The 288,358-nt window shown below is 43.9% G+C and overlaps 6 protein-coding genes across 14 annotated transcripts in view; 5 read left to right on the plus strand and 1 right to left on the minus strand.

Annotated features, from left to right (window-relative positions):
* The window catches only part of tmem26a (transmembrane protein 26a), a 4,960-nt gene extending 1,540 nt beyond the window's left edge, over positions 1–3,420 (plus strand). Inside the window, exons 4-6 of the mRNA XM_046357832.1 lie at positions 727–935; positions 1,346–1,425; positions 2,529–3,420. Coding sequence (XP_046213788.1) covers positions 727–935; positions 1,346–1,425; positions 2,529–2,908 — 669 coding nt within the window. The 3' untranslated portion in view covers positions 2,909–3,420. The remainder of the gene's footprint in view (positions 1–726; positions 936–1,345; positions 1,426–2,528) is intronic.
* A 4,483-nt stretch (positions 3,421–7,903) lies between these two features.
* On the minus strand, positions 7,904–13,765 carry LOC124041195 (cyclin-dependent kinase 1). Of its 2 annotated transcripts, none has more exons than XM_046358469.1 (8): positions 13,590–13,765; positions 13,046–13,088; positions 12,674–12,830; positions 10,735–10,858; positions 10,033–10,203; positions 8,865–9,028; positions 8,493–8,634; positions 7,904–8,260 (listed from the first exon to the last, which is right to left on the minus strand). In XM_046358469.1, exons 2-8 carry the CDS (start codon positions 13,080–13,082, stop codon positions 8,147–8,149), a joined length of 909 nt encoding a protein of 302 aa, XP_046214425.1. In that variant the 5' UTR covers positions 13,083–13,088; positions 13,590–13,765; the 3' UTR covers positions 7,904–8,146. The 2 variants fall into 2 exon arrangements, with proteins under 2 accessions (XP_046214425.1, XP_046214426.1); XM_046358470.1 differs by having other exon boundaries at positions 13,578–13,758.
* A 93,125-nt stretch (positions 13,766–106,890) lies between these two features.
* On the plus strand, positions 106,891–228,769 carry LOC124041196 (ankyrin-3-like). 6 transcript variants are annotated; one of them, XM_046358471.1, is made up of 48 exons: positions 106,891–107,282; positions 159,326–159,427; positions 160,102–160,200; positions 160,900–160,998; positions 163,498–163,596; positions 165,253–165,438; positions 165,988–166,011; positions 167,804–167,902; positions 168,535–168,633; positions 169,248–169,346; positions 169,579–169,776; positions 172,465–172,563; positions 172,774–172,872; positions 173,165–173,263; positions 173,389–173,586; positions 175,616–175,714; positions 176,752–176,850; positions 181,376–181,573; positions 182,847–182,945; positions 183,727–183,825; positions 184,126–184,224; positions 184,554–184,649; positions 185,779–185,851; positions 186,080–186,136; positions 191,305–191,428; positions 197,108–197,210; positions 198,844–198,950; positions 199,735–199,767; positions 200,740–200,964; positions 201,088–201,242; positions 201,386–201,597; positions 202,035–202,242; positions 202,428–202,524; positions 203,219–203,447; positions 203,565–203,690; positions 204,116–204,238; positions 204,746–204,775; positions 205,839–205,920; positions 214,855–214,929; positions 216,383–216,514; positions 218,325–218,468; positions 222,498–222,588; positions 222,854–223,040; positions 223,358–223,435; positions 223,945–224,028; positions 224,210–224,332; positions 225,314–225,384; positions 226,823–228,769. In XM_046358471.1, the coding sequence occupies exons 1-47, from the start codon at positions 107,163–107,165 to the stop codon at positions 225,362–225,364; spliced, it is 5,457 nt and encodes a 1,818-aa protein (XP_046214427.1). In that variant the 5' UTR covers positions 106,891–107,162; the 3' UTR covers positions 225,365–225,384; positions 226,823–228,769. The 6 variants fall into 6 exon arrangements, with proteins under 6 accessions (XP_046214427.1, XP_046214431.1, XP_046214429.1 ...); XM_046358472.1 differs by lacking the exon at positions 199,735–199,767 and having other exon boundaries at positions 106,899–107,282; XM_046358473.1 differs by lacking the exons at positions 199,735–199,767; positions 204,746–204,775 and having other exon boundaries at positions 106,893–107,282.
* Positions 228,770–233,937: 5,168 nt separating this feature from the next.
* Positions 233,938–256,138, plus strand: LOC124041197 (coiled-coil domain-containing protein 6-like). The gene is made up of 9 exons (XM_046358477.1): positions 233,938–234,277; positions 235,337–235,486; positions 236,867–236,995; positions 239,448–239,551; positions 239,760–239,920; positions 241,656–241,812; positions 242,045–242,145; positions 244,734–244,855; positions 255,188–256,138. The coding sequence occupies exons 1-9, from the start codon at positions 234,023–234,025 to the stop codon at positions 255,374–255,376; spliced, it is 1,368 nt and encodes a 455-aa protein (XP_046214433.1). The 5' UTR covers positions 233,938–234,022; the 3' UTR covers positions 255,377–256,138.
* A 12,637-nt stretch (positions 256,139–268,775) lies between these two features.
* LOC124041198 (monocarboxylate transporter 9-like) lies at positions 268,776–279,197 on the plus strand. 3 transcript variants are annotated; one of them, XM_046358480.1, is made up of 7 exons: positions 268,776–269,134; positions 271,267–271,312; positions 271,492–271,716; positions 273,688–273,831; positions 276,181–276,276; positions 276,674–277,537; positions 277,825–279,197. In XM_046358480.1, exons 2-7 carry the CDS (start codon positions 271,267–271,269, stop codon positions 278,007–278,009), a joined length of 1,560 nt encoding a protein of 519 aa, XP_046214436.1. In that variant the 5' UTR covers positions 268,776–269,134; the 3' UTR covers positions 278,010–279,197. The 3 variants fall into 3 exon arrangements, with proteins under 3 accessions (XP_046214436.1, XP_046214437.1, XP_046214435.1); XM_046358481.1 differs by lacking the exon at positions 271,267–271,312 and having other exon boundaries at positions 268,777–269,134; XM_046358479.1 differs by lacking the exon at positions 268,776–269,134 and having other exon boundaries at positions 270,790–271,312.
* Positions 279,198–281,744: 2,547 nt separating this feature from the next.
* Positions 281,745–288,358, plus strand: part of LOC124041199 (protein FAM13A-like) — a 125,005-nt gene continuing 118,391 nt past the window's right edge. The window contains exons 1-4 of the mRNA XM_046358482.1: positions 281,745–281,979; positions 283,813–283,996; positions 284,217–284,423; positions 285,710–285,890. Of these exons, the coding sequence (XP_046214438.1) occupies positions 281,950–281,979; positions 283,813–283,996; positions 284,217–284,423; positions 285,710–285,890 (602 nt within the window). The 5' untranslated portion in view covers positions 281,745–281,949. The remainder of the gene's footprint in view (positions 281,980–283,812; positions 283,997–284,216; positions 284,424–285,709; positions 285,891–288,358) is intronic.

Genomic DNA, 288,358 nt, shown 5'->3' on the forward strand with positions numbered 1-288,358 from the left:
ATATATGTTGACTTGTTGGAAAGGTGGCATCCTGTGACGGTGCCACTTTGAAAGTCACAGACCTCTTCAGTAAGGCCATTCTACTGCCAATGTTTGTCTATGGAGATCGCATGGCTGTGTGCTTGATTTTATACACCTGTCAGCAACGGGTGTGGCTGAAATAGCCAAATCCACTAATTTGAATGGGTGTCCATATACTCTTGTATATATATATATATATATATATATATATATATATATATCAGTGTATATTCTGACCATTCACTCAATATTTCATCATAGCATGAATCAAGTGACCAGAGTCTTATGATGTTGACTGTATAATGGAAAGCCCCGTGTTTGTCATGATTTCTAACCAAATGTTTTTTGCCATTGTGCGTACCCAGAAATGCTTGTCTAGTGCAAATGTTTCCTTGCAATTAGGGCCAGGACCCTTGACCTTATTCGAGAAATAAACATGCAAATATTCAGAAGACAAGTCCTTATGAAATCTATTCAGAAGGCCTTTCTGCACAGATGTATTTGGGAATACACGGTCAACGAGGGTGACATCTAAGTATACTTTTCGTTATCAACATATAAGGTTATTTCTATGGCAGTGACATGGCTCTTAGCGGGTAATTAGCGGACTCTTCTTCCCTTCATATCCTGAGGCTTTCCAAAAGTACATTTTCTAGTGCTTATTATCTGTGGTTTGAACCTCTATTCCTTCTATTGACATTCAAGGGTCTTGACCAACTCTTGTCCACGGTTTGTCCCAACGACTGGATCCTGGCCCTCCATCAGGTCCTTCTAATCCTACTCATCATTGGGAAGTGGCTCCTCCCACTGGGGGGCGGGGTCACACGGGAGGAGCTCTCCCAGCTTCTGCTCATCTTCGTTGGCACAGCAGCTGACATCTTGGAGTTCACCAGTGAAACACTGTCTGATGTCAAGTAGGTGTCCAACCTTTCGATTGACTTTACTGACTGAGGCTAAAAGCTTGTCAGAGTATTTAAGAGCCTTTAGCAGATCCCAGTGTTCGCACATTAATCTGGCGACCTAACTGCCTTTAGTGGTGTGTTGAGTTTTAGACTTTTGTATCACAAGGAACAACAATACTGCAGTGCTACTTAAATATTTACTAGTTACACACTTACTAAGTTACTACTAAGTGCACATGCAACGTTTTACTTACTAGCTACTAAATTGTAGCAGTAATGTAACAACCAGCGGTGGAATTCTCTCAAAATCACTCCGAGAATTCATCAATGTAAAATCCTAGAATTTACCTAAAAAACTAAAACCGTTAACAACAGTGGACATGCATTGACTTGTTGAGCTGTATGTTCCGTATTCCTCCCAGGGAAAATAGCCCTCAGCTGGTGTACATCATCTTGGCGGTGTGGACCTGGAGCATGTTACAGTTCCCTCTCCATCTGGCCGGTGGGTCTCTACATTTCATAATAGTATTAATATCAGCAGTGAACTTAACTATCCTTGACTTTTGGCCAACAGACACAGGCTATCGGGATCTGTCTGAATGTTGAGGCTCGTATTCTTTAGGGTGAATTACAGATTTGATGTATTTTATATGCTGATGCCAAGACTTTCATGGTGGGTTTGAGGGTTCATTTTGAGTGGTACAGCCATATCATAGACAACATTGTGGATGTCACATCTTTGAAGGCAAACCTTTCCTTCTCTGTTGTAGACATAGACCTGCAGAGAGCCTCCCCCCATGGCCCCACCAGCTTTCTCAAGTTATCTGTTTGTAGGATGACTGTGGCCAGAAAATACTCTTGTCAGTGGAATATTGATAATGTTTTAGGTAAACTCAATATGGGATCTGTTTAGACTTTGGCTAAACATTTGAAAGGAGGCAAACTAGCTCTATCGTGGCCATGTTGCTACATAAACAGTTGAGCAGATTTGTTTGCTATCACCATTTTTACTTCCTACACAAACTGCAATGATCTCACCATTGGTTAAAGCAAACTTTATTTAGTACAGTCGGAAACTCAGTTTTATCATCAGTATGGCTAAAATTGGAAAATGCAGCAACACATATGGACTCTTATATTGCGTACCGTACAGTGATTTGATCTGTCAGCTTTATAAACAGATTAAGGCTCACTTCTTCTTCGGTTCTTCATTGCTTGGCGGATGGATTAGGCTATTGACAGGCAAACTGCCAATAACCCTGACCTCCTGAAATCCATTATAGCCATGTGGCGAAACAATTCAGGGTTGAGGATCATAAAGAGTTCATTGCAGCCTCCCTTGTTCTCAGACCACACCTTATCTACTGAATTATTCACAACCTGAAATGATTTACTAGAAGCGGATATGTAACCATCCACTCAACACATATAATATTAAGAGGATGCACTTAGAATATGCAATTCTATATATCTACAATTAGCCTGTTGAAGACCTCAATGGAAAATACTTCAGGCCTTCAGCCCTAGTTTACAACAATATGTGAAAATAGTTTTTGAAACTCAACTCGTGTGTGTGTGTGTGTGTGTGCGTGTGTGTGTCCTTAGTGGTGAACTCAAAGCCAGAAAGTGAGGGTGAAGGCCAAGGCGATTCCCTCCTGACCAAGCACAGCACAGACATATGGAGCATCATTGAGAGCCTATTCATCCAGGATGGCCCTTTCCTTGTGGTCCGGCTCACCGTCATGACCTACTTTGATGTCTTTCACCAGATGTTGGTGTTCTTTACCATTAAAAACTTCCTGGTGGTCATCCTGAACTTCTACCGGCTGGCCGTCATATGCCAGAACTACAGACCTGTAGTCAGGTCCAGAAGCAGCAGTAACATCCCTGATTGTAGTAGGGTAGAGGTGGAGGGGAGGTTGGAGAGAGACAAGGTTCCTGCCTCTGCTTTGGAGGAAGTTAATACAGAAAGTACCATTACGTAGTGCACTGTTTATAGTTCAAAATTGGACAGGATTTGTGAGTTCAAAAGCTGGAATTAATTATCTGACTTGACATTTCCATGCGTAAAGAGAAGGAGAAACAGAAACCGTTTAAAAGTCACAAGCATATATTCAATTTCAGCTCAGCTGATTTTCTACAGTATTTTAACTTTTTTTGTAATGTTTTTACCCCTTTGACAAAAATGACATGGCTTAGAAGTTTACCCCCAAAGGTATGTGAAATAGAAGAAAAAAAATGTTAGCAAACAAAGAGTATGACTGAAAAGGTAGGCAGCCAAATGTAACTGTCCACAGCTGACAAAATCTACCCGATTTTGTTTTCCAATGGGTTGCTTTTGACGATGGGAAAAGGTGTGATTATGCAGTGGATTCGGAACGTATTCAGACCCCTTCCCTTTTTCTACATTTTGTTACGTTACAGACTTATTCTAAAATTGATTAAATAAAATGTTCCTCATCAATCTACAAACAAAACCCTATAAGGACAAAGTGAAAACAGGTTTTTGGGAAATACCTTATTGACATAAGTATTCAGACCCTTTGCTATGAGACTTGAAATTGAGCTCAGGTGCCTCCTGTTTCCATTGATCATCCTTGAGATGTTTCTACAACATGATTGGAGTCCACCTGTGGTAAATTCAATTGATTGGTCATGATTTGGAAAGGCACACACCTGTCTATATAAGGTCCCACAGTAGACAGTTAATGTCAGAGAAAAAACCAAGCCATGAGGTCAAAGGAATTGTCCATAGAGCTCAGAGACAGGGTTGTGTCAAGGCACAGAACTGGGGAAGGGTACCAAAATATTTCTGCAGCATTGAAGGTAACCAAGGCACAATAGCCTTCATCATTCTTAAATGGAAGAAGTTTGGAACCACCAAGACTGAGCAATCGGGAGGGAGGTGAACAAGAACCCGATGGTCACTCTGACAGTGCTCCAGAGTTCCTCTGTGGAGATGGGAGAACCTTCCAGAAGGACAACCATCTATGCAGCACTCCCCCAATCAAGCCTTTATGGTAGAGTGGCCAGACGGAAGCTACTCCTCAGTAAAAGGGACATGATAGCCGCTTTGAGTTTGCCAAAAGGAACCTAAAGGACTCTCAGACCATGAGAAACAAGATTCTCTGGTCTGATGAAACCATGCCAAGCGTCACGTCTGAAGTAAACCTGGCACCATCCCTACAGTGAAGCATGGTGGTGGCTGCATCATGCTGTGGGGATGTTTTTCAGCGTCAGGAACTGGGAGACGAGTCCGGATCGAGGGAAAGACGAACAAACAAAGTACAGAGAGATCCTTGATGAAAACCTGGTCCAGAGTGCTCAGAACCTCAGTCTGGGGTGAAGGTTCGCCTTCCAACAGGACAACAACACTAATCACACAACCAAGACAACACAGGAGTGGCTTCGGGACAAGTCTCAATGTCCTTGAGTGGCCAAGCCAGAGCCGGACATGATCCCAATCGAATATCTCTAGAGAAACCTGAAAATAGCTGTGCAGCGACACTCCTGGTCCAACCTGACAGAGCTTGAGAGGATCTGCTGAGAATGGGAGAAACTCCACAGCTGTGCCAAGCTTGTAGCGTCATACCCAAAGAAGACTTTAATTGCTGCCAAAGGTGCTTCAACAAAGTACTGAGTAAAGGGTCTGAATACTTATGTAAATGTGATATTTCAGTTTTTTATTTTTAATACATTGGCAAAAAATGCTAAAAACATGTTTTTCTTTGTCATTATGGGATATTGTGTGTAGATTGATGAGGGGGGAAAAAAACAATTTAATCCATTTTAGAATAAGGCTCTAACAACAAAATTTGGAAAAAGTCAAGGGGTCTGAATCTTTTCCGAATGCGCTGTATGCTACTGTACTGTAATACGCCTGGCTGAATTGAGCTTAGAATTTCATAGGGGTGAAATGGCAGGCAGTTTCATTTGTATTTTCTTCGTTTAAATGTATTCATATTCTTTATTTCCATGCAGGTAGATTGTTTTTTGTATTTTACGTTATTTCAATCATTGAATAAAATGTATTCAGTGTTTTTATTCAGTGAACATATTTTAGACTTGACCATTTGTACTATCTGGGTAGTCAACATACAGCAGATTTGGGAAGTCTTTATTGTTTGCATTCATTTTTAACAAAAGCTGCAAATCATTCCAAAGTCAAGACCTTATCAATTAAGCCTCATTGTTGCGCATTGTTTCTGGGTGCTTGTAAGTGTCTGTCCCTATTCATCGCCTAAGAGCCTGTACGTTATTTATGATGAGGGATACCTGGAGAATGTCGGACCTCTCTGAAATAATAATGTATGGGCTAATAATTCAAACACAAACTGGACAGCAAAATGCATGCCTACTGTTTACCCTCAACCCTAGGACAGACCAGAGCATTAGATATGCAGTTTCAGAACTGTTTTTGTTTTTAAGCATTACATCGCAAAGTAACCAGAAGGTTGTGGAGCTGGGACACCAGGTGGGTGCAATTCATTATCAGGTAGAACAGAAACTCTATGAGGGCTGGAGCCTGCTGGTTAAGAGTTGAATACACATGGCCTATAGCATCGGGCACACATTGAGATATAATAAGCAACTTTGAGCAATATGACATTTAATTGATTACAAATTACATGACCCTCCCCCTCTCACTCCCTAAATGGGGTCACAGCCTGGGTTATCTTTACATCACAGAATGACTGTACTCTCTCTCTCTCTATGGTGTCCTCAGTGAGAACATTGCAGTCAAACTAGGGGCTCTATTCAATGCATATCACGGAAGTTCAGCGTTACAGCGTGATTGAAATTTAAAGGCAATGTTCTCGGCAAAGGCTTTATTTGTCAGCTCAATTGGAAATGATCTTAAAATATATATCGAGCAATATGTAAAGCTTCTGGGTCTGAAGTCCAGATACTGTATGATAAATGTCACATTGTAGATATCGCTTCACATTACATTCATGTTAACGGCTCTCGTCAGAATGTAGGTCAATGTATAAATGGCATTTTATTCTGGGTGAGGATGATTTATGAAAAACAAACTGAATATATTCAATAGAAATACATTATTCTATCCCTCATACAGCAGCCTTTTGTTTTTAAATTGAAAGCCTGCTGTTATTTTCAACACTTGCCATTTATAAACAATGAGTGACAGGCCAAGAATACAAAAGACCAAGCATCTAGAATGCCACATAACAAATCAGTATTCATGTGAATTCACTTCACTCCCACTCAACTGTGCTTTGTTGGAAGTGCCTGCAGTTTAGCCCAATGCATGAAGGAAACGAAGAAAATACCTCTTCCTGCACAACAGTGATCAATTAGGCACAAGAAGGGGAGCGTTCCAGATAAATAAATTCTGAGGAAAATCAGAGATTATTTTATAAAATTCCTACACTTCTCCAGGCATTGTCCGATAACCTGCCCAGTCATGCACAAAATGTGTATCTGGAAGACAGACTATTTCATGTATCCTGATATCTGAATGACACTAGCATCACTTAACTAAATATGGTAGGATACAATGAGCTGGTCCACTTTAGAACATTGCTTAACCCAGTGCAGTCAACATTCTGTATCATATTGTACAACAGCTGATAAAACACTGTAAAAATGTGATCTGTGTTATTTTTCATGGATGGCGTTTTGGCTTGCCAGGTGACATCACCAGGTGGTATAAGTTAATAGGCCAATAACTACAGTTCCAAACCGCTCTGCCAATAGAACAATTTCACGGCCATGTCATGAAAAGTTGCACCAGAAAGGGGTTTACATTGAAGTGAATAGAGAATCCTCCAACCTCAAATGCAGCTGGTGTAAATTAACACTTAATTCGATGGTTATGGTCAACATCGCAGATGTCATCAGAGGATTGATTACCTCGCAAGTTAGCAAGCCAGCGAGGCAAGAAATCACTAACAGAGGTAGATAAACCCAGAAAAATATACTTGAACATACTGTAGCTATATAGTCATCACTCACTTAAGTTTGTCAAGGTCCCGCAATCAGCATTCACTATCCTGCTAGTTTAGTGAGAATATGTGTGCTTGTAAACAATATTGCTATAACAGCTGGTTCTCAGGTTACATATGCCTCCTCCACTCGGAATATTGATTCACACTGTGGTTAATGCACCGCTTTGGTGCCCTTCCCCCTGAGAAATATCACATTTTTATAAACAATTACAGAAAAAAACTATTAGAGTAAGGCACTTGTCATCCAGAAACTATTTGATATTGAGAACTGCTACAATGGGAATTTAATGTCATTAAAATCAAATGTGGTCATTTCCTAGTCGCCAACACATCCTTTTAACATAGGGGAACCTCCCCGTCCCGCTAGGGAAGACATCCACAACTGACCACCTTATTTACATTTGAGTCCTGCAGCAGATGCTCGCATACAGAGGGATTCATAGTAGCAATTGGGGTTAAGTGCATTGCTTAAGGGCACAGACAGATTTTTCACCAAGTCAGCTCATGGTATCGAACCAACGACCTTTGGGTCACTGGCCCAACACTCTTAACCGCTAAGCTATATGCCACCTCAATGGAGGACCATGTATGACATCAAGTAAAACCAGGCAGAATGAACACAGACTTAATTCCAGTTTGGGAATATATGCAACTGTCAAGAAAAGCATTACACAACTTTAAAACAAATGCAGTATAGATTGGCCAACTAAAACTCACTCTAAAAAGGAATCTAACAGAGTTTCCTTCTACCAGCCAGACAAAATACTGTGTTGGAGGAACGGGTTAGTTTTTAAAATCCCAGTATAATACATTTTCTTACTCCAGCTCTTAAAACAAATGGTTTGGTACTGGTTTTAAACAAGTCTAGAGGAAGAATTATGTTAAAACCTGATATGGTATGCCTGGCAAAGAAAATACACTTGAAAGCATCAAACAACGCAGGAATCCTGCAACAGTAACACAGTTATTATTCCCCAATAAAAAAATTACAAACACACAACTTAAAAGTAACGGATCTAGAAAAGTGCACTTTATTGAAAAAAATACTTTTGAATGTAACCTTTAGTACGTGTCACTTTAGATCCAAACCGGTTTAGTTTTTTTAAACGCTATTTACAGAATAATGATTAATATTACCGGTAGATAGAAAAAGGACAAACAAAGAAAAAACAAACATACAAAAAAAAGACGATCAATATGCTTCCATAATTGTACTATTTTTCAGGTCCTTTAAGTCAAGCTGTGTGGCGTTTACATCTTGACCGTGCTGGCAGGTAGAGTGGTTTTGTCCAGGTCGTCAAAGTATGGATGGCTCATTGCCTGTCTGGCAGAGATCCTCTTGGGTGGGTCATAGATTAGTGTTTTCTTTGAGGAAAAAAAAAAAAAGTCACTTCATAACCTTCTACAGAAGGTGGTCATATGTATATGTATCCTAAAGGCTACTGCTGGGCTGACGGAACAATAAGTCACTTCAATATCACCAATGCTATCCCAAAAAAAACACAACCAGCCGCTTGAAAAAGACATGTGAGCACAGGGCTTCTACAGCAACAATGTTTCAATCTAAATAAAATCAAGGAGAATGGTGAAATCTTACAGCGAGCAGATCAATGCCTTTCTTGTCCAGGTTCTTCACCATGGAAGACAGGTTCCCAGACTTCCACTTGGGGAACGTGTTCTTGTAGTCAGGCAGAGACTCAACCTCTGGCCAGATGTCATTGTTGGGAGTACCAAGGGTCCTGAAACAGGAGGAGACAACGATGCTTGATAAATACTTCACCCAAGCCAATGTGGTATGTCCATCATGGAGCAATTGTCTGTTGACTGTCAATAATTTGGGATGGCTCGTTGCTCACAACAGATCAAGCAAATGTCCTAATCTAGCATCAAACATTGATTAACCAACCTAGATGTTGCTACTAGTAGGATTGGGTATATTACAGATGTGTATACTCTTATGCAAATAGACCTGAATATCCTGAAAAGCTGGTCTATCTCTGAGTCTCCGTGGAAAAGTGGTTTCTTTGTAGCCAACTCTGCAAAGATGGTCCCGATACTCCAGACATCCACAGGGGTGGAGTACCGTGGGGCCCCCAGCAGCACCTCAGGAGCCCTGTACCACAGTGTCACAACCTGGACACAAAGACACAGTTAATGACCTTATTAACGTGTGCATACACACCCCTTATGATAGCATTGTAAAGTTAAGCTATCTGCTAATTAGAGACGTGCAGCTGGCGGACAAGTCATTCTTTTTGAACAACTTTTTAATGACTCGAGACTCCAAATTAATTTTTCAGAGTAACTTGTTCGTTTCAGTTTTTTCGTTGGACCCGCTGGATACAATGAATTCTACAACAGGGTTAATATGCGCTCCTCCGCCTCAGTGGCTCAGGAGACATTGCTCCGACCAGCAAATGTCCATCATGCGCGTTAGGGAAATTAGATCATGATACAGGCAGCATAGAGGAGAAAAACATGTTTAGAACTGATAACTTATAGCATGGTGCAAGAATGTATGATATTAATTGATTATTGAATTTTAACTCGATGGACACAGCTTTGTAGAACCAAAATTCACAGCCTGCCTTTGCGCAACACTCAGTTAAAATCTATAATAATCTGATTGCGGACACAACTAGACCTCATTTAAAAAAGGTATCAGTAAACAATATGGTTTGTATGCCTAGCAATCACAAATGTACATTGTCTGAAGCAAAGATATACAAGTCTGTCACAAATGACAGGTCCAATAACAAGCCACCTATGGTGAACGAGAGGCTTGTAGAATCATGATTCTATCTAGTTTTTTTGTTCATCCTTTGCCAGTGGGGGCTTCTGCATGCTCTGGGTATTACTAAATCAAAATTGTATTTATTTAACTGACTTGCCTACTTAGAGGTTAACAAATTCTTATTTACAATGACTGCCTACCCCGGCCAACACTGGGCCAATTGTGCACTGCCCTATGGGACTCCCAATCATGGCCGGATGTGATACAGCCCAGATGAATGAAATGAGTCGAAAGATCTGTTATTTTGACAGAACGAGTTGAAAAGAGTCAGTAAAAATAGCCCAACTTCCCATCACTACTGCAATTGCTCTTTGGTAATGAACTACGTGGTGTTCTGGCTTACCTCATGGGTATATACCCGGACTGGCACCCCGAAAGCCCTGGCCAACCCAAAGTCTGCCAGCTTGATCACTCCCTTGTTGTCAATCAGCAGGTTCTGAGGTTTCAGGTCTCTGTGGAGGACCCTTCTACAGTGGCAGAACAGGATGCCTTCCAAGATCTGGTACAGATAGCTCTGGATGGATGGGAGATTGCAATAGAGGGTTAAAATGAACCTACGAGCGAGAAAACAATTTGTTTAGTCTGACAACTTGGACTAAAACACTAAGTTGGTATACTGTAAAACTTTCAAAGAATAGCCTGGGCATTTATTTGCTTCAATCACTGAGCACAACCGGTACCCATTTCAACAGTAGCGTGCAGTCTGGCTGAAAGCCCAATTTGTCAAGCCTGTACTAAAAGCAAAGTTGGAGGCCCTACGGTCACTTAGTGTTGTTCCATCTCCTTCGCCTTCACCCTGATAATTTTGTGAGAATATCAGAACTGTGTCCATGGTAACCTCGTAAACAATTCATTTTGACTCTGTTTATTTGCCGAATGTGTGCAGATACCCAGCTATTAAAAGGGTCAGGTGGCTATTTGAGACTTTGCGTTTAATTGAAGTTTCACAGTACTCAGTAGTATCAAGAGCAGATAGTGAAAAAAAAAATACATCAAAACAGGGTTGTGTGCCTCATGACTGTCATGCCCTCAGTGGGGCCCATACCTTCACAAGCATGGGGTCCATGTACTGGCCCGAGGGGATAGAGTCTAGGTATTTCTTCAGGTCCATGGACAGGAACTCAAAGATGAGGTACAGCCTGGACTCCTGCATCAGCACATCTAGAAGCCTGTTTGGAAACAAAACACATGGGAAACAAACAGGCTATTTATTTACAGTTGAAGTCAGAAGTCTACATACACTTAGGTTGGAGTCAATAAAACTTGTTTTTCAACCACTCCACAAATTTCTTATTAACAAACTATAGTTTTGGCAGGTCGGTTAGGACATCTACTTTGTGCACGACACAAGTAATTTTCCCAACAATTGTTTACACAGATTATTTCACTGTATCACAATTCCAGTGGGTCAGAAGTTAACTTACACTAAAAGTTGACCGACGTTAAACAGCTTGTAAAATTCCAGAAAATTATGTCATGGCTTTAGATGCTTCTGATAGGCTAATTGACATCATTTGAGTCAATTGGAGGTGTACCTGTGGATGCATTTCAATTCCTACCTTCAAGCACGCTTGGCTTGACATCATGGGAAACTCAAAAGAAATCAGCCAAGACCCCAGAAAAACAATTTTAGACCTCCACAAGTCTGGTTCATCCTTGAGAAATTACCAAATGCCTTAAGGTACCACGTTCATCTGTACAAACAATAGTACACACGTATAAACACCATGGGACCACACAGCCATCATACCGCTCAGGATGGAGACACGTCGCCTGGAGATGAAGTACTTTTGTGCGAAATGTGCAAATCAATCCCAGAACAGCAAAGGACCTTGTGAAGATGCTGGAGGAAACGGGTACAAAAGAACCTATATCCACAGTAAAACGAGTCCTTATCGACATAACCTAAGGCCCCTTAGAAAGGAAGAAGCCACTGCTCCAAAACCGCCATAAAAAAAGAGACTGCGGTTTGCAAGTGCACACGGGGACAAAAATCTTACTTTTTGGGGTAATATTCTCTGGTCTGATGAAACAAAAATAGAACTGTTTGGTCATAATGACCAGCGTTATGTTTAGAGGAAAAAGGGGAAGCTTGCAAGCTGAAGAACACCACCCCAACCGTGAAGTACGGGGGTCGCAGCATCTTGTTGTTGGGGTGCTTTGCTGCAGGAGGGACTGGCGCACTTCACAAAATAGATGGCGACATGAGGAAGGAAAGGTATGTGGATATATTGAAGCTACATCTCTAGACAGGAAGTTAAAGCTTGGTCGCAAATGGGTCTTCCAAAGGGTCAATGACCCCAAGCATACTTCCAAAGTTGTGGCAAAGTTGCATAAGAACAACAAAGTCAAGGTATTGGAGTGGCCATCACAAAGCCCTGACCTCAATCCCATAGAAAATGTGTGGGCAGAACTGAAAAAACATGTGTGAGCAAGGAGGCCTACAAACATGACTCAGTTACACCAGCTCTGGCAAGAGAAATGGGCCAAAATACACCAAACTTATTGTGGGACACTTGTGGAAGGCTAACCTAAACATTTGACCCAAGTTAAACAATTTAAAGGTAATGCTACCAAATACTAATTGAGTGTATGTAAACTTCTGACCCACTGGGAATGTGATGAAATAAATAAAGTTGAAATAAATCTATATTATTCTGACATTTCACATTCTTAAAATAAAGTGGTGATCTTACCTGAACTAAGACAGGGGATTTTTACTAGGATTAAATGTCAGGAATTGTGAAAAACAGTTTAAATATATTTGGCTAAGGTGTATGTTAACTTCTGACTTCAAACTGTATGTATACACTAGACAGATAAATATGATCTGACAAATACTAGACTTGATCTGGCCTTTTTTGGCATAACGATGTCTAAGTTTTGAACTGATAAGACAAACCACATGTTTACTTCTCTTGCTGCCTGGCTACTGTAAACACTTTTAATAAGAACCCCACAGACACAAACAGACTGTTACATACTGTACAACATTAGGGTGCGCTAGCTCTTTGAGAAGAGAGATCTCTCTAACAGCAGTGCTTGGCACTCCCTCCTCCTCACTCTCCAGACGGATCTTCTTCATTGCCACCACCTGGCCTGTCGTCTTGTGTCTGCCTTTATACACAACCCCATAGGTACCTGGAAATCACAGGCACAACTCATTCTTTACTATGGTGTGTAGCTAGTAATTGACGTGATGAACAAGGTATAGTGAATAGGTTGTCATAACTAAAAGGAAGACAATCAAATGACATACACACAAGTCTTGCTAGAGTTGACTCCGAATGGAGTTTTGGGGAAAACAAACGAAAGCTTCTTTTTTTTTAAACGAACCAAAGTTATAAATAACTTACCCTCTCCGATTTTCTCTATTTTCACGTAATCGTCCATTGTTCCCTGAAAAAAAAACAGGCTAGGTTTGCTACAAAACAATTATGCCATTTCAAATGAACGACAAGTCAAAAATAGCAAACTGTGTTTGTTTTTGTTAACACGTTTCATAGCTAACGTTAGTGCTATAACTGCCCATCTGAAAAGTGATAGGAAATTAATCAATACATTCAGCGAATGTAAAAAAAAAACAGATCTAGCTAACGCGTTAGCTGGCTAATTTAACTAACGTTACCGTAGCTAGCTAGACAACTGAACTAGATAGACATTTCATTAACTAGAATCATTATTCGATAGCAAAAACTAAACAGTAAAACCATGCATTACTTTGTGACGTGACACCTTTAGTAATAATTTTAAATATCCTTGATTTTACATGCTGTGCAAATGTTTCCAATGCAGGCGAGTTAACTAGCTAAATTGTAAATGCCATGATGACAACTGCTACAATACAATCGACCAAACAAACCTTGTAGCTAAAAATGTGACACATACATATATAGCTACCTTCCAATATCGTTGTGTAACTTGACTGTAGCTAAGTTAACTTAACTAGCTGGGTGGAAAATGAGTGTGGCTCTCTTGCAGTCAGCTACGTTTACAGTACTGAGTGGGTGCATTCTTTTCGAATTGGCCGCGGCGCTTCAGGCTTTCAAAACCAAGCAATCACGTCGCTCGCTGTCTTTCAAAAGCACCAATCGGGAGGAGTCCAGCTCGAAGCGGGATTTTATGGTTTTAAAGCGCGGTGGTGTCGGGAAATGTTTATGGATGAATAAATCATTAGGATTTGTTTTAGGGGAATGTACCTTCATTTGCCTGATTATTGAAAGAACTTGTTAGCAAAACAGTTTTCACTCAAAAGCATTTTGTCAGACATTTAAAAAATAAAAATTCCACATTGGTTCAACTTAAAATCGTTTGAAATGTAGATTGGTTACCAGTATATTCATTAATTGTTTAAAAATATATATAATAATCAACCCTGGTCAAAGTAAAATCAAATATTTGTTATAAATAACCTCACTATTCTATTAGTGGTAATAGGCTACAACAGCGTTTCCCAAACTCGGTCATTCCACATAATATTTTCAGTAGAGGACATGTTGGTTCACTGGTCACATGTATTTAGAGCACACAGATGACCCGGAAGTAGGCACACTAGGGATGCACAGGTATGGAGAGCACAGAAATCATTGTATGCTCTGGGATGCTTTTATGGAATTTTTACTATGTTACTATGTTTATATCTTTGCTGCTAATAAATGGACAAAAGACCCAACCAAACAGCTACTTGCATTTATGAACATTTGCAGATTGAAATTCCGTGCTAGAGTGGCTATAGGAGCTTTTGACTAGGTAGCCACTGCAATACCAATTAAATTCCCCCTGAGCTCTTTTGGGTTGACCCTTTTTAGACTATGCACCCTTTTCAAGTAGTCAAACCTGTGGGTCAAACACCAGGGCCATGTCCTAACTTGTCAAAAATGCCTGGCTTCAGGAAGTTTAACAATCAACAAATGGAGAGAGAAAAATGTGACCTGAGTTTCCCCCCCATATTTTGAATAATTATTCATCTCTTACAATGACACAAAATGTGAACAATTACATGAAAATAACACTCCATCTGCAAATAAATTTTGTTATGCATTTTAGAACGAAGGAAAACATCTTAGAGTTAATTACAAAAGAAGATGAATAAAGGAGTTCAACAGAGCATAAATTATTGTTGCTTTTGGGGTTACATTAATTATGCATAGTGAAGTGCTTTCTAATAACTCATTATGCAAAATGCTCAAGGATAAAACATTAGCTAATGATTAAAACACTCCACACTCAGCCATATGAATAATGGAGATTAATCTTCTGGCTGGGAGCATAGTTAGGAAAGTTCACAGTGGAACGCAAATGATTGTCACTGGTTACCACAGCCACAAAGTCATAAACCCCACCATATTGTATTTGTAGAATTGAAATCAAATCCGTTTTTGTTGCCTAACCCTAACCATAAATGAAGACCAAAAAGTACATGTTTGTTTTCAGGAATTTGAACGATTTAGCCAATTTCGACTATGACTGTGCTATCTAGTGGAAACAAACATCACATCTGTGTACTCATCAATTGTTCAATTGTTCCAGTGACTTTCAAAGTATAAACAACAAGATGGAAATTCAATCAGCAGCATTAGTAGGGTAGTGATCAATTACTTCCAATTATCTGCTTGTTTCTTTGTGTAATATGCAGTATTCCTAAGCATTGATATAGGTTTCAATGTGTCATGTTTCAGTGGGGATATGTCATATTTCTCACATTCGATGATAATTATCTTATAGGAGGGAAGGTCCAAGTATAGCTTATAGGCTAGTGGCCAATCCTCAAAAAGCACAACCATGTTTTTCCATATCTCGAAGGTCTCCCATATATGAAATGGATGTTTGTATAACAATATTTTACTTCAAAAGTGGTTCAATTAATAGATATTTTTGGCACACTCCATTAACTCAAAACGTGCACAATGATGACTGGCTGGAAGGGGGTGGGCAACATAAGCTCATGTAACACAATATTGTAACCTCTGATATTGCTCAAATGTAGAATACAAGTAGTCAGTTGTCTGCCCTACATACACATACAAACATTAGGATATCTTAATGCACCTTGGAAATGTAGACCTGTAAAAACATAGATACAATAGTTAGAAATACCAACTATGAATATTTATGATGAATGTAAGCTTCACTTTTTGGTAGCTGTTCAATAGACAACTTTCCAAGTCAAATTTGTCCTCAATAAGTGCTGTATGGTCCTGCTTGACAAAAATGCATACATTTATTCAACTAGTGTACCCAAAGACAGAATAACACAATCAAAATGAACAATTGCTACTTATATGCAGGCTAAGGTGTTTGAGTGCAATCATGTTGGCCATATTGGATTCAGGATCAAATTGATTAACACCAACAGTCTTTAACCTCCATCAAATGTTATTATGGCAGCCATATTTGATTTTGGACAACATATTAGATTTGAGGCAAAATATGAAGAGATTTTATGATTGCCCCTTTGCCTTTATTGCAAGACTAGGGGCTAAAGATATAAAATCCTTCAAAGAACCATGGACCCCAAAACATTTAATTTCGATGTCTGAGCGATCCGTGTACCGTTCATTCAATCAATATCCCAACTTAAACAATGAAGACAGATAATCATTTTGACTGCATTAATACATTTTTCTAATGTCATCCACAATATTTAATTAATGAACAGAGATGTATGGGCGTTGAGAGGAAGGGCTGCAACAGGATACGTGTGCTAGTGGTTTTCAAAGTAAAAGCTGTGTAACTATCTGACTATACCTGACCATTACTCCAGCTAGTTAGCTTTCGCCGAGTTAGTTATTCCCACTGGGAATGTATAGTTATAATAAGAGCCACTAACAAGTGGGAGGAGGTCAGCTTATAGGGAGGAGGTCTAGGTCCAAAAGTTCTAGGTCCAAACAATGTCTACCCTCGAGCCATAAGACTCCTGAATAACTAATAAAGGGCTAGCCAGACACCTCTTTTACACTGCTGCTGCTCTGTTTATTATCTATGCATGGTCACTTTAACTTTACATACATGTACATATTGCACACATGACTGTAAGTCGCTTTGGATAAAAGCGTCTGCTAAATGGCATATATTATTATTATATTACCTTGACTAATTACCTCGACTAACCGGTGCCCCCACACATTAACTCTGTACCGGTAAACCCTGTATATAGCCTCACTATTGTTATTTTACTGCTGCTGTTGAATTATTTGTTGCTTTTATTTTCTAGTTTTTACTTACAGTTGAAGTCGGAAGTTTACATACACCTTAGCCAAATACATGTAAACTCAGTTTTTCACAATTCCTGACAGTTAATCTTAGTAAAAATTCCCCGTGTTAGGTCAGTTTGGATCACCACTTTATTTTAAGAATGTGAAATGTCAGAAAAGTAATAGAGAGAATGATTTATTTCAGCTTTTATTTCTTTCATCACATTCCCAGTGGGTCAGAAGTTTACATACACTCAATTAGTATTTGGTAGCATTGCCTTTAAATTGTTTAACTTGGGTCAAACATTTTGGGTAGCCTTCAACAAGCTTCCCACAATTAGTTGGGTGAATTTTGGCCCATCCCTCCTGACAGAGATGGTGTAACTCAGTCAGGTTTGTAGGCCTCCTTGCCCACACACATTTTTTTCAGTTCTGCCCACAGGATTGAGGTCAGGGCTTTGTGATGGCCACTCCAATACCTTGACTTTGTTGTCCTTAAGCCATTTTGCCACAACTTTGGAAGTATGCTTGGGGTCATTGTCCATTTGGAAGGCCCATTTGCAACGAAGCTTTAACTTCCTGACTGATGTCTTGAGATGTTGCTTCAATATATCCACATACTTTTCCTTCCTCATGATGCCATCTATTTTGTGAAGTGCACCAGTCCCTCCTGCAGCAAAGCACCCCCACAACATGATGCTGCCACCCCCGTGCTTCACGGTTGGGATGGTGTTCTTTGGCTTGCAAGCCTCCCCCCTTTTTCCTCCAAACATAACGCTGGTCATTATGGCCAAACAGTTCTATTTTTTGTTTCATCAGACCAGAGGACATTTCTCCAAAAAGTTGTGTCTTGTGGTTAGAAAGTCTCCAAAACTACGATCAGACGCCACCAACATAACCACAAGTTATTTGGGAGAGTTGCCATAAAAAAGCCTTTGATTTTATCAAACAACAAACTCAAGCGCCTACAGTTTGCCAAAAGCTACTGGAACTTTCAATGGGACGGGGTTCTATGGTCAGATGAGACCAAAATAGAGCTTTTTAGAAACAAACACTAGAGGTGGGTTCGGCATAGACAGAAAGATAGCCATGCAGAAAAGTACCTCATCCCCACTGTGAAGTATGGTAGTGGATCTTTGATGTTGTGGGGCTGTTTTTCTTCCAAAGCCCCTAGACAACTTGTTAGGATACATGGTATCATGGACACCATCAAGTACTATCAGATATTAAAACAAAACCCGTGGTTGGATCTTCCAGAAGGACAATGATCCAAAGCACACCTCAAAATCAACACAAAAATGTTTTCACAGAATCAAGGTTTTGCCATGGCCATCCCAGTCCCCTGACCTAAACCCCATAGAAAACCTGTGGGATGAGCTGAAGAGGAGAGTCCACAAACATGGACCTTGGAATCTTTAGGATCTGGAGAGATCCCTTGCCGTGTGTTCTCCAACCTCATTACGCATTATAGGAGAATACTCAGAGTTGTTATCTTGGAAAAGGGAGCACAAAGTACTGAACATATGAATTAATTTTTCTTTTTTTTTCAACTTTAAAGGTTTGATTTTTGTATATATTTTGAATGAAAGACCAAGAGGATAAACAAGAAAGAAAACATTTTCACAGCCGTTTTGCTCATATTTACCAAGGGTGCCAATATTAGTAGAGGGCACTGTAGACAGGTGTGTGCCTTTCCAAATCATGTCCAATCAATTGAATTTACCACAGGTGGACTCCAATCAAGCTGTAGAAACATCTCAAGGATGAAAGATGGAAACAGGATGCAACTGAGCTCAATTTCACGTCTCATAGCTATGGGTCTGAATACTTATGTAAAAATGTATAAAAACCTGTTTTTGCTTTGTCATTATGAGGTATTGTGTGTAGATTGATGAGGATTTAATTTGATTTGTAACATAACAAAATGTGGAAAAAGTCAAGCGGTCTGAATACTTTCCGAATGCACTGTACATACCCTCTAACAGAGAACATCAGAAAACACACAGAAATAAAGCTTGTTATATTGTCTGTGCAGACTTTAAGCTTTTCTATGTGGAAATTATGAATGTGTGTGTGTCTGTATGTCGTCCATGTCTATGGATGTTACCTGTAGGAGGTAGTCTACCTGCTGCAGCAGCTCCATGTCTATGGATGTTACCTGTAGGAAGTGGTCTACCTGCTGCAGAAGCTCCATGTCTATGGATATTACCTGTAGGAAGTGGTCTACCTGCTGCAGCAGCTCCATGTCTATGGATGTTACCTGTAGGAGGTGGTCTACCTGCTGCAGCAGCTCCATGTTTATGGATGTTACCTGTAGGAGGTGGTCTACCTGCTGCAGCAGCTCCATGTCTATGGATGTTACCTGTAGGATGTGGTCTACCTGCTGCAGAAGCTCCATGTCTATGGATGTTATCCTGTAGGAGGTGGTCTGCTGCAGCAGCTCCATGCTGGATGTTACCTGTAGCAGCTTGTCTATGGATGTTACTGTAGGATGTGGTCTGTAGGAGTCTATGTGGTCCATGTCTATGGATGTTACCTGCTGTGGTCTAGCAGCTCCATGTCTATGGATGTTATCTGTAGGAGGTAGTCTACCTGCTGCAGCAGCTCCATGTCTATGGATGTTACCTGTAGGAGGTGGTCTACCTGCTGCAGCAGCTCCATGTCTATGGATGTTACCTGTAGGAGGTGGTCTACCTGCTGCAGCAGCTCCATGTCTATGGATGTTACCTGTAGGAGGTGGTCTACCTGCTGCAGCAGCTCCATGTCTATGGATGTTACCTGTAGGAGGTGGTCTACCTGCTGCAGCAGCTCCATGTCTATGGATGTTACCTGTAGGAGGTAGTCTACCTGCTGCAGCAGCTCCATGTCTATGGATGTTACCTGTAGGAGGAGGTCTACCTGCTGCAGCAGCTCCATGTCTATGGATGTTACCTTTAGGAGGTGGTCTACCTGCTGCAGCAGCTCCATGTCTATGGATGTTACCTTTAGGAAGTGGTCTACCTGCTGCAGCAGCTCCATGTCTATGGATGTTACCTTTAGGAAGTGGTCTACCTGCTGCAGCAGCTCCATGTCTATGGATGTTACCTGTAGGAAGTGGTCTACCTGCTGCAGCAGCTCCATGTCTATGGATGTTACCTGTAGGAGGTGGTCTCTCCGCTGCAGCAGCTCCATGTCTATGGATATTACCTGTAGGAAGTGGATATTACCCGTAGGAAGGAGTCTACCTGCTGCAGCAGCTCCATGTCTATAGATGTTCTTCTCTACTGAACATAAGCAGGTTGTAAAGGACTGTAATTCTGCATCCAGCGTCTCTATGGAGGATGAAGATTATACACACACAGAGTCAAATGCAAAGCCAATTTAGTTAATTGCACATTACACACTGTCCCTGTCTAGAAAACAGAGGGAAAGATGTCATTATACTCTAGTATACACAGAGCCATACCATGCAAGGCAGGGAAGGGCAGCAGTGTTGTGCCAGCCTATATGTCACTGAGTGCCAACACTGCCAGCTTCAATCTCACCCAGTGGTGCAGGTGTAGTGGTGGCCATACGCAGGCATGCGCAGTATGTCCACCTACAGTAATTCTCTACAGATATACTCACCAATACTAACTAATTGCCATTGAGAATAATTGAATGATTGGATGATTGAACATCCATGTCATGTTTGTCATTTATTATCATGTCTTGTCCCTGTGCTCCCCATTCTATTCGTTTCCCTCTGCTGGTCTTATTAGGTTCTTTCCCTCTTTCTATCCCTCTCTCTCCCCCTCCCTCTCTCACTCTCTCGCTCTCTCTTCTCTCTATCGTTCCGTTCCTGCTCCCAGCTGTTCCTATTCCCCTAATCATCATTTAGTCTTCCCACACCTGTTCCCGATCCTTTCCCCTGATTAGAGTCCCTATTTCTTCCTTTGTGTTCCGTTCCTGTCCTGTCGGTTCCTTGTTTAGAATTCACCGTGCTGTGATTGTGTATCGCCCTGTCCTGTCGTGTTTTTGCCTTCATCAGATGCTGCGTGTGAGCAGGTGTCTCTGTCAGCTACGGCCTGCGCCTACCCGAAGCGACCTGCAGTCTGTGGCCGCTTCTCCTGTTATTCCCCTCTACAGACTAGAGGATTTCTGTTATTCCCTGTTTGGACATTTCCTGTTAAGGATTCAGGATTTGTCGTTTTCTGTTTGGACTTGAATAAACTCTGTTTCTGTTAAGTCGCTTTTGGGTCCTCTTTCACCTGCATGACAGAAGGAACCGACCAAGGAATGGACCCAGCGACTTCAGACGCTCGTTACACTGCCGTCGAGATCCAAGGAGCCATGCTCGGCAGACACGAGCAGGAATTGTCTGCTGCTCGCCATGCCGTGGAGAACCTGGCCGCTCAGGTTTCCGACCTCTCTGGACAGTTCCAGAGTCTACGTCTCGTGCCACCTGTTACTTCCTGGCCTGCCGAGCCTCCAGAACCTAGGGTTAATAACCCACCTTGCTACTCCGGGCAGCCCACTGAGTGCCGCTCCTTTCTCACGCAGTGTGAGATTGTGTTCTCTCTCCAACCCAACACATACTCTAGAGAGAGAGCTCGGGTTGCTTACGTCATTTCACTCCTTACTGGCCGGGCTCGAGAATGGGGCACAGCTATCTGGGAGGCAAGGGCTGATTGCTCTAACAAGTACCAGAACTTTAAAGAGGAGATGATTCGGGTTTTTGACCGTTCAGTTTTTGGTGGGGAGGCTTCTAGGGCCCTGGCTTCCTTATGCCAAGGTGAACGGTCCATAACGGATTATTCTATTGAGTTTCGCACTCTTGCTGCCTCTAGTGAGTGGAACGAGCCGGCGCTGCTCGCTCGTTTTCTGGAGGGACTCCACGCAGTGGTTAAGGATGAGATTCTCTCCCGGGAGGTTCCTTCAGATGTGGACTCTTTGATTGCTCTCGCCATCCGCATAGAACGACGGGTAGATCTTCGTCACCGGGCTCGTGGAAGAGAGCTCGCATCAACGGTGTTTCCCTGCTCCGCATCGCAACCATCTCCCTCCTCTGGCTTTGAGACTGAGCCCATGCAGCTGGGAGGGATTCGCATCTCGACTAAGGAGAGGGTACGGAGGATCACCAACCGCCTGTGCCTCTATTGCGGAGTTGCTGGACATTTTGTTAATTCATGTCCAGTAAAAGCCAGAGCTCATCTGTAAGCGGAGGGCTACAGGTGAGCGCAACTACTCAAGTCTCTCCATCAAAATCCTGTACTACTTTGTCGGTCCATCTACGCTGGACCGGTTCGGGTGCTACATGTAGTGCCTTGATAGACTCTGGGGCTGAGGGTTGTTTCATGGACGAAGCATGGGTTCGGAAACATGACATTCCTTTCAGAGAGTTAGAGAAGCCTACGCCCATGTTCGCCTTAGATGGTAGTCATCTTCCCAGTATCAGATTTGAGACACTACCTTTAACCCTCACAGTATCTGGTAACCACAGTGAGACTATTTCTTTTTTGATTTTCCGTTCACCGTTTACACCTGTTGTTTTGGGTCATCCCTGGCTAGTATGTCATAATCCTTCTATTAATTGGTCTAGTAATTCTATCCTATCCTGGAACGTTTCTTGTCATGTGAAGTGTTTAATGTCTGCCATCCCTCCCGTTTCTTCTGTCCCTACTTCTCAGGAGGAACCTGGCGATTTGACAGGAGTGCCGGAGGAATATCATGATCTGCGCACGGTCTTCAGTCGGTCCCGAGCCAACTCCCTTCCTCCTCACCGGTCGTATGATTGTAGTATTGATCTCCTTCCGGGGACCACTCCTCCTCGAGGTAGACTATACTCTCTGTCGGCTCCCGAACGTAAGGCTCTCGAGGATTATTTGTCTGTGTCTCTTGACGCCGGTACCATAGTGCCTTCTTCCTCTCCGGCCGGGGCGGGGTTCTTTTTGTTAAGAAGAAGGACGGTACTCTGCGCCCCTGCGTGGATTATCGAGGGCTGAATGACATAACGGTTAAGAATCGTTATCCGCTTCCCCTTATGTCATCAGCCTTCGAGATTCTGCAGGGAGCCAGGTGCTTTACTAAGTTGGACCTTCGTAACGCTTACCATCTCGTGCGCATCAGAGAGGGGGACGAGTGGAAAACGGCGTTTAACACTCCGTTAGGGCATTTTGAGTACCGGGTTCTGCCGTTCGGTCTCGCCAATGCGCCAGCTGTTTTTCAGGCATTAGTTAATGATGTTCTGAGAGACATGCTGAACATCTTTGTTTTTGTCTATCTTGACGATATCCTGATTTTTTCTCCGTCACTCGAGATTCATGTTCAGCACGTTCGACGTGTTCTACAGCGCCTTTAGAGAATTGTCTCTACGTAAAGGCTGAGAAGTGCTCTTTTCATGTCTCCTCCGTTACTTTTCTCGGTTCCGTTATTTCCGCTGAAGGCATTCAGATGGATTCCGCTAAGGTCCAAGCTGTCAGTGATTGGCCCGTTCCAAGGTCACGTGTCGAGTTGCAGCGCTTTTAGGTTTCGCTAATTTCTATCGGCGTTTCATTCGTAATTTCGGTCAAGTTGCTGCCCCTCTCACAGCTCTTACTTCTGTCAAGACGTGTTTTAAGTGGTCCGGTTCCGCCCAGGGAGCTTTTGATCTTCTAAAAAACGTTTTACGTCCGCTCCTATCCTCGTTACTCCTGACGTCACTAGACAATTCATTGTCGAGGTTGACGCTTCAGAGGTAGGCGTGGGAGCCATTCTATCCCAGCGCTTCCAGTCTGACGATAAGGTTCATTCTTGCGCTTATTTTTCTCATCGCCTGTCGCCATCTGAGCGCAACTATGATGTGGGTAACCGTGAACTGCTCGCCATCCGCTTAGCCCTAGGCGAATGGCGACAGTGGTTGGAGGGGGCGACCGTTCCTTTGTCGTTTGGACAGACCATAAGAACCTTGAGTACATCCGTTCTGCCAAACGACTTAATGCCCGTCAAGCTCGTTGGGCGTTGTTTTTCGCTCGTTTCGAGTTTGTGATTTCTTACTGTCCGGGTAGCAAGAACACCAAGCCTGATGCCTTATCCCGTCTGTTTAGTTCTTCTGTGGCTTCTACTGATCCCGAGGGGATTCTTCCTTATGGGCGTGTTGTCGGGTTAACAGTCTGGGGAATTGAAAGACAGGTTAAGCAAGCACTCACGCACACTGCGTCGCCGCGCGCTTGTCCTAGTAACCTCCTTTTCGTTCCTGTTTCCACTCGTCTGGCTGTTCTTCAGTGGGCTCACTCTGCCAAGTTAGCTGGTCATCCCGGTGTTCGAGGCACTCTTGCGTCTATTCGCCAGCGCTTTTGGTGGCCGACTCAGGAGCGTGACACGCGCCGTTTCGTGGCTGCTTGTTCGGACTGCGCGCAGACTAAGTCGGGTAACTCTCCTCCTGCCGGTCGTCTCAGACCGCTCCCCATTCCTTCTCGACCATGGTCTCACATCGCCTTAGACTTCATTACCGGTCTGCCTTTGTCTGCGGGGAAGACTGTGATTCTTACGGTTGTCGATAGGTTCTCTAAGGCGGCACATTTCATTCCCCTCGCTAAACTTCCTTCCGCTAAGGAGACGGCACAAATCATTATTGAGAATGTATTCAGAATTCATGGCCTCCCGTTAGACGCCGTTTCAGACAGAGGCCCGCAATTCACGTCACAGTTTTGGAGGGAGTTCTGTCGTTTGATTGGTGCGTCCGTCAGTCTCTCTTCCGGGTTTCATCCCCAGTCTAACGGTCAAGCAGAGAGGGCCAATCAGACGATTGGTCGCATACTACGCAGCCTTTCTTTCAGAAACCCTGCGTCTTGGGCAGAACAGCTCCCCTGGGCTGAATACGCTCACAATTCGCTTCCTTCGTCTGCTACCGGGTTATCTCCGTTTCAGAGTAGTCTGGGTTACCAGCCTCCTCTGTTCTCATCCCAGCTTGCCGAGTCCAGCGTTCCCTCCGCTCAAGCGTTTGTCCAACGTTGTGAGCGCACCTGGAGGAGGGTGAGGTCTGCACTTTGCCGTTACAGGGCACAGACGGTGAGAGCCGCCAATAAACGCAGGATTAAGAGTCCAAGGTATTGTTGCGGCCAGAGAGTGTGGCTTTCCACTCGCAACCTTCCTCTTACGACAGCTTCTCGTAAGTTGACTCCGCGGTTCATTGGTCCGTTCCGTGTCTCCCAGGTCGTCAATCCTGTCGCTGTGCGACTGCTTCTTCCGCGACATCTTCGTCGCGTCCATCCTGTCTTCCATGTCTCCTGTGTTAAGCCCTTTCTTCGCACCCCCGTTCGTCTTCCCTCCCCCTCCCGTCCTTGTCGAGAGCGCACCTATTTACAAGGTACATAAGATCATGGACATGCGTTCTCGGGGACGGGGTCACCAATACTTAGTGGATTGGGAGGGTTACGGTCCTGAGGAGAGGAGTTGGGTTCCGTCTCGGGACGTGCTGGACCGTTCACTCATCGATGATTTCCTCCGTTGCCGCCAGGATTCCTCCTCGAGTGCGCCAGGAGGCGCTCGGTGAGTGGGGGGTACTGTCATGTTTGTCATTTATTATCATGTCTTGTCCCTGTGCTCCCCATTCTATTCGTTTCCCTCTGCTGGTCTTATTAGGTTCTTTCCCTCTTTCTATCCCTCTCTCTCCCCCTCCCTCTCTCACTCTCTCGCTCTCTCTTCTCTCTATCGTTCCGTTCCTGCTCCCAGCTGTTCCTATTCCCCTAATCATCATTTAGTCTTCCCACACCTGTTCCCGATCCTTTCCCTGATTAGAGTCCCTATTTCTTCCTTTGTGTTCCGTTCCTGTCCTGTCGGTTCCTTGTTTAGAATTCACCGTGCTGTGATTGTGTATCGCCCTGTCCTGTCGTGTTTTTGCCTTCATCAGATGCTGCGTGTGAGCAGGTGTCTCTGTCAGCTACGGCCTGCGCCTACCCGAAGCGACCTGCAGTCTGTGGCCGCTTCTCCTGTTATTCCCCTCTACAGACTAGAGGATTTCTGTTATTCCCTGTTTGGACATTTCCTGTTAAGGATTCAGGATTTGTCGTTTTCTGTTTGGACTTGAATAAACTCTGTTTCTGTTAAGTCGCTTTTGGGTCCTCTTTCACCTGCATGACAATCCATCTTAATTCCTTTAATCTCTGCCATTATTAGGTGGGGGGAAGGTCCAGCTATAGCTAGCTACCGACACCATAAAGACAATTGCTGATAATGAATTAGTTCTTACCTGGTGGCAGAGAGATGGTTATGGTCAAAACTTGGTACAGTATGTCAAGCCGTGTTAGCTGGGGCTGGATAGGCTTGAATGATCCTTGGACAGTGTATATATATATATATATATATATATATATATATATATATGTACACACACGCACACTCACACACACACAGTTACACACAGTTACACATTTTTCCTAAATGCTTTAAGATATCATAATGTTGTTTATTTCTGTTTGTAGGGCAGTCACCTGACTACTTGTTTTCCAATCAGTACAGCTTTCTAACACATGGTGTCACCATTGTACCATCAGGAGTTTTGTGACATGTCTGATGTATCATGCTCGATTGGCTATCACTCAGCCATAGCTGATATTACTGTCCTTTTAAGGAGATTATAAATTGGGTGGTTCAATCCCTGAATGCTGATTGGCTGACAGCCATGGTATATCAGACTGTATATCACGGGTATGACAAAAAAATGTATTTTTACTGCTATAATTGCATTGGGAACCAGTTTATAATAGCAATAAGGCACCTCGGGGGTTTGTGGTGTGTAGCCAATATACACAAATATAAGAACAGCCCTTAGCTGTGGTATATTAGCCATATACCACACCTCCTCGTGCCTTATTGCTTAAATATAGCATGTCATTTGTGCCCACACCTTTAATTAAAATGTTTTTTTTAACAGTCTATTCAGTTTTATAATAGCCTAGCAGACAATTTGTTTTGTAGGCGTACATATTGTCATGGGAGAGGGAGGAACCTCAACACAAATCCCAAGGTAAACTGAATATTCTCTACTGTCCTATTATTGTCCTATTAAAAACAACAACCCAACCCTTTACAAGACCTTCATGTGTTATTTCTACCCTCCTGACAGGTCAATTCACTGTTTGATGGAGCCCTGCTGGACAAGCCTGCTAGAGAGAGATAGAGTTTGTTTACCTAATATCCTATTCAGAGAGTGTGCTGTACCTCTCCATCCTGACAGAGTGGATAGCCTTTGGTTAAAGCACAGCTAGAGAGCAAGCATAACATTATGCTGCAGCTAAAGGTTGAGCTGTCAGGAGATCAGATCATTAATGAAGACACAATGGGCTTTGTGTACACAGACAGAACAAAAAAACGCCACATTTCCTACCAAATGTTACTTTTTTCTTGTTAATATTCTATGGTAATGAAAGACGCATGAGAAATTGAACGATCAGGAACCAAATGTTGTCAGGAAGACTGCATCCATGTTACATTTCATAGACATTTCACAGACAGGTGAAAATAAAAACACAGGAGTGTAAAAAACCGCCCCTCGACTGAAACTATGTGAACTCCTCATCTATTGAATCTCACAGACTGGGACCATGTCATTCCCGCCTCGGTGGAGCTATGTGCTTTTCCTGTTGAGGCAGTAAATCTCACAGACAGCAACAAGTGAAAAGAAAACATGATTATTTGGTCTGTGTTTTGATCTGCTATTTCACACATTGACCTCTCCACTGGTCCTCTTGTACTGTTCAGCCTCTTACAGCCTGTGGTGTTTGTCCTAGGCCTCTTTCCCTGGAAGACACTTAGTAGTCTCCTCTTGAGCTGTCTGAGGGCCGCGTCAGAGTGTTCTTGCAATGTTGTGTATTGTTTTTGTTTTCTATTTACAGTGTGAGTAGGTTTTTCCACTGTGTTTCCAGATACTAATAGCATATTCATATGGAAAGACCTTAACAGATAACCCTTTCAACTGTTAAAGGGATGAACCTCTGCTAATATCTTCATGATCAAAAATGTATTAAAACAACATGTAACTTAATTTGAAACTCAAATAAAAAATAAATAAATTCAGCAACAGTCCTGCGCTACATCATTGAAGGGTGAATAACTGCATGTTCAGTTACTCTCTGTTTTATGGCATAGATTTTCAAGACCATGTTCAAGATTAAAATGGAAAATGTATTACTGCCAAGTGAGAGCCCATTAGTTATATTGAAATGGTACAGTCTTGGTAAAAGGTGACTAGTCAGAGCAATTAAGTCAACAAAACTCCTTTTTGATACTGTGGCAAAGCTAACTAAAAAGCAGCATTCCCCAAGAGAGGATGACTTGCACTTTAGCAGTGATAAATTCATGAACTTCTTTGAGGAAAAGATTATGATTATTAGAAAGCAAATTACGGACTCCTCTTTAAACCTGCGTATTCCTCCAAACCTCAGTTGTCCTGAGTCTGCACAACTCTGCCAGGACCTAGGATCAAGAGAGACGCTCAAGTGTTTTAGTACTATATCTCTTGACACAATGATGAAAATAATCATGGCCTCTAAACCTTCAAGCTGTATACTGGACCCTATTCCAACTAAACTACTGAAAGAGCTGCTTCCTGTGCTTGGCCCTCCTATGTTGAACATAATAAACGGCTCTCTATCCACTGGATGTGTACCAAACTCACTAAAAGTGGCAGTAATAAAGCCTCTCTTGAAAAAGCCAAACCTTGACCCAGAAAATATAAAAAACTATCGGCCTATATCGAATCTTCCATTCCTCTCAAAGATTTTAGAGAAGGCTGTTGCGCAGCAACTCACTGCCTTCCTGAAGACAAACAATGTATACGAAATGCTTCAGTCTGGTTTTAGACCCCATCATAGCACTGAGACGGCACTTGTGAAGGTGGTAAATGACATTTTGATGGCATCGGACCGAGGCTCTGCATCTGTCCTCGTGCTCCTAGACCTTAGTGCTGCTTTTGATACCATCGATCACCACATTCTTTTGGAGAGATTGGAAACCCAAATTGGTCTACACGGACATGTTCTGGCCTGGTTTAGGTCTTATCTGTCGGAAAGATATCAGTTTGTCTCTGTGAATGGTTTGTCCTCTGACAAATCAACTGTACATTTCGGTGTTCCTCAAGGTTCTGTTTTAGGACCACTATTGTTTTCACTATATATTTTACCTCTTGGGGATGTTATTCGAAAACATAATGTAAACTTTCACTGCTATGCGGATGACACACAGCTGTACATTTCAATGAAACATGGTGAAGCACCAAAATTGCCCTCGCTAGAAGCATGTGTTTCAGACATAAGGAAGTGGATGGCTGCAAACTTTCTACTATTAAACTCGGACAAAACAGAGATGCTTGTTCTAGGTCCCAAGAAACAAAGAGATCTTCTGTTGAATCTGACAATTAATCTTAATGGTTGTACAGTCGTCTCAAATAAAACTGTGAAGGACCTCGGCGTTACTCTGGACCCTGATCTCTCTTTTGAAGAACATATCAAGACCATTTCGAGGACAGCTTTTTCCATCTACGTAACATTGCAAAAATCAGAAACTTTCTGTCCAAAAATGATGCAGAAAAATTAATCCATGCTTTTGTCACTTCTAGGTTAGACTACTGCAATGCTCTATTTTCCGGCTACCCGGATAAAGCACTAAATAAACTTCAGTTAGTGCTAAATACGGCTGCTAGAATCCTGACTAGAACCAAAAAATTTGATCATATTACTCCAGTGCTAGCCTCTCTACACTGGCTTCCTGTCAAAGCAAGGGCTGATTTCAAGGTTTTACTGCTAACCTACAAAGCATTACATGGGCTTGCTCCTACCTACCTCTCTGATTTGGTCCTGCCGTACATACCTATACGTACGCTACGGTCACAAGACGCAGGCCTCCTAATTGTCCCTAGAATTTCTAAGCAAACAGCTGGAGGCAGGGCTTTCTCCTATAGAGCTCCATTTTTATGGAACGGTCTGCCTACCCATGTCAGAGACGCAAACTCGGTCTCAACCTTTAAGTCTTTACTGAAGACTCATCTCTTCAGTGGGTCATATGATTGAGTGTAGTCTGGCCCAGGAGTGGGAAGGTGAACGGAAAGGCTCTGGAGCAACGAACCGCCCTTGCTGTCTCTGCCTGGCCGGTTCCCCGTTTTCCACTGGGATTCTCTGCCTCTAACCCTGTTACGGGGGCTGAGTCACTGGCTTGCTGGGGCTCTCTCGTGCCGTCCCTGGGGGGATGCGTCACCTGGGTGGGTTGATTCACTGTTGTGGTCGGCCTGTCTGGGTTCCCCCCACCCCTTGGGTTGTACCGTGTCGGAGATCTTTGTGGGCTATACTCGGCCTTGTCTCAGGATGGTAAGTTGGTGGTTGAAGATTTCCCTCTAGTGGTGTGGGGGCTGTGCTTTGGCAAAGTGGGTGGGGTTATATCCTTCCTGTTTGGCCCTGTCCGGGGTGTCCTCGGATGGGGCCACAGTGTCTCCTGACCCCTCCTGTCTCAGCCTCCAGTATTTATGCTGCAGTAGTTTATGTGTCGGGGGCTAGGGTCAGTTTGTTTATCTGGAGTACTTCTCCTGTCCTATTCGGTGTCCTGTGTAAATCTAAGTGTGCGTTCTCTAATTCTCTCCTTCTCTCTTTCTTTCTCTCTCTCGGAGGACCTGAGCCCTAGAACCATGCCCCAGGACTACCTGACATGATGACTCCTTGCTGTCCCCAGTCCACCTGGCCATGCTGCTGCTCCAGTTTCAACTGGCCTGGGCCCTAGGACCATGTCCCAGGACTACCTGACATGAGGACTCCTTGCTGTCCCCAGTCCACCTGGCCATGCTCCTGCTCCAGTTTCAACTGTTCTGCCTTACTATTATTCAACCATGCTGGTCATTTATGAACATTTGAACATCTTGGCCACGTTCTGTTATAATCTCCACCTGGCACAGCCAGAAGAGGACTGGCCACCCCACATATGCTCTCTCTAATTCTCTCTTTCTTTCTCTCTCTCGGAGGACCTGAGCCCTAGGACCGTGCCCCAGGACTACCTGACATGATGGCTCCTTGCTGTCCCCAGTCCATCTGACTGTGCTGCTGCTCCAGTTTCAACTGTTCTGCCTTATTATTATTTGACCATGCTGGTCATTTATGAACATTTGAACATCTTGGTCATGTTCTGTTATAATCTCTACCCGGCACAGCCAGAAGAGGACTGGCCACCCCACATAGCCCGGTTCCTCTCTAGGTTTCTTCCTAGGTTTTGGCCTTTCTAGGGAGTTTTTCCTAGCCACCGTGCTTTTACACCTGCATTGTTTGCTGTTTGGGGTTTTAGGCTGGGTTTCTGTACAGCACTTTGAGATATCAGCTGATGTACGAAGGGCTATATAAATAAATTTGATTTGATTTGATTTGAAAACAATTTTCCCTCGCTGAAGCTAGATGGAGACATTGAGTCGAGTTGGCGTTGTTGTTAAAGTAAGCTGGGCTCCCGAGTGGCGCAGCGGTCGAAGGTACAGCATCTCAGTGCAAAAGGTGTCACTATAGTACCTGGTTCGAAAACAGGCTGTATCACATCCGGCTGTAATTTGGAGTCCCATAGGGCAGTGAAAATTGGCCCAGTGTCATCGGGGATTGGTCGGAGTAGGCCGTCATTGTAAATAAGAATTTGTTCTTAGCTGACCTGCCTAGTTAAATAAAGGTGAAATCAATAAAAAGGTACCACACCCACTCAGTCACTACACTTAAGCAAAAAGGCACAAGGGGGTGTGGTATATGGCCAATATACCACAGCTATGGGCTGTACTTATACAAGACGCAACACAGAGTTCCTGGATACAGCCCTTAGCCGTGGTATATTGGCCATATACCACAAACCCCAGAGGTGCCTTATTGCCATTATAAACTGGTTACCAACGTAATTAGAGCAGTAACAAGAAATGTTTTGTCATACACGTGGTCTGCGGTCTGATATACCACGTCTGTCAGCCAATCAGCATTCAGGGCGCGAACCACCCAGTTTATAATAATGTATAAACCCTTACGTTATACTAGGGAAAATGTGTTTGTATAGCTAGGGCTGACAGTGAGACTTGTGAAGAGCAAAATCAACAACCTCTGCATAAAAAAACAACTGCTTTGTAAGAAGGTGTTAAGTTAACCATTGTTATGTAAATCTGAAAAGTACCAGTAGCCTGGCTTTGGCCCCAAGTGAGAGCAAGTCCACTGGTGCCAGCCCACGTAGATGTAAAACACTGGGGTCAATCATGTATGGAAATGCACCTCTGTAGTGTGGCACCAGACACTTGCTCCACAGTGACTGTAGAATAGATCAGAGGAGACTTAAGCATTCTAGCACCTCCTCAGATCTCTTCTTCTACCTGTGGAAGGGAAATGGCACTTGGAGTTTGTTTTATTTTATTTGTTCAATGATTCTGGACTGAAAAGATGATAATGCTGTCCAAATTGAAGATAATGCACAAAAATAACCATTTGTACTGTACCTGCAATGTGGTGGTGTAGAATGTTGTAACCTTATGCTTTGCTTGTAACCTTATGTTATGTAACTTTCATTCTTAACTCATTACTTAGCTAATCAGTCACCTTTAAATGCAGGTGTTTTTGTGCTACTGCGAGTTTATGCCGTACACTTCAAATTACTCAAGAAGACAACTTCATCCCAGCTTTACTGACAATGAACTCAGCCAAGCACTACGAGCTTTAATGACTGTTAAATTGAACAGGCTTAACTAAGGCTGATAATATCTCTTTGTTTAAATGTGCCTCTTCTGTATTCTGTTTAATAAGAAGCTATGGTTAAAAAGCCTTAAATACAGTCATGCTCATTATGAGTTCTCTTTAAATGGAATGTCTGGTTGATATGAAACTAAAAACGCAAGTCATTGCAGGTACTCTAAGTAACCAATGGAAGGAGCTTTTTTAGAGGGTGGGTAAGTATTTTGGCATGGAGGTACAGTATGTGCCTGTATAGAACAACAGTTGGGAGCTTTTTGAAGTGGTGGATTGGTGTAAGGGTTATTGCAAAGACCATTGTGGATTTTTAAGCCTGATCGGCAGCTTTATGCGTGTGAGATATTGTTGTGATTGTAAACATGTCTAGGCCACTCTGTGTTGATATACACTGAGTGTACAAAATATTAGGAACATGTCATGCTGGTGATAGAGGACCCAAAAGCGACTTAACAGAAACAGAGTTTATTCAAGTCCAAACAGGGAATAACAGAAATCCTCTAGTCTGTAGAGGGGAATAACAAGAGAAGCGGCCACAGACTGCAGGTCGCTTCGGGTAGGCGCAGGCCGTAGTTGACAGAGACACCTGCTCACACGCAGCATCTGATGAAGGCAAAAAAACACGACAGGACAGGGCGAAACACAATCACAGCACGGTGAATACTAAACAAGGAACCGACGGGACAGGAACGGAACACAAAGGAATAAATAGGGACTCTAATCAGGGGAAAGGATCGGGAACAGGTGTGGGAAGACTAAATGATGATTAGGGGAATAGGAACAGCTGGGAGCAGGAACGGAACGATAGAGAGAAGAGAGAGCGAGAGAGTGAGAGGGGGAGGGGGAGAGAGAGGGATAGAAAGAGGGAAAGAACCCAATAAGACCAGCAGAGGGAAACGAACAGAATGGGGAGCACAGGGACAAGACATGATAATAAATGACAAACATGACAGAACACCTGCTCTTTCCATGACATAGACTGAACAGGTGAATCAAATCAAATCAAATCAAAATCAAATTTATTTATATAGCCCTTCGTACATCAGCTGATATCTCAAAGTGCTGTACAGAAACCCAGCCTAAAACCCCAAACAGCAAACAATGCAGGTGTAAAAGCACGGTGGCTAGGAAAAACTCCCTAGAAAGGAATCCAGGTGAACGCTATAATGCCTTATTGATGTAAGGATCCGACCCTTTTTTAAGATTTTCACCTAAAATGACATAACCAAATCTAACTGCCTATAGCTCAGGACCTGAAGCAAGGATATGCATAATCTTGATACAATTTGAAAGGAAACACTTTGACGTTTGTGGAAATGTTACAATGTTGGAGAATATAACACATTAGATCTGGTAAAAGATAATACAATGAAAAAAATGTGTTTTTCTGTATTTGTTTTTATACCCTCATCTTTAAAGGCCATAATGTATTATGCCAGCCCAGGCACCTGTTTAGATAAAGTCCACTAGAAGGCAGCAGTGTATGTGCAAAGTTTTAGACTGATCCAATGAACCATTGCATTTATTTTCAAAATGTTATATTAAGTTTATTGATACATTTTCAAGTTCTTTCAAGTAACTGTGCACTCTCCTCAAACAATAGCATGGTATTCTTACACTGTAATAGCTTCTGTAAATTGGACAGTGCAGTTAGATTAACACAAATTTAAGCGTTCTGCCAATATCAGATATATGTCTATGTCCTGGGAAATGTTCTTGTTGCTTACATCATCATGCTAATCACATTAGCCTACGTTAGCTCAACCGTCCCGCGGGGGACCCACCGATCCTGTAGAGGTTTTAAATCCACTCCAATCAGTGTAGATGAAGGGGAGGAGACAGGTTAAAGAAGGATTTTAAAGCCTTGAGTGTCATGTTTTGTCTTATATTGTCTTGTCATTTTGCTTTTCCTTCTGTTCGTTTTCCCCCTGCTGGTCTTTTTAGGTTCGTTCCCCTTTTTTCTCTCTCCCTTCCTCTCTCTCTTCTCTCTATCGTTCCGTTCCTGCTCCCAGCTGTTCCTATTCCCCTAATCAATCATTTAGTCTTCCCACACCTGTTCCCTATCTTTTCCCCTGATTAGAGTCCCTATTTCTCCCCTTGTTTTCCGTTTCTGCCCTGTCGGATCCTTGTATATTGTTCACCGTGCTGTGTCTTTGTATCACCCTGTCGTGTCGTGTTTCCCTCAGATGCTGCGTGGTGAGCAGGTGTCTGAGTCTGCTACGGTCAAGTGCCTTCCCGAGGCAACCTGCAGTTTATTATTGAGTCTCCAGTCAGTTCTCGTGATTACGAGTGAAATTGTTTTTATGCTTTATTTACCGCTCCGATTTGTCTAGGAGTATTGCTATTTCCTTAAACTGGATTAAAGACTCTGTTTTCGCCAAGTCGCTTTTGGGTCCTCATTCACCTGCATAACAGAAGGATCCGACCATAGAATGGACCCAGCGACTACAGACGCTCGTAACACTGCCGTCGAGATCCAAGGAGCCATGCTCGGCAGACACGAGCAGGAATTGTCTGCTGCTCGTCATGCCATGGAGAACCTGGCCGCTCAGGTTTCCGATCTCTCTGGACAGTTCCAGAGTCTTCGTCTCGTGCCACCTGTTACTTCCTGGTCTGCCGAGCCTCCGGAACCTAGGGTTAATAACCCACCTTGCTACTCCGGGCAGCCCAAGGAGTGCCGCTCCTTTCTCACCCAGTGTGATATTGTGTTCTCTCTCCAACCCAACACATACTCTAGAGAGAGAGCTCGGGTTGCTTACGTCATTTCACTCCTTACTGGCCGGGCTCGAGAGTGGGGCACAGCTATCTGGGAGGCAAGGGCTGATTGTTCAAACAATTACCAGAACTTTAAAGAGGAGATGATTCGGGTTTTTGACCGTTCAGTTTTTGGTAGGGAGGCTTCTAGGGCCCTGGCTTCCCTATGCCAAGGTGATCGATCCATAACGGATTACTCTATAGAGTTTCGCACTCTTGCTGCCTCTAGTGACTGGAACGAGCCGGCGCTGCTCGCTCGTTTTCTGGAGGGACTCCACGCAGTGGTCAAAGATGAGATTCTCTCCCGGGAGGTTCCTTCCAGTGTGGACTCTTTGATTGCTCTCGCCATCCGCATAGAACGACGGGTAGATCTTCGTCACCAAGCTCGTGGAAGAGAGCTCGCGTCAACGGTGTTTCCCTGCTCCGCATCGCAACCATCTCCCTCCTCTGGCTCAGAGACTGAGCCCATGCAGCTGGGAGGTATTCGCATCTCGACTAAGGAGAGGGAACGGAGGATCACCAACCGCCTGTGCCTCTATTGCGGATTTGATGGACATTTTGTCAATTCATGTCCAGTAAAAGCCAGAGCTCATCAGTAAGCGGAGGGCTACTGGTGAGCGCTACTACTCAGGTCTCTCCATCTAGATCCTGTACTACTATGTCGGTCCATCTACGCTGGACCGGTTCGGGTGCTACATGCAGTGCCTTGATAGACTCTGGGGCTGAGGGTTGTTTCATGGACGAAGCATGGGCTCGGAAACATGACATTCCTTTCAGACAGTTAGACAAGCCTACGCCCATGTTCGCCTTAGATGGTAGTCATCTTCCCAGTATCAGATTTGAGACACTACCTTTAACCCTCACAGTATCTGGTAACCACAGTGAGACTATTTCTTTTTTGATTTTTCGTTCACCTTTTACACCTGTTGTTTTGGGTCATCCCTGGCTAGTATGTCATAATCCTTCTATTAATTGGTCTAGTAATTCTATCCTATCCTGGAACGTTTCTTGTCATGTGAAGTGTTTAATGTCTGCCATCCCTCCCATTTCTTCTGTCCCCACTTCTCAGGAGGAACCTGGCGATTTGACAGGAGTGCCGGAGGAATATCATGATCTGCGCACGGTCTTCAGTCGGTCCCGAGCCAACTCCCTTCCTCCTCACCGGTCGTATGATTGTAGTATTGATCTCCTTCCGGGGACCACTCCTCCTCGGGGTAGACTATACTCTCTGTCGGCTCCCGAACGTAAGGCTCTCGAGGATTATTTGTCTGTGTCTCTTGACGCCGGTACCATAGTGCCTTCTTCCTCTCCGGCCGGGGCGGGGTTTTTTTTTGTTAAGAAAAAGGACGGTACTCTGCGCCCCTGCGTGGATTATCGAGGGCTGAATGACATAACGGTTAAGAATCGTTATCCGCTTCCCCTTATGTCATCAGCCTTCGAGATTCTGCAGGGAGCCAGGTGCTTTACTAAGTTGGACCTTCGTAACGCTTACCATCTCGTGCGCATCAGAGAGGGGGACGAGTGGAAAACGGCGTTTAACACTCCGTTAGGGCATTTTGAGTACCGGGTTCTGCCGTTTGGTCTCGCCAATGCGCCAGCTGTTTTTCAGGCATTAGTTAATGATGTTCTGAGAGACATGCTGAACATCTTTGTTTTTGTCTACCTTGACGATATCCTGATTTTTTCACCGTCACTCGAGATTCATGTTCAGCACGTTCGACGTGTTCTCCAGCGCCTTTTAGAGAATTGTCTCTACGTGAAGGCTGAGAAGTGCTCTTTTCATGTCTCCTCCGTTACTTTTCTCGGTTCCGTTATTTCCGCTGAAGGCATTCAGATGGATTCCGCTAAGGCCCAAGCTGTCAGTGAGTGGCCCGTTCCAAGGTCACGTGTCGAGTTGCAGCGCTTTCTAGGTTTCGCTAATTTCTATCGGCGTTTCATTCGTAATTTCGGTCAAGTTGCTGCCCCTCTCACAGCTCTTACTTCTGTCAAGACGTGTTTTAAGTGGTCCGGTTCCGCCCAGGGAGCTTTTGATCTTCTAAAAGAACGTTTTACGTCCGCTCCTATCCTCGTTACTCCTGACGTCACTAGACAATTCACTGTCGAGGTTGACGCTTCAGAGGTAGGCGTAGGAGCCATTCTATCCCAGCGCTTCCAGTCTGACGATAAGGTTCATCCTTGCGCTTATTTTTCTCATCGCCTGTCGCCATCTGAACGCAACTATGATGTGGGTAACCGCGAACTGCTCGCCATCCGCTTAGCCCTAGGCGAATGGCGACAGTGGTTGGAGGGGGCGACCGTTCCTTTTGTCGTTTGGACAGACCATAAGAACCTTGAGTACATCCGTTCTGCCAAACGACTTAATGCTCGTCAAGCTCGTTGGGCGTTATTTTTCGCTCGTTTCGAGTTTGTGATTTCTTACCGTCCGGGTAGCAAGAACACCAAGCCTGATGCCTTATCCCGTCTTTTTAGTTCTTCTGTGGCTTCTACTGATCCCGAGGGGATTCTTCCTTATGGGCGTGTTGTCGGGTTGACAGTCTGGGGAATTGAAAGACAGGTTAAGCAAGCACTCACGCACACTGCATCGCCGCGCGCTTGTCCTAGTAACCTTCTTTTCGTTCCTGTTTCCACTCGTCTGGCTGTTCTTCAGTGGGCTCACTCTGCCAAGTTAGCTGGTCATCCCGGTGTTCGAGGCACTCTTGCTTCTATTCGCCAGCGCTTTTGGTGGCCGACTCAGGAGCGTGACACGCGCCGTTTCGTGGCTGCTTGTTCGGACTGCGCGCAGACTAAGTCAGGTAACTCTCCTCCTGCCGGTCGTCTCAGACCGCTCCCCATTCCTTCTCGACCATGGTCTCACATCGCCCTAGACTTCATTACCGGTCTGCCTTTGTCTGCGGGGAAGACTGTGATTCTTACGGTTGTCGATAGGTTCTCTAAGGCGGCACATTTCATTCCTCTCGCTAAACTTCCTTCCGCTAAGGAGACGGCACAAATCATCATCGAGAATGTGTTCAGAATTCATGGCCTCCCGTTAGACGCCGTTTCAGACAGAGGTCCGCAATTCACGTCACAGTTTTGGAGGGAGTTCTGTCGTTTGATTGGTGCGTCCGTCAGTCTCTCTTCCGGGTTTCATCCCCAGTCTAACGGTCAAGCAGAGAGGGCCAATCAGACGATTGGTCGCATACTACGCAGCCTTTCTTTCAGAAACCCTGCGTCTTGGGCAGAACAGCTCCCCTGGGCAGAATACGCTCACAACTCGCTTCCTTCGTCTGCTACCGGGTTATCTCCGTTTCAGAGTAGTCTGGGTTACCAGCCTCCTCTGTTCTCATCCCAGCTTGCCGAGTCCAGCGTTCCCTCCGCTCAAGCGTTTGTCCAACGTTGTGAGCGCACCTGGAGGAGGGTGAGGTCTGCACTTTGCCGTTACAGGGCACATACTGTGAGAGCCGCCAATAAACGTAGGATTAAGAGTCCAAGGTATTGTTGCGGCCAGAGAGTGTGGCTTTCCACTCGCAACCTTCCTCTTACGACAGCTTCTCGTAAGTTGACTCCGTGGTTCATTGGTCCGTTCCGTGTCTCCCAGGTCGTCAATCCTGTCGCTGTGCGACTGCTTCTTCCGCGACATCTTCGTCGCGTCCATCCTGTCTTCCATGTCTCCTGTGTCAAGCCCTTTCTTCGCACTCCCGTTCGTCTTCCCTCCCCCCCTCCCGTCCTTGTCGAGAGCGCACCTATTTACAAGGTACGTAGGATCATGGACATGCGTTCTCGGGGACGGGGTCACCAATACTTAGTGGATTGGGAGGGTTACGGTCCTGAGGAGAGGAGTTGGGTTCCGTCTCGGGACGTGCTGGACCGTTCACTGATTGATGATTTCCTCCGTTGCCGCCAGGATTCCTCCTCGAGTGCGCCAGGAGGCGCTCGGTGAGTGGGGGGGTACTGTCATGTTTTGTCTTATATTGTCTTGTCATTTTGCTTTTCCTTCTGTTCGTTTTCCCCCTGCTGGTCTTTTTAGGTTCGTTCCCCTTTTTTCTCTCTCCCTTCCTCTCTCTCTTCTCTCTATCGTTCCGTTCCTGCTCCCAGCTGTTCCTATTCCCCTAATCAATCATTTAGTCTTCCCACACCTGTTCCCTATCTTTTCCCATGATTAGAGTCCCTATTTCTCCCCTTGTTTTCCGTTTCTGCCCTGTCGGATCCTTGTATATTGTTCACCGTGCTGTGTCTTTGTATCGCCCTGTCGTGTCGTGTTTCCCTCAGATGCTGCGTGGTGAGCAGGTGTCTGAGTCTGCTACGGTCAAGTGCCTTCCCGAGGCAACCTGCAGTTTATTATCGAGTCTCCAGTCAGTTCTCGTGATTACGAGTGAAATTGTTTTTATGCTTTATTTACCGCTCCGATTTGTCTAGGAGTATTGCTATTTCCTTAAACTGGATTAAAGACTCTGTTTTCGCCAAGTCGCTTTTGGGTCCTCATTCACCTGCATAACATTGAGACAATTGAGGCATGGATTGTGTATGTGTGCCATTCCGAGGCTGAATTGCAATGCTGCTGGGTTTTTCACCCTCAACAGTTTCCCCGTGTGTATCAAGAATGGTCCACCACCCAAAGGACATCCAGCCAACTTGACACAATTGTGGGAAGCATTTGAGTCAACATAGGCCAATATCCCTATGGAACACATTCAACACCTTGTGGAGTCCATGCCCAGACGAATTTAGGCTGTTTTGAGAGCAAACGTTGGTGCAACACAATATTAGGGCAGTGTTCTTAATGTTTTGTATACTTACTGTATGTTATAGGGGTTTCTCCTTACCTGCATGAAGAGTGTACTGCATACAGTAGGACAGCCTTGAAGCAGCTCTTCAATCAGATGGGCTCTTTCTTCCAGGCCCACTGTCTGTAGCTCTATTAACCAAGACCTATCATGATACATTGTGTCTGGTGGACAACCAAGGCTGTGTGATTATGTGCCTGTATTGTTATTGTAAATGATTTTACATGATTATAAACGTCACTTCTAAGCATTCAAGGGTATATTTGGATTCACTTTTAGTTAAACACCCAGTCATGTTTCTAATTTCCTCACAAAACATGTGACAATGGTAAAATGTTTGAGTAAATATTCTCAATTCCTGTGTTTCAGAAAGCCAGAGGCCAGATGGCATGCACCAGTATTCCCGAGTCGTTTTAGTTGCCATGGAGAGTGCATGCCTTTGAAATGGTTAACCGTTACCATGGGGACTCCCTATCACAATATACCTCAAGCAATGTTTTTTTTTTTTCATTTGAATTTTTATGCCTCTCTTGTTGCTCATGACTCAGGGGACAGTCATTTGAGATCAAATGGGGAAAAAACTCTGTAGGCTTCCCTGACACTGATTTCACTATTCACTCAACGCAATGACACATTCTAATTTCCATGATACGTTTAGGAAAGCTGATGAACAGTTATTCAGAACAATCTGCCTCATGCTTATTAATGAGTAGTTTGCCGGGGGCTGCCAGAAAGCTATAAACACCCACTAATATCCAAGATAATGATTTCATTTAGCTTGTTGTTCCATCCAACAATACTCGTCTGTACATCTCTTTCATATTCCCAGGTTACTGTGTGTGTGTGTGTGTGTGTGTGTGTGTGTGTGTGTGTGTGTGTGTGTGTGTGTGTGTGTGTGTGTGTGTGTGTGTGTGTGTGTGTGTGTGTGTGTGTGTGTGTGTGTGTGTGTGTGTGTGTGTGTGTGTGTGTGCGTGTGTGCGTGCGCGCGTGTGTGCGTGCGTGCGTGCGTGCGTGCGTGCGTGCGTGCGTGCGTGCGTGTGTGTGTGTGTGTGTGTGTGTGTGTGTGTGTGTGTGTGTGCAGCTGTGGTTGTGTAGGTGTCATAATGGAATATGCTGCTCTTCAAACAGAAGGCAAGGAAAAAAAAGTGATGTTTTCTCCAGTCATTTCAAAAGGACTGCACTGATAATGTGGTAGAGCAATTCCCTTCAGATCTGGGGCTTGACATTTACTATGGTCTGCTAGCTTCTATAGTATGTCTGGGTTAGAATGAAGTTTCTGTTAAACCTAGCATGAATAATTAATACTGTACAATCTATTTCTTATTTTGAAGACAACATTGATCTTTAGATAGACCTACATGGTTTATCGCAGCTCTTTGAAGGACCTGACCAGTTAATCCTTCCTTATTTTCCTGACATCTCTCCCCAGTCCTCTGTTCCAACCTGTTACGGCCTAATTAAACAAGCCCGAGTCCCCAGAGGCCTTGTCAAACCTAGCACTTATATGTGCCTCCAATCAACAACACTGACAGGAGAGAGATACGGATCTGGGATTCACCTTCTTCAGGGTTTCATTGTAGACCATCCTACAAGTGTTCTTCTTCCTGAAGTTTGCATGTTTTACGTTGTGCTGCATTCCTGGCCTGGTTCTTTTTTTAGAAATGGCCATGAATAGAGTAAGTGAACCATGAAAAGCCATTTCTGTTGACAGGAATGAACATGGCCCTGTATGCCCTTCTCCAATATAATTCCCCTACTTAAACAAGCTCTTACACACAATGGAATGTCCTCATGCCTTCTGACCTATTTGAAAGGGTGACTTCCTGTGTAATAGTATACAAGCGTGGTATGGCAGGCATGCATGTTGAGTGTGCTAGTAGATGTATTTCTATATATGTGTATGTATATGATTGGCTGAAAGGGAGTGTACAGTTTCCTTCCTAGGACTCCTCTTTAATGTGAAGGTGCTAAGCTGACGAGGTGTGGCTTTCCTCTCTCTACAGTGAAGTTGATAGCATCTTCTACCTGCCACGCGGCCATTACATCCTCACTGACCACTCTAAACACTTTCCAACATTGACTTGACTGTGGAATTGTCCAGCTGGTAGACATTTATCACACAGCTTATAGCTGAGTCCCACTGACTTTCTGCCGTGTTGACATGGCAAACCACAGGACTTTTCCTTGACTCAACAACTGGGGTCAGCCCATTATCAGAACCCTAGTCTCTGCCTCTCTGACCATTGCTAAATCATGACCCCCCCTTTCTCATTAGCGTTAGCTGTGCTTCTCCTCTGTGGCTGAAGTTCTATTCCGGTCAGCCGTAGTGGACAACACTAGCTCAGCAGTACTGCAGCTTAGATTGGGGGAAATGGTCAGGCGCCAATATTGTTTATGGTTTTAAATGGAAGGTCTCGCTGCTTATGATTCCCTTGAGTAAGGTGCTTTACCTGGAATGGCGTCAGTGGATGGATATATCCAGAAATAGAAAGAACAAGGGTGTACAATTCAAACCATGTAAGTGGCTTTGGGTAAAGGCAAGAGGGAGCACAAGGGAGAGATATAGAGGGACTGAGTTAGTGAGAGATATAAAGGGACTGAGTTAGTGAGAGATATAAAGGGACTGAGTTAGTGAGAGATATAAAGGGACTGAGTTAGTGAGAGATATAGAGGGACTGAGTTAGTGGGAGATAAGAGACTGAGTAGGTGAGAGATATAAAGGGACTGAGTTAATGAGAGATATAGAGGGACTGAGTTAGTGAGAGATATAGAGGAACTGAGTTAGTGAGAGATATAGAGGGACTGAGTTAGTGAGAGATAAGAGACTGAGTAGGTGAGAGATATAGAGGGACTGAGTTAGTGAGAGATATAAAGGGACTGAGTTAGTGACGGATATAGAGGGACTGAGTTAGTGAGAGATAAGAGACTGAGTAGGTGAGAGATATAAAGAGACTGAGTTAGTGAGAGATATAAAGGGACTGAGTTAATGAGAGATATAGAGGGACTGAGTTAGTGAGAGATATAGAGGAACTGAGTTAGTGAGAGATATAGAGGGACTCAGTTAGTGAGAGATAAGAGACTGAGTAGGTGAGAGATATAGAGGGACTGAGTTAGTGAGAGATATAGAGGGACTGAGTTAGTGAGAGATATAGTGGGACTGAGTTAGTGAGAGATATAGTGGGACTGAGTTAGTGAGAGATATAGTGGGACTGAGTTAGTGAGAGATATAGTGGGACTGAGTTAGTGAGAGATATAGTGGGACTGAGTTAGTGAGCCTGGGTGAGGAAAGTCAATAAGATACTGCTTCCGTAATAGAGCGGAGATGAGACTGGGCAAATTGTTAATTTCTCTTAGCCCCAATAAACTATACAACCAATACACAACCAACTATAAAAGAAGAATCCTATTTCTGCCAGAAATAATCTGCTGTCTAATAATGTGACTACTGAATAATTTGGGCAGTGACCACAATACACACTCTTTCATGTTATGGAAACCAACATTACAATGTCCAGAGGCTCTATCTTCCTCTGTCTGGGCTGTATGACCCATTATTTCCCATGAAGCCCCTCTTCCCAGATTCTGTGTGCTCATTCACAGCGCTCTAGAACCCAGCCGGCCCTCTGGATGCCCGTCTCCATGGAGACAGGGGTAGGAAGGAGAGTGATGATGTCGTGTATAACAGCACAGCAGCCTGCCTGGGTCTGAATTAACTGTGTTGTGTGATTGCTTCGCTTCTCGCTCAAAGAGGGCCGGATAATTGGCCCATGGTTGTCTAGCACCATATGTAAGCTACTTCAATCCAAAGACAATTGTTTAACTTGTGAATGCTTGAAATTGAAAACGGAATCATTTTGATAAGCACTTCACAATTTCTGTCATTGCAGACATGACTGGTGACCCCAGGCATGAAGTAGCACTCATTTTGAAAGAATTCTGTATTCTGAGATCTCAATGCACCAAACAAAACACGATTGATCAACTGTGTCTTGACAGACCTACCGTGAAGAAGAGCTGTCAACACAACAACACACGCAGTATTCATTTCAGTACCAGCTCTCCCACTGTCATATTAGACAGTGATGACACAGATACAGGCAAAGATGTGGTTTAGACACGGTGCACCAGTAAGTACCAGAATACAAAGCCCAGCCATTATGTGGGATGATGATGCTCTTCTGTCTTCATTCCTATAATATATTGTGGCCATCAAACGCAGTGCAGAGGAGTCTGAGTCACATAAATAACGACCTGAAATTTTTGTCATTGATGACCTACCCTCGACCCAGACAACCAAACTGAGGCACAGGATACCATGGCGACAGTGGCTCTGTACATAGAGAGAGGTGATAATAGAGATTAGAGAGGTGGGGTGAAAGGGGGGAGAGAGGGGGGTTACTGGCAGGAGTGGACTGGGACCAGGAATCGTCCCTGGCATTTCTAACACACCGTTCCATTTTTTCCTCCAAGGCACCCAACCTCGACGAGTAATTTCCTCAAGGCCCCCATTATTAGCCAGATAATGATAATTTTGCACAAAAAAAATCTAAACAAGTTAGACAGACCCCCTGGGCAGAAAATGGACCAGCCCACCAGTCCGCCACTGGTTACAGGGAATTGGTTAGTCACACTGTCAGAGGTGTTTCTCAAAGGACTGAAGAGTGTTGGGGGGTATAGCTGTGAAAACGTCCACTGATCAGAAATGAGCCAGTCAAATGTCTGAGTTACAGCAATGACAGACTTATGGTTACAGCAACACTATTGAATGTAGCGTCTTCTGTACCATTTGGCTCATTGTCAAAAGATTTGTATTAGAGTCCCATGATATAATGCATTTCATTATCATTTAAGACCAGCCAAACCAGAGCTGGTCAGTCAGGGCAACAGCTGCGGTTAAGTTCTTGCTGGTTTGTGGTGGATCATTTTTGTAGCGTTCCGATGCTGTTGAAGAGATGAAACCTGGAATGATGTGTTGTGATTGCTGTGGTTTTGTCTTAGTCACTCTCATTACTGGACTGTATTCTGTCTGTTTGACCACAACTTATTTATGAATACCACTGTCCTCACCATCCTCCGCTTCCCCTCATCTCTCCTCCATCTTACTAAAACAGTTGACAGACATTAATGTTCCATTTTAGAAGGTAAATGTAATGTTGTCAGTTTTCCAAATAAAGTTATGTAAAAATGTAATAGCACATAATGGGTTGTATGGCATGCTGAGTCAGAGTGAGACGTTATCTTTTGTTTCCCAATATAGCATGCCAGGAGGAGTGGCCTAACATTGCCTGATATTTCATGCAATGAGACGAGTAGGCGCTAGGCAACAATAAAATATCCAATAAATACATAACGCCTTGGTTATTATTGGACACACCAAATTGTTTTGACCAATGGTTTATTGGTTTAAGCATTAAAAAGCCCTAACATGAGTGGCTGGTATCCAACAGACATCAACAATAAAGCACTGTAGCTCATTAGCCCATTTTGTAATTATTATTTTATTTTGGGGTGGTAATGAATTATCACAGCAGATTCTCACTGTTTTACAAGTTTACATGAGGAAACTGGTGGTGACTCACACTTCCATTAGATCGTGAAGCAGATATTTTGGCTCAAAAGGCTTAGTGTGCTGTTACCTTTCTCTCTCAACAGAGCTCAGGGCCAAAAATAAAATAATGCTAAGCCATTTGTCTGTCTGTCTTGATTATGATCCCTCATTTGGGTTGATAGAATGTGTTGTCTGTTTGTGTTGCTGACTTGCTTGTTTAGAACTGTGAGGCGAGGGTGGGGTTGCCAGGAGTTAAGGTTGTATGTGCTGAGTGATGGCAGTTGCATTACAGCTATTATTGTCTTCCAGAGCTTCATAAAGAAACACATTAACATTACCCGGGAATGAAAAACTAAAAACCAAGAGAAAAGCTTCACTGATCTCATGAGCTACTGCATCTAGTGCTTAAAAACAACACAAACATATCTGCACTTCAACTGCATGCCGTTGCATTCGTCAGTTTCGCAAGGCCACCTGCACGGTCCGAGAAAATGTCCTTTGCCAAATGTTTTTCTTTATTAGTATTTTTGGAAACCAGTTAATAACCTCCTGCAATTCTACACATTTTGCCATGGGGCAGAGAGAAAAAGTAGCAGTTTTCTTGAATTTCAAATGATCCAGGTTCAATCGCATTGAAGTACTACATTTTGAGATAAGAAATGACAGTGTTTTTTATTACTATTATAAGCATGACTTTAAACGCATTTTTACTATTACAGGCATTGCTTTATATGCAATCTTTAGTCTGAATATTGATTTATTGACCCCATGGGGAATTAAATGTGTTTTAACCCATTTATGTTGCATAATAAACAGTAGTATGTTATTAACAATTCAATCATATTTTTCACCAAAGTAAATATTTAACAAAGGAAATACCTCGGGGGTGCTCCCACCCCTGATCCTCGGGGCCCTGCGCCTTGCGGGTGTGTGTGGTACACCAGTGACGGTATCAACTGTTTGCTCCTGTTTTCCTGTGGAGGTAGTGTTTATGAATGGCTAGAAAGTTTGCCGTCTAGCCCAATCAATACATTGAGAACTAGGAAATATATCTCAGCGTTATCTAGCCCAGTGGTTCCCAACCAGGTCTACTTGGACCCCTGGGAGTACTTGGCCTAAAATGCACACGAGGGGGTTAGTGGTGGTCAGTGCCGTTTAATATGAGGGAGGACAATTTATTTTTCATGAGCTTGGCCTTATTTTTTTTCTATTACAGCAGATTGGATGACTCTCATTCATATTCCATTCACCCAGTTCAATGTAACAGTGATTTAGGCTGCTACATGATCCTCAAATTTTCCCTATACCAATCATGAGGTTGCTACAACCTAGCCTATGAATGAATGTTTACAACGTAGGTGCACACAGGTCGAGAGACAAATTTAAGTTGACAGACAGTGACATTCAATACATCCTTGCACACTCTTGCCTGCATCTAGCTGATATAGAGTGTAATAATTAGTTCAACAGTTGCAAACAAGAGTTTCAATTGGACATATTCAGTTATGTTTATCCCCATTTTGTTCCGTTTGCTTCCGTTTAAGAAACATTTTTCAACAGGAAATAAATGTATTTGTTCAAAACTGTTCAACTATTGCCTTTCTCTCTTTTTGAGTCAACTGCTCACCACATTTTATACACTGCAGTGCTAGCTAGCTGTAGTGTATGCTTTCAGTGCTATGTTAATTATCTGATTCTTTGACAACATGTCAGTTCATGCTGCAAGAGATCTGATAGACTGGAGGACGTCCTCCGGAAGATGTCATAATTACTGTGTACGTCTATGGAAGGGGGTGAGAACCATGAGCCTCCGAGGTTTTGTATTGAAGTCAATGTACCCAGAGGAGGACGGAAGCTAGCTGTTCTCCAACTACACCATGGTGCTACCTTACAGAGTGCTGTTGAGGCTTCTGAAGACCCTCTTTGCAAAATAGTGTGTTTTAATCAGTTATTTGGTGACATGATTATATTTAGTATAGTTTTACCTAAAAAGGACAACTTTTTAAATGTTTTACAATTTATATTATGAAATTGACTGAGCTGGGTGGTCCTCCCCTTCCTCTGAGGGGGTAATTCAGGGGTACTACTGGCAGAACAAATTCATTTGGTGGTACAGTAACCGAAACGTTTGGGAACCCACTGGTCTGGCCCAATCAATACTTCCAGAACTAGGAAATATGTCTCTGCGTCGTCAAGCTATACTCAATAGTTACTCAATACTTTCAGAACAGCAGGAAACCTCCTCACCCTAACAGTGTTCCGTATTTTTTCAATTCTCAGACAGTAGGTAGTTGGATTTATCATCAATTTTCACCTTTTTGGCATCCCAATGATTTGCATCTGGAACATGACTTCCTGTTTCTCAGCTGTCAAGGGATACTCAAAATAATAGTTTTTCTACTACAGCTGGAGTTGTTCATATGCCAATATCCAGGAAAGTACCTTTTTGGTTACTATTTCCCTTTGTTTATGGAACTTCAGTACACATTCCCCAGGCCTGTCTAATCCCCTCACCTGCTGCCATTTTGGAAGGCAGTGAGGCAGACAGTTCTATGCTGTTCCTCTTGGCACCTCTGACACTGGGAGACTGTAGAGTACAGTCAGTGTGATGCTGGACATTGCTGAGTCAGCTGAGTGCGCGGTTTTCCTGGTCCCAGATCTGTTTGGATGATTTAGGCATAGAGATCCTATTGAAGTGTTCTAATTCCCAATTCTATTGATTCAGCCAACTCCTATGATCATTGTCATTGTCACATCCTGATCTGTTTCACCTGTCTTTGTGATTGTCTCCACCCTCTCTAGGTGTTGCCCATCTTCCCCATTATCCCCTGTGTATTTATACCTGTGTTCTCTGTTGGTTTGTTGTAAGTTCGTCTTGTTTGTCAAGTCAACCAGCATTTTTGTGTTTCAGCTCCTGCTTTTCCCAGTCAAGCTTTTTCTCGCCCTCCTGGTTTTGACCCTTGCCTGCCCCTGACCCTGAGCCTGCCTGCCGACCTGTACCTTTGCCCTTCCTCTGGATTATTGACCTCTGCCTACCCTGAGCCTGCCTTCTGTCCGGTACTGCTGTCCCTACTCTGGTTTAATGACCCCTTCCTGCCTTGACCTGTCTATTTCCTGCCCCTGTTGGATTATTAAACCACTGTTAATTCGACATTGTCTGCATCTGGGACTTACCTTCATACCTGATAGTACGAACTGTCCATGACTGACCCAGCAGACCCAGGCAAGCTGCGCAGCGCCATCTCCTCCATTGGTAGGTACAAGGAATTGCTTCAATGTTTTATGGAGGGGGGGGGGATTTTCGAACTTCATCCCTCCTCCTTCTCTTGGGATCGCTCCAAGATAACCTACCTCATCACGCTGATGTCTGGGAGGGCTCTCACCTGGGCTACCACTCTATGGGAACAACAGCTGGCCATGTGCGTGAGTCTGGAGGGGTTCATAGGAGTGGTGAGGAAGGTTTTTGATGCCCCGTTCTCTGGGAGAGAAGCCGCCCGGAAGCTAATCCGGCTCTGTGTGTGCTAAGACGCCTGCAATGTGGCCGAATATGCAGTGGATTTCCGCATGTTGGCAGTGGAGAGTGAGTGGAACCTGGAAGCACTGTTCGACATGTTCCTGTACAGCGTCTCGGAGGAGGTTAAGGATGAGTTTGATGCACGAGAGTTACTCACGGATCTTGACTCCCTCATCGCTTTGACGATCTGCATTGATGGGCGATTGCGGGCAAGGCGGGTGGAGAGAAAATTTGATTTCGCTCGCACGTCCAGGGATTTCACCTTTCCTCTGAGTCATCCCAGAAGTCCCTGACAGTCCCATTGCCGAGAGCAGGTTGAGTTGAGTCACCCATAACACCACTCCCATCAACTTACATGTGTTACGGAATAACCACTGCCTGTCCTTCACCATCCCTGGTCCCATATATGTCTGGATTTCATCACAGGTCTCCCCCCGTCGGAGGGCAACACTGCCATCCTGACTGTGGTCGACCAGTTTTCCAAAGCCGCCCACTTCGTTCCTCTTCCCAAACTACCCTCGGCCAAGGAGACGGCCCAGGAGCAGCAAGTCTTCCGGACTCAAGGTGGACATGGTCTACGACCGGCATCCGCAGTTTTCGTTCTGGAAGGCGTTCTGCACGCTCATTAGGTCATCTGCCAGCCTGTCCTCTGGATTACAACCCCAGTCCAACGGCCAGTTGGAGCGAGCCAACCAGCACTTAGAGATGACGCTTCCCTGCCTAGTCTCCGCCAAACCTACCACCTGGAGTCAGCAACTGGTATGGGTTGAGTACGCTCACAGCACCCTTCCTTGCTCTGCCATGGGTCACTTGCCCTTCAAGTGTTCCTTGGGATATCAGCTTCCACTCTTCCCGAGCAAGAGGAGGAAGTCGGCAATCACTCTGCGCAGATATTCATCCGCCACTGTCGCCATACCTGGAAGAGAGAACGGGCCTCTCTGTTGAAGACCACTTCCAGGTATAGGCGACAAGCGGATCGCCACTGAACCCCTGCTCCACGCTATCAGCTCGAGCAGAGGGTGTGACTCTCCACCTGGGATCTGCCTCTCCAGGTGGAGTCCCGTAAACTTTCCCTCCTTTTCATCGGCCCTTTCCCCATCTCTAGAGTCATTAGCCCCACTGCTGTTTATCTTTTGTTACCCCGTACCCTCCGTATTCACCCTACTTTCCATGGGTCTAGAATTCTAGGGGTGGCAGGCAGCCTAGTGGTTAGAGCGTTGGGCTAGTAACCGAAAGGTTGCAAGATTGAATCTTCGAGCTGACTAGGTAAAAATCTGTCATTCTGCCCCTGAACAAGGTACTTAACCCACTGTTCCTAGGCTGTCATTGAAAATAAGAATGTAAAATGAGAAGTCATTTTGAAGGCTGCTCAGGAAAGCAGTCTTTCTGCATGCTGAACATAATAATGCATGACTGTCCTATGGGGAAATACAAGAAAATCAATGGTACCTTTTTCATGTTTGCTTGTTGTATTAATTTACACACTGCAGCCAGAACCTTTTTGATTCATACAGAGTGACGAACCAAAGTCCAGTTTTTAGAACAATAGTCGGAACAATGACATACAACAACAGATCAACTTGTCGAGAAATATGTTTTATGGGCTCATATTTACTGGCTTTCACGTTGGGATGAATTTCATGAGCAGTTTATATGATCTTATCACTGACTATAAATGTTACTGAACAGGTTCTTAACCACCAGGAATTGTGTGGAGGATTTTGCAGAGATCTGAAGCTCAGGGGAAGCTCAGGGGAAGCTCAGTATGGCGAGAACTGGAGATATTTGTACTTTGACCATTGTGTGTATGCATGTGTTTATGTATGTGTTGATCTGCATGCATTTGCGTGATTTTCTCAATTATGTAAGCTACTGTATGATGATGCGTTTTGACCCTTGTCAGTCTTCTGTGCCGTGCAGGCTTGGAGGGAACTTGAAACACAACAGTACTTGGTGAAGCCTCCTTTGTGCCGATGCCAAAAGCATAGTCGTGGGTTACCATATTGTTCATCAACCAGTCTTGAGCAAATGCATTCTGACTTATTAGAACATCTAAGGTGGCTGCAGGTTTCCTCCTCTCCTCTCTAACTATTATGTAGCTCATCATGTATCATTAATGAGTGCGTACATAAGTCATCCAGTATCGTTGAGAGCTGAGCTAATGGTCCTCAGTGTGCTCCTCTAACAGTCTGTAACTGTACCTTTTTATCAGCAGGGAAACACTTGTCAAGGAGTGACTTCCTTAGTGGGGAAAGTAGGTCTGAGTTTAACCTGCCTTGTGTTTAACGCTCAGTGAACTGACAGAGGCAAATGAACTCCTCGGCTGTAAAGAGCGCTAGCAGCTACAGTAATAGAGCTGTGTGAAGGGAGTGGGAGAGAGGTAGGCTATACCTCTCTGGAGGAGCTGAAGAGCTGTGAAGGTGCGGAGGTGATGGAGTATGTGGGGGGTATACCTGTCCTAATATTGTTAGACTATATCTGGAAGCCTTTCTGTCCCTGCTAGCTCTGCAGCTGAACCGTTTCCAGGGTTTCCAAGGGAAGTGCCATCAGATTTGACTTGAACTGCCATTTTCTTGGTCAAAGCCCTTTTCCCTGATTTCATTCACATTTACGTCGCTTAGTTTTTAACACCTCACTAAAGAAACACAAGGTCTTAGATCAATGTGTGCACCATGTCAAATCTTAAAGACATGCCATCTAATCAATACAATAAGTACCGTACAGATATAGGATCTTAATTTGATCACCCTTTTGCAGGAGAACTTTCCTGAAAGGCAGGACATTTTAAACCTGTAGTGTATTTGAGGTTTAAAAAGGCTTATATAGTTAATAATTTCCACTTTGAAATTTCAGTCTTGATTTCCCCTTATGAAAACTGTGTCCACCACTACAAAAATGTCCATTATTATAATCCACATAATAATTCACATTTCCTGTTCCACCTGGATTATTTTCCTGCTGTAGGAGACTTGTTCAAATTAAGATCCTAGATCTCTATGTACTGCCAAGAAGTCATTCATTTAAGTAAAAGGACACGATGTCTCTGCCAAACAGCAGATAAAAGAGTTAACTAATTAGTGCCAATGAAGTGCCACCTTGGCCAATATTTGAGGTTCTCAGTACAGCTTTATGGGTATTTTAAAAAGGGAGATATTTAATCAATTTGCTTACGAAGCCATAATAAACAAGATGCAGTGGTTGCAATTGCCTTTAGAGAGCCTTCTGCTTTTCTATGTTGACACAGAAAAATTATAGTAGCTGAACAAAATTAATCAAAAGAATTTTCAGATTAATATGGATTTCAGATAAGTGCAATTTAAGTGGATGTTAAACAAGCCATCTAAATATGAGATCGTTTTGTTGTTGATTGTGCACTGACATCCTCATTGGCTTCAGGTTAGGTGAGCTGATTCATTTGAGTTTCATTGGGAGAATACAGTTAATCTTGTGTGATGATTGATTTGTAGGGAGAGCTTTGATTGTACTGAGCCCCTCCAGTCAGTGTTGACTTCAGGCGGTGAAATCCCCTAGTGGGATGTCTGCACCAATCTGCCTGAGTATCCATGGATCGATCTCTGGGCTTCGTTCTAAGCATGACGGATGGGAGAGGAGACTTCCTTGGAGTGGTATGGCTAAGTTTAATGATAACACCGCACGCTCACAGCTTATGGGATACCTGCATTCAACCGAAATGTGTCCACATTTAACCCATTCCACATTTAACCTTTGGTTACTGGTCCAACACTCGGACCACTAGGCTACGATCATATGGAAGCACTGTTCGATTGGAGTACCTCTATGTCTCTATCAGACCTACAGTATATGAGTGTTGTGTTTTGGTGCGTGGGAAAGACTGTATATTCTGTATAGGGGTAAAGAAAAGGATGAAAAACTACAATGGCCTCCCGACAGGCTAAGACATGTAGTGAGGATGTTTTGTTTGTGTGATGGCACACTGTGACCAGTAGAGGGCAGACAGGAGAGTCAGCATAGAAGGGAGAGCACTCCCATCCACAACCAGAATTAAAGAGCAGCAGTACCATGTGACTGAATATATATAATAAATGATCATGACTACTGTAATCAATTACACATGTATTTAAACATTACGCAACATTTTAACATGATGATCCCCTTTCATTTGTGCCACATCATACAATACACATGTAATGACCTCTAAATCATATACTGGTCGGTCAACTTAAAAATGAATATTTCCATATAGATAATGTACCATGTAGTTTTGATAATCTCCTTCCTTTTGAGCAGAGAGGAGTCAGTCTATATTGGAGGGAGTCGTTTAGAGACGGCCTACTCAGTCTGTATGTAGATTAGTCTCCCTGTCTGTCTCTGTATTCCTTTCCAGCCTGCCACGTTATCTGAGGGTGCTACGCTGATTCCGCAACGCCAAGCTCTCACAGGATTACTGCTGTGGGGAAAAATCACCCTTTTGAAATGGAAATGAACATCAAAAACATAAAACCACGTAAAATCATGGGATGCGTATATGTGAGTGCCTGCAGGGAAACTGCCAGATGTATAGTTAACATGCATCTTCTGCCAGTAAAATACCATTTGCTTTAAGAACTGGATGTTACTCAATAAGAGCAATTACTGGCCTTACGGCAAAATCAATAACCCCTAGTCCGTCTCCCTTGGCATGGACTCAGTAAGAGAGGCCACGCCCTTTGACATTAAAACAGTGACAGAGGTAAGAATATCGTCCAAAACACGGTGTAACCCAACCCCTTTTCCTAATTCTGTCTGTCTCCCTTTCCACCTGAGCTCAGGTCAGCCACAATCTGGATGTAGCTGCCTCTGTGGGTAGAGGAGCAAGGTGGAGAGAGAGATGCTAGTGGTTGTGGCATTATGTCTGGTGTTGTTGTTGAGGGATGGCAGCTCAGTGTTGGCACACTCCCTCTGCTGGTGTAGTGTTTGTGATTAGGGGAGCATGGCTGGTGGCCGACGGTGGAGACTGTAGTAGTCACAACCCAGAATAATGAACCTGCTGTTTACTGCCCACTGAAGGAGAACAATCACAACAAACCTATCTCTCTTGCTATCTCTCTCTCTCTCTCCTTTTCTCTCTCACTCTGTCACTTTCACTCTCCTCTGAGCCTGTGTATTTTTCTCCCTTCCTTTTCTCTCATCACACTCTTTATTTCTCTGTTACCTGGGACTTTGTTTTCTCCTTTCTCTCCGTTTCTCCTGTCTTATTAGATGTCTAACTGCTCAAATATGGCCTTCTTGAGGTTAAGAGGGTGCGGCCCCTCTTTCTTTCTCTTTCACTCTCTCTCTCTCTGTCTCTCCCTCTCTCTCAAGATGTTTTGTTATATGAACATTGCCTCCTGTTGTGGTCTGAGAGAGGGTGGGCTGTCTCTCTCTCCAGTGCTCTCCTCAGTAAGCTGATCCTGCTGGCACAGGGTGTGGGGAGACTTCCTTTTCTGGAAGGACCTGATGCGTCATGTTAATGATCCGCTTCTCACTCCTCTCTCCCCAGCCTGCCAAAGGAGCAGGGTTCTCATTTGATATCGCAGCCCCGTCTGGGAACAACTTAAGCAGCCTCTTACCGCTCAGGAAGCACTCAACGCTGGAGTCAACCGTCCACTGATCATTTGGCTCTCTGTGTTCTCTGTCTAGCTTTGTTTAGTTCTCTCTCTCTCTCTCTCTCTCTCTCTCTCTCTCTCTCTCTCTCTCTCTCTCTCTCTCTCTCTCTCTCTCTCTCTCTCTCTCTCTCTCTCTCTCTCTCACTGTTCTCTCTGTAACTGTGTGGATCACGCCCCCACTTCTCTCTCTCTTGCGTGAGCTCTCTGTCTCTCACTAACTCCCTCACTCCCTCACCCATCTCCCTCTCTCTCTCTCTCTCTCCCTCTCTCTCTCTCCTTTCTCTCTCTCACTCTCCCTCACCCTCCATCAGTTTCTCCATCAGCTTCAGTCAGACTAGAAGGGAGTTGGAGGCTACTGGGTCTACTGTCAGATGGGCAGCACTAGATCCAACAACCCACAGGATTATTTACCTTTAAAGGAATATACTCTTTTCCTTGATTCTACCTCTTGCCTTTCTGTCTTCCTTCATCAACATCCACATCCTACTCTTACTATTTTTCCTCCCCCTCGTCCTCCTCCTGCCTTTCTTTCTCCTGCTTCCACACCCTGCCTCTGAGTGTGTTGGAGAGAGGCACCGTTCGCGCGGCAAAGCGGTTCGAGTGGACCTCAGTGTGAGTGTGAGTGTGTGAGTGTATGTGTGTGTGTGAGCCTCCCAATCCACTCTCTCTCGCTCAGTGGAACAGCCCTTTTTAAATGGACTTTTATATTGGTTTGAGACTTTATCACCACTGAAAGCAACACCACTGCCAAAGCACTACTGTACATGTTGGAATAAAAACAGATCAGAAAATCTTCAGTCCCAAGATGAGTGAGGAAGCTAAAGATAAAACCACTGGCAAACCAGCGCATCGTAAGAAGAAAGGCAAAAAGGTATTTAAAGGAACCAGCTTTTGGCTGTCTTTGTAAAAGCTGTGAAATGTGTTTGTATGCAGTGGTTGGTTTACACAAATGACTCCTGCTAGTTGTTTGTCTGGGATTTTAGAGTAAGTTTAAAGAGATCAAAGTGGTATGTTTCATAAAAAAACAAGCCTCAAGTAGGATGGTGTGTGTGTCTTCACGCGTGCTCCTGCACGTTAACTTTGGTTAGACATTTGGAGAATGGAAAAATACTTTTGTTTGTTTCTTGTTTCTTCAATGCAGAGATCATAAAATGTTAAGTATTCAACAACAGAACATATTGTACAAAGCAGTTCTGCATATAATTGTTTGTGTGTGTGTGTGTGTGTGTTTGTTGTAGTGTGTATTTGACTCACCAGGAATGCAAAGCCATCATGAAAGGTCTGACTCACAAATCACTCATTGTGACCACTGGTTGCTCTGGTATTTCCAGTGCACCTGATGATCTAAAGCAGCCTCATTATTACCTAAGCAGCCACTGTAAGGATGAAGGGGTAGGGACAGCCTCAGGGTTTGGGTGGAGGGAAGAATCCGTCGTTGTTTCTCTTCAACGTCGTCAATGTGAGTCCACTGCTGTACTTCTGACACTGTCCTTCTGTCCCCAGAGGCCGTGATCAAGCCTTTGGATTAAAGGTGTTCTTAGGCACAGCACAGTGTTTCTGTCATGAAAGACAATATGTTTTTGCGAGTGTGTGTGTATGTGTGTTTGTTTGTAAGCAGTACTAAGTGCTGTTGTGCTGTGCTGTGCTTCTGGGGCTCTGTTGTTTTGTCAATGGGGTAAGGAATAGGATGCAGCAGGTTCCACTGATCCCTACAGGGCAGGACAGAGACAGAGATCCCTACAGGGCAGGACAGAGAGGAGGCCTTGGCCCGGGGCCGGAGGCAGGGGACTGGAGACCAGGATAGGGGAAAGGCTAGAGGATTAGGGAAGCTTTGAGGGTATGGCTTTGAACAGGGGACCGGGCAGGGTTATCAGGTTGGGATAATTGTTTTGGTATGAATCTTTTGGCAGGGCCATGGCTGATACTGGGATGAAGTAAGTTCCTTTGTTGCCCCCCAATATCCCTTAGTTTGTGATGTGAGAACTGATATCACTCTGCTTTGGTTTAATCATACATCAAATTGTTGTTTTTGTCCCCAAAATTCATGCCGCCACATGGGAACAAAATTTGGCTGGCATTCTTCTTGCCCCCTCTAGGATGCGCATATCAATTGCACACACACACACACACACACACACACACACACACACACACACACACACACACACACACACACACACACACACACACACACACACACACACACACACACACACACACACACACACACACACACACACACACACACACACACACACACACACACACACACACACACACACACACAGAAATCAATCAATGGCCACAGCTCAAAGGGTTTCTAAAGCACAGAAAGTGAAAGAGCTGGTTACACAACTGAATCACAGGAAAACTCTAACCTCTCCCTTTTGAATTTCATAAATGTACCACAAAACTTTCAACCAAAAGAACAGATGGCTTGTCTGCCTAAATTCCTCTGGCCAGGTATTTGATTTGTTTCATATAAGCAGTGATGTAATGTGTAGTAATCATCACAGGAAATACTGCCCTCACTGTCACGCCTTGGTCATAGTATTTTGTGTTTTAGTTAATTATTTGTTCAGACCAGGGTGTGACATGGGTTTATTTTGTTGTGTTTCGTATTGGGGTTTTGTAGGCATTGGGATTGCGGCTGAGTAGGGATGTAGCATAGGTTTGGCTGCCTGAGGCGGTTCTCAATCAGAGTCAGGTGATTCTTGTTGTCTCTGATTGGGAACCATATTTAGGTAGCCTGGGTTTCACTGTGTATTTCGCTATTCGTCATTACAGAATCACCCACCACACACGGACCGAGCGGCGTGGTAACAGGCAGCGACAGCAGGAGCAGCGAAAGGAGGATGAATTATTCGGAGAATGGACATGGGAAGACGTGTTGGATGGCAAAGGTTGTTACACTTGGGAGGAGATACTGGCCGGAAGAGATCGCCTCCCATGGGAACAGGTGGAGGCACTAAGGAGAGCAGAGGCAGCCGGAGATAGGAGCCGATGATACGAGGGAACACGGTTGGCAAGGAAGCCCGGAAAGCAGCCCCAAAAATGTATTGGGGGGGGGGGGGGGCTCAGGGGGCTTACAGGGAGTATGGCTATGCCAGGTAGGAGACCTGCGCAAACTCCCTGTGCATACCGGGGGGCTAGAGAGACCGGGCAGGCACCGTGTTATGCTATGGAGCGCACGGTGTTTCCAGTGCGGGTGCATAGCCCGGTGCGGTTCAGACCAGCTCTTCGTATTGGCCGGGCTAGAGTGGGCATCGTGCTCAAGAGCTCCAGTGAGCCTGCACGGACCGGTCTATCCAGGGCCACCTCCACACACCAGTCCTCCGGTAGCAGCTCCCCACACCAGGCTTCCTGGGCGTGTCCTCGATCCAGTACCACCAGTTCCAGCACCACGCACCAGGCCTTCAGTGTGTCCCGCCTGTTCAGCGCAGCCAGCGTTTTCCTCCTCTCCTGCGCTGTCGGAGTCTCCCGCCTGTTCAGCGCTTCCAGAGCCTTCCTCCTCTACAGCGCTGCCGGAGCCTCCTGCCTGTTCGGAACAGCCTGAGCTGCCAGCCTGCATGGAGCAGCCTGAGCTGTCAGTCTGCATGGAGCAGCCAGAGCTGCCAGACTGCATGGAGCAGCCTGAGCTGTCAGTCTGCATGGAGCAGCCAGAGATGCCAGTCTGCATGGAGCAGCCAGAGCTGCCAATCTGCATGGAGCAGCCAGAGCTGCCAGTCTACATGGAGCAGCCAGAGCTGTCAGTCTGCACAAAGCTGCCAGTCTGCATGGAGCAGCCAGAGCTGTCACTCTGCATGAAGCAGCCTGAGCTGTCAATCTGCATGGAGCAGCCAGAGCTGCCAGTCTACATGGAGCAGCCAGGGCTGTCAGTCTGCACAAAGCTGCCAGTCTGCATGGAGCAGCCAGAGCGGTCAGTCTTCATGAAGCAGCCTGAGCTGTCAATCTGCATGGAGCAGCCAGAGCTGCCAATCTGCATGGAGCAGCCAGAGCAGCTAGATCCGCCAGTCAGCCATGATCTTCCAGATCTGCCAGTCAACCAGATGCTTCCAGATCTGCCAGTCAACCAGACTCTTCCAGATCTGCCAGTCAACCAGACTCTTCCAGATCCGCCAGCCAGCCAGGATCTGCCGGAGCCAACTACCTGCCTGAGCTTCATCTCAGTACTGGGCTTCCTCTCAGTACTGGGCTTCCTCTCAGTACTGGGTTTCCCCTCAGTACTGGGCTTCCCCTCAGTTCCGGGCTTCCCCTCAGTCCCGGGCTTCCCCTCAGTCCCGGGCTGCCCCTCAGTCCCGAGCTGCCTCTCAGTCCCGAGCTGCCCCTCAGTCCTGGGCTTCCCCTCAGTCCCGAGCTTCCCCTCAGTCCCGAGCTTCCCCTCAGTTCCGGGCTTCCCCTCAGTCCCGAGCTGCCCCTCAGTCCCGAGCTGCCCCTCAGTCCCGAGCTGCCCCTCAGTCCTGGGCTTCCCCTCAGTCCCGAGCTTCCCCTCAGTCCCGAGCTTCCCCTCAGCTCAGAGCTGCCTCAGTCCCGAGCTGCCCCTCAGTCCCGAGCTGCCCCTCATTCCCGAGCTGCCCCTCAGTCCCAAGCTGCCCCTCAGTCCAGTGGGGTTCTGGGTGAGGACTATTAGGCCATGGTCGGCGGCGAGGGTAGATTATCCCAGGACGCGAAGGGGAGGAACTATGACATTAATGGAGTGGGGTCCACGTCCCGAGCCGGAGCCGCCACCATGGACAGACGCCCACCCGGACCCTCCCTATGGTTTTGAGGTGCGTCTGGGAGTCCGCACCTAAGGGGGGGGGGGGGGTTCTGTCACGCCTTGGTCATAGTATTTTGTGTTTTAGTTAATTATTTGTTCAGGCCAGGGTGTGACATGGGTTTATTTTGTTGTGTTTCGTATTGGGGTTTTGTAGGCGTTGGGATTGCGGCTGAGTAGGGGTGTAGCATAGGTTTGGCTGCCTGAGGCGGTTCTCAATCAGAGTCAGGTGATTCTCGTTGTCTCTGATTAGGAACCATATTTAGGTAGCCGGGGTTTCACTGTGTATTTCGTGGGTGATTGTTCCTGTCTCTGTGTAGTTGTTCACCAGACAGGCTGTATTAGGTTTTCACGTTCCGTTTGTTGTTTTGTTTATTTATAAGTTATTTCATGTATCGCGATCATTCATTAAAGAACATGAGTAACCACCATGCTGCATTTTGGTCCAACTCTCCTTCAACAGATGAACGCCGTTACACTCACAGGAAAAACACATGATTTAGTTCCGTTTTTATTGTTATTGTTTAGTTTCTTATCCTCTTATGTTTGTTGTGTACTAAATATACAAAAACTATGAAAATAAAAACTTTCATGAGTTTTTTTTCCTGTGAAGCATATTGCGTTGCATTCCATGTCTGAAATGTGCTGTATAAATAAAGCTTGATTTGATTTTATCACATGAAAACATGTGTTTTTGGAACACTCCACATGTGAAATTCATGTGGTTTTGGAACACACCACATGTGAAATTCATTAGGTTTTTCTGTAAGTGTGGTGTTCTATGGCAAGGAAATCCCTTTACCTCTTGCCAACTATGCATGTCAGTCGTGCTTTGGAGACACGAGCACCTCCCTTATAGCTAGGTTGGCGTCTCTATTCAGCTACTGCATTCCACTCCTTGCCACTCTTGTCATTTGCCAAAGAGACTGAGATTGCCGAAAGGTCAGCCTCTTTGGCAAATGAAAGGAGTGGCAAGGAATGGAATGTTAGCTAAAACTGTTACCCAGACTCAGTGGCCACCAGTCATTCAGGGCAGGTGAGGCAGAGCCCCACATATTTTGAGCCCCACAATAAATACTTTTAAAATATAGTTTTTGGTCTTGCCTGTTTTGCATGTTATTTTGGCATTAATACGTGTCACATATCAGTTTGCAAACAATGTAAAAAAATATATATATAATTGAGTTAATAAAGCCGCATACAAACATGGTCTCTTTTTTTTTAACAAGGCAGCTCCAAAATGCAGGTGTTTCAGCCTAGCTCAGTGCTTTCTGTGGTGGTGGGCCACCCAGCAGAAAATACGGAGCATTGCACTGCGTTTGGCTCAGTGTTCTGTCACTCATGGGGACACTACATCACCACCAAGTCTAAGGGTAGAGCTCGAAAATTCTAGTCCCTTGGGTGCTGCCATAGAGTTACATTAGAAATGCCCATCCAAGAAGGCTCAAGATCATTGTCCACAGATAAAATGACGTCAAATCATGTTATGTACAGTAGCTTTGATTGGACTGATCATGTCAACATCATACTTCCTAAATCTTAGCTAGCAGTCATCATCATGAATCAAGTCGACAATCTACTGGCAAATCATTTTTAATCCTTTTCATATAAAGATAAATAATGAAGAGAAATTATAGATAAAACGTATCGGTGCTCATTGGCCATTGGACATATACATTACACAACAAGTTGGAAATCGCAAAATCAACTATGAGTGGTTTGGAAGGAATCAGTGACCGTGGCTAACTGCAAGCATTGTAAAGCAATCACTAGCCTGCTATTCAGTGGAGTGGCTGTTTGGTCTCAAATCTTGGATTAAGGGGATCTTTTCCAAGTTTAAAATGATAAGCATTCAACATTAGCCATGCTGTCAAAACAACTGTTAACTCAGAACTGCGAAAACTTGACAACTGGGAGACGGGAATAAACGAGCTCCGACTGGGAAAATACATTTTGTACGGTTATCCAACTCAGAATTGTAAATCCGGCCTCTTTCTGGAGCTACGACCTGAAGATCAATGACATCATCATGATTAAACCTTGTTTTTTTTCCAAGTTCCCAGTTGTTTTGAAAGCACCATAAATCCTGAGAATGCCCGACTTTGATTACAAAATTTGCACACGAAGGACTGCCATGCCACCTTCCTGTTCAAGTGAGCACAGCACAACAGGGTGAGTACAAAAATGTATTGTATGCTGTTGCATAAATAATGAAATATGCCAAGGAGATACGTATATGGTAGATAAGAAAATAATAAAAAGTGCTTGTTGTGTAGTAAGATGTTAGTTGCCCATGTGCCTCACCCTAATAATTTACCCCTATTAATTTTGCCTACTGTTCTGACTTGGTGGTGCACATGTAGCCTATAACCTGTTTTAGAGAAATGGAATCATTGATTATTGTTAAAGCTTTCATTGTCTGCTTATATGCCCCCTTTATTTATCCTATGGTTCTGATTTGGTGTACAGGGTAGAGCACTGTAAGAACGGCCCATGTTCTGAATTCTGTCGCTGTACATTTTAAAAGTGTAATATTGACTGTGTCTGTCCTAGCTCGCTCATTAATGTCTTAATCGAAATTACGGATGGCCTCTTATCTGCTTGTCATCCCCTTATGTCATAGTTTGTACATCTCAATTGTCATTAGAAGCCACATTTGTTTAAGCAAGTCAGCCATATCAGCTATGTTTTTTAAAAGGCAGTAAATTAGGCTGAATGAACAGACAAGGCTTCGCTGATAGCCAACTGTAGAAGCGGTAAGATGTTGGGACTGCTGTTGGGACAGCTTTATGTAGGCCGTTTGTGGACACTGTTTGTTACTGTTAAAGTGCAATTCATGTATTTTTTGTGTTGTGTAGTGGCTTTGCTGGCATGCAGCCCACTTTTCTTTTTTGCCCCACCATGATATAACATGCTAAAATCGCCACTGCCCAGACTACCTCTGTCATGCAGGTGAAAGAGGACCCAAAAGCGACTTGGCGAAAACAGAGTCTTTAATCCAGTAAAGTAAATACAAACAAAAAACACAACTTTCACTCGAAATGACGAGGACAAACTGGAGACTCGATCTTGAACAGCAGGTGAACAGCAGGTTGCCTCGGGAAGGCACTTGAACCAGACAGACTCAGACACCTGCTCACCACGCAGCATCTGAGGAAAACACGACACGACAGGGCGATACACAAACACAGCACGGTGAATTCTAGACAAGGAACCGACAGGACAGGAACGGAACACAAAGGAAGAAATAGGGACTCTAATCAGGGGAAAGGATCGGGAACAGGTGTGGGAAGACTAAATGATTGATTAGGGGAATAGGAACAGCTGGGAGCAGGAACGGAACGATAGAGAGAAGAGAGAGCGAGAGAGTGAGAGAGGGAGGGGGAGAGAGGGGATAGAAAGAGGGAAAGAACCTAATAAGACCAGCAGAGGGAAACGAATAGAATGGGAAGCACAGGGACAAGACAAGATAATAAATGACAAAACATGACAGTACCCCCCACTCACCGAGCGCCTCCTGGCGCACTCGAGGAGGAATCCTGGCGGCAACGGAGGAAATCATCAATGAGTGAACGGTCCAGCACGTCCCGAGACGGAACCCAACTCCTCTCCTCAGGACCGTAACCCTCCCAATCCACTAAGTATTGGTGACCCCGTCCCCGAGAACGCATGTCCATGATCTTATGTACCTTGTAAATAGGTGCGCTCTCGACAAGGACGGGAGGGGGAGGGAAGACGAACGGGGGTGCGAAGAAAGGGCTTGACACAGGAGACATGGAAGACAGGATGGACGCGACGAAGATGTCGCGGAAGAAGCAGTCGCACAGCGACAGGATTGACGACCTGGGAGACACGGAACGGACCAATGAACCGCGGAGTCAACTTACGAGAAGCTGTCGTAAGAGGAAGGTTGCGAGTGGAAAGCCACACTCTCTGGCCGCAACAATACCTTGGACTCTTAATCCTGCGTTTATTGGCGGCTCTCACAGTCTGTGCCCTGTAACGGCAAAGTGCAGACCTCACCCTCCTCCAGGTGCGCTCACAACGTTGGACAAACGCTTGAGCGGAGGGAACGCTGGACTCGGCAAGCTGGGATGAGAACAGAGGAGGCTGGTAACCCAGACTACTCTGAAACGGAGATAACCCGGTAGCAGACGAAGGAAGCGAATTGTGAGCGTATTCTGCCCAGGGGAGCTGTTCTGCCCAAGACGCAGGGTTTCTGAAAGAAAGGCTGCGTAGTATGCGACCAATCGTCTGATTGGCCCTCTCTGCTTGACCGTTAGACTGGGGATGAAACCCGGAAGAGAGACTGACGGACGCACCAATCAAACGACAGAACTCCCTCCAAAACTGTGACGTGAATTGCGGGCCTCTGTCTGAAACGGCGTCTAACGGGAGGCCATGAATTCTGAATACATTCTCGATAATGATTTGTGCCGTCTCCTTAGCGGAAGGAAGTTTAGCGAGGGGAATGAAATGTGCCGCCTTAGAGAACCTATCGACAACCGTAAGAATCACAGTCTTCCCCGCAGACAAAGGCAGACCGGTAATGAAGTCTAGGGCGATGTGAGACCATGGTCGAGAAGGAATGGGGAGCGGTCTGAGACGACCGGCAGGAGGAGAGTTACCCGACTTAGTCTGCGCGCAGTCCGAACAAGCAGCCACGAAACGGCGCGTGTCACGCTCCTGAGTCGGCCACCAAAAGCGCTGGCGAATAGACGCAAGAGTGCCTCGAACACCGGGATGACCAGCTAACTTGGCAGAGTGAGCCCACTGAAGAACAGCCAGACGAGTGGAAACAGGAACGAAAAGGAGGTTACTAGGACAAGCGCGCGGCGACGCAGTGTGCGTGAGTGCTTGCTTAACCTGTCTTTCAATTCCCCAGACTGTTAACCCGACAACACGCCCATAAGGAAGGATCCCCTCGGGATCAGTAGAAGCCACAGAAGAACTAAACAGACGGGATAAGGCATCAGGCTTGGTGTTCTTGCTACCCGGACGGTAAGAAATCACAAACTCGAAACGAGCGAAAAACAACGCCCAACGAGCTTGACGGGCATTAAGTCGTTTGGCAGAACGGATGTACTCAAGGTTCTTATGGTCTGTCCAAACGACAAAAGGAACGGTCGCCCCCTCCAACCACTGTCGCCATTCGCCTAGGGCTAAGCGGATGGCGAGCAGTTCACGGTTACCCACATCATAGTTGCGCTCAGATGGCGACAGGCGATGAGAAAAATAAGCGCAAGGATGAACCTTATCGTCAGACTGGAAGCGCTGGGATAGAATGGCTCCCACGCCTACCTCTGAAGCGTCAACCTCGACAATGAATTGTCTAGTGACGTCAGGAGTAACGAGGATAGGAGCGGACGTAAAACGTTCTTTTAGAAGATCAAAAGCTCCCTGGGCGGAACCGGACCACTTAAAACACGTCTTGACAGAAGTAAGAGCTGTGAGAGGGGCAGCAACTTGACCGAAATTACGAATGAAACGCCGATAGAAATTAGCGAAACCTAAAAAGCGCTGCAACTCGACACGTGACCTTGGAACGGGCCAATCACTGACAGCTTGGACCTTAGCGGAATCCATCTGAATGCCTTCAGCGGAAATAACGGAACCGAGAAAAGTAACGGAGGAGACATGAAAAGAGCACTTCTCAGACTTTACGTAGAGACAATTCTCTAAAAGGCGCTGTAGAACACGTCGAACGTGCTGAACATGAATCTCGAGTGACGGAGAAAAAATCAGGATATCGTCAAGATAGACAAAAACAAAGATGTTCAGCATGTCTCTCAGAACATCATTAACTAATGCCTGAAAAACAGCTGGCGCATTGGCGAGACCAAACGGCAGAACCCGGTACTCAAAATGCCCTAACGGAGTGTTAAACGCCGTTTTCCACTCGTCCCCCTCTCTGATGCGCACGAGATGGTAAGCGTTACGAAGGTCCAACTTAGTAAAGCACCTGGCTCCCTGCAGAATCTCGAAGGCTGATGACATAAGGGGAAGCGGATAACGATTCTTAACCGTTATGTCATTCAGCCCTCGATAATCCACGCAGGGGCGCAGAGTACCGTCCTTCTTCTTAACAAAAAGAACCCCGCCCCGGCCGGAGAGGAAGAAGGCACTATGGTACCGGCGTCAAGAGACACAGACAAATAATCCTCGAGAGCCTTACGTTCGGGAGCCGACAGAGAGTATAGTCTACCCCGAGGGGGAGTGGTCCCCGGAAGGAGATCAATACTACAATCATACGACCGGTGAGGAGGAAGGGAGTTGGCTCGGGACCGACTGAAGACCGTGCGCAGATCATGATATTCCTCCGGCACTCCTGTCAAATCGCCAGGTTCCTCCTGAGAAGTAGGGACAGAAGAAACGGGAGGGATGGCAGACATTAAACACTTCACATGACAAGAAACGTTCCAGGATAGGATAGAATTACTAGACCAATTAATAGAAGGATTATGACATACTAGCCAGGGATGACCCAAAACAACAGGTGTAAACGGTGAACGAAAAATCAAAAAAGAAATAGTCTCACTGTGGTTACCAGATACTGTGAGGGTTAAAGGTAGTGTCTCAAATCTGATACTGGGAAGATGACTACCATCTAAGGCGAACATGGGCGTAGGCTTCTCTAACTCTCTGAAAGGAATGTCATGTTTCCGAACCCATGCTTCGTCCATGAAACAACCCTCAGCCCCAGAGTCTATCAAGGCACTACATGTAGCACCCGAACCGGTCCAGCGTAGATGGACCGACAAAGTAGTACAGGATTTTGATGGAGAGACTTGAGTAGTTGCGCTCACCTGTAGCCCTCCGCTTACAGATGAGCTCTGGCTTTTACTGGACATGAATTAACAAAATGTCCAGCAACTCCGCAATAGAGGCACAGGCGGTTGGTGATCCTCCGTTCCCTCTCCTTAGTCGAGATGTGAATCCCTCCCAGCTGCATGGGCTCAGACTCTGAGCCAGAGGAGGGAGATGGTTGCGATGCGGAGCAGGAAACACCGTTGATGCGAGCTCTCTTCCACGAGCCCGGTGACGAAGATCTACCCGTCGTTCTATGCGGATGGCGAGAGCAATCAAAGAGTCCACATCTGAAGGAACCTCCCGGGAGAGAATCTCATCCTTAACCACTGCGTGGAGTCCCTCCAGAAAACGAGCGAGCAGCGCCGGCTCGTTCCACTCACTAGAGGCAGCAAGAGTGCGAAACTCAATAGAATAATCCGTTATGGACCGTTCACCTTGGCATAAGGAAGCCAGGGCCCTAGAAGACTCCCTACCAAAAACTGAACGGTCAAAAACCCGAATCATCTCCTCTTTAAAGTTCTGGAACTTGTTAGAGCAATCAGCCCTTGCCTCCCAGATAGCTGTGCCCCATTCTCGAGCCCGGCCAGTAAGGAGTGAAATGACGTAAGCAACCCGAGCTCTCTCTCTAGAGTATGTGTTGGGTTGGAGAGAGAACACAATCTCACACTGCGTGAGAAAGGAGCGGCACTCAGTGGGCTGCCCGGAGTAGCAAGGTGGGTTATTAACCCTAGGTTCTGGAGGCTCGGCAGGCCAGGAAGTAACAGGTGGCACGAGACGTAGACTCTGGAACTGTCCAGAGAGGTCGGAAACCTGAGCGGCCAGGTTCTCCACGGCATGGCGAGCAGCAGACAATTCCTGCTCGTGTCTGCCGAGCATGGCTCCTTGGATCTCGACGGCAGTGTAACGAGCGTCTGAAGTCGCTGGGTCCATTCCTTGGTCGGTTCCTTCTGTCATGCAGGTGAAAGAGGACCCAAAAGCGACTTGGCGAAAACAGAGTCTTTAATCCAGTAAAGTAAATACAAACAAAAAACACAACTTTCACTCGAAATGACGAGGACAAACTGGAGACTCGATCTTGAACAGCAGGTGAACAGCAGGTTGCCTCGGGAAGGCACTTGAACCAGACAGACTCAGACACCTGCTCACCACGCAGCATCTGAGGAAAACACGACACGACAGGGCGATACACAAACACAGCACGGTGAATTCTAGACAAGGAACCGACAGGACAGGAACGGAACACAAAGGAAGAAATAGGGACTCTAATCAGGGGAAAGGATCGGGAACAGGTGTGGGAAGACTAAATGATTGATTAGGGGAATAGGAACAGCTGGGAGCAGGAACGGAACGATAGAGAGAAGAGAGAGCGAGAGAGTGAGAGAGGGAGGGGGAGAGAGAGGGATAGAAAGAGGGAAAGAACCTAATAAGACCAGCAGAGGGAAACGAATAGAATGGGAAGCACAGGGACAAGACAAGATAATAAATGACAAAACATGACAACCTCCCCTACTGCATCTAACCAGACCCGTCACTCCAAATCAGTGGAGGCTGCTGAGGGGGAGGATGGCTCATAATAATGGCTGAAACAGAAGAAATGGAATGGCATCATGGAAATTGTATGTTTGATGTATTTGATACCATTTTACTCATTCCGCTCTAGCCATTAGCACAAGCCCATCCTCCCCAATTAACGTCCCACCAACCCCCCTGTGCTCCCAATGTATTCTATGGTACAAGCAAACATCCAGTAGAGCATTGATAACATCAGGACCTAAATCTAGAACATTGTCAACATTAGTCACCTCACACCTCAGGATCCACAAATAGGCTCTACCATTGGGAGGATAATCAGTACAACTCCTGGTGAATGATCTCTGATGAGGGCATGATACTGAGAATACCTTCTCTACCATATGCATACAAATGTATTCCTGTGATGGAATGTTAAAGTGTGTGTGAGCAGCAGATAAGCATGCCAGATGTGTTAATGATTGTAGCCATGGCAACTACTGTTCAGAGAGTGATGGATATAGAGGGCGAGAGTGAGTAGAGGGAGAGTGAGCAGAGGGGGCCGGTGTTCTAGTCAACCCTGTAGCGATCAGGCCAAATATATATTTCATGAGACTCCTGATGGGAAATATTCAAGGATGCAATCAAGTACAGTATATTTTAAACGAAGGCTGCTGACTTTGACGATTATGGAAATGTTATAAATCAAACTGAAATGTAATTTGTGTCTGTGTTTATGTGCAGCTTCAGATCCCAATGCCTGTCATTCAAATGCAAATGATGTAGGATCCTGGAGAGAACTTCAGAATACAGTAAAATAATGTGATTGATAAATTAAGTTAACTAATATGATACTCCTCCCTTCTTCAGCATCTAGTTAGCATTTATTCAAAGTATATGCAATGTATTTCTTCATGTAAATATACTGTACATAGGTGAAGAATGTACATACAGCTGTGGGTTTGCTCCAGACACACACAGCTCCTATCATTGGAGGACAGTGGGGATATCCTGGCCTGTCACCTCACATTGCAAGAGGGGACAGCAGGTAATCTGTCTGTCTCCGTTGTCATGGCAATGACCCAACTCTGTGATGCTAAACTTCTGCAACTCAGTACTAGAAAGGTGTTCCTAATGCTTGGTATACTCAGTGTATAATAATAATATAATAATAATATAATAATAATATATGCCATTTAGCAGATGCTTTTATCCAAAGCGATTAACAATCATGCTGTATGGTTGGTTATTGTCTGACTTTGACAAAGGCAGTGACACTTGGAAATATGTTTATCTATGTGAGACAAAATTATGTGATTTTGTGAGGTCAAATGTGAGGCATTGGTTTATTTAGGAAGGACAAATATGATGTAGGGGACTGGAATTACTCTGTAGAGTTTTGCCATTTCTTTCTTCCATCTTTTGTTTTAAATGATGGCCAAATGCCTTGCTCTGTGGCAACGGGACTGATAGTGCAGTTCTCTGGTATTTGTCTTAGTGAAATAACTCTGACAGTGACTAAGAGCCCTGTGTTTAGAAGATTGGTGATATAATCCCATATCAGAGCATTGTCGATAACAACACAGTCTTTCTGAAAGTGCTGACAGAATTCTCCCATGCAATACGTTGAAGTACCAGTCTGTGTTTTTTCTTCTAGATTAAGTTAATGGACCTGGCACAGAGTGTATCCTTAAGCAGAATAGGTTTACGCTTTAGATTAGAAAGTATATCAAGAGGAGCAGGATGTGTGTGAATATGTGTGTGTGTGTAAGAGAGAGACAGAGAGAAAGACAAGAAGAGAGAGTAGCCCAGACCAATGAGAATAGAAGAAACAAAGTGAGGGTGTGTGTGTGTGTGTGCGCACTGTGACATGCTGATGTATCAAATTAATATTTGGGGATTTTTTTAAATGTGTAATGTTAGTAATGTTGTGGGAAAACATTGTTGGTGTGTGTGAGAGATTTTCCTTTTCCTTCTCCTACGTCACCCCTCCACCTCACATTTTTGAAGATCATGGGTGTGGCATGATAATCATACACCACCGTCCTTAAACGTGTGCATGCAGACACACACACACGCATCTTCTTCTGGGATCTTCCTTGTGCTCCTCCAGGCAGATGGGCCCCAGCACAGCTGCATGCCCTGGGGAGAGGGCAGAGGGATCAACCTGTCAGCCAGTCAGGAGAAAATCAGACACAAATGAACTGTATCCGTCTCCCACAGCGAGAGAATGAGAAGGAAGGCAGAGCATGGAGAGAGACAGAGATAGACAGACATAATGCACATTACATGGAGAGAGGGTGAGAGAGAGAGAGAGAGAGAGAGAGAGAGAGAGAGAGAAAGAGAGAGAAAGAGAGGAGGACAGCAAGATCATACGAGAGAGTGAAATAGAGTGAGAGAAAGAGAGCATAGAGAGAGAGAGCGAGAGAGAGAGAGAGAGAGAGAGAGAGAGAGAGAGAGAGAGAGAGAGAGAGAGAGAGAGAGAGAGTATTTATACAGCAGCAAACTGGCACTAAATCATCGTCACGGTGTGTGGGTCTGTTGCCATGGTTGTGGAAGCGTTTCTCTGAAGCGAGGTAGGGGGAGTTAAATAAATCAACATTAGCCTGACCCCCACCCAATGGCATTAGTGCTATTTTCCACTGGTGATGTAAACCAATTCTAGAGCAGCAGGATAGCTCTTTCCTTCTCCTGCACCCCAGGCCTTTAGGGCAGGAAGTGAGCATGAGGCGCTGTCGCTGGTAGCTCTAGAAACCAAACTCCTGGACCAGAAATATGATTATTGTCACACACAAACATACACATATGCACAGAGACACATATCAGACACTCTTAGAAAAAAGGGTTGCAAAAGGGTTCTTTGGATGTCCCCATATGAGAACACTTTTTGATTCCATGTAGAACCTTTTTTGGTTCCAGGTATAACTCTTTTGGGTTCCATCTAGAACCCTCTGTGGAAAGGGTTCTACATGTAACCCAAAAGAGTTCTACCTGGAACCAAAAAGGGTTATTCACAGGGTTATCCTATGGGGACTTTTTTTGGTTCTAGATGGCACCTTTTTTTCTAAGAGTGTAGGTATCCAAGCACATACAATATCAGATGTAATGAACCAGGAATTTCAGGAACAGGTGTCTTCCACCCACAACAGTCCACCTTTTTAACCTGGTCTCTGTTCTCTTCTCCATCAGTGTAGAAAAATTCTGAGAAAATGTCACCCTTTTGTGAGTTTCATGGTCAGCACCTGAGAGAGTGAGTGTACCAGCTTGTACTCAGCTCAATAGAAACCAGTGTCTTTCTGTTTCTCTCTTTGTGCATGGTCACAAATTAATGCTGAGTCAAGGTATCCCCTGAAATGTTGCTGAATGCTTTCCAAATCCGAGTGCCACAAGGCAACTGAAAGGCCCACATTTCAACCTGTTCTGGCTCAGGCTTTGATGTTTTTGAGCCTATTCCAGAAAGCTCTTTACAGATGTAGGATCTTAATTTTAACCAGTTTGCTACAGCAGGAAAATAATCCTACAGCAACAGGAAATAGGAACTATTGTGTGGATAATAATGAACAGATATTTTTGTAGGGGTTGATACATTTTTTTGTAAGGGATAATCGAGTGTGAAATTACAAACTTCAGAAGCCTTTAAAACCCTCAAACCAGGAAAGTTTTCCTGCAACAGGGTGATCAAATTAAGATCCTATATCTGTATGTGGTCCTTTGGCAGTGTTGCTGAACCTCTGGCATTGCCTCCGTAAGATCATTCTACAAAAATGTCTTCATGTTCAATGTCTTGCTTCTTGCTCACTCCGCCTGCCACCTCATCGACTCCAAAGAACTGTCAGTCCTGGTCTGAGTCACCAGGACGCAAAAACCCTTTTATCATGTCATGTTTGTCATTTATTGTCATGTCTTGTCCCTGTGCTCCCCATGCTATTCGTTTCCCTCTGCTGGTCTTGTTTGGTTCTTTCCCTCCTATCCCTCTCTCTCCCCTCCCTCTCTCACTCTCTCGCTCTCTCTTCTCTCTGTCGTTCCGTTCCTGCTCCCAGCTGTTCCTATTCCCCTAATCATCATTTAGTCTTCCCACACCTGTTCCCGATCCTTTCCCCTGATTAGAGTCCCTATTTATTCCTTTGTGATCCGTTCCTGTGCCGTCGGTTCCTTGTATTGTATTCACCATGCTGTGATTGCGTTTCGCCCTGTCCTGTCGTGTTTTTGCCGTGATTGTGTATCACCCTGTCCTGTCGTGTTTTGTGCCTTCTTCAGACGCTGCGTGTGAGCAGGTGTCTCAGTCGACTACGGCCTGCGCCTACCCGGCGACCTGCAGTCTGTGGCCGCTTCTCCAGTTGTTTTCCCCTCTACAATTCTAGAGGATTTCAGTTATTCCGTTTTGAACATTAATAAACTCTGTTTCTGTTAAGTCGCGTTTGGGTCCTCTTTCACCCGCATGACAGAAGGAACCGACCAAGGAATGGACCCAGCGACTTCAGACGCTCGTTACACTGCCGTCGAGATCCAAGGAGCCATGCTCGGCAGACACGAGCAGGAATTGTCCGCTGCTCGCCATGCCGTGGAGAACCTGGCCGCTCAGGTTTCCGACCTCTCTGGACAGTTCCAGAGTCTACGTCTCGTGCCACCTGTTACTTCCTGGCCTGCCGAGCCTCCAGAACCTAGGGTTAATAACCCACCTTGCTACTCCGGGCAGCCCACTGAGTGCCGCTCCTTTCTCACGCAGTGTGAGATTGTGTTCTCTCTCAACCCAACACATACTCTAGAGAGAGAGCTCGGGTTGCTTACGTCATTTCACTCCTTACTGGCCGGGCTCGAGAATGGGGCACAGCTATCTGGGAGGCAAGGGCTGATTGCTCTATCAAATTCCAGAACTTTAAAGAGGAGATGATTCGGGTTTTTGACCGTTCAGTTTTTGGTGGGGAGGCTTCTAGGGCCCTGGCTTCCTTATGCCAAGGTGAACGGTCCATAACGGATTATTCCATTGAGTTTCGCACTCTTGCTGCCTCTAGTGAGTGGAACGAGCCGGCGCTGCTCGCTCGTTTTCTGGAGGGACTCCACGCAGTGGTTAAGGATGAGATTCTCTCCCGGGAGGTTCCTTCAGATGTGGACTCTTTGATTGCTCTCGCCATCCGCATAGAACGACGGGTAGATCTTCGTCACCGGGCTCGTGGAAGAGAGCTCGCATCAACGGTGTTTCCCTGCTCCGCATCGCAACCATCTCCCTCCTCTGGCTTTGAGACTGAGCCCATGCAGCTGGGAGGGATTCGCATCTCGAATAAGGAGAGGGAACGGAGGATCACCAACCGCCTGTGCCTCTATTGCGGAGTTGCTGGACATTTTGTTAATTCATGTCCAGTAAGAGGCCAGAGCCCATCAGTAAGCGGAGGGCTACTGGTGAGCGCTACTACTCAGTCCTCTTCATCTAGATCTTGTACTACTATGTCGGTCCATCTACGCTGGACCGGTTCGGGTGCTACATGCAGTGCCTTGATTGACTCTGGGGCTGAAGGTTGTTTCATGGACGAAGCATGGGTTCGGAAACATAACATTCCTTTCAGACCGTTAGACAAGCCTACGCCCATGTTTGCCTTAGATGGTAGTCATCTTCCCAGTATCAAATTTGAGACACTACCTTTAACTCTCACAGTATCTGGTAACCACAGTGAGACTATTTCTTTTTTGATTTTCCGTTCACCGTTTACACCTGTTGTTTTGGGTCATCCCTGGCTAGTATGTCATAATCCTTCTATTAATTGGTCTAGTAATTCTATCCTATCCTGGAACGTTTCTTGTCATGTGAAGTGTTTAATGTCTGCCATCCCTCCCGTTTCTTCTCTCCCTACTTCTCAGGAGGAACCTGGCGATTTGACAGGAGTGCCGGAGGAATATCATGATCTGCGCACGGTCTTCAGTCGGTCCCGAGCCAACTCCCTTCCTCCTCACCGGTCGTATGATTGTAGTATTGATCTCCTTCCAGGGACCACGCCTCCTCGAGGTAGACTATACTCTCTGTCGGCTCCCGAACGTAAGGCTCTCGAGGATTATTTGTCTGTGTCTCTTGACGCCGGTACCATAGTGCCTTCTTCTTCTCCGGCCGGGGCGGGGTTCTTTTTGTTAAGAAGAAGGACGGTACTCTGCGCCCCTGCGTGGATTATCGAGGGCTGAATGACATAACGGTTAAGAATCGTTATCCGCTTCCCCTTATGTCATCAGCCTTCGAGATTCTGCAGGGAGCCAGGTGCTTTACTAAGTTGGACCTTCGTAACGCTTACCATCTCGTGCGCATCAGAGAGGGGGACGAGTGGAAAACGGCGTTTAACACTCCGTTAGGGCATTTTGAGTACCGGGTTCTGCCGTTCGGTCTCGCCAATGCGCCAGCTGTTTTTCAGGCATTAGTTAATGATGTTCTGAGAGACATGCTGAACATTTTTGTTTTTGTCTATCTTGACGATATCCTGATTTTTTCTCCGTCACTCGAGATTCATGTTCAGCACGTTCGACGTGTTCTACAGCGCCTTTTAGAGAATTGTCTCTACGTAAAGGCTGAGAAGTGCTCTTTTCATGTCTCCTCCGTTACCTTTCTCGGTTCCGTTATTTCCGCTGAAGGCATTCAGATGGATTCCGCTAAGGTCCAAGCTGTCAGTGATTGGCCCGTTCCAAGGTCACGTGTCGAGTTGCAGCGCTTTTTAGGTTTCGCTAATTTCTATCGGCGTTTCATTCGTAATTTCGGTCAAGTTGCTGCCCCTCTCACAGCTCTTACTTCTGTCAAGACGTGTTTTAAGTGGTCCGGTTCCGCCCAGGGAGCTTTTGATCTTCTAAAAGAACGTTTTACGTCCGCTCCTATCCTCGTTACTCCTGACGTCACTAGACAATTTATTGTCGAGGTTGACGCTTCAGAGGTAGGCGTGGGAGCCATTCTATCCCAGCGCTTCCAGTCTGACGATAAGGTTCATCCTTGCGCTTATTTTTCTCATCGCCTGTCGCCATCTGAGCGCAACTATGATGTGGGTAACCGTGAACTGCTCGCCATCCGCTTAGCCCTAGGCGAATGGCGACAGTGGTTGGAGGGGGCGACCGTTCCTTTTGTCGTTTGGACAGACCATAAGAACCTTGAGTACATCCGTTCTGCCAAACGACTTAATGCCCGTCAAGCTCGTTGGGCGTTGTTTTTCGCTCGTTTCGAGTTTGTGATTTCTTACCGTCCGGGTAGCAAGAACACCAAGCCTGATGCCTTATCCCGTCTGTTTAGTTCTTCTGTGGCTTCTACTGATCTCGAGGGGATTCTTCCTTATGGGCGTGTTGTCGGGTTGACAGTCTGGGGAATTGAAAGACAGGTTAAGCAAGCACTCACGCACACTGCGTCGCCGCGCGCTTGTCCTAGTAACCTCCTTTTCGTTCCTGTTTCCACTCGTCTGGCTGTTCTTCAGTGGGCTCACTCTGCCAAGTTAGCTGGTCATCCCGGTGTTCGAGGCACTCTTGCGTCTATTCGCCAGCGCTTTTGGTGGCCGACTCAGGAGCGTGACACGCGCCGTTTCGTGGCTGCGTGTTCAGACTGCGCGCAGAAGAAGTCTGGTAATTTTTTTCTGCTTCTGCTCCTGGTCTTGCTGGGTCTCAGTCTGTTCCCTGCCATCGCATCTCTCCTGTTCTTGTCCCTGCCCTTGCTGTGTCTCAGTCTGTCCCTAGTTCTCATTTTTTTTTTAGAGTAGTACCCTAGTTTCCCTTTTTATCGTTTTTCGTTACGGTCCTGAGGAGAGGAGTTGGGTTCTTTCTCGGGACGTGCTGGACCGTTTGATCTATGATTTCCTCCGTTGCTGCCAGTGTTCCTCCTCGAGAGCGCCAGGAGGCGCTCGGTGAGTGGGGGGGTACTGTCATGTTTGTCATTTATTGTCATGTCTTGTCCCTGTGCTCCCCATGCTATTCGTTTCCCTCTGCTGGTCTTGTTTGGTTCTTTCCCTCCTATCCCTCTCTCTCCCCCTCCCTCTCTCACTCTCTCGCTCTCTCTTCTCTCTGTCGTTCCGTTCCTGCTCCCAGCTGTTCCTATTCCCCTAATCATCATTTAGTCTTCCCACACCTGTTCCCGATCCTTTCCCCTGATTAGAGTCCCTATTTATTCCTTTGTGATCCGTTCCTGTGCCGTCGGTTCCTTGTATTGTATTCACCATGCTGTGATTGCGTTTCGCCCTGTCCTGTCGTGTTTTTTGCCGTGATTGTGTATCACCCTGTCCTGTCGTGTTTTGTGCCTTCTTCAGACGCTGCGTGTGAGCAGGTGTCTCAGTCGACTACGGCCTGCGCCTACCCGAAGCGACCTGCAGTCTGTGGCCGCTTCTCCAGTTGTTTTCCCCTCTACAATTCTAGAGGATTTCAGTTATTCCGTTTTGAACATTAATAAACTCTGTTTCTGTTAAGTCGCGTTTGGGTCCTCTTTCACCCGCATGACATATCAAGTCTGAGATCTTCTTTAAGCTCTCCTGAGTGTCACCATGGCAACTGTAAAAGCTATTGAAAAGAATATACTGAGCTCTACCAAAAGTCATTTATTAAACGCTGTACATTGACAGTGAATAATTTCAGCTTCAGTATAATTTAGCAGGGAGCAATGTATGTCATGATATTAGTCAACCTATGCTTATTTTTTTTAAATAATTGCTTCCAACACTCTATGCCCCCCTCCTTTGGGGAAGAGCACATTTGGTTAATACAGGAGTAATATAGGAATGTAGCTATAATCTCGCAACTCTTCCCTGGGGGGAAGCTCTTTGCCGACTAGGCCAAGGCAGACAGGTCCCTTCGCTCCGTCCTCAGGTTGAAGGATGGCTGTAATCCCGGTGGATCCCCAACCCACTCCAGAACATCACGTCACGTCTCTGCTTGGAGCCACAGCGTTTTTCCCAGGCTCTCTGGTGTCGGCGTAGGAACCCGATAGGCTGCTCCTGAGACAGGAGGCTGGGGGTGGAGAATGTGGTCTGGAAGAGCATTTAAATGTCCCAGCGCTCCCGAGGGACGTAGATCTGGGGGTGACAGCGATGTAACATGACCCCACAGGGAATAACATCACCTGGGACAGCCAGCTCCCACACAGTGAGGGAGAGAGATATGGTGCAGGACGGAAAGTAGGGACAGAAAGAGAGAGAGACATGCATACAGACAGAGAGAGAGTGAGAGAGAGCGAGGGGGGGATAGGGAGAGAGAGAGAACATCTTAAGCAGAGAGGGATGTCAGCATATAGAGAGAAAGGAAGCCGTGAGAGAATGTGAGTTCAGAAGTTGAATTGGAAAGGGGAAAGATAGTGAGAGGTCGGTACTCACACCTAAAAAAAAACTCCTCAGTCATGCGATTCAAATTCCCATTGGATTTTATACAGAGCAATGCCATGACCAGCTAATGACACAGTAATGTCACAATATTCATAGTGTTATTATTGCAGACTGGCAGTAGTGATGCTGTTATGATATTTTTAGCTCTCTGAAAACTGAGTAGAACAGGAGAGGAGGTGCCCCTTGTCATAATTTATGGTGTAGTCTAAGTGATCGTTTTGAAGAGCCACACTGAGCCTTCACTGATTCAGCTACTTTACCCAACACTGTGTTTGGCCTAGGTTCACAGACACACACACTCACTCATGCATTACAATTATCTTCACCTCACTATTCATAATATAATGTGTGTGTGTGTGTGTGTGTGTGTGTGTGTGTGTGTGTGTGTGTGTGTGTGTGTGTGTGTGTGTGTGTGTGTGTGTGTGTGTGTGTGTGTGTGTGTGTGTGTGTGTGTGTGTGTGTGTGTGTGTGTGTGTGTGTGTGTGTGTGTGTGTGTGTGTGTGTGTGTGTGTGTGTGTGTGTGTGTGTGTGTGTGTGTGTGTGTGTGTGTCTGTGTGTCTGTGTGTCTGTGTCTTTAATATTCTTTAAAAGGAAATGGATATTCGATTGGCAGATCCAAAAGTTCACTTACATAGCTAATAGAGGAATGAGAAAAAGGATGAGAGAGAAAGTGAGTTCTCTGGTAAGCAGAGATGGTGGAGAAATGAAATGAGAAATCAGAGTGATAGGTTCAGGCTTAGGGTGAACACAGTGAGCTACATCCACTCTATGCTGACATGCTTTTAGCATATAGATGTGATTCATCAGATTTGCCTTTGAGCCTGGGATAGTCCATTCCCCTACCATAGGCTTTAATGAGGAACCCAGAGACGGTTTGTTCTGTTCTGTCATTACTTCCCTCTTTTCTCAGCAACAAATTTGAGATTGTATTGCTTCTGTAAGAGTGCTTTGAAAAAAACGTACCATTACAAATCTGTTTTTAACAATAGAAACATGCAATACTGAACTAAAGGCTCAATCACAGAATAGATCACTGAGTACTTCTCCTTCAGTTTATTTTATAAGCCTGTTTTGTGTGACATAGCAGCCTTTTTAAAGAGGAGTAGTCGAGGTTGGAAGGGGGTAGTCTCAGTCAGAGGGGGTGTGAAATTACTGCAGGGATAGAAGGCTGGCCAGGGAGGGCCTTGGGGGGTTTGTAGAGGGCTAGTTTGATAGTTAGTTGTTGTTGTCAGTGACACATTTATGGAGCCTGTGGTCAATAGGAGTGTGGAGTGTAACAACCTCCCACCAAGACTGTGTGAGACTGTTGACGAGATACCCCAGAAAGCAAATCAACAGTGGGTGTAAATGTATGTGTGTGTGCTTGCATGTGGTGTGCCGCAAGCATGTGTACATGCATGAGTGTTGTAGGCATGTGTTTGTTTGCTTTGAGGACTGTGAGGAGTGTGAGGACTGTGAGGATTGTGAAAACTGTGAGGAATGTGAGGAGTGTGAGGAGTGTGAGGACTGTGAGGAGTGTGAGGACTGTGAGGAGTGTGAGGGTGTGTGCTTCTCTATTTATATGTGTGTGTGTGTGTCAGAGAGACAGGCATCAAAAGCAAGAGGCCCCTTTTCTAGGTACAAAGAGCACACCATAGATCTATCCTACTTAACAAATATGGATGCATGTTGCATGTTGGCGTCTTCTGTCAGTGTTCACTACGTCTGTGATCTTACAGACTCATAGATACAGTTTCATCTCTGGGTGGAGAGGCCCCCCATTACCCTACATATAGAACAGGCCAGGGTGCCGGCAGGAAGGCATTAGCCCGGCCAATCCCTCAGCCAGACACTAATTGAAGACAGAGAGTCAAGCTGAAGCCAGAGCAACCAGAGCAGCCATCGTAGCCATCGTAGCTTGTTGCACCAAATGTCCTGAGTTGTGAATTCTCTCTGACACTTAAAGGGATACTTTGGGATTTTGGCAATGAGGCCCTTCATCTTCTTCCCCAGAGTCAGATTAAGTGATTTATACAATTTTTTGTCTGTGGGTCCAGTATGAAGTAAGTTGCTAACTATTGCTAGCACAATTTCAAACTAGCGTTAAAGTAATGAGTGGAAGTCTATGGGTATCTGTAGCACAATGATTGGAGCTCTATGGGTATCTGTAGCACAATGACTGGAGGTCTATGGGTATCTGCTAGCACGGTTGCAGATACCCATAGACTTTCACTCATTGCGCTAATGCTAGTTTGCAATTGTGCTAGCACTAGTTAGCAACTTCCTTCAAACTGCATGCAGAGACAAAACATCTGACTCTGGATAAGTAGATAAAGGGTCTCATTGACAAAATCCTGAAGTATCCCTTTAATGATATGTGATTAATGCGAGCGGAGAGAACAGGGAGGGAGGGTTGGAGGAAACATCAGAGGGGTCTGAAGATGATATAATGGAGGCCGGGAGGGTAGAGTGGATGGGTGAGAACTGGTGGGGGAGGGAGGCTCTTATCCATTTGTGTCATGAATAAATCTCAGCAGATAGGAGCAGCAGCAAAGCTCAGTTTGGAAGAGAATGGTGGCCTTTTCCCCCTCAGGATACTGAACACTTCTTAGACCGGCAAGGTCAGCTCTGGATGTCATCTCTTATTGAGATTGGGATTTGGGTAGGATAAACTGATCCTGGATCTGCATTAGACAGGTGACCTTTCCCTTAAGGCAGAGGCTATCCCTTTCCGCAGGCAGGCCAAAGGGAGATCCTGGTGGTGCCCATCTATGAACCTGGTAGAGCTCCAGAAGCGCTCCAGATCTGATGGGTGGCTCTCCAGACTCTGGGCAAAGGCGGTTGGTCCATGGGGACAACAAAAAAAGTGAGAGGTGTCAGTGTGGCTGAGTAACAAGTGTAAAAACCTGAGTGGGAACATAGGGAGAGGTCTTTGCATTTAGAAGACCTTCTTGTCCAGTGTGATTTACAAAAATAAGTGCATTCAGGGAGGAGACAACCACAACACATAGCTTAATAATCACCCTCTTCAATATAACACAGAGGAAACACAATGGAAATCTCTGATCTCTGGAATTACCACATCGAAAAGGTGTTACATAAAGCTGTGTGGGAAGATGTGATCAACTCTGAAAGTCAGAGTCCACATGATGAAATACAGTCAGCTAGGAGTACTGCTGTGGAGGCTATGTATCTGCTGGGATTTGACTCTGGGTGTGTGTGTGTGTCTTTGTGTGTGCACGTGCAATTACAAAATATAGTTGGATCTCTCCCTCTAGATTCTCCAGACACGAACACTTTACTAGTGGAATTCTACACACTTCCTAGACCGGCAAAGTCAGCACAGCCCAAGATCACTGTCCGGAGGCTGAAACCCCAACAGTGCACAATACAGCCACGACTGTGAGAACCATCCCACACACACACACACACACACACACACACACACACACACACACACACACACACACACACACACACACACACACACACACACACACACACACACACACACACACACACACACACACACACACACACACACACACACACACACACACACACACACACACACACACACACACACACACACACACACACACACACACACACTCTCTCTCTCTTTCTCTATTACACTACAACCAAGCTTATATTATACCTATTCTATTGAGTCAAGTACTGTATATCTAGACATGTGCAAATAAATCATGTAAAGGAATAATATGGCAGAGAAACCTCTATGTGATATGTTTTGGATATCTTGGTTTAAGAAAATCATTGCAATAATGGGTGGTTTTGTAATCCAAGCCACAGCTGCGATTAGCTGAAAACCACATTGCTATTGATGGGGCTTCGTCCTGTGAATTGGTAATGTAATGAGATGGTACTGATACTGAGACAGCCAGAGAGGAAATTGAGTTAGCATGAATTCTGCTCACTTTAAAATCAGTTTTAAGTTGGGTTTATGCAAAGAACCTAGGCAGATATCATCAGATCTTCAGACAAGGAAATGTGTCCTTTTAGTGGGTGCTTTGTAAAAATGTCTGTCTATTCCATAATGCTATCTGAACTCTTCCATCATCCTCTCAGCCTGTTTGGGAGGGGATATACTCTGGTCTTTCCAGGGATAAAGGAGGAGAGTGGATCCAGCTTCTATAGTGGGGATTTACCTTATTATTCTGCCTATAATGCCAGCTAATTAGAGCTGTCGAACTGCTGATCATTTGAATTAAGGAACACTGTCTGAAGAGCCGAACAAATGTCAGATTTTCTATAGAGAGATGGTTAGGTCCCAGTTGAGTGTGCTGCTGAGTATCAGGAGATCACGCAAACACTGTTTCACTGTGGATAAAGGCAACCCCAGAATGAGCCTGACAGAACATGTTATGTGATAGAATTAGATTTCTCCAAACAAATTCTTAGAGTTGACTCTTTCAAAGGAAGAAAAAGAGACATGGAAAACAGCTGACGCCTTACGAATATTGTCAAATCTTATCTTAAAACCCTTCTCACCACTTATCTTTGGCCTTTCACTGAATACAGTAAAAACAATAATCTAAACATATACCCTCATTCACTGTGTGGTGAAATAAGGGGCAGTTTGCTCCACATCTTATATATAGACCATGTCATAGAAATACAGTATAATTGATTTATTTATATGGACCATGTATCTCTCTGCTCTGAGTAGTGCACTAATGAACCAGCATAGTGTTATGAGTCAGGGTCATGGTAGTTGTAGTGTAAGGAATGAAGCTGGATTAGAAGCAAACACTTCATCTATCACCCATCCGAGTGCCTCTGCCCTACTCACATTGACAGATGAAAGAGAGGTGGAACATTCAGCGGTTCTCACATGGGTTCTCACTCTCCCTCATCTTCATCCCTCCCGCTGTCTCTCTTGCTCCCTGCATATGTTTCTCTATGGTCCTTTCTCCCTCTATCACTCCATACGTCTCTTGCTTTGTTTACCTTTCTGCTCTATCTGTCAATCTCTTACTTACTGATGACTGGGTGACAGACAAGTGAAGTCAGAAGGCAGGATACTCCAGCCACCCTAGTCATCCAGCCACCCTAGTCATAGACTGTTCTCTCTGCTACCGCACGGCAAGCGGTACTGGAGTGCCAAGTTTAGGTCCAAAAGGCTTCTAAACAGCTTCTACCCCCAAGGCGTAAGACTGCTGAACAGCTAATCAAATGGCTACCCAGACTTTTTTTTACGCTGCTGCTACTCGCTGTTTATTATCTAGGCATTGTAACTTACCATTACCAATATGTGTTGACATGTACATATTACCTCAATTACATCGACTAACCTGTACCCCCTGTACCCCTGACTCGGTACTGGTACCTCCTGTACATAGTCTCATTATTGTTATTTTATTGTTGATCTTTTATTTATTTTACTTTAGTTTATTTACTGAATATTTTTCTTAACTCTTATTTTTCTTAAAAACTGCACAGTTGGTTAAGGGCTTGTAAGTAAGCATTTCACTGTAAAGTTTACACCTATTGTACTTGGCGCATGTGACAAATAAAATGACATTTTATTTAATTTGAGGCGGGTAGAGATTCTACACACAGTCCTCCCTCTTTGTACACATGTACAGCACACACTGGCACACGTCTGTACATCAAAGCCTTCATTATCCTCTGCCTGCCAACAAGTAGGATCAGTGGCCTAGAGAGTGAGAGAGACAGAGAGAGCAAGAGAGAGAGACAGAGAGAGAGAGAGAGTGAGAGAGACAGAGAGAGCAAGAGAGAGAGAGAGAGAGAGAGAGAGAGAGAGAGAGAGAGAGAGAGAGAGAGAGAGAGAGAGAGAGAGAGAGAGAGAGAGAGAGAGAGAGAGAGAGAGAGAGAGAGAGAGAGAGAGAGAGAGAGAGAGAGAGAGAGAGAGAGAGAGAGAGAGAGAGAGAGAGAGAGAGAGAGAGAGAGAGAGCAAGAGAGAGAGAGAGAGAGAGCAAGAGAGAGAGAGAGAGAGAGAGAGAGAGAGAGAGAGAGAGAGAGAGAGAGAGAGAGAGAGAGAGAGAGAGAGCAAGAGAGAGAGAGAGAGAGAGAGAGAGAGAGAGAGAGAGAGAGAGAGAGAGAGAGAGAGAGAAAGAAGGTACCCCCCTGAGTGTGTTGATAGCTTTCATAAAGCCTGAGCGGAAGCAATGAACACTTGCTGTTATGTCCGACTCTACATCTATTTCCTCTCCTGGAGACGCGCCACTGAACCCTGCATCTGGAGCATTTCCTGGAAATCTGCTTTAACAAGCTCCCAAGAGTGTGTGAAAGTATGATTGTGTATTTACAAATGTGTGTGCCTGTTTATGTGAGTGTGTATGTGCTGAGAGGGTACACACTGTGTGTGTTAAATGAGCCCTTAATTAAAATGAAGTGAATAGCTTGAGGAGTGATTTGGGTCAGACAGAGAATGGGCTCTCCTGCTGTTGACGAGGGAAGTTTCTCTCTATGACCCAGATAATGATAGTTCAGCTCAAAGCACCAATCAATGTGGGAGTGTCTCATTGCAATGGCATAACCCCATTAACAGCCTGTTTGAGTTGGATAAGTCATCTCTGAACCAACCAACCTCCCCAAATGGCACCTTCTTAATTTCTAACTGAAAGCACACGTCAACTATAACTATACGCATCAGTCTCAACTCTGGAGCAGACAAAAATACCTTAACATAATGTTGAATGTTAATAAGCAACAATGCTCTTTATTTAATCTCTGTGTAGACCGACAAGACAGTCATGGCAGAGAAACACAGGCAAATAATCCTTTATCATGCCAGCCAGTGTGTCTCTCTGACTGTGTCTCAGTACAGATGAATCCATTTAATCTTCTAACAGAACTCAAAAGCTGGAAATCTCAGACATGAGTGTAGTTCCAATATCAATGTCTGTCGCTGAAAAATGCCAAACACACTGGAAAAGTCCGTTTGTCTTTAAGACTAAGAATAAGAACAGACTCTTTAAAACAAATCTGTAATCACAGGAGATTAAAATGACTGGCAGCCGGGCAGATGCATTTCAGATGTTTTTAAATCTGGTAGGTTTAGCTAAGAATGTGTGCCAAATATGTGTGAATGTGTTTTTGTAGCTCAGTAGCCTGCCATTGAGGTAGTCTACTCTTCTGTCTTCTATTTGCGGCTCTGTGCCTGCGCGCCCCTGTCAGTTGCCTAGGAGACCGCGCCAGGCGCGCTGACCCCTCCAGACCAAAGCAAGCGCACGCAGAACGTCGGTGTAAGCTACAGGTAGCCTAACCTCAATTTGACATGAATTCACAGAGCGACACACGGCGCATGGATTCAAACTGTTTGACTATTTCTCAACATCTCCTTTTAGTAGATAAACAGGTGGGTCAACTGATTTGTTTATATTAATTCATGTATATGATCCCCCTACTGCCCATTGCTTCATTCATCTGACCCACTGTTGTCTCTTGGGTTGCATCCTTTCAGGGTGAAGCTCATTAGTTGATCTCCTAACTAGATTATCTGAGCCGTTGGGTGATTAACTCACTGTAACCCTTATGTCACTTGTTGCTAAAGTGTGCCGAACAGCCTGCTCTTTCCATAATGCCATAGTTGTGTAGGCCGTCCAGGTTAGGCTATTGTTCTGTTTGTAGCCTTGTAGGTCTAACAAACGTTGGTGTTGCTGTTCTGTTCTGATATGTCTGATACTGTTGTAGGGGATGTTAGATTATTGTCTTATCTTTTCAGATTCTATTCCCGAACAGAAATTCTCCCTTTCTGTTGTTAGTTTATCTATAGGCCATACTCAACGGTAGAAGAGCCAATGAGATTCCTCTGTGGATCTGTGTTTGAATGCTCAACTTTGACCTCTCAGCTTTTCATTTCCCCTCTGGCTGAGTAGCAATGACAGTATGGGGTCAGTGGAGAAGGTGAAGATACAGCCAGGGTGGCTGCGGTTATGGGGATTTAGAGTGATATACGCATCGGTGCTCAAATGTTATCTCAGCGTTGAGGTGGAGATGATGACAGCTTTCATGTGGGGGTGGGAGAATGAAGGGGGGGGGGGTCTTATCCCCCACTCCCACAAGGACTCCACTGGAGTGACATTTGAAATTTCCATTTATGTGTGACTGAAGTAGCAGCATTTGAAAGGAGTACGAGAGGGGGGATGGAGTGAGGAAAGGGAGGGGATGAGGAAGGGTGTTGCTTATGAGGTTCTCCCTGGATCTCATCTCAGCGCTATAAGGCTTGTAGGGAACATTGATAAGTGCCTGCATCTTCTCTCTCTCTGGGATATTATGTTTCAGAGATGGAGAAGATGATTGCATCTCATTGATGTATGACTTGGTTTAATGTTGTTGCTGTGAAATCCCAGCTAGCACATTTGGATCCTTGGTAGTTGTGGGAACATATGTTTTTCATTTCCCATTCAGGTAGTGACACTATAAGTTTCCTGACCGGTAATAGAATGTTCTCTGAATGTTACTAAAGTTCTTGGTACAATTTGAGAACATTACTTGAAATAGAACCATGAGGTAACCTGTAGGAAACATTATGCTGAAGTACTGAAATTTCCAAATGAAGAACCTTGTTTCTTAACGTTGAACTATTTGAACTATTTGAGAACATTCCCAATGTCAAACCAGTTGGAGAACGTTCCTAGAACATTACCGTAATTGAAATGAAATGTAACGGTGTTTTGAACTTTTAGGAAACGTTCTTTTTAAGTAATGAAATCACGAAAATTATAATATTTTGCTAAGTTCCTTAAATGTGCTGAGAATTTTCCAAAGTCAAGCAACTATCCAGGGCTGAGTTTCCCAAAAGCATCGTAGCACTAAGATCATCTTAATTCCATTTAAACTAAATGGACTGGACGAAAGATGATCTTAGCGCTACGATGCTTTTGGGTAAACCAGCCCTATTCCATTCCCAGAAAGTTGTATGCAAAATAACAAACCGTTATGTGCTAGCTGGGATGCATCGATCACACATTTTTGATCGACTGATGTTTACTTTAGGTCCGTTTTCAGATCCACGTAATGTGAAAACTAAAGTAGAATTGACAGCAATGTGTTTATTGTAGACCTCAGAGAAGAGGCTATGCTGATTTGCAGTCATTTCTGATGATCTCATGTCTGGCACTCCTCACTGTGTTTTTCTCGATTAAGGAAGTTGTCTGTGTGAAGGTCCATAATTAGTTACCAAAGTGCATGCTGGGAGTTTATCCAATCAGCAGACTCCCTGATTAGGAGTCTTGTTTATCAGTTTTCAATCATCAAGGAACAGGATAGTCAGGTAACAATTGCTGTTACAATTCGTACCACGGTAATTCTAAGCATAGCTGTCCGTGCTGATTGATGCATGATTACTGTACTTGTATCCACAAGTGCATCGCCCTGTATTTCATCAGAATAGACCTCTATGTTGATGCAAGGTCTTGAGGCGAAAAGAAGCCCTGCCTGTTCGATCAGAGGCAGAAAGGCAGTGAAGATTTTAACGCACACACACCGTTGCATGACTTTGCGATACAGCCGGATTAACTTCTCAAAATTGAATTTACATGATTAACTGTTCCAATTTATGATATTCTCATTTGTCGTCTATATGAATTATATGGGCAGGAAGAGGCATAATGGATCAGCTACAGTTGCATCAATTCAGTTTGTGTGGATTACAGCTGCAACTGGCATTAAGTGCATTTTCCCTTCATCTGAGTAGTGTTGATTGACTGACACACACACACACTCTGATGTTTGTGTGTGTTATAAATATGGCCCTCATCCATGGCTCAGCTCTGCCTCCATGTAGGGCTGTGTAGGACAGGGGCTAGAGTTCATGCGAGGCGTGTCAAGTCCTTGAGTCTGGAGGAGAGGGCACGACATTTATGCCGTCTCTCCTCTTATCTCCGTCTTAGTGTGAATATGAGAAAGAGGGAGTGTGTTAGAATGTTTATCACATAGGGTATGCATAACCTTACCCTTCTTAAACATTGGGCTTGATTGTAGTGTGATATGGCAACAAATGCATTTTTTTCAAAGAACCTGTTACAATATTGGAATGCATTTTTGTATGCGATATCATTCATTGGACCCTGTAACCTTATCCCTGTCAACGTAAGAGCTAACGTAGTAGTGGAAAAACTACAGCCAGCCTTGGATGCCCAATGTGTCCTTCTTGCCAATCAGTGAAAACTAAACCTGCATGCCATAGGCTGTCCTATGTGAACAGAAACTAGAGTACCGACATCTTATGAAGCCTTGGAAGACTTGACATGGCGCTAGTTGGGTTGAAGGTTGCAGGAGTTACTGCCTGGCTGTATTTTAGATTAGTTTGAGTGGTGTCTACCTGCATGTCATCTGCCAAAGACTAACACACAGAGTGATGACTCAATTAAGATCCTTGTTCTCCTACTGCAAATTTGGGGCCAAAGTGAAATCTTTAGGTACTCCCAACTTCTGCTTTCAACTCTTAGTCCAATAACATCACCCCACCCAACACATCCTTAATGGGAGCAGAGCCTTCCTTTATGGAGAGGAGTAAATGTGTGTGTGTGTGTGTGTGGTTCAGGAGTTCTCTGTGTCCCTACAGTGCTGCCCAGCTGTTTGCTGATACACTAATAAGGGACAGGACGGGAGTGGTACTTTAGAGGGGAGGGAGTGCGAGAGGCTCCCCAAGCTCTCAGGACTTGGCACCCCTCTGTGAGCCCATCGTGATGGGAAACTCGACACTCAGGATATTCCACTGGCCACTGGCTTAAGCACGCTTATAAGAGTAATAGGTTTGGTAAGGGTACGCCCGCACTTACACATACGCTCTGACATTTTCACAACCGCACACTCTCACAAACTAGCCTGTCTGCAATCATGCACAAGCACCTGCATAAACATGAGCACATGCTTACACGTACATTTGTCAAATAAGCGTAGGTGCTTACAATTTGAAACACATTCAGACACACACACCATTCTGATCTCGTGACCACACCGTACAAATGAAGTGTCCCATCCACAAGCAAGATGATTGGCACAGAGAAAGCATTACACCAGCAGCAAAAGACATATGGCATTGCAACCCAGTGATGGGCATATGGCGCTGGTGGCTTTTGCTACACACAGTATGCAGGGAGGAAGGTTCTTGTGTTTGATGAGCATCCAAAACCCAGAACAGCGTGGCTAAAATCGACACAGTTTTACAGTATGTCACGTAGCAACCAACGATAGTTATCAATTCAAAATGAATGCATTTGCACAGCATACATCCTCCCCTTTGCAATAAACTGTGCCCTACAGCTTGACTGTGTCCAAAGGCTTGTTTGAGCAACGGTATTCTACTGTATAAATTGATTGTCTGAAATGTTTTTGCTATACTCAAAATAAATATTTTCCAGAAGGTTATTTGCGTAACAAATGTCTTGTTGATTGTTGAGGAACACTAGCTGTATTTCTACATCCACTGGATGGATAGACTGGACTACGGTCAGTTTTAAGATGGATTCCACACAGTGGAGCGGAGGCGGTAATGGATAGATAGACTGGACTACGGTCAGTTTTAATATGGATTCCACACAGTGGAGCGGAGGCGGTAATGGATAGATAGACTGGACTACGGTCAGTTTTTATATGGATTCCACACAGTGGAGCGGAGGCGGTAATGGATAGATAGACTGGACTACGGTCAGTTTTAATATGGATTCCACACAGTGGAGCGGAGGCGGTAATGGATAGATAGACTGGACTACGGTCAGTTTTAATATGGATTCCACACAGTGGAGCGGAGGCGGTAATGGATAGATAGACTGGACTACGGTCAGTTTTAATATGGATTCCACACAGTGGAGCGGAGGCGGTAATGGATAGATAGACTGGACTACGGTCAGTTTTAATATGGATTCCACACAGTGGAGCGGAGGCGGTAATGGCCAATTCGGGCTTGGATTGTCATGGCAACCATTGTTTGCCTGCTGCTTCTTTGTGAGTAGGTTCCGGAGTATCCTGGTGACAGTGTCTGGTCCCTACAGTGACTCTGGGGTTTTGTGACAGTTTGTTTGGTGACTCTCGTCATAGAGACAAGTCACCATGGAGACATGCTCTCCGTGAGGTTCCTGAGTGCAGAAGTGAACAGCGCTCCGCTGGGGTGTTGGTCATCTGTCGTGAGTGGCTGGAGTGGCGGGGGTTGTGACCCACCTCTCTACTGTACTCCACTCTAACCACTATACCCTTCAACCTCCCCATCGCACCCCTCACACCCCAGTGGCCATTTGGTCCATATTTAGCTTGCCTCTGCTCTCTCCTCTCTCGCTCTCTCTTCCTCCATCTCTCGCTCTCTCTATGAAAAAACATTGAGCTCCTTGTCTCACAGCTTTTGTCCTTTTGTGGTTCCGACTCTAGTCGAAAAGCAATCAGACAATCTACTTTATAATCGTCATTAGGACATGACTACTGGAAATGACTTGGGTTTTAATGCACTCTGATGGTTTCTCATCTGAATCATCTCATCCTGGTCTGAGAGCCCGGACAGTAGGCTATGATTTAATTGGACCCAACACATTACATCTGTGCCATATGGAAATAAAAGTTGTGTAGATGACTTGCGGTTGACTACCACTTTCTCTCAGCCTATTTGATGTTGTCTCATGTTTTATGCATTCAGGTGGTGACAGATTATAGCCGGATTACTTTATAATGATCCAAGGTATTGAACCTCTGTTTCACTGCAGTAGGAATCGTTAAATAAACCCGTGTTTGAATTGGAATTCGACCGTGAAATTGTTTATTCTTTTGCCATTTTCATGTGAAACAGACACAATTACCTACCATGCACAGCTAGCAGCAATGGATGTGTCATGTATATGGGCCAGAAATGAGCTTTTTGAAGAAACGCTTAATGGAGGAACAATTCCATGTTTTGTTATTCATTGACTATCCCTTGGGATCCTATAGCATCGTACAGACGCCTGGCTGCGCTAGGGGGGAAACATCTACAAACGGGAAAGGTCTTTCACCAAACCCATTAGACAGTATGACCCACCATCCACTGTCAAAAGACAAACTGTGCTGCTTCAGTTGCTCTTCTCTTCCTATTGACTCATTCCACCCACAGGAGTAGGATGTGGATAGTAACAGAAATCATTCACAGCTAGGCTATGACTTATTCCCCCCATCTGTCCTGTTGACTACTGCAGAGGAGCATCTGGGCTTTCAGATTGTCTGCGACTGTTGCCAATAAATAAGTGAATTCCGTGTCATGTACAACTAAAGATCACCTAAGATCACCTGATGTTATGTTACACATCTCCAATATCTTCTTAGCACATCTCTTGATGGTAATAATGCTTCAAGAGCCCTTTGCACTGACTACACTCTTAGAAAAAAGGGTTCCAAAAGGGTTCTTCGTCTGTCTCCTTAAGATAACTATTTTTGGTTCCAGGTAGAACCCTTTTGGGTTCCATGTAGAACCCTCTGTGGAAAGGATTTTACATGGAACCCAAGAGGGTTCTACCTCGAACCTAAAAGGGTTCTTCAAAGGATTCTCCTATGGGGACAGGCAAAGAACCGTTTTAGGTTCTAGATAAAAACATTTTTTAAAAGGTGCTAAGACTCAGTCTGAAACTTGCTGGAATAATACATTTTTAAAACTCTTCTTTTGAAGATGAGTACTTGCTTCATCTCATTGATATAACAGTGCTGAGCTCCAGGTTTTACGTATCCAAGTATACTAATTATCTTAGAACATCCACCAATGTGTACATTTGTTCATTCTCTTGAATTATTCCTTGGGATAATAAGGCTATACAACTGTTAGTTCTGATCCTGGATGCTGACAGTCGATATGTCGGCCGGTCATTTTCACAGACAAACAGAATGTATATACTGTGCCTTCAGAAAGTATTCACACCCCTTTTTATTTATTTTACCAGGCAAGTCAGTTAAGAACAAATTCTTATTTTCAATGACGGCCTAGTGGGTTAACCGCCTGTTCAGGGGCAGAACGACAGATGTTTACCTTGTCAGCTCGGGGATTCGAACTTGCAACCTTTCGGTTACTAGTCCAACGCTCTAACCACTAGGTTACCCTGCCGCCCCTTGACTTTTTCCACATTACAGTTACAGCCTGAATTTAAAAATGTATTAAATTGAGATTTATTTAACACTTGCCTATACAAAATACCCCATAAAGTCTACGTGGAATCATGTTTTTCGAAATCTTGACAAATGAATCAAAATAATTCAGCTGAAATGTCTTGAGTCAATAAGTATTCAACCCCTTTCTTATGGCCTAAATGTAACCTTTATTTATTTAACTTGGCAAGTCCGTTAAGAACAAATTCTTATTTAAAGTGACGGCCTACCCCGGCCAAACTCTAACTCGGACGATGCTGGGCCAGTTGTGCGCCCTATGTGACTCTCAATCACAGCCTGTTGTGATACAGCCTGGAATCGAACCAGGGTCTGTAGTGACACCTCTTGCACTGAGCTGCAGTGCCTTAGACCACTGTGCAAATAAGTTCAGCACTAAAGAATTGCTTAACAAGTCACATAATAAGTTGCATGGACTCACTCTGTGTGCAGTAATAGTGTTTAACATGATTTTTGAATAACTACCTCATCTCTGTACCCCACACATACAATTATCTGTAAGGTCCCACAGTTAAGCAGTGAATTTCATATACAGATTCAACCACAAAGACCAGTAAGATTTTTCAATGTTTCACAAAAAAGGGCACCTATTTGTAGATGGGTAAAATAAAAAAGCAAGCATTGAATATCCCTTTGAGCATGGTGAAGGCATTGATTGGTGTATCAATACACCCAGCCACTACAAAGATACAGGTGTCCATCCTAACTCAGATGCCAGAGAGGAAGGAAACCGCTCAGGAATTTCACATTGAAGCCAGTGGTGACTTTAAAACAGTTTAATTGCTGTGAGAGGAGAAAACTGATGATGGATCAACAACATTGTAGTTACTCCACAATACTAGCCTAATTGACAGAGTGAAAAGAAGCCTGTACAGAAAGAGAGAAATCCTAAACATGCATCCTACAAGGCACTAAAGTAACACTGCAAAAAATGTGGCAAAGCAATTAACTTTGTGTCTTGAATACAAAGTGTTATGTTTGGGGAAATTCCAATACAACACATTACTGAGTACCACTCTGGCTGCATCATTTTATGGGTATGCTTGTAATTGTTAAGGACTGGGGAGTTTTTCAGGATAAAAAGAAATGGAATGGAGCTACTGTAAGCACAGGCAAAATCCTAGAGGAAACCTGGTTCAGTCTCCTTTCCACCAGACACTGGGAGATGAATTCAGGCCAAATTTACATTGGAGTTGCTGAGTGGCTGAGTTACAGTTTTGACTGAAATCTGCTTGAAAATCTATGGCAAGATCTGAAAATGTTTGTTTAGCAATGATCAACAATCAATTTGACAGAGCTTGAAGAATTTTGAAAAGAATCATGGGCAAATGTTGCACAATCCAGGTGTGGAAATCTCTTCCCCAGAAAGAGCCACAGCTGTAGTCACTGCCAAAGATAGAATAGGTGGATACTTATCTAATAAAGATATGTGTTTTATTTTTCAAAAATGTTAGTTTTTATTCCACTTTGACATGAAAGTATTTTGTGTATATCGTTGACAAAGAATGACAATTAAATCCATTTTAATCCCACTTTTTAACACAACCAAATGTGGAAAAAGTTGTGGGGTTTGAATACTTTCTGAAGGCAGTGTGTCTAAGGAGCTGACTACAGTGACTGTGTGTCGGCTATACTGTGTGGCTGCCACTCTGTGGGGAAACCTGGGAAATACATTTTGGTCTGATTTCAAAGAGGCCAGTTGTGACATAAATGTAGGTAGGTTACTGGCTTTTAAATGGGTTACATTTCAATTGCATTATTCCAAACGGAAAGGCTCACATTAATAATTTGATATATACATTTGATATATGAAGCTAAGAATGGACTTCAGGAGAAAAAAACACTTTTAGTAGAAGTGGACCCTGACCTACATTTAGTTCAAGATGACCACAGTGGAAGTGTTAATCATGGGAAAACAGCATAAACAGCAGTTTGTCCTCAGCATGGAGATGACCTGAATGTTTCTACGTAATGTATACTTCGTCACTGCAAGTGTTGCACCAGAGAGTTGGGGCTGACTGAGTTTTGATTAGGTTTTGATTAAAAAAATATATATCCCTCTGTCTCTCTTTGTTAGGTCCCTTCATTTTTCATCTGCCTCTTATTTTTGTGTCCTTTTATTTATTTGATATTTTCCCTTGTCATTAACTGCCCTCCCCCCACCTCACCCCCCATCCCTTTTTGTCTCTCTCCACCAATCAGGTCAGAGTGGTTAGATGTCGAGGTGGATCTAAACTCAGTAAAAAAACAAACGTCCTCTCACTGTTAGCTGCATATATTTTCAGCAACTTAACATGTAAATATTTGTATGAACATAAGATTTACCAACTGAGACAAACTGAACAAGTTCCACAGACATGTGACAAACAGAAATTGAATAATGTGTCCCTGAACAAAGTGGGGGGGGTCATAATCAAAAGTAACAGTCATTATCTGGTGTGGCCACCAGCTGCATTAAGTACTGCAGTGCTTCTCTTTGTGGACTGTACCAGATTTACCAGTTCTTGCTGTGAGATGTTACCCCACTCTTCCACCAAGGCACCTGCAAGTTCCCAGATATTTCTGGGGAGAATGGCCCTAGCTCTCACCCTCCGATCCAACAGGTCCCAGACGTGCTCAATGGGATTGAGATCCGGGCTCTTCGCTGGCCATGGCAGAATACTGACATTCCTGTCTTGCAGGAAATCACACACAGAACTAGCAGTATGTCTGGTGGCATTGTCATGCTGGAGGGTCATGTCAGGATGAGCCTGCAGAAAGAGTACCACATGAGGGAGAAGGATGTCTTCCCTGTAACGCACAATGTTGAGATTGCCTGCAATGACAACAAGCTCAGTCCGATGGTGCTGTGACACATCGCTCCAGACCATGACGGACCCTCCACCTCCAAATCGATCCTGCTCCTGAGTACAGGTCTCGGTGTAACGCTCATTCCTTCAACGATAAACGCAAATCCGACCATCACCCATGGTTAGACAAAACCGCGATTCGTCATTGAAGAGCACTTTTTGCCAGTCCTGTCTGGTCCAGCGACAGTGGGTTTGTGCCCATAGGCGACGTTGTTGCCGGTGATGTCTGGTGAGGACATGCCTTACAACAGGTCTACAAGCCCGCAGTCCAGCCTCTCTCAGCCTATTACGGACAGTCTGAGCACTGATGGAGGGATTGTACATTCCTGGAGTAACTCAGGCAGCTGTTGCCATCCTGTACCTGTCCCGCAGATGTGATGTTCAAATGTACCGATCCTGTTCAGGTGTTGTTACACGTGGTCTGCCAATGCGAGGATGATCAGCTGTCTGTCCTGACTCGCTGTAGCGCTGTCTTAGGCGTCTCACAGTACGGACATAGCAATTTATTGCCCTGGCCACATCTGCAGTCCTCATGCCTCCTTGAAGCATGCCTAAACACGTTCACACAGATGAGCAGGGACCCTGGGCATTTGTCTTTTGGTGTTTTTCAGAGTCTGTAGAAAGGCCTCTTTGGTGTCCTAAATTGTCATAACTGTGACCTTAATTTCCTACCTTCTGTAAGCTGTTAGTGTCTTAACGACCGTTCCACAGGTGCATGTTCATAAATTGTTTATGGTTCATTGAACAAGCATGGGAAACAGTGTTTAAAGCCTTTACAATGTAGATCTGTGAAGCTATTTGGATTTTTACGAATTATCTTTGAAAGACAGGGTCCTGAAACCGGACGTTTCTTTTTTTTAAGGGTCAGTTTTAGATTTTGGTTTTACAGGTCAGTAGTGTCCCTATAACGTCTTGCTCTGTGGTGGTGGTATAATTACAGCATACCTGAGTAGTGGTTGCTTCAAGCCAACAGCTGAATCGGTTGTTGAGTCTGAGCCAAACTAATTAATTAAGAAGAGTTCTGTTGAAAAGCCCAGTCCAACACATATTATATAAATGAAATTGGCCAAATTACCAAGTGTGTAGAACTTCAGTGCTTTCCTGGATATCAAAGACAAAAAAACAATCTGGCAGCAGACAGACATGCTGAGGATGTTTACTATTTGCCAGCCTTTTTGACCTTTGACCACTAGAGGGACTCAGAGAACAGAGAAAGAACACAAACTGCCTTGTTTCAAGGAGCAAAATGTAGTATTTGCTATTACTCTCATTATGTAGTTGACATCACAATAAAAGTCAATGACCACAAAATATGGTGAGGCATAACAATAGCCATTTAACTTATTTTAATTGAATGGAATTATTTAAATGAATCACACATTTAGTGTGATTAATTTTCAATAAATGTATGGCAATATTCAAGTGCACTTAATTTGATTTTAAGAAAGTTGGTGGGGACCTGGAGTTTTTCCTCATGACCTGGTCAGGTAAAACTTTGCGTCCTATTCATAGGCTATGACAAAATATTATTATTTTAGATAGCTTCCCTTTTCATCAGGTCATGTGAATTGGAAACACTCCTGGCCTAAGGTGGATCAAACCATCACAAACCTTGTTACTATTTATTCTGAATCTGATATCAAAAGAGTTAGAGACAACAACTTCAATGGACAACATACTCTGTAGTTTAGTGAACTACTATAGCAGGGCTGAGCGTTATGCAAAGAATGGTTACAATGTCTTTACACAATGTTATGCAGTTGACTAGATAAACAAGACAGACGGGTTTCAATGTAGAAAAGTATTTTTGTTTTTTCATAAAACCTATTATTTGTTCCTCAGATCAGTGCTCTTCTGCAATTATTAATCCTGTAAGCTTTATGTAAGACAGGGATACATTTAACACTATACACAGTAGACGTTGTAACAAGGCAGGGTTACATTTAACACTATACACAGTAGACTAACAAGGCAGGGTTACATTTAACACTATACACAGTAGACTAACAAGGCAGGGTTACATTTAACACTATACACAGTAGACTAACAAAGCAGGGTTACATTTAACACTATACACAGTAGACTAACAAAGCAGGGTTACATTTAACACTATACACAGTAGACTAACAAGGCAGGGTTACATTTAACACTATACACAGTAGACTAACAAAGCAGGGTTACATTTAACAATATACACAGTAGACGTTGTAACAAGGCAGGGTTACATTTAACACTATACACAGTAGACTGTAACAAGGCAGGGTTACATTTACCACTATACACAGTAGATGTTGTAACAAGGCAGGGTTACATTTAACACTATACACAGTAGACTTTGTAACAAGGCAGGGTTACATTTAACACTATACACAGTAGACTTTGTAACAAGGCAGGGTTACATTTAACACTATACACTGTAGACTGTAACAAAGCAGGGTTACATTTAACACTATACACAGTAGACTTTGTAACAAGGCAGGGTTACATTTAACACTATACACAGTAGACTTTGTAACAAGGCAGGGTTACATTTAACACTATACACAGTAGACGTTGTAACAAGGCAGGGTTACATTTAACACTATACACAGTAGACTTTGTAACAAGGCAGGGTTACATTTAACACTATACACTGTAAACCATGTAACAAGGCAGGGTTACATTTAACACTATACACTGTAAACCATGTAACAAGGCAGGGTTACATTTAACACTATACACTGTAAACCATGTAACAAGGCAGGGTTACATTTAACACTATACACAGTAGACTTTGTAACAAAGCAGGGTTACATTTAACACTATACACAGTAGACTTTGTAACAAGGCAGGGTTACATTTAACACTATACACTGTAAACCATGTAACAAGGCAGGGTTACATTTAACACTATACACAGTAGACTTTGTAACAAGGCAGGGTTACATTTAACACTACACTGTAAACCATGTAACAAGGCAGGGTTACATTTAACACTATACACAGTAGACGTTGTAACAAGGCAGGGTTACATTTAACACTATACACAGTAGACTTTGTAACAAGGCAGGGTTACATTTAACACTATACACTGTAAACCATGTAACAAGGCAGGGTTACATTTAACACTATACACTGTAAACCATGTAACAAGGCAGGGTTACATTTAACACTATACACTGTAAACCATGTAACAAGGCAGGGTTACATTTAACACTATACACAGTAGACTTTGTAACAAAGCAGGGTTACATTTAACACTATACACAGTAGACTTTGTAACAAGGCAGGGTTACATTTAACACTATACACTGTAAACCATGTAACAAGGCAGGGTTACATTTAACACTATACACAGTAGACTTTGTAACAAAGCAGGGTTACATTTAACACTATACACTGTAAACCATGTAACAAGGCAGGGTTACATTTAACACTATACACTGTAAACCATGTAACAAGGCAGGGTTACATTTAACACTATACACAGTAGACTTTGTAACAAAGCAGGGTTACATTTAACACTATACACAGTAGACTTTGTAACAAGGCAGGGTTACATTTAACACTATACACTGTAAACCATGTAACAAGGCAGGGTTACATTTAACACTATACACAGTAGACTTTGTAACAAGGCAGGGTTACATTTAACACTATACACTGTAAACCATGTAACAAGGCAGGGTTACATTTAACACTATACACAGTAGACTTTGTAACAAGGCAGGGTTACATTTAACACTATACTGTAAACCATGTAACAAGGCAGGGTTACATTTAACACTATACACAGTAGACTGTAACAAGGCAGGGTTACATTTAACACTATACACTGTAAACCATGTAACAAGGCAGGGTTACATTTAACACTATACCCAGTAAACCTTGTAAAAAACTTTTTTTTTACGTGTCAATTTTTACTTTGTGTTGTCCTGGTCTCCATCTGACATATCAGAGGCTTGTTCCCAGGCACTCACTGTAGGAATTGATTGCCTGTAAAATCCATATATTTAATCATTAAAGGAACTACTTTCAACATTTTTATTGAGAATAATATATAAGTATATTTTATTGAATGTCACTCATTCTATTGTGTGCTATTCTAACAAACCTGCATTACCAGCTCTTATCAGTAGGTGTCACTATGCACTGGGTAGTCAAAAAAGACTGATGCCATGATAGCGGTCTGTCTCTGTAATTATGAAAGTTATGGTGGTTCTAGAATCCATCAATTTTCTCTTTCTGCATTAGCCATCCATCTTATGGTTGGACAAGTGTGTTCATGTTGTCTGTGTAGACTGCTCTGTGGCGGGATTTGTAGTTTTAAAAACTTTTAAGACGGTGAAATTTGCGCCACAGACATTTGTGAATAATCACCAGCAGTGGAAATAAAATAATATTCCAACATTACTGGACTAACAAACTGACTGACTAACCTTTTCAGGAACTTCAGTATCTGTTGGCCTTGGGTTGCAGCAGTAGATTGTTTCATCTTCTTTATCTTGTGCTAAACCCATTTATTCAGTAGCTAGGTTTCCATCCAATTGGCAACCGATGTTCATGCAAATATTCTAAAATCTGCATAAAAACAATATGCGCATTTTTCCACCAGAGATGTTTTCATCAAATTTACTTACTAATAAAAGGCTGTGTGTGATGACGTAGTGCACATGAAAATACATTTTGCGGTTAAATACCCATGTACCGAATAGAAAATACAAGTGAAATGGGTTTCCATCGCATTTTCAACTCTACTGATGGTTATGTAGTCGAGGGTTCCCACTCTGCTATTGGCACGTGTGCTCTAGCCAACAGTTCACAATACACCTACATTAGTGGTTTCCAAACATTATTGGTTACTGTACCACCAACTGAATTTTACTCTACACAGAGTACCACCTCATGTGAATTTTACCAGTAGGTCTATGGTCTCATGAGTCTTCGTCAAGTACCCCCTGTGGATAGGCCAAGTACCCCTGATTGGGAACCACTGGCCTACACAAGGAGATTATTATGGACAAAAGAACAAGATCATTTTTATTTGTCAAACGGTAGCCAAGCATTGATGATCATGTCACAAGAATAAGACCCTCAATCTTTATTGGAAAGGAGCATCAAGCTCATCACCTTGAAGTTAATAATAATTTATTTCATCTGTAGCCTAATAAAACTCATGCTTTCCTGACCAGTCATGGTGGGACTACACACAACATGACTTCGCGTGACTCCAAGCTTGCTTCGATATAATGGTTATTATATCAATATTTGTGCATAAAAACATTTCAACCGACATTTCTCGCATAATTCATTTTACCAACACAAAAATATCCCACCTTTTCTAGTGTATTTTGTTTTTAGACATTTGGAAAGTTTACCAGTAAATGTTCTAATTCCATCAGGCAAGTCCATGAGATGTTTTTATCTGACATGTACTTCACTCACATAAAAAGGTTGGATGGAAACCTGGTTAATGAGTCTAAATCATTAATGTTAGGTTGATGCAATCAAACAGCTAACTTGCCAATGTTAACTAGCTGGCTATCTAGCTAGGCTACTAAACCTAACGTTAGTAGTTTTGTTAGCTAGCTTTAGATTGGATCATTCTACCTAATTTTAGATTACTAAACTGCTTTTATTGATTAACTGCTTTCATTAACCCATACCTTGTTGTCCTTGAAAATGTGTGTTTGCTCTGTCATGAGGCAGGCAACCAGGCAGGCAAGAGAGGAGTGGGAGCGAAGAAGTAAACCAAGTGGAGTTCAGTCAAACAACATGCTCGTGCAACCAAACATACACTGCTCAAAAACATAAAGGGAACACTTAAACAACACAATGTAACTCCAAGTCAATCACACTTCTGTGAAATCAAACTGTCCACTTAGGAAGCAACACTGATTGACAATAAATTGCACATGCTGTTGTGCAAATGGAATAGACAACAGGTGGAAATTATAGGCAATAAGCAAGACATCCCCAATAAAGGAGTGGTTCTGCAGGTGGTGACCACAGACCACTTCTCAGTTCCTATGCTTCCTGGCTGATGTTTTGGTTACTTTTGAATAGTGGCGGTACTTTCACTCTAGTGGTAGCATGAGACGGAGTCTACAACCCACACAAGTGGCTCAGGTAGTGCAGCTCATCCAGGATGGCACATCAATGCGAGCTGTGGCAAGAAGGTTTACTGTGTCTGTCAGCGTAGTGTCCAGAGCATGGAGGCCAAGATTGGCAAATTTGCCACTGGCGCCCTGTGCTCTTCATAGATGAAAACAGGTTCACACTGAGCACATGTGACAGACGTGACAGAGTCTGGAGACGCCGTGGAGAATGTTCTGCTGCCTGCAACATCCTCCAGCATGACCAGTTTGGCGGTGGGTCAGTCATGGTGTGGGGTGGCATTTCTTTGGGGGGCCGCACAGCTCTCCATGTGCTCGCCAGAGGTAGCCTGACTGCCATTAGGTACCGAGATGAGACCCTCAGACCCCTTGTGAGACCATATGCTGGTGCGGGTGGCCCTGGGTTCCTCCTAATGCAAGACAATGCTAGACCTCATGTGGCTGGAGTGTGTCAGCAGTTCCTGCAAGAGGAAGGCATTGATGCTATGGACTGGCCCGCCCGTTCCCCAGACCTGAATGCAATTGAGCACATCAGGAACATCATGTCTCGCTCCATCCACCATCGCCACGTTGCACCATAGACTGTCATCAGGAGCCTGCCCTGATGGGAGGTCATACAGGCACGTGGAGGCCACACACACTACTGAGCCTCATTTTGACTTGTTTTAAGGACATTACATCAAAGTTGGATCAGCCTGTAGTGTGGTTTTCCACTTTAGTTTTGAGTGTGACTCCAAATCCAGACCTCCATGGGTTGATAGATTTGATTCCATTGATCATTTTTGTGTGATTTTGCTGTCCGCACATTCAACTATGTAAAGAAAAAAAATGAATTTCATTCATTCAGATCTAGGATGTGTTATTTTAGTGTTCCCTTTATTTTTTTGAGCAGTGTAGTTGTTGAGAGGCGTGGTTGATGAGGCTCTGTAGGTTGTAGCTAGGAGACCACTGTGACCGACAAGTGAATCCACAGCGAGCGTGGGGGCTACTGTGTGAAATCCCAGGGACAGGGGCTGTGGTTCAAACCCCTTGTCCACTTACCCTCGCCTTATGCCCTTGGGGGAATCACCGTCACCATCTTGGAGGGCGGTCCAAGTGATTAGCCAAGCAAGGGAAGTTTGCAATGTTAGCCCCTCAGCCCTCATTTATAGTCAAGTTTGTGAGTGTACAATTATGTTCAATTCGGGGCCTGAAACTCCCGTGATTGAATTCGTGCCGATTGTACATCCGCTAAGAAAAGCAGACAAAAATTAAAACCTCAACGTCAATATATGGAGTCAACATACAAGTGTAAGTAAAAACTAATGTAAATAAGTTTTAAATTGTGCCTTCATTTGCATTTAGTAACACAAACATGTCTCGTAAAAGTAATTATGTTTTTGTTTGGTTAGCTTTTGGAAATTGTAACAATATATATTTTTTCCTTTAACAGAAGTTCCAGCTAGGCAGGCTAACGTTATTTAGCTAATTAATTTGCTAGCTATCATACAGTATGCGTATATTAATAATTATATATTTAATGTTAGTAGACGTGCAATCATAATTGACTGTAGCGCATATAAAGCACCCACATTCCTTCCTCCCTCGCCCCAAGCTACCGGTGACTGAAAACATAATTAACAAGTGACGAATTTCTGGGCAAGGGCAGTCCATTTAAAAATAATTCTTTCCTCCCTCGCCCCTTACCCTGCAAGTGTATACTCGTCAGACGTCATGATACGTCATCAGAAGTGTCCACTTAATTTGAGGGCTGAGGTGATAGGGTGTGTCTTTTAAGTGTTTGGACTGTAGCCAGGGTTCTATTCACTAGACAAAACAGAGGCAAAAGGGCTGAAATTGGGGAGGGTACAGTGTCAACTTGTCCAATAAGAAACGTCTGCTTTCTTTTCCATTTTTCTCAGTTTTTCTATGATGTGAACTATTGAATATGTCTGGTAAACAAGTTTGGTGCTGCTTCTTTGAAAGTGGTGTAAATGCTGTCTCGCTGCACATTTTCTGTCGGCTCTGCACAGGCTGTGCAATAGAGTTCCTGAAAGATCATTTCCCTCTGGAGACAAAGGAAACCTGTCATACTAAAGGACTAATGGAACATGTGTAAATGTGCCAGTTATCAACCTGTAGGTCTGTGCTTTAAGAGTTCTGGCATTAGACCAGAGAACAATGACCCTTTCTTCCTTCAATTAGACCTTGTGAACGTATTCAGTGTCAGAAACAAACTTTCTGCCTTTGAACAGTGTCAGCACCACTTTCTATTTAGAGAATGTCTCTTAACCTCAGTTCGACCTACTTCAGTCTCTAACAGATGCAGTGTTGTTGGATTTATCTTAGCCTGTGGGCTTGGTGTCAACCAGGACAAAATGTTGTGGCTGTGGAGGTCAAAAGGTCAATGCGACTGAAAACAGGGAACAGGGAAGGCTTCTGTTACACCCAGGGGAGAAATCACACGCATTCATTATTAATCAAATAAAAGGGGGAAAGCAAGCTACGGCCTAAACACCGCAGTCCCTCACTGAGGTGCATGTTCCGGTAAGCCTAGATGGTCTAACTTATTGGCTTAACCCATACTAAATGACAGGCTGGCACAAATTGTGTCTAGCTCATCAATGGGGGTGCAACTAGTACTTCAGCTGGACACTTTAATTTGAGATCCATACTAATGTTGCCAAGGAGGGCTGTAAAAATATGCATTAATTTATAACAGTGGCTTTCCTGAAGTTCAAATCAAGAGATTTTCTTCAAATTATTCTTTAAAAATGTTCTGTACATCAAATGTATGTTTTCTGTCATAGAGATATTTAGCTGTTCATAACTTCTAGTTTAACTGGCAAAACATGGCATCATTGATTATCCACAAAGCAGCAAGTATTTCCTGTATTTTTGTTTAGTCGTTTACTGTCCTATTAAAACTCTTCAGTTCAGTTGTTGTATTGATATGGCTTGCTGCCTGGAACGAAGGTGAAATGGGCCTTTTAAAAGTCCATTCCTGGAATCAACCCAGCTCTGTCCAAGGTTGTTTTAGTCTGGACACATTTAGTCTGATGCCAACTATAAACTAATTGGGATTATTGGAGGCCCTATGTGTGACTTTGACCACTGAATACGGGTCTGTGTAATGGTTATCGATGTCATTGTCGATGGTTGTGAAATGTAGGCTAATACAACATTAAGTTCAGTTATTGACTTTTAGCAAGCATTGCATTCAGCAATATTCCTCTTTACGTTATATTAGACTATATTACAAAATATCTGTTCAAATGTTATTTATGTTTCATATATCATTCCAGCGCAAGGTTTTCATTGTATGGATGATATTTTCTTCTCCATTGAGAAACATTTTATTTTGAGGCAGGATTTTTAGGAATGGCAGTTGGTTGTCTTGTGATTTCCAAAATGCAACCCCCAACTAGTGTTGTTACCTTTCCACCAGCCTCCCCGAGCAACACCATTGGTCCTCACCTAGCAACAACATGATGATTTGACACCCCCTGATGCATGATGAGGAGTGAGGGCCCCGCCCCTAAAACTGGTGTCTGCGTTGTTGTTTAAAAATAAAATAATTTTAAAGGGATGAAAGAAAAATAGATTTCACGCTCATATCGTTACATGGCTGGTGTCTGGAGAATAAGCCTGTTCTGTGTCCCATGTATGAGGCAGCTCTTTCCTTGACAAGAAAGAGGAGTGATCCTTTTCTCTCTCTTCTACTCATCCTCTCGAATACACATACGGTCACACACACAAAGCAGAGGCAGAGACTGCCAGGCATGCGCCGGCGCAAGACCCATGCAGCTACTCAGGTGCTGAAGCACAGACAGAGAAAACAAAGATGGCCGTTCCTTTTCCACGTTGCCATGTTTGACGTGAGCAACGGACGTGAAAAACATTGTAAATAAGATGACTGTACTCACTCACTCACTCTTTTTTTATCCCTGAAAAATCTAGCCCAGTCTATTGTCGTTTCTTACACTACTCTGGATATCCTCCTCTTTTATTCCTTTGCTCTCCCTCCCTCTTCCTCTCGGTATTTTTAAACAAAGAGCCATTCGATTTGGTGAAACAAATGGCCCCCTGATACCATTTGACCCCTCCATTAAAATGTCACTGGCCTCAGATCAAATAATGACCACAATATAGAGACCGAGAATCTCAGCTATTTTATAAGCACATTTGATTAACTGATGTAGTTAACTGCTTTCATCTATTTGTTTTCCTCTCAGCATTACCATTAGTATGTAGGTTTTCTCTCAGCATTAGTAAGTCAGTTTCCTCTTAGCATTAGTATGTCAGTTTCCTCTCAGAATTAGCATATTTTGTCAGTTTCTGCTCAGCATTAGCATTGTTATGTCAGTTTCTTCTCAGCATTAGTATGTCAGTTTCCTCTCAGCATATGTATCAGTTTCCACTTAGCATTAGCATTAGTATGTCCGGTTTCCTCTCAACAGTAGCATTAGTAAGTCAGTTTCCTCTTAGCATTAGTATGTCAGTTTCCTCTTAGCATTAGCATTAGTATGTCAGTTTCCTCTCAACATTTGTATATCAATTTCCTTTCAGCATTAGTATGTCAGTTTCCTCTCAGCATTAGCATTAGTAAGTCAGTCAGCATTAGTATGTCAGTTTCCCCTCAGCATTAGCATTATTATGTCCGTTTCCTCTCATTATTAGTATGTCAGTTTCCTCTCAGCATTGGCATTATTATGTCCGTTTCCTTTCAGCATTAGCATTATTGTCAGTTTCCTTTCAGCATTAGCATTAGTATATCAGTTTCCTTTCAGCATTATTATGTCAGTTTCCTTTCAGCATTAGCATTAGTATGTCAGTTTTCTTTCAGCATTATTATGTCCATTTCCTCTCAGCATTATTTTGTCAGTTTCCTCTCAGCATTAGCATTACACGGAACCCAAACCGGCTGCACGCATGCGCCATCGTGCATACATTTATTTTGTCCCTCCACACAAAATGCGATCACGACATGCAGGTTCAAATATCAAAACAAACTCTGAACCAATTACATTAATTTGGGGACAGGGCGAAAAGCATTAAACATTTATGGCAATTTAGCTAGCTAGCTTGCACTTGCTTGCTAATTTGTCCTATTTAGCTAGCTTGCTGTTGCTAGCTAATTTGTCCTGGGATATAAACATTGAGTTGTTATTTTACCTGAAATGCACAAGGTCCTCTACTCCGACAATTAATCCACACATAAAACAGCCAACCAAATCATTTCTAGTCATCTCTCCTCCCTCCAGGCTTTTTCTTTTTTGAACTTATATGGTGATTGGCATCTAAACTTTCATAGTATTACCACGACGACCGACAACAGAGTTCATTGTTAAATCACCCACGTGGGTATAACCGATGATGAGATGGCACGTGGATATCTGCTTCTATAAACCAATAGGGAGATGGGAGAGGCAGGACTTGCACAGCGATCTGTGTCACAAATAGAACTGACTTCTATTTTAGCGCAGACCAGTGTGGGTGCAATAATTGAATAATATAGATTTCTACATTTAATTTGCAATGCTCACGCACGCGACATGAGCATTGTAGTCAGGGTGTTAGAGTGTCAGTTTCCTCTCAGCATTAACATTAGTATGTCAGTTTCCTCTCAGCGTTAGCATTAGTATGTCAGTTTCCTCTCAGCATTAGCATTGGTATTTCAGTTTCCTCTCAGCATTATTATGTCCGTTTCCTCTCAGCATTAGTATTAGTATGTCAGTTTCCTCTCAGAATTAGTCTGTCAGTCTCCTCTCAGCATTAGTATGTCAGTTTTCTCTCAGCATTAGTATGTCAGTTTCCTCTCAGCATTAGTATGTCAGTTTCCTCTCAGCATTAGCATTAGTATGTCAGTTTCCTCTCAGCATTAGTCTGTCAGTTTCCTCTCAGCATTAGCATTAGTATGTCAGTTTCCTCTCAGTATTAGCATTAGTATGTCAGTTTCCTCTCAGCATTAGCCTGTCAGTTTCCTATCAGCATTAGTATGTCAGTTTCCTCTCAGCATTAGTATGTCAGTTTCCTCTCAGAATTAGTATGTCAGTTTTCTCTCAGCATTAGTATGTCAGTTTCCTCTCAGCATTAGTATGTCAGTTTCCTCTCAGAATTAGTATTAGTATGTCAGTTTCCTCTCAACATTAGCATTATTGTGTCAGTACTCAGCGGGACCTTTTCTAGTTTTTTTCATAATGTATGACCCAATGGAAGTTGTCATTCTTTAATAGACACAGTCAGCAATTAGTATTCCAAAGTTATAGGATCAGCCGTCTGTTGTACATTAACAGATTTTATAGAAAAAAAGGATGGATAGGTATTTTGCCTCTTCCCTTCCCACCTGTGTGAGAGTGTGTGAGAGAGATACAGAAAATTACCATCAGCACCATCCAACCTCCCCCTTCAGTCCGTCCTCTACACTTTCTCCCCTATCCCATCTCTCACTTGGGCACTTCCAGCTGGTGGGTGGGGGAGAAGTACACACACACACACACACACACTTATAGCCGTACGATCCCTCACATTCCCTCTATCCCCCCCTCCCTTCCTACCCCAGCTGGCTCCCTCACACCATTCATACACACAGACACTCACTTACACTCTCTCTCTCTCTCTCTCTCTCTCTCTCTCTCTCTCTCTCACACACACACACATACACACACACACACACACACAGACAGATCCACGCGGAGCACCGGCCCAGGTACCGCCATGGACCAGGAGGGGAACCTGAAGAGGACGGCTAGAAACAGAGCGTGGTTACCGTAGTAACCGTTTCTCTTCTCTCCACCTCTGTGCCTGGTGATGCTCGTGGCTCTCTTGCTCCTGGATTCTACACTGACTGAGGTTGACACAGAAACAGGAGGAGACGTTTCCTCATCATTTCTCCTGCCTACCCTTATCCTCCGACACTCTTCTCGTCAGCAGGACGGAACTCTTTTTCCCTTTCCTTATCTTTTTCTCTGAGATCGTTGGCTTCCACTTCCCTGGGATTTCTACCGTTTTTTTGTATTCCGCCATGGCTCACGCAGCCTCCGCATTGAAGAAGAACCGGGACGTGGATGTCAATGCTATCGAGGATGAGAAAGAAAAGAAAAGGAGAATTAAGAAACTAGCGTCCCGGGAACAAAAGAGAAAGGTACTTTCACTGGAGCGAGACTCCCTGCTCAGCCACATCCCCATTGTGTTCATATGGGCAGCACACACACACAGAATTCTCTCATGTCACTAAGCTGCCATGCATTCAATGTAGTGTGTGTGCGCTCACGTGCACGTAACCTTGTTGAATTTCACCTGTTAGTTAAGCATCAGCCTGGGGCCTTGTTCGTGGTGCGTAGTGGTAAGGTCGTACTTGGCATCTGGCACTTATGCTATCTAACACTATTGTCTAATCTACAGCTAAACACGGGGCTCCCCCAAATACTACAGCATCACCGCCACTGTTGTACTCCAAAATCAACATCTCTCAGTGTGCGGATTCAAAAGCCTTGATCTTACAGCTTATCAAATGGACAGGGGTATGGTACTGATCCAAACTACTCCTGGTTCATTAGTGATCCAAAGAGTTCTGTACTGTTCCTGGCATGTGGTTATGTTGTGGTCCAGTCGAGAGCATCTGTGTGCAGCTGGATACACAGACGTCCATATATAATGCATATTTCTGTTATTTATTGATGGAAAAGCTTTCCATATGATGGAGGAGAATACATGTGGGTTAATGCTTGCTCTTTTATCTGCTATATGCACATAGTTCTGGTTTTGCTGGACAAATAGGTTGAAGTCATAAATATCGAGAGAATGTCTTGCTGGACGTAAAGCATCCACTGCTTGATGTTTACTGGATGCAATTATTTCACCCATGAGATCTATTCAATAGAACTGACATTTATTGTCTTTGCTTCTATTTATGCACAATAGATTGTTATTTGACCCCATCATTGACAATGTATTTTTTACATCTATGAAAATATTATTTTTGAACAAAAACCTTAAAGGTGACTGATTTAATTTACTTGATTGTGTACATTATCTTTGTGCGTGTGTTCCTGGCGTTCATGAGGGATATTATTATTATTATTATTATTATTATTATTATAGAGACTCATATTTCATGTCGGGCTGAGGGAGCTCTTCTCCATTTATTGATTGCCTGCAAGTATAGCACGCTCCATTCAGATAATCAGTTTCCCCTTTCTCCTCTGAGCTGTGTCCTTCCTCCTGTCCTCATGCTTCTTCCTCCCTCCCTCTCTCACAAAGAAATGCACAGACACCTCACATGCTCCTTTTGTTGCTAGGTAGAAATGGAAATGTGTTTAATGCACATGTAATTTTATAATTGTACTTTAGTAATTTAGCAGACACTCTTATACAGTAGTGAGTGCAATATATTTTTCATTTTTTGTACTGGTCCCCTGTGAGAATCAAACCCACAACCCTGGCATTGTAAGCTCCATGCTCTACCAACTGAGACACACAGGACCCTCATAACAAACACACAGGACCCTCATAACAAACGCACAGGACCCTCAAACCTTTGCTTTTCTACACTACAGTATTTGCTTTTCTACACTACAGTATTAGCCAGTCTATCTCAGATCCTGTTCTATTCTACATTATAAACTGGTTGGTTCGAGCCCTGAATGCTGATTGGCTGACAGCCATGGTATATCAGACAGTATACCACGGGTATGACAAAACATGTATTTTTACTGCTCTGATTACATTGGTTACCAGTTTATAATCGCAATAAGGCACCTCGGGAGTTTGTGGTATATGGCCAATATACCATGGCTAATAGCTGTATCCAGGCACTCTGCGTTGCGCCGTGCAATATAACCTCGCTTAGTCGTGGTTATATTGGCTATACCACACCCTCTTGTTCCTTATTGCTTAAGTACCTGATGGGCTTGGCTGAGCTTGGCCTGCATCATTTACTACTGTCTGGTGGCCCTCCAACAATACCTGATGGGAGAGAGAAAAAGAAGGAAAGAGTGGCGGAGAGAGAAAAAGAGAAGGAGCGAGAGAAAGATTAGGAGAGAGAGAAAGGAGTAGTGAGAGAGTTGGTGAGATAGAGGAATATTGCTGACTGAGGAGCCCGTCTGCCTCTCTTATCAGCCTTCACTCAGTGCTGTACGGGCCTAATGGAGTGGAGGTGTCTGGAGGATTGCTTTTGGCGGAGGGGACCACTAACCTTCCTCACCCCAGAAGGAGCTGCTGTGCATGGAGGTATAGTAGCTTGCCAGTGGAAATAACACCTCCTACTGACACACAGTGAGGGGGATCAGGGGAGAGGTCAGGGTATTCAAGCCCAAAGCTGGCACTAGGAGCTAAGGAGGTAGGAGAGGGGTCACCGTTTCCTTATCATACAGGTTATCATACCACCTTTACTTAAATTGTTATTATCTCTGAGACATAGCAAAAAGCTTGCGGATTCCCTAAGAGCTTGGCTACAGCAACAGTAGTAAGAAGAGACTGCTGTAGGTGTTAGAGAGGAGAAGGAGAGGAGGAAGCAGTCTTGAGGGACGACTGGAGGCACTCATCCTCTTCTTACCAGACTCAGCACGTGTAGCTCACAAAATGGGAGTCTCCAATCCTCTCTGTCTCTCTATCAGGTATCAAGGTAAGACCCAGATGCAGACTGTCAAAGTAACACTGCTTATTGTAGCAAACGGGGCAGGCAAAGACAGGTCAAGGCAGGCAGGGGTCGGAAATGCAGGGTAAGGAAAAGGTACAGGACGGCCGGCGGACTCAGGGTCAGGGACAGGCAGGGTTCAGTAATCCAGAGGTGGAGCAAAGGTACAGGACGGCAGACAGGCTAAGGACAGGCAAAGGTCAAAACCGGGAGGACTAGTAAAGAGAGGCTGTGAAACGATAGGTGCTGACAGGAAAAATGCTGGTAAGCTTGAACAAACAAGACGAACTGGCAACAAACAGACAGAGAACACATGTAAAAATACACAGGGGATAATTGGGAAGATGGGTGACATCTGGAGAGGGGTGGAGACAAGCACAAGGACAGGTGAAACCGATCAGGGCGTGACAGATTTCTTGAGTTATTTTAGATTAATTGAAACTATTTTCTGTCTACGGCGTCTCAAAATGGACAAAGTACTATTCAGTACAAACTGAAGCATGCTGATGCCTTTACTCGCACACATTTCTCTCTGTTCTGGAACAAGCGAAACAAAGGCAGAACGAGCATTCATTCCTCTCTGTCCCCCTCCCCCTCCCACAAGAGACTATAATATGTGGAGAGAGAGAGAATGGTCCATCCTTAACCCGCTATGGAGAATTGCTGTGTGTGTTGTGGCTGATCGAGGACCAGTCCCAGGGGGGCAATTGTGACCAAGAGAAAGCCCTCATCAGTCAAATGGGCAGGCCACTCATCAAACTGAAATGCTAAACTGAAACTGCCCCACAGGCACACACACCTCTGTCCAGCTCTGCTTTTCAGAAAGTGTCTACTGTGCTAGTGTACTTCAACAATTCTGGTTAAAACGAAGGAACCCCTTTATTTGATCTCATCATTGATTGCTTTTGTTCAGTTGCATTCAATATGCTGACACCTCCAAAGTCCTTTAGCCATTTCTTTACAGCGAACAGTAGACTGTTACCCATGGTCCTTGAAATGCTGTTCCTCAATCCTTCAATCTACAATACATCACCCTATTCTGCATATGGCTATCTATCTCACTGCAATATATTCCGTCTCCAAGGGGCCTGTGAGACGCTGTAATAGGGATCATTTTAATTATCGATCGAGCGGCTCAGTCGTCTGAGGGGTCCTGGAGAGCTGAGTGCTGGGGTGATTTACCAGTAAAGATGTAACTGGATCTACACCAGTGTGTTTGTCCTACTGGGATGGTACGCCATAACCCATGTATTCTCTGTGGTACACTCGAGATTGGAAGTGACTAGAATTGGTTCTGGTGTAGTGGAATAGAACACAGAATATGTTACCATAAAAAATGGTCTATTGTGTGGCTTTCATGTTGTTATAAAAATCCGCCATGTTCTGGGTCTTGCCTCGGAGATGGACAGTGAGAGAGAGGGAGAGCGCGATGTTACTAGGCCTTAAGGTCATTTGAAGGTGATTGGCGTCCTCTTCTTTCTTATTTTCTCTTCTCTCTGCTCCGTGGTACGTTGTTATTCTGTTTCTGCTGTCATCACTCTGTCTTGTAGAGGCTGCCTCTGTCTCGTAGAGGCTGTATTGAGTAGGAGATGCTGATACTGTGTGCACATAAACTCTGGATCTCTGATGTAAGTCTGGTATGAGCTGTAGCAGATTTCTGTCTACACGAGAGAGCTTCAACTGCAAGATTCTCCATCTTGTCTTTTTTTCTTGTAATTTATTAAGACATCAGCTTCCTGACATTTTCTCTGAAGAGGGAAAATACAAACATGAAGTCTTGGCATAATCCTTTAATGATGTGTCCAGGGTCGGACATGATGTGCCCAGGGTCGGACATGATAGGGGCAAGAAAGGAGGGATGGCTGAGGAGATGAAAAGGCAGGACAGGAGAAGAATGGAAAGGTGAAAAGATGAGGAATGAGGAAGAGGTGAAGCAAAGAGAAGTACTGGTGCGGTAGTGAACTGAGGAGAGTAGAAAATGGGGTAGAGGAAATGACTAGAAATGGGGAGTAAAGAGCTGGAGGCAGGTATTAGGAGGGGGCTGCTGAAGTACCATAAGGATGTTCTGCATTTGAAGAGTTGAGCTCCCACACACCACACTCACACGCACGCACACACACACACACATTAATTCAGTGATGAACCCCCATCAACAGTATCTACCAGCTAAACCCACCTCCCCCACAGCCTGTCTGCCTGCGCTTCCCGGCACGGGTCCCCCAACCCCCCTTTCTCCACTCGCCCTGAAACCCCCTCTTGTCTTCTCTCTTACAAGGACTGTCCTCCATACACACACACACACACACACACACACACACACACACACACACACACACACACACACACACACACACACACACACACACACACACACACACACACACACACACACACACACACACACACACATACAGAAAGTAAAATCCCAGATCTTGGGGCCATTCATCAGCACCCACCAACGATAGAAGCAGGGCATGTGCACCGATGCTTGTGTTGTAAGTTTCCCTTTCTTCCCCCGCCCCACCATCATTACAAGCATTAATCCCCCATGGTGCATCAAGGCCTCCTCCATCAGGCTGCTAAACATGCTGGCCCAGCCCCAAACACACAAATGCCCTCGACCATGCTCCCCCCATCCCCCTCACTCTCCAGCCAAACCCCTCCGCTCTATTGTGTGTGTGTGCTTGTGCGTGTGTGTGTGTTTGTCCGTGTCTATGTATGTGTGTACAGAACATGATAGTCCCATACCCTCACCTCTCTAATAACCCCTCCTGTTGTAGTTATACTGTCCCTCACATCAGTATTCTAACCCATGGGACACATTCTATGTGCCTGCATTGGTAGAGGCAACTCTATCCACCCCCTCCCCACACACACTCCCTCCCCACACACACCCTACCCTCCCTCCCCCCACACACCCTACCTTCCCTCCCCACACACACCCTACCTTCCCTTCCCACATACACCCTACCTTCCCTCCCCACACACACCCTACCCTCTCTCCCTCCCCACACATACCGTACCTTCCCTCCCTCCCCACACACACCCTACCCTCCCCACACATACCCTCCCAAAACACACCCTCCTTCCCCACACATACCCTACCTACCCTACCTTCCCTCCCTCCCCACACACACCCTACCCCCATCTGGCCTCTGTCTACCTCAGCTTCATTTGTAGCTAACCACCTGCCAGTATCCCATCAGTAGCACTACTAAAGCAAGACTGTCTTGACTGTCTTTGTCTTGTAGGTTTTCCTTTACATATTTCATGTGTTATAGCATAATTGGCTTCTCAATTGATCTGTTGTACCACAAGGCGGAGGGAGAAAAAAAAATTGCACTCGCACCATAATACTTGACTAGCCGTCTGTGTTAGAGCCATGCAAGCTGATGACAAAAATCACTAAATATTTTCACTATCTTTTGTATCATTTGAACATTATTTAGACTCTAGACCTATATTTGATCATTTGACCTTGTGCTTCTAAAACCCTGGTTCTACCACCCACTCTTGGTGTCCTTGGTCACCAGAAAAGGCCTCTATTTGTGGGCAGAGTCAGCCAGTCGGAGCCTGACCCTGTGTCCTGACCGGGGCTGGAAATGGGTTGTGTTGAGGGCAGATCGATGATAATCATAGAGCAGACACTCCTCCACAGTCAGCTCCCTCTGGGGGGGGGATCAGAGACTTTCATGCTTAGAGAAAAATGCATTCTGTCCTTCCAGCTACCTCCTTATCTATTACTCCCAGGTGTTTGTGTTGCACAACACTCAGGATGTCTCACACAATGGCATCCAATATTTCAGTATTTATTTGGTTCGTTTTTGTTTCTATTTTACATATGAAGAGATTGCTTTTCAATTTGATTCTGTGATCCTAGTTCCTCCTAGCATTTGACAGCTTTAAAGGTCCATCCTATTCATAGATGTTTATTTTTGTATCTATTTGTACCACCTTATTCGTTGGTCCTTGATAGTCATGTTGAATAGAGAGCTGGGTCCATTCTGCTTTACATCTATCATGCCCTGCTCTTCACCAGACTGCCTCAATTGATTGGACATTTTTAGGCTATATCATTACCTGGTTTTGAGTTTGTCTCAGACACAAACTTCTGTATTCCTGCATGGACAAAAGCTGCATTTTGTGGACGACAACCCCCTCAGGGAATAAATCACGTTTTCTCTTGGATACAATTGAGCATGGAATGGACAGTGTCTTTGTAGCGGAGTAATTTGATCCGGCATGGAAATTGTAACATTTCTAGAATATGTGTCACATGAGAGTACAGCGATAGGTGGAGAAAGAGAAAAGCAGTGGGTTTTGTCGATCAGCAGATAACACTGACCACAGAACTACACTGTGCTCTTCTGTGCTGTAGTGTAGAGTCCCTGGCCAATGCTCAGATTACAACGTTTAAACTTCTCATTCTGTTTTAATGAGCACCAATCTGGTTTTAGCACTTTTCCAGCAGCTACGCTTGTCTATGTTGTTTAGACCATAAAAATCATTGTGTTTCCTTACTTATTGACCTGTCGAAGGCTTTTGATACGGTTGACCACTTCTTACTTGTTCATAGATTGTCTGAAATAGGCCAAGATCAGGCATCTTGCAATTGGTTCTAGTGCCATCTGCTTTAAAACGTTTAGATTCACGCAGCACTGTGTTTTTTATCACTGGGGACAACATAAACATCGCTGCATTTTGCATAGTTCTGTTGGCTAGAAGTCTCTGACTACCATAAGGGCCTAGCATTTATCTGCTTTGTGTATATTAAGCAGTTCTTCAGAGAATCCCCCCACTACCTCAGCTCAACTATTAACTGGAGATCCAGACATTTTCAGTCCAGCTCTCTGGACGAGCTGCTTCTGGAGGTTCCGCGGGTCCCCACTGACCTGGGGAAAAAATGATTGAATAGACTTCAGGCCACCTTGAAATCAGACTCGCTGGTCTCCATTGGACAGTTTAGGTGGAGGTCAAAGGAGGTGATATGTGAGAGTTGTTTGTTTTGGTGAATCTTGTTGTATTTTCTGTATTGATATTCTTTATTGTATGCTCGTGTTCACAGGGCTCCTTTGCAAATGAGACCCTGGTCTCGTTGGGGACCCACCCTGTATCAATAAAAGTTCAATCAAATAAAAAGGATTTACTGTTAGGGAAAGGTTGATTATGGCTTCAAGGTGGGAATGGTATTACCATTGTTGTGTATAAAGTGTTCTTCCTTATGTCATATATCAGTGAAATGAGCCTGTGGTGACTGCAGTGTTTGAGTCCTTACTATGCACACGCGCGCACACTCATTCTCACAGTACAATGACCAGCGGGGCTGAACAAATTTAGACAGAGCCCCAGTCCAAGCCTCATCAGTTGTGTGGGAACAGCATCTGCCAGAGAGAGAGAGATAGAGAAAGCAAAGCACTCAGGCTAATTCATGTTTGATGCTGAATTATTCAATACCAGCACTTTCAACAGATGCTACAGAGCCTCTGGTCAACAGTCAGCGCTTATTGTTTGATGGTGTTGTATTTAAGAAGTGCAGAAACACAGTGAAATAGATGCGTGAAATGACTGTACAGAATCCTTTCTACAAAGTAATGACTGTTACTGAGTATTTACTAAGGAAGGGTATAGGTTCATCTTTTTTCTTTTATTTTCATTACAGTAGTTCAAAACAAAGTGCCTGTGTAGACTGGTTCTCTGGTCTCCATAGGCTTGATGGATGTTTGGTTCCTTTGGCTTTACAATGACCAGAATTTATCTTTTGTCTTTGAGTTCAAATGCCCTCTGAGCTCACTGGTCTGTGTTAGGAATCAATCAATGATAGCAAGGGCAAGTATAGAGTGTGAAAAGAGGCAGAGGAACATGAAGGAAAAGACTTGGCAAGAGAAAGGATAGAGAGGGGAGAAACGGATGAAATACAGAGAGGGGAGACGGATAAAGGAAGGGAACCAGGTTGATACAAGGAGAAGGTGAGTATTCAGTATTGGACACCCGTACATATCTGAGGACATTGGGAGATGACATGGAAATCGGCCACTAGGGGCAGCAGTGAGTGCTGTTACCTTCAAGTAGGTTTCAGATGTGCTAGGGTGTTGGGGATGGCGGATGGGCGTAAGCATTTGCCTCTGATTCCAAAGGTTGCCAGTTTAAATCCAGCAATATCACTTTTTTATATATATATTTTTTTTAAGCCGATCCCAAACCTTAATCCTTACCTTAACCATTCGGAGTTAATGCCTAACCTTAATATTAGGGAGTTAATGCATAAACTTAATCCTAACCTTAAACATTTGGAGTTAATGCCTAAACTTAATCTTAAACACTCTTGAAATTTGACATTTGGAACAACTTTGAAATTTGAGCAACATGGATGAACTTCTAATTCTGATGTGAGACTGTGAGAGCTTGTTGAACTAAGCACATAGCCAGGAGTAACATTTACAGTAAACCACTCACTATTCCAGCATATAGGCCTAGATGGTGCATCATCTCAGAATGACAATCACGGATGCTATTTTCGGCTCATTCTTTGAGAGTGTGCTGTTTTGGGTGCTGTGGTGTAGCTGTTCATAGTAATGAGAGGGGAATCCAGTGTGAGGAATATTTGAACCCTGGGCTCATTTATTTCCATTCTGTCCTGTACTCTTACATTGTATTTTCTGTTCCTCCCTCTGGTTATCTCTCCATTAGCCCATGAGTCTTAAAGGGGCACACACTCATTTAACATGAACATCACAGTTAGACTGTATTGTGACTGCTATAGCTCTCCCATCATCAATAGCATCATCATACAGTAGCCTATATTGAGTGACACCTTGCTGTGAGAGAAACAACCGTAGACTTGGACAACATTCACTACTACTGTAAGTATGGATGTCGTTCATACAGTGAGATTTGAGTGAACGGACTCTGTCCGTGTCAGCTGTCAGCCATCTTGAGACTGTGACGGCTCTTGACAAGCAAATGGCTGGGCCAGTAGCAAGGGTTGCATTGAAGATGCTTTAATCACCTAGGTCCTTCTAAATTAAAACACTAACCAGGTTTCCAAGGGTAGAAGAAACACTAAAGCCCTCGTGCTGCCAGGAGTTTCTTTTTGATCATTACTGTTGGCCTACTTTGTTGATTACATGAATTTCAAAATGGACCCTATTCTTTCAGGGCAATAATTAAATAATAGCCTAAGATGTAAGATATGAAGGCTGAACTGAATGACAGGGTAATGATCCTCGTGCTCCATAAGTGCCAATGAAACTAGTAACGTTGTTAGCCAGAAGGCTGCCATTTTGAGCACTATGTGTCTGGGGGCTGCAAATGGCTGATTGTATGCGAGGGTGCTGCTGTGTGTATTTCCTATAGGAGACATTTGAAGGTGAGCTGCGATAGGGGTGGGGTAGAAAACAAGACGTGACCTGACAGTTTGAGTGTCTGTTTTTCTGACAGTGGCATTATGGTACCTATCTTGATTTAGCAATGATTGTTCAAATGTATGAATTATTGTCATTTAGTTTCCGAATGATGTAGATTTGGTGAGCAGACCCATATAGGCATATGAAGGACAAAACAAAACCTGATGTCAAACGATAGGCTTCATGTGCTTCAGCTGTACTATTGCATGCTTGGCTGGCTGTCTGTTATTAACATGTGAGGTAGTGTTTCATTATAGGCCATTACTCTTCCCTCTCTGCTGCGACCTTGCCAGTGTAACATGCTATAGCAGACAGAGCAGGCAATATGGAAGCACATACGCACACACACACGTACAGAGGCATCATACCCATAGAGGGCACCGGAGCATGTGCCCCCTCAGATTTGTCGTGTGTGTGTGTGTGTGTGTGTGTGTGTGTGTGTGTGTGTGTGTGTGTGTGTGTGTGTGTGTGTGTGTGTGTGTGTGTGTGTGTGTGTGTGTGTGTGTGTGTGTGTGTGTGTGTGTGTGTGTGTGTGTGTGGCCTAGAATAAGGCTGTAACGTAAAAAAAATGTGGAAAAAGTCAAGGGGTCTGAATTATTCTAAAATGGATTAAATAAAACATTTTCCTCATCAATCTACATACAATACCCCATAATGACAAAGTGAAAACAGGTTTTGAATGTTTTAATTTTTTTTTTATACCTTAGTTACATAAGTATTCAGACCCTTTGCTATGAGACTCGAAATTGAGCTTAGGTGCATCCTGTTTTCATTGATCATCCTTGAGATGTTTCAGAAATTGCAGCCCAAATAAATGCTTCACAGAGTTCAAGTAACAGACATCTCAACATCAACATTTCAGAGGAGAATGCGTGAATCAGGTCTTCATGGTCGAATTGCTGCAAAGAAACCACTACTAAAGGACACCAATAAGAAGAAGAGACTTGCTTGGACCAAGAAACACGAGCAATGGACATTAGACTGGTGGAAATCTGAACTTTTTTGCGATTTTTGGTTCCAACCGCAGTGTCTTTGTGAGATCCAGAGTAGGTGAACGGATGATCTCCGCATGTGTGGTTCCCACCGTGAAGCATGAGCTGGTGTGATGGAGGTTTGATGGTGTGGGGGTGCTTTGCGGGTGACACTGTCCATGATGTATTTAGAATTTAAGGCACACGTACCACAGAATTCTGCAGCTATATGCCATCCCATCTGGTTTGTGCTTAGTGGGACTATCATTTATTTTTCAACAGGATAATGACCTTAAACACACATCCAGACTGTGTAAGGGCTATTTGACCAAGAAGGAGAGTGATGGAATGCTGCATCAAATGACCTGGTCTCCACAATCACCTTACCTCAACCCGATTAAGATGGTTTGGGATGAGTTGGTCCACAGAGTGAAGGAAAAGCAGCCAACAAGTGCTCAGCATATGTGGGAACTCCTTCAAGATTGTTGGAAAAGCATTCCAGGTGAATGGTTGAGAGAATGCCAAGAGTGTGCAAAGCTGTCATCAAGGCAAAGGGTGGCTACTTTGAAGAATCTCAAATATAAAATATATTTTGATTTGATTTGTTTAACGCTTTTTTCGTTACTACATTATTCCATATGTGTTATTTCATATTTTTGATGTCTTCACTATTATTCTACAATGTAGAAAATTGTAAAAAATAAATGAAAACCATTGAATGAGTAGGTGTGTCCAAACCTTTGACTGGTAGTGTACATACAGTTTGTTTTTACATAATGATTATGGCTCTAGATTGCAGGAAAAAGTTGTTTGAGGCGTTTGTAAAATGCAAAATTCTCCAACTTCCGGACCGGGGCCCAGCCACCCTCACGCACTTTGTGCTCCCTCAGATTTTTGGGTGCAACACACAACACACACACACACAGCTCCAGCATTGGCGACCAGTCACTTCCCTGGGATGGATGAACTCTCCCAGGGTCATGTTGGGGCAATCTCTGCTCAAAGAGAGAGGGTGTAGCCTGTTGAGGATGTTACTCAGTCTCATAGACATACGGCAGGCAGTGATCCTAATAAATACTGTAGGCAGTCTCACAGAACCGACCCCTACTCTGGCTGAAGAATGGTACATTCCACTCCTGTCTTATGCCATGCTAGAGACAAGCGAGTGACTGACGTCATCTAGTTAGCACCATTATTAGGCATAGGCTAGTCAGCAGCATGTGAGCCTCCGCTTTACTGTGGATCAGGTCCGCTTTGCATTGTCGGTCTGCAAAACAACAGCCAAACAAAACATTCAGGAGAGACTATATTCCTGTATCTCTGTATCGATTTGATCTCAAGTATCCTGAGCTAAACTTGGCACATTTGCAGAAACATTGAACACAAGGTGTACACAGATTAGGCAGACGGATGAAGCCAGCAGAGAGAGCATTAATAATGTGAGACAGGAAGATTCATCCTGACCAGGGCTGTTTCCATTGAAGCTGATGGTCTGTTACTGTCTGGCTGTGGAAGTGCTGTTCAACTCATTGGGTTTCTCTAACTAGATGGAATAGATTGTCGTTTTGGTCCATCCTCTTCAACATATCAGAGTGAAGCTTGGTAGCTTCTTGACCTGACAACCCCTTGACCTGCCGACCCCAGGAATTGTTTGTGTAGCTATGATGAGACATCACTGTTACCTCAATGGAGATTGACTGTAGCTGTCGTTTTTATTTGATTTTTTATTTAACCTTTATTTAACTAGGCAAGTCAGTTAAGAACAAATTCTTGTTTTACAATGACGGCCTATCTCGGCCAAACCCGGAGGACACTGGGCCAATTGTGCGCTGCCCTATGGGACTCCCAATCACGGCCAGTTGTGATACAGCCCGGGATCAAACCAGGGCCTATAGTGACACTTCTAGCACTGAGATGCAGTGCCTTAGACTGCTGCGCTGCTCAGGAGCAGCCAACCAATCAAGGTCTTCTCATATACAGTATGTAAGACCTTTGTTCAAATCGTGCTCAAAATAGCATAGGAATGGATCAAAATATATATCTCATGATATGCATATTTGTTATGAGGACAATGCTGATGGAATCCCTTAAAATATATTGTTGTTAATTTTTTTCTGCTCTTTTGCACACCAGTATTTCTACTTGCACATCCTCATCTGCACATCTTTCACTCCAGTGTTAGTGGTGAAATAATTACAATTTAGCATTATGGCCTATTTAATGCCTTACCTCCTTACTTCATTTTCACACACTGTATACAGATTTTCTATTGTGTTATTGACTGTATGTTTGTTTATGTGTAACTCTGTTGTTGTTTTTGTCATACTGCTTTGCTTTATCTTGGCCAGGTCGCAGTTGTAAATGAGAACTTGTTCTCAACTGGCCGACCTGGTTAAATAAAGGTGAAATTTAAAAAAACATAATTTTAAAAATAAAAACGACTTCTACCCTAATTGAAGGCATGATGTTATTACACCTTTGTGCCCCTCCCATCCACAAGCTTATTGTTTTTTGTAGCTTAGGGGCAAACTGTTACAGACAGCCATTATCATACTTTTGTTGCTTTCTGTCCCAGCCAGCACTCATTTCCGTCCCAGGTTAATAAAAAAGGCTGATAACCTTGCCTATGCATTTACATTGTCATGTAAAGCAAAGTATATGGAAGGTGTGGAGGATACGGTCCTTGTGATCAGTTTACAGGAAGGAACAGATAAAGAAGATCAATAAGAGAGGTGAAAGAAGAGGTTCACCACAAGTTAATCATCTGTAGTCTGGATGCACAGGAAAAGCAGAGCTCAGGGACAATGCACAGTTGTGTTCACAGTGTACCTATTCTCTCTCTCTCTCGGTCTCTCTGTGTCTCTCTCTGTCGGTCTCTCTCTGTGTCTCTCTCTGTCGGTCCCTCCCTCCCTTCCTCCCACTGCCCCCCCCCTCTCTCCCTCTCGCTTTCTATCTCACTCTCTCTGCCCCCCTCTCCCACTCCCTCTCTTTCTCTATCTCTCTCTCCCACTCCCTCTCCCCCTCGCTCTCTAACACCCACTCCCACTTACTCTCCCCCCGTCTCTCTCTCTCTGTCACTGTCTAACACACTGAGATAGTATGCTAAACTCACACAGACATGATATAGTAATTATCTAAGACTAGGCCTAGTTAAGAGCAGTTGAGCTGTTTTGCTCTATGAAATGATTAAATATGATGTAATATCATGGTTTAATATTGGATGCAGATTTCTTTTAGCCATTTTGAATGTGTCTTTGTGACGGTAGTGTTAGTCAGTGAGACCGAGACAAAGCAGATTAACTGTGGTGGTGTTGTGGTGAGACAGCGGGGGACAGATGGCTCACAAACCGCTTCCGTCTGCTGCCATATCCCTGCCAAAGTTCAGGGAGAAACACTTGCACACACTCCACTTCATTCACTTTCACTGATCCACATAAGCAGATTTCCACATCGTCGCTGACATGTGTAGGGCCCTATAAAATCTATGTTGTGGACGGAATCACGGAATCCAAATATTTAATTCAACAATATAAAATACACATTTTGAAATTACTAGGAAATCAAATAAATGTATTGAACTTAATAGAAAATGCACGAATTTGCCCAAGTTAATAATAAGACATAAACCAAATGCATCAGTGATTTTTATTTTCCTCCATCTTTCTCAAACTCTGCAATCACACGAGTGCTACAGAAACATTGCTAACCCAACAACAGTCTCTAGCTGGTGCGCACTTGAGTTAAAGGGTAACTACACCCAACAATCTAAATGTCAAGAGTTGTCTCCTGATGTGGTTTAAGCATTGTGTACTTAGAATATCTAATGTTGTTGTTTTTCTTTCTTTTTTAAAAACGGAAAAACGGAAACCTTCAGAATCTCAACAGAACTGAATTTTGGAAAAAATGCAACAGATATTTTAGGGTCCTAGGTGTGCGAAGATTAGCCAGTGTTAAAAGTGAAAGGGTTTTTGGTGGTGGAGTTTCAATGTTCCTTTTCTGCTATTATAAAATGTATTAAGCAGTAATTGTACTCAAGGAAAAAGCCTTCAGTCTACCTAGATTTTTAGACTGTCAAAATCTCAGTGCTGCGCATCTATTTGTCTACTGTATGCCTGCCTTATTTTAGTGGGGAGGCAGGTAGCCTAGTGGTTAGAGCGTTGGGCCAGTAACCGAAAGGATGCTAGATCGAATCCCTGAGCTGACAAGGTAAACGTCTGTCGTTCTGCCCCTTTTATTTATGTTTTATTTCACCTTTATTTAACCAGGTAAGCCGGTTGAGGACAAGTTCTCATTTACAACTGCGACCTGGCCAAGATAAAGCAAAGCAGTGCGACACAAACAACAACACAGAGTTACACATGGAATAAACTAACATACAGTCAATAATACAATAATGTCATTCTGCCCCTGAACAAGGCAGTTAACCCACTGTTCCTAGGTCATCATTGTAAATAAGAATTTGTTCTTAACTGACTTGCCTAGTTAAATAAAGGTGAAATCATTTAAAAATGGTGCTGTCTCACAAGAGACTGCTGTTCTGCAACTCCAGACACAGTCGCAGACTTGACATTAAGTCAGAATGCTTCTCATCGTGGCAGTAAGAAGCACGTGATGTTCTTTTATGTTGTCCGCATTTTTTTCCACCCCCACTTTCATGCTGGTAGATTCAACCAGAGAATAGCTTTCATTTTTCTTTTTTCCAAAAGGACCAATCATCTGCAACATCACACAGGCTCAAAACAACACAATGACACATTTCTGCATGGTCATTATAAGCAGAGGTTTGATTTTTCGCAGGCTCTCAAAGTTTTTGAAGTTCCTTTCATCCTTGTTTCCAAGTGGAATTTCAAACAGAGGAAAATGTCATGCTCTGATGTGGCGTCCTAGACAGCTGTTATGCTCGATGTGAGATGATTGACAGTAATGTGTGATTCGGCACATCCATTTAGCGAGAAGTGATACTCTTGCTTGGCTCTCCCAGTTTGAGTTTCCCCATTAAAACCAGCAAGAGAGGAGCTTTCTTATTGGCGAAGGTCTTTAAAGGACAAGTGATTAGCACCAGACAGACACTCTCCAATAGAAGATAATGGGTGTATGTTGCACAATTAGACTGAAAGCCTTTAGATTATACTCTAGTCTGTATGTAGTTAAATTAGTTCTCTTAATGAGTCTAATGTACAACACTCGAGAGTTAAGGCTGTACTCCAAGTCAACTCCAAGAGGTAAACGGTCTGTTGTTTGACAGAGACGAGAGAGAGCGAGACAGAGAGATACTGCCATCCTGTAGAGCAGGTATTCCCAAACTGGGGTATGCGCAATGCCATCGTAGGTACGGCAAATAAAAAATTTGTTTCACATTGTTTTTGTTTTTAAATCTTCACATTTTAAAACAGTCCGTTTCGATTTTCCAACAGGGCTATACAGTACATTTGGGTGAGGTTTTTTTCTCGCCTGAATAGCCTCGTTTCTCGGCAAAAAATACAATTAAACCGTCTAGTGTTCAGCAATATAACAACACAATGTCAAATACGGGTAGCCTAGTCAAATGATTAACATCCAATCACATTAACCGTTACTCTCTCGCAGGAATTCCACTAACGGTCGGTATGTAGCTGCTGCTCATTCCGTTTGCTCAAATGGATAAATGGTTTTAAAAAAGTAAGGCCCACGTCCATAGAGACACATTCCAGCTCTACTGGTAGTACTGCTCCTACCAGCAGTACTACACCTGCACCTGTCGACGACACAAGTTGTTCTGCTTCCACGAGCACATCCAATGCTAACATCAGTGATTCTACATTTGTTGTTAGCCCAGCTAGCATGGACACGGACAGCTGTGAATCTGATGCAGCCAAAGAGCTACTGCCCTCTTACCCGGGAAAGCACTGAACAACAGACAGGGACATTGGACCATTGAAGAGGCACAAATATGATGAGAACTACATTGATTTGGGCTTCACTTATATTGGGAGTAGTGCCTTTCCTCAGCCACAGTGTGTTATATGTGCAAAAGTACTATCTCACAACTCGTTGAAACCTTCACTCTTGCACAGACATTTAGAAACAAAACATGCCAATTGAAAAATAAGCCATTTTTTGAGTGAGAATTAAGACAACTTTTGAGTGCTAAGACATGTACAAAAGCAACAGAAGCATCTTATATGGTGAGCTACTGAGGGGCTAGGACAGGCAACCCCATACTACTGTGGAGGATTTAATTATTCCTGCTGCCGCAGATATGGCTGGGACAATGCTGGGAGAATGCTGGGAGAAAAGGCCCAAATAAACTATACAGACAATAACTTCATCAATCAACAATGTTTCACGATGCATCAGTGACATGGCAGGAGATGTTTTGAAACAATTACTGCTTCTCATACAAGTCAGTGATTTCTATGCGTTACAGCTGAATGAGTCAACAGACGTGGCGGACCTGGCACAGCTCCTGGTATATGTCTGTTACGTTTATGGGGGGTCAATTAAAACATCCTTTTCTGCAAACCACTAGAAATCAAGACAACAGGAGAGGACATTTTTAAAGTACTGGACAGCTTTGTGACATCAAATGAACTTTGGTGGTCAAGATTTATTGATATTTGTACTGATGACGCAAAAGACATGACAGATAGACATAGTGGAGTGGTAACGAGCGTACAAACAGTTGCTCCTGACACCACTTGGGAACACTGCAGCATTCGCCGAGAGGCTCCTGCTGCCAAAGGAATGCCTGACTGCTTGAAAGATGTTTTGGACACTACATTGAAAATGGTTAACTTTGTTAAAGCAAGGCCCCTGAACTCTGAGTGGATGCTCGGCCCTCACTAGCATGAAGACTAAATACAGGCACAGACTGTGTGGAAAATAATTTAAGACTGGGACTCTCTCCAATACAACCCAACATTGCATAGTCATGTGCATCCTTTCAAGCACACCCTTCTCATTAACCTGTAGTAAGTTACTCACAGTTTTCGATGAACAAATAAAGTTTCATATGTAATAAAGACCTAATTATTGATTATTATTATTATTATTATCATTTATTATATTATTATTTGTGCCCTGGTCTTATACGAGCTCATTGTCACTTCCCGCAAGCCGGGTTGTGACATAAAATCTCACACTCATTCCTAGGTTTAATAAATGTATCATATAGTGTGTGTGTGGCAGGCTTACAATGATGGCTTAAAAAAACATTTGAGAGAGCGCTGACCATGGTGCTAGAGGGGGTACGCAGCTGGAGGTTGAATGTTTGAAGGGGTACGGGACTATACAAAGTTTGGGAACCACTGATGTAGAGAGTTTTGTCGCTGAGATTGGAGAGCCTGTTGATGCAGTTAGCATACCCAGAGACGGACACAAACCCTGGAGTCAACACATGTTTTTGCACCTTGACTCACACAAATTAATTTGACCGTCATACAGTATCACATTATGGAATTATGGTCAAACTTGCACTCAGACTCAGTTCAATCTGCTGCCACATGTTGCTGGGTAATAAAGCCAGAGAAACGGATGTGGCATCCTGTGTAGGTTAACTACTCTACTGGAGCTGGGACCATTATTCACATCTCACTTATCGCAGGCATTTTGCTGATATCGTTCATTACAATAAGAAGTAGCCTAAACTAGAGAAATGTGAAGTTTGAAATGAAATACGTTTGCTAATATGGGTGATTTATTAAAGGGACAATTGATGGCTACAACTATCAACTATCAAACTAGTAGTAGATTAAAAGTTAATTAAAAAATAAACTTATCGTTATCGCATCAATTCGAGATTATGGATTTATTTGTGTTTTTTATTTTGAGCTCTTTTTCTCCCCAATTTCGTGGTATCCAATTGGTAGTTAGTCTTGTCCCATCGCTGCAACTTCCGTATGGTCTCGGGAGAGGCGAAGTTCAAGAGCCATTCGTCCTCTGAAACACGACCCTGCCAATCTGCACTGCTTCTTGACACACTGCTTGTTTAACCCTGAAGCCAGCCACACCAATGTGTCAGATGAAACACTGTACAACTAGTGACTGTGTTAGCGTGCATGAGCCCGGCCCGCCACAGGAGTCACTAGAGCGCGATGGGACAAGGATATCCCGGGACGGCCAAACCCTCCCCTAACCCAGACGACGCTGGGCCAATTGTGCACCGCTTCATGGGTCTCCCAGTCACGGCTGGCTGCGACACAGCCCGGGATCGAAACCGGGTCTGTAGTAGTGCCTTTAGACCGCTGCGCCACTCAGGAAGCCATGCGATATGGATTTTTGTCCATATCATCCAGCTCTATACTCTATTGTATTTTATTGTACCTGGTCCATCTATTCTACCCTGACCTCTTCCTCCCCACAACATACTGACAGACCCTCAACATCAACCTCCACCACATCACCCTCCATCACCTTCCACCACCCTCCACCACATCACCCTCCACCCCATCACCCTCCACCACAAACTCATCAGCCTGAAGTTATCATATGAATGCTACTGATGAAGGACTACTATTGCTGTACTCTAACTCTGTCCTAGGAGTGAGGAGTGAATTGTGAGAAAACACTGTGTCTGTGAGTGTTTTAGAGTTTAATGACCTTATCAACTCCACAGGGTCTCAGCTGTGTTGAAGACTGAGTCAATAAACAACGAATGTCCCTGACAGATTGTTGTGTGTGTGTGTGTGTGTGTGTGTGTGTGTGTGTGTGTGTGTGTGTGTGTGTGTGTGTGTGTGTGTGCGTTTGTGTGCATGTGTGTGTGTTTGGGAGGTGGCCTCTTGTCTCCACCCCCTATCTTCCATAACCTCCCACTGTCATCATCCTGGCTGTGCCTCATCGGAGAAGCAGCCGTCTAGGACAGAGAGTGCCAAGAGGGCCCTGGATAGAGACAGCAAGAGTGGATCCAGGTGTGCCATCTGTGCAGATAGGGCCGGGGTGGGTTGGGGGGCGTAGTTAGGGCATCATCTGGAGTTGGGCACATCACTGATACACCACTGCACTTCCATTCGGGACAGCCAATCGGCTGGGGGATGAGTAGCAGGGTATCTCTAGGCTTGTAGCATATCTGAATGGCGAACTCATCTGCTGTGTTCTTGTCATGGCAAACATATATGGCAACGAGTGGAAAAAGATTTGGCAAATGTACACATACAGATCTGAGACCAGGCTAGGTTATATCTGTGATCTTGATTGAAGTTGTCCGTAGGCTCAGATCTATAGGATCAAGATACACTTAATGATATCATGCTTAGATCACTGTCTAGGGGCATCTTCTTCCAACACCTGTCTCAGCTAGAGGGATATCGCACCTGCTGAACATTAGGATTTTAGGATGGCCACTGTGTTAGAAAGAATAGACCGTGAAACCTTTTTTTTAAATAATTTTTTTCCAAACCTTAGATTTTTGTTGTAAAATAAAAATTCCCCCTTTTTCTCCCTAATTTTGTGATATCCAATTGCGATCCAATTACCATCTTTTCTCATCGCTGCAACTCCCCAACTGGTTCGGGAGAGGCAAAGATTGAGTCATGCGTCCTCCGAAACATGACCCGCCAGACCACGCTTCTTAACCCACTCGCTTAACCCGGAAGCCAGCCGCACCAATGTGTCGAAGAAAACACTGTTCAACTGACGACCGAAGTCAGGCTGCAGGTCGCCCAGCACCCCACAAGGAGTCGCTAGAGCGCGATAAGCCAAGTAAAGCCCCCCCCCCCGGCCAAACCCTCCCCTATCGACTCTATGCCAATTGTGCGCCACCCTATTGGACACAGCCGGTTGTGACACAGCCTGGTGTCAAACCCGGGTCTGTAGTGATGCCTCAAGCACTGCGATGCAGTGCCTTAGACTGCTGCGCCACTCTTGAGACAGTGAAAAGCTTTTGATCAGAAGTTAACCACAGTGCTCCATCTAAGTCCTGCTAAAGTTATACAGGCATGATAATGGATCTGGGAGTGAGTAGATGAGTGCACCTGGAAGATGGTCTTCTTGCTGTGGAACACATAGCGTTGATAGATATTGCAGTCCCCCACTGTAGTGCTGTTTTGGTATAGCGCAGTACAGCAATCCCCCCAATGGCTTAATTGACTTTTGATTCATAATCATACTGCCATTATGAAATACAGTCAAATGTATGGGTCAAGGTTTATGTACCAACAGGCCATGCCAGTTACCAGACTGAAAACAAAGTAATGTGTTGTGTGCAGTTGTCGGCCTCGCACCAGAGCAGACAGTAGTGTAGAGCAAGGGTTCCCAAACCTTTTCACTCTGGGCCCCCCTCCCAGAATTGGGGAACATCCGGCACAGTTTGGGGAAGGCCCTGTCCTGTTCCAGCATGACAATGCCCCTGTACACGAAGCAAAGTCCATAGAGAAATGGTTTGTTGAGATCGGAGTGGAGGATCATGACTGGCCTGCACAAAACACTGACTTCAACCCCATCGAACACCTTTGGTATGAATTGGAACGCCGACTGTGAGCCAGGCCTAATTCCCCAACATCAGTGCCTGACCTCACTAATGCTCTTGTGGCTGAATGGAAGCAATTCCCTGCAGCAATGTTCCAACATCTAATGGAAAGCCGATGTAGAGAGCCAATGGGGGAAAAGGCAGAGAAGGGAGAGGATGTGTGATTCTCTGAGGTGTGTCATGGGAAAAGCAGTCGGCCACTGCAGCTGTGTGATAGCAGAAGGACTCTATGTCTTTTTCAGTCTCCTCTCGCTCTCTCCCACACGCGCTCGAACAGACACATACACACAAACACATGTTCAATTGCTCCCTTACACTCCGTACTCACCCAAGATTGGGTGTAATTATTGTCCCTGGTTAGGAGTAATTTCCTTTCATGTAGTGCACCAAGCCTTCATGGTTTTACAATGTTATCATCACAGTTATGTGTGGACCTCCTTTAAAAAGGTAGTGTTACAGAAAGCTTGTTTGCCCCCTAGGGAGTATCATCCATGGCACCATCAAGCCCAGTAGGAGCAGTCAACAGCAGCTTTGTTACTTCCGCATGGTACCTGGCTGACTGGGAGAGGATGATGCATTTCCATTGGCAGGTTGTTATGTTATGTTAATGACGGCATTGTCATGGATCCTCCACTAGAGTCCGGTGTTCCTCCGCTCAGCACACACACTGCCCTGCAGGTCACTGCACTGAATGTGATGATGTCACTGGATTCCTGCCATACCGTATCACTATGCATTCTAGGCTAAATCTTCTCTTCCTTTCTCTCCGGCTCCTGCTAAGAGTCCAAAAATGCAGACCATCCATTCTCTCTCTCTCTCTCTCTCTCTCTCTCTCTCTCTCTCTCTCTCTCTCTCTCTCTCTCTCTCTCTCTCTCTCTCTCTCTCTCTCTCTCTCTCTCTCTCTCTCTCTCTCTCTCTCTCTCTCTCTCTCTCTCTCTCTCTCTCTCTCTCTCTTTACTCTCTCCCTCTTTTCTCTCTCTCTTTCCCTCTCTCTCTCTCTCTCTCTCTCTCTCTCTCTCTCTCTCTCTCTCTCTCTCTCTCTCTCTCTCTCTCTCTCTCTCTCTCTCTCTCTCTCTCTCTCTGTGTAAAGCTACATAGTGAGTGATGTTTGAAGTTTTTAAATAATATGACGCCCATGTCAGCAGAGTTCCCCTCTACTCCCACTCAGCCTGAATGCGTAGTGACAGTAGAACAGTTCCTCCTGACTTCACGTTTTCTCCTGATACAGAATATTATTTTGCTTCTCTATCATTTGCTCTCTGTTGTTTTGCTGTGTTGCTTTGTAACCCTCCAGCTTAGTACAAAAGGGAAAATAAATCAACATAGGTTGTATTTACAATAGTGTTTGTTCTTCACTGGTTGCCCTTTTCTTGTGGCAACAGGTCACAAATCTTGCTGCTGTGGTATTTCATCCAATAGATATGGGAGTTTATCAAAATTGGATTTGTTTTCTAATTCTTTGTGGGTCTGTGTAATCTGAGGGAAATATGTGTCTCTAATATGGTCATACATTTGTCAGGAGGTTAGGAAGTGCAGCAATGTTTCCACCTCATTTTGTGGTGCACAATCTTCATCAAACCATTTATCATTGTTGTTAATTTTCTTAGGTTGTCTGCTTGACATTTTCTGATTTGATAGGGAAGCTGAGAGGTCAATTACACCGTTTAGGTTTTCTACTGCCAAGTTAACACCTTCGCTATTACAGTGAAACCTTTTGTCCAGGAAATTGTCTAGAAGGGATTGATTGGATTTGTTGTTGCCTAATAGTTTTTTGATAGATTTCCACACTATTATCCTTCCATCTAAAGCATTTCTTTATATTATTCCATTCCTTTGGCTTTGATGCCTCTTGATCGAGCATAGCTCTGTTCAAGTACAATGTGATTTTGCTTTGATCTGATAGGGGTGTCAGTGGACTGACTGTGAATGCTTTAAGAGACTTTGGGTTGAGGTCAGTGATAAAGTAGTCTACAGTTCTACTGCCGAAAGATGAGCTATGTCGTATCTTTTACTATCATTAACTGAAGACTGACAGTTTTTATCAAAGATTCTCTGTAATTAGTTATTACGCTAGGAAGTCGGGGCACCAAGGAAAAATATTCAGATTGCAAAGTTAGCATTTCCTAAAATACGTTTTCAGATATTTATCTGATCAATTAGTCTTTAGATTAATGAATTATTTACTTTACCTCACGTTAGTCTCATTCCAAACGTCGTAAATTGTTGGTTATCTGCACGAACCCAGTCTTCACTATGAGTCATCCAAACATCAATTGTCTTAAATTATTTATTTATTACTAACTAAGTAATTCACAGAAATGCATAAACAAACAAACAAACAAACAAGGTAAATGTGGTTACATGAAATGATAGGAGAATGTGGGCTAAACCGGCATGGCGGCTTGTTAGACAAAAGGGGAAATGGAGGTCAACTAAGAAGTCACTACAGAGTGATAATTCTAACAATTGAAATGCTAATCCTTTGCACATGAACGCCCACTCATTCGGGAACAATTGCAATCAATATATATATTTACGTTCAGTGTGTCGTCTTGATCGCTGGTGAAACGTTAATTTATTTTGTAGAATTGTCCGTCTCTCTCCCTCTCTGTCTCTGTCGTGGTTATAGTGGATAGTTCAGAGTGACATTTGTTATAGAATGGATGTTTCGTCGGTTGTCGTTCTTCGCATTCAATGATACCGAATTCCTAGCTGCAGACTAGTAATTAATATCAAAGACTTGTTCTTATTCAGTCGGTATCGATAGTCTCACCACGTGGTATGGTTAAAAGATTCAGCAATGGTCTACAACCTTTGTCCCTCCTAATGGAGAAAAACATGGTCAACAACCTTTAGCCATCTCGTAATTGAGGTAAACTCGGTCTGCTGATAATTTCTCAAAGTTGGGTTTTATTCGGGATGGCAGAAAAGGTGCTGTCCTGGAGGCCTGACCCTAACTGGGCTCAGGGGCGGTCCTCTGATTTAGTTCAAATCAAAAGGGAATTGTATTTTTCTTCATTAAACAGTCCAAAATCATATTACACAATTATACAAACGGTATCATACTCACTCAGTCATATTATACAACAATTAGATGTAAACCTCATATCTGAGGCTATTATATAAACAGCGATATGGTAATGTGGCCACACCGTCTCCCATGAGCTTTCCCAAGTTGTGACTAACGGACCAGTTCGTAGCTGGATTCTTCACCGGTCTTTTATACTTTCTCCGGAACATGAAATTTGTTTGTACCTCAAGTTCTGTGAGGTGGAAGGAATTCCTTTGTTCTCCATGAAAATCTACTCTCTCTATACTGTGTGTCCTTGAGGAGATTATCAGGCAATTACAACATCTCTCTGACCACAGCAACCTAGTTTAAGGAGGAAAGGGGGAGGCAGGGAGAGGGGGATGGGCTTGCTATACCCAAAGAGGCCAACGTCATGACACCTACCATAGGAGTCCTCTCGAAGCCTACCATTGACTATGTACATACCCAACGTCCAACAGAGCTGCAGGAGTTGTGATCCGTTCTTGTTGGTTATGTTGTCGCCTCCAGGTAGGTGTTTGTCCCCCTGTGTGCTGAGGGTGTCGGGTTCTTGTCCAGTTCTGCCATTTAGATCGCCACAGACTAGTACATGTCCCTGAGCCTGGAAATTGTTGATCTCCCCCACTAGGAGGGAGAAGCTGTCATCGTCAAAGTATGGGGATTCTATTGGGGAGGATATAGGTAGCACACATGTGGATATTTTTCTCTGTTGAGATCATTTCCTTATTAATTTCTAACCAGATGTAAAATGTTCCTGTTTTGACTCATTTAATAGAGTGGGTTAGGTCTGCTCTATACCAAATTAGCATACCCCTGAGTCTCTTCCCTCTTTCACACCTGGTAGTTTGGTGGATGGGACTACCAGCTCTCTGTAACCTGGTCTGTCCATGTTTCTTGTAGGATGACAATGTCTGTATTTCAATTTTTTTTTTAAATTTGAAATAGCTCTGCTCTTTAGGCCAAATGCAGATGACCTCAGACCTTGTATATTCCAGGACGAGATAGTAAAAGCATTGTGTTCCATAGTGCCTAGTGTTGTTTGTGTGTGGTTTAGGCCCAGACCATCACAGTAGGTGTGAGCAGAGCATGTTGAGCATCTGATACATACCTCCTAAGGTTGTAGGATGGGACTTGGGCGGGTTTAATAGTGGGGGTTGGGCCTGTTGCTCTGCTCACGGCTTGGGCATATGTCCTGCTGTCATGTTGAGGTCCTTGCCACAAGGGCGGGGGTAATGGGGTGGGCAGAAGGAACATAGGTCTGATATGGGGGGTATATAGGGTTTGGCCAGGGTTTGGTTGGGGTGTGGCTGGTGATGCTATTGTCTGGGTGTAGGTTCTCTCGGTGCAGGTACTTCGGGAGGGTGTCTTTCAGGTCTGGACGGGGTGTCCGTTGCTCTGTTGTGTGAGGTGCTGAGGCTACGGTTGAGGGTGACGTCCTTCAGGGTCCTGGCAAAAGTTGGGATTGCTGCCTTGTAGAGGTGGACCTGGTCTTAAAGGCTGTTCAAGTTCAGGGTGGAGTGGTGGGCCAGGTAGACATTAGGTTTTGAAGCACAGTCTCGCAAAATGCTTGCTTTCACCTAATAACCTGCCCAGGGACTGCGGTTGAAAATTATCCGGCTGGCTAAAACCGACACTTTTACTGAAATGTTGATTAATGTGCACTGTCCCTGTAAAAATAAAATAAACTCAACTCAACCTGCTGTATGGAGGCAGGGAGAAAGTATTTTTGTGGTAACAGGGTGGAGATAACCACTTGTGCGTTGGGGAAAGTGGAAGAAGCTTTTTCAATCACTCCCTTGAGTGCTGTTGCCACCCTTTCCTGCTGGGCCCTCAGGTCATTTTTGCCCGTGTGAATTATGATGTGGCTGGGGGACGCTAGTCTGTCCTCTGACAACAGCTCCAGGGCATGCCTAGTGTCTGGGCACCAGAGTGTAGCCACTTTGTGTTTGGGAAAAAGTTTATCCTCTTGAATGTAATTACCATTTGAGTCAATGAGGAGCACAATCTCTGGCTTTTGTGTGTCCTTAGTGGATGTCGGGGGGGTTGTCAGAAAGGGGGGGGGTTGTGCTGGTCTGTTTTGTGGGTTTGTCCTGTCTGGATTGTGTGGACTTGCTCACTGAGCTCCACCATGACTCTCTCTAGCTCTGTGAATGTATCCCTCTCAATGATGGAGAAGCAGTCAGTTGTGGGACCTGGGTGTGTTCAGTGCTGGGGGGGGGGGGTGACTATCCTCGTCTGCAGGGCAGTTTGAAGAGGTGTGATCAGAGTGACTCAGGATGGGGGAGTCGTCACACAGAGAGAGAGAGCTTTTCCTGCTGTGCTCTCTCTTTGACCCCGTAAAAGTCCTGCTGGAACTGCATGAGGATTCCCTGCACCATTACTGTCCCAGACTTGTACACGTTGAGGAAATTGAAACAACCTCTGTCAATGTCTAGTGTTCTGAGTTTCCTCTCTCTTGAAATAGGGGTTGTGTGCTCTTATAGCACTGAGCCATGCCAGGGAATGGTCTGTGGCTTTCTCCTCTCCACCCCCATTTCTCTGATGGGTTCATGTCCCTGGTGTATTAGTGTTGTTGTGCCCTTCAGCCAGATCCCTGCATTAAATATATTGGTCCTCTGGTTGGTTCTCTACACAAGTCCTGTCCATGAGTATTCCTCCTGGATGGCTTCTATATTTAAAATCTAGATTTAGTGATGTTTTATTTTATAGCCTATATCCCTTTCTATAGTTTGGATTAATGTTTGTTCATCTGAGGGGTAAAAATATCCCTATGAACAATACTATAACTGACTGATGTTTTTCACAGATGCTGTGTTCTAGAATTCAATGATGGACTTTCTGGAAGACCACACTGGTAGAACCTTTATTAAAAGAGGTGCTTTACGGTGAGGTTAATATCATGTTGGGTATTCTCATAGTTTGGGGTTTTGTTGTCTTCATATTGAGCTGCTACCAGTGAGATCCAAGATGGCGTAGCAGTCAGACGTCTTTGTCCTGTCGTGTCCCTTGTATATATAGTGTTTTACATATTTTTCTTTGCATATCTTTTAAAATATTTTGCTAAACCTCAACATCTAAATACTCTCCTGCAACCCGCCTCACCCAATGTAGCGTGGATCTGCTTTTTTCCCAAAAAGTATCTATATTTACTTCGGAACTGGAATCCCTCAACTGAAGCTAGCCAGCTAACTACCAGCTATCAGTCAGCAAACCATTGCCAGCGGTCATCAGCTAACCTTCAGCTCGAATAGCTCTCGCCAGTTCGAACAACGTGACTCTAACAGAGCATAACGAACCTATTATTTTTATCCCCGGATTCCCACCGCAAACTGAACATTTTCATCTTCGCAACTAGCCAACCTTAACCCCAAATGACTACTCCTGGCATTTCCATCCACTTAGCTTGAAGCTAGCCCCACCAGAGCTCCTGTGCTACCACAGAAGCATACTCCTGGGCTACAATATCAGGACCCCTTCTACAGCCGGTACGGGGCTTGGAACCCCGCAGATCCCCTACGACTGGAATACCAACATAATCTGCCCGAGGACTCCAACAGGCCCCTCAGGCACCACGCTCGCTGAAGGCCCATTATGCTAACCAGCTAGGCCTGCTAGCTACCTAGAGCTACTTGGAACACTACTAATTCCACGACCGGTCTATTGACGTCACCGCATGAAGAAGCAAAAACAGACTTAACCCCATCACGACGTCCCCCAAAGGCTAAATTTATAGCCCCTGCTATCTGCTTGCTTAATAACCCGGCCTACTAACTGCTAGCCTGCTCCGGTCTACTAAATGCTAGCTTGTTTAGCCCCGGTCTGCTAACTGCTAGCTTGTTTAGCCCCGGCCTACTAACTGTTAGCTTGTTAGCACAGGCCTGCTAACTGTCTGAAACGCGTCCCCAGCCAGCCCAACCACTCACTGGACCCATATTTATTTTCAATCTCTTTCTCATTTTTAATTCGATTATACCTTCCGGTAACCTGCCTCACCCAATGTGATACAGAATCGCAATGTGATTCAAGAACCTCCAGAACCTCTAGTTCTGTCATACTTTCCAGGTCTATGCCCAAAGAGTTCAAACTTCTAATTTTAAAAATTAATCTCTCCAGAAATAAGTCTCTCACTGTTGCCGCCTGCTACCGACCCCCCTCAGCTCCCAGCTGTGCCCTGGACACCATCTGTGAATTGATCGCCCCCCATCTAGCTTCAGAGTTTGTTCTGTTAGGTGACCTAAACTGGGATATGCTTAACACCCTGGCAGTCCTACAATCTAAGCTAGATGCCCTCAATCTCACACAAATCATCAAGGAACCCACCAGGTACAACCCTAAATCCTAATTGACATGATCGTGACCAACTTGCCCTCCAAATACACCTCTGCAGTCTTTAATCAGGATCTCAGCGATCACTGCCTTATTGCCTGTGTCCGCTACGGGTCCACGGTCAAACGACCACCCCTCATCACTGTCAAACGCTCCCTAAAACACTTCTGCGAGCAGGCCTTTCTAATCAACCTGGCCAGGGTATCCTGGAAGGATATTGATCTCATCCCGTCAGTTGAGGATGCCTGGTCATTCTCTAAAATTAACTATCTCACCATCTTAGACAAGCATGCTCCGTTCAAAAAATGTAGAACCAAGAACAGATATAGCCCATGTTCACTCCAGACCTGACTGTTCTTGACCAGCACAAAAACATCCTGTGGCGGACTGCAATAGCATCGAATAGTCCCTGCGATATGCAAATGTTCAGGGAACTCAGGAACCAATACACGCAGTCAGTCAGGAAAGGAAAGGCCAGCTTTTTCAAGCAGAAATTTGCATCCTGTAGCTCTAACGCCAAAAAGTTCTGGGACACTGTAAAGTCCATGGGGAACACGAGCACCTACTCCTAGCTGCCCACTGCACTGAGGCTAGTTAACATGGTAATCACCGATAAATCCATGATAATCGAAAACTACAACAAGCATTTCTCAACGGCTGGCCATGCCTTCCTCCTGGCTACTCCAACCTCGGCCAACAGCTCCACCTTCCCCCCCCGCAGCTACTCGCCCACGCCTCCCCAGCTTCTCCTTTACCCAAATCCAGATAGCAGATGTTCTGAAAGAGCTGCAAAGCCTGGACCCGTACAAATCAGCTGGGCTTGACAATCTGGACCTCTATTTCTGAAACTGTCCGCCGCCATTGTCGCAACCCCTATTACCAGCCTGTTCAACCTCTCCTTCGTATCATCTGAGATCCCCAAGGATTGGAAAGCTGCCGCGGTCATCCCCCTCTTCAAAGAAGGAGACACCCTGGACCCAAACTGTTACAGACCTATATCCATCCTGCCCTGCCTATCTAAGGTCTTCGAAAGCCAAGTCAACAAACAGATCACTGACCATCTCGAATCCCACCGTACCTTCTCCGCTGTGAAATCCGGATTCCGAGCCGGTCTCGGGTGCACCTCAGCCACGCTCAAGGTACTAAACGATATCATAACCGCCATCGATAAAAGACAGTACTGTGCAGCCGTCTTCATCGACCTGGCCAAGGCTTTCGAATCTGTCAATCACAATATTCTTCTCGGGAGACTCAGTAGCCTCGGTTTTTCTAATGACTGCCTTGCCTGGTTCACCAAATACTTTGCAGACAGAGTTCAGTGTGTCAAATTGGAGGGCATGATGTCCGGTCCTCTGGGAGTCTTTATGGGGGTACCACATGGTTGAATTCTCGGGCCAACTCTTTTCTCTGTATATATCAATGATGTTGCTCTTGCTACGGGCGATTCCCTGATCCACCTCTATGCAGACGACACCATTCTGTATACTTCTGGCCCTTCCTTGGACACTGTGCTATCTAACCTCCAAATGAGCTTCAATGCCATACAACACTCCTTCCGTGGCATCCAACTGCTCTTAAACGCTAGTAAAACCAAATGCATGCTTTTCAACCGTTCGCTGCCTGCACCTGCACGCCCGACTAGCATCACCACCCTGGATGGTTCCGACCTAGAATATGTGGACATCTATAAGTACCTAGGTGTCTGGCTAGACTGTAAACTCTCCTTCCAGACTCATATCAAACATCTCCAATCCAAAATCAAATCTAGAGTCGGCTTTCTATTTCGCAACAAAGCCTCCTTCACTCACGCCGCAAAACTTACCCTAGTGAAACTGACTATCCTACTGATCCTCGACTTCGGCGATGTCATCTACAAAATAGCTTCCAATACTCTACTCAGCAAACTGGATGCAGTTTATCACAGTGCCATCCGTTTTGTTACTAAAGCACCTTATACCACCCACCACTGCGACCTGTATGCTCTAGTCGGCTGACCCTCGCTACATGTTCGTCGCCAGACCCACTGGCTCCAGGTCATCTACAAGTCTATGCTAGGTAAAGCTCCGCCTTATCTCAGTTCACTGGTCACGATGGCACCACCCACCCGTAGCAGATGTTTAAAGTTGATGAGGGAGATAAAAGTTTCCAACTTCAGAGATTTTTGCAATTCGTTCCAGTCGCAGGCAGCAGAGAACTGGAAGAAAAGTCAGCCAAATGAGGTTTTGGCTTTAGGGATGATCAGTGAGATGCGCTCCAGCAGGTGTATCTCACTGATCATCCCTAAAGCCAAAACCTCATTTGGCTGACTTTCCTTCCAGTTCTCTGCTGCCTGCGACTGGAACGAATTGCAAAAATCTCTGAAGTTGGAAACTTTTTATCTCCCTCATCAACTTTAAACATCTGCTATCTGAGCAGCTAACCGATCGCTGCAGCTGTACATAGTCCATCGGTATATGGCCCACCCAATTTACCTACCTCATCCCCATACTGTTTTTATTTTATTTACTTTTCTTCTCTTTTGCACACCAGTATCTCTACTTGCACATGTTCATCTGATAATTTATCACTCCAGTGCTAAATTGTAATTATTCACTCCCATGGCCTATTTATTGCCTACCTCCTCATGCCTTTTGCACACAATGTATATAGATTATTTTTTTCTACTATGTTATTGACTTGTTTATTGTTTATTATTTACTCCATGTGTAACTCTGTGTTGTTGTCTGTTCACACCGCTATGCTTTATCTTGGCCAGGTCGCAGATGCAAATGAGAACTTGTTCTCAACTAGCCTACCTGGTTAAATAAAGGTGAAATAAAAATAAAGAGCTCTACAAACCCAAGAGAACAACAACCTTATCTTCTGAGTCCTGGACGCTGTTATACAGTGCATGCTCTCAACTCGTTGTGAAGGCATATTTTCTTTATACATTTTTTTATCTGGGTTCAGCACACGCAAAGGCCACCAGTCAGTTCAAATTCATTTTTTAAAAGGCAATGTTCTATTTTTGGCCTGATTGCCCTAAAAAAGGGTTGTGCGTCATGTAATTTTTATTGATCACTATTACATGATTTTCTATGTAATTTGATCAGACAGTAGGCTACAGTACATTGAAATCATATGACATGATACTGCATGTTGTCTTCAAGGTTGCTGTGCAGAGTTGATTCACTCGTGTAATGGTTGTTGATTTACAGTGAGTGTGTGTGTGAGATAGTGCCTTGAAAGTAGGCTCGACTCTTCCTCCTCTCTTCCTCCTCCACTGACTCTCTTCCTCCTCCACTCCACTTATTTACATTGACAGCCTAGGAACAGTGGGTTAACTGCCTTGTTCAGGGGAAGAACGACAGATGTTTACCTGGTTAGCTCGGGGATTTGATCTATCAACCTTTCGGTTGCTGGTCCACCACTCTTACCACTAGGCTACCTGCCGCCCACCTGTGATCTACAAGTTACGTGTTCCAGCTGACTGTTCCATGGCACACCACAGTCTGTTACTTATTCCGCTGTGTGCTTTTTAAGCAGACATTGTACTTACCCAGAATGCATGGGAGGCCATTCTTCTAGAGCTGTTACAGCCAATGACTGCCCAGCTGAAGGATTGGACGTGTTGGGGGGATGTGTCTTGTTGGCAGAACAAAGACTTGCTGGCCTATAAATAAGTGCCTCTAGTCTCATGTTGATGAACTGCGTTTGTCAGAGGTGGTCCAACAAAATCACCTTGGAGAGAAGATCAAGCGGTATTCCATCAGTCTGATGCTCTCCAATGTTTTCCATGGCTCTGATGGTATCCGCTGAGCAGAATGAAGCATTTATGATCAGAAACATGGCTTTCAAAAGGGGTACATTTCCCTTAGCTCTTGTTAGTGCATCTTGGAGCTGTGCACTTACACATTGCAATACTGTATTGATGCCTAACAAACAAAATAATCCCCAAACTATAAAAAAGGAATGTTCAAAGCTGAAACAAAACCAAGAATCATTGTTTGTAGCATCGATATGGAAACAGATATAGTATGGTGATGGGGGGTGGGTGGTAGTGATAGAGATCAGCCTGGGAGTTGATGCAAAATAGTGGGGCACAGGCTGTCTCCTGGCTGATCTACAGTATGTGGGGTGTGTGATAAGGGGTTGGTGGGAGGATGGTGTGTCCTTAATACCGGGGGAAAGCCCCTTAATCCTACCTCAAACTGTCCCCATTGGCTACTTGTGCCTCCCAGCCCCCTAAAATAGCGTCTGGCGGCATTGTTCTGCCCTGCAGGTCCCCACCAGTCCCCCCACCTCCCTGGTGTTTGGATAGGGAGCCCCCTGATACACACACACATGCATGCACGCATGTACACACACTCCCTTTGTGGGGAAAAAGAGCTGATAAGCAGGATGACAATAAAGAGCCTCATGCTGGCAGTGACGGAGGAAGAGGGAGAGAGAGTGACAGAGTGAGTAGAGTGGGTTGACATGGCCCAGTCAACCCCTTTTAGCAAAAGTATTTGTTTCAGCTGCTATTTTCAGTGTTTCCCTCCCTCCCTATCCTTGGATATCACGATTCCATTGACCCCCCTCTGAGAGAGCCTTAGAGAGAGAGCGAGAGAGAGAGAGAGACAGGAGGAGGAAGTGCTGTCTACTAATATGGTAAGTCAGGGTGTACTTCCTGTCCTCTACCCTCCCCTCTCTAGGGTACATTCTGGGTGAGCTCTGGGAAGCAGAAGGGATCTGCCCTTGTTTACATAGAAAGAGAGGGGAAGAGGGAGGGAGAGGGAATAGGGGATTTGCCCTTGTTTACATAGAAAGAGAGGGGAAGAGGGAGGGAGAGGGAATAGGGGATTTGACGTGTGTCCTTTCTTATGTCAGAGAGAGACAAACACTGACAGAGGGGATTGTTTACTTCTCCTGAAAGGTTAGATACAGAAGCCCAGCTCTCCTCCTCTCTGCCTCCATCCCTTCATTTTATGGTGCATCGACCACGCGGTGGAAGGAAGCATTATTTGGGGTTTTGCTAGGTTGGCTATTTTTTGTTTTTTTACTTGGTCACCTGACACAATGGTACCTTGTTCTTCCGTGTCCCACTCCCTGATCTGTGTACTGTGTGCTGTGTGTGGTGCTGCCTGGGCCAGAACTAATTGATAGCTCAGGTTTCACTCCTGAACTGCAAAGCGAGAGGGGGAAACATGGCTGTGGAAGAGGCAGCAGACTTCCTGACAATTGTAAGTGTTCCCTGGATTTTTTCAATACATTTTGCAATCACTACTGCCTTGTGAGGAGTTGTGAAGGGGAGTTAGTATATGGCTAGTATTGATTTGATTTGATATCCTGGAATGTGAAGAGCTCAGACGTCATCTGCCCCTGTAGTATAGCCTAGCGGTGCAGCGGTAGTGGATAGAGGATGGTTACAGGACACAAATATGTCTATCTGTGTTGGAGAGGCTGATTCTCCTACTACAGAGGACATCTTGGTTTTCTGGCATCAGTGCATAAGTGAAATATCCTGGTGACAATATGGGTTTTTGTCATTTACTGTGTGTGTTTGCACTAGAGCGAACTTTCTAAAGGATGCTGTGTGTCAGTTTCCAGTGCACAGCTGCTGACCTTGACAGGTAATGTGATAAGGGGAAATCAGATGAGTAGCGGAGAGCGTCCTGCTGCTTGCGCAGGGGATTTCCCAAGCCTTTTTTTGGATCGCTGGAATTTGGTGGATAATCTCTCCACACTGATAATTGTCCTCTGATCTGCTATAAGTGCGTGCATGTGAGTGCGTGTGTGTGCACGTGTGTGCATGCGCGCGTGTGTGCACACATACCATTGTAGCACTGACCTGGGGAGAACTTCCTTCCCAGTCTTAACACTTATATACACTGAATAAAAATGTAAATGAAACTTGTAAAGTGTTGGTTTAATGAGCTGAACTAAAAGATCCCAGAAATGTTCCATAGCACAAAAAGCTTATAAAAAAGAATTGCACAGTTTGTTTCAGCCCTGTTAGTGAGCATTTCACCTTTGCCAGGATAATCCATCTACCTGACAGGTGTGGCATATGCAGAAGCTGATTTAACAGCATTATCATTATACAGATGCACCTTGTGCTGGGGACAATAAAAGGCCACTCTAAAATGTGCAATTTTGTCACACAACACAATGCCACAGATATCAGAAATTTTGAGGGACCATGCTGACTTCAGGAATGTCCACTAGAGCTGTTGTCAGATCATTTTATGTTAATTTCTCTATCATAAGCCGCCTCCAATGTCATGTTTTTTGGCAGTGCGTCCAACCAGCCTCAAAACCACAGGCCATGTGCATGGCGTTGTATGGGCGAGCGGTTTGCTGATGTCAAATCAAACTTTATTTGTCACATCCCCCGAATACAACAAGTGTAGACCATACTGTGAAATGCTTACTTACACGCCCTTAACCAACAGTGCAGTTCAAGTTAAGAAAATATTTACCAAATAAACTGAAGTAAAAAACTTAAAGAATTTACACAATAAAATAACAATAACAAGGCTAGAAACAGGGGGTACCGGTACTGAGTCAGTGTGCGGGGGGTACAGGTTAGTTGAGGTAATTTGTACATGTAGGTAGGAGTGAAGTGACTGCATGAATAATAAACAGTGAGTTGCAGCAGTGTACAAAACAAAAGGGGCGTGGTCATTGTAAATAGTTTGGTGGCCATTTGATTAATTGTTAAGCAGTCTTATGGTTTGGGAGTAGAAGCTGTTTCGGAGCCTTTTGGTCCTAGACTTGGCGCTCCGGTACCACTTGTCGTGCGGTAGCAGAAAAAACAGTCTATGACTTGGGTGACTGGAGTCTCTGACAATTTTATGGGCTTTCCTCTACACCGCCTATTATATAGGTCCTGGATGGCAGGAAGCTTGGCCCCAGTGATGTACTGGGCCGTACGCACTACCCTCTGTAGTGCCTTCCGGTCAGATGCCGAGCAGTTGCCATACCAGGCGGTGATGCAACCGGACAGGATGCTCTCGATGATGCAGGTGTAGAACTTTTTGAGGATCTGGGGACCAATGCCAAATCTTTTCAGTCTCCTGAGGAGGAAAAGGTTTTGTCGTGCCCTGTTCACGACTGTCTTGGTGTGTTTGGAACATGATAGTTTGTTGGTGATGTGGACACCAAGGAACTTGAATTACATCTTAATCCTGTATTGACGCTTTGCTTGTTTGATGGTTCGTCTGAGGGTATAGCAGAATTTCTTATAAGCGTCCGGATTAGTGTCCCACTCCTTGAAAGTGGCAGCTCTAGCCTTTAGCTCGATGTGGATATTGTCTGTAATCCATGTCTTTTGGTTGGGATATGTACGTACTGTCACTGTGGGTGTCGTCAATGCACTTATTGATGAAGCCGATGACTGAGATGGTATACTCCTCAATGCCATTGGATGAATCCCGGAACATATTCCAGTCTGTGCTAGCAAAACAGTCCCGTAGTGTAGCATCCGTGTCATCTGACCACTTCCGTATTGAGTGAGTCACTGGTACTTCCTGCTTTAGTTTTTGCTTGTAAGAAGGAATCAGGAAGATAGAATTATGGTCAGATTTGCCAAATGGATGGCGTGGGAGAGCTTTGTATGCATCTCTGTGTGTGGAGTAAAGGTGGTCTACAGTTTTTTCTCCTCTGGTTGCACATGTGACATGCTGGTAAAAATTTGGGAAGCTGATTTCAGTTTAAGTCCCCTGACACTAGGAGCGCCGCTTCTGGATGAGCATTTTATTGTTTGATTATGGCCTTATAGAGTTGGTTGAGTGCGGTCTTAGTGCCAGCATCGGTCTGTGGTGGTAAATAGACGGCTATGAATAATATAGATTGTCGTGACGTTGTATTAGTTAATGTGACGACTGTTGCTCATGGAATGATTAAAGGTTACTAATTGCGTGATCAACTGAATCAAGCAATTATTATCTCATTACCTTGGGGCACCATGGGAAAATTAGTTTTATTGAGTTTCTATTTCCCAAATTAACTCAAAGAATATCAGAATATCGATTTTACAACAGCTGCTAATTAATCAGTTACCTCGACAGTCTCGTTCTGATTGTCGCATAATCTGGGAATCTGCACTGACCCGGGTCTCACCAATGAGTTCGTACCACACCAATCTTAGTTAAGTATTTATTTACTAGAACGCTAATATTATGATAAAAGATACACATACACAAAAACACATTCTAGGCTATTGATTAGAACTTAGAATAACGGGCCAACACACTATGCCGCGTGTTACCCAAAATGGGGATTTAAAAGAGAGAGAAAAAGAGAAAGTACACGAGAGAAATATACATTTGGGTGAATTTGTCAGCTATGTTTATTCTAACTCTAGCCTTGCCCCAAACTGCCACTCTTATGGGTCAAAATATAATGATGTAATTACGTGGGGAAGGTCTCCGTGGATTCTCCGCGTGGACCGTTCAGGCTGCTCAATGACACACTTCTACAGCACAACTCTCTGGTTGTCCTCACGATGTCAGTGTCCTGTTGGCTTAGGAGTCTGTTCCCTCGCCCTTGCTCTGGAAGGGCTCTTCTGAGGACAGACAGCTCTGTAGCTCAGAGCTCACAGCATACGAATGAAACAGTGTAGATACCACGATTCGATGGGGAGTGGAGGCTAGGTGGTTTTTATACCCTTGGGTCAAAAGTGGGCGTAACCGCCTTTAGGGAAATTCTCTGGGCGTACCAAATTAAGGGCAAGGTCTAGATTTGACTCAAATCCAATTTTAGACAACTAACTTCACATTTCATCTTTACCAAAACATTCTCTTTGATTTAGACATTTTCCACACAACGTACAATGTATAAACATCAAACATATACCAGGAAAACTCTTAAAGTTAAAATGTTTTCATAAAATGTAATCTATTAACAAAACAGAAATGACATACATTTTCATATTCCATCTATCGTCATGACCCCACCATTGTGGCTGACGGAAACCATTGTTCCAAAGTCCCTTTATTTCATGTTTAATGTTCTAAGGCTGGTTCTCCATAGTAACAGGACAAAGGAATTTGTCTGTGGCCTGAGATTTATCAGATCTCTCCTCCTCTGTTGGGGTTGAGAGATAATCTGTAGGGTTGTGGTCTCCTGTAACCTAACCTGATCAGTACAGTCATGACAAGATGATAACTCTTGGTAGATAGTGTGGTCTACAGCTTATCATAAGGTACTCTACCTCAGGCAAGCAATACCTTGAGACTTCTTTAATATTAGACATCGTGCACAAGCTGTTATTAACAAATAGACAAACACCCATACCCCTCGTCTTATCAGACGTAGCTTCTCTGTTCTGCCGGTGCATGGATAATTCCGCCAGCTCTATATTATCCGTGTCGTCGTTCAGCCACGAATCGGTGAAACATAAGATATTACAGTTTTTAATGTTTTAATGTCTTAATAATGTAGGTCATCAATTTTATTTTCCAATGATTGCACTTTAGCCAGTAGAACGGATGGCAGTGGGAGTTTACTCGCTCGCCTACGGATTCTCAGAAGGCAGTCCTGCCTGCATCCCCTTTTCCTCCGTGTTTTCTTCACGTAAATGACAGGGATTTGGGCCTGTTCCCGGTAAAGCAGTATATGCTTCTCATCGGACGGAAAAAGCTTCTTCCAGTTCGAGGTGAGTAATCGCTGTTCTGATGTCCAGAATTTATTTTTCGGTCATAAGAGACGGTAGCAGCAACATTATGTACAAAATAAGTAAAAACATCAGTTACAAATACTGCAAAGAAACTAACAAAATAGCACAGTTGGTTAGGAGCATGTAAAACGTTGGCCATCTTCTTTGCTCTTCGGCGCCATCTTATCTAATTGTCTTGTCACAGCCTAGGGCCACATCAACGTTGTGAACAGAGTACCTCATGGTGGTGGTGGGGTTATGATATGGGCAGACGTAAGATACAGACTACGAACACAATTTAATTTTTATCTATGGCAATTTTAATGCACAGAAATACTGTGACGAGATCCTGAGGCTTATTGTGAGGCCCATTTTAAAAAAGGTTTCTGTTACCAACAGACGCATATCTGGTTTCCTAGTCATATGAAATCCATAGATTAGGGCTTAATGAATTTATTTCAAACGACTGATTCATATCAGCTGCATCTCAGTAAAATCTTTTCAATTGTTGCATGTTGAATTTATATTTTTGTCAAGTATAATTATCTCTCCCCTATATTTGGTTCCTGGGTGTGGGCTCTCAGCCTACATCAAGCCTTAAGACAATTGAGATGGATTGTGTATGTGTGCTGGATGTGTGTATGTGTGCCATTCAGAGGGTGAATGTGCAGGACAAAATATTTAAGTGGCTTTGAACGGGGTATGGTAGTAGGTGCCAGGTGCAAAGGTTTGAGTGTGTCAAGAACTGCAACGCTGCTGGGTTTCGCAACAGTTTCCTGTGTGTATTAATAATGGTCCGCCACCCGAAGGACATCCAGCCAACTTGACACAACTCTGTGTAGCATTGGAGTCAACATGGGCCAGCCTTCCTGGTCACATACACATGGTTAGCAGATGTAATTGTGAGTGTAGCGAAATTGCTTATGCTTCTAGATCCAACAGTGCAGCAGTATCAAACAGGTAATATCTAACAATTCCACAAAAAAAACTAATATCTAACAAATTCCACAACAAAACCTAATGCACATTGGGATGAGAATATATAAGAATAAAATATATGGATGAGCAATGACATAGCAGCTAAGATGCAATAAATAGTAAAGAATAGATAGTAAAGGATACAGTATATACATATGAGATTAATAATGTGAGATATGTAAACATTCTGAAAGTGGCATTATAAAAGTGACTTCTGTTCCATTTATTAAAGTGGCAAATGATATCAAGTCTGTAAAAGTGACTTGTGTTCCATTTATTAAAGTGGCAAATGATATCAAGTCTGTAGGTAGGCAGCCGCCTCTCTGTGCTAGTGATGGCTGTTTAACAGTCTGATGGCCTTGAGTTAGAAGCTGTTTTTCAATCTCTCTGTCCCAGCTCTGATGCACCTGTACTGACCTCACCTGCTGGATGGAAGCAGGGTGAACAGGCAGTGGCTCAGGTGGTTATTGTCCTTGATGATATTTTTTGCCTTCCTGTGACATCGGGTGTTGTAGGTGTCCTGGAGGGCAGGTAGTTTTGTCCCCGGTGATACATTGTGCAGACTGCACCACTCTCTCTCTCTCTGCACCACCAGGCGGTAATATACCACCACCAGGCGGTAATATAATCCTGGCTTAGGAAGGCCACCAAAAATTAGGAGATTTCCATACCCAACTATAACATTTTCCGTCAAGATAGAACTGCCAAAGGGGGAGGAGTTGCAGTCTACTGCAGAGATAGCCTGCAAAGTAATGTCATACTTTCCAGGTCCATACCCAAACAGTTCGAACTACTAATTTTAAAAACTACTCTCCAGAAATAAGTCTTTCACTGTTGCCGCCTGCTACCGACCCCCCTCAGCTCCAAGCTGTGCCCTGGACACCATTTGTGAATTGATCGCCCCCCATCTAGCTTCAGAGTTTGTTCTGTTAGGTGACTTAAACTGGGATATGCTTAACACCCCGGCAGTCCTGCAATCTAAGATAGATTCTCACACAAATCATCAAGGAACCCACCAGGTACAACCCTAAATCTTTAAACAAGGGCACCCTCATAGACGTTATCCTGACCAACTGGCCCTCCAAATACACCTCTGCTGTCTTCAACCAGGATCTCAGCGATCACTGCCTCATTGCCTGTATCCACTACGGGTCCGCAGTCAAACAACCACCCCTCATCACTGTCAAACGCTCCTTAAAACACTTCTGCGAGCAGGCCTTTCTAATCGACCTGGCCCGGGTATCCTGGAATGATATTGACCTCATCCTGTCAGTTGAGGATGCCTGGTCATTCTTTAAAAGTAACTTCCTCACCATCTTAGATAAGCATGCTCTGTTCAAAAAATGCAGAACAGATATACCCCTTGGTTCACTCCAGACCTGACTGCCCTCGACCAGCACAAAAACATCCTGTGGCGGACTGCAATAGCATCGAATAGTCCCCGCGATATGCAACTGTTCAGGGAAGTCAGGAACCAATACACGCAGTCAGTCGGGAAAGCAAAGGCCAGCTTCTTCAAGCAGAAATTTGCATCCTGTAGCTCTAACTCCAAAAAGTTCTGGGATACTGTAAAGTCAATGGAGAACAAGAGCATCTCCTCCCAGCTGCCCACTGCACTGAGGCTAGGTAACACGGTCACCACCGATAATTCCATGATAATCGAAAACTTTAAGAAGCATTTCTCAATGGCTGGCTATGCCTTCCTCCTGGCTACTCCAACATCGGCCAACAGCCCCCCCCCCCCGCAGCTACTCGCCCAAGCCTCCCCAGCTCCTTTACCCAAATCCAGATAGCAGATGTTCTGAAAGAGCTGCAAAACCTGGACCCATACAAATCAGCTGGGCTTGACAATCTGGACCCTCTATTTCTGAAACTATCCGCCGCCATTGTCGCAACCCCTATTACCAGCCTGTTCAACCTCTCTTTCATATCGTCTGAGATCCCCAAGGATTGGAAAGCTGTCACAGTCATCCCCCACTTCAAAGGGGGACACACCCTGGACCCAAACTGTTACAGACATATTTCCATCCTGCCCTGCCTATCTAAGGTCTTCGAAAGCCAAGTCAACAAACAGATCACTGACCATCTCGAATCTCACCGTAACTTCTCCGCTGTGCAATCTGGTTTCCGAGCCGGTCACGGGTGCACCTCAGCCACGCTCAAGGTACTAAACGATATCATAACTGCCATCGATAAAAGACAGTACTGTGCAGCCGTCTTCATCGACCTGGCCAAGGCTTTCGAATCTATCAATCACAATATTCTTCTTGGCAGACTCCGTAGCCTCGGTTTTTCTAATGACTGCCTTGCCTGGTTCACCAACTACTTTGCAGACAGAGTTCAGTGTGTCAAATCGGAGGGCATGATGTCCGGTCCTCTGGCAGTCTCTATGGGGGTGCCACAGGGGTCAATTCCCGGGCCAACTATTTTCTCTGTATATATCAATGATGTTGCTCGTGCTGCGGGCGATTCCCTGATCCACCTCTACGCAGACGACACCATTCTGTATACTTCTGGCCCTTCCTTGGACAATGTGCTATCTAACCTCCAAATGAGCTTCAATGCCATACAACACTCCTTCCGTGGCCTCCAACTGCTCTTAAACGCTAGTAAAACCAAATGCATGCTTTTCAACCGTTCGCTGCCTGCACCTGCACGCCCGACTAGCATCACCACCCTGGATGGTTCCGACCTAGAATATATGGACATCTATAAGTACCTAGGTGTCTGGCTAGACTGTAAACTCTCCTTCCAGACTCATATCAAACATCTCCAATCTAAAATAAAATCTAGAGTCGACTTTCTATTCCGCAACAAAGCCTCCTTCACTCACGCCACCAAACTTACCCTAGTAAAACTTACTATCCTACCGGTCCTCGACTTCGGCGATGTCATCTACAAAATAGCTTCCATTACTCTACTCAGCAAACTGGATGCAGTTTATCACAGTGCCATCCGTTTTGTTACTAAAGCACGTTATACCACCCACCACTGCGACCTGTATGCTGTAGTCGGCTGGCCCTCGCTACATATTCGTCGCCAGACCCACTGGCTCCAGGTCATCTACAAGACCATGCTAGGTAAAGCTCCGCCTTATCTCAGTTCACTGGTCACGATGGCAACACCCACCTGTAGCACACGCTCAAGCAGGTGTATCTCACTGATCATCCCTAAAGCCAACACCTCATTTGGCCGCCTTTCCTTCCAGTTCTCTGCTGCCTGTGACTGGAACGAATTGCAAAAATTGCTGAAGTTGGAGACTTTTATCTCCCTCACCAACTTCAAACATCTGCTATCTGAGCAGCTAACTGATCGCTGCAGCTGTACATAGTCGATCGGTAAATAGCCCATCCAATTTACCTACCTCATCCCCATACTGTTTATATTTATGTACCTTTCTGCTCTTTTGCACACCAGTATCTCTACCTGCACATGACCATCTGATCATTTATCACTCCAGTGTTAATCTGCAAAATTGTAATTATCCGCCTACCTCCTCATGCCTTTTGCATACAATGTATATAGACTCTTTTTTTCTTTCTACTCTGTTATTGACTTGTTTATTGTTTACTCCATGTGTAAGTTTGTCGATGATATGTACACTTAGGAACTTAAAACTTTCGACATTCTCCACTGCTGTCCCGTCGATGTGGATAGGGGGTGCTTCCTTTGCTGTTTCTTGAAGTACACGATCATCTCTTTTGTTTTTCTGACATTGAGTGAGAGGGTATTTTTCTGACACCACACTCCAAGGTCCCTCACCACCTCTCTGTAGGCTGTCTCGTCATTGTTGGTAATCAAGCCTACTACTGTAGTGCTGTCTGCAAATTTGATGATTGAGTTGGAGGCGTGCATAACCACAAAGTCATGGGTGAACATGGATGGCGATTGCATCGTCTGTGAACCTATTGGGGTGGTAAGCAAATTGAAGTGGGTCTAAGGTAACATGTAGGGTGGAGGTGATATGATCCTTGACGGCCAAATGAGTCTCTCAAAGAACTTCCTGATGACAGGAGTGAGTGCTACGGGGCGATAGTCATTTAGTTAATTTACCTTAGCTTTCTTGGGAACAGGAACAATGGGGGCCATCTTGAAGCATGTGGGGACAGCAGACTGGCATAGGGATTGATTGAATATGTCCGTAAACACACCAGCCAGCAGGTCTGCTCATGCTCTGAATACACAGCTAGGGATGCTTTCTGGGCCGGCAGCCTTGCGAGGGTTAACACGTTTAAATGTTTTACTCACGTTGGCCACAGAGAATGAAAGCCCACAGTCTTTGGTAGCGGGCCATGTCGTTGGCACTGTATTGTCCTCAAAGCGATTAAAGAAGTTGTTTAATTTGTCTGGGAGCAAGACGTCCGTGACGGGCTGGTTTTCTTTTTGTAAATGGTGATTGTCTGTAGACGCTGCCACATACGTCTCGTGTTTGAGCCGTTGAATTGCGACTCCACTTTGTCTCTATCCTGACGCTTTGCTTGTTTGATTGCCTTATGAAGGGAATAACTACACTGTTTGTATTCGGCCATGTTTCCAGTCGCCTTGCCATTATTTAATGCCGTGGTACGTGCTTTCAGTTGCACGAATGCTGCCATCAAGCCACGGTTTCTGGTTTGGGAAGGTTTTAATAGTCACAGTGAGTACAACATCTCCTATACACTTCCTTATAAACTCGCTCACCGAGTCAGCGCATATGTCAATGTTATTGTCTGAGGCTACCTGGAACATATCCGTGTCCATGTGATCGAATCAATCTTGAAGCGTGCAATCCAATTGGTCAGACCAGCGTTGGATAGACCTAAACACGGGTGCTTCCTGTTTTAGTTTCTGCTTATAGGAGGGGAGCAACAAGATGGAGTCATGGTCAGATTTGCCAAAAGGATGGCGGGGGAGTGCCTTGTATATATCGAGGAAGTAGCAGTGGTCAAGTGTGTTACTTGCTCCTGTGCTGCAATCGATATACTGATAGAATTTAGGTAGCCTTGTTCTCAGATTAGCTTTGTTAAAATCCCCAGCAACAATAAATGCAGCCTCAGCATATATGGTTTCCAGTTTGCATGAAGTCCAGTGAAGTTCCTTGATGGCCATCTTGGTATCCGCTTGCGGGGGTGATATACACGGCTAACCGAGGACAGTTCCCTTGGGAGATAATATGGTCAGCATTTGATTGTCAAGAATTTTAGGTCAGGTGAACAAAAGGCTTGAGTTATTGTATGTTGTTACAATTACACCATGAGTCGTTACTCATGAAACATACACCTCCGCCCTTCTTCTTACCGAAGAGATGTTTGTTCCTGTCGGTGTGATGCACTGAAAATCCTGTTGGTGTTACGCCCCTGAAAACAGGGGAGAAATAATCACGAGAGTGATACGGTGTTGTATTCTCAAGTCAACGTTTAGTTCAACCATTTCACAAAAGTAACACATTACAAAACAACTGAAAACCCATTATACAAATAACACAGCAAAATATCTTATTAACAACACGCATGTTCATTCACAATCGACATAAAATGGCAGCTACTCTCGGTACGATGCTATCCTTCACTTCAACCGAGCAGGGCTAATATTACTCTCTTCAAACTTAACTCTAACTTCCTCGAGACGTTACTAAAACACACCTTAAACACTCTTGACATGTTAGCGAGTTATAACATTTAAATTACTATTTTTATCATCAATAAAGTACCTGAAAACAGGGGAGAAATAATCATGAGAGCGATACGGTGTTGTATTCTCAAGTCAACGTTTAGTTCAATGAGAAAAGACTGCGATTTTCCCAGGAATATAGGTGGAGACCAGAGCAATTGATCACCGGCTCATAGATTAAGAGTATTTCGTAGATCACAGATTAACACTTTTAGGCACTACAAAATAAGGTAATCAATATAACGTTTACACATTACTCTCACAATTCGTACCCTTTGACAGATTTTAACTTTAACACAATTATATGAATGTTATCAATCTCTATCAACTAATACTGAATGCATCTTTTTAACCTTAGATGTTTTAAGATCCTCACATACTATGAATTTACTAATACTTTTTAATGTATAACAGGCTATGAATATTTCCTTTAACCTGTCACATTGGCTGTAAGGATTCCGACAGCATGTCCCCAGCTAGCCATGTCTCTGTGAAACAGAGTATGTTACAATCCCAGATATCTCTTTGGAAAGCAACTCTTGCCCTAATTTCGTTGACTTTGTTAACTAGGGACTGGACATTAGCGAGTAATATACTCTGAAGTGGTGGGTGATGTGCGCACATCCGAAGCCTCACTAGAAGACCGCTCCAGGCACCGCTTTCAACACCTTGTAGAGTCCATGCCCTAATGTTTTATACACTCTTTGTCTATGAGCTTCCATCAATTATATTAATCTAAATAGCTATGCTACACGTCATTGTCCATGTGCAATATAGATCTACACTGAAGCCGCATACCATCCTCTGCATGAAGGTCACTAGACTGATATTACATGTAGCATAGTCACTTATCACGAATTTCCCTTGCATCCTTTACACTTCAACATCATCCAGGCATAATGATATTCTGTTTTGGCTTTGACAGTTTTTCCCCGGGGTTAACCATTATGTAGCGCCAGTAAATGTCTTTGAGACCTATGGGGATTTGTATTGTAATGGTTGTTCACAATCGGCCAATGTGAGTTAATGCAAACAAATGGAAGTGCTTCCAATCCTGCTATCAATACAACCCCATTATAATTAATTCACTATTCTAGTATGGGTCCACATCCATCCACACCAACGGGCCTTTACTTTAGAAAAACATCCATTTGTAACGATTTGCAATTATATCTATCTAACAGCTCCACAATGTATGCATTAACCTGTCAACCGTGTTGTTTTTCCCCTGTGGAAAGTGCGTGTCTGTGTGGTGGGGCGATGCTCTTTGGCACTGGTGGGCGTTCGGAGCTCATGTGGCCCTAGGCTGTGTTTTTGTATTGATGGGGGGCCAGGGATAAATGAGACAATGCAACGGGTTCTGGGCTCCAACTGAGCTAACCAGCAGTCTGGAGCACTGACGTGTGTGTGTGTGTGTGTGTGTGTGTGTGTGTGTGTGTGTGTGTGTGTGTGTGTGTGTGTGTGTGTGTGTGTGTGTGTGTGTGTGTGTGTGTGTGTGTGTGTGTGTGTGTGTGTGTGTGTGTGTGTGTGCGTGCAGAATCTGTAAGGTATCGGTCTGTTGATGCGTTGCGGTGCCTCTGTGTGGGGGTGTGTGTGTTTTTGTTCCATAATACTACCTACGTGTCAATTTGACATCATGTCAGTGGGAGATATTGGAGAGAAAATCACTCCACACAAAACAGTAATCCCCGGACTCAATGATGTCATAAGTGAAATCTGGGCCAAACACTAATTCAGCAAAAAAATCTTTGCAGCTCTACTCTGCCTCGATACAGGAGGATACACACAGCAGAGCACATTCCTAATAGGCATACTGTACATGAAGATATTGATGGTCATTTTTACAGCAGCTTAACATTAAATGTGCCACATGGTTGCCATTATGAGATGCTGTAAGTAAGTAAAGCTCTAATTTAGACTGAATCAGTAAATTAGAGCTTTTTCTTTTAACAGGGAATCAGAACGACGGAGCCTCCGTTCCTTTGACATCCAGCTTTATCTAACTGTAGATTAATGCGATTCCTTCAGGCTTAGCCTACTCTTTAATGGCCTAATTTCTTTGAAATTCTTCTCTGCAAAGTTCAATCATATTTTCAAAGATAATCTGTCTCCATCCTCTGTAAGGCTTCATACACAAAGACGGTTTTCTCTCTCCGACTTGAATGTGATGGGATGATATTTGAAATGACTGTCACTCGTGTCACTGTCACTCGTGTCACTTTTAAATGACTGTTGCCTAGTTGCCTTTGTATACTGAGTGTACAAAACATGAGGAACACCTTCCTAATATTGAGTTGCACCCCATTCTGCCCTCAGAACATACTCAATTCGTCGGGGCATGGATTCTACAAGGTGTCCCATAAGAATGCTGCCACAGTTGTGTCAAGTTGGCTGGATGTCTTTGGGTGGTGGATCATTCTTGGAAACTGTTGAGCGTGAAAAACCGAGCAGCGTTGCAGTTCTTGACACACTCAAACTGGGGCGCCTGGCACCAACTACCATATATCTTTCAAAGGCACTTACATATATTGTATTGTCCATTCACCATCTGAATGGCACACATACACAATCCTTCTTTAACCCATCTCCTCTCTTTCATTTACACTGATTGAAGTAAATTTAACAAGAGATCATAGCTTTCACCTGGTTAATCTATGTCATGGAAAGAGCAGGTGTTCCTAATGTTTTGTACAGTCCATGTACATCAGTGCCGTTTAAGATAAGGGAAGATGTTTATTTATATTTTATTACAGCATGTTGGATGACTGTCACTCACATTCCATTCACCCAGCTCAATGTAACAGCGATAGGTTTAGGCAACTACATGATACAAACATTTTCCCTATACCCATCATGAGGTTGCTACAACCTAGCTTATTAATGAAAGTTTACCACGTAGGTGTAAAATGTGAGTAATCAATGTGACAGACAGTGACACATTGAATACCGCCTTGCACACTCTTGCCTGCATCTAGCTGATCTAGGGTGTAATAATTTCTATTGCACAAATTCAGGTATTTTTATCCCAGTTTTTGATCTGTTTGCTTCCATTTAAGAATGTTTTTTCAACAGAATTGTAGGAATTAATACTCCCCTGATCACCATCACATACAGTTCACTTTCATAGCAGCAACATTACAAACAGCATGATCACTTTGCTCGTTGTTTAATTATTTCTCACATCTACGCGCTCTCCTCCTCACCTTTTCCCTTCGTGACCAGGGTAAAAACCTTTCCAAGCCAAACCTTCATACTATAACGGCTTACCCCTATATACAGCCTCCATTGTTGTCACCATATTAGCTAACATTATAGTCAACATAGCTACTAGAACTAACGCTTTAGTAAACCCGCTACAATCATGCAGTACAGTGTACAGCAAGCAGTTAGCAGTTACACCGGCGGGCTCGTTGGTAATAAATTAATAAAACCTTGACTTGGAAAGTTCCAGTGTTGGATAGCCATCTAGCTAATATAGCATCCATCTCTGTTTGAGCCGGTTGTTTATGTAGGCTAAACTAGCCAGCTGCATTCTCTAGCTAAGTAAGTGAAAGTGAAAAAAATCTCTCTCACTCTTGCTCTCGCTTCTCCTTTGTTTAAAACTCTTCAACTATTGTATTTTTCTCTTTGAGTCAACTACTGTGGTGCTAGCTAGCTTTAGCGTATGCTTTTAGTACTAGATTCATTCTCTGATCCTTTGATTGGGTGGACATGTCCCCAGCATACCACCCTGCGTACCACTGCTGGCTTGCTTCTGAAGCTAAGCAGGGTTGGTCCTGGTCAGTTCCTGGATGGGAGACCAGATGCTGCTGGAAGTGGTGTTGGAGGGCCAGTAGGAGGCACTCTTTCCTCTGGTCTAAAAAAATATCACACTCCCCTGTGTAGAGTGCCGTCTTTTGGATGGGATGTTAAATGGGTGTCCTGACTCTTTGAGGTCCATTAAAGATCCCATGGCACTTATCGTAAGAGTAGAGGTGTTAACCCCGGTGTCCTGGCTAAATTCCCAATCTGGCCCTCAAACCATCACGGTCACCTAAGAATCCCCAGTTTAAAATTGGCTCATTCATCCCCCTCCTCTCCCCTGTAACTATTCCCCAGGTCATTGCTGCAAATGGGAATGTGTTCTCAGTCAACCTGGTAAAATAACGGATAAACAAAAATTGTCAGTTCATGCTGCAAAAGCTCTGATAGGTTGGAGAACGGCCCACTTCAATTTCCTTGAGAGGTTATCCCCTTTAGATATGTTACAGCAGAATGTTGAAGAACAACTGGAATCTGAGTGATTCCCTTATGGTGAATGATAGACATAGCAAAACGTCTTCAGGGAAACACTGCACGGGATCACTTCATCAATGTCTTGGTGAGAGTGGTGACCATGGAGAGAGTTTATAGCTTGTGAAATAAATGTCTGACGAACATAAGTCAGTTATATAGGCTTAAATGGGCGGGCTCTTCAATTAATGTGGCACAAGGCTTCAGAGGAGCACTAACACAGTATCCTGCATACCGCTATCCATGATCCTGTACTTTTAAAAACTCCAAATTATATTCTGTATAATGAAATTGCATAGGCTACAATAAGTACATTTAGCCTGGTGTGCTTGTCTAGAAAGTAAAAGAAGGATGGTACTTAAATATGCATGTCTTGCGTTTTGTATGTCGACGTCATGGCTTGACAAGTAAATGGATGTGTCGTTGCCTGACTGTCAACAGCAATGAGACAGCGGAACAGTAAGAGGCCTCACCTGTTTATGTCAGAAGTCTGAATCAAGCATCTGACACTGAACAAATACGCTATTCTCAGAGATCCTTGACAGTCACTTACAGCCACCATACACTGTGGGAAAGTTTGTATGCTTGTGTATTTGCACAAGAAAAAAAAATCCTCATGTTTTGTTTTGGATATTTTGGTGTCCAGAGCTCAATGTCACTACAAATCATTTAAATAATGTGTTGTCTCTAACTGAGAAAATACCAATTGGCGCAAGAGTTCCAGGGGTAATTTAATGACGTGGTCTGGAGTGGATGGGATAGTTAAATGGGCGAAGGAGTCTGCCAGCTGGCTGAACAGTTCACGGTGAAGGACAGGTGTCACATAGTGTTTTAGGCTAAGGAGGAGTTGTCCAACACTGGAGAGATTATAGGATGGTCATCACTTTTGATATTAGCCCTCCTCAGATTCACATTCACAATTATTGCCTCTGTTATGTACAAAACAATGCTCTTTACCTATACTAATATACATAGTCACTGCACTACGGTTTTATTACTGAAAATATTTAAATGAGAAACATGACATTTTTCCATACAGTATGTACCACTAATCTCTTCAAAGACGAAAGCAAAGAAATGACACAAATAGCTTACTGCCACTGTTCTGTCCTAGGGGCTTGTGTTTGGAAAAGGAAACTGGCATTTATGTATTCTACAGCAGAGATACTAAGATACTACTAGATCTCTGCTAATGTGTTTTACTTCAAGGAAATGAATAGGTTCTCCACTCACTTGTGGGATTCACACACACACGCTTCTTCTGAAATTGCTCCCACAGTCCACTCTGATTCCCTATCACTGGAGCAATCTGGAAAAATGTCTTCGTCATGTATATTTTGGCTGTTTGTCAAGCCAGCTTTTGCCCATCAGTTATTCCTGGAAAAGTATGTGGGTGGGGAGAAGGTTGTGGCATTCATGCTGTTTGGGTCTGCCGGTTTACTGTAAGTGTCTCTGGAAACGTGCTAAAATTAGAAGGTCTGGGACTTGGTTTAATTCAGGGGTATTTTGTCTCTGAGCTCCTGTTATGTAGCAGTCTGTCTCAACTGCATGCTCTGAGGACATGTGCACTGGTGCTGGGTTTTAGAAATCAACTTCATACAATTACAGCCAGCAAATATGCAGACTCTGCTATGTGTCGGTCTCTGTCAAGTATCCCAGACACAAACAGAACAATCTGACGTGAGCTGATAAGACGGCTTCACACGCACACACACACGAATACACACACGCACACACTCACTCATACACACGCATGCACTGACACACACTCACGCATGCACGCACACACACACAATTGTTTAATGGGCAAAATCAAAAAATTGCTTGTTGTCATTTATTTTTGTGCACAAAGCCCTCTTTCTATTTTAAATTAACGAAGAGCCAAGCAGAAGAGGGATAATGTAGTTATTCCACGGTAACAGAGTGACACTGAGACTCCGATATTTCACATTAAAAATGTATGTCAACAAAAAATAGTGACTGCAAAGTTAAACACACCATGCAACTATATGCACAGTGGCTAATTAAAACATTTCCCCAACACATTTTTACAAAAACACATTTACTTTGAAGAACAGTGCAGATTCAACATTTGGTAATAGAATGATAGCACAAACAAACTTTGCAACTGCATTGTTCTTCAAGTAGATGTGCTTTTGTCAAATGTTCTGTGGAAATTGTTCGAACTAGTCCTTGTGCAGAGTTGTATTGTTTGTTTAACTTTGCAGCCATTGGTTTTTGTTTGACATTCATTTTTAAAGTGAAAAATCCGAGTCTCAGGGACACAGGGAATTGTCCTTCTCTCTGTCTAGAGGAGGTCTTCCGGGTGTGTCTCTCTTGTCTGTACCAGAAGAGAGAAGTCTCGGTAGTGACAATCAGGACCACCCACCATTGTTTTGATTCAGGAGTCATGGGATATAATGTGTTTGACGCTGCTGGCTTCACAACGTCCTGGTATGGGATAAGAAGAAAGGATGACGTAGAATGACATCATTTACTAGGATAAAAGCTCAATTGGCAATTGGTTTTGCTTGATCTTTGGGATGTCCGTGTTATTTTATCTACTGATACAGTATTTTACAATACAGTTGAAATGTAGCTATAATTCTACAGAAGGTAAATGCCATTTTGAGAAAAACATGACTGGTCCGGTATCTGAGATTTTGTTATATACTTTTTGTGTGTGAGTGTTTATCGCTGTGACTACTGAGAATGTGAACCGGTGCTTTCGTTCTAGCCCTCTGCTATTCAGCAGTAGGAAAATATATTGTATGTACACTACAGTATGTGGCCTGGATTTGACCTATCTCTCTCTCTCTGTCTCTCTCTATCTCCTTAGTCGGACAGCAATGCCAGTTACCTGCGAGCAGCGCGGGCTGGGAACCTGGAGAAGGCCCTGGACTACCTCAAGTCTGGGGTAGAAATCAACATCTGCAACCAGGTGGATTGCTATTCATCCAACATCTGCTCTTCAGTTTGTGTTCTACCTGGAACCAAGAAGGTTTCTACCTAGAACTCAAAAGGGTTCTCCTATGGGGACAGCTGAAGAACCCTTTTGTGTTCTACCTGGAACCAATAAGGTTTCTACCTAGAACTCAAAGGGTTCTCCTATGGGGACAGCTGAAGAACCCTTTTGTGTTCTATCTGGAACCAAGAAGGTTTCTACCTAGAACTCAAATGGTTCTCCTATGGGGACAGCTGAAGAACCCTTTTGTGTTCTACCTGGAACCAAGAAGGTTTCTACCTAGAACTCAAAAGGGTTCTCCTATGGGGACAGCTGAAGAAACCTTTTGTGTTCTACATGGAACCAAGAAGGTTTCTACCTAGAACTCAAAGGGTTCTCCTATGGGGACAGCTGAAGAACACTTTTTGAACCATTTTTTCTAAGAGTGTATCAGTCAATGTAACTTAAACTATTTCCATCAAATACATTTAATCCTGCGGCTGTGTGATAAATTTGTACAATTTAAATCAAGGCCACAACATCAATTAGTCATTTGAATGTACTTGAAATCCTGAGTAATCTCACACCATGGACACAACCTGTCTCTCTTTCAGAGAATGTAGGCTGGGTGCCATAGATGTATTTAAACTACTTTCTTTCATTTCATTCAGAATGGGTTGAATGCTCTTCATCTGGCCTCTAAGGAGGGTCATGTAGAGGTGGTGGCTGAGCTGCTGAAGCTAGAAGCCAATGTGGACGCGGCGACCAAGGTGCGTCCCACTCTGCTTCTGTCACTGCTTTGTTGCTGTCAGACAACACCGAGGGGATGATTCAGTGAACTACAAGCATGATGAGGAACCTTTTCTCATGGTAGCTCCTAGGGCTGATATTCAGTGAGATGTGCAGAGGACCCAGGTTCGATACCCAGTTGGTCACAAACACAACATGAGCTTAGCATTCAGTGGTCAGCATCAGTGTGGTCAGCAGCATGTCCATGTTTGTTCATAGAAAGACTTGGAGACTGTAGCTACCATTTAGTGTTCAGTGTTCCCTCTCTCCCAATGGAAGCAGACACTAGTTATATGTCAATTCTGCGCACTGTGAAAAATGCAACACTAAGGAGAGTCTTCAAACTACTCAACATCAAACTCTTCAGCTCTTCAAATGAAACCTCAGACACTAGTCTAAGGAGGCACAGTAAAGGTCGTGTTTGACTGAATGGCCATGATATCTGCACTCCTGTTTTTCTGTTTTCAATGTTGTAATCAAGACACCTGTCTTCAACTCATTCCTTCTCTACCTAGAGGGGAGGGATATATCTATGTTCCTTTAGTAGACACAGCATATGCCACTACTGTCATCACAATGCAAACAATGCGCTGGGGGTGCAGCCATGAGGTACACGTGGACACTGGGACATGTGGGGGAGGGATTAACTGACATGCCTCTCATTCTCTTCTCTAATCCAGAAAGGAAACACCGCTCTTCACATAGCCTCCCTGGCCGGCCAAACGGAAGTGGTGAAAGAGCTAGTGACCAATGGAGCCAATGTGAACGCACAGTCTCAGGTAGGATATCCATAACACACACACATACTATACATAAGCTCAGGTCATAGATACAGAGCACATCAGAACCCATCATTATACACACATTCTAATGAGGCAGCAGGGTAGCCTAGTGGTTAGAGCGTTGGACTAGTAACCGAAAGGTTGCAAGTTCGAATCCCCGAGCTGACAAGGTACAAATCTGTTGTTCTGCCCCTGTACAGGCAGTTAACCCACTGTTCCTAGGCCGTCATTGAAAATAAGAATTTGTTCTTAACAAACTTGCCTAGTAAAATTAAAAATCAGGACAACAGTTTTCAGCTGTGCTAACATCATTGCAAAAGGGTTTTTTAATGATCAATTAGTCTTTGAAACTGATAAACTTGGATTAGCTAACACAACGTGCCATTGGAACACAGGAGTGATGGTTGCTGATAATGGGCCTCTACGCCTATGTAGATATTCCATTAAAAATCAGCTGTTTCCAGCTACAATAGTCATTTACAACGTTAACAATGTCTACACTGTATTTCTGATCCATTTGATGTTATTTTAATGGAGGACAAGGACATTTCTAAGTGACCCCACACTTTTGAACGTTAGTATATATTTCCACACTATGAGGTTGGAATAATACTGTGAAATTGTGGAAATAATAATAATGTTGTTTTACTGTAAGAACTGTTTGAAATGACTGCCTGAAATTTCTGCCTGTTTTGGTGGGATGAGTTTGGCCTGCCTGGCAGTCACCAGGCTGTATATGTTAATCGACCAATAACAAAGAGAGTTTCAAACCACTCTGCCAATAACAGCTACACTACATGGCCAAAAGTAGGTGAACACCCCTTCATATTAGTGGATTTGGCTATTCTACCCACACCCCGTTGCTGACAGGTGTATAAAATGGAGCACACAGCCATGCATCTCCATAGACAAACATCGGAAACGTCTAGGAGCAACAATGGCTCAGCCGTGAAGTGGTAGGCCACACAAGCTCACAGAACGGGACCGCTGAAGTGCGTAAAAATCGTCTCTCCTCTGTTGCAACACTCACTACAGAGTTCAAAACTGGAAGCAACGTCACGTCAAGAACTGTTCGTCGGGAGCTTCATGAAATGGGTTTCTATGGCCAAGCAGCCGCACACAAGCCTAAGATCACCATGAACAATGCCAAGCGTCGGCTGGAGTGGTGTAAAGCTCGCTACCATTGGACTCTGGAGCAGTAGAAACACATTCTCTGGAGTGATGAATCACACTTCACCATCTGGCAGTCCAACGAAGGAGTTTGGCGGATGCAAGGAGAACACTACCTGCCCAAAAGCATAGTGCCAGCTGTAAAGTTTGGTGGAGGAAGAATAATGGGCTGGAGTTGTTTTTTATGGTTCGGGCTAGGCCCCTTAGTTCAAGTAAAGGGACATTTTAATTCTACAGCATACAATGATGATCTAGATGATTCTCTGCTTCAAACTTTGTGGTTTGTCGGGATTGGTGTGGAAGAACTTGATAGGCCTACATAGAGCCTGGACCTCAACCCCATTAAACACGTTTGGGATGAATTGGAACGCCGACTGCGAGCCAGACCTAATTGCCGAACATCAGTGCCCAACCTCACTAATGCTTTTGTGATTGAATGGAAGCAAGTCCCTGCAGCAAAGTTCCAACATCTAGTGGAAAGCCTTCCTGGAAGAGTGAACGCTGTTATAGCAGCAAATGGGGGACCAACTCCATATTAATGCCCATGATTTTGGAACAAGATGTTCGACGAGCAGGTGTCCACATACTTTTGGTCATGTAGTGTAGATTCTTAATTGAAAAAATTCCACCAGAGTGCTTATTTTCACTAAGCACAGTTACTGTGGAAGTTGTGTAATATACTTTGTATGGTACTGTATAATTCTCTGAGCTCTGGTATGATAAAGTATGATATATTTTTCTATGTAAGGGATAATCAACGAGGGGCAATGCTTTTTATGGAAAATAATGAACTAGGTGTGTTTCATGACGCGCTAGGGAACCCCCCTTCCACAGAGTTGCATTATTTGCCAAAGAACCCATAGAGCACCGAGTTGATTAATTGTTTTATACCATGGCTACACCATGGTTCTAATCTAATGTGTTAACCATCCACTGAAGTATCTAGCAAGCTTACTAGATACAGTAGCTACAGTAGTTGCCTTGGTAACCAAACAAAAATACTTGATTGTTTAGCTAACCAAGCCTTCAGTTATAGCTTGCTACTATGAAAATCTAATTCAACCATGCCAATAATGTATTCAATTCGACTTTTGCTTTCAAAAGCAACTCAAACATGCTAGATTGAACTAAAGACATTGAATTCTACATTGCTGATAAAACTGTACCTTGCATTATTTGGAAATAATGCACGCTTTAGAATGCCCTCAAGCCAATCAGAAATGAGTATTCCACAATGCCACGTTATAACATAATATAGGCTACTCTGTGTGCTTTATGGTTGATTGTTGCTGTTGTAATGAGTTTCCTGCTGGTCCTCTCTTGTAGAATGGCTTCACCCCGCTCTACATGGCAGCCCAGGAGAACCATATTGAGGTGGTTCGCTTCCTCCTGGAACACAACTCCAGCCAGAGTATGGCCACCGAGGTACCTGTGTGTCCCCTCCATCCCTCCCACCCTGCCTGTTATGTTGTTTACTGCCCTCTCTCTCTCTCTGTCTCTCTCTCTCTCTCTGTCCTTTGCTTTCTCGCTCTCTCTCTCTCCCTCTCTCTCTCTGTCTCTCTCTCTCTCTGTCTCTCTCTCTCTCTGTCTCTCTCTCTCTGTCCTTTGCTTTCTCTCTCTCTCTCTCTCCCTCTCTCTCTCCCTTCCTCACTATTATCTCTACATGTTTACCTCCATCCTCCTCTTTTTTCCTCTCTCTCTTCATCCCCTCCCTCCTCCTCCTCTATTTCCATCTCCCTCTTTCTATTCTCTGTTACTACCTCCCTCTCCTTCCCTCCTTTCCTACCTCACTCTCTCTATTGTAAACTGCCTCCCTCCCCTTCACTCACTCTCTCCCAATCTGGTTCTGTCAGTCTCTCTCTCTCTCTCTCTCTCCCTCCATGCTGCATTCAGGGACTTCAGCAGGCAGCGCTTCATTGATTAGTAGTGTATAGTAGAGCTGAATGACCTTGAGCAGGCCGGAGATAAAGTCCTTTATCCCCCTGCCAGCCTCTATGGCCCATTTACACTGAGATCTGCCTGCTGCTGGAGCCAGGAGCTGCTGCCTCTGATGAAAATCCACCAGTAAAAACCACTGGTCTGGTCCACTGGTCCAACATGAGAAAGAAAACTGTCCTTGAGAAAGCAAATGGTCCACACACACACACACACACACACACACACACACACACACACACACACACACACACACACACACACACACACACACACACACACACACACACACACACACACACACACACACACACACACACACACACACACACACACACACACACACACACACACATGCACATTGTAACATGTGAGTGATGTATGATTGTGGGAGAGAAGTGTTCTTTGCTGTTATGTAATGTATGCAGTACATGCTCCTGCTTGCTGTCAGATGTAATGGATATAGTGTGAAATGTACATCTTTATGTTTTAAGTATAATACATTTTGGCATGTTGGTGTTGTCAACAGATTTTTTTTAAGGATATAAAAAAGGAAAAAATACAAATATTTGGTTGGACTTTGTGTAATGTAGATTTTGCAGCTGTCATTAAAATGTAATCGAGCTAATCGCAGGATTTGCTGTGATTAATCATGATTATCGATCTGTAATGTAAGATTTGTTTATACAAAAGCATTACAAGAATATTGACGTCTTGATTTTATCCTAAGTAACGGTCAGCAAAATCAGGTACATTCATAAAGCACTCTTTCTTTAACCTCAATGTCAACATATATATATGTATTAATTATTTTTTGGGGGGGGGGGTTATGGTTTTTAGATGTATAGATCATGTATTTTGGATATTTTCATTGTATTTTCAAGGCTTTCAGACAATGCGATTAATCAAGATAATGAAAGAAAAAGTGAACTCATGTTAATGGATTAACTCTGACAGCCCTACTAGATTTCCAGAATATTTTCAATTTGCATGAGGTTCTATGACGTCATCTATCCGAAACTGATCTAAATGGCATACAGACCTCAAAGAGCATAGCAGGTATAGCTGTTCCCATAGCGATACCCCACTGTTCTTGTAACACATTGTCTTTAGTAATACAGTACTACCCCTATCCCCCTCTAACAGGACGGGTTCACCCCTCTGGCGGTGGCGCTGCAGCAGGGGCATGACCAAGTGGTGTCTCTGCTCCTGGAGAATGACACCAAGGGCAAGGTGCGTCTGCCCGCCCTGCACATCGCCGCCCGCAAGGACGACACCAAGGCTGCAGCGTTACTGCTCCAGAACGACCGCAACGCAGATGTGGAGTCCAAGGTGACCACTACACCACATTCTGCAAATGTTGTCTCTCTCCCTTTGTTTCTCACCTCTGTCTTTCTGGCTCTTTTCTTATATGAGTAGGATCATACGTTTTAATCAAATTGTTTAAATGTGTTTCTTTGTTTATTTAATTGTTTTCTTATGTTTTTTTTACTTTGAGCTTTGTGTGTAATAATGTGTAGGTGCATGTGTGATAATGCATTACATTATTCTCAGTAAGACAATACAGAGAGGAGAGAAGGAAAGCTGGATATAAAGAGACATAGCTGATTCTGTACTGTGACCTTATATCCTGCAGAACAATTTAACCACAACTGACAGTTTTGTTTGGAACTTTGCAACTTTTACTCTTAACATTAACAACAGTTTCTGTATAAAGTTGAGCGATTCAAAACCTCTCTGGCCCACTAGAGACCTACTCCAGTAACTCCTGGAGTAGGTCTGTAAGTTTACACCTGTAAACTCTCCTCGTTGTGGGATGTTGTGCACACACTAACCACCCATTCTCTCCTCTCTTGGCCGGCCTTGTGCCGTCTCCCCTAGATGATGGTGAATAAAACGACAGAGGTATACCTGTACACTGTACTGTACTTATTCTATCCATCATAGCTTAAACAAATCCAGAAAACAACCTCCTGTATCATGCACCAGTGTTGTTGCAGCCCCATATCTCCCTTCTTTTTCAGTTTTTTTTTGTATTTTCCCCATCACTTCATTCATGTAGCGTGTCTCTTATTACTGGTAGATAGAGTAATATTGCATCATGTCTTACTAATACTGATGTGGACTGTGGATATCTGTAGCTGGAGGCTAGGAGGGTTCCATGGGTTCCAAGACCGATATCCTGCCATAACATGGTTAATGATAAATAATGTTATGACACAATACTAACAATACCTAAGTGTTACTGTTTATCATACTGTATTTTGATCATAATCTGGCCTATTAGGTTTGTTAAAGAACCCAGCCTCCCAGCAGCAGAGAACTTGTCTACTTGTTAGTTTATTAGACTGCATTTACAGTACCAGTCAAAAGTTTGGACACACCTACTCATTCCAGGGTTTTTCTTTATGTTTGACTGTCATCAAGGAAAAGGGTGGCTTCTTTGAAGAATCTCAAATATAAAATATATTTTGATTTGTTTAATACTTTTTTGGTTACTGCATGATTCCATATGTGTTATGTCATAGTTTTGATGTCTTCACTATTATTCTACAGTGAAGAAAATAGTCCAAATGAAGTAAAACCCTTGAGTAGGTGTGTCCAAACTTTGGACTGGTACCGCATATCTTAACCTCCCCAACCTCCATAGTAGTGCATGGGACATGAGTTACCTCTTGTTGGTGCTGTTTCCAATGTAAAAATGACGGAAGGACTGCCCTCTCAGAATGCCTGTTTTGGCCGGCATGGCTAGGAGCTTTACTTGGCTTTGTACATGTAGATATTTGAGCCTTAACCACACTGCATGATAGTAGATGCTAAAAGCATTGCCAATCAATAGTTTGGATAGTTGGATTAGCTCCTAATGTGTTTTAAATGTAATGGAACCATCTGTGTCGTATGGTGAATGACAGAGATATTGACACAGTTTTTATGATTAAGAAGTGTTTAATGCAGAACTATGTCTTATTTGTATGAAACCTCAGAGGTCAAGCTGATTTGTTTATCCTTTTAGAATAGAAATAGAACAGTTTTTATAATGCTCACAACTTTAGTGGTTTATGTGCAGGAAGCTTTGGTGACCACCTGCTTTGTGCAGGATGATTGGCTTTATCTTAAATGATCTCCCTCATTAGATAGCTTTATCTAAAAGTTCCTCCCTGATGTGCCCTTTCCCATTATATTCCTCTTGCTTAGACAGCTGTTTCCCTCTAAGCCATGGTTTTATGATGAAATCACCATTGAACGATATACGTTACATTGACATGTGAAGACGTAACCTATTTATGGGACGTTTGTGCTTTGACACGACAAGGCCTCTTGGCTGTTGTTGAAATTCGACATAAACTACAGTCTGTAACTGGGGACTTCATGCCACTGTGTCTAAGCTTATTGTGTGGTAGGTAACGTGTTATGGTCCAGTATAACACTGTGGTAAGGGTGAAATAATCATGAAAGCTCATGATCTCTTTGAATGGTATGTCATATGAACGTCAACATAGGCTACTATTCACATTCTAGTCGGCAGGATCTGTGTTTGGGTTTTGAAAACAAAGAGTTGCTCTGCCACAGTGAGAATTGTTGATGTGTACAGTAGCAGCCTGTAAACTTACGCGAGTGTAATTTGAGAGAGTGATACCAGTCCCGTGGTCGTCTCTGACTCCTGTGTTGTTGTGTTTGTGTGCTCTGCTCTCCTCAGAGCGGCTTCACTCCTCTCCACATCGCTGCTCACTATGGCAACATCAACGTGGCCACGCTTCTGCTGAATCGGGGGGGAGCTGTGGACTTCATGGCCAGGGTAATGCTGCTCCGCCCTCTGCTGGACAGGAGGAGCTACTAGCAACAGTCCACTACACTCTATGGAGCAATACCCACAACAGTCTTACACCACAACCCAAATTACTCACACAATGCTCAGATCCTCCCCCACACACCCGTCCCACAGCCTGTACTCATGTCATATTGTGATAGTATTGCAATCATAACAACGAGTGTAACACCAGACACAACAGCGTTAGAGGTTAGCTTAATGGGCATCAGAGACAGCCTGTAATTATATGAAACGGAAGCGTCTAGCTGTAATGTTTGTGTTTCTGTTTGAAGTCGACAGTAATTAATGATTAGCTCCACAGTAAATTACACAAGAGATGGCTTATAAATAATACTGAACAATGGACAGCTTTACACCCCCTTAGTAATACACACCACACATACCATTCAGAGTACTTTGAATATCATCTTATCAAATGATTGTTTGTAAAATGATGATGTTTTTGTAACAATACAAGAGTGGCATCTTTCTGTTACTGGATTCAGATGCTGTTTAGTTTTACTCACAGGACTAAGTATTACCATATGGACGACATCCAAATAATATTCACAGTTCTGTATTGTGTGGCTCACTCCTACCTCCTCTCTGTGTTGTAACAGAATGACATCACACCTCTCCATGTGGCATCTAAAAGAGGCAATAGTAACATGGTCAAACTGTTGTTGGACAGAGGATCCAAAATAGATGCCAAGACTAAGGTGAGTGCCTTCACAGAATTAAATGCAGGTTGGCATTTATTGAGATGACTCATGTACTGGAGGCAGCTCTGCAGAGTGGTCACTAGCTGGCACAGCCACAAAGTCATACAATCTGATTTTAAACCTGACCCTACCCATAACCCTTATCACACAGCTAATCTGATGCCTAACCCTACCCTTAAATTAAAACCAAAAAGCACTTTTTTGTTTTCATGAATTTGAACAATAAAGCCAATTTTGACTTTGCAGCTGGCCCCTCTAGAGGAAATTGCTCAGTTCTGCCTCCAGGGCAAGACTCATGACGATAAACGTCGACCTGCAAATGAAATACAGCACTGTGTATATATGTCTATATGATGTCCTTCCCTTCTATATGAGGTCTACAGGACTTGTTGTTAGTGGTAGCAGTAGGCATGTTGTCATGTATATACCTAACTACCTAACATGCACTACTTTGTCATTGTTATATGTTTTAACTCTGTTCTATTACAGTATGTATGCGTTCACTTAAATATTATCAAGATATGCGCTTTTCTGCATTCAGTCCATAGTGGGCGGAATGTTTCATAAGCTCCACCGCTCTGTGTTCTTATTGACTGTGTTGTTGTGTGTAGGACGGACTGACACCTCTTCACTGTGGAGCGAGGAGCGGTCATGAACAAGTGGTTGAGATCCTGCTGGACCGCGGAGCCCCCATTCTGTCCAAGACAAAGGTAGCGCCTTCTCTTATCATATACTTGGTTACTAAGATGAGAACACTTGCATCTACCTTATTGTTAAACATATGTTCCTCCAGGTAACATTTGCAGAGCATTGATCTAAAGTTGTGTTTGCAAATATCTCCTACCACTGATAGAATTGGGATTGTCACAGAACGTTGCTGTAATCGAACATTTTCAGCTGCTACGGAACATTGACATACCATAATGTTTGTAACCCTTTCAGAACGGGCTGTCCCCCCTGCACATGGCCACTCAGGGCGACCACATCAACTGTGTCCAGCTCCTCCTTCAGAACGATGTCCCCGTTGATGATGTCACCAACGACTACCTGACAGCGTTACACGTGGCCGCCCACTGTGGACACTACAAAGTGGCCAAGCTCATAGTGGACAAAAAGGCCAACCCTAACGCTAAAGCACTGGTGAGAAAGGGGTGGAGAGAAAGTCAGGGTGTACAAGTTCAAAATACTATTGTCCATTTGAGTTAGAAATGGACATTTATTAACAGCATAATAAATAGAGCACCACCGTAAGTGTTAGTTAAAAAGCAGCTTTCAGTGCCACACGACACTGGTCCACATTTCAGTGGTCTCCTTTTGTTTGCTATTTAGCTGTGTGATTGCTGTGGGTATCTTTCATAGCAGCATTTCCGTGCACACAGAACCGTGAAACTGACCTGAGAGGTGGGAGAAGGTGGGACGGATTCGTCCCGTCATTCTGCTGACTGCTCTTGTTTATTGTTCTGGGAGTTGTGTCTGTTTGTGTCCTCAGCCCCTGGGTGGGGTCGGCAACTGTCTTTTTCTTCAGCCAGGCTCACTTCCTGACTGCAGTAACTTCCCCTTTTCATACTGATAAAAGTCATCAGAGCTGTGACAATGCACGTCCGTCCTTCAGTACTGTACCATTCACAACAACACAGTGGATAGATTCTTAGAGTTCGCATTATTCTAAAGTTGATTAAATAAAAAATAAAACATGTTTTGTCATCAATCTACACACAATACCCCATAATGACAAAGCGAAAAACAGGTTAAAAAATAAACGTATATACATTAGTATTCAGACCCTTTGCTATGAGACTCGAAATTGAGCTCAGGTGCATCCTGTTTCCATTGATCATCCTTGAGATGTTTCTACAACTTGATTGGAGTCCACCTGTGATAAATTCAGTTAATTTGACAGGATTTGGTAGGGCACACACCTGTCTATATAAGGTCCCACAGTTGTCAGAGCAAAAACCAAGCCATGAAGTCGAAGGAATTGTCCGTAGAACTCAGAGACAGGATTGTGTCGAGGCACAGATCTGGGGAAGGGTACCAAAACATTTCTGCAGCATTGACAGTCCCCAAGAACACAGTGGCCTCGTACATTCTTAAACAGAAGAAGTTTTGAACCACCAAGACTCTTCCTAGAGCTGGCCAACCGGCCAAACTGAGCAATTGGGGAAGTCGGGCCTTGGTAAGGAAAGTGACCAAGAACCCGATGGTTACTCTGACTGAGCTCCAGAGTTCCTCTGTGGAGATGGGAGAACCTTCCAGAAGGACAACCATCTCTGCAGCACTCCACCAATCAGGCCTTTTTGGTAGAGTGGCCAGATGGAAACCACTCCTCAGTAAAAGGCATGTCGTGGAAATTCCTATACAGGGACACTTGAAGTCAATCTTAAATAAATCACCCTTTATTTGTCATTACACTTGAGAGGTTCCAACCAACTCAATGCACCATAGTACACATGTCAATCAGAAGCTCTGCTTGGGTAGTCCCAGCAGTTGTCTTGTATATGGCTATACGCAGACAAGTTATATTTGCATGATTTAGTAAATTAATTCATCATTACCGTTTTGTTTCATTCATTTGACCGACCAATACTGGTTCATAACATTTGACAAACCAACACCTCACAAGGCTTCTCATCTCTAAGGTGAGACCATGAAACTAAGATATCTTTAGTTCGTTTACAAAACAAGGTCTGGGCATACTGCCAAATTCCAGATACTGATAAGTGAGGATTTGTTAAATCAGTCACTTGCATGAACACAGAATCAGATTATTAGAACACCACATGAATTGAACACAGAAATGTGTTACAAGAAAAACACAAACATTAAAATTCCATTACAGGCACGTGACAGCCTGCTTGGAGTTTGCCAAAAGGCATCTAAAGCACCAACAGACCATGAGAAACAAAAATATGCTCCAGAGCACTCAGGACCTCAGACTGGGATGAAGGTTCACCTTCCAACAGGACAACGACCCTAAGCACACAGCCAAGACTACGTAGGAGTGGCTTCGTGACAAGTCTCTGAATGTCCTTGAGTGGCCCAGCCAGAGCCCAATCGAACATCTCTGGAGAGACCTGAAAATAGCTGTGCAGCGACGCTCCCCATCCAACCTGACAGAGCTTGAGAGGATCTGCAGAGAAGAATGGGAGATACTCCCCAAATACAGGTGTGCCAAGTTTGTAGAGTCATACCCAAGACTCGAGGCTGTAATTATTGCCAAAGGTTCTTCAACAAAGTACTGAGTAATGGGTTTGAATACTTATGTAAATGTGATATTTTTTATTTTTATACATTTGCAAAAATGTCTAAAAAACCGTTTTTGTCTTGTCATTATGGGGAATTGTGTGTAGATTGATGAGGACATGTTTTTATTTAATCCATTTTAGAAGGCTGTAACGTAACAAAATGTGGAAAAAGCGAAGGGGTCTGAATACTTTCCGAATGCACTGTACATACTCCCTTCAAATGGCTTAGGTTTGATAATCAGCAGAGCTACGTTGTGTGTGTTTGAGAGTGTATGTGTGCACGCCTGTGTGTATGTGTGTGTGTTTTGAGAGAAAAGACTGTCTTGGCACACATCACTAAGTATGTTGTCATGCTTTGTGGTGACTGAAACCATGGGTGTGGTGACTGAGGTTTACTGGCAAGAAGAAACTGTGTGGACAGTTGTAACACTATTGGGGCATAAAACTCAGTTAGGTTAACAATAAGATGTTCCTCTCTCACATGTTTATACTACAGACAAAATAGGGGTAAAAGGAAACTGCTGTTTCTACTACTAAAACCTGTGCCAAAATACCTGAGGAGTTGAGTGGTTTTTGTTTATAGAACGGCTTCACCCCGCTTCACATCGCCTGCAAGAAGAACCGCTCCAAAGTGATGGAGCTGCTGCTGAAACACGGAGCATCGATCCAGGCTGTGACAGAGGTACTCTAGGGTCAGAGGGCTGGGCTGTGTCTGGGGTAACACGGGGCGTTAGGGGTAGGAAGAACAGACTGGGCTGGGAACTTCAAAGATCATAGACAATGAATCATTTTGTTTAGGTACAGCTGTGTGTTTCCCTTACTCTAAGACATACTGTAGGTACAGCTGAACCCAGGCTATTGATTATTGACTATCATTGTGATTTTCTTGCAGTCTGGACTCACTCCTATTCACGTGGCCGCTTTCATGGGACATGAGAACATTGTCAACTCACTGACGCATCACGGAGCTTCGCCCAACACCACCAACGTGGTAGGTGTTACACTACACTCAGCTCTTCAGAAATTAAACCCAAAATAATTAGCTAGTCAAAATAGAGTAATACATACCATGCAGGTTAAGTGTGTGTGTGTGTGTGTGTGTGTGTGTTTGGTTTTACTATCCTAGTGGGGACAAGAATTTAGGGCAATTTTAGGGTTAGGAGTTTGGGATTAAAGCTATGGTTAAGATTAGTTTTAGGGTTAGGGAAAATAGGATGTTGAATGGGAATCATTGTTTGGTCCCCACAAGGATAGTAAAACAAACGTGTGTGTGTGTTTTCCAGAGGGGGGAGACAGCGCTGCACATGGCAGCCCGGGCAGGTCAGGCTGACGTGGTGCGATACCTGCTGCAGAATGGAGCGAAGGTGGAGACTAAGGCCAAGGTGAGCAGAGGTTAGGGGTCAGAGAGTCCTTCATTGTCTAACTGGGCTGTGAAATGATGTGGTGTCACTTCTTTTTACGTTGTGAAGTGAATAGACAGAGTATAATAGTATTTGTCTCCCTCCAGGACGACCAGACAGCGCTGCACATCTCCAGCCGGCTGGGGAAGGCCGACATTGTCCAGCAGCTGCTGCAGAGGGGGGCTTCTGCTAACGCTGCCACCACGTCAGGCTACACACCCCTCCACCTGGCTGCCCGCGAAGGTCACGAGGACGTAGCCGCCATGCTGCTGGACCAGGGTGCATCGCTGTCAGCCTCCACTAAGGTCAGTGTGATTGAGTTAAGGTCCAACCAGAAAATGAAAAGCCAGCAGTCACAAATAAAGAATTAAATGTATTATTATCAGTTCAACCATGGTGGTTGTGGTTTAGTCAGTTGTTGATCAGCAGAGTCAGGCTAAGGACAGTGTGCATTGCACATTACTACTATTGATTGGAGAATAATAGTAATTTGAAGTCGCTGTTCCTCACCACTGGTGTTTCTTGTTCATTTCCTAAACCTAATCAGGATGAAAATTACATGGAAGCTAAATTCCTTGCGCTTCCACACACATAATTGAGCTACAGATGTAGGATCTTATATTAACCTATATTGTTACAGACAAATAATCCTGCAGTAACAGGGTTTGAACATTTAGTCCATAATGTTGCTTGATCGGTGGTTAGGCTATTAGCTGGCTAAAAACAGTCTACATGAAAAGTGCAATACTGTTAATATAACCATGTTAGTAGGGGTTTTCAGTGAATTTATGTAAATCACAAAGCTCATGCGGTACAGGAAAATTCTCACCAACAAAAGAGTGATCAAATTAAGATCCTACATCTGTATGATCTTCTTGAAGGTCAAAGAAGAGTGTTTCGTAGACTTGGTGTGTGCGCATGTATAATGTGGCAGTGTATATTGCAGAAGGATGTCCTTGAAGGTGACACCCTGTCAGAGGAATAGATTAATGAAGGGTAAACCCCACTGTGCCTCTATCTCTCTCTCGCTCTCCCCCACTGTCTGTCTGTCTGTCTGTCTGTCTGTCTGTCTGTCTGTCTGTCTGTCTGTCTGTCTGTCTGTCTGTCTGTCTGTCTGTCTGTCTGTCTGTCTGTCTGTCTGTCTGTCTGTCTGTCTGTCTGTCTGTCTGTCTGTCTGTCTGTCTGTCCGTCCGTCCGTCCGTCCGTCCGTCCGTCCGTCCGTCCGTCCGTCCGTCCGTCCGTCCGTCCGTCCGTCCGTCCGTCCGTCCGTCCGTCCGTCCGTCCGTCCGTCCGTCCGTCCGTCCGTCCGTCCGTCCGTCCGTCCGTCTAAAACACACACACTGTATATGAGGGGACAGTACCTTAGACAGCTGTCCAGAGAGATGACGTCAGGTCACAGCTGTCCAGTTGATTGGCTGTGTTGGTACTGCACAGTACAGTGACTGCAGAGGGCACCAAACCGAACACACAGTCATTTTGTTCCATTTGGTTTTTCAGTGTAACAACTTGTTTTAACAATAACACCATGGAGGATCCTCTTTGGACCAAGAAGTAGAATACCTTTGGAAATGTTAGAAAATAAACAATGGCATCTGAAGAAAAGTTGGCCATAACGGGATATCAAAATCACATGGCAGTATGGAGCATGAATTACGACATAAGGACAATTAGGCCAAACGTTGCTGTGTGTGAAATGGGAGTTATGTGTGGGAGTTCCACATCACTCTGGAAAATATGACCTAATGTCTTAAAATACTTTTCCTAACACAGAGAGACTTAACAAAGAGGGACGCCAAGATTAACATGACCACATTATGCGCTATCCTTTTATAGATGAGGAATAGGATATGAGAAACAGACCCAGTGACATATTCTCTCAGGGTGAAACATCCCACTGAGCAAGACAAACACCTTGTCCACCCACCATACTTTCTTTCACATGGCCATGAAGCTAATGTGAACGAGACCCTACTCTAAGGTTATTTAACTTCTTATGGTGTCCCATCCTTTCCTGTTATTGAAAGGTTTGCAACGTTGCACAACCGTGCACATCTTGAATGCTCTCAGCTCTCCTTTATAACAGATAGTGCTGTCAGTTAGGTTAGAGCTACCCGGGATCCTTGGGATGTCCCTAACCTAAACCCCAAACTTAACCATAACCCTTACCTAACCTGAACCTTAACCATTTTAAATTTAAACTTCAATGGGATGATGTCAGAGTTGGATGTCCCAAGAATCCCATTTAGACTTTTCCCTGTCAGTTAGGTTGCCAGAGCAGCTCTGTTCTCCCTGGCTGTCTCAAGTTGATGATGTGTCTCCTGATGTCTTCTACAGAAAGGGTTCAGTCCTCTTCACGTGGCAGCGAAGTATGGGAAGATGGAAGTGGCCAGCCTGCTTCTTCAGAAGAGAGCAGCTCCGGATGCAGCTGGAAAGGTGGGATGTGTGAAGAGAGCAACTCCTGAAATCCAATAACATTCACTTGGCCATAGAATTAGAGTTGCTTCTAGTTCTATGAGATTGGTTGTGATGTTTGAGACAATATCATTCATTCTAATAGAGTGAGTGAAATAGTAGTTCCACCCTCCACTCTCCTCTCTCTCTTCCACCCTCCCCTCCCCTCTCTCCCCTCCCCTCTTCCCTCCCCTCTACTCTCCCTCCCCTCCTCTCCAGTCTCCCCTCCCCTCCCCCCTCTGTTCGAATGGATGTCATACGTCATCCTGTGGGCCTTTGGCCTCCTTTCCTAGTCTCATCCCGTCCCTCTGAAAAGGAACAGAACACTACTGAAGCTAGACTGTAGGAGCTGCAGCTGGACTGAGGGAAATCATAACTTCTCTCAAGATGGCACAGCTTACAGATGCTTTTCCTTCACTAAAGCATTATGGCATGCACTCGTTCACCCTCTTCTAAGACGTACAGACAGACACATACAAACACACACACACACACCATACTTACTGAATGAGGAGCCTACTGGTACTAATTATGTGTCAAATCAGTGTCTGTCCAGCCATCTGAAAGTGCTTAACATAATGGCAAGCAGGTATGGTAATGAAGATGGAGGAGACTCGTAAAAAGACATGTTTGTGGTTTAACAGTTATTGGTGGTGTCACGCTAAAACAAGTCCCCATCTAATGGTGTATCCAAACTGCAGAAAAATAATATGCAGGCTGTCAGGCACACACAATTACATCATTCGGTTTCCAGGGTGCCTATGTCACTAGAAATACCTTTTTCTGTAGAAAATATTTCTGTTGAAGTGTTCTGCATTTTGCTAGTTGTGTGGATGCGCTGTAGATGGGCTTAATTCAGCGTTGTGTGCTCATTGGTGTCATGCTTAAACTGGTCCCCGTCTGATTGGGTCCCATCGGCTCCATGGCTTTTCCTCCTGTTCTGTTTATGTTGTGGCTTCCTCCCTTGTGCTTTGGTGTTTGGGCTCCTTCTAACGTGGTGTTGTTTGTGTGTGTTTTAGAGTGGGCTAACTCCACTGCATGTAGCTGCTCACTACGATAATCAGAGAGTGGCTCTACTGCTTCTGGATCAGGGAGCATCTCCCCACGCTGCCGCCAAGGTACTTCACTCCGACACACACACAGTGTCATACACCGTGTCACACACACACATCAGATCAGGCATAATGTGACTAGTACCATACTGGTTTGGGTTCATTGATCTGATTAAAGCAGGCATGAGGTAGATTTTTGACCTTTTGGCCCATAGTACCAGCTGATTAACATTACGGTACCAGCTGATAACACACTGATTAACCATTAACTCATGTGTGTCTCTTATATGCTTTTTCTTTGTCTCTTGTCCTTGGCCTGTTTGGATTGGCTTAACTCTAAAGACAATTACTTTTTACTGAAGTGTGTACATCCTGTTACATACTGAATATGTTAACCAACGAGGATGAGAGCAGAACAGGAGAGGATAGAAGTGATTTAACTTTCATTGCTGTCTTTCAAAGAGGAACTATGGATGTACTGTAGACTAGCCTAGTATGTGCTAGTGTGTCATAGGATTCAGTGCTCGAGTTTGATAGGATTCAGTGCTCGTGTGTGATAGGATTCAGTGCTCTTGTGTGATAGGATTCAGTGCTCGTGTTGAATAGGATTCAGTGCTCCTGTGTGATAGGATTCAGTGCTCGTGTTTGACAGGATTCAGTGCTCGTGTTTGACAGGATTCAGTGCTCGTGTGTGATAGGATTCAGTGATCGTGTGTGATAGGATTCAGTGCTCGTGTGTGATAGGATTCAGTGCTCGTGTGTGATAGGATTCAGTGCTCGTGTGTGATAAGATTCAGTGCTAAGTCGACTGATTCATACTGCTTTTTTGTCATGACTGTCATAGGCTTCTATGTGGTCCAATAGAAAAGCATGGTAGCTTAGTTACTGCTGTTGTTAAACTGCATAACAATCAGACAAAGCTCTAAATGTGCCAGAGTGGACCATGCCCAGTGACTAGGGTCACCTTGTTGTTGGCTTGCGGTCTTACAGGCCCTGTTGTAGTGTTAAAATAATGCTCAGGTTGTCCAATCACATCCAATAAAACTGTCTTGAATGAGGAAACCTTGAAACCTTGTAAAATCAATCTCTCCCCCCACCTCCTCTCTCCTTCTATAAAGCTATGTTTGCAGGCTACAGTCGGTGTCTCTCGCTTACTTTCAGTGTGCCAGTGTTTTGGAAATAAACTAAATCTTCTCTTTGAGGCCTAGGCTTGGTGAGATGTGGAGATGCAGAGTTATAAGTCAAATGACGGGAAACAGTCGATGTCTTTCACAGCTGCCTGTCCCTTTTATCTTCAGTCATGACAGACAGACAGACAGACAGACAGACAGACAGACAGACAGACAGACAGACAGACAGACAGACAGACAGACAGACAGACAGACAGACAGACAGACAGACAGACAGACAGACAGACAGACAGACAGACAGACAGACAGACAGACAGACAGACGGATGGACGGACGGACGGACGGACGGATGGACACAGACGGACAGAGACGGACGGACAGAGACGGAGAGACAGATAGAGACTGACATACAGACGGACAGAGACAGACAGACGGACAAAGACAGACTGACAGAGACAGACGGACGGACACAGGCAGACAGACGGACAAACGGACAGAGAAGGACAGACAGACGGACAGAGACGGACAGACAGACGGACAGAGGCGGACAGACAAACGGACAAAGACGGACAGACAGACGGACAGACACACGGACAGAGACGGACAGACTCACGGACAGAGACAGACAGATTACTGCAACTCGCTGTTGGCTGGGCTCCCTGCCTGTGCCATTAAACCCCTACAACTCATCCAGAACGCCGCAGCCCGTCTAGTGTTCAACCTTCCCAAGTTCTCTCACGTCACCCCGCTCCTCCGCTCTCTCCCACTGGCTTCCAGTTGAAGCTCGCATTACAAGACCATGGTGCTTGCCTACGGAGCTGTGAGGGGAACGGCACCTCAGTACCTCCAGGCTCTGATCAGGCCCTACACCCAAATAAGGGCACTGAGGTTCATCCACCTCTGGCCTGCTCGCCTCCCTACCACTGAGGAAGTACAGTTCCCGCTCAGCTCAGTCAAAACTGTTCGCTGCTCTGGCCCCCAATGGTGGAACAAACTCCCTCACGACGCCAGGACAGCGGAGTCAATCACCACCTTCCGGAGACACCTGAAACCCCACCTCTTTAAGGAATACCTAGGATAGGATAAAGTAATCCTTCTCACCCCCTCCCCCTTAAAATATTTAGATGCACTATTGTAAAGTGGTTGTTCCACTGGATGTCATAAGGTGAATGCACCAATTTGTAAGTCGCTCTGGATAAGAGCGTCTGCTAAATGACTTAAATGTAATGTAAATGTAACATTCTGGTGTAATGGATGAAATCACACTGTGTCAACTGTGGTATGATATGCTTGTTATCAAGGTATGAACTAATATTACAGAGGAATGGCTAAAGGCACATTTTCCATGTTCTGGACTCCTTGCTCTGAGTTATCTTCTTTATTTTATGACAGTTGAAGTAGGTGTCAAGAGCTTGTCTCGCTTTTCCACATCTAATATAATAATAATAATATAATAATAATAATATATGCCATTTAGCAGACGCTTTTATCCAAAGCGACTTACAGTCATGTGTGCATACATTCTACGTATGGGTGGTCCCGGGGATCGAACCCACTACCCTGGCGTTACAAGCGCCATGCTCTACCAACTGAGCTACAGAAGGACCACATCTGCCTACTGCCTCTACCCATGGTCTCAGCTTTGTAGAGATTTCTTAGGGGCAAATATGCATTAAAGCTGTTAAAAAATTAGGTTTTAATCCCACAGGACTATTACACCCAGCCAAACCCCAACACCCAGGACTATTACACCCCCACCGCCCTGCACCCCCAGGACTATTACACCCCCACTGCCCTGCATCCCAGGACTATTACACCCCCATTGTCCTGCATCCCAGGACTATTACACCCCACTGCCCTGCATCCCAGGACTATTACACCCCCACTGCCCTGCTTCCCAGGACTATTACACCCCCACTGCCCTGCATCCCAGGACTATTACACCCCCCACTGCCCTGCATCCCAGGACTATTACACCCCCACTGCCCTGCATCCCAGGACTATTACACCCCCACTGCCCTGCTTCCCAGGACTATTACACCCCACTGCCCTGCATCCCAGGACTATTACACCCCCATTGTCCTGCATCCCAGGACTATTACACCCCACTGCCCTGCATCCCAGGACTATTACACCCCACTGCCCTGCTTCCCAGGACTATTACACCCCCACTGCCCTGCATCCCAGGACTATTACACCCCCACTGCCCTGCATCCCAGGACTATTACACCCCCACTGCCCTGCATCCCAGGACTATTACACCCCCACTGCCCTGCTTCCCAGGACTATTACACCCCACTGCCCTGCATCCCAGGACTATTACACCCCCATTGTCCTGCATCCCAGGACTATTACACCCCACTGCCCTGCATCCCAGGACTTTTACACCCCACTGCCCTGCTTCCCAGGACTATTACACCCCACTGCCCTGCTTCCCAGGACTATTACACCCCCACTGCCCTGCATCCCAGGACTATTACACCCCCATTGCCCTGCATCCCAGGACTATTACACCCCACTGCCCTGCATCCCAGGACTATTACACCCCCACCGCCCTGCATCCCAGGACTTTTACAAGTCCACTGCCCTGCATCCCAGGACTATTACACCCCACTGCCCTGCTTCCCAGGACTATTACACCCCACTGCCCTGCATCCCAGGAATATTACACCCCACTGCCCTGCATCCCAGGACTATTACACCCCACTGCCCTGCATCCCAGGACTATTACACCCCCACCGCCCTGCATCCCAGGACTTTTACAAGTCCACTGCCCTGCATCCCAGGACTATTACACCCCACTGCCCTGCTTCCCAGGACTATTACACCCCACTGCCCTGCATCCCAGGAATATTACACCCCACTGCCCTGCTTCCCAGGAATATTACACCCCACTGCCCTGCTTCCCAGGACTGTTACACCCCACTGCCTTGCTTCCCAGGACTGTTACACCCCACTGCCCTGCTTCCCAGGACTATTACACCCCCACTGCCCTGCCTCCCCAGGACTATTACACCCCCACTGCCCTGCTTCCCAGAACTATTCATGGAGTTAAAGCCCCACTGTGGTGTCATACCGCCAGTGGAGCTCCACTAAATATCCTCTCCAGGGAAACCCTTTGGGAATGTTGGGATGGATCCGGCTTTAACACCCAGCCAAAGACTCTTTCTGCCTGCCTGGGGCTTTTGTTGTTTAGTAGTGTGTCCAGTGAAGGGAGAAGAGGGTGAAACATGTTGATTCTGTTAACCAAGGCCTTAAGCTAAACCATGCATCTAGCTAAGACTATGGGATGTTTACAGTGTACTGTGTGTTATCATCTCTTTATCTAGAACCCTAATGAGAGTAGAATAGACTAGAATATAATAGAGTCGTAGAATAGAGTAAAGCAGAGCAGAATAGAGTAGAGTAGAATAGAGGACACATAGAGTGCTGAATACATTTTCTCTATCTCATCCTCTCAGAATGGCTACACACCCCTCCACATAGCTGCCAAGAAGAACCAGATGGACATCGGGACCACCCTACTGGAGTACGGGGCGGACACCAATGCTGTGACCCGCCAGGGCATCAGCCCTGTTCACCTGGCTGCACAGGAGGGCAGTGTGGACCTGGTCTCTCTGCTGCTCACCAAGAACGCCAGCGTCAACATGGGCAACAAGGTAACACACACACACACTGTGTATACACAGCACAAACGGTTCACTATACTACATTCACATACACACACGCACACACACTCTCACCTGGCCTCACAGGAGGGTTATTTTTATTTTATTTTACCTTTATTTAACCAGGCAAGTCAGTTAAGAACATATTCTTATTTTCAATGACGGCCTGGGAACAGTGGGTTAACTGCCTGTTCAGGGGCAGAACGACAGATTTGTACCTTGTCAGCTCGGTTAACTCGGTTAGCTCGGTTAACTTATGTGAAAAGGATAATTGTATAACTCATAGGCCGTAAGACCGGACATCATCAACACTGAAACTAACACACTCATACAGAATACTACTGTTCACATACACACATGCACAACCACAGACACATGTGTTACCAAAGGAGCACACACACACACCAATGGCCAGGCTTTTCAGAGGCTTATTTAAGCCCACTGATATGAGCCTAGAGGGCCTGTGTCATCCTAATGAGTTGAAGGCAGATGACACTTCTCAGTATAGCGCCGTCTTTAGCATGGCGGATCAGACCACAGCTGAGTCTCTCATTTTCACTGACACTTTTCACTGAGTTCAAAAGGAGCCACTGGATTTACCAAGTCCTTTAAAAACAACCTCCTAGCTAGCTAACTATCCCTGTGACTCTTTAAAAACAACCTCCTAGCTAGCTAACTATCCCTGTGACTCTTTAAAAACAACCTCCTAGCTAGCTAACTATCCCTGTGACTCTTTAAAAACAACCTCCTAGCTAGCTAACTATCCCTGTGACTCTTTAAAAACAACCTCCTAGCTAGCTAACTATCCCTATGACTCTTAAAAAACAACCTCCTAGCTAGCTAACTATCCCTGTGACTCTTTAAAAACAACCTCCTAGCTAGCTAACTATCCCTGTGACTCTTTAAAAACAACCTAGCTAGCTAACTATCCCTGTGACTCTTTAAAAACAACCTCCTAGCTAGCTAACTATCCCTGTGACTCTTTAAAAACAACCTCCTAGCTAGCTAACTATCCCTGTGACTCTTTAAAAACAACCTCCTAGATAGCTAACTATCCCTGTGACTCTTAAAAAACAACCTCCTAGTTAGCTAACTATCCCTGTGACTCTTAAAAAACAACCTCCTAGCTAGCTAACTATCCCTGTGACTCTTTAAAAACAAATATAAATAAAGATGCATTGCTTTGACATGGCTATGATAACCCCCAGCATGGAAAATGAATTCTAAATGTGTGTGTGTGTGCGATTGCGCCTATCTCTTTCAGAGTGGTCTCACACCTCTCCACTTAGCGGCGCAGGAGGACAAAGTCAACGTGGCGGAAGTCCTGCTCAACCAGGGGGCGGACGTCGTCCCCTCGACAAAGGTGAAGGTCACGCTGTTTCCACGGCAACCACAGGGAACAGACTGTACAGACTATCAGAGTGAAAGCCTGTGGGACAGAGAGATGCCCTTGATTTCAACTCTCCTTGTCAATGATAGACCAGGGGTTGTAAGATGGTTAATTCATGTGTTTAGAATAGTGATAAAGACCCACGACACAATGAAGTTACAGACATAATGTATTGATGTTGCGTGTGTGTATGTATTGTCTCCACCATTCTATACACTGGTCGATAAAATGTTGAAGGAAAGATAAACACCTGCCCACACACACACTTGGCTGCAGCACAATGTTCTCAGGTGTGGGATGAATAAAGGATTAGAAGACACCTGAGTGGCAGGTGTTTGTGTCTGTATGTGCGTCACTACCAGTAACCTCCCCAGCTTGATGCAGCAGGCTGCCCATCGGCTGCTCACATTCACTAGACAGGGACACAGACAGAGAGAGATCTGCAGTAGCACAAGGTCACACACTGTGTTGTGCTGGCAGCACACTGGTTTACAGCCAAGGCTGTTCATTCATTCATATTTTCTATCAGGTGTCTCTATTAGAGAAGTGTTATGAAGTTCTTGTTGTATAATAGGATTTTTGTGTCACACTTGTGTAAATGTAATGTTAGTTACTTCCTGGTCACACAAGGGCTGTGATGTCATAGGACGAGAAGTAAAAAGCTTACATCTTCCTTTCTTCTCTCTCTCTCTCTCTCTCTCTCTCTCTCTCTCTCTCTCTCTCTCTCTCGGTTCCTTGTCCTTGGGTAAAACAGATGGGATACACTCCGCTGCATGTGGCTTGTCACTATGGCAACGTCAAGATGGCGGACTTCCTCATACAGAACCAGGCCAGAGTTGATGACAAAACAAAGGTAAACAACTGAAAGTCTGTCCCATGTGGTGTTCATGTGAGCGGAGTTTATTTACCTTTGTCAGTTTGTGTGTTTTTCGCTGGCTGTCCCTAACACTCTCTTTGTTTTGATACCACTCCCTCCTTCTCCGTCCCTCAATCCCTCTCTCCCTCCGTCACTCTCTTGCTATCCTCCTGTTTATATCTTCTCCCTCATGTTTTCACTTTGCATCCCCTTTCCCCACTCCCCTCAATTTCTCTCCATCTCATTCTACCTCTCACTATCATCCCTCCCTCTCGTTCTCTCTGTCACTGTCTGCAGAACGGCTACACGCCCCTCCACCAGGCGGCGCAGCAGGGCCACACCCACATCATCAACCTGCTGCTGCAGCACGGAGCCTCTGCCAATCAGCTGACCGTGGTGAGTGAGGCATGATGGGAAAACCTGCTGTCTCAGCAGCTCTCTTCCAGAGGCCTGGATCAGCAGGGCTACACAGAGCAGCATGACACATACAATAGTATACAGTACATACATAGTAATGGACACACACACACACTAAAAACTGACTTCTACACAGAAACACACACACATACATATACAGTATCATTGTACATTCACAAAGCACAGAAATACACACCCACACACAGCACTAAATACACCCCCACACACAGCACTAATGTTGCCACACTAACAAAGTAAAATCAAACGCATATTATAACCTACATAATTTATTTTTCCTCTTTTCGCAGAATGGGAGCACAGCCTTGTCCATCGCCTGTCGTCTTGGTTACATCTCAGTGGTCGACACTCTCAGGCCAGTGACTGATGAGAATCTGACCTCTGTGGTAAGACGCCATGCCATGCCATGCCATGCCATGCCATGCCATGTCTGTCTGTCTGTCTGTCTGTCTGTCTGTCTGTCTGTCTGTCTGTCTGTCTGTCTGTCTGTCTGTCTGTCTGTCTGTCTGTCTGTCTGTCTGTCTGTCTGTCTGTCTGTCTGTCTGTCTGTCTGTCTGTCTGTCTGTCTCACACACTCTCTCTCTCTCTCTCTCTCTCTCTCTCTCTCTCTCTCTCTCTCTCTCTCTCTCTCTCGTCTGTATATTTAGGTTTCTGTAGGTTTGTTTGTCTGTCTGTTTGCCTGCTCGTCTATGTAATTTAATGTGGATCAGTGGGGCCTAGCCCCAATGTTACAGCTTGTCTTTGTCCAGTGAATATTGCTTATGGCACTCAATTTGACTGTAACTCATTAAATGGAGAGTCCACTCACCTGGCATGAACACAGGCCTTTATCTCAACTGACACCGCAGCGGTGGAAGACTTGATTTGTGTTCCATTGCTGTACAGGTAGTAGGAGTTGATCACAGGGTCACACACCCAAACAGTAGGCCGGGTACCACTCTTGAGGCAGTTTGCAGTGCATAGCATGCTGATCTCTGCGTGTGTGTTATGGTGACGCAAAGCAAACGGTCGATTTGCATTCCTAGTGGATGAAAAAACATGCCAATCCAGACTAGTGGTCTGTCTCCATGTACAGTATGTGTTACTGTCATCTGTCCATGTGCTTGCAGTTCACTAACCTCATGTGTGTATCTGTGTGTGGGGATCTGAAAGTACATAATAAATGAATAAACAGTTGTTTATTCCTCTGATGACATGGGGCTGAATCCTAACATGAAGTGTGCACATTGTGTACAACTCAAACCTTGACATCACTGGATGAGTTACTGTATGCGTATCTCAAATTAGTACTTGGCCCTGAAACGGTATACAAGAGTAACTGCATGTGATTCCAGGAATGCTCTCTCACATGCTTAACTGTGTGAAAAGCCCAGGTTGAATATCCTGTTGCTCCTCAAATAGATCTGTCGACGTGTCAGGAGGGATTTAATAATAGTGACCCCCAGGGCCAATCAGGGGCCACTGGGCACAGTAGCATTCATCTGCATTACTCATGTCGGACTCTTTTATCAACAGACTGCGACAGAAAAACACAAAATGAACATCCCCGAGACCATGAACGAGTTTCTGGACATGTCTGACGATGAAGGTATGAGTATAAGTGGTTGATGTGACTGTATCAAAACTTCGCTGACAACCTAAGCCGTGCATTACCCCATAAGCTGACAGTGAGTTGACCGGTCGGGGTTAACCTGTGTTTTGTGTATTCAAGGCATGTGAATCATATAGTATGCGTGGCTGCATCTCATATCAGTGAAAGTGTGCCATTTGATGCCTTATTAATATTCCATTAACTGTATGTATTCAAATCACACAGCTAAGGCTAATGCGCCGGAAATTCTCAATGACGACTGTATTTCAGATGTTGACGAAGGTATTTGCCCCATTTTTTCTACTCAGTAGTTTTGTTTTTGTTTCACTCTTTTCACGTAACCCCATTCCTTCACCTGCACCTCACCTGTTGGAAAGCTAACCATCTCGTCATCATTGCTGATACGCTGCTTCACTGACTGTCCGCTGCTGCTAGGAGTTTGCCTGGCAATCTGGAACACGCCAGCCAGAACCCACCTCTTTCTCTCTGCTTCCTACACTGAGATGCAGCTTTCCCTGAGTATCTTGTTTGATCCACATATCAGTAGTTGATGTCAGCAAATGTAAATCAGCAGAGAAAGTAAAGCCTTGGACACAAATTACATTTGTGTTTGAGCTTTTGGACTTTTATTTTGCTTGTGATAAGATACTGTTGGTTTGGTGTGACTTATCCACAGTCATTCTGGTTACACTGCATGTCGCTAAGTATTCGAGCCCTAGTGCAATTTGTGCTTTGGGGGACAGGCCTTACTTTTACATATTAGTCATTTAGCAGACACTCTTATCCAGAGCACCTTACAGTCAGTGCATCTTAAGACAGCTTTGCGGGACAACCACATATCACAGTCATAGTAAGTACATTTTCCTTCAATAACGTAGCTATCAGCAATTCCCCTAGAAAAGGAGAAAAAAGTGAGAGTGTCAGTTCACAAGCCTTTTTTTTGGGGGGGGGGTTATTGAAGAGACTTTTTGACGAGGTAGGGTTTCTGGTGTTTTCAGAAGATGGGCTTCCTATTGTAGTAAAGCTGAGTTTAATGGTGCTTTTAACCTTGTTGCCACAATACCATGCATGGTAGTTACATGGTATTTCAATATCTTGGGTAAAAATACAGTAATAAATTACTATACATTACTTGTAACTATAAAGTTACACTACTTCTAACTAGTAAAGTGTGTGGGACAAGTGTTGCTACAGGTTACCGGTCTCAAATTGCACTCTTATGCTGACTGTTTGAATACCAATGTATCAATAGTTGTTAGGAAAAACTTTGTTATTCATTGCTTCAAAAACACTGGGTGACAACTGAAATGCACTGCAAAAGAGTGAAATCTAAGCAAGACTAAATAGCTTATATTGAGTGATAATTTGTTTTTTTCTTACCAAGCTAAATTATCCAATGTCATTGGCTGTTAATTAAAAAAAAAAATTGTCTTAAAAAAAGGCTTAATACAAGAAATGTATCTTATTTCAAGATATTTTTCAAGATATTTGACCTTTTACCTTTTTTATTTTTTATTGAACCTTTTTAACTATGTGGGACAATAAGACAATATAAGATATTTAATCTTGCTTAGATTTCATTTTTTTTGCAGTGCATTTCAGTTGTCACCCAGTGTTTTGGAAGCAATTAACAGACACTTGTCCATGGAGTGTTGCTTAGGTAACTGTAGAGAGGGGTGTGAGTTTCTGTGTCAGATGATACTGCTGGACTCAACAAGTTCCACACACTCACTTGCTGACTGATCAGAGGTAGTGCTTACGGTGTCTACGTCGGGGCTGATAAACACACACTGCAATGTTTACTGCTCTCCATGTTCAATGCTTTCCACATTGTAATGGCCTCTCATACAATACCGTCATGCTATAATCAAATTGGTAACAAAGTTTACCTCATGTCAGCTGTTGAGGTTATCCTCACAGTTTAATACATTGCTATATGGCCTTAGGTGTAAGATTGACAGAGGCAGATATGGTCCCATGTGGCAATGTTTGTAACACATGGCGCTTCCAATGCCAGGGTTGTGGGTTCAATTCCCATGGGGGACCAGTACATAAGAGCACAAAATTGTATGCACTCACAACTGTAAATGGCTCTGGATAAGAGCATCTGCTAAATGATAAAACATGTAATGTAAGCTCTATGCTGAAAACCTATCCTCTGGGAATGTGTCATTGACAGTCTTACTGAATAATGGCGTTACATTTGACCATGCATTACACCAGTAATCTGTCACAGTGCATGCCATCTCGCTTATGGAGGGCAATCCAATTGGCCACGACAGGTAATTCCTGTCCTGCTGTAGTCAGAGTGCAGTGGCATGCTGATCCCACTACGCATTCCTTAGATCACCCTGTCTAAAAGAGATCACTAGTCATGACTTTAGAGGAGTAATGGTTTAGGGAGGTACAGTGGGGCAAAAAAGTATTTAGTCAGCCACCAATTGTGCACGTTCTCCCACTTAAAAAGATTAGAGAGGCCTGTAATTTTCATCATAGGTACACTTCAACTATGACAGACAAAATGAGAAGAAAAGAAATCCAGAAAATCACATTGTAGGATTTTAAATGAATGAATTTACAAATTATGGTGGAAAATAAGTATTTGGTCAATAACAAAAGTTTATCTCAATACTTTGTTATATACCCTTTGTTGGCAATGACAGAGGTCAAATGTTTTCTGTAAGTCTTCACAAGGTTTTCACACACTGTTGCTGGTATTTTGGCCCATTCCTCCATGCAGATCAACTCTAGAGCAGTGATGTTTTGGGGCTGTTGCTGGGAAACACGGACTTTCAACTCCCTCCAAAGATTTTCTATGGGGGTGAGATCTGGAGATTGGCTAGGCCACTCCAGGACCTTGAAATACTTCTTACGAAGCCACTCCTTCGTTGTCCGGGCGGTGTGTTTGGGATCATTGTCATGCTGAAAGACCCAGCCACGTTTCAACTTCAATGCCCTTGCTGATGGAAGGAGGTTTTCACTCAAAATCTCACGATACATGGCCCCATTCATTCTTTCCTTTACACGGATCAGTCGTCCTGGTCCCTTTGCAGAAAAACAGCCCCAAAGCATGATGTTTCCACCCCCATGCTTCACAGTAGGTGTGGTGTTCTTTGGATGCAACTCAGCATTCTTTGTCCTCCAAACACAACGAGTTGAGTTTTTACCAAAAAGTTATATTTTGGTTTCATCTGACCATATGACATTCTCCCAATCTTCTTCTGGATCACCCAAATGCTCTCTAGCAAACTTCAGATGGGCCTGGACACATAATTGCTCACACAGTTGATTTATTCAAACCAAACTGTTTACCTATTGCAGATTCAGTCTTCCCAGCCTGGTGCAGGTCTACAACTTTGTTTCTGGTGTCCTTTGACAGCTCTTTGGTCTTGGCCATAGTGGAGTTTGGAGTGTGACTGTTTGAGGTTGTGGACAGGTGTCTTTTATACTGATAACAAGTTCAAACAGGTGCCATTAATACAGGTAACGAGTGGAGGACATAGTAGCCTCTTAAAGAAGAAGTTGCAGGTCTGTGAGAGCCAGAAATCTTGCTTGCTTGTAGGTGATCAAATACTTATTTTCCACCATAATTTGCAAATAAATAAATTAAAATTCTACAATGTGATTTTCTGGGGGGTTTTTCCTCATTTTGTATGTCATAGTTGAAGTGCACCTATGATGAAAATTACAGACCTCATCTTTTTAAGTGGGAGAACTTGCACAATTGGTGGCTGACTAAATACTTTTTTGCTCCACTGTATATGTAGGCTACTTTCTTTGAGAGACAAAAAGATGAACCAATTATCCATTTTGGGGGGCAGTTTTGGTCCACCCATTTGGATTGCAGACATATTTCCACTGTCCACCCCCCTCCTCAGGAAAAAACCTAGTGGGTTGTTCTTCAAAGACTCTTTCTCCGTTCATTCTCCCCAAACTGTTTATTCTGTGTCCTAAAATAAGTATTTGTTTACATTCTGGAATACACTCAGATTACTGCGCAGATTACTGCGCAACAGACAAACCACAAACAATATTCAAACGCGACCTATCTATCCCTCTGCCACTGTGTTTTCGGTGCAATTCAGCCTGAATTGACGGAGATGCTATCCGGACTGGTGGACTTTCTCTCCAAATCCAATGATATGAGCGTTAGCTGAGCCGACAAGCAAAGAAACCTCTTATCGCGAATTTAAATGGCTTCTACTTTTTCGCTCAGGGATGTGCTCTACCCGGAAAACTCCGCATAGTTTAAACTTTGTTTGCAGCAAGAGACGGAACGGCAGCGGCAGAGGTGCAGTTGCAGCAGTTACAGTAGGCTTTCGGACAGTCCCTGGCTGGAAGGACAGACAATCGGGACAGTTCGATTTCGAGTTCTTTCAGCCGCAACCACATGAATGGAATAGATTTTTTTTTACGCGTCTCTTCTCTCTGGATTTATTGGTGGGAGTTAACTGTTCTGCAGATAATTGGAAAATAAATACAAACACGGGAATATAATAAGAGTGGTGACGGGCATGGCTGTTTTTCTATGTAAGTCATAAAGGCCATATTTCATGGAGAAGTGCTGTCGAATGGAGGTGATACAGGGAACTGGTGCATAAAGCCATTTCGTACGCAATCGAGTTATTGTAGGCTACAGCGTAGCTGAGGCGGGAGAGAGCCGTGTGTGAGTGAGAGAGAGCTGGGAGAGGGAGAAGAGAATCGCTTGCTTGCTATGACGTACAGTATAGCCTTAAGTACTGCATTGGCTTTGAAAAACATTACTCACCTTTGACGTTCTTACAGTCAGTGTGTGAAAGCGAGCGTGTTTGAAGGAACCAGTGTTGCAATGTAGCAAAGCGCTGTAACGACATTGTAGCCCATCCGAGCAAAAGTGCGGCATTATCTGAGGTACTGGGGCTGCCGGGGGAGGGGCTGCGGTGGAAGATTGATGTGTTTCAGGCTGGGGTCGGTCAGAAGGGGGAAAGGGGATACATTGTCGCGGCAAGGATTGCTGTTTTTTTTTCACCTTGATAATCTAGGTGCTCTTGCTGCTTGAGTTCTGCTAGCGTCTAATTACACCCAGCGCTTTTTGGCCTGAGAGTCAATACAAACTGCGTTTGGTTTTACTGGACAGAAGAGCTATGCTGCAAGTAGCTTTTGTCTATCTCCAAGCTAGTGGACTTCGTTAGCCTATGAAATAGATTGTAACGGATTTCTTACCATGTCATTCATTTCAAGTAGCCTAGACCTGAGTGTTGATGCTGCTATTTAGCTTCACTATAGCCCAATGAGTAGCCTACCAACTGAGCATAGGGCCTAGTACTCTGGCCCACTAGTCATCAGAGTGACACTGATGAATTATCCAAGGCCTGTTATAATGAAGTGGTGGTAAGATTTTTCTAGGAGTACTGCAACACTCTTCTTGCTCAGATTGCCTTTGCAGTAATGATTGGGGACTTTTCCACCAGGTGAGGATGCAATGACCGGCGACACTGACAAATATCTGCGGCCCCAGGACCTCAAGGAGCTGGGGGACGACTCTCTCCCGCAGGAGGGCTACATGGGGTTCAGCATTGGAGTCCGCTCAGCGAGGTATGTGACACTCTTATGGCATTATATGCTCTTGACCGCGATGTCATGTTTGGCATTGCCAGTGTGTTTGTTTAGCCCATATACACAGGTTTAAGATGTGCTGATATGTTGATGATACTGTATGGGAGCAGTGAAATTGTAAGAAGTTGTGGTGAGTTAAGTGTCCTTCATAGAAACAGATGTAATAGAGATGTTATTACCACTTGCTTCAGCATGTTTGAGTATTCTACGGGCCATAGAATGACTATTGATCAACGTCACTGATACCTACATGTATACATATGGCCTTTGGTCAGATATGTATACGTTTTTGCCCACTACAGTATTCAAAGAGAGGATGACCAGCTGTAGGCTAAGAGTTGAGTACCCAGTAGAAAACTGGCAAGCTTGGGTGAAAATACATAATCACATTAGATCAGTATTGTATAACCCACAGCACATCATTGGCCATCTATTGTGGAGCCCCTGACAGCTGGCAAATGCACGGTGATGGTCAACTGACTAAAAACAACAATGGTGTCAGGCAGCAGCAGGGAAAACGGCCTTAAAACAGAACCACTGTTTTACAAATCAAGAAAGAGGAGTTATATCCGCTTTTAGGCTATAATGGATGGTGTGAGATGTTTAACACATAATTTCAGCTGTTCCTGGTTTGATGAATCAAGTCCGGGTGTTTGAATAAGGCTGTGTCACTTTTATCATCTCTAGGGAAGCTTTCGGAAGTTCATGTCACCAATGTATTGACAAATGACAAATGTATTGACGGCTGCTTAGTCAGTAAAAGTTAGTGATGATGTCTAAATCAAGGACTTTCTCTGATAACGTTTTGCATCTATAAACTATGTTACCATGTACTATCCTGTATACTGTGCTATGATATACCTGTGCCATTATGCTGTTATTTGAATCGCAAAGTTAACTGGTTGAATATGTGTGGTGAAAAGATATTGCTGACATGATTCTTTGCAGTGCTGGAAATGTTCTGCTTTTGTATTGATTGGTTAATGTATGGTGCCGAGCAGCTGCTTTCTTTTCCCCTTACCTTCCTGTTCATGACATCGGCCTTGCATGGTTTGCTCTCGGACTGGGCCACACACTAGTCTATACACACTCACATACATTCGTAAAGTATTCAGACCCCTTCCCCTTTTCTACATTTTGTTACGTTACAGCCTTATTCTAAAATGGATTAAATACAAGTATTTAACCCCTTTGCAATGAGACTCAAAATTGAGGTCAGGTGCATCCTGTTTCCATTGATCATCTTTGAGATGTTTCTAAAAGTTGATTGGAGTCATTGGACATGATTTGGAAAGGCACACACCTTTCTATATAAGGTCCCACAGTTGACAGTGCATGTCAGAGCAAAAGTCAAGCCATGTGGTCGAAGGAATTGTCCATAGAGCGCCCGAGACAGGATTGTGTCGAGGCACATATATGGGGAAGGGTACCCAAAAAATGTCTGGAGCATTGAAGGTCCCCAATAACACAGTGGCCTCCATCATTCTTAAATGGAATACGTTTGGAACCACCAAGACTCTTCCTAGAGCTGGCCGCCCGGCCAAACTGCACAATTGGGGGAGAAGGGCCAAGAACCCGATGGTCACTCTGACAGAGCTCCAGAGATCCTCTGTGGAGATGGGAGAACCTACCAGAAGGACAACAATCTCTGCAACACTCCACCAATCAGGTCTTTTTTGTAGAGTGGCCAGCCAGAAGCCACTCCTCAGTTAAGGCACATGAAAGCCCGTTTGGAGTTTGCAAAATGGCACCTATAGGACTCTCAGACAATGAGAAACAAGATTTTCTGGTCTGATGAAACCAAGATTGAACCCTTTGGCCTGAATGCCAAGTGTCACGTCTGAATGAAACCTGGAACCATCCCTACGGTGAAGCATGGTGGTGGCAGCATCATGCTGTGGGGATGTTTTTCAGTGGCAGGGACTGGGAGACTAGTCAGGATCGAGGGAAAGATGAATGGAGCAAAGTACAGAGAGTTCCTTGATGAAATCCTGCCCCAGAGTGCTCAGGACATCAGACTGGGGCCAAGGTTCACCTTCCAACAGGACAACAACCCTAAGCACACAGCCAAGACAATGCAGGAGTGGCTTCGGGACAAGTCTCTTCATGTCCTTGAGTGGCACTGCCAGAGTCCGGACTTGAACCCAATCGAACCACTCTGGAGAGACCTGAAAGTAGCTGTGCAGCGACGCTCCCCATCCAACCTGACAGAGCTTGAGAGGATCTGCAGAGAAGAATGGGAGAAACTCTCCAAATACAGGTGTGCCAAGCTTGTAGCGTCATACCCAAGAAGATGCGATGCTGTAATAGCTGCCAAAGGTGCTTCAACAAAGTACTGAGCAAATGGTCTGAATACTTGTGAACATGTGATATTTCAGTTTTGTTTTTTACATTCTATAAATGTGCAAAAATGTCTAAAAGCTGTTTTTGCTTTGTCATTATGGGGTATTGTGTGTTGATTGATGATGGGGGCGAAAAACATTTAATCCATTTTAGAATAAGGCTGTTACGTAACAAATTGTGCAGAAAGTCAAGGTGTCTGAATACTTTCCGACACAGGCACAGAAAGAAAGAACGACTATAAGCCCAGGCTTGGAGCATACCCCATGCAAAAGCAGAGCATCAATGTCACATGAAAATAAAAACACCTCTCTGCTTGGACGTTTTCAAAATGCTTGGCTCTTCACCACTCTTCTACTTTCCTTTTCCTTTTTTGTTCTTGCACTCTCTGTTTCTCACTCTAGCCCTAGGATCAGGTAAGAGCAGAAAGCACATTTCACCAAACATATTTCCCTCCCCTGACTCATCCTCAGTGCGTTGTGACTCCATGAACCATAGTCAGTCTTTCTGGTATACTTTCTCTGAGTGTTTTGGTGACTTTATTTGGGAAACCTTTTTCGACCTCACTAATATTGTTCATCACCTTATTTTCTCATCAGTCAATATAAACCCCTCATCATTTGCAAATAAACCAAGTAATATTTAATACAAGTTATGAATAGAGTACATTAGAAAATGAATGTGACTGTTTTGTGTTATGTCTTAATAATGGCAGGTGCTTTGGTTAGAGTTGATTAACCCATCTTTTTGTATGGTGTGGTTCAAAGTGACACCCTCCCCTTTGTCATTTCTTTGAAGGTGTCACTTTATGTAACTTCCAGGGATCAATATGTTTCAGTCCATGTTCAGTCAGTACCAATAAAACAGTACTGCAGTATTGCTTACAAAGGGATTGGAGATATTATAATCCTTAAAATGACCCATTCTGGTATGCAGAGATGGAAACCTCAAGGCCTCAATGGCTTATTGTCTAAAAATCTCGCATTGACTAATCTGACAGACACTTGCACACTCACACACATGCACACACACACACACACGCACAAAACACACACACACACACACTTTACCTTTTATCTATCTGATGAATGACAGAGCAATCATCCGCACAACCAACTCTTTAAACTGACACAGACAAGCAAATGTTAACTTTCTTTCCAAATCAAATAACACTGCTTCGTCTTAAAATGTAGGCTATGTGGAGAGACAGTAAGAGTGAAATAGAGATGGTGAGAGAAGGCAGAATGCATTGAGGGAAATAGGCATGGCAGTGTTTAGAATAGCAACGAGGGAAGGGGTGAGGGACAGAGGCAGATTGATCAAAGTGACTGAGAGGCATGAAATGGTACAGAATGAAGCCGGAAGGAGAGAGTAAGGGAGGAGGGGAGGGAGTGAAGGAAAAGAGGAGACTTCTGGTAAGTGCACCCATGAAAATGTAACTGTGAAGCAACTCTGCACAAATAAAACAAAATGGAATTGAATTGGCAAGAGAAAGATTGGGGGAGAGGAGGAAAGAGATTAAGGGGTACTAAAGAGGGAGGGAGGAGAATTGTGAAGAGCAAACACAGGCATCAACACAGAGAGAGTAGGCAAAGCAGGTTTGGGATGCCAGACCATTCAGGCAGAGTGGAGTTGCTTAGAAACTTCAGCTGCAGTGCTGAATAAAGGGCTTCTCTCTGTGCTGAATAGCATGCTCACTCAAACACGCTGAGCTCTGCGTTTTTGCTCTCCCTTTCTCCACACACACACAAACGCGCGCGCACACACACACACACAGTTCATACGCATGGGCACACACACATACACAGTGCAGTCCCACACTCGTGACTAGGTTAAACACACATTTATTCTAAAAGAACATGGCTACATTGTTTTATAGGCCCAGTGCAATCAAAAACATGTTTTCCTGTGTGTTATATATATTTCCACACTATGAGGTTGAATGAATAATTCTCTGAAATTGTGGAAATTATCATAATGTTCTTTTAGTGTAAGAGCTGTTTGAAAGACCACTGAGCTTTTTGAAAGACCAAATTTCTGCCTGGTTTGGTCGGACGGAGTTTTGGCCTGCCTGGTTTGGTCGGACGGAGTTTTGGCCTGCCTGGTAACATCACCAAGTGGTCATTTAGTTAATGGACCAACAAGAAAGTTCCAAACCTCTCTGTCAATAACAGCTAGTTTTTCGCTCAGATGTATTTTTTTGACACCCAGACGACTCTCAGAATTGTATTTCTCCCACTCAGACCACTCCCAGACATTCATAGCAAAATTCTTGATTGAGAAATTGCTCTTTGCTAACAAGCTATTTTTGTTACTGTTTGACCATTTTAATTAAAAACAATCACATTAAGGAACTTAATTGTTAACCAGAAAGGATTTGATAGTTGGATAATTAAAAAAACAGCTGCGTTGGACCTTTAAAACAATCAAGTAAGAAGAGTTTGAGAAAAAGCCAAAGGGGAGCAACCAACTGCGTTCAGTCAGTATGTCTGCAACACCAGGAACACATCACAGCACAGCTGAGTGCAGTAAGACAGAGAGGACCATCATCTCTGTAGCACCCAAACTAACACAGATAAATAGTACACATTTGATGGGTGCTTATATTTGTCATATTTCACACGTGCAGGTGTGTTTTACACGTGCAGGTGTGTTTTATTACAGATGTGTGAATTGCCTGCCGCCCTACCTGCCGATCCAAGTCATTTGAGAATTTAAAGACACAGAACTTTGCCCAGCCTACAACACATATTTAATTGAATGAGCTACGTTACTTTAACTGAATACAAAATAGGATACTTCAAAGTAGTTTGAGCTTATTTTTAGGGACCGTTACAACTAAATCTTTATTTAATAACCATAACGAATCTGGATGTTTTAGTTATTGAATTGAGTTAGTTCCAAACTCTATGTAGTGTATAGTTACCACCTTATTTTTTGTTAGTAGATCAAAAGTGATTGTTCATCCAGTGTCCTCTCTGAAACATCTAGTCAGGCTCTATTTGACCTCTTATGTCTGTGTTCGTGATAAACAGACACACCTACAACTCCTTTACCTCTCTCTCGCTGTCTCTCTCTGTTAAAACTGACTGACCTCACTCTCATTTCCATCTCTGAATAACTCCTACCTATCCGTCTATCCCCAGCTGTGGGACTCTAATCTTGCTCTGCACTATATACGGTACATTGTACAGTCCAACTCAGTTCCCTGGAGGTTGCATGTAGTAATGGATTTGTTTTACTTTTGCTTTTCTTTTGGTTTGGGCCTGCTGTTCATTGTCACCCGCTGTGTTGCGTGGTAACATTTAAACACCCCAGCCTCCGCTCCTTCAGTTCGGATAGGTCCAACACCCTCAACCGCAGCTCCTACGCGCGAGACAGCATGATGATAGAGGAGATCCTCGCCCCGACCAAGGACACGGTACGTACTCCTAACATTTCTTTACCCCTTTCTTGTATCTCTTTTTCTGTGGTCTCTCTCTCGGTTTCTCTGTGTCTGTCTCTTTCACCTCTCTTCTCCTTGCTCTGTTTCTGGGTATTGCATGAAACGATTAACATTTTTATGTGAACTCTGAGATGGGGTCAATGATGGATTTGGCCTCCCCCAGGATTGTGGTAACAGTTTATTTCCAGTGCCTATTTTGTATTTTTTGTTAATTTGGTTTATGTTGGGCACTTGTAGTGCTGAGTCCATGTAGGACATTTTCTGTTTCAAACTTCACTGTGGCCACTGAAGGTTTCCAGCTGCCTTGGGAAAACCAAACTGCAGTGTCCTAATTTGTCCTGTTTTGGTGATCACTGTGCAGGATCTAAAACAGGAACATTAACCTGATGTACCGTAAATAATATTTGCAACTTCACTGACATCATGTTCAACAAACAAATTCCCAGGATTCGCGACTATAGAAAGCGAAAATATGCACAACTTCCACCACCTCTCTTGCAATGTAAGCAAAGATGTTGGGTCAAAGAGGAGCCTTGTATTGGAATGTGTGTAAAATCTTGTTTTCTCAAATAGTAAAACATTTGTTTCCTCAAACTTGGTCGTAAAAACTGATAAAAGCAACGTCCTGTGCTTTTTCCATGGCTCGAGGCATCATAGAACGCTCTGTCGTTTATCTGTTTCATCATGATGATGATCACATGTTGCATTCTTGGTGTTTTGTGATGTTTGTGGCACAATCAGATCTACTTATCAGAAATAAGGTTGTCTTTATGAAACCTTAAAAGGCCACTCTTTGCTAAAGACAATCTTGTGGTAAAATCTACTGCAACATCTTCTCCGTGTTTGAGTTGTTAGCCAATAACTGCCCACTGGGCACACATTGGTTGAATTTAAGTTGTTTCCATGTCAATTCAATGAAATTACGTTGAACCAACGTGGAATAGACAACGTGTGCCCAGTGGGTAGGGACTGGTCGAAAAATCTCAAGGCTCTTCAAGTCCCAATTGTGATTTTTCATCTGCCCTCTAAAGCTTCAGAGTGTCTGTAAAGACCTGTCCTACTTGATTGACCCTCTCAATAAGGTATATGATGACGTCGATAGAGGGTTACCTCGCTCTGCTCATGCTCTATGACCATCTTTCTGGTTTCAATCATGTTTGTTTGTTTGAGTTCTGAAATTCTCATTCCATTCATTGGTCCTCATCTCAGTGAGGTAAATAGTTGTTCATTTTCCCATGCGACTTCTGGTCACTGTAAATTCCCATGATTCATTTTTAGACAAACAAATTATTGTTTCATTTGGACTTTTGCCACTTGTTGTGGTTAAATGGATCATCCTATTTTGCATGTTTCATTGAAGTGATGTTGAATGTTTTAGATGACAATAACGTGTTTCTGTGAGAATGTTATGTTAGATCACTTGTCTGTAAGGGTAAGTAAGGTGTTTTATTCTCTTATTGTGTGTTAGAAATGTAGACGGTCACAAAAGGTATCACTTCTTCTGTCTGTCTGTAGATCAGTGAGTGTCACCGTCAGGTTAGGTCGTAAACCATTAAGTCTCCTTCACAACTCACCCAGTGACCATCCTCCTGCATGTGCTTTTTCACAGCACCTGGCTGTAACCCGGGACTACGATGCAGAGTGTCTGAGGCGCTACAGCTGGACCCCAGACACAATAGATCACAGTAACACTGTGTCCAGCCCCATTCACTCAGGGTAAGAACCAGGCCTCTGCCAGGCCTCTGCCAGCCAGTCTGACACCCAGCCACAGTGAGCTCTAGCCATGCCAGACTACAGCTAATCCAGACACAGCTAATCCAGAGAGAATGTTACTCATACTCATACTCCATTTCACCAGCCCAAGAAAGACCCAGCTAGCAGTTGTCTGCAGTGAAATACTGTTATGAGGTTTTCCTTTCTGCAGTCTGTTGTGAAATGTTCATTTGCTGAGCCACAGGGATGAATAGTAATGGACTTGCATTGTAGACTACATGATTTAGTCTTATTGGAAATGTACTTGACAGTCCAGTGTCCTGGGCTCAGTACCGATGGAAGATACCGTGTTTAGGGTTTTGTCAGGGCTCATGAACTGGGGTTGAGTGAAAAGATGACGTCTTCCATTCTAGTTGGTTTAATTTGAATACAAGCTAGGCCACTCGCTGTTGTAAAAGTGAACTTTGGTCTTTCAAATGAACCCTGCAGTGTTTGCTTCGAGTTTCATGTGAAGTACATATGACGAAGTGTATGTGCAGGAATCTGTCTTGTCCTTTTTGTTATACTGTCCTTTTTCTGGTATCTGTTATGCCATAAGCGTTTATTCATTTCTGCCCCTTCCAATGCCCTCCATTTTTCCAGTTCTCTTTGATTTCAGTCCCACCCTTTTCATCCTCTCCTTTGCCTTACATGATGAAATGCGTCAGACCCTGAAAACCTACATTGATTGTGCTGTATTACTAAATCGTTTTTTGCCTCCTGCACTGTTTTGGTCTTTATTTCGCAGCTTGTCCTCCCCGCTCCCTCAGTATGACTCCAGGTGATGATTGTGTCTGGTGATGTCACCGTGATGTCACCGTTTCCACTATTTTCTCTTTGCTCTCCGTGCTCGTGTCATCTGTGCGGTCTGGTCTCTCATCTGCGCTGTGTAGCTGTAGTACTAGTGATGTGTTTGGGATTTTCTCACTAAGGTGCCTCTGACATTGCATATGTGGATAAAGCCCCTCGAAAATGTATGAGCGGGCCTGCCGAGTGAACATAGACGATGCCGAGCTTAGGCAAACATACAGTACTATGTAGACAGTCAAATACTCCACTGCACTGTACATAACATTGTGTATGTTGTTAGGTTAGAGACTATTCCCGTAACAACTCCGCCAGATCAGCCATGTACAGTATCTTTATTATAGTGCCTTTATCTTAGGTAAGGTTTTATGGCTTTATTGAACCTAAACAGCTGGCATACTATACGAGGCATTTCACTTTAGCATTCCCTTGTTTCCTCTACTAATAGCTTACTAATACCGGTGCCAGTTTCCACAATTCATGGGAAGCCCAAACTGCATTTATTTATTAGAATGTAACACGTCGTGTATTAAACACATTCTTTCATTTGTGAATTCATTTAGTTTCTACTTGGGGTGAAACATTTGTAACAGTGTTTAATATGAGTCACTAATCACTGCTTCAGAGGGATTGATCTTGGCGGGAAGTTCCCCTTTACCCTCTATTACATCACCTCTTAGTTCTGTACAGATTCAGTGTCTTAAAGGTTGTTCTAAGACATTGTTAAGTGTCAGAGGTGAGACCTGCCAAGTTTGAGAATTCGAAGCACCATATCTTATCTCTGTCTCTCTCTTGTATTTTCTTTCTACTCTCTGTTTTCGGAGTGTTTGGGTGTAAGGTGGTCACAGCATGGGATTCGTCCATCTCACGTGTCATTGGTTATAGCCTCTCTCTCTTTTCCCGCTTCCCACTTCCTGGTCTAATATTTGTATTTCTGCGCCGGCAGATTCCTGGTCAGCTTCATGGTGGATGCCCGTGGGGGTTCCATGAGAGGAAGTCGAAGCAACGGCATGCGTATCATCATCCCGCCCCGGAAGTGCACGGCTCCCACCCGCATCACCTGCCGCCTGGCCAAGAGGCACAAACTGGCCTACCCCCCACCCATGGTGGAGGGAGAGGGCCTGGTCAGCCGCCTGGTGGAGGTCGGCCCCGCAGGAGCCCAGTTTCTGGGGTAGGTTTTTCCTTTCCAGAAGCCACGGAACTCTATTTCATTTTTGCTCTTTGAATGTGAAGATCCACCATTTTGGCTCTATGGGGGCTCTGAACTAGCGCTGGGTGTTCTGCTCCCTTCTAGACCTGTGATCGTGGAGATTCCTCATTTCGGCTCCATGAGGGGAAAGGAGAGGGAACTGATCGTGCTGAGGAGTGACAACGGTGACACATGGAAGGAACACCAGTACGACTGCCATCCAAGTGACATCACAGACATTCTCAACGGGATGGACGAAGGTACGTTACACACAGGTCAACATTGCTAATGTAATTGAAGACCCTCTCTGACACATCCAATCATTCCTTCGTCATTCACACATACATAACTTATCGGATATATTCCTTCATCCATCTATGTTTGTTCATGTGTTTTCCAACAGAACTGGACAGCAATGCTGAGCTGGAGAAGAAGCGTATCTGTCGAATCATCACCAGGGACTTCCCCCAGTACTTCGCGGTGGTGTCCAGGATCAAGCAGGAGAGTAACCACATGGGTCCAGAGGGCGGGACTCTGACCAGCCTGACCGTGCCCATGGTCCAGGCCTCCTTCCCACAGGGGGCGCTCACCAAAAAGATACGCGTTGGCCTGCAGGTCTGAACACCAAGTCAATCAGTTAGCTATACTGTTTAGGAACTCCTTTAGTCTCTGTTATGCTTTAAGCTTTGACCTAATTTTGCAACGTTTTGGCTAAGAGCATGGTTTTGATACATGATGAATTGACTACTTTCATTCTATTGCAATTTCTTGACATTTTAATTTTACCTTTATTTTACTAGGCAAGTCAGTTAAGAACAAATTCTTATTTTTAATGACGGCCTAGGAACAGCGGGTTAACTGCCTGTTCAGGGGCAGAACGACAGATTTGTACCATGTCAGCTCGGGGATTCGAACTAGGCTACCCTGCCGCCCCAATGACATTCTTGTAAACGATAATGGCTTTTCTCAGTGCTACAGGTATTATGCTAATTTAAACAAATGAGAGAACATTGATTCACTCCTTTCATCCCTCGTTTCCCCCTTCCCTTCAGGCTCAGCCCGTCCCAGATGACATGGTGAGGAATCTCCTCGGCAACAGGGCCACCTTCAGCCCTATCGTTACTGTGGAGCCCAGGAGGAGGAAGTTCCACAAGCCCATTACCATGACGATCCCTGTACCGCCCCGATCGGCAGAGGGCCACCCCAGTGGACCCAGGGGAGACTCCACCCCCTGCCTGCGCCTCCTCTGCAGCATCACAGGCAAGTCCATGTTCTGAACAACCTCTGTGGCTGAGAACATACCTCTATTCAAATTGGTTCAGACCTTCAATGATAATAAGGTTCACTCCTACTTGGAGACAGGATGGGAGGACAGGGTTTGCAGTAGGTGGATGAAAGGTTAACCAGGAATGGGGATTTGTCTTTTCCCGTGGTTTTCCATCCAGGTGGAACATCTCCTGCCCAGTGGGAGGACATAACAGGAACTACTCCGCTGTCCTTCGTCACAGACTGTGTTTCCTTCACCACAAACGTGTCGGCCAGGTAAGGCCATGCTTTCTCACATGCTCCCAACCAGTTAACACGCCACCCAGGTATTGATTTACCTCACTAACAAGTCTTAATTAACCAAGTGGCCACAGTGAATTATGGGTTACTGTAAATAAGGTCCTGTGTATTCTAACGGCCAGTCTAGTGGCCAGTGTAGAACCTGATATTATCAGAGAGCACTGCTTGGCTTTAGTCAGTAGATTATTTTAGTCATGTGCCTCAGCACTTTTCAATGTCAGACCAAACTGATATGATTTACACCTTAGACCTTCATTGAGAGGGTTGCTAGGCTGCAGAATGTCCTCTGATTTGATAAACATGGAGATTTGAAATATGTAGTGACTATTTTTGTGCGAGCTGGTGAAGATATTTTAGAGCATAGAATGGAGGTGAACATTTCAGCTCAGAGCAATATACTATCACCCATCTAAACATTACGTGCCATTTGATGTAGTAAGCACCAATTCTTCTTACTCCAAGAGTAAGCTATAATACGGCCTCTCTATTGAAAGTGTAGCCATCCGCTCATTGGCAAGTCTGGATTTAGGTCAGTAGTTATCAACAAAGTTTTGTGATGCTTTTTTATGCATTATAATTATTATGGCCCTATCAATCAAGCTCTTGCCAAAAAGACACTGGTTGGCTTCAACAAATGAAGCTTTGCCCTCTGTTTCTTCCTTACCTCCAGGTTCTGGCTTGCAGACTGCCACCAGATTCCTGAGACGGTCGGTCTGGCCTCTCAGCTATACCGGGAGCTGATCTGTGTGCCGTATCTGGCCAAGTTTGTGGTGTTTGCCAAGATGAACGATCCTGTGGAGTCACGCCTCCGTTGCTTCTGCATGACGGACGACAAGGTGGACAAGACTCTGGAACAACAGGAGAACTTTGAAGAGGTGGCCAGGAGCAAAGACATTGAGGTGGGTCTCACTTGCACCAACACACTCGTCTGCACACATGTGCAAAATATGTTGACACAGGCCACAGATACATGGTTTTTATGAATTGACATGCTCTGGTTGATAATGATTTTACAGGTCTTGGAGGGCAAGCCTATCCATGTGGATTGCTACGGCAATTTATCTCCTCTTACCAAGAGCGGGCAGCAGCTGATCTTCAACTTCTTCTCTTTCAAAGAGAACCGGCTTCCTTTCAATGTGAAGGTAGCGTCACATTTTCCTCCTCTTCTTATATGTAATAGGGTCACACTTTTCTATTATAGAGGTGTGCCAGAGTTTGATCGTCCTTCAAACCTACTGACATGTTGTAAGCTCTAATGCTCATTTCCATTTTTAGCGCGTATTACTTTTTTAAGCACCAAAAAAAGAACGTCAGACTACTCTAGGGCTGTTCAATGTCAGTCCTGGAGGGCCGAAACACGCAAGGTTTTAATCCTCTCCTTCTAATCAGGGACTGATTCAGAGCTGGGATTCAACACATGAGTGCAATTAACTACCAGGTAGAAACAACAAACAGAAGTGTTTTGGCCCTCCAGGACCAGAATTGAATAGCCCTGATCTACTCTATTGTATATCTTGTATAGAAATCAATGAATGTTTTTATTGGACATGTTGTTGTTGATCCTTAGGTCAGAGACATGGGCCAAGAACCATGTGGTCGACTCTCATTTTTGAAAGAGCCGAAAACCACTAAAGGTCTTCCACAGACAGCCATATGCAATTTGAATATCACACTGCCAACTCATAAGAAGGTAGGTGGATATTTGAATGATATCTTCTCTGGGCCATATCATGTCATCCTCATGTAAATGAATTGAATGACCGAGTACAGTAACAGCAGCGATACCAGAGTGGAGAGGTTGACCTCCGGTTTGGTTAGAATGCCTGCTGCTTGTGTCTTTTATTGCCAATGCCAATTATATTCCCCAACAAAACACACATTCAGTCATACACAGGATATTCCTCATTTGCCTGGCTCAAATTGTGGGAGAGTAATAGACCTACATTATGGAGGCATTTCTCTATGTGGTGTTCAAAAACTCTGAATGACATTGCTGTGCTTTTTGCTGCTTTTCTGGATCTTTGGTGGGCTGTGGACTATTTCATTCTATGGTTTTGTCCAAGCCCATATGGTTTGCTGCCCTCAGCTGCTACATTTTCATTTCCTGATGTTTATTTCCAACCACACCCATTATAAACCACCCGCTGTCATTGTGTCATCTTTCCCCTTCTCTGCAATGCATCTTGGGAGCAAACAGGACATGATGGAGTCTGATCCTGATGATGAGGTAAACACATGGTTGTTCATCGCATGGACTGCTTTGAGGTTTTTCCGTTGCTTTGTTATTGTGAACGCTAGCATCAATAGTGTATATGAATGTGTGGTGATTATTGTTATTTGACTGATGATACATATAGGCTTCTGCAGCCTAATGGATCTATATCATTGCTTAGAAGTCAGGTGACTTTGTGTAATGCATGAATGACAGTTCAATTCAACAGGTTTCATTATTATTGTCCTCATCCCAAGCCAAGTGGAGCAATTTGTGTACCACACCCTGGCTTATTTTCCATTTCTTTCATTCCATATGTGTTCAGTAGTTAAGGCTAGTAGGAAACACCATCCCTCCACACTATTTTCAGAGAGCGTGACATACAGTACATGTGCTTTCGGAATGGCAGATAGAGGATAAACCGCGCCGTAGTCCATAGTACTCCAGCTTGGTTGTGGTTTCAGCCATCTTCTGCCAATTCTTTGTTCACACCTATACAAGACCAATGAGTTATTCGTTGCATGAGGAAAGCTCAACATGACCTAGTCAGCAAAAGAGGACATGAATGTTTCATGTTTTATAGCCATAGCTCAAGAGTGTTTTCCTTCAGTTACGTTACGTCTCATGATCTCAAAAGAACATTCATCCATGACTAACGGAGTGAGTCCTCTTGAAATCATTTATTTTCGAGATCAGGTGCTCAGTGTCAGCTTGTGGACATCTCACCAGAGTTCTCCAAATCGAATAATCACATATTGCATGTGTTTCTTCAAAATTAGAGAGATAAATACACTTTAAACCGCACCACCAATGCTACACTTAATCTATCCAATCAGAGGAAAGCATGGATATTTTAGTCATCAGCCGAAGGTGACGTACAACACTGTGACCTGCAGTGCCTACTATCTCAACAACATGGACTTCAGAAAATCTAAATGCATCATTTTGATTTTATTTCAAAACCACAAAATGGGAGAAATTCTGGCGGTAGTGTGAAAAAGGGGAGGATAACTTTTTGGCCTTTAAATCCAATCTATATTTTATGTTAAAACATCTTTTGTTGTTTTTGTTGTTGCAGACTGAAAAACCAGACCGACGTCATACCTTTGCCTCCTTAGCTTTGCGTAAGCGCTACAGCTATCTGACCGACCCTGCAGCGAGTGAGTTTAACATTTTTACTTTCATAAATCTTCAGTTGATGCAAAATATCAGTCATGTTGTACAACTTCATATGCAGTGTAAGATATTGCCTTTATGATATATCCATACATCCATAGTGTAGAATTATGAGCACTTTGCATAATGTCATCATGGACGTCATGATTCATATCCATCCACGACAACACCTGCATGGTTTACTGTGTCTTATTCTTTGCAGCCTCTCTCCATTTTGTGAAATTTATTTTCCAGTTTTTTGTTGTCTCATCACATTTGTGGGAAAACAACTGGCATTGCAACGTCCAAATGTTAATTTATTATTTTTGAAAAAGATTTTGAACCTTGTGTCAAATTAAATGATTGTCTTGTATCTTTTTCATCCTTTTGAAGAACACCTCATTCTTATGGGCTTTGCGATTGTTCGGGGCCTCTTTCATTATGTGTAAACCAATCAATAAGTGAACCCTTGAGACAGTTATTGCACCAATAATCTACCAAAATGATTGTGGGATCATTGTTGGCATTGAAAACATATGATCATGAAGTGCACCAAGCATATAAAAGGCACTGTAGCAAAAAGGCAAACGGACAAAGCACATCGAAAGTCATACATGGTTAGAATGGTTGTTGTCTTGGTACATTTCTAATATTTTCTTCTCCACTGTTAGCTATCTCAAGCATTTCGTTGCCTCATATGCTTCATCGTGTGATATATTGTATCTTTTCTATTTGTGACAGACCATTGACCTCAAACAATCACTTTTCATCCAACCTTTGTTTAGATAGTAATTGACATTGTAGAAATACACCATTGTATTATTCTTGCTGCTTTGATTAATATTGGCCTACTGACGCCAACTTTCTCTCTCTGGTTTCTCTGTTTTATTATTTCAATTCTTTTTTGTTGAATTTATGTTCAATCTTTGGTTTGATTATTCAAGAAACAACTGATCGGAGCTCGCAGAGAACACAGCCTACTGGCTACGCTTACAAACCTGTCTTTTCAACGAGATCTTATCAGGCGTGGTCGGCTGTTCCTGTCTCCGTCTCTGAGCAAGCCAAGTCTGGGTTCGGTTCCCACTCCAGTTCATCGTCCAACACGCCCAATGCCTCTCCACTGAAGTCCGTGTGGTCCATCACCTCGGCGTCCCCCATCAAGTCCAACATAGGCGGTTCACCGGCCCATTCCATCAAGTCAGTCAGCGACGTAGCATCCCCCATCAGGTCGTACAGGACAATTTCATCCCCAATTAAGACTGTAGTTCAGCAGACCCAGTACCCAGTTCAGGTCACCCCCAGTCTCCTGTCATCGCCAGTCAGAAGCGTTCCAGACCCCGTTTCCATCAAGGGACTGGCAGCATTGTCTTCTAGAACCTCTCCCATCACCACTGGTGTGGGGTGTCTGCTAGAGAGGTCATCAATCACCATGAGCCCACCTGCTTCGCCCAAATCCTCACTGAACATGTACAGTTCAACTCTGCCATTCAAGGGTGTCATGGTGGGCACTGGCACCACAGCATCGTCCTCTCCTATAAAAACTGTTCCTGGCCTCTCCTCTGTCCGGTCCAATGCAGACCCCTTAAGTCTATTTTCCTCCCTTTCCTCACCAATTAAAGCCAACACTCCTCCTAGTGCTGCAGCTCTGATCAATGGAACAGTGTCCCCTACAAAGTACCGCTCCTCCTCGCCCACATCCCTACTCTCCAGCAGCTTACAGGAGAGGATACAGGCAACCACCAATGCAGCAACGACAAGCGTAAATGCAGCCTTTGACGAGGTTGAAAAGACTTTCAATTCCTGCTCTGCCTCTGGATATGGCACTCTGAAGTCCATGTCCTCCTCAGCGTCATCATCTTACCAATCCATAAGATCCTCAGCCTCTAGTTCCCTATATGCCACTCTAAGGTCCCCACCAAACTCTACCACCACTGTCACATCTGGCACCATGACGGTCCCAGTGTATTCGGTTATAAATGTGTTGCCAGAGCCCCAATTTAAAAAGCTCCCTGAAGTGTCAACGCCAGCTGCTGCCCTCTCGTCCTCTCGAAAAACTATGCCTGCTGAGACGAACTCAGCCCAGTCTTCCTTTGCCAGAACTCTGTCACCTATCAAATCCTCCTTATTTATGCCCCCGACTGCCCTGAAATCCACCACCTCATCTCCGCTGTCCTCCAGCCAAGAGATAATGAAGGACGTGGCAGAAATGAAAGAGGACTTGATACGGATGTCTAACATCTTGCAAACAGAACCAAGTTCAGCCTCCAAAGGTTTCCAGTCGGACTCTCCCAAGGAGGCTAAAATAGAGGACGAGGAGCCTTGCAGAATTGTAGAGAAAGTTAAACAGGACCTGGTCAAAGTTAGTGAGATACTGACCAAGGATACCAAGACGGCTATTAAAATTAATAAAACAGATGAGGCACAGTGCTCTAAACAAGCACCAGTGGATCCCCAGCCAAGCAACTGGAGTTATCCACCAAGATATGAGACAGTGGTTCCACAAATCAAAACTAAGACTATACCAGACAGAGATTTTAATCTATTGAAGGTAGTAGACTACTTGACAAATGACATTGGCAGTGGCTCAATCTCAAAAACTGCAGATGCAAAGCATAGATCCGATGAGGTTAGAAGGGAAGGAGAGGAGAAACAAAAACGAATGCTTAAACCTGAGCACAAGCTGAAAATGCCACCCGCAAACATGCGGTCCTCTGCCTCAGAAAAGGAGCTCTGTAAACTAGCAGATGTGCTATTTGGGCCTGATGCCATGTTAGAATCTCCAGATGACATCTCACATGACCAGGACAAGAGTCCCCTCTCAGACAGTGGCTTTGAAACGAGGAGTGAAAGGACACCCTCTGCCCCACAGAGTGCGGAAGGCATGGGACCCAAGGCACTTTTCCAGGATATTCCACCAGTAATCACTGAGACAAGGACTGAGGTTGTTCGTGTTATTAGGAGTTATGAGTCTCCTGAAGATAACAAGCAACCAATGATGGAGGATACAAGGGCAGTTCGATACACTGATGCAGAACCCAAAGGTCTGAATGCATCCAATGTGGACCAAACTAAATCATTTCAGATGAAAATCAGCCCGGACGATGACTCAATGGGCAAGAGCATGCGTGTGAAGGAAGAGACCCACATCACGACTACCACACGAATGGTGTACCACAAACCCCAGAGTAAAGAGAATACATCAGAGAGGATGGAAGAATCAATGTCAGTGCATGATATCATGAAAGCTTTCCAGTCCGGCAGGGATCCCTCCAGAGAACTTGCTGGACTGTTTGAGCACAGGGCCAGCAATGATGACACATCGCAGAGGGATATAAACTTAAAGCCCAAAGTTGAAAGAATAATCGAGGTTCATATTGAAAAGGGCAACAAAACTGAACCAACTGAGGTCATCATCCGGGAAACAAAAAATGACCCAGAGAAGGAGATGTACTTCTACCAAGGGAACAGTGGCCTGTCACGACAGGGAGAGGAGGAGCCTGAAGAATCGCTCCCCTGTTACCTAGAGTCTTCCAGAGTAAACACGCCCATGTCACAGGAAGACGACAGTCGTCCAAGCTCTGCACAGCTCATGGCAGATGACTCGTACAAAGCCCTGAAGCTTCTCAGCCAGCAGTCAGTGGAATATAATGATGATGAATCATCAGAACTCAGAGGGGAGTCCTACAACTTTGCAGACAAAATGCTTCTCTCTGAGAAACCAGACTCTTCTCACTCTGACACCGAGGAGTATTTGAGGGACAGGTCTCATTTTCACTCCCCAGATAGGAGTAGTTATAGTCAGGAACGGTCTAGTGGATCAAGGCAAGAATATATTTTGAGGTCATCAAACATTGACAAATCAGGTCAAATTGCCAATGTAGATGATAACTTTGACAAACTAACATTATTGCAGTATTCCTCAGAACCTGGTAGCCCAAAGCACTCTGTTTGGATGCGTGTCACTGATGACAGACAGAGTCAGAATAGAGAAAAGCTAATATATGAAGACAGAGTAGACAGAACTGTTAAGGAAGCAGAGGAAAAACTTAGTGAAGTCTCTCAGTTTTTTCGTGATAAGACAGAGAAACTGAACGATGAGCTCTCATCCCCTGAGAAGAAGTCCCGCAGGTCAGACTTTAGGGAAACACGATCTGGGCCTAGCTCTACGCACAGCAGTCCTGAAAGATCAACCTATAAGAATGGGAGCAGTGGTGAGGAATGTAGAGAACGTTTCAGGGACAGGTTTGGCTCCAATGATAGAAAATGTGCTAGTTTACCGAGCAGCCCAGAGAGGAGAGTGCTGCTACAGTATAATGATGACAATAGAAAACCAGGTGATGGCACTTCACAGGGCAATGTGGGTGACGCCTCTAAACCATCTCAAATGTCATCCTCCAAAGTCAGCGCTGTTAGGCTAAAATTTGAACAAGAGGCTCAGAAGCAAGAAAAGGGTCCACAATGGGGACAAACATCAAATGCCCCAGTAAGAAAACTCCAGGAAAGTACACTGCCTGTGTTTCAAGTCTTTGCTGGCTCAAATATCGCCAAATCACCAGACAGTCCAGGAAGTACCAGGAAAGTTCTAGAAAGTGAGGTTACAGGATCTAGTAGACCAAGCCCCAGTCCTAATAGGTATATATGCTCATCTCCTAAACACGACACAAACGGAAATGAACAGGAAGAAAAAAAGTCCTTCAAAACTTGGGAATGTCATGGAAATGGAAACTATAAACCCCAAGTGTCAAAACTAGCTCACACGTTAGTTCAAGATGCGCATGGCAATGACAGAAATTCACAAAGAGAACTGCAGGGCTTTAGAGATGGAATAACCAGTAAAGAAGAGGCAACCAAGAAAACTATTTACACAGAGCTTGTGGTTCGAGAGAACCCAAATAGTAGTGATGTACGTACCGGTAGTCAAAAAAAAAACTCGGAATCGCAAATTCCTGTTAGAATGCCGTGTAATTTTTCAGAGAATGATCAATCCATATCATTAAAGTTAGATACCTCTGTTAAACTGTGTGAAAGGGCAGGATCACAAATACCTACTTTAGCTAGAAATCGGTTGCATGGCAGCTCTGAAGCCAACAAATCTACAAACGACTCATCGGTAGAAAAATCCTCAGATTCTTATGATAGTAGTCAGTCAACTGTAGTATGTAATGGTATAGATAGCGACCAAGTAGAATACTTGGGAAACATAACTCCTGTAGTTGTCACTGAGGGTTTCAAAGACATCAAACCATTGCCAGTTTATGTAAACATCCAAGTGGGCAAGCAATATGAAAAAGAAACATCTGGACTGCTGGGAACGTACCAAAAAATAGTGAGTCACGAGAGCCGAACAGTACACGAGACACGGGGAGCATTTTATACTGTCAAACAAAAACAGCCCCCATCTCCTCAAGGCAGCCCAGAGGATGACACTCTAGAGCAAGTAACTTTCATGGACAGCTCTGGCAAGAGTCCTGTTACTCCTGAGACACCAAGCTCCGAGGAGGTGAGCCTTGCCTCCAGAAAGACAGATTCCGTGATTGGATATATGCCTGGCATGCCCAGTCCAATAGCAGAGGAGTCTGAGGAAGACGAAGGAAAGACCTTCATCTACAGGGAGTCTCTGCCAGAGAAAACCAAGCCTGCCTCATCAGAACCCTCCAACAGAAACCAGGAAACATTGAAACGACCCAAAGAGAAACGAGTCGCTTACATTGAGTTTCCCCCACCTCCGCCTTTAGAGGCAGAGCATTCTGACCCTGAGAAGAGGGGGTCTTGTGCCTCCTCAGAAGCAGAGACGGAGATGATGGAGGTGAACCTCCAAGAGGAGCATGATCAGCACCTCCTTGCAGAGCCCATCATCAGGGTTCAGCCTCCGTCTCCAGTTCCCCCTGGAGCAGATGACAGCAACTCTAGCGATGATGAGTCTATCTTCCATCCCATCCCCAACAAAAAGTACACCTTCAAGATGAAGGAGAAGGAGGAAGGAGAGAAGCGTCTGAAACCCAAAAAGCCTGAGAGGAACGGAAACAACAAGGAGTCAGGTACTAATGGCGTTGTTAAAGCAGAGGAGGAAGACTTGGAGCAAAATGACCAGTCAATCACAGACTGCTCCATAGCCACAACTGAGTTCTCTCATGACACAGATGCTACTGAAATAGACTCTCTCGATGGCTATGACCTTCAAGATGAGGATGATGGGTTGAGTGAGCAAGACCCTAAGACATCCAATGATGGCAAGACATGTGATCGTTCCTTTAGTCAATCAAAGCTTGAAGTCATAGAGGAGGAGAAAACACCAAGTGAGGATGGAGGGGATAATGGGAAAGCAAACTCAGATCAAAACATTGGAGATGAAAAAGACTACACTCTCGAGGGAAGACATCCAGATAGACAGTGCGATAGACAAGGCTTTGCAGATAACTTCTTTGGCTATCAACTCGAAGAGGAGTTAAACTCTACCTTCAAAACTGTTGCCACGAAAGGCTTAGACTTTGACCCCTGGTCAAGCAAAGGGGGTGAAGGAGTTTTTGATGCCAAAGCGAAAGAAGAAGATCCCAAGCCTTTTGGTTTGTCTGTGGATGACAAGTCGCAAGCCACCACTCCAGACACTACCCCTGCTAGAACCCCGACTGACGAGAGCACACCGACTAGCGAGCCTAACCCTTTCCCCTTCCACGAGGGGAAGATGTTTGAGATGACACGCAGTGGTGCAATTGACATGAGCAAGCGGGACTTTGTTGAAGAGAGACTTCAATTTTTCCAGATTGGTGAGCATTCCTCTGATGGGAAATCAGGGGACAAGGGGATAGGGGGTAAGAGTCCGGGGGTAGTTACCTCTCAGTCAAAAACAGGGGAGAGGGGTGAAGGGGTGAAGGTAGAGACTGCCACAGACAGCAGCACATCAGCAAAGTGCAGCCCTGCACAGACTGGCACTGGCTGTAGCGATTCTCCTTCTGGTCTCACTGTAGCCGAGACCACATCCTCATGCACCATTACGGCCTCTAAGGTTGACCCCAAATTACGCACCCCCATTAAGATGGGAATAGCCGTCTCCATTACAGTGAAAAAAGACTCTGGGGATCTCAAAGAATGTAAAGCAGAGAGGTCAGAAAGTCAGATGGCAGAGTACATTAACTTGGAAAACCAGTCAGTGGAGAGTCAGTCTAGTGGATACACAGACCAAAAGCTGTTAGAAAGAAGAGATTACCCTGCAGAGAACTGCAATAACAACAATAACCTTGAGTCCTCAAGCGTGCAGGCTAACTATATACAGTGTGGCAGTGTCGTGTTTAATTTGCAGTCGTCTTCTGAACCCACACTTCAGAAAGCCAGTAGGATTGAAGCTTTGTTCTGTAGTGACTCTGTAGAGAGAGTAGAAGAAAGCAGTGTTCAGGCTGAACAAAGAGAAGGTGAAGCCGTCAAGGAAGCTGAGACGAAGCAGCAAAAGTCTAGGCTGCCTGTCAAAGCGCCAGGGTGGTCTTTTCGTACACAAGACACAGCAATAGGGAAGCAAAAACCCAAACAGGTTGTCAAGGCTGAGGTCAGGAGAAGAGCAGAGCCTGTCATTGCCAAAGTAGAGCCCAGGTCTAGAATCCCAATCAAAGATATTAAAAAGAGCAGCACAACCAGCTGCCCAATATCAGTGCAGGTAACAGCTCAGTCTACCAGGGAGAGAGTAACCATACAGTTACCCTCCAGGTTCCCCATTAAAAACAGATCTCTGGTTAGCTCGGCAGGTGAGACGAGTAGGGAAAACGGCAGCGAGGTTTGTAAACGCACCATTGAGTACTTTAAGGGCATTAGCGGGGAGACGCTAAAGCTGGCCGACCGCCTGTCAGATGAAGAGAAAAAGACACAGGGAGAACAGTCCGAGGAAGACAGCACCTCCAGGAGCACCTCTCTGTCGGCCCCCTCTCAGCCCTCCCACTCGTCGAGGTCTGGTAGAGGCTCGAGAGCTGAGGCCGGGACCTTGTCCGTAAGGGCTAAGGTCGACAGGGCCTCCGGCAGTGAGAGGAGCAGGAGGAGTAGGCGGACTGGTGGGAAGGAAGGCAGTCAGGTTGCGGGGCCTCGGGCGCCCCCCGTCGCGGAGATCAAGCCTAGTTTGTAAAACTTTCACACTTGTTAAAACCTTAGTTGCATGAAGTCGTTGTGATTGATTGCCTGTGGCGTGTTTATTCTCTTAAAATAGTAGCCGTCATTCTGTCATCGTCATCTATGTACTATGTACTGTACTTGTCCTTGTCAGACTCTCCTCCTTCTCCCCCCAATCCCTTAGTTGTCAGATACCTCAGCATGCCAGAGTAGTGACTGGTGCACTGGCACAGCCAGTTTCCTGTTGACGGCTACTGAGTCTGTCTATCTGTCTGTCTGTGCAGGGTGGCTACTGAAAACAGCAGTTCTAGTTTATTCTATTTCATGTTCAAGTTGTGTCACTGAGCTAATTAGCCTTTGCAGAAACACAAAGGTTGACCGCATGTGTACTGTGTAAGTCCCATTAAGAACTGTGAGTCCACTAGAGCTCCTACAAGTACATGACTCTTTTGACCGATGTTTTTACTTTATTTTGTTTGTATAGTTCTTATGACAATTACTGCCTGCTTTGAGGATACATATTCACAAACATTCACAGAGCCCCCCGTGTTTAAATAACACACTATAGTCGGTCATATTGTGTCTAGTCTGCCTTTTCTTGCCATTCTGGAAACCAAATCTGAAGTGTTGTCAGCCTATCCAACCCATTGAGTAATACAATTCACATTCACAGTAAACCTGTTGATTAAACATGTCTATATTAAACCCAGAGGAGAGGCTGCATAACACTCCGTATGAATTTGGAAAATTCCACGCTTGGCCAAAAAAGGAATGAGTCCTCTGTACTCCAATTTCAGTCAGTAGAAAATATACTGAACAGTGTTGATTAATAGATGTTCTCTGCCCTTCAGGTCCTCAGAGTCCCTGTGAGCGAACAGACCTGCGGATGGCCATCGTGGCTGACCACCTGGGACTTAGCTGGACTGGTAAGAAAATGGTGCTCCATGGTCTTCGTGCCATCTGGCCCTCTATCTTCCTGCTTTCCCCTCTCTCAAGAAACCAACACGGTATTATTGTGAGGAAATAGTGCCCTCTTCAGAGTGACACTTCCTGCACTGCAGCTCTGCATACTAGTGTTTTTTATTTTTTTATTTTTTTCACCTTTATTTAACCAGGTAGGCCAGTTGAGAACAAGTTCTCATTTATAACTGCGACCTGGCCAAGATAAAGCAAAGCAGTGTGACAAAAACCACAACAGAGTTACACATAAACAAACATACAGTCAATAACAGAAAAGAAAAATAGAAAGATCTATGTACAGTGTGTGCAAATGTAGGAGAGTAGGGAGGTAGGCAATAAATAGGCCATAGAGGTGAAAATATTACAATTTAGCATTAAAACTGGAGTGATATATGTGCAGATGATGATGTGCAAGTAGAGATACTGGCATGCAAAAGAGCAAGAGGGTATGTAATAATATGGGGATGAGGTAGTCGGGTGATCGGTAAGCTGCTCTGACAGCTGATGCTTAAAGTTAGAGAGGGAGATATAAGACTCCAGCTTCAGAGATTTTTGCAATTTGTTCCAGTCATTGGCTGCAGAGAACTGGAAGGAAAGGCGGCCAAACGAAGTGTTGGCTTTGGGGATGACCAGTGAAATATACCTGCTGGAGTGCGTGCTATGGGTGGGTGTTGCTACGGTGACCAGTGAGCTGAGATAAGGCGGAGCTTAACGTAGCAAAGACTTATAGATGACCTGTAGCCAGTGGGTTTGGCGACGGATATGTAGTGAGGGCCAGCCAACGAGAGCAGAGGTCACAATGGTGGATAGTATATGGGGCTTTGGTGATAAAACGGATGGCACTGTGATAGACTACATCCAGTTTGCTGAGTGTTGGGGCTATTTTGTAAATTACATCACTGAAGTCAAGGATCGGTAGGATAGTCAGTTTTACAAGGGTATGTTTGGCAGCATGAGTGAAGGAGGCTTTGTTGCGAAATAGGAAGCCAATTCTAGATTTAATTTTGGATTGGAGATGCTTAATGTATGTCTGGAAGGAGAGTTTACAGTCTAACCAGACACCTAGGTATTTGTAGTTGTCCACATATTCTAAGTCAGAACCGTCCAGAGTAGTGATGCTAGTCGGGCGGGAGGGTGCGGGCAGCAATCGGTTGAAGAGCATGCACTTAGTTTTACTACCATTTAAAAGCAGTTGGAGGCCATGGAAGGAGTGTTGTATGGCGTTGAAGCTCGTTTGGTGTTTTGTTAGCACAGTGTGCAAAGAAGGGCCGGATGTATACAGAATGGTGTTGTCTGCCTAGAGGTGGATCAGAGAATCATTAACAGCAAGAGCTACATCAGAGAAAAGTAAGCCTGTATGATATAGAAATGGATGTCTTGAACTGATGTGATGTAATGTGCTTTTTGATGTGTTTGCAGAGCTAGCTCGGGAAATGGACTTTTCTGTCGACGAGATCAACCACATCCGAGTGGAGAACCCCAACTCCCTGACAGCGCAGAGCTTCATGCTACTAAAGAAATGGGTCAGCCGGGACGGTAAAAACGCAACGAGTGAGTGTCCCTCTTTCTCCCAAAAGTATTTATACCCCCTGTGACTTTCTATTAACAGTTATTATATACTGATTCTCACTCTATTACACTTGTATGATTGTGTACCACAGAGCTTCACAACCCGGTTTCATCCCACTCTCCTTCTGAACTCTCTCTCTCTCTCGCTTAATTTGTATCTGTGAAGGTTTCATAGTAAATTACATTCTGAGATGACTTACGGTACCAGTCAAAAGTTTGGACACACCTACTCATTCAAGGGTTATTTTTTATTTGTATTATTTTCTACATTGTAGAATAATAGTGAAGACATCCAAACTATGAAATAACACATACATAATCATGTAGTAACCAAAAAAGTGTTAAACAAATCAAATATATTTTAGATTCTTTAACGTAGCCACTGTTTGCCTTGATGAAAGCCTGTCACTCTCTTGGCGTTTTCTCAACCAGCGTCATGAGGAATGCTTTTCCAACAGTCTTGAAGGAGTTCCCACATTATGCTAAGCACTTGTTGACTGCTTTTCCTTCGCTCTGTGGTCCAACTCATCCCAAACCATCTCAATTGGGTTGAGGTTGGGTGATTGTGGAGGCCAGGTCATCTGATGCAGCACTCCATCACTCTCCTTCTTGGTCAAATAGCCACAGTCTGTAGGTGTGTTGGGTCATTGTCCTGTTGACAAACAAATGATAGTCCCAGTAAGGGCAAATCAGATGGGATGGCGTATCGCTGTAGAATGCTGTGGTAGCCATGCTAGTTAAGTGTGCCTTGAATTATAAATAAATCACCAACACCATCACACCTGCTCCTCCATGGTTCACGGTGGGAACCACACATGCGGAGATCATCCCTTCACCTACTCTCACAAAGACATGCCGATTGGAACCAAAAATCTAATCTGACAGAAGGACAGATTTTCACAGATCTAATGTCCATTGCTCGCGTTTCTTGGCCCAAGCAAGTCTCTTCTTATTATTGGTGTCCTTTAGTAGTGGTTTCTTTGCAGAAATTCGACCATGAAGGCCTGATTCACGCAGTCTCCTCTGAACAATTGATGTTGAGATGTCTGTTACTTGAACTCTGAAGCATTTATTTGGGCCGAAATCTGAGGTGCAGTTAACTCTAATGAACTTATCCTCTGCAGCAGAGATAACTCTGGGTATTCCTTTCCTGTGGCGGTCCTCATGAGAGCCAGTTTCATTATAGCGCTAGATGGTTTTTGCGACTGCACTTGAAGAAGCTTGAAAAGTTCTTGAGATTTTCCCGATTGACTGACCTTCATGTTTTAAAGTAATGATGCTGTCGTTTCTCTTTGCTTCTCGAATCTCAAATATATTTTGATCCGTTTAACCCTTTTTTGGTTACTACATGATTCCATATGTGTTATTTCATAGTTTTCATGTCTTCACTATTATTCTACGATGTAGAAAATAGTAAAAAATTAAGAAAACCAGTTGAAGGAGTAGGTGTGTCCAAACGTTTTACTGGTACTGTGTGTAGAAGCAGAATGGCCTCTATGTTTATTAAGATTCCAACCGCTGCATATGAAGTCACCTATCCTTGTCATGCTCCAACATTCTTTTAGAACTACTAAGTACATTATGTTCAGTACAAGAAAAGGACATTTGACCTATTTTCCTGGTACAAGAGAAGAGGACAACGGCAATCCTCTTTCCCTCTTCACACACTGCAGTGTGATAGTAAACTATTTATATTGATTACCTCTCGCGTATTGTACAAACAACTGCCATATTGTGCAATAGTGTCTTGTGTTTGTTTGACTGACTTTCGGGTTGTCTGTTTTTCTTACAGCGGATGCCTTAACTGGAGTGCTGACCAAAGTCAATCGGATGGATATTGTGACTTTACTGGAGGGGCCGATATTTGACTATGGTAACATTTCAGGCACGAGAAGTTTTGCCGATGATAACGCTGTTTACCTGGATCAGGCTGATGGTAAAGTTTAGCTCCATCTAGCTGACCTCTTACCTCTGCTGCCACTCTTTTGTTTTTGCATTAGAACTGTAACAAAAATAAGAACAAATTGCCTGGCTATACTATTGAATGCAATTTGACTATAGAGACTACAGTACCCTATCTTAGATAGGGTGATGTATGACCCTTCGTTTTATGGCTTTATTTCCAGCTTGAGTGTACCCATTTTCTGACATGCACTCAAATGAGTGTGAGGAAATGTTAGCATGCAGAGTACCATGGGTTCACTTTTAACCTAGTCAATTCAGGAAATTGATTATAATTCACGTTATGAAATGACTGGGTTACTATTAAATTGACATCAACCCTGATGATGAAGGCAGCATGTCAAACCCAAAACGTTTCTAAAGAGGTCTTAATTGCCATGACCCGATCACCACTTTGATATTATTTAAGCCCTCTAAAAATGCATTTGCATTTGTGCATGAAGGATGTTGAAAGATGAATTGATGGCAAACACTAAAACAATCCATGATGCTAACCAGGTGCATTCTGTAAGACACTGCTTTTACCTGATTACCTTGTACCTTTAACATGACACTACTGTATAAACACCTTTGTTCCCTAATGCATGGAGTAGCCATAGACTCAACCGTCTGAATTCATCAATACCTCTAGATCTGTTTAGTTCTCTAGTCTCCAGTACCTCCAGTTCCTCTGAGCCGTCCCTGGATAGAATGACAGAGCTTCCTCCTCTGTGAAACCAGACTACCTTCCTCCCCTCATGCTCTCGATCATCGCCACAGCCCAACCTCCAGGGCAGCTTATAACAGCTCTTAAGCGCTTATTAAGAGTCTTGTGCTGTCATCTCTGCCCTTCCCAATCCCTTTTCCTTCCCGGTTTCCTAATCTCTCAAAATCACCTCTGTCCTCTCATTCATAATTGTCTTGTGTTGCTAACACGTTTTTGTATTTTGTTAGATTTTTTTTGTATGTCTTTGTTTATCTTTAATCGTCAATCCTCACCTGTAGCATGTTTTCTTGTTCCTGAGAGCTCCTCCATCTCTTCATTCCCAGTTTCTCCCTCGATTGAGAAATTGAGAATCATTCCCTCAACCCTGATTCCCCCTTGGTCTTGCAGACCTCCACACCCCACTCCCTTACTAAGTCCACACCCCCACATCATCCATTATCTCCCAGCCGATCCCCAAGTTAATGGTCCTCTGTCTTACTCATAGACCAGAGACCTCAGCAGACCTTTATCCCCGTCCCCACTGCCTGATCCAGCAACCTCTCCTCTTCCATGTCTCCTTCTCGACCCCCAGTCTTCAACCCACTGGGGACCCCAGTCAACCCACACACCTGTCCTCTACTCCTATACCCCAGCTAATTCCCTCACCTCCTGCTCAGTCACCAAGTCTTAAACCTACTGGGGACGCCACAGCCCTCTCCTCTACTCCCACCCCCCAGCTGTCTCCCGATGTGACCCCATGCCGGTCCCAATTTCCCCCTTCGTCCCACCCCATCTCCTTTGCCGTCCTCCCCCTAATATCAGCTTCAGGGTCTCACTGCCCTAGTCCTGGCCCTTCCTCCCATCCATTCCCAGTCCCCCTTTCCTGTGTGTCAGTGTCCCCGTGTGTCTCCCGTACCTTCTTCTCCTCTCCCTTGGGTTGGCATCGACACCTCTATCCTGGAAATATGAATCTAGGCCCCCTCACCCTCTCCTCTCTTCTTTTATCTTTCTGTGTGAGCATGACTGAACACGCACTCAAATCTTAACTAATAAAACCCACTCATCGCACATATGCAAAATCGTATTCCTGGCATGCCGCACATACACTACCATTCAAACGTTTGGGGTCACTTAGAGATTTCCTTGTTTTTGAAAGAAAATAACATTTTTTGTCCATTAAAATAACATCAAATTAATCAGAAATACAGTGTAGACATTGTTAATGTTGTAAATGACTACTGTCGCTGGAAATGGCTGATTTGTTATGGAATATCTACATAGGAGTACAGAGGCCCATTATCAGCAACCATCACTCCTGTGTTCCAATGGCACGTTGTGTTAGCTAATCCAAGTTTATCATTTCAAAAGACTAATTGATCATTAGAAAACCCTTTTGCAATTATGTTAGCACAGCTGAAAACTGTTGTTCTGATTAAAGATGCAATAAAACTGGCTTTCTGTAGACTAGTTGAGTATCTGGAGCACCAGCATTTGTGGGTTCGATTACAGGCTTAAAATGGCCAGAAACAAAGCACTTTCTTCCGAGACTCATCAGTCTCTTCTTGTTCTGAGAAATGAAGGCTATTCAATGCGAGAAATTGCCAAGAAACTGAAGATCTGGTATAATGCTGCATACTACCCCCTTCACAGAACAGCGCAAACTGGCTCTTACCAGTATAGAAAGTGGAGTTTCAGGAGAAAGTCCTTTGTTTCTGGGCATTTTGAGCCTGTAATCGAACCCACAAATGCTGGTGCTCCAGATACTCAACTAGTCTACAGAAGGACAGTTTTATTTCTTCTTTAATAAGCACAACAGTTTTCATCTGTGCTAACATAATTGCAAAAGGGTTTTCTAGTGATCAATTAGCCTTTTAAAATGATAAACTTGGATTAGCTAACACAACGTGCCAATGGAACACATGTAGATATTCCATAAAAAAATTGTAATTTACAACATTAACAATGTCTACACTGTATTTCTGATCAATTTGATGATTTTTAGTGGACAAAAAAAAAATATTTTCTTTCAAAAACAAGGACATTTCTAAGAGTCCACAAACTTTTGAACGGTTGTATATATAATTTATTTATGTTTTCTTATCTCATCTCAAAGGCTGCATATGAATTCATCCCTTTAACAGAAGAAACTTGTCATAAAACTGTTCAAAGCTGCCACGGACATAACTATTGATCCTTTTAAATAAATATATTTTGTTTTATCACAATTTTACCTTGAGTTTCTCTAAGATAGCTCTCAAGTGAATCAAAAGTGCTGAATATTGTGCTGGTGATTTGTGACACCAGTGTCCCCTCTGAGTGTCACCACAATTAGTGGGTGTTTTTCGTTGCATGTTCTATTATCCGTCTCTGTGCATTTGTCCTTGTCACTCAGTCCATGTGGTGTGTGTTTTATGTGGGATTTCTTGTGTCAAGTGCTTCCATGTGCTTATATCATCTCCCAACAGATTATCACAGCATCCTAGCGGAGCTGCAATCCCCAGTCCAACTGCACTCTGACCCTCCCTTCACGGAGCTCCACTCTGAACCCCCTAGCCTCACCATCGACCCCACCCCTGTCCAGCTCCACCCACACCCCCCTACCCTCATCCTCACCCAGTCTGAGCCCTGGACTGGCCACATGGAGCCTAGTGTGGAGCCTGACACCTCCACTAGAACCCACCTTAGGCCCTGGGAGCTGTCCCTGTCCATTCACACCCTTCACTTAGATCCAACCGCTGCCACCAACACAGGAATGGCTGAAGGTGACCAGGTGCTGATGGTACAAGTGGAAGAAGAGAAAAAGGAAGTGGACATAAGCCTCCAACAGCAGGAGGACAGCAGACAGACAGGGGCATCAGCGGTGGAGGCTGAGGGGGAGGCTGAGGACGTCGTAAAGGGAGGTGGCGGGGAAGGGGTAGAGGTGGGTGAGATGGCAGAAGAGGGGGGATAAAGTGGTAGAAGCAAAGATCGGGGCTAAGGTAGCGGAAGAGGGGACTAAGGTGAGGGTGGAGGGGGGTAAGGTGGGGGTGGAGGGGGGTAAGGCAGTAGAGAATGGGGCTGAGGTGGTGGAAGAAGGGGGTGCATATCTCTCCCCCCAGGCCTGGGCTGAGGCATTGGGGGAGCAGGGTGTGTCTGGTTCCACCGAGGAAGAGGATGGAGACGAAGACGAGAAGACAGAAGATAAGTTAAAGTCACTGTTGGAGGATATTCATTTGGAGGAAGGCTCAGAGGAGGAGGACGAGGAAATGACGGAGGCCAGGGTTCAGGCGATTCTTAGTCAGGTGCAACAGGCAGAAAAAGATGTGTGTTCACTTCCAGGTTGGCACAGTGACACATCCAGCGTCAACGTGGAGCCTCCCACACCCGGCCGCAGTGTGAGCTCAGACCTGCTAGACCGCCAGGAAAATAGGTAAACAAAACAAAATTATTCCATCACAGTTATGGATTAAGGATAAATACACTTTCATGTATAACTACAACTGGGATTTAATATCTTCGCCTTAGTCTTTCTGCCTTCGTCACAATTTATTCATTCAATTTAATACCAATCCCATCCTATTCTCAATCTAACTCTTTATCTTAATCCATGTTGATCTCAATTATAATCCTAAACCATTCATCTGAGATTTAATCTCAGTCTCAAATTTACCATTTTTCCTAATCTCTCCCCACAGCCAGGAGAACTCCAGTGACTCCATCACCTCTTCCTCTAGAGGAGAGCTAGCGAGGTCTAGGCACAATGGCGATAACACGGAGCTACCACCTCAGGACGGGTCACTTCCTGTATCGCAGGACTCAGCCAACGGAAGAACTGGACGTGGGAAGGAAGAAGGCACGCTTGTATCTGAGAGGAAAGTCCAGGTAATTGCAAAGACTATGCAAGATAGTGTACTGTAAATGTTATTTTTAGAATGTGTGTCTACTACAGTGAATACTGCTCATCAGGTGCATCGCTGTTCCCTTTTTACAGTGACACATGAAGTGGATGTCTATACTTTCAAATCAACTGTAAATTTAACTGGACCAATTTTTCCAGATGTGCCATTGTTTATTTTTGTAGGTGTTAGAAGAAAGATCCCTGGGATTGTGTGAAGCAAAAAAGATTCTCTACCACCTACGCATTTTGTGTTTCCATCCCCTTTTCAATATCTGTAATGTTACTTAACTGCATTCATCAGCAGCGTTTTAGTGAGTCCGGCTCTGACGAGGAGCGGACTGTCACCACCAGGGTGTTTCGGCGCCGGGTCATTCTCAAGGTACCCTGCTGAGACTGGGTGAAGTTTGGTTTGGGTTGGCGGTAGACAGTTCATTTAACTTTGCCTCCTGGTGTGCAGTGGACTGGTGTGCAGTGGACTGGTGTGCAGTGGACTGGTGTGGCTCTCTTAACTGACAGCAAGCGATGGGAGATAAAGGAAACGCCTGAAATGTGTGTTTGCAAACAGTGTGTGTACAGTGTTTGAATGGTGTGCGTGCGAGCGTGTTAGTGTGTCCTGGCCTGGTAACCTGCTTTCATGGCTTGACTTTAAATCAAGGAACATTCTGTGTCTCACTGTTGCCACTGTGATGCCATTTAAAGGGACACTTCACTTTGATTTTGCTTGACTCAACAACTCTTGGGGAATTCAAAGATATTCTCTCTTCTCTAGAGGTTTGCTTGCAGTTTGATGGTGCTGGTGATGTAAAGTGTGTTAATGGTTTACTATTATACTGGCTGAGGTGCATTTGGACCAGTTCTGATTGTAGTCCTAACCATGAACACTTACAGGGAGAACAGGCAAAGAATATTCCGGGCGAATCAGTGACAGAAGAACAGTTTACTGATGAAGACGGTAACATCATCACTAGAAAAGTAACTATCTGCCTTCACTCTGATTCACCCGTCTTCCTAAGAACACACCTCTGAATTATCATACCCACCTCCTCTAAACTCTCCTCCCAAAATGACCTAAACCCTCTCTTTGTGTTTGTGCGTGTATCTCGGTCATACTCTCTCCTTCTTGACCATGATCATTATCTCCCCCATTTCCCAGGTCATCAGAAAGGTCATCCGCCGGGTGTCCACGCCCACGCCTGACGACCAGGGCGGGGACAGGGGGAGTTGGGACCGAGGAGACCCCTGGCCCTGCCCTTTCTTACTGGAGGAGGAGTTAGAGGTTGGCATGACGATGGAATAGGCTGCATAGAGAGTTGCCCCAGGGGAGGTTCTAGGGTTATGAGTCTGAACAGAAAACAGGCGGGTCAGAACCTCTGGACCTTAACTCTGTATGGGGTGCTGTGATCTGATGTGGAGTGCTGCGGCCAATGCTACCAGTGTGTGTATGTCTGTTTTGAGTGTCTGTGTGTTTGTGCGTCTTTGTGTGTGTGTGCATTCAATGGGTGCTCAGTGACTAGGATGTTGCCCCAGCTATTGTTGCAGGTTGACATTTATTGTCATGAGTCTTGTCCTGGAGGCAGAACTGAGAAACTTCCCTGTAGATAAGCCAGCTGCGAAGTCCAAATTGGCTATATTGTAAAAATGTATGGGGATAAAATTAGCTTTTTGGTCTTAATTTAAGGTTATGGTTAAGCATTAGGTTTAGCAGTGTGGTTAGGGTCAGGTTTAAAATCAGATTGTATGACTTTGTGGCTGTGCCAGCTAGTGACCACTCTGCAGAGCTGCCTCCAGGGCAAGATAAATGATGTTAACTTGCGCTATTGTTTGTGGCCCACATTCAATTGGAGAACTGATTGTTCTGACATGAACCAGGTGCACACTGCCTCGACACTTTTATTTGTTCTTGTTTCTGGTGATATAACTCCTCTGGGCTATTCTTTTATTTCCAGGAATTTGCCTCTAGTATGTTGTGTGCTTTCACTTCATGGTATCCTGCTAAATGTGTGTAATGCTAACATTTGCTTCTGTGGTGGGGTTTACTGCTTTCAGGTTGCTGGTTTCAGGTTGCTATTGTTACAACATCTCACCTCTGGTCTAGTTGCACTCGGGTTGCTGTTTCAGGTTGCTATTGTTACAACATCTCACCTCTGGTCTAGTTGCACTCGGGTTGCTGTTTCAGGTTGCTGTGTTGGGTTGCTGCTTGTCAGGATAGGCTTCTGAGATTGGCTTTGCCTCACTCGTATGTGTATGTGTGTTTCAGCAAGGAGATGGAGCTAAAAGCAGGTCGGGAGAAAAGAAGCTTCAATCGTAGGGGTAGCTGTGCTCCACCAGGTACTTTACTCCCCCCACTTCTCTAATAAAATCATCATTTTTATACCCCACACTGTTCAGTGGTAGTGCTCAATATTTTCTGATCCGTTCCATGTACATGTCTAAACCTGGTACAGCTCTGCTCCATTTCACTATACTTGTTCTGTTTTCCAATCTACATTCCTGCTCTGATTAATGTACTTCATTCTACTCCAAACAGTACACACACGCGAACAGACCTTCATGTTTCCAACTGAAAGTCTGACTCTTGTCTGTTTTGATTCTGGCTGCGTTTTGTCCTGTCAGCTGTGTGTGTGGGTGACTAGTCACAAAGGGTACATGGATGATGTTCAAAACACACCTATTGTCACACAGATACTCTCTCTAACTCTCTCTTTGTCCATTAACCCCCCCCCCCCCCCACAGGCCAGCTCATAGACAGCCCATTCTATAGGAATTACATTACAAAGAGAGGTAACAATCTGATTGGTTACTGTTAATCCCTGTAAGGCCTTGTTAACTATATGCATCAGTGATTTATTCAGTTTAAGCAAACCTGAGTAAAAAGAGTAGTGGCACTCTAATGAACTGTGGCTCAACTGATGGTTTCCATGACAAACAGGGTGACCATGACAATTCAAATCAAATTTATTTATATAGCCCTTCGTACATCAGCTGATATCTCAAAGTGCTGTACAGAAACCCAGCCTAAAACCCCAAACAGCAAGCAATGCAGGTGTAGAAGCACGGTGGCTAGGAAAAACTCCCTAGAAAGGCCAAAACCTAGGAAGAAACGTAGAGAGGAACCAGGCTATGTAGGGTGGCCAGTCCTCTTCTGGCTGTGCCGGGTGGAGACTATAACAGAACATGGCCAAGATGTTCAAATGTTCATAAATTACCAGCATGGTCGAATAATAATAAGGCAGAACAGTTGAAACTGGAGCAGCTGCACAGTCAGGTGGACTGGGGACAGTAAGGAGTCATCATGTCAGGTAGTCCTGGGGCACAGTCCTAGGGCTCAGGTCCTCTGAGAGAGAGAAAGAAAGAGAGAATTAGAGAGAGCATATGTGGGGTGGCCAGTCCTCTTCTGGCTGTGCCGGGTGGAGATTATAACAGAACATGGCCAAAATGTTCAAATGTTCATAAATGACCAGCATGGTCGAATAATAATAAGGCAGAACAGTTGAAACTGGAGCAGCAGCATGGCCAGGTGGACTGGGGACATCAAGGAGTCATCATGTCAGGTTGTAGCCCACAGACCTCTTGATGCTCTCTAGCATCGTCGGGTGATTGCTCCCGTAGATTTGTGGGTGGCTTGTAAAAGTCCGTAAACTGAATTAGTAAAAACGAAGGGACTCGTAAGCATTAGTGAATGCATGGGCTATGTCCTCTATAATGGCTACCTTCTTTCAAACAGCTGCCAATATCTGATATGTTGTAATATTTTCTTAATTTTCAGGTGTGCAGGAATTCTTCTCATTTCCAGGGCAGAAAGTTACAAACTGAAAAACTCAAGAAATTTCAGCCAGGACTTGATCCGTCTGATTTCAATATGAGCATGAAAATCTCACTCCCTGTCAATTGAGGGACCTGGAAGGTTCTCACCATGGAATCTGAATTCTAATTGTATGGCTCTCACTTCCTGTGGTCTATGGACCAGGAGAATTCTGCTTCCTGTTTGTGACTCGTAACGTGCCATTGGTGTCGTGAGAGCTTTTGAGGAGTATTGTGGTGACAACAAAAAGGACTCCATCACAGAAAAACTACAGGTGCAACTGAACATACACCTGTGACCAAAGATGGCACAAAAGCTCAATTCTAGTAGTAGGAGAAAGAAAATCAACAAAATTACACAAAACCTAGAGGAACACTTCTGATCCACCTCCAACACTCGCCTTATAGTTTTTTCTTGGACCCATAAATGTCAGGTTGTAAATTGCTGTGGGGTTTGTTTTCCTTTTTAAAAATAAAAAATAAAATAAACACAGCTTTTTCCTGTATATAAATTACAATGTGTACAATAGAAAAATGATGAGTTACAGGATGATAATGCACAGGAGAGAACTTTACAAGTGCTTTCAACATTATTATCAAAATGGTTCCACTTTTAAGGAAGATTTGAGTGTAACTTCACACGTTCTTGTATAATTCATTATTATAGCAGGTATAATGTTTGTATATGAAAAAAGCTGGTTAGATTTTAACAGAGGACATTTCCAGAAAATCTTCTGCAAATTTAAGTGATTCCTAAAAAGGGGATGTATCTAATTCTGCAAAAGCAGAGTACTCATATTTTCATGCATGCCGTTCACATTATTTTAAGTACAATTTTTACAAGTTTGCAAACACTGTATTAAAATGAGAATTAAAACCCTTTATCTGTGTACACATATAGTCCTTACATTTGTCACCAGTTTTATATTTGAAATGAAAAAAATACCATAAAAGCATTTATTGTGTCGGGGACTAGGAACAGTATGAAGAAAATTTGTTCTATAGCTTCTTGAGGGTTTAATGTAGTCTACCGTTTGTCTATGTAAAACTGAACGGCAGCTTCTGCTGGCATTAGCATAAATGCTATGAGAAAGAAGTTATCTGAATGTATATGCTAGTAGACTGGCTCGCCGTAAAACTATAACTGTATTGTGTGTATTGGCTATAAGGTGTAGAGGTCTCTGTACGCTGTAAGACTGTTTGTAATCATTTTAGCGGTGTGTCATTTGGTTTTATGAAGGCTGCTGTGGTTTTAAAGAAAAGGTGTAATTTCCTTTTGGGCTTTGGTGAAGTACTTCCTTAAATTTAATCTACTCACATAAAGACATAAGACATTATTTGATTGTAGCTCTTAATAGAATATGTATGACAAAACACTGGATGGTCAAATGATTATTTAAGCATCAAATGAATTGTGTGATCTTTCTTGGCTTGAGAATCTGTATGCGGTGTCTAACTAGCATTCATTTGATAGCTCATTGGCGATTACTTTGCATTAAATCTTCTCTTTGTATTGGTTTGACTAGAGGCCCATGTAGTTCAAGTGTGGTGTTATTCTGGTGTGAAGGCTCAGACTTAGTGTGATGATGTTTATGCTGTGGACATGACAACCAAGTAAAGGACTTTATTTTTAGACAAGTGAAGTCATTTAGGGTATTGTATCATATCTCCCATCCTACATGTCAATCAGGGGGTAGAGGCTAATTTGATCAATTTTGTTTGATATGTGTTTTCACCTGAGCTAATTTTTCGATGTACAATTCTTACTAAAAGAGTGAAGCCATTGAAATGTAACTATTCTAGCACTTTGGTTATTCAAAGTCTTCTTTTAGAGGCTATAGCAGTAATGACGCCACCACAATGTTTCAATTTAAAAACAAAATAACAAAATAAAAATGCATTGATTTTGCAATCAGTTGTTTCTGTTTTATCTCTGTGTTTGTTTATTTGATGTTGAATCTCTTGTGTTTGGAAGAAATTCCAATGGATTGTCAAATGTTTAGGCTAAGGGATAAGAGGTTGGTAGATCAAGTCAAATTTTATTGGTCACATACACGTTTATCTATGATGTAATGTATGATTGAACAATTAGCCGGACACAAGAAGAGGTGGTACATCAATAACAAAATAACATTTTCAAAAATTGAAATCTTCTATAAAGTGTCTTTCTAAGCCCTGTTAATACAACACCACAGTGAAAACCTGCTATTAGCACATTCATTATCCTTTTAAAGAAGAAGAAAAAATGGCAAAAATCAGTAGCCAAGCCAGAGATGAACACGTCTTTCTCAAACTATCATAGCCTTGGGTAGGTGGGGTGGGTTCTCAGGCTATAGTCTTTTCAGATCTACAAAACCCAAGAAGCCATCAAGAAGTGTCTGTTATATGGGGACAGGCTGGGGGGGGTTCCACTATTGTTAAATACATGCATGAAAGTGTGGCAGTGCACACTTTGGGAGAAGGGTGGAGAATCGTGACTCCGAGTTTATTTAAAATGTTGTCGCAGACATAACTGGTAAGATGATATAAGGGGGCATATTCAATCAAACCCACACTGCGGAAACATACTGTTCATGCATTGTGCCTTTTTGTTAGACTACTGTTGGATAAAGCTAAACATCAGTGGTTTTAGTTCCCCCCAGTAATATTGTCCACTTAATTGCAATATACTACACTTGAACTTTTCTTTATATACCTTTCTGTATCCTATGGCATCAATGAGCATTGGCACAAAATAAGACAGAGCTAGCTTTTCTTCAATGAGGTTTAATGGCGGTTGGCATCCAATAAATGTTGCATTACCGCCACCTACTAAACTGGAGCATAACTCCCTTATACTTTGCTTATTTTTTTTTATACAACAAATACTCTACCATCTAACACTACATTAATAATAAATAGAGTACTCCACTATATAAATCTATTTAGTCCTACTTCAGGCCAACAGCCTGAAAGGATGAAACACCACCCCTTACTACACCCTGTACCTCTTCTGATGTCAAGTTTTGCACACCCAAATACCACCACAACCTCTATTTTCTATGACTAATGTTCCACCCCTGCAGTACAGTTGATAACAATTACTACAAATGCCAAAAAATCCAATATTATAGAAACATATCACTTGTTGGTTTATCCCTATGTACTCCTCTCAGGATCCCTCCCCCTTGACCCATCTTCCTCTATTTTCTTCACTGCCTCAGCATATGACAACTTCTGCTCTTCTCTAACCCTGGAAACATCAACCTGCCTCTCTTGCACTGGACATTTCTGATCCCCAGCCCCATGGGGCACCCCTACTACTACTTTCCCCAATGTTACACATTCCTTTGTCTCATTACCTTCTGCACACTTCTCACACCTAGGAACCTCCCTCCTACACACTGTAGCCACATGCCCATAAGCTTGACACCTGTAACAACGTAATGTAGTCGGCACAAAAGCTCTACCAGGAAAACTTATACAGGTGAAGTCGGATGTTTACATACACTTAGGTTGGAGTCATTAGAACTAGTTTTTCAACCACTCCACAAATGTCTTGTTAATTAACAAATTATAGTTTTGACAAGTCGGTTAGGACATCTACTTTGGGCATGACACAAGTAATTTTTCCAACAATTGTTTACTGACAGATTATTTCACTTAATTCACTGTATCACAATTCCAGTGGGTCAGAAGTTTACATACACTAAGTTGACTGTGTCTTCAAACAGCTTGGAAAATTCCAGAAAATGATGTCATGGCTTTAGAAGCTTCTGATAGGCTAATTGACATCACTTAAGTCAATTGGAGGTGTACCTGTGGATGTATTTCAAGGCCTACCTTCAAGCCCTCTTTGCTTTATGTAACAGTATAACTTTAGACCGTCCCCTCGCCCATACCCGGGCACGAACCAGGGACCCTCTGCACACATCAACAACACGACGCATCGTTACCCATCGCTTCACAAAAGCTGCGGCCCTTGCAGAGCAAGGGGAACTACTACTTCAAGGTCTGAGAGCAAGTGACGTCACCGATTGGAACGCTATTTAGCGCGCACCGCTAACTAAGCTAGCCGTTTCACATCCGTTACATTTACAATATGGGAAAATCAAAAGAAATCAGCCAAGACCTCTGAAAAAACATTGTAGACCTCCACAAGTCTGGTTTATCATTGGGAGACATTTCCAAATGCCTAAAGGTACCACGTTCATCTGTACAAACAATAGTACGCAAGTATAAACACCATGGGACCACGAAGCCGTCATACCGCTCAGGAAGGAGATGCATTATGTCTCCTAGAGATTAACGTACTTTGCTGCAAAAAGTGAAAATCAATCCCAGAACAACAGCAAAGGACCTTGTGAAGATGCTGGAGGAAACAGGTACAAAAGTATCTACAGTGGGGAGAACAAGTATTTGATACACTGCTGATTTTGCAGGTTTTCCTACTTACAAAGCATGTAGATGTCTGTAATTTTTATCATAGGTACACTTCAACTGTGAGAGACGGAATCTAAAACAAAAATCCAGAAAATCACATTGTATGATTTAAGTAATTAATTTGCATTTTATTGCATGACATAAATATTTGATCACCTACCAACCAGTAAGAATTCTGGCTCTCACAGACCTGTTCTCCACTCATTACCTGTATTAACTGCACCTGTTTGAACTCGTTACCTGCATAAAAGACACCTATCCACACACTCAATCAAACAGACTCCAACCTCTCCACAATGGCCAAGACCAGAGAGGATGTAAGGACATCGGGGATAAAATTGTAGACCTGCACAAGGCTGGTATGGGCTACAGGACAATAGGCAAGCAGCTTGGTGAGAAGGCAACAACTGTTGGCGCATTTATTAGAAAATGGAAGATGTTCAAGATGACGGTCAATCACCCTCTGTCTGGGGCTCCATGCAAGATCTCACCTCGTGGGGCATCAATGATCATAAGGAAGGTGAGGGATCAGCCCAGAACTACACGGCAGGACCTGGTCAATGACCTGAAGAGAACTGGGACCACAGTCTCAAAGAAAACCATTAGTAACACACTACGCCGTCATGGATCAAAATCCTGCAGCGCACGCACTGTCCCCCTGCTCAAGCCAGCGCATGTCCAGGCCCGTCTGAAGTTTGCCAATGACCATCTGGATGATCCAGAGGAGGAATGGGAGAAGGTCATGTGGTCTGATGAGACAAAAATATAGCTTTTTGGTCTAAACTCCACTCGTTGTGTTTGGAGGAATAGAAGGATGAGTACAACCCCAACAACACCATCCCAACCGTGAAGCATGGAGGTGGAAACATCATTCTTTGGGGATGCTTTTCTGCAAAGGGGACAGGACGACTGTACCGTATTGAGGGGAGGGTGGATGGGCCATGTATCGCGAGATCTTGGCCAACAACCTCCTTTCCTCAGTAAGAGCATTGAAGATGGGTCATGGCTGGGTCTTCCAGCATGACCCATATGTAAACTTCTGACCCACTGGGAATGTGATGAAAGAAATTAAAGCCGAAATAAATCACTCTCTACTATTATTCTGACATTTCACATTCTTAAAATAAAGTGGTGATCCTAATTTAAGACAGGGAATTTTTACTAGGATTAAATGTCAGGAATTGTGAAAAACTGAGTTTAAATGCATTTGGCTAAGATGTATGTAAACTTCCGACTTCAACTGTATATCTTAACATCACTTTGTCGGGGAAAGACTCAACATCAAAACTCAAAAGAAGTGACAATGACTTGTTTCACCACTCACGCCACCCCGTCCGCGTCACACCAAACGACGTGCATCAAAAACCACCGCGAATCTTCCCCTTCAGTTGGTCTGCTTTCACATTTACCGCTACCCCAGCAATCACTCCTCTCAATGGCGCCCTTTTCTTGAGAGCAAAACAATTCAAACGTCTTGCCCCCATTAGTTTAACACTGAGCGCCTGCTCCCTCTGACCAGCAGAAACACATACAATTATCACAAGATCACTTCTAGTTACCCTCACCGATTCCACAGCACCCACCTCTGTTTTCACCTACCCTGAAACCGCAAATGGATCAGCCAAAAGGCAAGGGTCGACTTTTTCCAAAAACTCCCCCCCTCCGGTCACAAACTCATGTTTATCCCGACCCTCGGTGCAAGCCTCGGACTCCCAAGAACTTCCCCACTACCTACCACCTCCGATACCTTTCCCGCATTCACTTTAATTGATCCAGTCTTCAACTCACTCTGTTTACACTTTCTACCATTCTTCTTTAACAAACCATCTCCTTATTTTCAGCCATTTTTTAACCGATTCAAGCTCACCCTCTGCCCCTCTCTCTTAGACCCTATGCCTCTCTTCTCCCCTCCATTCCTCCTTCCTACTCGAAGTATAACTCTTCTCATGATAATACTGCACTTCTCCTGACATACATCTTCTTCTTGCCTTGTCAAGGGACGCAATTTAATCAGCTGTCACAATCTCCGTTACAATCAACATGAATCCCTCGGGATGAAGCGCTTGCATCCCACCTGTAAAAGGCAGCTGCTTTGTCTTGATGATGTTCTTTATCAATATCTACCACAACGCTTTTCCATTTCAAACAAGCGCGTTTTTTTCCCACAGAGCTATCTCCACATGGTGACGCTATTTTAACACGCGTTTGGTTGAAACCCAGAGCAAGGTCACACCAAAGATATAACTAACCAGATAGTTAATCCGTGTCGTTTTCGATGGGAGCAAATTACGCATAGCACAAACAAGTACGTGGGTAGAGCCAAGGACGAGCAAATTAGCGAAATCCTATTGGTGCGTTCTAGCATGTATTTGCATATTTCCGGAAACGAACGACTTTCTCTTTGAAGTGCGCGTGTGCAGTAACTAAATTCGCCCTTGCACTCCTTGCAATTAAAAACATATTTTCGTTTTTCGAACAGAAACTGTATTGAAATCGGGCTTTTGTTCGATGAGAAAATCAGCAGCAGAATCCAGTTCCATCTCGCTCACTGCCAGCTACTGGGCTTCATCTCCTCGCCATATTTGGTGGGGAGTGGAAATACCATACGGATGCTTCAGATTTATACATCCGGTAAAACATCTTGCTCCATGTTCAGTCTTTGGTCACACCACACCGAATGTTCGTAGGCTGATGCACTACAAACACTGCAGCTCCCGTCTCCTCCACATTGTCGCACACAGCCATGGCGGACAGTGCAAGCGAGAGCGACACCGACGGAGCAGGGAGTAGCTCGGTTACCCTGATGTCATCCTCAGCCTCAAATTCTAGCAAGCCGGGAGTAGTCATTTCACAGTTTCGATTAGAGGAGTTAACGAACAGACTAGCCTCACTACAACAAGAGAACAAAGTTCTTAAAATTGAGCTAGAGACGTTCAAACTCAAGTGCAAGGCGCTACAGGAGGAGAATAGGGACCTGCGTAAAGCCAGCGTCACCATTGTGAGTAACTTGTTTTTTTTGTTGTTGATTATCCTAGCTAGCTAGCTGACATTAGCTACATTAAAAAATGCATCTAGACATGTACGTTAAACGTACGAAATTGCAACTAGGTTAACAAACTAATGTTAACTAACTGGTAGCGAAATAAAGGCAACGGACGTAACTAGCCATGTTAAGAAGTTAGCATTAGTTAGCTTAGCGAGCTAGCGTAGCTAGATGGTTAACTAGCTAACCTAAATGTTAGCTAGCCCGTTATGTTTTGGTGTTGCTAGCTAGTTCGCTAATTTGCTAACACCAATCGATCAATTTGAACAGTTAGTGGTGACCAAGAAGTTGACGTTTATCAAACGTTAGTTAACCATTTCTTTTTTTTTATTCACTGAATCCTTTGCTGAGACTTGGCGTTTCCGTTGTTTTTGTGCTTAACTTTACAGCTAACCCTTGACTCAACTGTTGAATTTATAATAAATCATGACATACAGTAGCTACGTAGCCTAGTTCATCATCACCTACTCTGTCTGTCCAATGCATCGGTATGACTAGCATGGTTTTGATTTTCTTTCTCATTGTTCCCCTGTTTTGCGCCCCCACCACCCCCTTTTGTCTCTTATTTCGTCGCTATGACTATTGACAGTAAAACAAAAAATAGCTCGTTTCTCACTCCTTCAGTTACTGCAATGGGCTACTGCTTGAGTCATTGGGGTGGGGGGGGGGGGGTGGTGGACTGACTAACTGCTTCCTCTCCAGCTGACACAGACCTTCAATGCAGCAAACCTGCACTGTGTTATTCCTTGTTTTTGCACAGATGCTACTGCAGTCAATTAAAAGTCTTTAACAATAGGAATACCATATTTTAGCACAGACAGCTGTGAGCTCTGCCTAGCAGTGTGGTAAAGGTTGACATTAGATTGGCAATGACAAATAACTTCTTATGGTGCCATTCTTACCCATTCCAAAAATCTCTTAACACAATTAAGGCATGTTTTATTCTGTGAGCCATCTTGCTGTGAATGCTGCACTCTTCTTTTCTGTAAATGTTACCTTTCTCTGTGACTGCAGCAAGCCAGGGCTGAGCAGGAGGAGGAGTTCATCAGCAACACCCTGTTCAAGAAGATCCAGGCCCTGCAGAAGGAGAAGGAGACCCTCGCTGTCAACTATGAGAAAGAGGAGGAATTTCTCACAAATGAACTGTCAAGAAAACTCATGCAAGTAAGTGACAGCCGAAAGAGAACTGGCTCTGAGGCACTTATGCCAAGTATTTGTCGCAGAGTGAAAATGGAAGGATTTGTGTTTGGGGTGGAGCGCATAACAGCAGTAATGGTTCTTGCCTTAAGTATTTTATTAACCGACTTCATTGCGACTCTAAATTACTCTTGACTGACTCCTCCTATTCCTTGGTTAGGTTATTTGGTCTCTCTTGCAATTGACCCACATGTGGCCCTGTGGCAAATATGAGCTATTGACCTTCTGTAGTACTGACTAATGGTTTGATGTGAGAAGAAGAATGAATCTCACTGGACCACTCGTATTTTACCAGACCCTTGTTAAAGGTCAAACAGTCTGGCGGCTATTGTTATTGGTCCTGTTCCCTAACATGAAACAGACCTACTTCTGCTCCTATTCTTTAGTGTCGACAGACCCTCCTTCACCCCCCCCCCCCCCCCAAGTGTCGCTATAAAATGGTAGTTGTCGTAGTCATGTCTGTGGTAAGGAGCCACTTCTGTAAACATGGAGACATGTCTGACATACTTTTTCTTGTAAAATGTATTCTAAGGCACCAGGCTAGAACAACGCTATTGTGAATTTGTACTGGAAACCCTGTTCCACCACACCCCAGGCTTCAACAGTAAGTGGTTAATAGTATTAGTATTTTCAGTGGTATAGGCTACTACTACTATAAGGAGTGGGCCACCTATACCCTAGATGTCCTGTATCCACCTCCAGACACAGGTCTCTGTGGGGCTGCCCATTTCTAAACTGTTGTGAGGCTTCATAAATTATGTTTATGTTCAAACAAAACTCTTAGCTCTTGTCAGTAAGATGGTATGCATAGCAGTTAAATACCAGAGCGTCTTTAGGCTAATATAAGAGAATGTTAACACTTGATGTGGCCTGAAGCTGTTGATCATCTCTGAGAATGTTGGCTGCACAACTCCAGTCTGTTGTGGTGTTTCTATAACCGTCTGCCCCGAGAACAGAGGAACGTGAGGTTAGATTGTCAAAATGAACTCTAGAATGCAACTAAAATGGCTCAACCCCCTCTTTCTCAATTGTCCTATGTTTTATTTTGATCTGATGATTAGTCAGTGCTAGGTATTAGTCACAATTGTCTAATTTTTAACAAGCTATGAGCCACACCCTTTTTATTGGTAGATGGCCAAATGTGGTTACTTTGGTTGCTTTTGGCAATATCTAGCTGCACCGCCGCCATTTCACAACACATTCTTCTCCAGATCTCCATAATTTGAGACAAGCAGCACCAACCTATTACCCTCTCTATAAAAAAGATCTATCAACATCTAACCACAGTGCTTTAATGCAAATCTTTTCATTAGTTTCTATTAGTCACATTGATTTCTGCTCCCACAGTTACAACATGAGAAGGCTGAGTTGGAACAGCACTTGGAGCAGGAGCAGGAGTTCCAGGTCAACAAACTCATGAAGAAGATAAAAAAAATGGAGAATGACACTATATCAAAGCAGCTCACCTTGGAGCAGGTACAGTGACACAATGACACTATGTGAAATGACATTGACAGTGTCTGAATACCCATACTTGCATTCTAAATAGTCGGCTTGGGCAGTATCCAGATTGTCATACCTTCATACCGACCTTGTGCCAATACTGGCACTGAACACAAGGGGTGCTATTTTCAAACCCAACTGAGCCCTCGTAATCCAAAGGTTAGCAATGGTAACAAGTACATGTAAAATCCTATAGAGAATGCGAACTGAATGTTATAGTCTCTGACCTAAACTATTTCAGGACAGACATCCCAGCTCAAAGTTATACAAGTAACTCAAAATTGCTACAGTTTTCTGTACGCACAAAACAAATATTAAACACACAAATCAAGCAGAGCTTGATTTTGGAAGAAGCTAAATGTGAATATTTGTTGCTACTTTTTAAGTAAATACCTTTACATTGGGAGATAAAGAACTTCTCGTTCTTCATTTCACCCATCACATAATTTTGTAACTTACAGGTGGTGAGGTGGTGTTTGTTTAGCCAGCACAAAACTACGAGACCCAGTCACTCACATGTGATCTAGTTACAGTATGGAATTCACAACTAAATGTTTGCCAGCTAGACGCCTTATCACTATTAAGTTAATTGTCTAAAATGCGCTAAATGCTCTGCAGTTGTGCATTTGCTTTGCTAAATTAATAGGTAGCTAGATATCTAGCTATCTAGCTAAGTTAACCTCTACGGGTTCGGTCGTCGTCACCCCCCCCCCCCATGATATTGTTTGAGTGAAGAACAACAAAACTTTTATCACGCAACTGGTTTGATACATTCACATCTGAAGGTAAATAATATACTTACATTCACTAATCTTGCTTTTATTTGTCATCCTTAGTGTCCCAGATATAAAGATGTACAATAGTTTTGTTTGATACAATCAATTTTTATACTCAAATGTAAGAACTGTGTTCTACAGCTTGAACCCCTGCTGGGTCTCTAACCCCTGCTGTCTTCTCTATATATGTTCTATATAGTTGTGTACTTGAAAATGTATCCTTTCGGCACATTTGGGCAGACTTGATGCAACATTTTGAACAGTATGTGTTATTCTCCTACATTAATTTCACATTTCCACAAACTTCAGTGTTTCCTTTCAAATGGTATCATTAATATGCATATCCTTGCTTCAGGTCCTGAGCTACAGGTTTGGGTTTGACATTTTAGGTGAAAATGTAAGGGGAAAAGGGGTCAGATCTTTGAGAGAGAACTTCAAAGAAATGTAAATAGACCAATAATGTTGAGACTATGCTAAACAAAAATATAAACCCAATGTGCAACAATTTCACAAATTCCACAAAGTTACATTTCAGATAAAGAAATCAGTCAGTTGAAATAAATGTATTTGGCCATAATCTATTGATTTCACGTGTCTGGGCAGGGGCACAGCCAAGGGTAGGCCTTGGGAGCTGGGCCCACCCACTGGGGAGCCAGGCCGGGCAATCGGAATACGTTTTCCTCACAAAAGGGCTTTATTACAGACAGAAATACTCCTCATTTTCATCAGCTGTCTGGGTGGTTGGTCTCCGATGATTCTGCAGGTGAAGAAGCCGGATGTGGCGGTCCTGTGCTGGCGTAGTTACAATTGCACAGTCTGCGGTTGTGGACATACTGCTAAATTCTCTAAAATAAAGTTAGAGTTGGCTTTTGGTTGAGAAATTAACATTATATTCTGGCAACCGCTCTGGTGGACATACCTGCAGCCAGCATGCAAGTTGCACGCTCCCTCAGCTTGAGACATCTGTGGGCTTTTATTGTCCCCAGTACAAGGTGTACCTGTGTAATGATCATGCTGTTTAATCTGCTTCTGGATATGGCAAACCTGTCAAGTGGGTGGATTATCCTGGCAAAGGAGAAATGCTCACTAACAGAGTTGTAAACAACATTTGAGAGAGATCAAATGTTTGTGCCCATGGAACATATTATCTCAGCTCATGAATTATGGGACCAACACTACGTGTTGCGTTTATATTTTTGTTCAGTATAGTAGATTATGATTTTTTTCCACTGTATTTAACAACAGTTGTTAATCAGATATGGTGACGCGCTGTACCAAAATGAACAAATAGTGTGAATCAACGTAATTGCACATTAGATGACATGTTCTCAGTATGGATGAGCTTAGTATGTTAATATTTTTTGCTTACTGCATTCAATTTTACTTATCAGTACGTTCTAAATAGTATGTAGTACCATTAGTACACAGTATACAGTTTTAGTAAGTGGTAGGCAAGACAGATTTCAGAGACAGCCATTGTCTTGGTGCAGCTGAGTCTCTCCTGAGGACATAATGTCGGCACTCCCACTTAAGGGCATGTGCATTATCATGATGGAGTGTAGAATTCTGTGTGTGGGTGCGTATTTCTTTGTGGAAGGTAAGATGTTTTCAAGCTGAATATCTCTTTGCTGTGTTCCCTTTGTTTCCAGCTAAGGCGTGAGAAGATTGACCTCGAAAACACATTGGAGCAAGAACAAGAGGCTCTTGTCAATAGACTGTGGAAGCGCATGGACAAATTGGAGGCAGAGAAAAGGTATAATCTTTAGGAGTAGTATGTTTAGATCTAGAAAAACCTAGGTGCTGGAGTCTGGGAATGGTTGAAAGTAAACTAAATGAACCTTCACACTGTTGTATGCTCTCTATTGATTCTCTTTTATTAGGACTGTAGGAATAACCTATACAATGGTAAAAGGTTGACTTTTCCCTGTGTTGATTCATTGGAGCTCACTTGTCTTTGACAGAATCCTCCAGGAGAAGTTGGACCAGCCTGTGTCTGCTCCTCCCTCCCCCAGGGATGTTTCCATGGAGATTGACTCTCCGGAGAACATGATGCTGCATATCCGCTTCCTGAAGGACGAAGTGGAGAGGCTGAAGAAGAGCCTCCGTACCACCGAGCTGCAACGTGAGTTTCAAAGGCCAATGGTCAACAGTGAATTTACCATGACGTGACCTGGTTATGTAGAACCCATAAAACTAGATGCAGTAGTCTTTGCCACAATTCGGAAAAATGTTGATGCTCAAGGAGGCTTTCATATGGCTTTGCTGTAGATTTACTGTGAGTTATTTTAACTAATGTGTTCCTTTCAGATTCTGAGTGTTTAATAGTCACATGGACATGGTTGCAGGTGTGATTGCAGGGTACAGTAAAAATCTTAAGTGCCAACATGCAGGTCTAAGTTAAATAAAATAATGAAAATGGTCATAAAAAAACAACAATAGAAATAGCACTATATACATAACTGTAACCATGATGAATAAATATATATCCATTGGGATGGAGGCAGAGTAGACTTGAGGGGGTGGGGGGAATGGCCGTAGGAGAGCAGCATGACCATTGAGGGGGTGTGGGGACCAAGTGAAATAAAACATTAACAACTGAACCGGTGATGAATGTCGTTGGGGTGGGGGCAGAGTAAAAGTCTGTTGGGTGGGGGGGAACATGTCCATAAGGGGAGTAGTGGTTGGAGCAGCGACTGGTGACTATTCAGCAGCCTGATGGTAGAAACTATTGGCCAGTCTTCCAGTTTGACATGATGCTCCTTTACTGCCCGCGTCTTGGCGGTGGAGTTGCTTTACCATGTGATCTTAGAACAACAGTGGTAGTGGGTCACGGTATAGTGCTCCTCTTTACAGGTGCATGTTCAATTTGGGAACAATGGTAATATTATCACTCAAACCAATGTGGACACGCAGTTTCACCCTCAGACCGAACACGCACTCACATTTCCAACGGCAGGTTCCAAGTAGACCATAATCAAGCTCTTTTTCAAGCCCCCAATATTATCTCTGCGCAGATCTGTCATTTCTTCTCAAATATCCTTAACTTTCTCAGTGAAACCTAACTCTATTTTAGTAGTTGACTGGTCCAGTTCAGCCAGAGTCTCAGAAATCCTAGACCTAGGCCAACGGCATGGAACATTGTTTACATTGTGGGAGGCAACCTGTTGGCTTAGGACAGGGGTCAGCAACAGGCCAAAACTGGCCAGCGAGTGATCTTGTCGCAATGTAAACAATGTATGAAATACAATCTATTTTTGGGCTTAGTTGTGGTAAAGTTTCCATGTACAGATTATTATAATTGTGTTCTGGCACCCCGACCATTCGCTCGGACAAATATCGGCCTGTGGCTGAAACTATTTGCATACCCCTGGCTTAGGGCAGTGTTTTCCCAACTCCAGTCCTTGTGTATCCTCAACAGTACACATTTTGTTTTAGCCGTAGGCAAGCACACCTGATTCAACTAATCATCAGGCAACAACAACAAATGTGTGCTGTTGGGGAACACTGGCCTAGGGAGATGAGTTCAGCAGAAGGATGCTCTGTTTAAATATTTGGCCACCAGAGGGAGCTGTCATATCAATCTATTCTGTCTAAAGCTCTTGGACCAAAATACTAACAAGCTGATGAAATCATGGACTTCAATACCAGAAACCTCTGTTAGAGACCAGACTTGACCTATTATATTTAGGTGCAATAGCTGCTGTACTACAGCAATAAAGAGCATAGACGAGCACTTTTGGAAAATACTGTTGCATCTTTGCTCTCTCAGAAAAATTCATTGTTGTGTAATGACTCGTTGTTGTGTAATGATGTTGCATTGGTTTTTGATGAAACTTTATTTGTCCGTCCCCTCCCAGACACAGAGAAGCGGGCCCAGTACATTGAGGAGGAGCGGCACATGCGTGAGGAGAACATCCGTCTGCAGAGGAAGCTGCAGAGAGAGATGGAGCGCCGCGAAGCCCTGTGTAGACAGCTGTCTGAGAGCGAGTCTAGTCTGGAGATGGACGACGAGAGGTAGACATGAAACGACAACCCACAAAACCCTCTGGTCCAACTTCACCATCTCCAACCAATGTTTAGTCTTTGTTCCACTGTCAGCCATGCATAACCAACCATCCAATAAGCAACCCCACCCCACACTCTCACTTCCTTTCTGTTTCAGACAGCAAATCATTGCTCAGGGAAATGGGAGTGATATTTAGAGACAGAAGTTAATTGTCTAAACTATGGTCTTTTTACCCTTCAGGTACTTCAATGAGATGTCAGCACAAGGCCTGCGAGCACGGACAGTGTCCAGTCCCATCCCATACACTCCTTCCCCCAGCTCCAGCCGACCCATATCACCTGGTAGGGTATAGTTACAGGAAGTCCATGGCCCATGTCCAACACCTCATAACCACTAAACTCTGTTTTACGAGTATCTATTATGCCACTGGATGAAGGAAGAGAAAGGTCCACATACAAAAAGAGCACCGTTGTATATTGTATTGTAATATGAATAGATGTATTCCGTTAATTATTAAGTAACATTGTATCTAGCTGTGTCTCTGGAACGCTCTGTTACAGGTTGATAGGTCCTTACTGACAATTGGGTGAATTTAAGGTCCCCTTGGTACAAGTCCTGTCTCGGTTGCAAGGTCTCTGCTTGTTTTGAACGTCGGGTCAACAGGTCTATCAAAATATTAAATGTATTCTTAAGTTCAATTGTAAACAGATTCAGGCAGCGCATGACTTATCCCCTGAAATTAAATGCTTTTGGAAAGTATTCAGACCCCTTCACTTTTTCCACATTTTGTTAGGTTAGGTTACAGCCTTATTCCAAAATGGACAAAAAACAAGTCAAATTAAATAATTATCATCAATCTATACACAATACCCTATAATGACAAAGTGAAAACAAGTTTGTAGATTTTTTACAAATGTATTCGGAACTTATTTAGATAGGTATTCAGGCTCTTTGCTATGAGACTTGAAATTAAGTTCAGGTGCATCCTGTTTCCATTGATCATCCTTGAGACGCTTCTTCGACTTGATTGGAGTCCACCTGTGGTAACTTCAATTGATTGGAAATTATTTGGAAAGGCACACACCTGTCTATATAAGGTCCCACAGTTGACAGCATGTCAGAACAAAAACCAAGCAATGAGGTCGAAGGAATTGTCCGAGTGCCGAGACGAGATTGTGTCAAGGAACAGATCTGGGAAAGGGTACTAAAAATTTCCTGCAGCATTGAAGGTCCCCAAGAACACAGTTGCCTCCTTCAGTCTTAAATGGAAGATGTTTGGAACCACCAAAACTCTTCCTAGAGCTGGCTGCCTGTCCAAACTGAGCATTCGGGGGGGGGCCTTGGCCAGAGAAGTGACCAAGAAACCGATGGTTACTCTGACAGATAGGATAAACTTCCAGAAGGACAACCATATCTGCAGCACTCTATACCAATCAGGCCTTTTTGGTAGAGTGGCCAGACAGAAGCCACTCATCCGTTAAAGGCACATGACAGCCTGCTTTGAGTTTGCCAAAAGGCACCTAAAGGACTCTCGGAACATGTGAAACAAGATTTTCTGGTCTGATGAAACCAAGATCGAACCCTTTGGCCTGAATGCCAAGTGTTACGTCTTGAGGAAACCTGGCACCATCCCCATCCTGAAGCATGGTGGTGGCAGCATCATGCTGTGGGGATGTTTTTCAGAGGCAGGGACTGGGGGATTAGTCACGATTGAGGGAAAGATGAACGGAGCAAAGTACAGATGGATCCTTGTTGAAAACCTGCTCCAGACTGGGGTGAAGGTTCGCCTTTCAACAGGACAACCACCCTAAGCACACAATGCAGGAGTGGCTTCGGGACAAGCCTCTGAATGTCCTTGAGTGGCCCAGCCAGAGCCTGGACTTGAACCCAATCGAACATCTCTGGAGAGACCTGAAAATAGCTGTGTAGCGAAGCTCCCCATCCAACCTGATAGAGCTTAATAGGATCTGCAGAGACGAATGGTAGAAACTCCCCAGGTGCTACGAGCTTGGCACACCTGTATCATACCCAAGAAGACTCAAAGCTGTAATCGCTGCCAAAGGTGCTTCAACAAAGTACTGAGTAAATGGTCTGAATACTTATGTAAATGTGATATTTCAGTTTGACATTTTTTAAATAATTTATTTAAAACTATCTATTTTTGCTTTGTCATTATGTGGTATTGTGTGTAGATTGAGTTTTTAAAAAATGATTTAATCCATTTTAGAATAAGGCTGTAACTTAACAAAATGTGAAAAAAGTCTAGGGGTTTGAATACTTTCCGAATGCACTGTATATCCCTAACCACATTGTTTTCCCTGAAAATGACAGACATTTCTTGACCGTTTCCAAAGTTAATACCAATTGAAGGAGACATTGGTCTGTTTCGGTGACGTCCTTTGCCAGCAGCAAGTTCCTTTGAGCGATCCTAAAACTAGAGCTGGGTGATAAAGCCAAAATATCATGTCAAAATATTTTTACATGTTTATGCAATTTTATATTTCTGAATAATACAAGTTCGAAATATGTTTTATGATTAGTGCTTGACCCTAGAATGGAAACCAGTGATTTTATTTGCCTTTTTATTTTTCTGGTGGTTGTCTACTCAACCAAACTGGGACAACTGATAGTGAAGTAGTCCCAATTTGTATAACTTTTCATTTAATTTAGCACTGTATCAACATTGTTGTAGATGGTATCGTAAACATCCATACCGGTATTCACAATATATCGCCCAGCCCTACCTGCAACACACAGGCTCCGTATTCATCACACCTAAGCAACTGTTGGTTTATGTTATCAGATGGAGTTGAAGGAAATCATGTGTAGCTAAGGCTGTACAAAATGTGGAAAAAGTCAAGGGGTCTGAATACTTTCCGAATGCCCTGTAAAACACATTGCAAACTCAATAGCGTTTTCTCTCCTCTAGGTCTGTCGTACGGCAGTCACACAGTTGGGTTCACTCCCCCGGCCACCCTGTCCAGAGCTGCCATTGCTCACTTCAACGCCCCCGCCCTGCATGTCCATGGAAGTGCCTCCCACGCCGTAGCGGTAAGTCTGCTCTGCACCTATCAAGACCAGCAATGGACTTGTGTCAGTCATTTGACATAACTAGCCTGTATGGTATTCCACTATATGAATCAAATCCGGTCTAATCGATCGGCATATAGAATTTTGCCCAACTAGCATCGTTGTGCTTGTATTGTCAAACCTATTTAATACACCTATGGTGGACAATGTAGACACTCTCAAGTCCATTGATAAGGTGGAATGCTCTTGATCTATACTGAACAAAAATATAATTGCAACAATTGCATTGATTTACAGTTAATATAAGGAAATCGGTCAATTTAAATAAATAAATTAAGCCCTAATCTATGGATTTCACATGACGGGGAATATAGATATACACCTGTTGGTCACAGATACTTTTAAACACTGGGCCTCAGGATCTCATGGTATCGATAAAATTAAATTGTGTTCGCAGCATACGCCTGCCCATACCATAACCCCACAGTTTAGCAAACTGCTCGTCCACACAACGCCATAAAAGTGGTCTGCGGTTGTGAGCCCGGTTGGAAGTACCGCCAAATTCTCTGAAAGTATGGAGGTGGCTTATGGTAGAGAAATTAACATTATGTTCTCTGGCAACAGCTCTGGTGGACGTTCCTGTAGTCAGCATGCCAATTGCACACGCCCTCAATTTGAGGCATTGTGTTGTGTGACGAAACTGCACATTTTAGAGTGGCCTTTTATTGTCCCCAGCACAAGGTGCACCTGTGTAATGATCATGCTGTTTTAATCAGCTTCTTGATATGACACACCTGTCTGTCAGGTGGATGGATTATATTGATAAAAGGAAAAAATGCTCACTAATCAGGATGTAAACACATTTGTGCACAAAATGTAAGACAAGCTTTTTGTGAGTATGGAACATTTCTACTATTTTATTTCAGCTCATGAAAAATGGGACCAACACTTTGCATGTTGCGTTTTTATATTTCTATTCCGTGTAGTATATTTCAGTTCCATAGCCTATATGCCCAAAGATGACCTTTTCCCATACCATTGGTAACAATCTTGTGGGACCTCCCTGCCTGTCTTTAAGTGTCCTTCCAGTACCTGTGTTAAACTCTGCAGGTCCTCTCCCAGTGCCAGAAGGACCTGTGTGTGTCTGCTGTTCCATCTCTCTCATTACCACAGGCTTTAGGATGTTCTGTTCCCTCGCACTTCCCTTCCCTATGCAGGTCACTATGTCATTTGTTCCATTGCTGCACAGACAGACCTGGGAGCAGTCTAGAGCAATATGGATAATTCATTGCAAATGGACACTAAAATATACAAACATTCTGAGTCAGAGACTGAGTAGAACATCTTGTGATTACATCAGTGACTTTCTGCTGCTGACTCCTCCCGGCTCAATGTCAACATTGTCTCTGTAGAGTGAAGCCATTCCCTGTGGTTATGGAGGGAGACAGGTTAACCAACGTTGTTTCCATGTGTCTGACTGGCTGCTGGAAGGAGACACAGGAGTTTACCCTCCTCTCATTGGGTACCAGGAACACCCTGAGGTTGAAACTGGTTTCAGCTCAGTCAGATTACTCTGAACTGAAGAGTTCTTTTCTCCGACTGAAATTAGTTTTCGGTTTCCTTGCGATCTCCCATAGGAAAAGGAACAAGCGCTCTTATTTTTTCCCTGAGTGTTTCCATGGTAACACTGAGTACTCATCCATGGAGCACTATGTCAGCGTGTGCCTCTGAAGTGTGTTAGTTTCTGGGTGGCAGCCGTCATTACGAAGACCCTAGAGCTCATTAGCACTAAGTGGTGGTGACTGGGAGCTTCAGGCCAGCCACCCGGACACTCATCAAAGCCAGAGTCTGTTCACCAGCTATTCGCCAGCACTTTGAATTTGTTTGACTTGCCAATGCTCACAAGAGGGTTACTGTTTACAGGAAAAGTATTTGATGGTTTTCGATTTCAAATACTGTAAATCTTCAATTAATAGCCCGGGAGTTTATTTGTTTTAAATCACTGAACACAACAGGCGCTTATTAGAGACTGGCTGCTATTTCCTTAACACACAGCTTTTGCTCATTTGCATAGTTAATTGTCTAATTCCAGCATTCCCGTCTAGCATTTTAATAACACAGTGAAGGAAATTTTTAAAAAATGTATCAGTTGGGGGATGGTAGGGGACGCTATGTGCGATTGACGTGTTTTCCGTTTGCTCCCGTGGTATTCTTAAAGTTTATGTGAATTCTGCAGCAGAACCGTATTTATTTTCAAATATTAATTTGGTGATCCCTTTCCGTAAAAAACAAGACTACTTTGCTTCCGAATGTCAGCATGTCGACCAAGCATAAGGCCAAAAGCATGACTTTGAGAACCCGGCCTACAAGACCCGCTCTCAACGCCGCCCTCTCCTGAGTCTGAGGGCCCGGGGACGCACACTTTAACCGGGGACGCGGCTTGGCCTGGCGGCGCTGAAATGAACATTCTCGAGGCCATCAAGCTACTACGCTCGGAGATAGTTGAAATGAAAACACAGGTGGTTGCTACGATTGAGGCCAGAATACAGGAGGTTTCTGATACTTTAAAAGCAGATTTAACCATCCTGCGGAACGAGACTGTGCCAGCAATCACAATACTCAAAACAACAACTGCGTCACACACTACAACGATTGCGGCACTGGAGGCCTCCGCTACTAATGTCTCCGATTTAACTACATCCCTGGAGGCTGAAGTTAAACGCCTAGCTGCGGATTTGAAAAAGGTGAAGGAAAGCTGCGTGAGTCTAGAGGGATTCTCTCGCCGCAATCTGAGACTTGTATCGGTCCCAGAGTCCGCCGAAATGCATCGCGCCACGGATTTCGTTTCGGGGCTGCTGAAGGATGTTCTTGCATTAGATGAAAAGCCCCTGATTGATCGAGCCCACTGGTCGCTGCGCCCAAAGCCCCGGGATGGGGAGAGGCCCCGTGACAATTCTTCGAGTGCACTTTTTTCATGAGAAGATGGAGATCCTCCGACGAGCCCGCAATACCACTCTGAGCTTTCAAGGACAGAGCTTTTCCATCTACCATGACTACTCCCCCACTGTTTCCAGGCAGCGCGCAGATTTCGGACAGGCCAAACGAGTACTTCGGGACCATCCAAGTGTGAAGTATGGACTGCGATGGACTCCCGGCCCGTTTATGGATATCTCACGAGGGTAAAGACTACACATTTGAATCTCCGGATGAGGCTATGGCTCACATTCAACGTCACATCAAGAAGTCTTGAATATGCTCACAGTTCAGCAACTGTTGCTTGCGTACTGTGGTTAGTAAGTAACCCACTTGTGGTACAATTATGCTTAGGCATAACAGGCTAGTCTTGTATAGTTGGTGAAACTATTCAGGCTTATTTGAGGTGATCTAATGTTTTGATCGTCTAGTGTGCGTGCCTTATCTCGCTCACCTATTTAGTTTGTTTACACATTGTCTCGGTGACTCAAAATATTTTTGGTTATTTGTTTACTGCATCTGTTTGCATTGACCCAGTTAACAGTAAATGTCTCCCGAGGCTACACGGTTTTTGGGGCCTCACTTTAATTTAAGTTTTGACCGTCATTTATGCCCAGCAAACGTTCGACGTTGCGCACACGTAGTTTTTGGTATTGGTTGTAAGCTGTCTCAGCTTCAACTAGATTACTATTATTTTTGATTGTCTTACTATGATTTCCTTACTTTAAATTAGATTTTTGGCTGAGAGCCTTTATACATTTTATTTATTTTCCCTCTCAATGCCTGTTATAAGACTGGGAATACAATTATATACATCTACAAGTGGTGCTTTTGTCATTCCGTTTGCACAAGGGATTCGCCTTTTTTTTATTTGAAAAAATACATACAAATCTTTTATTTTTGCTGCTTGATCCACTAACGAAACGTGACTTTAAAGAGCGGGACTGTGGGTTTAGGTTTAAGACCACACTCTCAGACATACTGTGCGAAGAGAACATGTTCTATTTAGGCTTGTACCTCGTTTGGGGTGGTATTGTCTGGGATGGGGGGAGGGGGTGGGGGAGCAGGTTGAATTGTTCAGTTCTAATGTTGTCATTCTGTCGAAGTTTTGTTTATCTGTTTTCTTTTCTGTACTTTTTCCAAACATTTACCACCGTACATTATTACTCTGAGACAAGTTATTCTGGGGGTTTTGGGCGCTCATTGCTTTTCCATTCTATGCTCTAATGACAGGGTTGAATAACGGGAATGCCCAGAGGGGCCGAAATAATATGGTAAAGTACATTTCTTGGAATACCAAAGGGGTTAACAACCCGGTGAAGCGTAAGAGGGTGTTGACACACTTAAAGGGTTTGAATGCAAATATTGCATTTCTACAAGAGACTCACTTGAGGACTGGTGAGCATTTTAGGATGCTTAAGGACTGGGTTGGTCAAGTGTTCCACTCAAACTTTCATAGTAAATCAAGAGGTGCTGCTATTCTGGTTGATAAAGCTACTCCCTTTGTAGCTTCTGAGGTTATTGTTGATCCTAAGGGACGATACGTCATAGTAACCGGTGAACTGTTTTCTACCCCTCTTGTTTTGGCTAGTGTTTATGCTCCCAATTGGGATGATACAAGCTTCATTTCTTCCTTTCTGTCTACTATTCCCAATTTAGATTCTCATTTGTTGATTTTAGGGGGGGGGATTTCAACTGTAAAATGTCCCCAGTTCTTGACAAGTCCTCACAAACAAATACAGGCCCATCTAAATGTGCCCTACTTATTCAATCCTTTCTTCAGAAATATGCTATGTTTGAGGCCTGGCGTTTCCTACATCCTCCAGATAGACATTCCTTTTATTCTCATGTTCATCAAACACACTCCCGTATTGATTACTTCTTTTTGGACAAAAAACTTCTGCCTAACCTTCGGAGGTGAACTTACGAGAGTATTGTTACATTTACATTTAAGTCGTTTAGCAGACGCTCTTATCCAGAGCGACTTACAAATTGGTGCATTCACCTTATGACATCCAGTAGAACAGTCACTTTACAATAGTGCATCTAAATCTTAAAGGGGGGGGGGTGAGAAGGATTACTTATCCTATCCTAGGTATTCCTTAAAGAGGTGGGGTTTCAGGTGTCTCCGGAAGGTGGTGATTGACTCCGCTGTCCTGGCGTCGTGAGGGAGTTTGTTCCACCATTGGGGGGGCCAGAGCAGCGAACAGTTTTGACTGGGCTGAGCGGGAACTGTACTTCCTCAGTGGTAGGGAGGCGAGCAGGCCAGAGGTGGATGAACGCAGTGCCCTTGTTTGGGTGTAGGGCCTGATCAGAGCCTGGAGGTACTGAGGTGCCGTTCCCCTCACAGCTCCGTAGGCAAGCACCATGGTCTTGTAGCGGATGCGAGCTTCAACTGGAAGCCAGTGGAGAGAGCGGAGGAGCGGGGTGACGTGAGAGAACTTGGGAAGGTTGAACACCAGACGGGCTGCGGCGTTCTGGATGAGTTGTAGGGGTTTAATGGCACAGGCATGGAGCCCAGCCAACAGCGAGTTGCAGTAATCCAGACGGGAGATGACAAGTGCCTGGATTAGGACCTGCGCCGCTTCCTGTGTGAGGCAGGGTCGTACTCTGCGGATGTTGTAGAGCATGAACCTACAGGAACGGGCCACCGCCTTGACGTTAGTTGAGAACGACAGGGTGTTGTCCAGGATCACGCCAAGGTTCTTAGCGCTCTGGGAGGAGGACACAATGGAGTTGTCAACCGTGATGGTGAGATCATGGAACGGGCAGTCCTTCCCCGGGAGGAAGAGCAGCTCCGTCTTGCCGAAGTTCAGCTTGAGGTGGTGATCCGTCATCCACACTGATATGTCTGCCAGACATGCAGAGATGCGATTCGCCACCTGGTCATCAGAAGGGGGAAAGGAGAAGATTAATTGTGTGTCGTCTGCATAGCAATGATAGGAGAGACCATGTGAGGTTATGACAGAGCCAAGTGACTTGGTGTATAGCGAGAATAGGAGAGGGCCTAGGACAGAGCCCTGGGGGACACCAGTGGTGAGAGCGCGTGGTGAGGAGACAGATTCTCGCCACGCCACCTGGTAGGAGCGACCTGTCAGGTAGGACATTATTGTTATTGTTATATTATTGTTATTGTTATCTCTGACCATTCACCATTAGTGCTTGAACTAGTTTCCCCAGCGACCTCCTATGTGTTATCAATGGCGTCTCAACCCCATTTTACTCTCAGTTAAGGAGTTTGTCAATTTCATCTCTTCTGAAATCACCTTATTCCTAGAAACAAATTCAACACCAGGTATGTCCTGCTCTACCATATGGGAGTCTCTCAAAGCATACCTACGTGGCCAAATGATTTCTTATACAGCCAACCAAAACAGAGTTCGCTCCCAGCGACTTCGGGACCTGAGCGAGTCCATAGCCACACTGGATGAGAAGTATGCTACGGATCCTTCCTCTGATCTGCATAAAGAGCGCCAACTACTCCAATCTGAATTTGATGAGCTTTCTACCAGGCAAGCTGAACAGTTACTCTTGCGAGCTCGATACAAAGTCTATGAACAAGGCGACAAGGCCAGTAAACTCCTTGCGCATCAGATCCGTAAATCTGAGGCCTCACGTTTAATCCCACAAATAAGGACCCTATCTGGTGCCACCACAGTTATACATAAAGAGATCAATGATCAATTTAAACAATTTTACTCTGCGCTATACACCTCTGAATCCCCTCAAGACCCCTTGCTGATTGACTCCTTCTTTAATGGCTTGAATATGCCTTCAATTGATACAGACTCCCATGACTATCTAGAAGAAGAATTTACGCTTGAGGAGATTGCAACAGCAGTGTCCGCAATGAAAAGTGGTAAATCACCGGGTCCGGACGTTTTTCCAACCGAATTTTACAGGACGTTTTCTGGTCTGCTTTGCCCATTCTTGTCTCGACTATTTGCAGAGTGCCTCAATACTTCAAAGCTACTGCCTAGTCTTTATCAGGCTTCAATTTCATTACTACTAAAGAAAAACAAAGACCCCCTGGAATGTGGATCCTATCGCCCAATCTCGCTTTTAAACTGTGATTACAAAATCCTAGTTAAGCTTTTAGCCATCCGTATGGAAGGCTTGCTGCACCAAGTAATACACTCTGACCAGACTGGCTTTGTGAGAAATAGGCATTTATTTTTCAATATTGGGCGCCTTATGATAATACTGTACTCCCCAGCGTCGGAGGACCCGGAGGTGGTGGTCTCACTTGATGCCGAAAAGGTGTTTGACCGCGTTGAGTGGGATTACCTAACAGCTGCCCTTTATAGATTTGGCTTTGGCCCCAAATTCATTGCGTGGATAAAGATTATTTATTTTTCCCCCATGGCTTTGGTACGGACTAATAACTTGTCCTCTGACTATTTTCCCTTGCACTGCGGATCCAGACAGGGTTGCCCACTCTCCCCCTTGTTGTTTGCTTTGGCAATCGAGCCTCTCGCCATTGCACTACGCTCTAATGATGCCATTCAAGGCATAATCGGGGCGGGCTCGGGGCAGAAAGTCTCGCTATATGCTGACAACCTCCTTTTGTTTATCTCCAACCCCGATACCTCATTGCCACGTGCCCTATCTGTTCTTAAAAAGATTGGATCAATCTCAGGGTACAAGCTAAATCTAGGCAAGAGTGAGCCTTTTCCGGTAAACAAGGCTGCTTTAAAGTGCTCTTTTACAAGTTCTCAGTTTAGGATTGTCCTGGATCAATTCACTTACTTGGGAGTAAAGGTGACAAGGAAATATTCAAATTTGTTTCAGGAAAACTTTGTTGCTCTAGCAGATTGTTTCAATCTATCTTTTACTTTTTGGAATTCGCTACCCCTTTCTCTTATTGGAAGGAATGTGTTGCCCAAATATTTATATTTATTTCAATGTTTACCTATTTTTATTCCAAAATCTTTTTATTTCACTGGATCAAACATTCATGCATTTTATTTGGAATGGCAAGGTACCACGGATTGGTAGGAAACATTTACAGAAGCCTAGGTCATTGGGGGGTTTAGCTCTGCCAAATTTTCAGACATACTACTGGGCTGCAAATTTCAGAGCCGTTCTGTACTGGCTGCAGACTGATCCTACTGGCCCTAGACCACTCTGGGTCCAGATGGAGTCTGAATCGTGTAAACCTGCAGCACTTTCCTCTGCTGTGCTCGTCTCTCCCAGTGTCCCTAGGCAAATGGTGTGTCAACCCAATTGTAAAGCAGTCTCTTAAAATTTGGAATCAGTTCCGTTTAGCCTTTAACCTCCGAGGCTGTTCTCTATCAGGCCCAATCAATCAGAACATTTTATTTCCTCCATCTTTGAATGATGGGGCTTTTGGCATTTGGCACTCACTAGGCCTCTCTTCGCTAGCCCAATTATTCTTTGATACATTTGCCTCTTTTTCTCAGCTGCAGGAAAAGTTCAATCTCCCCCAATCCCACTTTTTCCGCTATCTCCAGACTAGAAACTTTGTCAGGGCTAACACACCTGGATTTCCCAATAGGCCTGCGAATACAGCTATAGAGAGCATCTTGGAGCTGAACAAGCTTCCTAGGGGTGCAATTTCAGATGTATATGCAATCATTCATGACTTACAGAACCCTTCTTTGGTGCCTTTAAAGACTCGATGGGAAAAGGATTTGGGGGAGGAACTTGGGGAAGACGCCTGGGAATCTGTGCTGCACAGGGTGCACTCGTCCTCTTTTAGCACTAGACACAGCCTCATTCAATTCAAGGTGGTTCACCGTATCCACTGGTCAGGGGCCAAACTTGGAAGAATATTCTCTGATTTTGATCCAACCTGTGTCAGATGTAAAGTGGAACCAGCCACACTGTTGCATATGTTTTGGGGCTGTCATAAACTGTCAGGTTTCTGGGAATTAATATTTAAATGTTTCTCTATATATGACACTTATAGATCCGTCTCCCCTTACAGCCCTTTTTGGAGTACTGCCCATGGGTACCCCCCTATCAAGAATCCAGTCGGACACTGTTGCTTATACAACTCTTTTAGCTAGACGGCTAATACTACAGAACTGGAAGATGGCAGCTCCCCCATCTTATAAATATTGGGTGAGGGATGTGTTGCGCTCTCTGAAACTAGAAAAATCCAATTAAATTCACATGGGAACCCCAAACTGTTTAATGAGGCTTGGGCTCCATTCCGGTCTTACTTTAAACAGTCCATCCTCTGATGGCATTCCAATTAATACTAAAATAAGCTTGTGACTTAAGGGTTGGAGGAGTCTCTCTCTGTGTTTTTGCTGGGGGGCATTAAGGTCCATGTGCTTATTGATTGTGATCCGCAGATGCCTTGTTCATCTTGCTCGGGCAGAGACTGAAGTGTGAGCTTGTTTTTCCCAGTTATTTTTACACTTTGTTCACGCCTACATGAATAATCATTTTATTTTTTTATTTTAAAGCATTGTCCAGTGGATGGTCGGTCTGTGGCCATGACTCTGTGAGTGGTTGCATTTCTCCACCCTTATCCCTTGACTGTTTACAGGAACAATGGTGAGGTGTTTGCTCTGTCCCTGTACTATAGATTGTCCTTTAACCTCTGTAGCCTTCTGCCTGGTATGTTTAACTTGTCTAAAGTATGGTATCTTTAAAGCTTTTTTTCTTCTTTTTTCTAGTTGAGTATTATTTATATTGCTTTGACTTGTGTGTGAGTATTATTTATATTGCGTTGTCGTGTGTGTGTGTAAAACTTAATAAACAGAGTTTACATTTTTCTTTTTTTTAAATGTATCAGTTGATACACTGTCACGTTTCTTTTGTCTTAGTAAGCGTTTTTTTTTTTTATTAAATAGAAAACTTTCCCTTGACAGAATAATTATTAGATTGAGGGGTTGGGTTAAATGCGGAAAACGCATTTCAGTTGAAGGCGTTCAGTTGTACAGCTGACTAAGTATCCCCCTTTCCCTTATTCTCTTGACTGTACATTTTCAGCAATTCTTACTTTAGCCACTTGGGGTCTGTACTCCTGAAGTTAAATCTTTTTGTCCTTACAAGTTAGCTAGCAATTCTCTAGCAGTTTCTTACTGCCGATTTTTTTTTTTTTAAACATGTTTATTGAGTCATTACTAAATTATTTAATGTAACAAATCAATCATTGAACCTCGTATACATTTCATGGTTACTTTGTTGACAATTCATTTAGACACAGCGTATATTTTAACCAGGTTTTGATGTTTGATATGGGTTCCGTTGCCCAGCTTTTAAAAGGGATAGGTGGCTATTTGAGACTGCGTTTTTATTTAAGTTTTTTGGTACAAGCTTTTGAGAAGGGGATATTTTGAAAGAGAATTGACTTAACTGAGAATGTTTCTCATCCAGCTGTCTTCCCTCTTTTCTTCAAAACAGAGGCCCTCCCCGAGAAGAAGCAACAGCCCCGACAAGTTCAAACGTCCGACACCACCGCCCTCCCCTAATACACACTCAGGGGCGCAGCCTCTGCACCCACTCCCCCCGCCGGCCCAGCCGATGGTCCAGTCCATGTCCTCTCCGGCAGCTATGTCGCAGCATGCAGCGCATCCCCCCTCCCAGCCTTAAAATGTGTGCTATTTCATGCTGCGTTACTTCGACAACCTGGGAGTTGAAGCCCCACAGAGCTAGTTTCTATGAGCTGGCAGAAGACCTGAAGCAACACAGGACGTTCTATGAGGAATTGATTGACTTTAACAGTGCTTCTGGGATTTGTAGGCCCATATCTATTCACCTTGTCTTGTACATTTGTTTTTTTGCTTAGAACTGTCCCCGATTGGAATTGTTATTGTGGCGCTGATAACCAACACGTATGGTAACAACGCCTGTAGTGGTGTTTGTGGGCAGGGTGTGTTGGATCCCTTCCATGTCTACAATACCACAACATTTCAACTGCATTAATGTGCCCCCCCCCCCCCCCATGTTTAAAAGCAACTTGAGCAGTTGCATCCCAGTAAGAATCGCTTAAGTCAGATGTATTGTATCCCAGATGATCAGCGGGAGCTAGCGCAAATATGTTTTTGTTTTTTTTTCCCCTGAAAGAATTTTAATGCCACACTGCTCGTCAAAAAAACTACAACAAGGAAGATGGACACTGGTACATAAACCACAGATAAATGTTGCCTATTTGAGGTGTTAAAATGTATGTAGTCATGTACTCGTTTCTGTCTCTCGCTCTCATGTAGTTCTAGAAGCTTCTATCATCTCTGTGGATATTCCTCGTCAGAAAACAACAATGCTCTTTACACTATGTATACTGCTAGAACATTCTAAATGAATGGTACTGTTGAACTACATTTCTATGTATGATTAAAAGCTCTTGAAGATTTATTTTGATTTGATTGTTTGTTTTGCACAATATGTGGCATCTCTTGACTGTTCATGTTTTACTGGAGGTTGTTGTGTGAAAGTGTATACAGGTAACTGACAAAATAATGGAAGTGCTTGAGTAAATTAGGAATACAAAGTATATTGAAAGAAGGTGCTTCCGCATAGGTTTGGTTTCCTGAATTGAATTAAGCAATTAACGTCATGTGTAAAAATGCTGGGTAGGCCATCATTTTGACTACCATGGCTATGCCCCCATAGGATGACAATGCATCCACCCACAGGGCATGAGTGGTCACTAAATGGTTTGATGAGAATGAAAACCGTAAACTATATGCCATGGCAGTCTCAGTCACTTGTGTGAGATTCTGGAGCGGCACCTGAGACAGTGTTTTCTACCACCATCAACAAAATGCCAAATAATGGGATTTATTTTGGAAGAATGGTGTCTCATCCCTCCAGTAGAGTTCCAGACCCATTGATGCTGTTCTGCTCGTGGTTGTCCAATGCCCTATTAACACAATTTATCTTGCTGTTTCCTTCTCATGCCTCCCTTTTGCTCACAATTGTATAAAGTTGACTAGATGTCCCTTGGATGGTGAACCATCCTTGATACACATGGGAAACTGAGTGTGGAAAACCCAGCAGCTTTGCAGTTCTTGACACATACCGGTGCCCTTGGCACCTACTACCATACCCCTTTCAAAGGCACAAATATTTTGTCTTCCCCTTTCACCCTCTGAATGGTGCACATACACAATCCATGTCTCAATAGTCTCAAGACTTAAAAATCCTTCTTTAACCTGTCTCCTTCCCTTCGTCTACACTGATTGAAGTGGATTTAAAAAGTATCATCCATAAGGGATCATATCTTTCACCTGGTCAGTATATGTAATGGAAAGAGCAGGTGTTAATGTTTTCTACACGCAGTGTATTCTGACAGATTTTAGATTTTAATACCAGTATTGAATACACAACTGTGGCTTATCTGAAGTATGCACTGTTCTGTAAAATTTATTTCAGTCCCTCTTGTTTTAGGCATAACCCTGAGCTGAACTTCTATTACGTAAAATGAACCTCTGGCACTAATAAAGTTATTGACTGGAAATTAGATTTCCAAAGTTGTGAATGTGCTGTCTGTGTCAGTGTTAATTTGAGGAGAGTAATGTCCTGAATGTCTCAGCCTTTGAGTCCTGAAAACAGACCCTCACTTCCAACATTCAAGTGTTTTCTTGGTGGCACAGCAAAAGCAGAGGACAATGGGCAATTCAATCGTCAACTGGCTTCAGTCAAACGCTATCCCACTCTGGCGAGGAACTATGTTATTCCCAATACCAGAACCACTCAGACTGTTGAGTAATCCCCTCTACCTTTGAGCCGCTGTGTGTGTGATACTAGATAAATAGCCCAGCTTTCTCCTGTTACCCCTTAGCACCCTAAACTAGATGTTCATCTAGCTTCAAAAATATTTCATTTCAAGCAGCTCTCTCAATTGCTCGCCTCTCGCCCCCTGGCTATGCACCCACACCCAAACGTCAAGTCTGCCTGGTTTGGACTGGTTCAAGCCAGTGGGGAAAGCAGCTTTTCATGACTCCACTCTCCAAGGAGATTAAATATGATTGCAATAACCCCAAGGACTGGGCAGGAACTTGATCCTGCAGATTTCGGCCTCAGGTCCGGTGGCAGGAGATGACTGATTCACATTCATTGGACCAAAAAAAACAATGTATGCGATAGCCATGTTGAAAGAGCTTTTTAAACTTTAAATTGTTTTTTAAATATATTTTTTTTACATGTTAAATGATAGACACCTCTGCATGTAATTTTTTAATCATGCAGAGCTAAGTAACTCAAACTAATCCAAACAGGAATCCAGATTGGACTCTGAATTGAGCCATACTGTGAGAGCTTCATGCCCTTTAATCCGGGCTCTCGGAACCTGGTGGCAGACCATACACTGGCGTTTATTCACCCTGCGGGGAATTTCTGTTTTTTCAACAACAGACCCGCTCACCATGATGGGTTTCATGGAACTGAACAGCTGGTTGCTGCTCTTGAGGTCTACATTAGTGTGAATGTGGACAGATGCAGCTGCGAGAAAGGGATAACATTTAGCCTCTCTAAAGGTGTCAGTCTTGGTCATCTTCCCAGAGCTGCTGGGAAAAGTGTGTAAGTATGTTTTCCAACTAAAGTTATAAGAGGCCTACATTTGCTGAAGTGTCAATCACCACTCCCCCTTGACCTTTGGAGGGTCATATCAGCAGCATAATGGGGATCTCCATAGCTGGTTTGGACTGGTTTTCAGACCAAACTAACATTGGTACCTCATGTCCAGAACATACTGTAATATCAAAATGACACAAATCAAGTCTTTAAATATGGCCCATATGTAAGGACTTGATTTGGTTGGTTTTGGTGTTATAGTATATGCGTTTGTATTAGCCTGGCTACCAGTCAATTTCTGATAACATTCCACTCCTTGTACTCTGTCATCTGCCAAACATGCATATGACACAAAGAACAAGGTGGGGAATATCTAAACCGACTGGTACCCAGGCTGCGTCTGTATGATATTGGTTGTGTAAGTGTCATTATTTCTCCATACAGTGCATTCAGAAAGTATTCAGACCGCTTGACTTTTTCCACATTTTGTTACGTTACAGCCTTATTCTAAAATGTATTAAATTGTTTTTTCCCCCATACCCCATAATGACAAAGCAAAAAAATTGAAATATCACATTTACATAAGTATTCAGACCCTTTACTCAGTATTTTGTTGAAGCACCTTTGGCAGTGATAACAGCCTAGAGTCTTCTTGGGTATGACGCTACAAGCTTGGCACACCTGTATTTGGGGAGTTTCTCCCATTCTTCTCTGCAGATCCTCTCAAGCTCTGTCAGATTGGATGGGTTCAAGATTCGATTGGGTTCAAGTCCAGGCTCTGGCTGGGCCACTCAATGACATTCAGAGACTTGTCCCAAAGCCACTCCTGTGTTGTCTTGGCTGTGTGCTTAGGGTTGTTGTCCTGTTGGAAGGTGAACCTTCACCCCAGTCTGAGGTCCTGAGCACCCTGGAGCAGGTTTTCATCAAGGATCTCTCTGTACTTTGCTCCATTCATCTTTCTCTCGATCCTGACTAGTCTCCCAGTCCCTGCCTCTGAAAAGCATCCCCACAGCATGATTCTGCCACCACCATGCTTCATGGCAGTGATGGTGCCAGATTTCCTCCAGACGTGGCGCTTGGCATTGAGGCCAAATAGTTCAATCTTGGTGTTATGCAAGTGAGTGAGGACCCAAAAGCGACTTAACAGAAACTGAGTTTATTTAAGTCCAAACAGAAATAACAAAATCCTCAATCCTTTACAGGAAATGTCCAAACGGGGATAACAGAAATCCTCTAGTAGTAGAGGGGAATTGCAGGATAAGCGGCAACCGACTGCAGGTCACTTCGGGTAGGCGCGGGCCGTAGCTGACAGAGACACCTGCTCACACGCAGCATCTGATGATAGGCAAAACACGACAGGACGGAACAAGAACACAGTAAACAGCAAACAAGGATCCGACAAGGACATAAGCAGAAACAGAGAGAGAAATAGAGACTTAATCAGAGGGCAAAATAGGGGACAGGTGTGAAAGAGTAAACGAGGTCGTTAGGAGAATGAGGAACAGCTGGGAGCAGGAACGGAACGATAGAGAGAGAGAGGGATAGAGAGAGGGAAAGAAACCTAATAAGACCAGCAGGGGGAAACGAATAGAAGAGAAAGCACAGGGACAAGACATGACAATATATGACAATACATGACAGTACCCCCCCCACTCACCGAGCGCCTCCTGGCGCACTCGAGGAGGAACCCTGGCGGCAACGGAGGAAATCATCGATCAACGAACGGTCCAGCACGTCCCGAGATGGAACCCAACTCCTCTCCTCAGGACCGTACCCCTCCCAATCCACTAAGTACTGGTGACCACGTCCCCGAGAACGCATGTCCATAATCTTCCGGACCCTGTAGATAGGTGCGCCCTCAACAAGGACGGGGGGGGGGGGGAGACGAACAGGGGCGCGAAGAAAAGGCTTGACACAGGAGACATGGAAGACTGGGTGGACGCGACGAAGATGTCGCGGAAGAAGAAGTCGCACTGCGACAGGATTAACGACCTGAGAAATACGGAACGGACCAATGAACCGCGGGGTCAACTTGCGAGAAGCTGTCGTAAGGGGAAGGTTACGAGTGGAGAGCCATACTCTCTGACCGCGACAATACCTAGGACTCTTAGTCCTACGCTTATTGGCGGCTCTCACAGTCTGCGCCCTATAACGGCAAAGTGCAGACCTGACCCTCTTCCAGGTGCGCTCACAACGTTGGACAAAAGCCTGAGCGGAGGGAACGCTGGACTCGGCGAGCTGGGACGAGAACAGAGGGGGCTGGTACCCAAGGCTACTCTGAAAAGGAGATAGCCCGGTCGCAGACGAAGGAAGCGAGTTGTGAGCGTCTTCTGCCCAGGGGAGCTGTTCTGCCCAAGACGCAGGGTTTCGAAAAGAAAGACTGCGTAAGATGCGACCAATAGTCTGATTGGCCCGTTCTGCTTGACCGTTAGACTGGGGATGAAAACCGGAAGAGAGACTGACGGAAGCCCCAATCAAACGACAAAACTCCCTCCAAAACTGAGACGTGAATTGCGGACCTCTGTCCGAAACGGCGTCTAACGGAAGGCCATGAATTCTGAACACATTCTCAATGATGATTTGTGCCGTGTCTTTAGCGGAAGGAAGCTTAGCGAGGGGAATAAAATGAGCCGCCTTAGGAACCTATCGACAACCGTTAGAATAACAGTCTTCCCCGCTGACGAAGGCAGACCGGTAATAAAGTCTAAGGCGATGTGAGACCATGGTCGAGAGGGAATGGAAAGCGGTCTGAGACGACCGGCAGGAGGAGAGTTACCTGACTTAGTCTGCGCGCAGTCCGAACAAGCAGCCACGAAACGGCGCGTGTCACGCTCCTGAGTAGGCCACCAAAACCGCTGGCGAATAGAAGCAAGCGTACCCCGAATGCCGGGGTGGCCAGCTAACTTGGCAGAGTGAGTCCACTGAAGAACGGCCAGACGAGTAGAAACGGGAACGAAAAGAAGGTTACTAGGACAAGCGTGCGGCGACGGAGTGTGAGTGAGTGCTTGCTTTACCTGTCTCTCAATTCCCCAGACAGTCAACCCGACAACACGCCCCTCAGGGAGAATCCCCTCGGGGTCGGTAGAGGCTACAGAAGAACTGAAGAGACGGGATAAAGCATCAGGCTTGGTGTTCTTAGTGCCCGGACGATAAGAAATCACGAACTCGAAACGAGCGAAAAACAACGCCCAACGAGCCTGACGCGCATTGAGTCGTTTGGCAGAACGGATGTACTCAAGGTTCTTATGGTCAGTCCAAACGACAAAAGGAACGGTCGCCCCCTCCAACCACTGTCGCCATTCGCCTAGGGCTAAGCGGATGGCGAGCAGTTCGCGGTTTCCCACATCATAGTTACGTTCCGACGGCGACAGGCGATGAGAAAAATACGCGCAAGGATGGACCTTATCGTCAGAATGGGAGCGCTGGGACAGAATGGCTCCCACGCCCACCTCTGACGCGTCAACCTCGACAATGAATTGTTTAGTGACGTCAGGAGTAACAAGGATAGGAGCGGATGTAAAACGCTTCTTGAGGAGATCAAAAGCTCCCTGGGCGGAAACGGACCACTTAAAGCACGTCTTGACAGAAGTAAGGGCTGTGAGAGGAGCTGCCACTTGACCGAAATTACGAATGAAACGCCGATAGAAATTCGCGAAACCGAGAAAGCGCTGCAACTCGACACGTGACTTAGGGACGGGCCAATCGCTGACAGCATGGACCTTAGCGGGATCCATCTGAATGCCTTCAGCGGAAATAACAGAACCGAGAAATGTGACGGAGGAGACATGAAAAGCGCACTTCTCAGCCTTCACATAAAGACAATTCTCTAAAAGGCGCTGGAGAACATGTCGAACGTGCTGAACATGAATCTGGAGTGACGGTGAAAAAATCAGGATATCGTCAAGGTAAACGAAAACAAAGATGTTCAGCATGTCTCTCAGTACATCATTCACTAATGCCTGAAAGACAGCTGGAGCATTAGCGAGACCGAACGGCAGAACCCGGTATTCAAAATGCCCTAACGGAGTGTTAAACGCCGTTTTCCACTCGTCCCCCTCCCTGATGCGCACGAGATGGTAAGCGTTACGAAGGTCCAACTTAGTAAAGAACCTGGCTCCCTGCAGAATCTCGAAGGCTGACGACATAAGGGGAAGCGGATAACGATTCTTAACCGTTATGTCATTCAGCCCTCGATAATCCACGCAGGGGCTCAGGGTACCGTCCTTTTTTCTTAACAAAAAAAAACCCCGCTCCGGCGGGAGAGGAAGAAGGCACAACGGTACCGGCGTCGAGAGCAACAGACAGATAATCTTTGAGAGCCTTACGTTCGGGAGCCGACAGAGAGTATAGTCTACCCCGGGGGGGGGAGTGGTCCCCGGAAGGAGATCAATACTACAATCATACGACCGGTGAGGAGGAAGGGAGGTGGCTCTGGACCGACTGAAGACCGTGCGCAGATCATGATATTCCTCCGGCACCCCTGTCAAATCACCAGGTTCCTCCTGTGAAGAGGGGACAGAAGAAACAGGAGGGATAGCAGACATTAAACATTTCACATGACAAGAAACGTTCCAGGATAGGATAGAATTACTAGACCAATTAATAGAAGGATTATGACACACTAGCCAGGGATGACCCAAAACAACAGGTGTAAAAGGTGAACGAAAAATCAAAAAGAAATGGTCTCACTATGGTTACCAGATACTGTGAGGGTTAAAGGTAGTGTTTCACATAATATACTGGGGAGAGGACTACCATCCAAGGCGAACATGGCCGTGGGCTCCCCTAACTGTCTGAGAGGAATGTCATGTTCCCGAGCCCAGGCTTCGTCCATAAAACAGCCCTCAGCCCCAGAGTCTATCAAGGCACTGCAGGAAGCTGCCGAACCGGTCCAGCGTAGATGGACCGACAAGGTAGTACAGGATCTTGATGGAGAGACCTGAGTAGTAGCGCTCACCAGTAGCCCTCCGCTTACTGATGAGCTCTGGCTTTACTGGACATGAAATGACAAAATGTCCAGCAGAACCGCAATAGAGACAGAGGCGGTTGGTGATTCTCCGTTCCCTCTCCTTAGTCGAGATGCGAATACCTCCCAGCTGCATGGACTCAACACCTGAGCCAGTGGGGGGAGATGGTAGTGATGCGGAGAGGGGGGACACTGTTAACGCGAGCTCTCTTCCACGTGCTCAGTGACGAAGATCTACCCGTCGTTCTATGCGGATGGCGAGTTCAATCAAAGAATCCACACTGGAAGGAACCTCCCGGGAGAGAATCTCATCCTTAACCTCAGCGTGGAGTCCCTCCAGAAAACGAGCGAGCAACGCCGGCTCGTTCCAGTCACTGGAGGCAGCAAGAGTGCGAAACTCTATAGAGTAATCCGTTATGGATCGATCACCTTGACATAGGGAAGCCAGGGCCCTGGAAGCCTCCTTCCCAAAAACTGAACGATCAAAAACCCGTATCATCTCCTCTTTAAAGTTCTGATACTCGTTAGTACACTCAGCCCTTGCCTCCCAGATTGCCGTGCCCCACTCACGAGCCCGTCCAGTAAGGAGAGATATGACGTAGGCGATACGAGCTCTACCCCTTGAGTATGTGTTGGGCTGGAGAGAGAACACAATATCACACTGGGTGAGAAACGAGCGGCATTCAGTGGGCTGCCCAGAGTAACACGGTGGGTTATTAATTCTGGGTTCCGGAGACTCGGAAGCCCAGGAAGTAGCTGGTGGATCGAGACGGAGATTGTGAAACTGTCTTGAGAGGTCGGAGACCTGAGCGGCCAGGGTCTCAACGGCATGCCGAGCAGCAGACAAATCCTGCTCGTGTCTGCCGAGCATCGCTCCCTGGATCTCGACGGCTGAGTTGCGAGGATCCGTAGTCGCTGGGTCCATTCTTGGTCGGATCCTTCTGTTATGCAAGTGAGTGAGAACCCAAAAGCGACTTAACAGAAACTGAGTTTATTTAAGTCCAAACAGAAATAACATAATCCTCAATCCTTTACAGGAAATGTCCAAACGGGGATAACAGAAATCCTCTAGTAGTAGAGGGGAATTGCAGGATAAGCGGCAACCGACTGCAGGTCCCTTCGGGTAGGCGCGGGCCGTAGCTGACAGAGACACCTGCTCACACGCAGCATCTGATGATAGGCAAAACACGACAGGACGGAACAAGAACACAGTAAACAGCAAACAAGGATCCGACAAGGACAGAAGCAGAAACAGAGAGAGAAATAGAGACTTAATCAGAGGGCAAAATAGGGGACAGGTGTGAAAGAGTAAACGAGGTCGTTAGGAGAATGAGGAACAGCTGGGAGCAGGAACAGAACGATAGAGAGAGAGAGGGATAGAGAGAGGGAAAGAAACCTAATAAGACCAGCAGGGGGAAACGAATAGAAGAGAAAGCACAGGGACAAGACATGACAATATATGACAATACATGACACTTGGTTTCATCAGACCAGAGAATCTTGTTTCTCAAGATCTGAGAGTCCTTTAGGTGCCTTTTGGAAAACTCCAAGCAGGCTGCCGTGTGTCTTTTACTGAGGAGTGGCTTCTGTCTGGCCTGATTGGTGGAGTGCTGCTGAAATGGTTGTTCTTCTGGAAGGTTCTCCCAACTCCACAGAGGAACTCTGGAGCTCTGTCAGAGTGTTACTCTTGAAGGACACAATTAAAAGTCTGTATCTTCAATCAAATGTAACATAGTTGCTAGAAACTAACTTTCTGCAAAACCAATGACAGATCTGGCTGATTTGTGATTATCGAACGTGTGCATAAGGAATAAATCACGTTATTGGTTATGGGTGTAACTTGAGGCATTATCACTAAATTACCCTCATTATGTTGAACCAGGATTTTGCTGACTGAGTATAGCACTATTAGGTTTAATGTCATGAAAACTTGCTTGAATATGTTGTGTGTTGCTAATTGCCAACATTCCTTTCTAGACGCCCCTCAAGCATTTCAAGTTACCTGTGGGTCAATTTTGAAGTGCACTGCCTGTCAATCTAAGGCTGTGTTTACATAGCCACCCTAAGAACCCCAAACTGATTTTCTTTCTATATCCAATCTTTTTTTCTGGTTTTCCACAGTCCACACTCAGTTTTACTTGTTACCCATATCAGATTTGCACATTCACACTGATGTAGCTTCTGAAGTAGCACATAGATGCAATGCTCATTTCCTGTCACTGTTCCTTAAATTTTTGGGGTGGTTGTCATGGTAACATCAGGTCATATGCAAAGGAATATTGACTTAACTTGAAACAACATTAGAAGCTACATTTGTTTTTCAGAAGAAAAAAAAATATTATTGTTAGCTATGACATGACGTAATAAAGGAATTTGAATACGTCGCAAAGGAAAGATCATTTCTCTTTATTAAATTCGCCAGATAATTTTCCATCAATGGATGTCGATTTAACTTGTTTGACTGCTATGATTAAGCAATAAGGCACAAGGGGGTATGGTATATGGCCAATATATAATATATGGCTAAGGGCTGTTCTTATGTACGACGCAACGCAGTGTGCCTGGATATAGCCATTAGCCATGATATATTGGCCATATAGCACACACCCTAGAGGAGACTTATTGCTATTATAAACTGGTTACCACTTGTTTATTATCTTTGCATAGTCACTTTACCCCTACCTACATGTACAAATAACCTCGACTAACCTGTACCCCTGCACACTGACTCGGTACCGGTACCCCATGTATATAACGTCATTTTTGTTATTTTATTGTGCTACTTCATTATTTATTTTTGACTTTAGTTTATTTAGTAAATATTTTCATAACACTATTTTCTTAAAACTGCATTGCTGGTTAAGGTCTTGTAAGTAAGCATTTCCCGGTAAGGTCTTCACAGGTTGTGTTCGGCACACCTGACAAATAAAATTGGATTTGATTATCATGGGTTGCTAATATGACTAGGATAATGCCTTTGGCTGCTAGACAATGAAAGAAAACCAATAGAACAGGAGAACACATATGAGTAAATCTTAATAAAAATAATTGCCTCCACATTTATAAAGAAGCCTATAGCCAAATGTGAAATAATATTGAATAAAATCTCCAGGTGTCAAACAATTAAGGAATAGGAAAAATATATTAATGCTAATGATAGGTAGATGGAAAGGCTTTCCCCAAAACCTTCTTACTAAATGTTAAATAGCTACAAAGCCTATGCCTACCTGTCAGAATGATACCATGATTATTTGCTTTAATCCAGTGTCCATCTCCTTTGCCTACTCCATCTCATGTAAAACAGACACACAGCTAACCAAATAACAGTGCTACGTACCTGCACACTTGAATTAAAGGGTAACTACACTCAAAAATCTCTTTGATTTTTCCCAGACCTCAAAAGTGGTCTCCTGATGTGGTTTGAGCATTGTCGTGGACTTAGAACATATGATAAAATGACAAAAATAAAATCCCCAAAAAATGGGAAAATCTGAAACCTGTGAATTTCAAACTCAGTTGACAGTCTCATTTATCTGTTTCAATAGTAGGCCTACTATTTTTTTTTTTTTTTTTTTTGAAAAGTTTTATTTACACAATTCCTTTTAAAAACAGCTCATACATTCATTTAATCATTTATACACATAAAAACGTCAACAAGGCATAAAACACAGCATTTGGATTTACATTTAAATTTGTTAAAAGTACATGTTGTATTAGCCCACTTGCAGCTTGGGTTGGCCTGACAGTGAAAGACCAGTATGGGATTCATAATCTTAGGTCATTAAGGGTGTATGTCACTGTTTCTCATGGAATTTTTTACACAGGGCGCCCTTCCTTTGCAGGGTGGGCCATTCGAATTTTGGGGGCAAATTTGGAGTATACCTACTTCTCCAGTCACCACTACACCACTGACAGCAGGTCACAGGGAAATAGATTTGTATTTTTTAAGAACAATGCCATGCAGTCGCGGTGCAACTAAGCAGCCAAAAAACCAACAGCCCGCAATCAACACATTTTCACCCGCGACATAATTTTGTGAGTAGCCAAATTACAGGAAAACTAGAAAAATGGCAACCCTGGCTACGACCCTAAGTGACCAGGGGAATCCTGAGGTGGGCGGGGCATGTACGTTGCTAATGAGGGGATTTGATTATCTGGCCCGGGTTACCTCAGTGGGAGGAGTTTACATGGTTGAAAAGTGATTACATTCGTTTTGGAACCGGGCTGCCTCCCGGGCGTGAGCCAGGCTAGATTAAGCAGCCTAATGAGTAGGATTCTGCCCAAACCGTTTTGGATGGAGACTCTTTATCTGCCGTCCCAACGAAAACTAGTTTGAACATTTTGATGCACCATGCTGCCTTGTTGACAACATTAACTCTTTTGCCCTTTCATGTCAAGGGCCATAGGACGGTGCACTGCGACTTAGAACTCCATTATTGTTATGCTATTTCTGCCATCAAATAGCCAGTTCTGACGGGACCATAACATAACAATGTTCCCGGCAATTATTGCTCAGACTTCACACGCCAAGCATCACCGGCAAAATAACTCTTTACTAAACTCCAGAGGATCCCAGTACTTTTCGTTTAGATTAGAGTACTAGCATCACCGGCAAAATAACTCTAAGAACAATGTTTAATTGCTGTCACAAAAAAGCAACGTTTGGGAAAAAAATTGGTATGTGGATGAATGTCATGCTTAGGCGAATAAACTAGAAAGGGAAATAAATGACTACAGTTTACACTTTTTTTGTTGTTATTGTTCATCCATAACACCTAGCAGTTTATGGTAACTAGCTAGCTGGCTAGCATTTACTGCTAGTGGAGTTGCTAACTAGCAAGTTAGCATAAACTAGCGCTAACTGGACTAGTCATTTTAAATGACAGGTAGAAACACATTCATAACCATAAAGGGGCCCCGGGGGCCAGTTTTGTCCCCAACACACTCATCCAACATATTACTACTTTTCTCGAAAATGATCTAAATTACTCTCTGCATTATTTATCTTTAGGCTTTCGTACTTGTATGTTTTAAAAAACAATTATAGATCTAAATTCATTGGAAAATATGTTAAACTTTTTTTTAAATGGATAGTAAGAGAAGAGGCAGCCAGGGAAAGTGTTTGGAAAATAATTTGGTGAAATCGTGTGGTCTTAATGTGAATTACATGTAAAGAGAAAAGAAACAGCTATTTTTCATTAAGATAAAAAAAATAATGACTCAATTTAGTTATTACAAATTCAAAGACGGTGATTTTACAGTAGACTATTTGAAACGCACATTCAATCTGATTTTACTTTAAATACTTTTGAAGTGCTATCTGATCATCAGGTAGGCCAATTACTAATTCTAAATTTTGGAATTGATTGGCAAGTCGAGTCTTTGTATGCAGTCGAAGAAAAGTTTACATGGTTCCCACCCCACCTATGGCCAGTTTTATCATGAATTGATAGGGCTTCTCAGTTGTGTGTACTCTGTGGCAGTGGGGAGCAGTGCGCTTTGTTCTTTATAGTTTCACACAGTCGCACATGATGAAGAGGCAGCAGAGTTCCTCAACGTAGGTAGCGGGCGTACAAACCCCGACCAGCAAAAACAGCTTTAAACCGGTTTGTTCTCCGGCAAATAAACCGTATAAAACGGATACTATGCGCGTAGAGCTTCTGGCACCCGGGTCTGCTCACATCTCAGATATAGCCTTGCGGAAGCTCGGCATCTGCATGTGATGTCTGTTAATTAAAAATATATATATTTAGATTCTATACAAATAGTTATTATAGGGAGACCATCCTTCATGGCAACTCCCTGTAGGCGAACGCGCACTTATCCTGCAGTTGCCTGTTGTTGTGCATGTGGCTGTTGTTGATGTTAAGGTAAGTCGCATGTATTTCCTCTTGTTAATAAAATAACAATAGGCTACTATATCACAACATTATAGCATAGCAGGCCTGTGGCTATATACAGCGTTATATATTTTTTGGGCTATGTGTAATGGGTGACGAATATCAGTGTCGTTCCTTTGTTGCAGATGCTGATAAAACCCATATTGTTTCATAAAGAAAAATAGGTAGCTACACTACATGTGTATATATGGACACCTGATCATCGAACGTCTCATTCCAAAATCATGGGCATTCAAATTGACTTTGTCCCGGCTTTGCTGTAATAACAGCCTCCACTCTCCTGGGAAGGCATTCCACTAAATGTTGGAAAATTGCTGTGAGGACTTGCTTCCATTCAGCCACAAGAGCATTAGAGGTCGGGCACTGATGTTATAATATATAATATAATATATAATAATATAATATAATAATATATGCCATTTAGCAGACGCTTTTATCCAAAGCGACTTACAGTCATGTGTGCATACATTCTACGTATGGGTGGTCCCGGGGATCGAACCCACTACCCTGGCGTTACAAGCGCCATGCTCTACCAACTGAGCTACAGAAGGACCGATTGGGCGATTATGCCTGGCTCGCAGTCGGCATTCCAATTCATCCTAAAGGTGTTTGATGGAGTTGAGGTCAGGGCTCTGTGCAGTCAAGTTCTTCCACACTGATCTCAATAAACCATTTCTGTATGCATTATGTGTGCACCTCATTATGCACTCGGGCATTGTCATGCTGAAACAGGAAAGGGCCTTCCCCAAACTTTGCCACAAAGTTGGAGGCACATAATTGTCTAGCATGTCATTGTATGCTGTCAGTTAAGATTTCCCTTCACTGGAACTAAGGGGCCTAGCCCGAACCATGAAAAACAGCCCCAGACCATTTTTCCTCCTCCACCAAACTTTACAGATGGCACTATGCATTGGGGGCTTGTGGTGTTCTCCTGGCATCCACCAAAAGCCAGATTCGTCAGTCAGACTGCCAGATGGTGAGCTTTACACCACTCCAGCCGACACTTGGCATTGCACATGGTGATCTTAGGCTTGTGTGCGGCTTCTTGGCCAAGGAATCCCATTTCAAGAAGCTCCCGAACAGTTCTCGTGCTGATGTTGTGTAACAGTATAGACTTTACGTCCGTCCCCTCGCCCCGACCTGGGCTCGAACCAGGGACGCTCTGCACACGTCAACAGTCACCCTCGAAGCATCGTTACCCATCGCTCCACAAAAGCCGCGGCCGTTGCAGAGCAAGGGGAACCACTACTTCAAGGTCTCAGAGCAAGTGACGTCACCGATTTAAATGCTATTTAGCGCACACCACCGCTAACTAGCTAGCCGTTTCACATCCGTTACAGTTGCATCCAGAGGCTGTTTGGAACTTGGTAGTGAGTGTTGCAACCAAGGACAGATAATTCTTTACGTGCTATTCACTTCAGCACTAGGCTGTCCCTTCTGTGAGCTTGTGTGGCCTACCACTTCGCGACTGAGTCATTGTTACTTCTAGACATTTCCACTTCACCATAACAACACTTACAGTTGACCGGGACAGCTCTAGCAGGGTAGAAATTTGACGAACTGACTTGTTGGAAAGGTGGCATCCTATGATGGTACTATGTTGAAGGCCACTGAGCTCTTCAATAAGGCCATTCTACTTCCAATGTTTGGTGATTGTATGGCTGTGTACTCGATTTTATACACCTGTAAGCAACAGGCGTGGCTGAAATAGCCAAATCAACTAATTTGAAGGGGTGTCCACATACATTTGTGTATATAGTCTATGTGTAGATGGCACGATGTTCCTCAATATAATGGTGTTTAGCCTACCCGCAAATTGATAGATGCACAACTGTTGCTTTTAAAAACAAAAAAAAAGAGAGGATGCTGCAGTAGTGCTCATATGAATGGTGATTTTATTTCTTATTATTGTTAGCACTGGAAAGCGTGGGCCTCTAAAAGTTCAGTGTTTCGTGCCAGAACTGAGGGGAGATAGACAAAAGGCAGGTTCAAATAGAAGGTAGGCAGTCCAGATGCCAAACTCCCCACCTTCAAGGTGTGGTCTTTGTGATGGCACAACATGGTCAGAGCAGGATGAGAAGGTTGCACTCTGTTTTAAACAGATGACCTGCCTGGTAGACCAGACAAGAACAGCATCAACATCAAGACGTAAGTGTTTATTTGGCATTTATCTACGACTTTAGAAAGTAGCTTAAGACATTTATCATTTGTCTCCAAACTTGCTTGTGATTTATTTTGTCTGTAGTCTCATGCATTTGGTAAATTGCAATGTTTCATTGCTTGTCCATTCCACCTGTGCTTTTAACACTTTTTCCTTTTCCCCCCAGGAACCCTCCCTGTTGACAGCATGAGTCTTCAGAGCTCAAAGAATGTGCTGGATGGAGGTTGGGGATGGGTCATTGTTGTGGCCTGCTTCGTGGCCCAGTTCCTGGCCTACGGCTCCCCCCAGTCCGTGGGCGTCCTGTACCCGGAGTGGCTCCACGCCTTCCAGGAGGGGAAAGGCATGACAGCCTGGGTTGGCTCCCTGGTCTCTGGAGTGGGACTCATAGCCAGTAAGTATTCTTCAAACACCTTTGTTTATTTATTTAGACACTGTATGGGTATAGGCTAATGCTCTCATCCAAAGACAGGGAATACCTTCAGAGCTCACTGTTCTGTGACTTTACCCATAATGCCACCATCGTTGTATGAGTTTATAGATATGGTGTTTTTTAGTTAGTTTATTTTTATTTATTTTTTATTGTAGCATGTATTCAACTCAGCGTCAGAACATCTCTTCAAGCTTTCCATGTTGATTTGCTTGGCGTGGCTTTGAATTGATATGCTAAACATCATGTCAGTAGTTAGACCTGAATTGACTTATCAATGCACTTTACAGTTGCAGCTACATTGTCTTGAAATTAGTCTCACCTGGTATGCATGTCTGACATCTGTTGTATAATTATAAAGCAACTGAAGGCAATAAACAACTCTCCTGGTAGTTAACTGACTATAAACACATACAACGATGGTAGTATTATAGGTAAAGTCACAGACCAGTTATCTTGCCAAGTAATCTTGTTTGGAGGTCAGAGACGGGAAAATACATATTTTTCCTGGGACATATCAACAGATGTGAAAGTGCAGTGCTGACTTTGTCTGACTTGTCCTAAGTAGATGAAGGGAACCGTGCAATATGGATGCACTTTGTGGTGCTCTTAACACTAAGTTGTGCTTATTGATTTCATCATCTACAAGTCAGCACGGTCATACCTGCAGGAGGAGCACTTAGGGGAGAGGGAGGGAGAGATTCACTGATTCAAGTTGGTTTGAATTATTTTGGCAAAACAGGATCAGGATATTAGGGTCTTGGTTCACCGCCAGGCTAAGCCTCCCTTCATGTTGTCACTTTTTCAAAGAGGTCAGGTAAAAGTCATGACTATACTGATGGCTCCCAGTACTCGTGTGGGGCTTGACAGCTGAGCTATGCAGCCTTAAACCATGGGCTGTTTTAATTGGTGGTGAAATGGAAAGGAGGGGGAGAGAGGGTTCAATAGGACACCCTCGGGTTTTCAGTGGTTTGACTAGGAATTCAATATGTCTCCGCACAACAAATAGTTTGACTCTGCTGAATCAAGTTGTCAATTTGAATGTGCATAAGACACAAGGACCTATACAAACAGTGCAGTGTATAGCTTTGGAAGCTAATCGGATTGGGCTGTATTTGACTTGGCATGATGCTAGGGAAACATAGCAGTCTTTAATAAATTGGCAGCAGATGATAACATCTTCCAAAGCTTGGCCCAAGTCCTCGCTTCTGTCCACTGAAGGATCCAATTTGTCCTAACCTGACCTCTATTTCCCTTGTTTGAAATACACAGCCAGACAATTTTTACTGTCCCCCCTAAAAGGTCCATCAATCAGGATAGAAGTGGTCCCATTTGCCATAAATAGATATATTTCTGTAACTCTGTGTGCTTTTAAATTTGTTATGCTGTGAGGATGATGAATGAGCATCAAACGCTGTCCTTTTCCCTGACCCGTAACCTCTGCTCAGGTGTCTAATAACTAGCTAGTGCTGCATTTAGGCTTCAGGGGAAATGTGAGGAGAACAAGTGGAGTCACAAACCTAGCCAACCACACGCCTATGGCAGAGGCTGAAGAGCACAGATGAACACTCTGTCGTAAATAGTGAACCATAAAAAAGTGACAATTATAAGGTCAAAATAATATCAGGGCAGAAAAGGGGACAATGTCACAAGGTTAGTGCTGATACAGTACATCATGTTTTCCTGCCACATGTACAGTTCACCTTTACTGGCATCACTTTCCTTTTGGTTATTTTATTATTGTTTAGGAACTTCATCTTGCTTACACCACATGGATCCTGAAAGCACCATATTAATTCCATCTTATGTCTTTCTTTGTGTCATCACATTTTTGCTCCTCCCTAAGTCTCTGCGCTTATTCAGCAACGTACACTCAACTATTCCACACACACACAATTAATTCACACTTCCTCTCTGTCCTGTGTTCTTCCCCAGGTCCGGTCTGCAGTGCCTGTGTGGATAACTTTGGGGCGCGCCCTGTGACCATCTTCAGTGGGGTCATGGTGGCAGGGGGCCTGATGCTCAGTGCCTTCGCTCCTAACGTCCAGTTCCTCATCTTCTCTTACGGGATCGTCGTCGGTAAGTGAGAACCTTATGGTGATCTTTTACTGCTGAAGCAGATCTGTGGTTTGTATGGCCCACTATTAGATATAGCTAGGTATTAGCTAGGTAGGCATTTGTTGTTTGCCTATTAAAATTGAACTTCAGTTCATGAAAAGAAATAGCTAGCCAGCTACTAAACCCTGTTGCCCAAAGCATAAAGTTATAAGCAGCCAGCTAGCTTCATGAGGCTCAACCAGACCGGGTTGGGTTGTGAAGCAAGCAACAATAAGAATTAGCCACAAGTGGTTTGCCTTCAAAATAAAAGTATGTCATCGACAGTGACTCAGATGAATACAAATAGAAGAATTTTGCCATAATTGAATAGATCATGCTAAACAAGGTTGGAATGTTATATAAAATCAACAAAAGACAATAATGTGTTAATTTGACAAAAATCTGTTGAAATCACAATGGATGTACTAGACTTTAGAATTGCATTGGGGGCATACTTATTTCATTTTACAGCCTTAACTATGGATTGTGGATCAATGACATGGGGTGTCAGTCTACTCAGTGACACCCAGAGAACATTAGCGTCATAGCTCTTATTGTGGGACTGAAACAACTGTGAATTGCGCCACATTTATTGTCAACCTATGTGTATTGAACACTATTCCAGAGGAAAAACAATTTTGCGTGGATGTTTTGGTGTATGATAACTCTAAGGAGGCCGTTGTGAAAAATATATTGGGTATTGAGTAGACTGATACCCCATTTCATTGCTTCACATTCCAACCCTGTTTACCATGATCTAGTCTAAATATGGCATGATATTTTTATTTTGAAGGCGAATTCCACTATTGTGCCTAATCCTTATTGTGGCTAGCTTCACAACTCTGTCCGGTCGAGCGTCATGAAGCTAGCTGGCTGCTTATAACTTTAGCTTTGGGCAACAGGGTTTAGTAGCTGGCTAGCTATTTCTTTTCATGAACTGAAGTTCAATTTCAATAGGCGAACAACAAGTGGCTACCTAGCTAATACTCACAAGGATTCCTAAATCATTGCTAAGAATAATGACAAATGACTGCAGTTTCTACTGTTCATTATTTTTAGGCTGGTTGTATTGATGCTAGCTAGGTACCCCAGAAGTTGCTGTCCAGCACAACAATTCTACAGTAGAACTGTGTTATTTGACATGTCAAATAGTGTTATTTGACATGTATGTTTTTTGACACGCAAAGACCCAAACTGTGTTCCATAGGAGTGAACTGTTTTTAACTCACCATTACATATAAATATTACACAATAACCAGTCTTTCACTGATAGATAAGACAACTTCCTCAAAGATAAGAATTGACACATAAAGAAGAATTAAGTTGGAGCTGTAAGTGAATAGGTTCATGCCTATGCTCAAGTACACATGCACTGAAGGTATGTGTAGAACAGAGGGGGCTGGTTGGGGAGGACGGGCTCATTGTAATGTCTGGAATTGCATACATGGAACTGAGTGGTTTCTATATGTTTGATTTGTTTGCTACTGTTCCATTAATCCCATTCCAGCCATTACAATGAGCCTGCCCTACTACTGTTCCTCCCACCAGCCTCCTCTGGTGTTGAATGAGGGTATATGTAGGATGTATTCAGAGATATCGGGGCGGCAGCGTAGCCTAGTGGTTAGAGCGTTGGACTAGTAACCGGAAGGTTGCGAGTTCAAACCCCCGAGCTGACAAGGTACAAATCTGTTGTTCTGCCCCTGAACAGGCTGTTAACCCACTGTTCCCAGGCCGTCATTGAAAATAAGAATATGTTCTTAACTGACTTGCCTGGTTAAATAAAGGTAAAATAAAAATATAAAACAATGCAGAGTCAGATTGCCAGATGCCTCTGGTGCACCTCAAATAGTTTGACGGCCCCGTTACAGCCCCTTATCTAACACCCAGTGACAACTGTTCCATGCTGATGGGATAGAGCCCAATAGACTGCCACTGTCAACACTGCCTGTGGCATTGACCTGAGAGTGAGGCCATGCATATTTGAAGAATGGCGTCTATTTTCAGAACATAAGGCTCAGTCCTCATCATCCTTTGTGGATCAAATTACCAGAGGCTCTTGAGGTGATTTTACACTAGACAAAAATTCTTTGTGTTGTGAATAATATGTAACGACATTATCAGAGAGCAACAGATTTTCAACATGGTGAATTTATTACAGTACATGACCAAGATGGCCTAAGTCAGAGTTTTACATTTTAAGGTACACAGTTTACTGTGCAAGGCTTTGTTCAGAACATTAAATATATTCTTCATTGTGGTTAAGGTACTGTATCTAAATGCTCCTCTACAATGTGCTAATAAAATTACCTCTGCTGTTTTTGTTGTCCGCAGGTCTTGGCTGCGGTCTTGTCTATGCTGCCACATTGACCATCACCTGTCAGTACTTTGACAAGAGACGTGGCCTCGCCCTCGGCATAGTCACCACAGGTACCTCAGCCCCCCTCTGCGCTTACTGGGTTCACACCAAGTCTCCATGCTCAGTTCTTTCTTGTTTCAGAAGATGGAAGTCTTGGAATGCCAAGGTAAACATTCTAGTCTAAAAACAGTGCAGCCTTGTGGTTAGGGAAGTGGACTGGTGACAAGGAGAACACTGGTAATACAACGCTGTTCTGGGGCATTCTGTTTTTGTCCCTTTGAGGAAAACACATTCACATCTGAAGTGAAATTGCCTTAGGGAATATCCAGCAGTATCAATGGAGAACAGGGAGGGTAGCTTTAGGCAAAGATGTGCCACTAAGCAAAGATTTTATTGAATGAATATAAATGTATTTCTAATGGATTATTCTGGAATGCCAACACTAAATCATTCCTTTCTTTCATTTAGGCACAAGTGTGGGAGGGTTCCTCTATGCCACAGCTCAGAATGAACTGATTCTTCTCTTTGATCTGGATGGCTGCCTGCTGATCATCGGGGCCTTGGCCCTCAACCTCATGGCCTGTGCCGGCTTCATGAGGCCTCTGAACATGCCTGCCTACTACCTCAAACAAAAGGCTGCTCTGGAGCGCACAGAGGAGCAGCTCTTTGAGAACCCGCCTGCTGACGACTTCAAGACTACACCAGGCACCGGCGAGAGAACCTTGACGGTCAAGGATCTCCTGATCATCATTGACGCCAAAGACATCACCATCACCACAACTAGCAAAAAAGGGGGCTTCATGGCAGGTTCAGCCATTGTGAAAATGATCAAGGAGAAGCGTCAGGCCTACTCAAAGTACATGCACTCCACAGCTGATTTCCTGCACGACAGAAACTTCATGGCCCTCTGCATCGCCATCTTCCTGTTTAGCCTGGGAGCCTTCCCTCCAGTCCTCTTCATGGAGGACGTGGCCATGAGTGAGGGCCTCATCGACGAGGTCAGCATTATCCCCCTGGTTTCCATTGTAGCAGTCACTGCCGGCATGGGCAAGCTGACCCTGGGCATACTAGCAGACGTGAGGTGGATCAACAGTCTGTTCCTGTACGCCTTCACCCTGCTGGGGACTGGGGCAGCCCTTCTCCTCATCCCTATCTCCAAGAGCTATGTAGGCCTGCAGATCCTCTCAGCTGTGGTGGGCTTCTTCTCTGGGAACTGGTCCCTAACGTCATACATCACCACCAAGATCGTGGGGCTGGACAAACTGACCCAAGCCCATGGGATCCTCATGTTCTTCGGTGGATTCGGGATCGTGCTCGGGCCCCCTGTTGTTGGTAAGAAAGATCCCACTTCTGACACCTTTGGTCAACATCATTGCGGAGTGTGTGTGGTCCTGATTTAGTTTTTAGTTTAAAGATGGTACAGGTTCATATTCATGCTTTTACAGAGATTCACTCTGCTATATGTCAAAACATTTTACAGATTGTCATCTTAATGTGTGAGTGAGAATGTTGAACTCAAGATGTTTGCCTTTAGCTAGTCTTTAGCTGACTCATGCTTTGTCGAGATATTTTGTTTCTAATTCAATTTTATTTTATTTTTTTCACTTTTCCTGTTCAAGGGTGTTTTTTTGACTGGACCCAGTCCTATGACCTGGCCTTTTACTTCAGTGGAGGCTCTGTGCTCCTGGGTGGGGTCACACTCTTTCTATGTGCTCTGCCCCGGTGGGACAAAAAGAAGGCTGATATCGACAGGTTCGACATTCAGTACACCAGCAACTGTGATAAAGTTGCCTCTGTAGCCTGAACACCAACTTTCACATCAACCTTGCTCTACAGTGTTCCCAGGAATCTTTGCTGATAAATGTTATACCCTTCAAGAGGATGTTGAGAAGTATTCCTAGTGCTGGATTTCACATACCTGAGAAGAGTATTGAAGAAGATTTGGCCTTTTCTATACATCTTTAGTGTTTTTAAGACTTCTTGCATTATACTACAGAATTTTGAAAGATCCCTATGTTGAACATTTTAATTACGGTCTCATTTTAAGAGGCCTATTCAACAAAATGTTTTTTAAACACATGAATACAATAGATTATGTTTACTTAGAATGAATGCTGTTTTTTTACATTTCTGGATCTTCACTGGGCTCAAATGGAAAATACTTGTGTACTTTGCCTGTGAGAATTTACCAGGTATTTCCTCTAGGGAAAAATACAGGGATTGGGGAAAAAAACAAGGGAATGTAGTCTTTTAAATTCTAGCCGAACAAACTGTTTGTTTCTATCTTACCAAAGCACCAGGATGGTGGATGCCTGTCAACACGTTATTCCTGATGAATACAAGCCTTGCTTTTAAAGGATAGATAGATCTTGATTTTAAATTCATTGGCATTGTGCTGTATTTTACTTGTACTGTCCAAATGTGTTTGTTTGAGTTCGGGAGGTACTGAACACCTCATTTTGTCTTGACCTGACTAATAACTTGCTGAAGAATATGCTGTGCAAATACCAGAGACTGTACTGGAATAAAGCCCAGTTCCTCTAATGCATGCTGGTTCTGTGTGGCATGACCGGTTACCTGCATTTGTTCAGCAGATTGGTTAAAATCTTGTTTTTCTGTCTTTGTTTTTTGTTTTTTAACAGCACTATATTTTTTAGTTATGATTTTATATTTTTAAATAATTTAATGATTGTGATTCCTGCTTTGTTAGTCATTTGAACATCTGATTTTTGTATGTAAACTGTACCACAATATATAATATTGTTTTGTTCTCAGTCAAGTGTCTTTGTAGAAGTATTTACAGGGTATAAAATACAAAATATCTGTGATCCAAAAAGGCTAGAAACAGTAGAGCTGTCACTTTTTATATGTTGTTGGACCACTTTCTTATTATTTTTTTAATGTCAGTGTTACAGATTTATGTTTGCAATATTTCTCTTCTATTTTGTTATTTTCAACAAAAGTGCCAATAAAATTAAATTCAATATTGTGATTCTGGATTGGTTTTAAATGCTGTCTGACTAACATAAAATATGATTCACTGAAGACCTCTCTTGACTTCAGCACATGTGGTGAACATTTTGGCGAGGGAGCACTACTTGGAAAGTTTGACATAATTCAGTCATTTGGCAGGACACCATCCTCCCACTAAAAAACTTTGCATCATCTCAGTGGAACTGAAAAAATATATAAATGCAACAATTTTAAAGATTTTTGAGTTCCATTTCATATAAGGAAATCAATCAATTGAAATAAATTCATTAGGCCCTAATCTACATGACTGGGAATAGAGATATGCATCTGTTGGTCACATTCATACAAAAAAAAGGTAGGGGAGTGGATAAAAAAAAACAGCCAGTATCTGGTGTGACCACCATTTGCCTCATGCGGCACGACATCTACTTCGCATAGAGTTGTTCAGGCTGTTGATTATGGAATGTTGTCCCACTCCTTTTCAATGGCTGTGCGAATTTGTCGGATATTGGCAGGAACTGAAACACTGTTGTACACTTCGATCGAGAGCATCCCAAACATGCTCAATGGGTGACATGTCTGTGAGTATGCAGGCCTCCCTTAACTTGAGACATCTGTGACATTGTGCTGTGACAACACTGCACATTTTAGTGGCCTTTAATTTCCCCAGCACAAGGTGAACCAGTGCTGGTACCAGTATCCCTTCTTTCTTTTCTCTCCAAAACTCTTGAACGTGCCGTCCTTGGCCAGCTCTCCCGCTATCTCTCTCTGAATGACCTTCTTGATCCAAATCAGTCAGGTTTCAAGACTAGTCATTCAACTGAGACTGCTCTCCTCTGTATCACGGAGGCGCTCCGCACTGCTAAAGCTAACTCTCTCTCCTCTGCTCTCATCCTTCTAGATCTATCGGCTGCCTTCGATACTGTGAACCATCAGATCCTCCTCTCCACCCTCTCCGAGTTGGGCATCTCCGGCGCGGCCCACGCTTGGATTGCGTCCTACCTGACAGGTCGCTCCTACCAGGTGGCGTGGCGAGAATCTGTCTCCTCACCACGCGCTCTCACCACTGGTGTCCCCCAGGGCTCTGTTCTTGGCCCTCTCCTATTCTCGCTATACACCAAGTCACTTGGCTCTGTCATAACCTCACATGGTCTCTCTTATCATTGCTATGCAGACGACACACAATTAATCTTCTCCTTTCCCCCTTCTGATGACCAGGTGGCGAATCGCATCTCTGCATGTCTGGCAGACATATCAGTGTGGATGACGGATCACCACCTCAAGCTGAACCTCGGCAAGACGGAGCTGCTCTTCCTCCCGGGGAAGGACTGCCCGTTCCATGATCTCGCCATCACGGTTGACAACTCCATTGTGTCCTCCTCCCAGAGCGCCAAGAACCTTGGCGTGATCCTGGACAACACCCTGTCGTTCTCAACTAACATCAAGGCGGTGGCCCGTTCCTGTAGGTTCATGCTCTACAACATCCGCAGAGTACGACCCTGCCTCACACAGGAAGCGGCGCAGGTCCTAATCCAGGCACTTGTCATCTCCCGTCTGGATTACTGCAACTCGCTGTTGGCTGGGCTCCCTGCCTGTGCCATTAAACCCTTCAACTCATCCAGAACGCCGCAGCCCGTCTGGTGTTCAACCTTCCCAAGTTCTCTCACGTCACCCCGCTCCTCCGTTCTCTCCACTGGCTTCCAGTTGAAGCTCGCATCCGCTACAAGACCATGGTGCTTGCCTACGGAGCTGTGAGGGGAACGGCACCTCAGTACCTCCAGGCTCTGATCAGGCCCTACACCCAAACAAGGGCACTGCGTTCATCCACCTCTGGCCTGCTCGCCTCCCTACCACTGAGGAAGTACAGCTCCCGCTCAGCCCAGTCAAAACTGTTCGCTGCCCTGGCCCCCCAATGGTGGAACAAACTCCCTCACGACGCCAGGACAGCGGAGTCAATCACCACCTTCCGGAGACACCTGAAACCCCACCTCTTTAAGGAATACCTAGGATAGGTTAAGTAATCCCTCTCACCCCACCCCCCTAAGTTTTAGATGCACTATTGTTAAGTGACTGTCCCACTGGATGTCATAAGGTGAATGCACCAATTTGTAAGTCGCTCTGGATAAGAGCGTCTGCTAAATGACTTAAATGTAAATGTAAATGTAAATGTAATGATCATGCTGTTTAATCAGCTTCATATGCTACACTTGTCAGGTGGATTATCTTGGCAAAGGAAAAATGCTCACTAATCGGGATGTGAATACATTTGTGCACAAAATGTAAGAGAAATAAGCTTTTTGTGTGTATGGACATTTTCTGGAATCTTTCATTTCAGCTCATGAAACATGGGTCCAACATTTTACATATTGCATTAATATTTTTTCTCATTGTATATTTGGCCACATGGTAGCAGAAGAAAAAAAAACAGGTAGTATGCACATGCAGGCCGCCTATAATGCCACCTCCATGTTACAGTTCTAAGGAAATTACCCGCATTCTGACTGGGGCGGGAAATTGAATGCACCCTCTGCGGAATCTCCATAGTTACAATACTTGTCACATGACACAAACATGTAAACAGAATACTAGCCAAGGCCTACAGTAAAATATTTCTTATTTATTTTGCTGTCACTGTAAAGCTAGGTATAGTTCTTCATATCTGTAAATATACACGTGTGTGGGCGATGGATTTTTTTTTATTTGCCTCAAATATCAAACTTTCCGATAGATATCGGGAGGAAGAACATTCCAATTAATAAAATCGACTTGAGATGGGAGCAAGCGCCTCGATATCTCTCTGTGTAAGTTTGAGTAATTTCTTATTTTACAAGTCCTACAGTGCAATTCAGTATTGGATATAGCTTGTTAGTGAATAAAAGACAGGCAAGTGAAAACTGAATTGTCAGTGAATGCACCAGCCACATTGGGAATTCTCAGTCAGCTAACGTATATCATCTGTTTTACAGGAAATACATTCAACGTTACGTAACGTCAGACAATTTGCCCATTAGAGCAGACACTTTGTTCCTCATTTTATCTCTTAATTGTGGAAATCCTCACTAAAAGTCCTAATTGTGTAGGCTTAATGTTAATTAAGGGCAAGTTAAGCAGTAACCCAGAGAGATTACACTTTAGCATGGCTTTCAATGGCTTGAATAAAGGGTAAAACCATTTGTAATTCAATCACTTTTTGACAGCATCCCTTTTGATTTAAATAAAACTTTCCATACACGTTTGCCTACGGAAAAAAAGTGTTCAGAAAGGGAATTTTTGGGCCTGAATGCCAAATATAAACATATCATGAGACATCCATGTCTTCCTCGCTGGAAAAGATAAACAGTTGAGTTTGAAACCATTTAAAAGTTTACGAACAAGGTTGTCAAACTATTTAATCATTTATTCAAATATTATAATTTTTAAATAAAATTATTACTTTTTTTTAACCATAAAGCTGCAATATGTCACTTTTGGTGCTTCCCGATCAAATTCACATAGACATTTCAGTTCTAGATATGTCATTCTCGTTTAAATCAAGTCTAAGAAGCGTTTGATCTGTTTTATGTGCGCTGTTTGTATGCTTCCGTTCTTACGTTTTGTTTTTGCATCTTCTACTTTTGGTTTTGTACAACAACTTCAAACAGCTGAATATGCAATATTTTTGGTTATTGAAAATATATTTCTCAGCGGTTTAGATGGTACAATGATTATCTACACTATACTTGCTTGTTTTGTCACATAAACTGAAATAGACAAACTATTAGAATTTTTGCAACCAGGAAATAGCGGAGCGATTTCTGCATAGTGCATCTTTAACATCAATTATTTAAAAACGGGTAAACTTTCATATTCGCATATGTTGTAACTTAGACCCTACTTTACATCATATGAGGTTTTCGTGTTGTGCCCGACATTGGTTGACACAACATGCTCTTGAATACAGGGTGGGTGTCATTTCAATCACAGAAATCAAATTCATAGAATGGACCTATCCCTTCAGACCCATACAATTTAACTGGTCCACCATTGGATCTCCAACCATCTTTGTGGTACCATTTGAAAGTAGACATTTGTATTTTATTCCCATTTTAGTAAATGTGTCAGCCACAACTTGACACCCACCCTGTATTCAAGAGCATGTTGTGTCTCAACGATTGCATTGCACAAAACAAAAACCTCAGATGATCTAGAATAGAGTCTAAGCTACAACATGGAAATATGAAGAAGAAAAAAAACATCTGAGTTTACGCGTTTTCAAGTAAATAACATTTAAGGTTAACATTTTTATCTGAATTTGATTTATAATTTTTTTAATTCAAGAAATTATACAAATAGTTTGACAACCCTGTTTGTAAGATTTTAAATTATATAAATCTCAACCTTTTATCTTTTCCAGTGAGGAAGACATGGATGTCTCATGGTATGGTAGGGTTTATGTCAAAAAGTGATTGAATTCAAATGGATTTACCCAAAATAAAAAATGAGGAGTTACAATTGTGGATAGGCCTGTGGGATACCTGACTCTTATACTGTGTTGACGACTCCATCCAGTTGCCTCTTATCCTAAGCCTTAGGAAATAATGATAAGAAGGACAAAAATGCCTACAGCTTAAAGTTTTGGTGTCTTTTCTATGCAGAGCGACTCATCTGCTGTGAGAATTCGGAAGCACAATGCGAAGATCAGCCCTGAGCCGACTGTTCCAGGCCCTGACACCAGTCCTGTCTTTGGGGTAACCCTTGAGAGGCTGAGGGAAGATGGACAGCTTGTTTGTGGAGTGCCCCACATGCTGCGACACATGGTGGATTTCCTGGACAGAAATGGTAAGGCATCACACTGACACACACACACACACACACACACACACACACACACACACACACACACACACACACACACACACACACACACACACACACACACACACACACACACACACACACACACACACACACACACACACACACACACACACACACACACACACACACACACACACACATTACACACATGTTCACAGTCCATCCCCTGCCCTTACTCCAGGTGTGCAGCAGAGGGGTCTGTTCCGTCTGTCTGGCTCTGTGGTAAGGACCAGGCAGCTGAGGCTGATGTGGGACAAGGGAGAGAGAATGGATCTGGTGGAGGAGGATGTCTCAATTGTGGCCTCCCTGCTGAAGCTCTTCTTCAGGGAGCTGCCCAGCCCCATCATACCAGAGCCTCAGCGCAAGGACCTGGTTCTCAGCCTCACAGGTATGGCGATTGACCCTTCGCTAGGGCTCGCCCCAGAATTTGGGGCTACCAATCGCAGCGATCCAATAGAGCTCGCCAGCTTGTAGTCCTAAAAAATGGAAATGTATTAGCATTTTCTACTTCTGGTTCTTTCAGACATTCATATGGATGAATTGAATGGGCAAAGAATGGGGTTTTGGGATAAACACTGAAAATAAGGTTAACACAACCTTTTATACGTTTTGTTCTCTGAGATACGATCAGACAGTTAACATAAACTTTATGAATTATGAAGCCTTTTTGTGCTCTATGTGCTTGTTTTGATTACATAAATGCTTCAAAATTCACAAAAAGTGATGTTAGCTGATGAAAATGATCTCATAAAACAAAATGTATAAGATCTCCTAAACCTATGTTTACCACATACCTTATTTTTAGGATTTATCCCAAAACCCTCCAAAAACAACACCTCTATGGATAGTAACTGTTGTCGAGTCCGACATCTCAGACAAGCTCACTTTTTAAAAGCATGGAAGCAAATAGAGCCCCAGAGTAGGGGTGTCATAATACCCATAAAACCTAGCGGTCAAACAGGGAAATGGTTCCAATCGTTTTTTCCACCACTAATTTTTCCCATAGGGGATTTTAGAAACACTTAAAATAAGGGCTGTGTTTCGTGTAGGCTTACCCTGGCGTGACCTTTTGATAATTGTGTACATTTCGGACAAGGTGACATTTCTCATGCACAGATTTGATCACCCGTATCTCATGCCATATACTGTATGTTAAATCCAGGTCACAGTTTCCATATAATATGTGTGTTTCTGCTAACCTATAGCTGACATAAGTAGTGAGACCAGGACACACATGGGGAAAATCACAGATTGTTAATCTATCACAGTCTGACTTTTAGTCCCCACTGGATGGCAGGAAGCTTGGGCCCGGTGATGTACTGGGCCGTACGCACTACCCTCTGTAGTGCCTTGCGGTCGGAGGCCGAACAGTTGCCATACCAGGCAGTTATGCAACCCGTCAGGATGCTCTCGATGGTGCAGCTGTCAAATATTTTGAGGATCTGAGGACCCATGCCAAATCTTTTCAGTCTCCTGAGGGGAAATAGGTTTTGTCATGCCCTCTTCACAACTGTCTTGGTGTGCTTGGACCATGTTAGTTTGTTGTTGATGTGGACGCCAAGGAACTTGAAGCTCTCAACCTGCTCCACTACAGCCCCGTCGATGAGAAGGTATTGAATTTTGATATGAAGTGTTGCTAATGTTCATGTCAAGATTTTCTTTTCTTTTCTCTAGAATGTAAGAATGAGGCAGAGTTGAACGCGGCTCTGAAAGAGAAACTCAGCAGCCTACCTGTCGACAACCACAGCATCCTGTCTTACCTCCTCCACTTCCTGTCAAGGGTGGCCTCTCACAGCCAATCAAATCACATGCCCGTGGAGAACCTTGCCACAGTCTTTGGACCCTGTATATTCCAGTGAGTCATTGCCAATAGCAACCCTATTCATCTCATCACAGATCACCCCAGAGACATTTTCAGGGCATAGAATTTAGGCAAACATTACAAGGGGGAAATGATCAGTCATAATTGCTAGTTGTCTTAATAAAAGAGACTAAAACATTATTCCACTGTATTCAATTGGTTAGTAACCTACACAACTGTTGTCCTAGTTCAGGTTAACATTAGTTTATAACAATTAATCATGACTTGCAGTTCCAATCCTCACAGATTAAATCAAAGTTTATTGTGCTTACACAGTTTTGCAAATGTTTATTGCAGGTGCAGCAAAATGCTTATGGTTCTAGTGCCAACAATGCAACAATATCTAGCACTACAATTACAATACACACATAATCCAATAGTAAAAAAATAACAAGAAATTAAGACATATTAGAACAGTTGCACAATTAGGACCTGGAAAGGGTGGAGGGGAGTTGACACAATTGAGGAAATGGGTGTGGAGTGGGGCGATAGAGCAGGACAAGCAGTGGCCGTCAGAAGTTCTTGTACAGCTGTAGTTAACCAGTTTACAGAGCTCTGTAAATAATCTCATGGACAAAAATCTTGGTCCCTGAGCGAATACTCTTTGAACAAAAATAACTGTAAAAAAAGTTTATTGTAGCTATCCGTTTGCTGCATCTTTCTAATGGCAATTTGTCCCACTCTTCAGCTGCAAACTGCTCAAATTCTTCAATGTTTGAGTGGTGCCTTCCACCAACTGCTGTTTTCAGATATTGCCATAGGTTTGTGATGGTATTCAAGTCTGGACTCATCGCTGGCCACTCCAGAACAGTCCAGTGTTTATTCTTGTACCATTCCTGGGTACGTTTTCTGTGTGTTTGGGTTGTTGTCCTGCTGAAAGAATAACAACCTTCAACAGAGACCCAGTTTTTGGACACTGAGTTGAAAACTGCACTCCAAAACACCTGCTACCGTAATTTTATGATGTCTTGCACATTCAAGGCCCCCAGTGCCAGACGGAGCAAAGCAACCCCACAGCATTATCAAACCTCCCCATGTTTGATTGTTCTTTTCTTTGAATGCTTAATTTGGTCATTGGTAAACATAGGACAACCCCACTGCTGAGACACAAGAAGCCCTATTGAACTTTGCAAAAACCCACCTAAACAAGAATTAAATCCTGGGGAAATGTTCTGTGGACCAATTAAACAAAATTAGCTATTTTTGGCAGTACAGATCAGTGATATGTTTCCTGATGACCAAATTAAACATTCAATCAAAATAACACCCTCCCTACAATCAAACATAGGAGAGGTTCAATAACAGAGTGATGAGTCCAGATCCCATCAAAAAACTATGACGAAATCTGGAAACAGTAGTTGGTGGAAGGCACCACAAAACATTGAAGAATTTAAGAAGAGTTGGCCAAACTGCCAGTAGAAAGGTGCAGCAAGCTAATTTTTTTACATTTATTTTTTATCATTGCCAAAGGCTGTTTAACTAATTATTAGCTCCAGGTTGGCAATAATTTTGTCATTGCCATTTGTTAGAATTGTTTTCATTAACATAGTAAACTTAAGCCCCCCCCTACCCCCCCGGAAAAAAATATAGATTCTGCAATGTTGATAATCCAATAACAACGTGTTCAATTTCCAATTATTTTAGAAGAAACAGAATTGTTTGTTGTCGTTTGCCACCAATGGCGGGCCCATGGAGAAGTTCACCGGTTTTGCGTCAGATGCTGACGTTGAACCCACGTCGTTGCACAATGTATGGCAGGTAGCCTTGGAAGAGTGCGGTGAAGTCAACGAAGATGGCATAGGTATTTGTGACCAGATTTGATTGGTTTTCCAATCCATTAGTGGTACCAAACGGTCAATCAAATCGATCCCAATCAGCATCCGTTCAATTTCGATGCTAGTCACTTACACGGGGTGGATCAGTGACACGCTTTCGAAGTTGAGTTTAAGTAGGAGATGTTTGGTTAGGGGCGAGGTAGCTTGAGTGAAACCATTGAAGATTCGTATCGCAATGTTCTGTTTTCAACCAACGTTTTACAGAGTCCACTGCCCTTTTTAGTTCATCCAGCAAGGTTTCAGATATGAGGAAAATTGTCGAACCCGAATCTATCAGAGCGTGACCGGTCAAACAGTCCTCCAGGACTGTTCTAAGGTATGGCCTGTTCGAGTTGGTTTTTCTTGTCATATCCCCAACAAAATGGAGTGGGTTGGGAGAACGGAGCGGGTTGTAATCTGTGTCGATTTTCAAGACATAAGTTACCCAGTGGGTCCTCTATCGGAATGGGAGAGGAATCATCTGTTGCAAAGCTGCTCATCATGTGCATCTCCACATTCGTATCCAAGTCTGTAGACAAAACCTGCGGGCTTGTGTCTAGAACGAGCGGTTCCGGGACAGGGATTTGAGTGGGTACGGGGGTAATGGAAATGTTTGCGTCCTCTTGAATTTGATGATTTTCAGTGGAC

This window comes from Oncorhynchus gorbuscha, linkage group LG08 (genome assembly GCF_021184085.1).
Source record: "Oncorhynchus gorbuscha isolate QuinsamMale2020 ecotype Even-year linkage group LG08, OgorEven_v1.0, whole genome shotgun sequence".
Lineage (NCBI taxonomy): Eukaryota > Metazoa > Chordata > Actinopteri > Salmoniformes > Salmonidae > Oncorhynchus > Oncorhynchus gorbuscha.

Coding starts and splice junctions, on each gene's coding strand:
- LOC124041196 (XM_046358471.1), top strand. CDS start 107,163: ATGGCTCACGCAGCCTCCGCATTGAAGAAGAACCGGGACGTGGATGTC. Junction 176,851..181,375: donor CTCCCCACGCTGCCGCCAAG/GTACTTCACTCC, acceptor TCATCCTCTCAG/AATGGCTACACACCCCTCCA. Junction 223,436..223,944: donor GGCGCCGGGTCATTCTCAAG/GTACCCTGCTGA, acceptor GAACACTTACAG/GGAGAACAGGCAAAGAATAT.
- LOC124041197 (XM_046358477.1), top strand. CDS start 234,023: ATGGCGGACAGTGCAAGCGAGAGCGACACCGACGGAGCAGGGAGTAGC. Junction 235,487..236,866: donor TGTCAAGAAAACTCATGCAA/GTAAGTGACAGC, acceptor CTGCTCCCACAG/TTACAACATGAGAAGGCTGA. Junction 241,813..242,044: donor CTGGAGATGGACGACGAGAG/GTAGACATGAAA, acceptor TTTACCCTTCAG/GTACTTCAATGAGATGTCAG.
- LOC124041195 (XM_046358469.1), bottom strand. CDS start 13,082: ATGGACGATTACGTGAAAATAGAGAAAATCGGAGAGG. Junction 10,204..10,734: donor TGGACCCCATGCTTGTGAAG/GTATGGGCCCCA, acceptor CCATCCATCCAG/AGCTATCTGTACCAGATCTT. Junction 8,635..8,864: donor CAGCTTTTCAGGATATTCAG/GTCTATTTGCAT, acceptor CTCCTGTTTCAG/GACCCTTGGTACTCCCAACA.
- LOC124041198 (XM_046358479.1), top strand. CDS start 271,177: ATGCCAAACTCCCCACCTTCAAGGTGTGGTCTTTGTGATGGCACAACA. Junction 273,832..276,180: donor CTCTTACGGGATCGTCGTCG/GTAAGTGAGAAC, acceptor TGTTGTCCGCAG/GTCTTGGCTGCGGTCTTGTC. Junction 277,538..277,824: donor GCTCGGGCCCCCTGTTGTTG/GTAAGAAAGATC, acceptor TTCCTGTTCAAG/GGTGTTTTTTTGACTGGACC.